At 45.3% G+C, this 288,358-nt stretch overlaps 1 protein-coding gene across 1 annotated transcript; it reads right to left on the bottom strand.

Annotated features, from left to right (window-relative positions):
* Positions 1-70,888: 70,888 nt before the first annotated feature.
* TLN2 (talin 2) lies at positions 70,889-274,116 on the bottom strand. The gene is made up of 56 exons (XM_028100406.2): positions 273,981-274,116; positions 272,025-272,122; positions 270,674-270,803; positions 269,487-269,639; positions 267,416-267,558; positions 265,696-265,823; positions 249,687-249,750; positions 248,551-248,655; positions 233,049-233,204; positions 228,590-228,691; positions 227,588-227,664; positions 224,165-224,345; positions 223,160-223,273; positions 220,724-220,832; positions 219,791-219,999; positions 219,130-219,228; positions 215,068-215,235; positions 213,551-213,845; positions 210,862-211,028; positions 207,565-207,693; positions 206,206-206,319; positions 204,032-204,145; positions 201,449-201,583; positions 198,992-199,120; positions 196,459-196,561; positions 184,962-185,170; positions 183,795-183,914; positions 182,555-182,752; positions 181,140-181,279; positions 174,388-174,481; positions 172,344-172,433; positions 170,029-170,151; positions 168,583-168,726; positions 166,477-166,638; positions 153,828-153,968; positions 153,186-153,367; positions 151,959-152,091; positions 149,377-149,478; positions 145,116-145,286; positions 136,050-136,196; positions 131,772-131,873; positions 129,185-129,304; positions 121,751-121,897; positions 115,513-115,679; positions 114,427-114,610; positions 111,146-111,271; positions 110,826-110,942; positions 107,937-108,122; positions 104,004-104,111; positions 92,314-92,419; positions 91,339-91,463; positions 79,706-79,831; positions 77,364-77,426; positions 77,093-77,275; positions 74,103-74,228; positions 70,889-72,201 (listed from the first exon to the last, which is right to left on the bottom strand). Exons 1-56 carry the CDS (start codon positions 274,114-274,116, stop codon positions 72,073-72,075), a joined length of 7,629 nt encoding a protein of 2,542 aa, XP_027956207.1. The 3' UTR covers positions 70,889-72,072.
* Positions 274,117-288,358: the final 14,242 nt, after the last annotated feature.

The following is a 288,358-nucleotide window of genomic DNA, read 5'->3' as shown; positions in this document are numbered from 1 at the left end:
GTCCCACTGGGGCTTTACAAAGAAAGGAAAGGGGGGCGAAAGGGAGGGAGGGGTATGAGAGAGAAAGGAAGAGGAAATTGAATATTTACTCTGTGCTATGTTTTTTTTTTATTTTAAAATTCTTTAAAAATTTAAATTCAATTAACATATAATGTATTATGGGTTTCAGGGGTACAGGTCTGTGATTCATCAGTCTTATATAATACCTAGTGCTTATTATAACACATACCCTCCCCAATGTCCATCACCCAGTTACCCCATCCCCCCACCCCCCTCCCCTCCAGCAACCCTCAGTTTGTTTCCTATGATTAAGAGTCTCTTATGGTTTGTTTCCCTCTCTGCCTTCATCCTGTTTTATTTTTTCCTCTCTTTCCCTTTGATCTTCTGCCTTATTTCTTCAATTCCACATCAGCGAGATCATATGATAATGGTCTTTCTCTGATTGACTTATTTCGCTCAGCATAATACTCTCTAGTTCCATCCACATTGTTGCAAGTGGCAAGATCTCATTTTTTGCTGGCTGCGTGATATTCCTGTGTGTGTGTGTGTGTGTGTGTGTGTGTGTGTGTACACACAAATACATCTTCTTTATCCATTCATCTGTTGATGGACAGCTGGGCTCTTTCCCTAGTTTGGCTATGGTGGACATTGCTGTTATAAACAGAGGGGTGCATGTGCCCTTTTGGATCACTACATTTGTATCTTTGGGGTAAATACCCAGTAGTGCAATTGCTGGGTCATAGGGTAGCTCTATTTTCAACTTTCTGAGGAACCTCCGTACTGTTTCCCAGAGTGGCTGCACCAGCTTGCATTCCCAACAGTGTAGGAGGGTTCCCCTTTTCTCCACATATTCACCAACATCTGTCATTTCCTGACTTGTTATTTTTGGCCATTTTGACTAGTGTGGGGGGTATCTCATTGTGGGTTTGATTTGTATTTCCCTGATGCCGAGTGATGTTGAGCACTTTTTCATGTGTCTGTTGGCCATTTGGATGTCTTCTTTGGAGAAATATCTGTTCATATCTTCTGCCCATTTCCTGATTGAATTGTTTGTTCTTTGGGTGTTGAGTTTGGTAAGTTCTTTATAGATTTTGGATACTAGCCCTTTATCTGATATGTCATTGGCAAATATCTTTTCCCATTCTGTCGGTTGTCTTTGGGTTTTGTCAAATGTTTCCTTTGCTGTGCAAAAGCTTTTTATCTTGATGAAGTCCCAAGAGCTCATTTTTGCCTTTCTATCCCTTGCCTTTGGAGATGTGTCTAGCAAGAAGTTGCGGCAGCCGAGGTCCAAGAGGTTGCTGCCTGTGTTCTCCTCAAGGATTTTGATGGATTCCTGTCTCACGTTTAGGTCTTTCATCCATTTGAGTCTATTTTTGTGTGTGGTGTAAGGAAATGGTCCAGTTTCATTCTTCTGCATGTGGTTGTCCAATTTTCCCAACACCATTTGTTGAAGAGACTGCCTGTTTTCCATTGGATATTCTTTCCTGCTTTGTCGAAGGTTAGTTGACCACAGAGTTGAGGGTCCATTTCTGGGCTCTCTATTCTCTTCCATTGATCTGTGTGTCTGTTTTTGTGCCAATACCATACCATCTTGATGATCACAGCTTTGTAATAGAGCTGGAAGTTTGGAATTGTGATGCCACCAGCTTTAGTTTTCTTTTTTAACATTCCTTTGGTGATTCGGGGTCTTTTCTGGTTCCATACAAATTTTAGGATTATTTGTTCCATTTCTGTGAAAAAAAGTTAATGGTATGTTGATAGGCATTGCATTGAATGTATAGATTTCTCTAGGTAACATAGACATTTGAACATTTGTTCTTCCAATCCATGAGTATGGAACATTTTTCCATTTCTTTGTGTCTTCCTCAATTTCTTACATGAGTGTTCTATAGTTTTCTGAGTACAGATCCTTTGCCTTTTTGGTTAGGTTTATTCCTAGGTATCTAATGGTGCAATTGTAAATGGGATTGACTCCTTAATTTCTCTTTCTTCTGTTTCATTGTTGGTGTATAGAAATGCAACTGATTTCTGTGCATTGATTTTATATCCTGACACTTTACTGAATTCTTGTATGAGTTCTAACAATTTTGGGGTGGAGTCTTTTGGGTTTTCCACATAGAGTATCATGTCACTGCAAAGAGTGAGAGCTTGACTTCTTCTTTGCCAATTCAGACGCCTTTTTTTTTTTTAAGATTTTAATTTTTTTGTTTGACAGAGACACAATGAGAGGGAACACAAGAAGGGGGAGTGGGAGAGGGAGAAGCAGGCTTTCCGCTGAGTAGAGAGCCCGATGCGGGGATCAATCCCAGGACTCTGAGATCATGACCTGAGCCGAAGGCAGATGCTTAACAACTGAGCCACCCAGGCGCCCCTCAGATGCATATTATTTCTTTTTGTTGTCTGATTGCTGAAGCTAGGACTTCTAGTACTATGTTGAACAGTAGTGGTGATAGTGGACATCCCTGCCGTGTTCCTGACCTTGGGGGAAAAGCTCTCAGTTTTTCCCCATTGAGAATGATATTCGCTGTGGGTTTTCCATAGATGGCTTTTATGATTTTGAGATAGGTACCCTCTATCCCTACACTGTGAAGAGTTTTAATCAAGAAAGGATGCTGTACTTTGTCAAATGCTTTTTATGCATCTACTGAGAGGATCATATGGTTCTTGTCCTTTCTTTTATTTCTTTTATTTATGTAGTGTATCACATTGATTGATTTGTGGATGTCGAACCAACCTTGCAGCCCAGGAATAAATCCCATTTTGTCGTGGTGAATAATCCTTTTATTGTTCTTTGGATCCAATTGGCTACTATTTTGGTGAGGATTTTTGCCTCCATGTTCATCAGGGATATTGGTCTATAATTCTCCTGTTTGACAGGGTTAGGTTGTATATTTGAGACCTTTTTTCTTTCTTAAGAAAGGCTTGTCTTGCTATATACTTCCCTCTTAGGACCGCCTTTGCTGCATCCCACATATTTTGAACAGTTGTGTTTTCATTTTCATTTGTTTCCATGAATTTTTTAAATTCTTCTTTAATTTCCTGGTTGACCCATTCATTCTTTAGTAGGATGCTTTTTAGCCTCCATGTATTTGAGTTGTTTCCAACTTTCCTCTTGTGATTGAGTTCCCAGTTTCAAAGCACTGTGGTCCAAAAATATGCAGGGAATGATCCCAATCTTTTGGTGTCGGTTGAGACCTGATTTATGACCCAGGATGTGATCTATTCTGGACAATGTTCCATGTGCACTAGAGAAGAATGTGTATTCTGTAGCTCTGAGATGGAATGTTCTGAATATATCTGTGAAGTCCATCTGGTCCAGTGTGTCATTTAAAGCCCTTATTTCCTTGTTGATCTTTTGCTTAGATGATCTGTGCATTTCAGTGAGGGGGGGGGTGTTAAAGTCCCGTACTATTATTGTATTATTATTGATATGTTTCTTTGATTTTGTTATTAATTGGCTTATATAATTGGCTGCTCCCATGTCCATGTCATGGGGCATAAATATTTACAGTTGTTAGATCTTCTTGTTGGATAGACCCTTTAAGTACAATATAGTATCCTTCCTCATTTCTTATTACAGCCTTTGGTTTAAAATCTAATTTGTCTAAGCATTGCCACCCAGCTTTCTTTTGATGTCCATTAGCATGATAAATGGGTTTCCACCACTTCACTTTAAATCTGGAGGTGTCTTTGGGTCTAAAATGAGTCTCTTGCAGATAGCCTATCAATGGGTCTTGCTTTTTTATCCAATCTAATACCCTGTGTCTTTTCATTGGAGCATTTAGCCCATTTACATTCAGGTTAACTATCGAAAGATATGAATTTAGTGCCATTGTATTGCCTGTAAGCTGACTGTTACTTTATAGTGTCTCTGTTCCTTTCTGGTCTATGTTACTTTTGGGCTCTTTCTTTGTTTAGAGGACCCCTTTCAATATTTTTTGTAGGGCTGGTTTGGTGACTGCAAATTCTTTTAGTTTCTGTTTGTCCTGGAAGCTTTGATAAAAAGAGATTCTTAAAAGCAGCAAGAGAGAAACAAAAAGTTACACACAAGGAAAACCCTATAAGGCTATGAGCTGATTTTTCAGGAGAAACTTTGCAAGCCAGAAGAGAGTGGCATGATATATTCATGCTGAAAGTGCTGAAAGGAAAAACTATAGCCAAGAATACTCTATCCAGCCTGGTTATTATTCGGATTTGAAGAAGTGATAAAGAGTTTCCCAGATAAACAAAAGAGAAAGGAGTTTATTACCACTAAACCAGCCTTACACAAAATCTTAAAGGGACTTCTGTAAGTAGGGAAAAAAAGGCCATAATTAGACATAAGAAAAATATGAATAAAAATATGTAAAATATGATACCATATACATAAAATGTGGAGAGGGAGTAAAAAGAGAAGAGAAGGGAAAGAAAAAGAAAGATTTTTGTTCTTTTTCTTTTTTCTTTTTAGAATGTATTTGAACTTAAATAACCATCAAGTTAATATGGAATGCTATTTACATAGGATGCTATATATGAACTTCATGGTAACCATAAACCCAAAACCTATGATAGATACACAGAAAATAAAGAGGCAGAAAGCCAAACAAAACACTATAGATACTCACTGATCACAAAGAAAGAGAGCAAAAGAATAAGAAAGGAACAAAAAAGAACTACAAAACAACTAGAAAACAATTTTTTTAAATGGCAATAAGCACATACCTATCAATAATTACTTTAAGTGTAAATGGTCTACATGTTCCAATCAAAAGACATAGTTGTAGAATGGATAAAAAAAAAATAAAACAAAACAAAAAAAAACAAAACCCATCTATATGTGCAGATAAAAGACTCACCTCAAACCTAAAGACATATACAGACTGAAAGTGCAGGGATGGAAAAACATTTACCATGCAAATGGAAGTGAAAAAATAAAGCTGAGGTAGAAATATTTATATCAGACAAAATAGACTTTAAAACAAAGACTGTAACAAGAGACAAAGAAGGATATTATGTAATGATAAAGGGAATCAATCCAACAAGAGGATATAACAATGGTAAATATCTACGTACCCAACACTGGGGCATCTAATTACATAAAGCACATATTAACGGTCGTAAAGACAGACATTGATGTTAATATAATAGTAGGTAGGAGACTTTACCATTCCACTTAACATCGGTAGATAGATCATCCAGACAGAAAATCAATAAAACAATGTCTTTGAATGACACACTGGACTAGATGGACTTAACAGATATATACAGAACATTCCATTAAAAAACAACAGAATACACATTCTTTTCAAGTGCACAAGGAACATTCTCCAAAATAGAGCATATATTAAGTCATAGAAAAAGCCTCAATAAACTTAAGAAGATTGAAATTATACCATGCATCTTTTCTGACAAGGTATGAAATTAGAAATAAATAACAAGAAAAAAACTGGAAAAAATACAAACACATGGAGACTAAACAACCTGATACTAAATAACCAATGGGTCAATGAAGCACTCAAAGAAGAAATCAAAAAATACATGGAGACAAATGAAAATGAAAGCACAATGGTCTAAAATCTCTGGGACACAGTGAAAGCAGTTCTAAGAGGTAAGTGTATTACCTCGAGATACAAGAAAAAACTCAAGTAAGCAATCTAACCTTACATGTAAAGGAACCAGAAAAAGAGGAATTAAAAACCTAAAGTCAGTAGAAGAAAGGAAATAATAAAGATCAGAGCAGAAATAAAGGACATAGAGATTAGAAAAACAATAGAAAAACAAATCAATGAAACCAAGAGCTGGTTCTTTGAAAAGATAAACAGAATTGACAAACCCTTAGCCAGACTAATCAAGAAAAAAAGAGAAAGGACCCAAATAAATAAAAATCAGAAACAAGAGAGGAAAAGTAACAACTGACACTACAGAAATACAAAGAATTTTAAGAGAATACTATGAAAAATTATATGCCGACAAACTGGACTACCTAGAGGAAATGGATAATTCCCTAGAAATATGTAATATTCCAAAACTGAACCAGGGACAAATAGAAAATCTGAACAGACTGATCAGAAGTAACAAAATTGAGTTGGTAATTTATTTTGTTTTTTGAGTTGGTAATTTAAAAACTGTCAAAAAATAAAAGTCTAGGACCAGATGGATTCACAGGTGAATTCTACCGGACATTTAAAGAAAAGTTAATACCTATTCTCCTCAAACTATCACCAAAAAATAGAAGAAGGAAAGCTTCCAGATATATTCTACAAGGCCAGCACTACCCTGATACCAAAAACAGACAAAGACACCACAAAAAAAGAAAACTCTAGGCCAATATCTCTGATGAACACAGATGTAAAAATATTCAACAAAATATTAGCAAACCACATATAATAATACAAAAAAGATCATTCATCACAATCAGATGGGATTTATTTCCTGGATGTATGGATGGTTCAATATTCACAAATCAATCAACGTCATACACCATATCAACAAAATGAAGGATAAAAATCATATGATGATCTCAATTAATGCAGAAAAAGCATTTGCCAAGATTCGACATCCATTCATGATAAAATCGCTCAACAAAATGGGGTTAGAGAGAACATACTCAACATAATAAAGGCCATATAGGACAAATCCAGAGCTAAGAACATACTCAATGGTGAAAAACTAAGAGCTTTCCCTCTAAGGTCAGGAACAAGACAAAGATGTGTACTCTCATCACTTTTATTCAACATAGTACTAGAAGTCCTAGCCACAACAATCAGACAAGAAAAAGAAATAAGGAGTATCCATATTGGTAAAGAAGAAGTTAAATTGTCACTCTTTGCAGATAACATAATACTATTCATAGAAAATTCTAAAGACTCTGCCAAAAAACTACTAGAAGTAATAAATGAATTCAGTAAAGTGGCAGATACAAAATTAATAACCAGAAACTGGTAGAATTTCTATACACTAACAAGGAAGTTGCAGAAAGAGAAATTTAAAAAAGACACCACTTACAATTGTACCAAAAAGAATAAAATACCTAGGAATAAACTTAACCAGAGGGTGAAAGACCTGTACTCTGAAAACTATAAAACACTGATGGAATAAATTGAAGATGACACAAACAAATGCTCATGGATTGGAAGAATTAATATTGTCAAAATGTCCATATTACCCAAAGCAATCTACAGATTCAATGCAATCCCTATCAAAATACCAATAGTATTTTTCACAAAACTAGAATAAATAATACTAAAATTTGTATGGAACCACAGAAGACCCTGAATAGCCAAAGCAATCCTGACAAAGAAGAACTGCAGGTATCACAATTCCAGATTTCAAGACATACTACAAAACTACAGTAATCAAAACAGTAGTCACACAAAACAGACATACAGGTTAATAGAAAAGAATAGAGATTCCAGAAATAAGCCCACATTTATATGGTTAATTACTCTATGACAAAGGAGGCAAGACTATACAATGGGAAAAAGATAATCTTTTCAATAAATGGTGCTGGGAAAACTGGACAGCTACATGCAAAAGAATAAAACTGGACTATTTTCTAACATCATAAACAAAAATAAACTCAAAGTGGATTAAAGACCTAAATATGAGACCTGAAATAATAAAAATCCTAGAACAGAACACAGGCAGGAATTTCTCTAACATTAGCCATAGCAACATTTTTCTAGATATGTCTCTTAAGGCAAGGGAAACAAAAGCAAAATAAAACATTTTGTATAGCAAAGGAAACCATCAACAAAACAAAAAGACAATCTACTGAATTGGAGAAGACTTTTGCAAATGACATATATGATAAAGGGTTGGTATCCAAAATATATGAAGAACTTTTACAACCCCACACAAAAAACAAATAATCCAATTAAAAAATGGGCAGAGGACCTGAATAGATCATTTTCCAAAGAAGACATACAGATGGCCAACAGATACATGAAAAGATGCTCAATCACTCATCATCAGGGAAATGCAAACCAAAACCACAATAGGATATTACCGGACACCTATTAGAATGGCTAAAATCAAGAAGACAAGAAACAAGTGTCAGCAAGGATGTGGAGAAGGAGGAACCCTTGTGCACTGTTGGGGGGAATGCAAACTGGTGCAGCCGCTGTGGAAGACAGTATGGAGGTACCCTAAAAAATTGAAGATAGAAATACCATATGATCCAATAATTCCACTACTGGGTATTTAGTCAAACAGGGAAAACAAAAACACTGACTCAAAAAGATGTATGCACCCCCATGTTTACTGCCGCATTATTTACAATAGCCAAGACATGGAAGCAACTAAGTGCCCATGGAAAGAAAAATGGATAAGAAAAATGTGTTGTGTGTGTGTGTGTGTGTGTGTGTGTGTGTGTGTGTGTGTGTGTGTGTGGAATATTACACAGCCATAAAAAAGATGAGATCCTGCCATTTAAGACAACCTCGATGGATTTAGAGGGTACCATGCTAAAGTGAAATAAGTCAGACTGAGAAAGGCAAAGATCAGATGATCCCACTCATAAGTGGAATTAAAAAAAAAAAAGACCAAATGAATAAACAAACAAAAAGCAGAATGAGAACAAACCGATGGTTGCCAGAGGGTAGATAACATAATAAGGGGGGCAAACTGGGTGGAGAGTAATAGATACAGGCCTCCAGTTCTGGAATGAGTCAGTGACGGAATCAGAGGCACAGCATGAGGAATACAGTCAATGACACCGTAAGAGCGCTGTAATGGGACAGCCGGGAGCTACGACTGTGCTGAACATAGAACATATATATTTGCCAAATCACGAAGTTGTAACTAACGTAACGCTGTGTGCCAATTATGCTAAAACAGAAACAAAAACAAAAACCCTGCAACGTGTAAAAACCTCTATATCTGCAAAGCCCACCAAAGCAAAGTGCCATGAGACAAGGAGTATCTGGACAGAAGCTGGGCCATGCAGTAGTTCTGGGTGAGTGCTGGGCCCGAAATGTGCACAAAGCGATCTAGAAACAAAAAGGAGAGGGCAGCTGTTTCTGGCTGTGTGTGTGTGTGGCATGGGAGAGATAAATGCCAATATTTATTCCATCAATACCTCCTCTAAATCTTTATTCTGCCCCTCCCTCCTCTTTTTCTTTGGCAAAAGCCCCCCACCCCCACCCCTTTTGACAGAGCATCATAATTGCTGGAAGGATTCTTGGCCCCACAATTCTTTGACATGCACTAGACTTGGCAGACTCACAGGAAAATGAGGTCATTTTTGCAAAATCCTGGTAATGATTGACACGTGTGCTTTGGACGGTGGGCAGCAGGTGGGAGTGGGGGAGAGGAGTCACTTGGGACGTAAGCACATAGGACGGGAGCATCCGGCTGGGAACCTCTCCTCCCTTGGGAAGGTGTGATGGACAGAGGTCTTTTATGCCTGTGAATGGGTTTCAAAAGCCACTGATAGGAAGCCTTTGCCGCTCCATGCTGGGACGATGGCTGGGCCAGCCTGCTCTTCCCAGCTGCTTTGCCCATAAAATCTGAGCCAGTTTATTTTAGAAAGGCATTTCATGCTGAAGGACCGCTCTGCTGAGGCTCACATATACCTGGGAGCGAACCAGGCCAGTCTACCATGGCGGGGTGGGGGGGGGGGTAGAGCAATTAAAGTTGTCCTCAGTAACATTAGCCATCTGGGGAATAAGCTGGAGAGAGCCTTTCACATCCTGCGCTCTGGATTTGCCAATTCACATTCTTGAAGGGCAGCATGTTAACAACTGTAGCTTCTCTCCCTACCCACCCCGAGCTCTGCGGGCCTCCTTTTGCTAGCAACACCTTTGAGAAGTAGGTTTCTTCAGCACTATAGACTAGTCTGGGCCTTATACAACAAGCTGCTTCTTGATTAAAAAGAAAGGGGTTCTAATTCTTCTCTATGTGAAGCCTTTCTTTCTGCTGCTCTTTTTAGAAGGAGCCCCCATGGGTGTCTACAGAGGTGTGCTGGGAGAACAGGGGTGGTGTTTGCTGTAAGGAAGCAAAAAGGAGACCTCTCTTTGGTCTGTTCAAAGCTTATCTATTGCAGGGGTGCAGAGGTCTGTCTGACCAAACGCAAACAGAGAGAGCAGGGCGTGGGGCAAAGTGTGGGGTGGGAAGGACGGACGACCAGTGTCTGATTTCAGTTCTGTCTCTCGGGTGTATTAGCTCTGGGATCCTCGGCCAGATCATGTCATTTCTCTGCTTTAGCTATCTGTTAACATGGGGTTGATGTCTGCCTATCCCTCGGGGTTAAGATGAGTTAAAGTACCTTGGGCACTTCGAAAGCTCAAAGTGCACTAGGACTACTGTTATTTTGCTGAATAGTCAACGTTGGATTATTCTTGCAAACCCTTATGCTATTCAACATGCTTCATGTGAAAAGCCCAATAAATGCATCCTACTAATGTGTATTAAGAACCTATGATGTGCCATTAAGTGTGTTAGCCACTCTAATGGCTCATATAAAAATGAATATAAAGATGAAGATTACATGATTTCTGTTCTCAAGTTGACTGCATTTTAAGTGCTTTGTATGCCCTTAAGGGCTGTATATATAGAAATTGACAGGTGCCTGGGTGGCTCAGTTGTTAAGCGTCTGCCTTTGGCTCAGGTCACAATCCCAGGGTCCTGGGATCGAGCCCCGTGTCGGGCTCTCTGCTCAGCGGAAAGCCTGCTTCTCCCTCTCCCACTCCCCCTGCTTGTGTTCCTGTTCTCGCTATCTCTCTCTGTCAAATAAATAAATAAAACCTTAGTATGTGTGCTGCTGAAGCGAGCACAAATAAATAAAACCTTAAAAAAAAAAAAAAAAAGAAATTGACTACCTGACGGACATTTCACTTCATTCTACCTTGGGAATCCCAAGTTGACATATAACACCACACATGCACGCGCACAGGTCCTCACTCCTTTCCCAGTTGTGACTCATGGTCACTGCTCCTCTGCTGGCAGCTAAGACACCCTGGGGAAGGGCACAAAGGCCCCCTCGGGTTGCCGTTAGCATGACATGTGGCTGGCTGCCTTGCAGATAAAAGAGGTTTCGGTGCTGTCAACATGGGAGCCTGGAAGGGCCTTCGAGGCTTTCTGGTGGAGGCCTTGGGGGCCGGGGGGCGGTGTGCAGGAAGCCTGGAATCAATTGGACCTGCATTGCTGATGACCAGCCTTTCCAGTTACTGATTTTATTGTGTTACCTTCAGCAAGACTGAGCTTCAGATTCTCTGCCTATGAAGTCTCCCCCACCTCAGAGTTCTATCCTGAGAATTAAAGGAGACTCTGATGGCGTAGTGCCACCCGGGCCGGGGATCTTATGATCTTGCTTAGAAATAGTGGAAGTCAATCATTCATTCGTTCCACAGGCATTCACAGAGCACCTCCTGTAGGCCAGGTACTATTCTAGATGTGGAATAGATCCCTGACCAAACTAGCAAGGTCCCTGCTCTCCTGAAACACACCTTCCGGCCTTGGTGCCCCTTTATCATGGGACTCTTCCCAAGGACACGAGGGACCATGAGGTCACACAGAGCACATTGCCTTGGACCTGTTCTTCTGAACATGGCACGGGTGGGCTTACTTTATAACCTCTGCCTTATTTTAATTGCTAGCTGACATCTGGGAAAGAATTAAGTCATCATTGACATCTTAATCCGCAGGAAACGGTAGCTCTCCAGCTGCCCCAACAGAATGCCTGTACGGGCCCCGCATACAGAAGGGGCACGTGATCTGCCAAGTGTTTCACCAGTAGCTGCCGCCACAGGGGACTTAAGCACCGTTCCCTCAGGTTTTTTTTTTTTTTTTCATTTTTTTATTGTTATGTTCATCGCCATACATTACATCATTAGTTTTGGATGTACTGTTCCATGACTCATTGTTTGTACATAACACCCAGTGCTCCACGCAGAACGTACCCTCTTTAATACCCATCACCAGGCTAACCCATCCCCCCACCCCCCTCCCCTCTAGAACCCTCAGTTTGTTTTTCAGAGTCCATCGTCTCTCACGGTTCGTCTCCCCCTCCGACTTACTCCCCTTCATTCTTCCCCTCCTGCTATCTTCTTTTTTTTTTTTTTTAACATATATTGCATTATTTGTTTCAGAAGTACAGATCTGTGATTCATCAGTTTTGTACAATTCACAGCACTCACCATGCACATACCCTCCCCAGTGTCTATCACCCAGCCACCCCATCCCTCCCACCCCCCACCACTCCAGCAACCCTCAGTTTGTTTCCTGAGATTAAGAATTCCTCATATCAGTGAGGTCATAGGATACATGTCTTTCTCTGATTGACTTATTTTGCTCAGCATAACACCCTCCAATTCCATCCACATCGTTGCAAATGGCAAGATCTCATTCCTTTTGATGGCTGCATAATATTCCATTGTGTATATATACCACTTCTTCTTTATCCATTCATCTGTCGATGGACATCTCGGCTCTTTCCACAGTTTGGCTATTGTGGACATTGCTGCTATAAACATTGGGGTGCATGTACCCCTTCGGATCCCTACATTTGTTTCTTTGGGGTAAATACCCAGTAGTGCAATTGCTGGGTCATAGGGTAGCTCTATTTTCAACTGTTTGAGGAACCTCCATACTGTTTCCAGAGTGGTTGCACCAGCTTGCATTCCCACCAACAGTGTAGGAGGGTTCCCCTTTCTCCGCATCCCCGCCAACATCTGTCGTTTCCTTACGTGTTAATTCTAGCCATTCTGACTGGTGTGAGGTGGTATCTCATGGAGGTTTTGATTTGGATTTCCCTGATGCCGAGAGATGTTGAGCACTTTTTCATGTGTCTGTTGGCCATTTGGATGTCTTCTTTGGAAAAATGTCTGTTCATGTCTTCTGCCCATTTCTTGATTGGATTATTTGTTCTTTGGGTGTTGAGTTTGGTAAGTTCTTTATAGATTTTGGATACTAGCCCTTTATCTGATATGTCATTTGCAAATATTTTCTCCCATTCTGTCGGTTGTCTTCTGGTTTTGTGGACTGTTTCTTTTGCTGAGCAAAAGCTTTTTATCTTGATGAAATCCCAATAGTTCATTTTTGCCCTTGCTTCCCTTGCCTTTGGCGATGTTTCTAGGAAGAAGTTGCTGCGGCTGAGGTCGAAGAGGTTGCTGCCTGTGTCCTCCTTTAGGATTTTGATGGACTCCTGTCTCAAGTTTAGGTCTTTCAACCATTTGGAGTCTATTTTTGTGTGTGGTGTAAGGAAATGGTCCAGTTTCATTCTTCTGCATGTGGCTGTCCAATTTTCCCAACACCATTTGTTGAAGAGACTGTCTTTTTGCCATTGGACATTCTTTCCTGCTTTGTCAAAGATGAGTTGACCATAGAGTTGAGGGTCCATTTCTGGGCTCTCTCTTCTGTTCCACTGATCTATGTGTCTGTTTCTGTGCCAGTACCATACTGTCTTGATGATGACAGCTTTGTAATAGAGCTGGAAGTCCGGAATTGTGATGCCGCCAGCTTTGCTTTTCTTTTTCAATATTCCTCTGGCTATTCGGGGTCTCTTCTGGTTCCATACAAATTTGAGGATTGTTTGTTCCATTTCTTTGAAAAAAGTGGTTGGTATTTTGATGGGGATTGCATTGAATGTGTAGATTGCTCTAGGTAGCATTGACATCTTCACAATGTTTGTTCCTCCAATCCATGAGCATGGAACATTTTTCCATTTCTTTGTGTCTTCCTCAATTTCTTTCATGAGTATTTTATAGTTTTCTGAGTACAGATCCTTTGCCTCTTTGGTTAAATTTATTCCTAGGTATCTTATGGTTTTGGGTGCGATTGTAAATGGGATCGACTCCTTGATTTGTGTCTCTTCTGTCTTGTTGTTGGTGTATAGGAATGCCACTGATTTCTGTGCATTGATTTTATATCCTGCTACTTTACTGAATTCCTGTATGAGTTCTAGCAGTTTTGGGGTGGAGTCTTTTGGGTTTACCACATACAGTATCATATCATCTGCAAAGAGTGAGAGTTTGACTTCCTCTTTGCCGATTTGGATGCCTTTGATTTCTTTTTGTTGTCTGATTGCTGTGGCTACGACTTCTAATATTTGTTGAATAGCAGTGGTGAGAGTGGACATCCCTGCCGTGTTCCTGACCTTAGGGGAAAAGCTCTCAGCTTTTCCCCATTGAGAATGATATTCGCTGTAGGTTTTCCATAGATGGCTTTTATGATACTGAGGTATGTACCCTCTATCCCTATACTCTGAAGTGTTTTGATCAAGAAAGGATGCTGTACTTTGTCAAATGCTTTTTCTGCATCTATTGAGAGGATCCTATGATTCTTGTTCTTTCTTTTGTTAATGTATTGTATCCTGTTGATTGATTTGCGGATGTTGAACCAAACTTGCAGCCCAGGGATAAATCCCACTTGGTCATGGTGAATAATCCTTTTCATGTACTGTCGCATCCTATTGGCTAGTATTTTGGTGAGAATTTTTGCATCCATGTTCATCAAGGATATTGGTCTGTAATTCTTTTTGATGGGGTCTTTGTCTGGTTTGGGGATCAAGGTACTGGTGGCCTCATAAAAAGAGTTTGGAAGTTTTCCTTCCATTTCTATTTTTTGGAACAGTTTCAGGAGAATAGGTATTAATTCTTCTTTAAATGTTTGGTAGAATTCCCTTGGGAAGCCATCTGGCCCTGGGCTTTTGTTTGTTGGGAGATTTTTGATGATTGCTTCAATTTCCTTAGTGGTTATAGGTCTGTTCAGGTTTTCTATTTCTTCCTGGTTCAATTTTGGTAGTTGATACATCTCTAGGAATGCATCCATTTCTTCCAGGTTATCTAATTTGCTGGCATAGAGTTGCTCATAATATGTTCTTAGAATTGTTTGTATTTCTTTGGTGTTGGTTGTGATCTCTCCTCTTTCATTCATGATTTTGTTGATTTGGGTCATTTCTCTTTTCTCATTTCTCTAAACCCCCTGACCAGGGGTTTATCAATCTTGTTAATTCTTTCAAAGAACCAGCTCCTAGTTTCGTTGATCTGTTCTACTGTTCTTTTGGTTTCTAGTTCATTGATTTCTGCTCTGATCTTTATTATTTCTCTTCTCCTGCTGGGTTTAGGCTTTATTTGCTGTTTTTTCTCTAGCTCCTTTAGGTGTAGGGTTAGGTTGTATATTTGAGACCTTTCTTGTTTCTTGAGAAAGGCTCATATTGCTATATACTTTCCTCTTAGGACTGCCTTTGCTGTATCCCAAAGATTTTGAACAGTTATGTTTTCATTTTCATTGGTTTCCACGAATTTTTTTAATTCTTCTTTAATTTCCTGGTTGACCCATTCATTCTTTAGTAGGATGCCCTTTAGCCTCCATGTATTTGGGTTCTTTCCGACTTTCCTCTTGTGATTGAGTTCTAGTTTCAAAGCATTGTGGTCTGAAAATATGCACGGAATGATCCCAATCTTTTGGTACCGGTTGAGACCTGATTTGTGACCTAGGATGTGATCAATTCTGGAGACTGTTCCATGGGCACTAGAGAAGAATGTGTACTCCGTTGCTTTGGGATGGAATGTTCTGAATATGTCTGTGAAGTCCATTTGGTCCAGTGTGTCATTTAAAGTCTTTATTTCCTTGTTGATCTTTTGCTTAGATGACCTGTCCATTTCAGTCAGGGGCGTGTAGAAGTCCCCCACGATTATTGTATTGTTGTCCATGTGTTTCCTTGCTTTTGTTATTAATTGCCTTATATAATTGGCTGCTCCCTTGTTAGGGGCATAGATATTTACAACTGTTAAATCTTCTTGTTGGATAGACCCTTTAAGTAGGATATAGTGTCCTTCTTCATCTCTTATTACCATCTTTGTTTTAAAATCTAATTTGTCTGATATAAGGATTGCCACCCCAGCTTTCTTTTGGTGTCCATTAGCATGGTAAATGGTTTTCCACCGCCTCACTTTCAATCTGGGGGTGTCCTTGGGTCTAAAATGAGTCTCTTGCAGACAGCATATTGATGGCTCTTGTTTTTTAATCCAATCTGATAGCCTGTGTCTTTTGATTGGGGCATTTAGCCCATTTACATTCAGGGTAACTATTGAAAGGTATGAATTTAGTGCCATTGTATTGCCTGTAAGGTGACTGTTACTGTATGTTGTCTGTGTTCCTTTCTGATCTATGGTGCTTTTAGGCTCTCTTTTTGCTTAGAGGACCCCTTTCAATATTTCTTGTAGGGCTGGTTTTGTGTTTGCAAATTCCTTTAGTTTTTTTTTGTCCTGGAAGCTTTTTAGCTCTCCATCTATTTTCAATGACAGCCTAGCTGGATATAGTATTCTTGGCTGCATATTTTTCTCGTTTAGTGCTCTGAAGATCTCATGCCAGTCCTTTCTGGCCTGCCAGGTCTCTGTGGATAGGTCTGTTGCCAATCTAATGTTTCTACCATTGTAGGTTACATATCTCTTCTCCCGAACTGCTCTCAGGATTTTCTCTTTGTCTCTGAGACTCGTAAGTTTTACTATTAGATGTCGGGGTGTTGACCTATTTTTATTGATTTTGAGAGGGGTTCTCTGTGCCTCCTGGATTTTGATACCTGTTTCCTTCCCCACATTAGGGAAGTTCTCTGCTATTATTTGCTCCAATATACCTTCTGCCCCTCTCTCCCTTTCTTCTTCTTCTGGGATCCCAATTATTCTAATGTTGTTTCGTCTTATCGTATCGCTTATCTCTCGAATTCTGCCCTCGTGACCCTGTAGCTGTTTCTCTCTCTTTTTCTCAGCCTCTTTATTTTCCATCATTTGGTCTTCTATATCACTGATTCTCTCTTCTGCCTCATTTATCCTAGCAGTCAGTGCCCCCATTTTTGATTGCACCTCATTAATAGCCTTTTTGATTTCGACTTGGTTAGATTTTAGTTCTTTTATTTCTCCAGAAAGGGTTTCTCTAATAACTTCCACGCTTTTTTCAAGCCCAGCTAGTATCTTTAAAGTCATGATTCTGAACTCTAGGTCCGACATTGTACTCATGTCCGTATTGAGTAGGTCCCTGGCAGACGGTACTACCTCTTGTTTTTTTGCTGAGGTGATTTTTTTCGTCTTGTCATTTTGTCCATAGGAGAATAGATGAATGAGAGAACAGAATGCTAACAGGTTAACAACATCTCCAGCAAATATACTCTATACCAATCAGAAAAGACCTGAAACCAGGGGGCAAGAAAGGGAAAGAAAGAAGAAAGAGAAAAAAAAAAAAAAAAGGAAAAAGATAAAAACAAAAACAGAACAAAACAAAAAACAGAATATGATCAAATATGATCAGGCTAGTGCATAGATCAGTGCCACACACTAGATTTTGGGCATATTTTGGGTTAGAAGAAAGTGCCTGCTAAAATTTTAAAGGACGAAAGACTTATATATGTACAAAATAAGGGTTGATACAATGAAGGGATAGTAGATGAATGTAAAGATGAAAATTATAAAAGATTTTATAAAAGGAATTGATGAGGTTGTTTTTAAAAAGAAAGAAGAAGATTTAAAAAAAAGAAAAAAGAAAAAAAAAGGGAGAGAATGTGATCAGGCAGGAGACTAGAACAAAGCCATACACTAGTGATTTAGGGTATATTTTGATCTGTTAGAAGAAACTGTATCTCAAAATTTTAAAGAAGGAACAACTTATATATATATATGCCAAAAATAAGGGTAACTACTATGAAGGGATAAATGTATGACTCTAAAAATGAAAAATAAAAAATGTTTTTTTAAAAAAGGGATTGATAAGATGTTGGTTGAAAAAGGGAAAAAGAAAAATTAAAAAAAAACAGTTAAAAAAGAATTAAATTTGAAAAACTAATGAATTATGGTAAAGAAAAGCCATGAATTCTATGTGCAGTATTCCCCTAGCGCTGGAGTTCTCCCGTTCTCCTTGATCGGTAAACTTGGTCTTGGCTTGCTGGCTGTTCGTGCTGATCTTCTGGGGGAGGGGCCTGTTGCCGTGGTTCCCAAATGTCTTTGCCGGAGGCGGAATTGCCCCGCCCTTGTGGGTCGGAGCTAAGGAAGCTGCTCGGGTTTGCTCTCAGGAGCTTTTGTTCCCTGCAAGCTCTCGGTGCAGCTTTGGAGGACCAGGGCGAAAATGGCAGCCTCCCAGTCTCCGCCCGGAGGAGCCGAGAACTCGGGGCCCCACTCCTCAGTGCGCCCCCAGAGAAAAGCAGTCACTCCCGAGTCCCCGGTCTCCGGCCGCACTGCGTGCTCACCCGGCCTGTGACCGAGCGTTTCTATGTCTGGCACCCGACCCTGTGTGGAGTCTCCAAACCCAGCAGATCCCTGAGGTGCGCTCCCGCGCCGCTCCTCCTGGGGGAGGAAGGGGAGTCTCCCCGGCTCTGCCGCTTGTTGGGTCCCTGCTGGAGGAGCAGTGGCCCGACTGGGCTGCGGATCACAGTTTATGGCAACCCCGAGCTGAGAGCCCGCTCCTCGGCTCCGTCTCTGCAGCCAGCTTCCCCGCTCCGATACCTGGGAGCTCGGCCGCACTCAGGCACCCCCGGTCTCTCTGTGACCCCAAGGGTCCTGAGACCACACTGTCCCGTGAGGGTTCCACCCCCCGCTTAACCACTGGAGCGACGTCCCTCAGCGGAGCCGACTTCTAAAAGGTCCGATTTTGTGCCCCGCGGCTCTAGCACTTGCCAGAAGCGGCCGCCGGAGGCCCCCTCCCCCGCCGTCTATCCTCCCGAATATCGCCTCGGATTCACTTCTCTGCACGTCCTACCTTCCAGAAGGTGGTCGCTTCTCTGTTCAGAGAGTTGTTACTATTCTTATCTTCCATCTCCTGTTGAGTTCGTAGGTGTTCAGAATGGTTTGATCCCTATTCAGCTGAATTCCTGAGACCCGACAAAATCCAGGTCTCCTGCTCCTCCGCCATCTTGCTCTGCCCCTCTATTCCCTCAGATTCTTAAGGAGCCATGCAGGGAGGCGCCTGGCCACATGCTTTTGGGGTCACACAACTGCCCTATGGCTAAGAAAGGATATGAGACCATCCTACCAAACTGTACAAGTAAGACCAAGATTGTCCCCAGGACAGAGCTGGGTGCAGTACCTAGAGGGAGCGTGAATGACTGCTGGGGCCCAAACACCAGAGAAATCCAGTGTCAAGGATGAGACACCCACTGATAGGGTTGTTCTGAGGGAGAAATGAGATCGAGCAGGGAAGCACTTAGCCCAGCACCCTGTCCAGTCCAAGGGGTCAACAAGGCGTGGCTGTCCTATCACTCACCATAACCCTCCACAACTCTGAAAGTACTTCCCCCACTTTCCAGATGGAAAACTAGAACTCGAACAGGTGAAGAGATGCCCACAGTTGCCTAAGCAACCAAGCAAGATTTTGACCCCAGCTTCGGCTCCAGAGCCAGCTACATAAACTGCAATGCCTCATGCAAAATGAAGACAAGGACCCCTTGCTCAAAAAGCAGGAAAAAGTACCATAAAGGGGAACTAAAATATGAAGATCTTCCTTTCTTCCAGTGTCTACCTCTTGACAGTCTTGAGGTTTTTTTGTTTTTGGGTTTTTTTGTTGTTGTTTTTTGCTATTTAATGTCATTCTAAGTAAAAAAAATAAATAAAAATTTAAGTTGTATTAATTTTACTGGTCTTTATGTAGTGCAATGATAGTTTTACATGCAAATAAGAGTATTTAATTTGCACGTGGAATTGTCAAATTACCAAGTCATTCTCAGCATAAGTGGTTGGCTCATACAGGGGAGGAACAGGAGCGAGAAAGGAGAAGAACGACTTCCTTAGATGTTCCTGCTTCTTACAACATCACTGCCTTCTTTCCGCATGTGAAGCCGAGCTCTGATTTGACTGGAAAGTGTGGCCTCTCGGCGTTTTCAGTGTCATAGACATAACATGCTTACCTTGCACTCCCTCTGAGTCTCGCTGGCTTCCCATACGTTGTCCCCCAGAATTCTGTGTCCATGGGCAACTGGGATGCTCTATGCATGTGGAATAGGAAGGAAAAGCCACAAGCATACTGCTAGGCTCTCCTGTGCTCACACATCTCCTGTGCTCACGGGCAGTCCGCATTGTCCTTCAGACTGGCAAAACACAAATTGAAAGACACAAGTATTAAGAATGCCAGGACAGGGGCCCCTGGGTGGCTCAGTTGGTTAAGCGTCCAACTCTTAGTTTTGGCTCAGGTCATGATCTCAGGGTCGTGAGATGGAGCCCCATATGAGGCTCTGTGCCGAGGCTGCATGTTCCTCTCCGTCTGCCCCCCCCCCCCCGCCCCCACTAGCAAGCTCTCTCTCAAATAATCTTAAAGGAAAAAAAAAAAAAAAAGACTGCCAGGACGGTGGCAGCAGAGCATTTAACCAAACAAAGGGGTCCTGCTTGCCTCTGACCGTGGCTTTCTAGAACACATGTAGTTCCTGACCCCAAGAGTCAGCAAGCCTCTTCCTCTGTTGTGTTTGCTTTTTGTGCTAGGAGAGAAACCTTGAGTTCTGTGACTAAGGCTCTAAGAGCCGAGGGAAGCCTGGGCTGAGGGGGAACCAAGCAGGTGGGCAGATGAGCACCCAGGAACCTCTTCGTGCAGAGAGTGGGGCCACAGGGACGACTGGGGTACAAGACCAGTGTACGTGTTCCCTCATGGGCCCCAGTGTTCCTACCGAGGAGAGTCTGATGAAGGACAGAGGGCTGGTACTGAATGCTCATTCTGTGAGTGGGAAAACTCAGGGCTCTTCGCCCAACTTCAGCTGGAAAGACTGAGGAATGGAAAGGTCAGGCATCCCACAGGTGCTCACGTCATAGTCCTTGGGGCTGCAGCCCGCCCCCCCCCCCCCACGCCCCGCATCAGCCCTCCGGGGATTATTAAGCACCCACAGGGCGTGCTCTGGGCCCAAAGCAGGGTTGGGTGCCTTGCCCAGTCAGTCCCTCCTCCCCAGGAGCACCCCCACTTCTGTGGGCTGAGCTGCCAGGTCTCAGAGCATCATGCCCACGGCTTGGTCAGCTCAGAGTGGCTCAGCCAAGATCCCCCCTGGTGGCCTGCAGGCCCGGTCTAGGCATTCCTCCCTCCCCTGGCCCCAGCCTCCCACCCTCCTTGGGATTTCCGCGGGTGAGAAGACATTCTCCCCTCCCCACATTTCTCCATCTTACTGGGGTGCTTCCTGGGAATTTTACTAACAACCCAGCCCCAGTGAGCCACTAACCGGCTGGTCCCCAATGGGGGTGGGAGGGGGCAACAGGCAGGGCAAATGGTCATTTCTCCTGTGACCTTAAAGAAAAGAGAATGAAGAGGACTTGGCCTGGTTTTCTGTTCGGAAGAAGCCAATAAGGACACTGAGTTTGTGACTCAGTTTCTTCTCTGCAAAACTGAGGAAATAGCGGTTTAGTATTCCAGAGGCGAGAGAGCGTGCGGTGAATGTGGGCACTGACCTGTGATGGCCATAACGCCTTTCCCCAGCCCCAGGTCGGCCAGCGACCTCTCCGCGCGTCTGTGAGGGGCGCCGGCCCTGCAGGCTCTTGGGAGCACAGCAGGCCCCCATAAAGGGACGGATTGCATTGTTGCTCGTGTCATAAAATGCTTTCAAATCTCCCAAAAGGCAGATGCGCCTCCCATTAGGCAAACAGAACTGACAGACAATAACGTTCATCTTTCCAGCTTCACTATTTTTACTTGAGAGAAAGAGCCATTGTCTCATACAACAGAAAATAAGATTTGACCCACAAATATTTCATTTTACCAACTCTGCCTCAGGGAAATTTCTTGCTCAACACCCTTCTCCTTTAAAATCTTGTGGGAGGGGCGCCTGGGTGGCTCCGTTGGTTGGGCCTCCCGCTCAGGTCAGGATCTCAGGGTCGTGGGATCGAGCCCCACCTGGAGCGTGGGGCCTGCTTAAGATTCTCTCTCTCTCCCGCTTCCTCTGTCCTTCCCCCACCCTGTGGGAGGGCATGCTTAAACAAATAAATAATCTTGTGGGGACTCTGACATCTTTCCCCTCGATTCTGGGAGAACCTTTGCCCGCCCAGCAGAAACAGGTCCTCTCCAGACCTGCCCTAAGTGGTTGGTGGTCAGGGAGCCGTGTGAGGTGGGTTCCCACCATGCAGGTCGGAGTGGCTGAGAACGCACCATCTTTTAGGTTGGGGGGCGGGCTCCCTCACCTCTGTGCACACAGAAATACCACATACCTTGCAATGAAAGCCATGCTCCCACGCTCCTTTCCTTTTGTTCTAGAATGCATGCTTGGGGTCCAGACTAGCCTGTGTTCTCCATGGGCAGAACCTGTCCGACTCCAGGGGCAGGTCTGTGCGGTCCAATAGCTACAGTCGCAGAATCAATATTTTGAGAGCTCCAGTCTGGAGCCATCTGCAGTGAAATCGCCTCTTTGGCTTGGGTCAGAAAGAGAAGACTAACCCACGCTCAGAAGCACACGTCTACATTTCTCGCTTAGGCCCTGGAACAGGTGTGGCGCTGGTGGGCTGCTGGGCTGGGCCAGATGCAGGGTTTTGTCTGGCTAATAAAGTACTTAAGTGCTGCCTGCCCGCCCCTGGTCCTTGGGGCCCAGCAGCACACAGGGTAATCCCATTGTGCAGCTGTGGAGGAACGGGGGTGGGGTGGGGGGTGCGGGGGGCGTGGGGGGCACGTGTTGGACGCAGGTGCCGCCAGCATTGCTGGCCACTCTGTTCACTGAGTTCTGCTCATTATCCCTGAATGAGAAGCAAGAGAAGGAGGCCCAGGCTGTGCCTGCATCCTGGCCCCTCCTGAGCCCACCCACAACACATTCACTACTTTGGGTAGGCTCTGGGCTTTAGGGAAAGGGTGCTAGCATCAGTGAGCTGGAGTCAGGATGAGTCAAATGCAGCAAGCACAGCAGAGGGCAAACTGATCTGGCCCCTCTGCATGATAGATTCTGGCTCCCATTCCAGCTTTTCCAGGAAGACCTCCTGGACTTCTGTAGGCCAGGAGATCGCTCCTTCTTAGAGAATCACACACTATGGATAACCCGGACCATAAATGTACCCATGGTTAGGAACACAGTCTGCCTGGTCTCAAATCCCAACTCTACCATTAACTAGGTGTGTGACTTTGGGCAAGTTGTTCTACTTCTGCCTCATTCCTTTACTTATGCTACGAAAATAGTGAAAAATGCCCACACACAGAGTTGTGGGGAAGTACAGGATTTAATATACAGAAGGTGCTCAGAGCAGGGTCGGCAGACAACAAGCCCTTGGCTGACGAGAGGCTGCTATTATATCATCTTTTGTGGTAAAGTATACATAGCCTAAAATTTACCATTTTAACCATTTTTAAGGGTACAGCTCAGTGGCATTAAGTACACTCACATTGTTGTGTGACCATTACCAGCATCCATCTCCAGAATGTTTTCGTCATCTCAAACTGAACCTCTGTCCCATTGAACAATAACCCCCCCTTCCCCCACTCCCCAGTCCCTAGTAACCTCTCTTCTTCTCTTTGTTTCCAAGCACAACTTTTGATTATAACTGATTTTCTTTACTCAACAAATATTTATCGAACACTTACTTGGCACCTGCAACTGAAGTAGAATATGGGGACACGGTGGTCATCCAGGTTGACAGAGTTCATGCTTTCCTAGAGCTTTTATGCTAGTAGGTTGAGACTGGTGATAAGTAAATAATACACAAGACAACCTCAGCTAGAGACACAAGCTATTGCTGAGAAAAACTATCCAGAACGTAGAAATAGGCAAAAGAGAGGACAGTATGTCTTTCAAAGTCATACGTGGTCTTTGTTGAACACCACACAGTAATTATTTAACGCTCCAGAGGACTCCTGTTTGACTTACCTATTTGCTATTTGATTAGAACTCAGACACGGAAGGTCCACGGTAACTTGTAGATTTCTAGCCCCTAGAAAAGATTACCCCACGGTTATGGCTGTACTACACTGGTTCATCTTACCCCATTCTCCCAAGCTTCTCCAAGCCTGAAATCAGGTGTTTCTTCCACCAGACCTTTGTCTCACTCTTGGCTGAGTGACTTTGGGGATGGGGAAAGAGGTGCCCTCAGGGCAGGCATGGAGAGGGAGGGCCATCGCCGGGCTGGCTCATCAGGAGCCAAGTGGGGAGTCCGGTGCCTCCCAGGAAGTCCCCGCGGGGCCCAGCAAGCTGGCTGTGGCCATCAGTGTGCTGGACTCAGGGGACTTGGCTCTGCTCAAGGAGTTTTCTGGTAAAATGCAAGTGATTCCCTCCGTCTCGAAAACCTCCAGGATTCCCTAAACAACCCCAACACCGCCCTTCAAGTATCCCTTATTGCGTGGAAGGGAGTCTTCAAGGCATCTCTACTGAACAGCACCTTCTAGTGGAATTTTGTGTTCCTGCCATAACTCCTTGGGGAAAGGGATCACGGGAGCCGCCAGGAATGGGGGGCTTTTATGCAGAGACTGAGCCCACTCTAGTCCTCAGAACTTCACTGTGTGCCGGGCACTGTCAGCAGCTGAAAGGCACGAGCAGGAATGCGAGATCAGGGGCCATGCTTGTCTCGTTCACCACCGGGCCTCGGGGCACCATATTGCCAGGTACGTACTAGATATTCCCTAAGTACTCTTTTAATGAACGAAGGAAGAAACAAAGATAAATCAAATGCAGTGTCTGGACTTGAATGAAGTCAGTATGGGGACTGTTCTGTGTTACTTCAGGGCACTCCCATGAGCAGGAGTTAATTTATATCCTTTTAATTAAACTTGACCCAACAGACAGCTGTGTAGAGAGTAAAACAAGACTTCTGGAGTCAGACTGCCTGGGTTCAATTCCTGGCTCTGTCACTCACCGACTCTGTGGCCTTGGGCAGATTACTTAGTCTCTCTGTGCCTTAGTTCCCTTATCTGTAAAACGGGGATAGCTCATAGTGTTGTCCTAAGGGTTAAAATAGTTAAAATTTGTAAAGTACTTAGGGAGTGCTTTGAACATTGTATTATGTTGTATATGTTAAAGAAATAAGGGAAAACTTGCTCAAAATCCGAGTGATATCGACAGTGAACTGGCTACCTAATGAGGTAGTGAGCTGCCCATAACCAGAGGTATGCATTAGTTCTCTAAGACAGTTAGTACTGATTATTATCTATTGAACACCTAATGCTGTCGAGCACTATGCTAAGCGTTTTACATTGATTATTCTATTTTGTCTTCACCCTGTGAGGTAGGTGTGATTATCACCATTTGACCCAGGAAACAGAGGCTTTGTGACAAGCTGAGGCCGCTCCGTGTGGAGTGACAGAACTGTCCATTCTGATTCATGCTCAGAATTCCAGGAACACCTGGGTGCCTGAGGTCACGCGGGGCATGGGAACCGTGGTGCAATGGCAGGTGAGGCGTCTGTGGGCTGGAGGGAAGAGACTCCAGGGCTGGCCAGAGCCCAGGGCTTGGTGATAAGGAACTCTTTGTGCTGGGGCTCCAAGGCAGAGTCAGGGCGGGAGGGGCGGGAAGGTGGAGGTGGCTTTTGCAGCAATCAATCAAGCAAGCAAGCAAGCAAGCAAGCAGCCAACCAACCTCTCAAGCCAGAAACACACTGTATTTGGCAATGAAGGGAAGGGAGGTGTTGCTGGTGGCTCCAAAGGCCCCAGGTGCAAGGCTACAGCCTGTCAGGGAAGCTCTCTGAAGCAGGGTGGTGTCTGTAGGGAGAAAGAGCCGGAAAACCCTGGAGGAGGGAACAGCAGGTTGATGGGATGGAAGATGTAGGTGAGTGGGGGGTGGGGGGCGCTGTCCTTGAAACAGAGGGGACAACCTTCCACAGTGGTAGCAGGTTGGAGAAGGTGAAGGTAGAGACATGGGGAAAAGAGGAAAGCCAAGGGGGTCCCAGCTTGGTCTTTACAGTAAAAAAGGAGCTGAGGACATCATGTTAAAGCCACGAGGGAGTGAGTTTGGGGGCTTGAGAAAGGAAAGCGAGAGAGGCAAAGAAGTGTTCTAAAGTTGCAGGCGGCCCTGCTGGGGAAGGAGAGCAGGAAGCCAGGCGGGGCCAGGGATGCCCAGCAAACAGGTGTTAAGGTGCAGGCTGGGAGACTGCCGGGCCTCACCCGCTTTCCCCATGAGAACCCCAAGTCCTGGGGCGATGGGAGTTGTCCTGTCCACCTAAGAGTTTTTCTTCCTCCTCATCCAGCCTTCCAGAAACTCTTAAGAGGCCAGGAGAGCCACCTCCCAAGAGCAGGGGAACCCTCCCACTCATCCCAAGGGGCTCCCTTGGCTTCATCTTTTGGGGCACTTTCTCGCCACCTTGTAGACCCCATTCCTTCTCCACACTGATTCTCCAGAAAGCACCGGGGACTGAAGACGGACATGGCTGCGAAATCCTGACTGCTTTCTTGACCCCTGGCAGGCCTTGCGGCTAACGCCTTTCCCTCAGGGCTCTCCTAGGGCTCTCAGCAGGCACTGGATGAGCGCCATGACTTCATATCCCTGGTGGGAAAGGTGACTCTCTCCGGTTGCACACCATCCGCTCGAGGCATCAGGCTGTCTGGGCGGTTGTCTTGATAACTTGCTACCAAGGCAGGAAGTGTCTGGTTGTGGTCTGGCCCTCCCCCGCTCCCCTCCTCCGCGGGGCCACTGCCATCATTCCCCTTACTGTGCGGTTCCAGGTGGGGACAAGGCAGGGATGGCCAACGCTTGAAACGCATGTCTCCTCCTGCCCTAACCTGGCACCGATGGTGGCCATCAACAATCCATCACGCCCTGTTTCTCAACACGGCGCTTTCGGCAGCATCACAGAACTATTGCAGCCTTTTTGTCCCCCTGAACTTGGGATGGCTCGCTCCAGCACCATCTCTCCCCCATTGTCCTTGAGGCGGGCTGGTCCCCGGGTGAAACCGTGAGGCGGTGAGATGTGTCCTTGGCCTCCAAGCCCCGGTCCCTGACGCCCCCTCCTCCAGAAATCCAGAGTGGGCTCTCTCCCAGCGTGGATCCTGCCCCCACCCCTCCTCAGGGTCCTGAGAGCCAAGGAGCTCCCGGGGTCCCCGGCTGGAGATAATGAGGCAGCAACGGTTCTGATCACCACCACGCCTCCCCCCTGCCTTCAACGCTCGGGGGCTCTCCCGGCGGCAAGGGGGTGAACCCTCCTCACCTGTGGATCCTCAGCCGTGGGGATAAGGCCCAGCAGGGAGGGAGGCCCTGTGTTTGTAAGATTTTAAAATTACAACAGTCTCACCCAACGTTGGGTAGTCCTACCGTCGGTCCCCAGCACCCAGCCTCCCAGACGTTGTCCCAGGGGACCTTGGTAACGCCACTTGTCCGTCCGAAAGGAGCCATTCTGATGGTGGAATTTTGAACTGCGGTACACATGTGGGGGGCAGCCAGGCTTGCGGGCCCCTTCAAATCCTCCTCATGCTGCTGCCGAGCTGACATTTGTATGGCGCCTAGTGGTCCGTGAAGGGCCTGTCATTGTCTCTGAAGACAGCTCCATTGCGATTTTAGTGGCATCGCGTGGCTGTTCTGGTGAGGTTGCTTTCCTACCTGGTCAACATTCTGAGTCCCTTACTTTCCTTCCCTTTTCATCAAGTGCTCATGGCAGAGGGTGGCTAACCGGGCAGGGGAACATGGTGGGTAAAAGAGCCATCCTGCCCAGACTAGGAGCACAGTCCATCTCTGCCCCCAGGGCACGGAGAAGGCAGCCAAGCCCAGGGTTATTTTTAATCCCAAAGATGCAGCGCTTGAGAACAAACAGCCCCGGCCTCTGGGAGGACCTGCCAAATGAGCATGGGCCTGGAGGCCTCCAAGGGCGAGGGCGGCTGCTTTCCATGGCGCAGGCCCCTCCAGAAACCTTAGCTGGGCTGCACTGCATATTTTGCACAAGCTGACTTGCTGTGCCCTCTGGGTGCCCCCCGGGGCCTATGAGGATGCATGCACCCATGCAACCATGACCTCTAAAGCCAGTCTGGGCCTAACCTGAGCCTGCTGTCCCCTGGGGCTGCCCATCTCATGTTGCCCGATGTTCCCGTTCGCTGCACCTGCTGCCCTCACGCCCACTCGGGCGCCGGCCCCAGCCCCCGCCCCAGCCCGCTGAGGGCGGCCTTGGAGTACCATTTTCTCTCCCTTTCTTTTTTCCCTCTTCCCCTTCTTTCCTTCCTTTACTCTCTGTAACAAAGAATTCATGGTAGAGAGATTAGGAAAATGAGATTAACAAAAAGAGAAGAAAAACCCCAGAGCCCCCCTGACCCTTCCTCTGTGGATGGGTGAGGATAAGCACTTGTAGATATTTGGTGGATATTTTTCCTGACTTTTCTCTATGCAGATTTATTTACACATAAGCTTTTGTTTTGTTTTTTCAAAATTTGGAATCCCACCCAAGGCCTGGCACTGATGAAACCAGGAAGGCTCCTCATTTGGGGAGAAGGCTAATGTCATCTCCCAATGAGGGCTACAGGCTCTGTGGCAGGGGGTTGTGAGAACATTGTAGGGGAACCATTAGCCCAGTGCCTGGTCCCACAGCAGCGTTCAGTCCGAGTGACTTTCTCCCCATCCTCATCTTTCCCAGCAAGAATCATTTTGCCCATGCCGGGCTTTGTTTCAGGGGTCACCTGATTAAGAAGACAGACTCTGGAGTCCACAATGCTTGGGTCTAAGCCCTCGCTCTGCTCTAGCTGTGGAGTTAGGCAAGTGGCTGAACATCTTTGTGTCCAGTTTCCTCAATGGTAAAACAGGGGTGATGATAAGATCCATGTTACAGGCCTGGTGTGAGAACTCAGTGAGCAAGCACATAGTAAGTGCTCAATAAACATGAGCTCTTATTCTGTTATTATTATTATTACTTCAATGCTTATGGAACACCTATGTTTCAGGTGCTGGTTGAGCTTCCTGTATGATTTGGGGTAAATTAACTTGTCTTTTTCTTACTTCATTCAGATCGATGCTCAAGGCAGTTGGGGAAGGAGATGGGGAGTAATTTCAGGTGCTTGGATATCGGGAGATGTAACACATTTGCTTTATGGAATCGCTGGAGCTCATTAACACAATGGAAAGCTGTTAAAGCCATGTTGCTTTAATGCGGACTCTCATGCACACACTACTGTGGTTGTCGAAGGCAGGTCATGGGGACACAGGGGTTCACCATGCTATGCTATTCCTATGACTTTTGTGTGTGTTTGAAAATTTCCGTAATAAAGTTTGTATGTGTGTATATCCATATCTCCCTATCACTGTTTCACTTTCATACTTTCTCTACCTTGTCTTAATATACTTTCTCACAATGTTCAGGAAACCTTTTTTGTTACTCAAGACAATAAATCCCCTAAAAATGCATCCCCCTGGAGACCCAGTGGTACTGACAGACGCCACTGCTGGTCTCCGGTCGGGTCTTCGCTCTGGGCTGGTCATCTCCCGTTGCACCAAGGACGTGCAGAATTCCCAGCCGACAGATGTTGGGACAGAGAGCAGACACACTCTGGCACCTGGTGCCAGTCCCTTTCCCTCCCAGTATTGGCTTCCAGCCCTTATTGTGGGTCACACTTGTCCTGTCCATGCCAATGCCCAGCACTCGGTGTGCCCCAGTAACATTCTGAGAGCAGAAGAGGTGAAAATTAGGACATGCATCCAGATCCGTGCCAGAACTTTCCACCTCAAGGTTAGGGGTCCCTGACATCTGTGCCTTCCCTCTTCTAGTCAGCAGGCTGCTCACCTCCTCTCTCTCTCTCTCTGGTTTTGTCAACAACACAGCTGTCACCTCCTTCTCCCTGCATAGAACCGAGTTCACCTTGTTTTTTGTGATCATCCAGATGCTTGGGTTGGTTTTGTCGTTACCGCCATGATTATCAGAAATAATTACGGCTTCCGGTTACCGAGTGATTATCAGCTGCCAAATGCTGTGCACGTGTGCGCGTTGCCTCATTTCATCCACACAACAGCCAATGAGGTAAATACTATTATCCCATTTTTCAGATGAAGAAACTGAAGCGTAGAGAATTTGACTGACTCATCCAGGGCCACAGAGCTCCTAAATGGAGATTCAAGTTCCAGCCTGTCTGATTCCAAAGTTCATGTTCTTAACCTTATGCTAATTAGAAGCTTGTGTTGTTTTTTTTTTCCCCATCCCCAAAGAGAAGAGAGGGGTAGGGTATAGAAGCATGGCTAACTTTCACTAGGCCTAAAGTTGTGTTGTTGGTGGTGTGTGTGTATATCATAAACAGAGACCACTGTCACGTGGAAACCCTGGCGATCTGAGCTGTCATCCTCCAGAAAGGGCCCAACGGTGTGTACGAGAAAGAGTGTGTGCCTCCACATGCAGAGAGAAGGCAACCCAGAGGCGGAGGACTGTCGGGTGACATGTCCCCTCTGGCCTTCAGCATACACGGGTTCACCTCAGCTCTGACACCCATCAGCCGGTGACCTTGAGCAACCCACCTCCCCCCTCTGAGCCTCACTTTCCTCATCTTTGAGATGGGGACCACAAAGCACAGGGGCACAGTGAGCAAGCACATCGAGATGTCAAGTGGAAAGCACCCAGCCCAGTGCCTAACCAAAGCAGTTACTAGAAAATAAAGATGTTCTCCCCATATTCCCGGTGGCAGGACAGGGAAGGAGGGGAGGGGAAGGAGCCCAGCTCCTCTTTTGGAAATGGGTGGGCGTATTTTGAGAGCTGTTTGGCCTCCCTGTGGCTCCTGGGCTTCCCCAGCCCCTTGCTGAGGCTGTGGTCCTCCCACTCCTCACCCTCCTCCCTGCTCCTTCCCCCTCCTCCCTCTCAGCCAAGCAGAAGTTCCAGTCTTCTCCTCCCTGCCTTCCTTGCCTACAGCCTCCAGCTGGGCTTGCAGGTGGCCTGCACCTCCCGGAGGGGGCTTCCCGATAGAGAAGGTGGGCCACTGGTCCTGTGAACCACCTTGCTTAGAAAACTAAGACTTGATTCAATGCATTCCTGAACCCACGGACACGCACGTACACACACACACACACACACACACACACACACACACACACACACACACAGCCTGTCTGACACTCTCCAGCCACAGAGATGCACAGACATACCACTGCAGGTACACAGATGCTTTGCCCTGGCTGCCTCCCAACCCCTGGGCCCAGCCTCCTGCCCAGAGGCCCCCACTCCCGGGTCCTGTCTCTCTGGTCTAATAAGGGTAGGTGAGAAAGGGTCATGAGATTCCAGAGATATTTCCCAGTGCCTCTTCCTAAGGCGCTTCCAGTTGAACGTTCAGCTCTGGGCAAGCCTCCAGGGCTAGCAGCCCCCGGCTGAGTCATACAGATGAGGGTTCTTGGGGCCCCAAGTCACATTTCTAGCACAGTCCACATCCTGGCCTTTCGAAAAGTCACAGGCCGTCCTCGGAGTCGGCAAAGGTTCCCACAGAAACTCCATTTGGTGTGGATTTAATTCCAGGGTGTTTTAAAAGCCTCATCTGGAGGTAATTTGGAATTTAAATTACGAGGATAAAGGATATTTTTACCAGAAGAAGGGCTTGGAATAGTTATATCCTGTCAATTATCGATCAACCATCTCCAAAGGATTAAAAAAAGTAAGACCAGTTTTCCCAACTATGTTAGAAAAATTCCCCTCAGGATTTGATCGTTATTAGCCTAACTGATGTAAATTGTTCCACGGCACTTGGGAATGCGCTCCGTGACACATTTTGTGAGTTTTCTAAATTAAATTAAGTCATACTAAGACCCACCTACGCGGACCTCAGGAAATTCAGTCCCAGCCACTTTTCGGGGCCTTCACTCTCCTGCCATACAGAACTCTGAGGCCTTCAGGATTCCAGTCCCTTGGGGATTCCACGAAACTTGGCAGAACCTTGGTCAGGTCCATCCTGGTTAGTGCGAAGTTGCTCATTGTCCAAGCCCTGGTGGACCTGTTAACTCCTGTTGCTGCTCACAGCATCCTCCCCAAATCGAAGGCCACAGGGGGTGTCCAGTCCCTAACCATCTCCCTCCCCATCTTAGCCGCTCCCCAAGGGCCCTGCCACCTCGAGCACTCATGGGTCCTGCCAGACCTCAATGACCTCTGAGCCCCGGTTCCTCCCGGCCCTCTCCATCTCTAAGAATTGGTGTTAAGTCTCCAGACCCTTAGAAAATCCAAGAAAGGCCTCTAACCTGCCCCTGGGGTAAGAGAAGCCCGGCCCTACAAAACACAAGGGCCTCTGGAGAGGAAGAGGGGAAAATACCTCACATTCTTTTCCAGTGAGCTTGCAGAAGAAAAACAGACATGGTTAATTTCTCAATCGCAGTAGTCCCTGCCTTAGTAATTACCTGATTCACTTAGAAATCCATACTCTTTGGGGAGTAGACAGAGCTGTGGGCCAAAAACAAACAAGAAACAAAAACAGAAGTCCTTCTTTGTTTAAGACATCTCTTGGCTTCTGTAATTCTCAGTCTCTCTAGAATACTCCTGTTTGGACAGAGACGGGTTCAAACCCACACAGAGACCATTTAGTAGCTTGGTTGCTTTGTTGTTCCTCTTTGTGGAAAAGTTGCACTGATGAGATTGAGATAAATGATATGGAAATGCAAGTAAATGAGGGCTAGCCTCAGCACACACCCAGGACCACGTAAGGTGGCGGAGCTCACAGTTAAGAGAAATGGCTGTGGAATCAAAATAGACCAGAGTCTGCTTTCTGGCTCCATCGCCGTTAGCCGCATGACTTCAGGCACGTGATGTCACCTCCCTGAGCCTCAATTTGTGCATTTCTAAAACAGAGATGATCAAGTGCCTCATGGGATTGTGTGAAAGTTACATGACAGACAGCCAAGTTGGTGGCTCTACTGGGAAGCATATCCTCTGCTCCAGACACGTGCCAGGCACCTGTGATGTAGAGGAAATGAAAATGACACAGCTGTGTCCAAAAGCCAACATTAACTTGTCTGTGGGCACGCCTGCCATGGATTCTATATACTTCCTCCCAGGGACCCTGGGGGGATGGCGATTTGCTTTCTCTTCACCCTGTTTCGTTCTTCCCAGCCTCCTCCTCTGCCCCCATTCCTTGAATCATTTCCTAAAATAAACAAGCCGCAGACCAGCCCTTATCTCAGACTCTGCTTTTGGGGGGAAGTCTGGGTTAAGACAACTGGAAGGAGACCAAAAAAAAAATGAAGCAGAAAAAAGGGGGGGTTGGTAAATAGAAAACAAAATACAGCAGAAATTTGTTAAAATAAATTAGTTACTATAATAAATGTAAACAGATTACCTATCAAAAGACTCTTAGATTAGGTTAAACAAATGAACAAATTTCTGAGGTGCACCTAAAGCAAAACCACAAAAAAGACTGAAAATAGATGTCAGAAAAGATATACCCACCCAGGGCAAACTGAAAATATTGTTACGGGCTGAATTGTGACCCCCAAGTAATATGTTTAAGTCCTAACCGCCAGCACCCCAGAAAGTGACCTTATTTGGAGACAGGCATTGCAGATGTAATTAGTTCAGATGAGGTCAGACTGGAGTAGGGTGGGCCCTTCATCCAGTGTTACTGATGCCCTTATAACAAGGGTGGAGCCATAGACGCAGAGAAAAACAGCCCCGTGGCAGTGGAGGCAGAGACTGGAGTTATAGATAGTGCCCTCCACGGAATGCTGGGCGATACCAGGAGCTGAAGAGGCAGAAAGGGTCCTCCCCTCCAGGATTTGGAGGGAGCACTGCCCTCCCAACACCTTGGTTTCTGACAGAGCTGTGAGAGAATAAATTTCTATTGGTTTAAGCCACCCAGTTTGTGGTGATTTGTTACTGCCGCTCTAGGAAACGAATATACGTCTCGCAATATTTATATGAGACCAAATAAAATTTAAGACCAAAGCATTATTAGGAATAAGCGAAGATAATACTTAATTATAAAAGCAACATCCCATTAAGAATATATAACAATTATGAATTTGTATGCATTTAACATGAGTAAATTTATAATTTACTTTATAGGAGTTGATGAATTCATATTTAGAGTAAAATATTTTTAATATACTTTTTTCAGGAGTTGATGGATCAAGCAGCCAAAAAAGAGGAAAGATATGTAAGATATGAAGAGCTAATTTAGTAAACCTGACCCAGTATAAATATATGCAAGCCTGCATTTGAATGGAGGATACATATCCTTTTCAAGCAAGTTGACTGTTCTAGCAAAGGAAGTCTCTACAAATTTTAAATAATTTATAGTATGCAAATTATATATATATATATATATATTTGGGAGGGGGGAGGGGGCAGAGGGAGAGGGAGAGAGAGAATCTTAAGATGATTCTTTTTCTCTGAGATGGAGCCCAACGCGGGGCTCGATCTCACAACTCCGAGATCATGACCTGAGCCAAAATCGAGAATCAGATGCTTAACTGACTGAGCCACCCAGGTGCCCCACAAATTATATTTTCTCTCCACAATGTTATTGAATTAGAAACAAACATACCCCTAAATATACTGTGGATTAAAGAGAAAGTCTTAATAAAAATTATAAAATATTTAGACTTGAATACCTATGGAAGGACTACATAAACAAAACTTGTGAGATGCAGATGAAGCAGTACCTAGAGGTAAATGTATAGCCTTAAACTACCTTACTGGAAAAACAAGAATGAAAACAAATGAATTAACATTTTAATACAAAATGCTGGAAGAAGAAAACAAACAAGATACTGCATTTAAGATTCTTTGCATAATGTTTGCCATACTGTAAGTACTCAGTAGAAGAAGGTACTTAATAAATAAATAGAAATTGTACTTGTTATTATTCTACCCATAATTTTCTGATTAAGAGAGTTTTTCCTTCCAGGATTATGTAAGAATTTCATAAGTAACTTGTGCTATTGTGATTTATAGTAAGAAATCTCTATTTGGTCTCCATCCCTGTTTCTGGCACAGAGTTCCTAAAACCCTTGGGATTTCCTGCGATAAGAACCAGAAAGGTGTCTCTCACTATGTTAATGAGGTGACGTTTGGAAAGTCTCTAGGTATCTTAAGGATGGGGGCTGGTTGCCTGGGTAGCCAAGCATGTGATTGGAGGATTAGAACGTTCAGTTCCAGCCCTGACATCGGGAGGGAAGAGAGGCTGGAGATTGAATTCCATCACCAATTGCCAATGATTTAATCAATCATTCCTATGCAATGAAGCCTCCATAAAAACCTGAAAGGATGGGGTTCAGAGAGCTTCAGAGTTGGTGAACATGTGGAGATTTAGGGACAGTGGTGTGCTCAGAGAGCATGGAAGCTGCTCTCCCTTCCCCATACCTTGCCCTATGTCCTTCTTTCATCTGGCTGCTTCTGAATTTTATTCTTTTATAATAAACTGGTACTCTAGTAAATAGAATGTCCTTCTGAGTTCTGCAAGCTGCTCTAGCAAATTAAATGAACCCAAAGAAGGGGTCATGGGAACCTCTGATCTATAGCAGGTAGTCAGAGGCACAGGTGATAATCTGGATTTGCAATTGGTGTCCTGTGGGACTGAACCCCTAACTTGGGGCATCTGATGCTACCTCCCAGGGGACAGAGTCAGAATTGAGGTGAACTGTGGGACACCCAGCTGGTGTCAGAGAATTGGTTGGTGGGGGGGATAAGTACCCATATAGAAGTTGGTGTCAGAACCTCACAATGATAGCACCAAGCAGAGATATCTCTGTGCCTGGAACTTCAGAAATCACATCTCATACAGTTTTGCATTGGCCAATAATATCCCAGGCAGATACATTGTCCAGCTCATGTTGGTCTCCTTTGCCTCTATTAAACATAAACACAGTCCTGAGCCACTAGATGGGCTAGAGACTAAGCTCAGGAGCTCAGCAGTGGCAGATTATGCCTCAGCCAAGAAGTGAGGTCCCCTGACGAAGCTGCCCTCTGAAAGACCCTACTGGCATCTAGGGAGTTCCATCATCAGTCTTCTCAGAAGGAAACAAGGACTTAAGTAATTAGACAGTATCACTTTTTTTCAAAGGCCCTGTTGATGTACCACTTCCCTAAATTAATTCTTCAGAAAAGAGGGAGTGGCCCGAGACAAGCTCTTAGTTACAGGCTGTTCTCTCGAGGATTGTATTTTTGAATAACAAAATACTATTTGGAGAATATACAAAGTCCCCAAAGGAACGCTGTCAATGTTATTTTTAGATTAGTAAGCGGATCGCTTGACAGAATTTGTTAAAAAGGAAGCAAAGAAATGAATAGAAATGTACTAATTTCTCCTGGGGCAAGGCCTTCACGGACTGGAGAACCCGGGCTTTTTATTTTATTTTTATCTTTTAAAGATGTATTGATTTATTTGAAAGGCAGGGTGGCGGGGGGAGAGAGAGAGAGAGAGAGAGAGAGAGAGAATCTCAAGCAGACTTCCCGCTGAGCACAGAGCCCGACACAGGGCTCGATTCCATGACCCTGAGATCATGACCTGAGCCGAAATCAAAAGTCAGATGCTTAACTGACTGAGCCACCCAGGTGCTCCTCAGAGGAAACTTTTTAAAGATCATTGATCGCAATGGTACTGAGTGGTTATGTTATAGAAGTCATATATACACTCATACAGGAAACTTAGAAAGTTTGTCTTACAGTGGGTTATGCAAGTGGGCACTTGTGCTTCAGAATAAATTTCCAGTGACAGTAAGAAACATGAATTCAAAAAAGTGCTTGATTTCAGACAAGGTAGTAATCAAAGGTGACGGGCTCTGGGAGACTGTGGGGAGGACTGAGAGTAGCTCTCGCGATGAAGACAGTGAGGCTGAAAATGAGCTTGAGGAGTTCGAACAAAACTTTCATGAAATGCAAGAGAGGACACAAGTAATCTTTCTCTGTTATTTTGTAGGATGTGTGGTTTTAAAATTTGTTGTACATAATGAGTTAAATATGATGAGTAGTATTTGACTTTTCTATCTTTATTCCTAGAAGTCTGTATATTCAAGTTGGCCCCAAAGTTTTTCTTGTTGAGTCTTTCATTTAAAAAAAGAAAAAAAAATGAGGCCCAGTATTCAGGGTTGAGTTCTCTTCTACACAGGCATATGTATTTTTTTTATAACTTTTTAAACAAGATTTTATTTATTTATTTGAGAGAGAGAGAGAGAATGAGAGAGAGCATGAGAGGGGGGAGGGTCAGAGGGAGAAGCAGACTCCCCGCTGAGCAGGGACCCCGATGCGGGACTCGATCCCGGGACTCCGGGATCATGACCTGAGCCAAAGGCAGTTGCTTAACCAACAGAGCCACCCAGGCACCCTACACAGGCATATGTATTAATCTGTAAAAGGTAACAGCGTAAGGAGGGTCCTTGGTCTTACCGGCCAAGCAAGCCCGCCTACCTGTGCAGAATGGAATGAACTACACTTAGACTTGCTGTCCTTTGTGCCTCTTTGGATGGGCCTGTTCTCAGTCCCCCGGAGCCTGAGCATGTGAGGGGCATGAGGCAGCTCAGGACCCATTGCTTTCACTGACCAGTGAGCAATTAATACCCTGGTTCTTTCCAAGAGGGGTTTCTAACCTCTTAGGACTGACTGTGTCTCCCCCCTGATTCCCATTCATGTGTTGAGGCCCCCCCCCCGATTCCCATTCATGTGTTGAGGTCACGAGGGTGAGATTAGTGCCCTTAGAGGAAGAGGAAGAGACCAGCGCTTCAAGGATACAATGAGAAGGTGGCTCTCCTCAGGAAGAGAGCCCTCAGAGGGCAGCAAATAGCCAGCACCTTGATCTTGGGTTTCTCAGTCTTCAGGACGTGAGTCTGCTGTTGACGAGGCATTTTGTCACTGCAGCCCGAACCTAAGTCCTCGAGGGTGCTGGCAGCTCCTGGTATGAGTTTTTGGGAGGGGTTGGGTGGTCATCAGAGTGAAGTCGGCATTCGTGTGACATCCCATCTTGGCCCTGTACCTCTTGGAGGGTAGGCAGGGAATGTTCTGCTGGTCCCGTTAGATGAGCAAGGAAAGAATACAGCCCCCAATTAGGGCAGGAAACGGGGTTTTGCTCACTGGTGAGGGAGGGGATTCGTGGTTCTCAGGGCCCTTACTGCCCCCCTCCCCTGTACCCCCCTGTCTCAGCAAACCTGCTTCTCTGTGGGGTAATGGAACATAACCCAGCACAACGCCCCCTCCTCCCTGATCCCCACAACACTGATGGTGTGTCAGTGGCCGCCAGGCAACCAACCTCATGGCGCAGAGCAGCCCCCACACCACATGTGCTTCCTGAGCGCCCACGATGGATGGGGTACTGTGCACAGTGCTGGGGATGCCCCGATGAACAAGACAGACTCGAGTCATTGCTGAAAGCCGGGGTGCGGCCCGCCCTTGTCGCAGGACTCACGTTTCTGTGCAGAACGAGCCAGGTAAGCAGAGAACGTAATGACCTTTCCTGTCGGGCTTCCCCTGCGGAGCGGAACAGGACTGATCTCCTCTGTCGGTGGCTTCAAAAGACAAATCCCAGCTCGGCAGAGAACCGCCACCAAAACCAGGGGTTGAAAAGGTGCACGGTGCCACGGGGAGCATGGGATTTCCCTCCTCACTCAGGGGGTCCCAGGGCCTCAAGGAGGCAAGGGTGGGGGGATCCCAAATGTCAGTCTCCTTTGCGGCCCGTGAGATCGTCGCCGTCTGCAAAGGGCTCCATCTGGACCTCTGGGCCCGTCATCCCCCTCCCCTCCCCCTTCCAGCAGCCCGCTCTCAACTGTTCGAGAAGCAGCCGGTTGTAACTGAACAGAGCGAGTGCAAAATGTCCGAGGTTGCTTCCAATTCGTTGTTTTTTAAGCAGTCCTACAGAGGAGGTCCGGGGGGGGGGGGGGGGGGCGTTTTGAAGCGCAAATTTGCACATTAGGTAAGTAAGCGTCACTTTCAGCCTCTGAGCAGAATGTCCCGAGCTCGTTCTCTTCGATCCCCGGGGCAAGACTTCAGAAGCCTCTGCATCAGGCTAATACAGAACCATCATCCTCTCCTGTTAGTTTTGCTGGTAACAGTTGTGCAACATCAGTTCTTTTCTTTTATGATGTCCACTAAAAAGGAAACTTTATAAACTCTTGTGCGTGGCAAAGCCCGCTCCTCTGGCGAAACGCCTTTCCTTCGGCAGCTCCGTCTCCAAAAGCACAGCCCCACCCAGAGGCTGCACAAGATGGTAGAGGACCTTGGTTGGTTTGTTTGGGGGAGAGCAAGGTTGTCTGGGTTGAATTCACGAGCGATCATGAGGAAGTCAGTGAGGCCTGTTGGAAAACTGCCCTGACGAGCAGGAGTGAACCCTCATGGTTAAAACTGGTTGGCGGAGCATATGGATACATTGTCAAATCGCTAAGTTGTACGACTGAAAGGAATGTGACACTGTGTGTCAACTACACTTAAAAAAAATAGTATGTAGTAAAGGAAAGACAAAAAACAAAAACAAAAAACCAAACCCCAAACCTGTTTGTATTGATAAGGAAACCATATGACAAAATTCCCTTCCCTCATATGAAACTCAGGTACACATAAGTGGAAATCCTCGGAGTTACTGACAACCCCAGGTGTGCCTCTGGAAGCTGCAGATGAGGAACGGCCCCTCAAGAAGGACCGAGAAGCCGAGTAGGAGGAAGTTTTGTAGTATCTGAGCAAGGCCTTCGTGGTCTGAGCCACCCCCATACCTCTGCCCCCACTGTTCCCATCTTCTGGGGCATTATATTTGCCCTCTTCCCACTTGGCTAACACCCCGTTGCTCTCAAGGGCCACGGGTGTCCTGACAATTAAGCTTGGGATCCAAGTGGCAAAGGATCCATGTCACCTAGTTCTAGGATTTACTCCCTTCGAGAACGAAATTCTTTGTACAGTTTGAGCCAGAGTTTGAACACCATTGGTGACTGGAGGAGACTCACCGCCTCCCTGGGACAACCCATTCTCACTCCACATAGCTTTACTGCTATCAGTAATTAAACTATTTGAGGATTTGCTTACGTCTGACAACTGTCCCATCATGCTATTCTCACAACAACCCTATGAGGGGAGTATCTTTATTATCTTCCTGTCCCATTTGACAGAAGAGGACCTCAAGTCTGAGAGACGCCTGAAGACTGGCCCCAGGTCATGGAGCTTGGAAGCAGCAGAGCCTGGCTGTCTACCTCCAATGACTGCCCTTCCCTGCACGGTGCCCTGGAGGACTTTCCAACGTGCAGACAGGTCTCACCATGCTGCAGTTGCACGCAGGGTAGAGTGCTGTAGGGGCACCTCTTGATCGTGGGGTTGTGGGTTTGAGCCCCACCCTGGGTGTAGAGATCACTTTAAAAAAATACCAAAGGTAGAGTGTTGTAGAGTACAGTTGTCAAGTTTCCTCTCTGAATTCTCAGGACTTAGAGTCTCTTCCAAACACAAGGTAGCACGTAATTGCCTAAACTTGCAAGTTTTCATTGGTCACCATTTCAAGCAATTAGTTTTGCTGTCTGACAAAGCTGTAAGTTCCTGGAAGTTGGGACCATACCTGACACTTATTTTGTATGTTTCTTCTTTGGGTATTTCATTTTCAAGACTTTCTGTTTCCCTTTAGGAATCCAGCATAGGCAGCACTGAGCACATGCCAAGGGGCTGGACACATCCTCTGATGGATTGAGTGGCGGTGGAGAGACTATCAAGCAAAGAGTCAGGAGTCCCGGATGCCGGTTCCAGCTCTGCTGCTCTCCATACCAGTCCTTCCACCCGCTCTGGCCTGTTTGCCCATGTGACCCTGGATGATGTGTGCTATGACCACCCTTTGATTCTGGCCAGCTACGTGCGAGAGCTCTCCCAGGCCCCAGGGCGGCGGGTAAGGCCAGGAAGAGCCAGGCCGTTACTCCGACTGACTCATGCCCTCAGGCATCCGCCCAGGAAGCAGCAATGGTCCCCCAGAACACAGGAGGATGGGAGCTAGAAATGACCCGTGGGACATGAACTAGCTTCTGTAGGCACCCCTGGCCTATTTATCTCTGATGCTCCCGAGTCTGGCGAGAAGCAGAAATCCTGCACAATTCAGTCTTCCAGCCTCTAGCCTTTCAGGACCTCTCTCAATGTTTAGCAAAGGGTTTCACACAGCCTAATTGAGAATCTCCAGCAATTTCCCTGGGAAATCTCTTCCTGGCTAGCTCACTGAGGAAGTTAGGAAGCTGGTCTGGGTTCAGCATTCCCCACTGTGTTGGGCAATTTTTTATTCATTTGTTCGTTTATCTCACAAACATTTGTGTGTAGTGTGGGTGCGGGCTGGGGGGAGCATCAGGTCCTAGGCACTGTGCTGAGTGCTGTCTTGTTTCGTTTACAGTGATGACCAAGACTGGACACAGTTTCTGTCCACAGGGGCTTACGGTCTTGCTGGAGGGGCAGACGCTAAGCAAATAATCACGCCAAACTATGGTTAAAATTTGTGATAAGTGCCCTAAAGAAAAAGTGCACAGGGTGCTAACAGGGAGAACTAACTAACTGAACATGAAGGTGAGGCTCCATCAGGGAGGGCTTCCCAGAGGAAGTGGCATTTAAGACCTGAGACATTCGGGAAAGGGGACGAAGTGGGGGCTGGGGAGAGGCTGCTCCAAGCAAGGATAACATGTAGTCTGATCTATAATACGCTGTGGTGGGTAGATTCCTAGCCCCAGCTCTGGCTCCCAACGGCTGTGAAACTTTGTGTGAGTCACCCACCCTCTCTGGGCCTCAGGGTTTTGTTTTTTGTTTTGCTTTTCCTCCATCCGTAAAATGGAGATCTGCTACTTCATGCAAATGGTGTTGATGCTCAGGCGAAAACCTTGCTAAGATGTCACCCTGAAAACTAATTCCACACGAATAAATCTAAGGGGTCCTTATTATTGACACTTCCCCTTGGAATTCACTGCATTAGTGAGAGTGGGATTGTCTGAGGGAGGACTTCAGTTGACATTTAGAGAAATGAGAGTGAACTGGGTTTTCCTTATTTGGATTCTCCATTTTAGACGTGATATACCCCGATGACGTACCTGCACGTGAAGGGGGTTGCAGAGGGACTGGAAAGCTGGTCCCAGGTGACCTCAAGAGGTTGAAGCCAACAGACATGAGCTGGGGAAAAGGGGCTTATTCAACAAACCTCACCGACAGTCCTCCCTTCTTTTCCAGATGCGCCTCGAAGTGCTTTGCCAAGAATTCTAATGTGAAACAGACTCTCTCGCTCCGTCCTTCACCTGCAGATTTCGTAGCAGAGATATTGCGGCCACTTGGGCTGAGAGTCCAAGCGTGCTTTGTTTTTAATTCTCCCCTGTAGGAATCGAGGCTTTTTGAGAGTCAGAGAAAGCACTTCAGATTTTTCCTTCCTTTCTTCTTCAGCCAAAAAAGCACAGGGTCAAAATGCGAAAGAGAGAAAACCCAGGACATTTGGTGGAGGGCTGGGGCTAATGGCCCACCAGAAGCCCTGGTAGTTAATTAGCCAAACCCTTCAGTTGAAAGAAAACAGAGGCATCCCAGTTTGCAGGCAGTGCTGTTTACTCTGTCGTGTGAATGTCCCTGTTTGCCGCCTCCGCCCACGGACACCAGTGTGGGTCAATGAATCTATTGTGAAATAAAGAAAAAGGCAAGACCTTGGCCAGAAACATGTAAAGGTGGGGTTTGTCCTTTTCACCTGAAACAGAGATGATAAAAGAGGTTTGCTGACTCCTACCCTCTTGGATTGGGAATTTCCATAACTGCTTAGGATTTTAAAGCAAACGTGGTCTTCGTTCCTGTCTTCCTGGCCAGAAATCCAGGCCTGCCTCTTCTCCACGGCTTGCCCTTGTCTCCCTGGGGCTCGTTTCTATGTGTTGTGTTTGTTTGCTCTGCTTCCCACAGCCTTGGCCTGCTCCAGCCTGCCAAGCGAGCACGGGGGCTCTCCCAGGCACTGCCTCCAAGCAGTCGGCATAGACCCCTGGCTCCCCTTTTCTGGGTTTGCATATAACTGTGCAGCGATCATTCTTTTTTTATTTCCTATGTCATCCTGGCTCTTCAAAAAATAAAATCCTTATTTTTCCCAGAAGCTTCCATTCTCGTGGACAATCAGGAGAGTGGTTTGCTCAAAAATGAGTTGAGCTGAAATCAGTCTGCGTGGTGGGAAAACCCAGTTCTTTCCTTCCTGTTGGCTCTGCCGGGCCGGTATTTACTCCCACAGCACCCCACTCCTGTTGGTGACGGCCGTGTGCTCTCTGAACCCAGTTCCATCCACAGCCACTTTTGCCAAGACAAATCTTCACCTGGGAGGAACTTCCCTCAAAGCCTGTTCTAATAGCGTGCCATCCATCAAATGAATGCTCCAAGGCTAAAAACTATCCGGAAAACTTTTCTTTTCTCTTTTCTCTTAAAGATTTTATTTATTTGAGAGAGAGATTGAGATTGAGAGAACAAGTCATGGGAGGGGCAGAGGGAGAAGCAGACTCCCCACTGAGCAGGGAGCCCGATGCAGGACTCGATCCCAGGACCCCGGGATCACGACCTGAGCCGAAAGCAGACGCTTAACTGACTGAGCCACCCAGGTGCCCTGGAAAACTGTTTCTATGAGAAAGTTAGATGGAAAAAAAAAAGGCACAAGCAAAACTGAATTTGTCATGTGTTCAAAAGTAGGGTACCAAAGATCACATCAAAATAAAAAAAAATGTTTGTTTAAGAAAAGAAAGGCTGAAGAAAAATATTCCAGAATGAGCTACGGCTTTGCGTGTGAGAAGGAGCTTTCAGGCTAGGCCACTTGCCTCCATGTGGGAGCCTGGAGCAAACCACTGAGTATGCATGAGCCTCGGGGTTCTCATCTGAAGACAGGAATAAGGCTCGTCCGCTCCAAGAGTTCCCACGAGGATTAGACGGGATGATGTTTCTGAAAGTTCTAGTGCAGCATTAGTCTAGTAACAATTTTCCTCAGCCTTACATTGGTGACTGTTGTGCATTCTCTAAATTTTCCATGATGTGGATTCTACCCTTAGCATGGGGAAAAAAAAATAAGTTTAAAATAATAACAACAAAAATATGATCCATGTTATAGGGACGTTTCAAACAAGGCCCTGTTACCCAAATTAGATGCCATATCGGGGGTGGAAAAACTTCTAAAGGCATCCTAAAACTTTAGTAATAGCTGGCCCCCAAATCATTTTATGCTGCTAATAACTCAGCCTCAGCCTCAATCTGCCTTGTCAGAGAGAAGCTTCCATTTCTTAACTGTGGCTACTTTAGGCAGCACATTTTAGGGATGCTCTTGCCTCCCACAGTGATGCAAGGAACTTGGCTTTTTGCTTTGAAAGATGCCCCAGCAGGCCAAATCTCTCTGAGAAAAGAGGGTGCCCCCCCACCAGGTCCTCTGAAATGGCAACATTCCTCTCATCAAACTGTTTCATTAGCATCTTTTTGTAACCCATTAAGTCCTTAACAGAGGCTTTGAGGAGCCCCACCTGTTTTCCATCAAGACTTGAAGTCTAAGCCAGCACAAACATGTGTGATAAGTTGATGCTAAAATACCATGACACACTCCTTGGATTTACTAGCATTTAAGAAATGAAGGAGAAAGCTTTGCCTTTTATAGCCCTGAGCCTCCCAGGTCCAAAGCAGACACAGCAGTGACCTCCTGCTAAGCATTCATTACCCACTGTTTCCAGATCCAGAGACCAAGCACCTCAGGTCACTGTGCTATAAGGACAGGAGGGCCTCTCTCTTTAGGAGTGACAGGCCCCGTGTTCTCGGCCCCGACTGTGGCTCAGCATCAACTGGGAGTTTTTAGAAAAGGTACCCAGGCCCAGGCCCTAGCCCCAGAGATTCAGACTGAATTAGTCTTGAGGGGGGAACCCAGGTGGCCATAATGTTTAACAGCTCCCCAAGGGCCTGTCATGTGTAGACAAGATTGAGATCTGCTCAAAATGATTTGGACCGGAGTGTAGTGCAAAGAACACAGACTTTGGAGATCGGGAGTAATAGATTTGAATTTGCCATTTGAAAAGGAGAAACTGCTACCTGAGGCAAGTTTCTTAAGTTCTTTGAGCGTCCATTTCTTCACTTTCAAAGAGGGGTTAGTAGTTATCTATCTCATAAGGCTGATGTCAGGATCAAGTAAAATAATACACGTAAACTGCGGAGTACTGGTCTTCGAGCTGGTGATCAAGAGGTGTTAAGTATTGTTATTAATGAGCTAAATGTCAAGAGCAATTTCCTTAGAGTCAAAGTTCCTCAGGAAAATGTAGCAATTCCACCCTCATCTTGTGGGGTTAACAAAGCCTTTCCTGCCATCAAAGTGCCTATCCTAGAGAGCCTAGTTTCACATAGTATTAGAATGTAGCCAATGTAATAGAGCAAGAAGAAGAAATAAAGTGTAGATTGCAAAAGAAAATATACAACAGTCTCAATTTGCAGACGGCATGAAGGTCTACAAAGAAAATCCCAAGCAATCTTAGAGAATGCAATTAGAACTAGTGAGTTTAGCAAGGTTGAGGACACAAGGTCAATAGACAAAAAGTAGTTGTATTTCCATAGGCTAGCAGGGAACAAGTGAAAATTTAAATTTAAAAAACAGTACCACTTATAGCACCAAAGGAAAAAAAACCATGAAATACTTAGTATAAATTTTACAAAATATGTGCAGGACCTGTAGGCTGAAAACTACAAACTACTAATAAAAGAAACCAAAGAAAACCTAAATGAGGGAAGACTAAACATTGTAAAGATATCAATTCTCTCCAAACTGACTGATAGATTTAATGTAATCCTGATTAAAATCCCAGCAGACTTTTTGTAGAAATCAACAAGCTGATTCTAAAATTTATATGGAGAGCCAAGGACCTAGAATAGTCAAAACAACCGAAAAAGAAAAAAATAAAGTTGGAGGATTCATACTATCCTATTTCAGTACTTACTGTGGAACTAGAGTAACCAAGATCAAGTGGTATTAGCAAATGGAACAAAAAAGGGAGTCTAGAACTAGACCCACATGTATATGGTCAATTGATTTTTGATAAAGTTACAAAAACAATTCATGGAGAAAGAATGTTTTTTTCAACACATTGTGCTGATACAGTTGGATATCCATTTGGCAAAAAGAAAAGAAACTTGACCCTTGATCCATATTCCATACTTTATACAAAAATTAACTCAAAAGGTATCATAGGCTTAAATGTAAACCTAAAACTATAAAATTTATAGCAGAAACTATAGAGAAAGGCTTTGTAATATTGAGTTAGACAAACATTTCTTAGATATGGCACCCAAAGCAGAGTCCATAAAAGAAAATGGATAAATCAGACTTCGTCAAAAAAAAAAAAAAAGCTTCTGCTCTGCAAAACAAAACAAAACCAAACCAAACCCAACCAACAAAACAAAAAACAGAAAACAAAACACTGCTAAGAAAATAAAGAGACAAGCCACAGTCTAGGAGAACGTTATTGCAAAACGCTTATCAGACAAAGGACTTGTTATATTCAGAATATATAAAGGACTCTCAAGACTCAATAAAACAAACAACCCATTTAAAAATACGCAAAAGGTTTGAATAGGCAGCTTACCAAGGAACAGATATAGACGGCAAATAAGCATATGTAAATATGCTCAGCATCATTAGTTATTTAGGAAAATTCAACTTAAAACTGCACACCTGTTAGAATGACTAAAATCTTTTTGAAAATTGATGCTATCAGGTCCTAGTAAGGCTGAGGAGCAACTGTAATTCCCAGACATTACTGGTGGGGATGCAAAATGGTGCAACCACTTTGGAAAACAATTGGGTAGCTTCTTATAAAGTTAAAGAAGCCCTTATCCTAGAGCTCAGCAAGCCCGCTTCTAGGTGTTTATCCAAGAGAAATGGAAACTTACTTTGACACGAAAACCTATACTGAGTAAAATCTCAAGTTCTTTCGCTTTTGGCTGCGTCTCTCTTTTTCTGCTGATCATACCTAATTCATAGAGAGGTTTAAAAGGCAACGTGGAGCTTGGTGGACAAAAGTCCTTCAGAAGAAGAGGCCCATGGGGGAGAAATTATACAATGGGTTTGTGCTGATGAAAAGTTTGTGAATGTCCAGACTAACCCATACGTTTGAGGGAGATGAGAAACATGATCCTTTGGGAAGGTCTGAAAACCCAAACGAGCTTTTCTACTTGCCCAAGAGAGCTTAAGGTCATTCTGTCCAGAGGCAGGGAACGGCCCCTTCCTGCCCCCACCCCAGATGTCTTCAGGCCTCGGGGAGCTCCAAACCAGACATGTGTGTAAGCCCCCTGTCTAGAACACCTTCTCCCTCGGCATGGGACATGCCTAAGGAAAAGAAGTACCTTTCCAGGGCCGAATCGGAGCCTCTTTGCTGACAACTAATTCATCATAACAACAAAGGTTAGGGTTGTGCAGTAACCAACACTAGAAACAGTGACACAGAGCCCTGGTTGAGGTGGGAAAATGCGGGAGATTGTAGCAGCAACGTGAGACCCACCTGTACTCAGGCCAACAAACATGCCCTCCCCTGCTCAGCCAGCACACAGCTCAGAGGAGCTTCACAGGATTAGGAGTAAATACCTTGTTGTTATTTTTAACATTGCTCAACTCTCTAGTAAATCTCTCTATTGTCCGTGCCAGTAACGTTCATAAAGGGAGGTGTCCACCCTTAGAGACGTAACACACCAGACTGGCCAATGAGTTGTCTGAGATCTTAACCCAGTGGCCCATGAAGTTCAGTACCTAAAAAAGGCTCAGCATTTGTGCTTTTTATGGTGTGGTAGAAAGTTTATGGGCTCCGAAGCCAGAGACAGGTGGATTTGAATACTGATTCTGCCTCTCAGGAGTCTTGGTCAAGTTATTTTGTCTCTTTGAATCTCAGTTTTCTTTAAAATGAGGATAATATTACCTACCTCACAGAATTACTCTAAAGATTAGAGACAATGGAGAGTCCCTGACATGGAATTTATCGCTTAGTAGATGCTCGATAAATTCTAGCCACACACACATATACACACACACCCAGATCCATGTACATTTATAATTTAGTTAATAAATAAGAAAGAAAAAGATGCTTACTTTCACTTTTGAATGCTTCTGGGATTGGCTTGTGTCTTTTAACTGATGTCAGCCAAAAGTTGCTAGCAACAATCAGAGGAGTGAGCTGTGACATGGTTGTCATTGTGAGGGTGTGCAAGCTTAGCCAGTCTCTCTGAGCAGATCACGGAATGGAGAGCTGTGAGAGGCTGCTGTGGCTAATCTGTGCCTTGTGGAAGATTGTCCCTAGACGTTACACATCCATCTGTCAAAAGTGTCTGGCTGACTTTCAGATTTCCAGTGATATGTAATTCAGTTACAGAGAAAATGAAACTGTGAGTTTAACCAAATAGGAAAGGCACACGAAACCTGGCATATTGGGACGCTTGGGCCTCTCAATCAGTCAAGCATCCTACTGTTGGTTTCAGCTCGGGTCACAATCTTAGGGTTGTGGGATCAAGCCCTGTGTCAGGCTCCAAGCTCAGCGCGGAGTCTGCTTGAGATTCTCTGCCTTTCCCTCTCTCTCTTTGCCCCTCCCCCTACTAGCATGCACACACACTTGCTCTCTCAAAAAAATAAATAAAATCTTTAACAATAACGACAACAAAAACCTGGCATATTGACTGTATTAAGTATGCTCAGGACGTCCATTCATGGGAACAGGCTTCATACATCTACACTGCTTTTATAGTGTTTGCCTCAATTGGAGGAATCTTTAGACCTTGAATGTGAAGATTGATTAGAGATGGTGACGTTAAAAAAGAAAATGGTGTGTGATTGTACTGATAAATAATGTAACTATTATTAGTTTTTTGAAAAGGTATAATTTGGTTTGACATTTCTTTTTCTCTAGAAATCTATATTAAATTGATGATGCCTCTTACAATTGATGGCATCTTATGATATATTAAATGTGGTAATATAAGTCACCTCTCCCTCCCTAGCTGGTGTCATACATGCTTACATTTTCTGTGACATTGGCTGACAAGGCTGATTCAAAACTAGCAGTGGCAGGCAAAATACATGGCCAGTGAACACATCCTATCTCATTAACAATTAGGAAAACACAAATTGAGGTCACAACGAGATACCATTTTATCACCATTCATTTGGGCAAAAAATGTAAATGTTGGACCATAACAAGTGTTGGAATGTGAATTCACAAGACCTCATACACATTCCCTATGCTTTGGTATTTTCTCATCAAGTTGAACACGCACATATGCCATGACCCAGCGATTCCATTCCTAGTGCGAGAGTGTCTTGCGCATGTGCACCATGAATCACACACAAGGAGGTAGCTAGTTTAGCTTGCAACTCAATCACATGAATGCCTTTCCTGACATCATTGTACTTTGCAGAAGTGCTTTATGGGTGCTTCATGTTTTGTCACACAGATATTAGAGACATGTAGTCAGGGATTGAGGTTTCAGAGAATTCATAATCTCTACTGTTTCACAAGATATAATCTTTTTTTTAATTTTAAAAGATTTTATTTATTTATTCATGAGAGACAGAGAGAGAGGCAGAGGGAGACGGAGAAGCAGGCTCCTCGCTGAGCAGGAAGCCCGATGCAGGGCTTGATCCCAGGAACCAGCGATCATGACCTGAGCTGAAGGCAGATGCTTAACCGACTGAGCCACCCAGGCGCCCTCAGCAAGATCTAATCTTAAGTGAAACTGTCTCATTTTTTTTCTGCAAATGTATGATAATGAAGAACACAGTGACTAACTAGCACAGCTGAGTGTCACTGCCTTGATGTGTGCTAAGTCACCTGCAGTTTTATCCACCTTTGCTTTTGCACCATCAATATGTGCAAACGTCAATAAAGCAGAAAAGGCAAACAATGTCTTAGAATTGTTATGGAAATAGTTTTGACCTTGCAGATTTCCTGAAAGGGTCTCAGGCACCTACAGGGGCAGCCCGCCCCGTGAGAATGCTGCTGGATGGTGTTCCAATCTATGAATATACTGTAATTTACGTATTGTCATCTTGGTGGATGTTGGGGTAGTTTCCAGTTTGAGGCTGTTACAAATAGTGTGAAGCAAGCTTTTTAAATAAATTTTTCTCCCTGCTACATTAACAAATGTACTTAACCCAGATCCTGACATACAGAAGACATTTAACAAACTATGCTCATTGTAAGTATTTTACAGAGATGTCCTCCTTCCTTTTTGTTTAGGATTCCCTTACCCTGTTCATGTCAGTCACAGCGGGCTCTCTATGCCTACAGACAATCATGACATGTTTTGCAAAAGGCCAGAGAAAGAAACGAATTAGTCACATTGGAAAAGGCAGAAACCAGAAAATTAACCTCTCCCTTCCCTTCATCCGGGTCCCCCAGGATGTTGTTGAACTTTTCCATAGCAGAAGAGCAGGGATAAAACACTGGAAGCAGCTCTCCAGCCAAGATAAGGACACATGGAGAGTGACTGATGTCTGTCTCTTGAGACCTCTGAGGCTCCCTTCCCCAGACTCTGGGAGCCAGAGTGTCCTGGTCTTTGTCCCCTGGCAGTCAGGAGGCAGAGAAGGGATCCGAGTCTCTACCGTTTGGCACTTAGACCTTTGAAGGAAAGATGCCGAGACGCAGGGACAATTGGGAGATCATTCCTGGCAGCAGAGTTTCTGTGACATGACCTTCGCCTGTGGGCGGCTGCCCACCTTCTCTCGGTTCTTGTCTGTTTTCCAAGCCCAGTTTCTCCAGATTTCCTGCCGATTCTGTGAGCACACCAGTGGTCTCCCTATAGATTTCTTCTTCACTCAAGGCAGCCCATGAGTTTCTGTTACTTGCACCCCATGACCCCGCCTCGCTCCACACCTTCGGCAGAAGCCTATTCTAAAAATCCTCTCTCAGGAGCAGGTGGAGGCCAGGCTTGCCACCCAGGGGCCCTCTAGGAGGCCACCAGCATGTTGGGGGTCAGCTCTTTCACTCCTCACGGTCAGCCCTGCCTTCCCACGAACTGCCCCAGGCCTCGCCGGGGCACACTGACGGCCTCCTCACTGGGCCGTGCCCCATGAAGACTAACGTGGCATTATGGCCGCCAAGCCTCTTTTGCTCCCACAGGCGTTAGTCATGACCACCTCCGCTCTCTCAGTGCTTGTCCTCGCCTCCAACAGCAGGCAAATCACATTCTCATGCCACTGCTTGTTTATCTACTCACTGTCCTACCGCCCTCTGCTCTCCTCAGGGCTGTGGGCCCCCAGTGACCGATTCATGGGTGGTGACACCCTAGCTGACCCCAGCCCCCAAATGCCCAAGACTAAAGGACAAATGTGGTCTTCTCACACTCCCACGTGGAGTCAAGGGCTGAAGAACACAGTTCTACAAAGAGGAAGCACTTTAGAAGAGGGAAAGTTGGCTTCCCTGGAATAAACTTTAGGGTAGGTTCCCTTAGATTCTCAGAAATTTTTCCCAGCAGGGCAGCTAGGAGGTTGGAATCATCCACCAGCTCTATGTCCAGCACAAGAGAGTGACCCCAGGAGCCCCTTACTGGAAACTCAGGACCCAGCAAGCATCTGGGTGGAGTGAAACATTTTTTCCTAGAGGCAAAAAGACCGTGTGAGGGCCTCTCCATGCCTCAGTCTACCCCCAGAATCCTTAACTGCTGAAGAAAGCCGGCAAGCCCAGTGAGGATGACAATGAGGGGATTTCGAGATTTCTCTCGGCTGCTCCATAACACTCATGTATCAGGTCTTTTCTGACAACTCGCACTCCACATGGAGACCAGAGTCCTCAGCCAGGCTACAGGTGAGCTTGCTTTACCTGCATGTGATCTCTCTGAATAGAGAGCATCACAGCCGGGCCCCCTCCTCCTGAGAGGCTTCTGTGGCCGCTGGGGCTGCCTGGCTTGCCCTGGGCCTCATTCACCTGTGACCAGCTGAAGGACGCATTCAGAGCAAAGGTTCAGGAGAGTCCTGGGCTGGCTTCCCATGGCTGCACCATTAGAGGGGCCCCCAGAGTTCAGCCAGGCCTACAGCTGGCCGGGCTCCTCAGAATTCTCCCCTCCCTGGTCTGGGCAGAGAGCCGTTTCCCAGAGGTGGCTTTGCCAGGGCAAGCCTTCCCTTTGGGCCCCATAGTGAGGTTAGCTCCCTTTCTAGTCGTGACCCACCGCCAGGACGGCAGCTGCAGGGGCTCTCACACTATGCTGGAAGGCCGGGGAGTCTCCTTCCCACAGGGCACATTATTAAGTAACCCGCTGAGTGGCCATGATCACATCACAGGAAGGATATCAAAGGCTAGCCCGGCCCACCGAAGCTCCTGCGATTAGCAAGGGCAAGCTCCTCCCTCCCAGAAACCAGAGAGCAGAAGGCCCTGAGAGGATCCCTTAAGTAGGGGTGGGGGTGGGGGTTCTTTAGGAGAGAGAACTCAAGTCAAACAGACTGCTCAGCTGCTTGACTCTTGGAACTGGTACCTTTCTAACCTCAAAGAAGGATTCTTCCAGGACTCAATGCAGATGGGCCCCCAAAGGTGGGGGATCACACAAAGGTGAGGACGGGGCTCCAAGGTCCTGCGCCTCTCCTGCTCCCCACCTGGCCCCCAAATGCCACACTGTGCAGCCCAGAGAACCCTGGGCCCAGAGGAAGAGACCTGGGGCCTGGTGCGCTCTCCCTGGGGTGACCTTAAACACTAATTCGCCTCACCAGGCCTCAGCTTCCTCTTCTCTGGAGGGGGGGGCCACTGTGTAGCCTGAAACCCGGGGTGTGTGGTCAGGTGTGAGCTATGTTAGTGTTCTTTTTGCTTGCTGAGTGTGGCCGTCCCTGCCTGGGAGTGGCAGGTAGACGCCAGGCTGGCAGGGAATGTGGGCCACGGGGGCCTGGCTGGGGCCTGTGATCCCGGACAGTGTGCCCAGGAGCTAAGTGTCTGAGTTAAGGGAACGTGGGCAAGTCTGAAGGTGTGGACACCCCCTCCGTGGAAGGGTCTGAATGGGTAGCCAAGGGCACCCCTCATTTCAAGGCTGGATGTTCCCCAAGCCCACCTGGGAGCTGGGGAGGGTACAGGGGCCCCAGAGTCGGAGGTCTGGGCATGGCCTTGAGCACGGGCGGGGGGGGGTGCTGGCCACCCCAGGCCCCCTGCACCCTGCCGTCCTGCTGCGGAACACTGAGCTCCTATGCCTTTAAAACTGACATCTCTGAGACTGGAAGCAGAGCTCCCCAGCGGAAGGCCAGCAGTAGCTCTGGAATGCTCTTCTAATATAAAACTCGCGCTTTCTCAGCGGATTTCAGTGATACTCCCAATGTCAGGCTTTGGAATGAAATCACCTATTATGGTCCTGGAAAATTCCCCAGATTCTCCGGGCTGATCCTTCACCCTTGCGGGTTAGCCAGAACAGAGCTATTTTCTGCTCAGACTGGGCAGACCATCTTCTGCCCTCCGCTCACTGTGACCCTGAGGTTCCCACCTGGATCCAGGACAAGCGCTCAGGCCTGGGGAGGGAGTCAGTCCCGGCGGTGATTGACCCTCAGGCCTCACCCAGCCCAGCCCCTCCGGAATGCGTCTCACTAAGCTCTCCCCCCCCCTCCCCCGCCTGACAGCCCCCCTCTCCACTGGTTCATTCCCGCCACACCTCCAGGTCCCTCCCTCCCCAGACCAGATGGTCAGAGGTTTGTGCCCATGTTGCAGGCACACGGAGTGGGGTTCAGCCTGGACACCCCAGCAGCTCCTCATGGCCAGTCAGCTCCCTGGTGGGAAGGTCTGTATTTCCCACCATGTGGTCCCTCGTGAACTCCTGAAGACTGCCTAGCTGCTCCCCTCCCGGGCCTGGCCCTGCCAATGGTCAAGTCCGATTCAAATGTGGGCTCCGGGGTCAGAGCAGGGCTGAAGCCTGGTCTGCTCGTTGATAGCCGTTGTCACCCAGGGCAAGTTCCTAGACCTTTCAAGTGCTCAGTTTTCTCATGTGGAAAATGGGAATAGTAACCCTATACATTTCAGGGGAAGAGATTTCAATGAGCTAATCTAAATAGAGTGGTCTAGCCCAGGAGCTCTCAAAGTGTGATCCAGGGGCCTTAGAGAGTCTCCCAGACCCTTGGAGGGCTGCGAGGTCAAAACTATTTTCTTGAAAATTCCAAGATATCAGGGTGCCCGGCTGGCTCAGTCGGTTGAGTGTGTGACTCTTGATCTCGGGGTAGTGAGTTTGAGCCCCACTTTGGACATAGAGTTTACTTTAAAAAAAAGAAAAGAAAATTCTAAGATGTTATTTGCCTTTTTCACTCTCACAAGGGTACAGTAGAGTTTTCCAAAGGCTCCTGGCTCTGACTTGCTCATAGAATGTGTGCTGGGTTTTCTTGTTGTTAAATTTTTCTCAGTTTTGATTTACAAAGTGGTAAATGTCAATAGATAGAACCCACCCATACAAAGCTCTAGGGGGTCATCAATAATTTTTAAGAGTGTAATGGGGTCCTGAGATCACAGAGCCTGAGAACCACTGGCCTAGCGTGAGACCGGGTGCATAGGAAGTTTTCTATTTACTGCCCTTGGCTCATCTTCCTCCCCTTGTGTCCCCATCCCTTGATTCAGTGGGTTCCAACCTTTGCACCATCACGGCCGCATTTCATCACTCATTTCTTCCCAGCCCCAACCCGAGTCTTTGCGTGTTAAAAGATTCTAACTCCTCAGCGTGAGGACTCGGTAATGGTGACTTTTCTCTTGTTGCATGGAGCTGCATATATAAACGCCCACCCATGTCTCTGTCATTCCTAAGTGGATGGCCTGAGTCTCACGCTCACCAAGGACAGAGGCATTAACATGGCCTTAGTTACCAAATCCTTTCATGTGGCTTTCAGTGTTTTCTCTTTTTATTAACTGACCTTCATAGATTTCATTTTCTCTTTTGTTGCCTCTGCTGATGCTCAGCTGATCACTTCCTGGAAGGCACTGAGGACTTCAAACTTGGCTAGCCGCATTCCAGTGATGGGCACCATGAAGGCGCCACTGTTGGGTCATGTGCTGCCGACCAACACAGGCCCCGCAGGGCTCAGGGCTGCTGGAGCTTGCCGTGACTGCATGGGGCAGTTCTTCACGTGGGCCACCAAAAGGCTCGACAGAGGGATCTTCTATCCCTACTGCTCCTAGACAATGCTGTCCACTTCACTTACCTCTCAGCAGCTGAGTAGGGAGACGTACTGGGAGACTGGAGTTAAGCGGCCCCATCTTTCTGAATTTGTTCAGTTGGCTACCTGGACAGCTGTTCCGGTACTTAATTTCGTTCTGTTAAAAGTAAAAGCTGTGAGGTCTGTTAGGATTTTCTGAAACGCTCACAATGGCTTGTGGACACCCCTTCTCCTCTGCTACTCTGCAGCTGGGAACATTTCCCTTCCAGCTTCTCCATAATCCTGACTTTCTTTCAGGAAAGTCGAGGCCTCGGTAGGGGTCAGAGGTGGACCACATCGAGATACTCCTGAGCAATTTCTGAAAGTCTTTCTGGTCCCATCATCCCACTCTAGAAATTAGAGACAATTAGGATCCATTAGAAAAATCCCAGGGGCCCTGTTCCATGCTGGATCCAATGGAGTGGAAACCAGGTGTAGGGGAAGAAAGAGGGGGAGGTTGGAGATAAGGTGCAAGAAAGTAGGCAGAGATCAAAAAAGTACTGAAGGGTGCTTGTATTACCTTTCTAGGGCTGCTGTGACAAAATACGCAGATTGGGTGACTTAACAAAGAAATGTATTTTCTCACAGTTCTGGAAGCCTAAAGCCCGAGATCAAAGTGTCGGCAGGGCTGGTCACTTCTGAGGGCTGTGAGGGAGGGATTTGTGCCGGGCCTCTCTCCTTGGCTTGGAGAAGATGCTTCCTCACATCTTGTTGCCTCTATGTGTCCACATGTCCCCTTGTAGTAATAACACCAGTCATACTGGATTGGGGCCCACCCAAATGACTTCACTTCAACTCCATTCCTGCTGTAAATACCCCATTTCCAACTAAGGTCATATTCTGAGGTGTTGGGGGTTAGAACATTAACATATACATGTGGGGGGGGGACACAATTCAACCCATAACAGTGTTTATGATAAAGAAAAAAGGCATGCATGCCATGATCTCGCTCTGCAAGTACTAGGCACACACATAAACACGGACCCAGCACATGCAGGAAAAGATGGTTGACCCCATGTTCATCTCTGGTGGTAGAATGTAAGTTGATTTTTATTAGTATGCTTTCTTGTAGTTTTAAATTTTTTACCTTGAATATATATTAACTGCATAATCTGGTAAATATTCTGATAAATAAATATTTATCAGAAGAAAGAGTCAATGTTGTCGACTCTGCCTGGGCTCCAATCCTGACTCTGCCACATTGTAGCTCTGGGCCTTTGGGGAATGTACTGAACCTCTCTGTGCCTCAGTCTCCTCATGTGGAAAATGGGAATGCTAAGTTGTACCTCATGGGGTTGTATGAGGATTGTGTAAGTTAATATATATAAAGGGCTTACTGTAGACATGACAAAAACATTAGCTGTTGTTCATTTGTTGCAGCAATATTTCTGAGCTCCTGAACGTGCTGCTCCAGACGGACAAGTGTATATTATACAATAGTATAATGATGGTTAGTTAGCCCATAGCAAGCCCTTTCTATGGGCCAGGTACTATTCTAGGCCTTTTAGGTGGACTTGTGCATTTAAATCTCCCCAACACCCGCTGGCATAGGTACCAGTTTGATTCTTCTCTTGTAAGTGGGGAAACTGAGGCACAAAGACTATTATGGGGCAGAGAAGGATTTGAATAGGCAGCCTCGTTCTTAACCATTTTGCTACCACCCCTGAAAACCTGCAGAAAGGGCCATAGCAGGGCTGGGATGCTGGGAGTTTGCCAGGGGCATCACCTTCACAGCACCCCTATGTAGGAAGAAAAGGTAGCATATTTAGAAAGCACTTTAAGTTGGGGAGGTGGAGACTCGGAGAGGGTGTCAGACCAAGGTCAGGAAGACAGGTCCTCGGACTCTGAGTCTCTGCTCTTGTCAGTGCGGTATTTGTTTGCCCTGTTCAGTAAGTATTTGTTAGATGACTACATAAACCTTCCCGGAAAGTCTTCTGTGATTTTCCCTGTCTCGACCAAACTTCCTCCCCCTTGAGAGGCTTACTGATTCCTGGATTGGTTCCAAGCACATGGCATGCACCCCGTCAACAGTAGCCACTGCCGCCTCTCGCGTCCCCATGGCCCGTGTATCAGCCCCACGGGCACCCCACCCTGAGCTAAACTTGATAGCAAGACTGGAACAGCGCTACAAACTGGCATCATGGAGCACCAGAGCTGCAGGCTACCTTCCAAGCCCCCTCCGCGGGTCAGTCTGGTCAACCTTCACAACCACCTACCCCATACAAAGCACCGTGCTGTCGCCGGGGAAACAGGCGAAGACGGTATTAACAACCACACACAGCGACAGCTCTCGCAGACTTGCCATTCACAAGGCAAGGCTCTGTGGTAAGCCCGTCCGTCATTCCTCAGGACTGACTTGGTGGCAAGCAACGGACACTCAACTGAGACCGACTGAAGTGTTCAGGTCAGAGCCTGGATCTGAAATTTCACTTTAAAAACATCCTTCTGGGGCGCCTGGATGGCTCAGTCGGTTGAACGCCGGCCTTCGGCTCAGGTCGTGATCCCGGGGTCCTGGGATCGAGCCCCACATTGGGCTCCTTGCTCAGCGGGGAGCCTGTTTCTCCCTCTCCCTCTGGCTGCTGCTCCCCCTGCTTGTGTTCTTTCTCTCTGACAAATGAATAAATAAACTCTTTAAAAAAAGTTAAAAACATCCTTCCAGATTCACAGGCTGTGCGTGGGGTGGAGGCGGAGGGGGCTTTGGGAGAGCATCCACTGGTCAGGAAATCATGATTATGAGTGGTCCCTTATAGGCAAGGACAGCTGTGTCCCTCCTGGTCACCGTGTGACGCAGACAGCAGAGCATGAGACTCAGCTGGCGAGCACGGTGCTGGGACTCAGAGGGAAGTTTGGACACATCTAAACCACACGCACTCCTTTTTGTAGCCTCCCTGGCCTTGGGTGAGGACCTGACTGACCCAGGCTGGTGAGGGCTTCCAGTTGCTTGGGGGAGGCCGGTCACACGGGTGTTCTGTGTTCAGCCCAGCTCCTTCTCTCAAAATACAAAAAGGAGTATAGGGTTAATGTAAACTGCTTTCATGTCAACCTAGAATCCGGATTGACTGAAGGCATTTGGGGCTAGGGGATGCAGGGGTGGAGGATTGGAGCTCTCTGTCTTGGTTTTTCAATGATGAGAAAGATCTCATGCTTTTTGACTTGGAAAGAGCACTTGCCCTGGAGTCAGACAAAGCTGTGCCATGTCTACCCCTTTGCTTGCACCTCAGTCTCTTTATCTACAAAATGGGGACAGTACCACCCTTGTCGCAGAATTTTTGACAGTAGCAAACGAGATAGCGTATGTGATCTGGTCTAACGGTGGCTGGCATGGCGGTGCTGAAGAGAGATTTTCTACTTTCATCCTACGTACCGAAGAGTCTGTTTTCACACAGTACAAACTCCATCTGTGGGAATTCAGGAACTGTCACTAAAGAAACAGTAGCCGAAGTTACAGACGTAATTAAGAAAACCAAATAAGCCAAAATCCAAATCTGCAAACCACATTATTCTCTTTGCAGAATAATTCTCCTTTTACAAAAAAACCCACACCAACCAAACAGAAAACCTTACCCCTTCCCCCCCCGCCACACAGAGGAATTTCCTTTAAATGATGTTGAATCATGTAACGATTTTTTTTTAATCAACTCTTTTCAGGAACAAATTGGGGATAAAGCAGAGAATTAGTGACTACTTGGGTGTCGCCAGCTCAGAACTGCCCTAGGTCTGAATCCCCATGATGGGAGCAGGAATTTGTTTCTTAATAAGAGTTAATCTTCAGCCTTTGAGATTAAAAACAAAAAATCTCCTTGGAGATTTTAGCATAAATGTTGCACAGTTCTGCTCTTATGGCCACAGGAAAATGCCATAAAGGGAAGCGTTGGTAAGAGTACCGGAGGGTAATGGCAGGAGAAACCAGCCTCACCAGAGACCTTAGGGTTCAAGCAATAGCGGACCTGCCTTATGCCACATTCTTTTCATGTACCAGGGCCTTTTCATTTTATTTCAGCCTCATAAACACTCTTTTATGCTTAGCAAGGTAGTAGATGAGCAGCAGGTATTTCGTGAGAGAATGTTATCACCCAGGACACTGAGACTCAGAGGGGTGAGGACGCTTGCCCGAGCTCACATAGCCGGAAGGTGAAGAGAGCTGGATTCGGGGACAGTTCTCTCCATGCCAAAGCCACTGACATCTGGGTCAGCAATCTCAGGCCTGCGGGCCAAACTCAGGCAGCTGAGCTTTTACATCTTAAAAAGATGTAGAACTTGTAGAACTAAGAAAAAAAAAAAAAGGTTGTAAAAAACAAAACTAAAACTAAAAATAAAGAATATACAACCATAGAGGCTGTATGTGGCCTGCCCAGCCTATAGTGTCTGCCATCTGGGGGAGAAGTTTGCCAAACCCTGGCTAAGACTGTGACATAGGTCTGCTTCTGAGCTCACCCTGGGACAGCCGGTGAAATGACTCAGGGTCATTGCATCTCTCTCCAAAGCTTCATTGTCAAAAGCACCCTTACTGCAGTTCTGACTCCTTAGCATGACTCAGGGCTGCAGAGTCTTTTGCAATACTTGTTTTGCTGGCTTGGTCGGCAGGTGGCACATATTTATTGGAGGCACCTGTGTTTGCCGGCGCATCAGAGAGAGCAAGGTGCTGAGCAATGTGGCCCACCATATTAGAAGTTCTCCCTCAAGGACCTCCCGTGATGGCCAGTGGCTGGTTCCCCTTAAATCAGAAGCTGGAATAATAACTGACCCAGTCTGGCTGTCTTCACTCTTACGGGATCCTTCCCCAAAATCTGTGAGGTTGAAGAGAGACTATTGTTATCCTAATTAAAAAAAAAAAAATCTTTACAGATGATGAAACTATGGCTTAGGGTATAGAGATTTGCACAGGCACACAAAATGGCAGGGCTGCAATTTGAACCCGGTGGTCTCCTAATCCTAAACACCATGCTTTACATCATGTTACAACAGCTTTGTGGGGGGCGGGGGGCTCATCAGCTCATTGCCCTGTGTTCAGAAAAAGTACCTAAAACTTGGAGTTAGGCAAAAGAATGACTGTCTGGGGTATGATTTAACAGAGCCATTTGAGGCTCATCTTGTTCTCTGGGGATATATGCCTTTATTTTGACCTTCTATTTACTAGCAATTGGGACATTGTATTATGTGAAATTGGAGAAGACAAATAGTCATGCACACGATTCTTACAGAGGCGCCATGATTTTGTCTGGTAGAATAGATTACAACCCAAATGCTATATTTTTGTTGCCTTATAGGGTAATCAATCTTGTAAACAATTTGCAAACTTATCCCAGCATTCTTTAGTGATGCTTAATGGTTTTCTATGTTTTTTGAATGAACCTTGCCATTCTACTGGCTCCTTCATTAATAAGTTAAATAAATCTTTGGCACACGTTCAACATATATTTGCAGGAGTCATGTTTTTGACTTTGTTGCAAATCATATTTGGACACCCTCATCATGGTTACAAATGGGACTTCCAAGGTCAAACCCACCCAGCTGCAGTGATCTCCCTGGGAGTCTGAAGAGTCTTCTCTCTGTATATGCCTGCTGAGAGGTAGTCCACAGTGGAGGAGAAGCTTTTGATGACGCATCTAGGTTTGGCTCTTGGCTCTACCACGTAAAGCCTGTGGAGAAATTGTATGACTTCTCTCACTCTGTTTCGTTATCCATAAAATGGAGATAATACTCCCATTTTTTAAAAGTGAAAAATGAGTAATGAATAACAATAGAGCACAGTGTTGAGGATACATTTCTGAGCCAGACAGCCTGGGTTCACTTCTTGAATCTGTTCTTCTTTAGCCGTGTGAACTTGGAGGAAGTATTTGACTTTATTGTGCCTCAATTTCCCCATCTCTAAAACGGGGTTAGTATCTATCCTGTAGGTTTGTAGTGAGGACTCCATGAGGCAACAAAAATAAAGCTCTTAGAACTGTGACTGGCACACTGCAAGCACTTAATAAGTGTTAGCTCTGACAAAGAAAATGACTATACTTATGGGGCGCCTGGGTGGCTCAGTCGTTAAGCGTCTGCCTTCGGCTCAGGTCATGATCTCAGGGTCCTGGGATCGAGCCCCACATCGGGCTCCCTGCTCAGCCAGGAGCCTGCTTCTCCCTCTCCCACTCCCCCTGCTTGTGTTCCCTCTCTCGTGTGTCTCTGTCAAATAAATAATAATAAAAAAAGACTATACTTATAAAGTACTTATAAGAGCTCTTCGTATATAATTAATACACAAAAATATCGGTAGCTGTCAAACATCAGCGATGTCCACCATCCAGACCCAGTTGGAGTCATGGCAGAAGACGGACGTCCTGTTCCCTCATGAAAATAAAGACCTTCCTTCCTTCCTTTTTTTTTTTTTTTTTTTGGTCCTATTCGAGTTCAAATCAGTCAAGAAATATGCCCAAGATCGCCCAGCCAGAACTTGAACCCAGGTCTCAGAACTCCCAGCCCGGGTTTGGTCCCCCGCACAAAGCTAAGGAGCTAGACACTGAAGGTGAAGTGCACTGATCTGTGTCCTGCAGGGGCTTGGCCTCTTCCCTGCCCTGGGCCCCCCTGGAGCTGCCAGTTACTCTCCTCCCCAGGGAAACGTCTTCCCCTGCTGCTACCCCTGCTTCTGTTTCACTCTGTCTTCTACTGGGTCACCTGGGGGGCGGGGTGGGGGTGGGAGGAAGCAGGTGAAGGCTGGTGCTGTGCAGTCCTAGGAGCAAAAGAAGAGGGAAGACTGTCCCCTCCTTTCCCCTACCTTCTACCTTCCACCCCCTTGGCCGGTCCTCAGCTCCAGGCTAATGCCTCCAGACAAAATAGTGAAGGATTTCCTTGCCAAGTGATGAACAGAAAAAACAAACCTACACCATACTGCATACCCTGCATACCAGACATTCCTCAGATGGTTTGCTTTGTAGGTGATTGGCCAGACTCCAGAGCTCACCAATGGCAGATGTCTATCTGAGAGAGCAGGGATGGAGACTGGGGGTGGAGGAAGAGGGGGAAGGGGGCTGGGGGGGAGGAGGGGGGAGACTTGTGTTCCAGGTCCTCCTCCCAGAGTCTAGAAACAGGACTCAGACCTCTGCAACAAATTTGTCTGTTATCTTTTCCACCCCCATCCAGCAAGCCATAAACTGAAATCCAGGCATTACCAACATCATACTCTAGAGGTGTGTCATAGGTTACGAGTCATTCAAATGTTTACTGAAGACCTACTATGAGTCTGGCACCATGTTAGGCCCACAGGAGAGCACTTCAGTTAATTCTTGAAAGGGGAAGAAATGGGGTTTTCTTTGGCCACATTTCAAGACTGCTTTTATGTAAGTGTGAAGGAAAGGGGAAGCAAAATTTTCCTGAGTACCTAATATGTGGCCAAATGCTTGTGGGCCTTTTCCTCCATGACTGCTGTTTGGGGTCAGCTACCGGGTGTGGGCAGAAGGTCCAACTCAGCTGCTTTAGACATGGCAGGAATGGATTGAGTATTGATTGGGAATTCTGGAAGAATTAGACAAGCCGACAGACAGTGTCGCCAAAGACAGATTCGTTGTCTTCACTCTGTCCATCCTGGGGACGGGCTCCATCCTGAGGCTGGCTCTGCTGTGGTCAGGAGCAGCTTCTTTTTTCACAATGGATGTGGGAGAGAGAGGCTCATGCCTTCAGCAGACATTTCCTTCCAGCTTCATGGCCAGATCAGGTTGTACGCTCATCCAGAACCCATCACCAACTGGGGGAATGGTGTCCTTGGACCAGCTGGCCCAACCTTGACTAGGGTCAACTGCCCCCAAATGTTGCTGCAGCTCCATAGAGGGAAAGCAGATGCTGGGGAGTGAAGTGCAATGTCCTGTGTACACCCCCATGGGCTTGGAAGCGAAATGACTTGCTCAAAGCCAGGTCACTCTGAAGTCCAGAGCCCCTGTGTATGTTCTTTTCACTTCACTGTGCTGCCTTCTGAGGCAAAACAAGGGAGGGAAGGTTTGGGGAGTTGAATTTCAGGTGTCCTTTGGGGCAATGGAGCTGCAGGAGGAAACTCTGGGTTTATTTAAGAACGCCTCCCCCCCTTTCCTTTTTCTTCCAGATGGCCTTCACATTCCATTGGGATTTGGGCCATAGGCACCATTTTATGGGGATCAGCTCACAGCATCTGAGGTCCTTTTAGTATTTCATTAACAACCCCTTCTGGCCGGAGCCCATCTTCTGGATTTTGCCGAACAATGGCGAGTGTTACCAGGAGGTTTCAGGATATTTAGGATCAGATTGTTTCTGTGTAGCTCTTGTTGGGAAGGGAATCCTATGAAAGCAATTTGCAGAGACGCTGTGTGATCAATCCTGTTGCCCTGCGGCATGGTGGGGCCACGGGAGGTGGTGGGGAAGGAAGTGGGCAGCTCTGGGATGTAGGAATGGTTCAGGAACAAACCTTCCTTCCTTTTTTTTTGGTCCTATTTGAGTTCAAATCAGTCAGACTCCCAAACAGCTGATCCCCGGGTCATAAACACCGGTGCAAACGACATGGTCTAAAGTGTATCACCCAGGCCATCGGTGTTGATGAAGTACCTCATCTGTCCACAGCTCTGTTTCAGGAGCTGGGGCAGCTGCATGTGACAAGATGTGATCCCTGCCGGTGACCTAGACGAGGCTGGTCACAGATGAAACTTTCCCTGGTAACGTTACACGCGGTGCGCGGCGTGTGCAAAGGGGGGGAGGGGAGACGGTCATTCCAACGGGACTTCAGAGCAGGGCGTCCCCAGCGACGCTGCCCGGGACATTTGTCCCCCACAGCATCCTGGGGGAAGAAAGGGCTGAATTTAAGGTCCGAGAAGTTGCAGGGACATCATATGGCATATGGTCCTTCGGGGATATTCGATGTACACGAGTATCTGACTGGGCCTGAGACACCTCACAGAGACTTCCTAAGGTACTCACTTGTTGAATACGAGGTTTCTTAAGCGTATTTGCCTGAGAAACGCCCCTTCTCCCTCAGGGAGAACAAGAATGCTCGGTTAGTGTCCCATGGAACCACACTGCCCCCTGCGGTCAAAACCGGCCAGGACGCATAACCAACCGGGGCCCCTCAGGGCCTTCCTTCCTGGGAGCAGCCTGTGAGGGGGAGGGGCAGGTGTGCGCCCCTGAGGCCTCTGCCTCTACTTACCCTCCAGCGTCAGCCCTCTTCATGGGCCCCCTCCCCACCCCTCTCCCTTGCCTGCATGCTTAGGCCCCTCATGATCTGCCTGTTCCACCCTGGGGCTCCAGCCCAACGGCTTGCCCTGCCCGCCCAGAGCCCGGCCCCAGGGGCTGCGCCCTCCCCGAGGCCCTGTGCCCCTCCCTGCCCCCCCAGGCCCTGTGCCCTCCCAGCCTTGCGCCCGAGCTCCCTCGAAGGAGACTACCTTCTCCAGGAAGGTCCGACCTCTGTGGAGGGAAGGACTGTGCCTTTTCTTCTCTTCCCACCTTCCCTCGTGCCCAGAGCCCATCTCCCTCTCCCTTCCCGCTCCCCCTGCTCGCCCTGCAATATCAGGGTGCTGAGAACACAGTCGGAACCCCTTCTCACTCTGGGTGCCCCGAGCCCCGGGCTGCTCACCCACTGGCGAGCACAGAAATCCTCTCTTCAACATTCGGTTCCCGGCTTAACAGAATCAAACTTCTCTTTCTAAAAATAAGACCGAGAGCAGAGAGAGGCCCAAGCAGGCAGGAAGCAACTCATGTGGCTGCAAGTGCGGGGCGGGGGGGGGGGGGGGGGGGGGCGGGCCCATTCCTGCCTCCTCAGGTGCCAGCCCCGCAGGGCATTTCCGCCCCCACCTCCAGGCCAGCCACCAGCACGGGCGGGCGGGGGGGGGGGCAGGGGGGGCCGGGGCGGGAGGGGGAGGGGAGGGGAGGGGCTCCTCCTCTGGGGGTTTGTTAGCAAAACTGCTGCAATCGCATCCTGTCCAGGGCAGAGAAGGTTCAAATGGAAACCCACAGGCGCACTGCTCTGTAGCATGAGTCACTCTTGAGCACTGGGGTTTTAGACTCAGGAGAGAGCTGTGGTTTGACAGGAAAAGACCCCAGACCAGGATTTTGGAGACGCCAGGTGGAAATAAAGCCAAGGCTGGCTCTCTGCAACCTGCACGTTACAGAACAAGCCTTTGGTCAGGCGCTCATACAGTGACCCCTGGGATGCCCCCTGCCCCCAAACACTTGAGGACTCACTGTCCTCGCCGGCAGTACCTACCACCATCATCCTCCCTGTCCCCGTTACCCAGCAGCCCCTTCAGCATGTCCCAGGCCCCACCACGTGCCCCTGCGGTTCCCTCTGCTCTCCAGGTCCTTCTCCCTACCTCTGCCTGCCTAATTTCTAGCCAATCTGCCAGGCTCAGACAGATTCTCCAAAAACTGTTGGTTAAAAACATGAGCCCTGGAAACAACCTGGAGTTTGAGTCTCTGCTCTGCCACTCACTAGCTGCTCGATCTTAACACAGTGGCTGGGAGATCCCAGTTGTGCCTAGCTGTGTGGCCTTGGCTAAGTTACCTAACCTCTCTGTGCCTCAGCCTTGTCATCTCTAAAATAATAAAAGAGTGCCTGTGTGTCATGCTTTACGTGGATGTGGTAGGGACTCCATGGGGTAACAAAGGTCAGCTCCTGGCACGTGGCAAGTGTACAGAAAGCATTAGCTATCTAGAGAGGACACATCCACTCCCCAGTCAATAAAGGCTGCCCTGACTCCCCGCGGCAGTCCCTCGTGCGGGGGCATCTCCCACTGGAGAGGCTCGGCTCACATCCTCTTCCCTTGCTCTGAACTTTTCTGACACATGAAGGTCTGTCCCAACCCCAGGGCTCTGCCCTCTTTGCTCAGGGCCCTGGCTCAAGTGTTTGTGACCCTCTCCAAGGTCCCCAGTGTGGGTCAGTCTGACTGAGCTGCACAGAGGACGGGAATTCCTACAGACAGCTTCCAGTCCCTCACCGGCCACTCCCATGCCTTGCCGTATCTGTGTGCTCAGCCCCAGCACACCCAGGAGAACACAGGAACGCTCGCTCCCCTCCCACCCTCCTGGACCGCACCATCATCTTGGCCGTCATCAGTCCCATCCCCATCTTTGTCAAGTCAGAGACAGAAAAAAAAAAAAAAATCACCCATTTGCTTAGAGATCCTACATCCCCATTTTAAGAGGGAAAATAATCCTCTTAGTTGTGACACAGCCCAGGGACACTCTCCATTGCCATGGTGATTCTTTGACATGGCCCTCTTGCAGATTAGAAATGCCTGGCACGTAATCATCAAGACAGTATGGTACTGGCACAAAAACAGACACATAGATCAGTGGAACAGAAGAGAGAGCCCAGAAATGGACCCTCAACTCTATGGTCAACTCATCTTCGACAAAGCAGGAAAGAACGTCCAACAGAAAAAAGACAGTTTCTTCAACAAATGGTGTTGGGAAAATTGGACAACCACATGCAGAAGAATGAAACTGGACCATTTCCTTACACCACACACAAAAATAGACTCAAAATGATTGAAAGACCTCAATGTGAGACAGGAGTCCATCAAAATCCTAGAGGAGAACACAGGCAGCAACCTCTTCCACCTCAGCCACAGCAACTTCTTCCTACAAACATCACCAAAGGCAAGGGAAGCAAGGGCAAAAATGAGCTATTGGGACTTCATCAAGATAAAAAGCTTTTGCACAGCAAAAGAAATAGTCTACAAAACCAAAAGACAACCGACAGAATGGGAGAAAATATTTGCAAATGACATATCAGATAAAGGGCTAGTATCCAAAATCTATAAAGAACTTATCAAACTCAACACCCAAAGAACAAATAATCCAATCAAGAAATGGGCAGAAGACATGAACAGACATTTTTCCAAAGAAGACATCCAAATGGCCAACAGACACATGAAAAAGTGCTCCACATCTCTCGGCATCAGGGAAATCCAAATCAAAACCTCAATTAGATACCACCTCACAACAGTCAGAATGGCTAAAATTAACAAGTCAGGAAACGGCAGATGTTGGTGAGGACGCGGAGAAAGGGGAACCCTCCTACACTGTTGGTGGGAATGCAAGCTGGTGCAGCCGCTCTGGAAAACAGTATGGAGGTTCCTCAAACAGTTGAAAATAGAGCTACCCTACGACCCAGCAATTGCACTACTGGGTATTTACCCCAAAGATACAAATGTAGTGATCTGAAGGGGCACGTGCACCCCAATGTTTATAGCAGCAGTGTCCACAATAGCCAAACTATGGAAAGTGCCAAGATGTCCATCAACAGATGAATGGATAAAGAAGATGTGGTCTATATATAAAATGGAATATTATGCAGCCATCAAAAAACCCAAAATCTTGCCATTTGCAATGATGTGGATGGAACTAGAGGGTATTATGCTAAGTGAAATAAGTCGATCAGAGAAAGGCGTGTATCATATCTCATTGATATGAGGAATTCTTAATCTCAGGAAACAAACTGAGGGTTGCTGGAGTGGTGGGGGGTGGGAGGGATCGGGCGGCTGGGTGATAGACATTGGGGAGGGTATGTGCTATGGTGAGCGCTGTGAATTGTGTAAGACTGTTGAATCACAGATCTGTACTTCTGAAACAAATAATACATGTTAAAAAAAAAAAAGAAGATAGTAGGAAGGGAAAAATGAAGGGGGGGGAATCGGAGGCGGAGTCGAACCATGAGAGACTATGGACTCTGAGAAACAAACTGAGGGTTCTAGAGGGGAGGGGGGTTAGCCTGGTGATGGGTATTAAAGAGGGCACGTATTGCACGAGCACTGGGTGTTATACGCAAACAATGAATCATGGAACAGTACAACAAAAACTAATGATGTATGGTGACTAACATAATAAAATAAAATAAAATAAAGATCTGATTTAAAAAAAAAAGAAAAAAGAAATGCCTGGCACTTTTCTGAGTCTGGCTTCCCCCAAACAAGGACCCCGGCCAAAGAGTCTGCACCCCCTCCCTCCAGGAAAGAGAAAGTGTAATTCCTGCAGGTTGCATCTCTGGCTCAGCTGTCAGAGGTGAAGCTGATCTCCTGGGGTCAGGTCCCCGTCAGGGCTGGAGAGCAGCATAGCAGCAGAGCCTTCCAGCGAGGTAACACCCATGGTCAGCAAGCCCCAGGCTGCTCGTCCAGGAGACCTGCTTCTTTCAGGGGAAAATCATGCATCGTCTTATGTACGGCCTATTTCTCTGAATTTTCTTTGGAGTCAGCAAAGCTGTAGGGAGCACAAGGTCCCTGCGGCTTGGCCTCTGTCACGTGCGCGCGCGCGCACACACACACACACACACAACTTCCTCTAACACACGTTAGGTAAGCATGGGGTTGTATTCAAGGTGGAATTTCTCTCCCATGAAAAGAATACATTCTGCTCCCTCCTCCCCCACCTCCCCCCAATTCCCATGCGACTCTCACGCAGCTTCATTCCTTTAAAAGTTTATTTCTGATGAATTAAAAAAAATAATTTATGCGACCAAATCAATAAAGACATCATGACACGGGGCAGAGCTTAACTTTCTTGTTTGCGTCTAGATTTTGCAGCCAGGTGAGAAGGTGGCTGAGGGAAACCCAGCCTCATGCTCTGTGGAACCAGGAGGTGCCGACGCTGACGGGGTGACTGAGACATGGTGGCTTATGGGAAGGCTAGGAGGGGGGCTCAGAGGAAGGCCAGATCCCAACCTCTTTTACAGAAATGTCTCTTCATCGTGTTTTTTTAATGAGTCAACAGAAGCTCTGTCACATGCCTGTTCCTAATGACCATAAACATAGCAAGCAGACGCTCAGGAAGATGGAGCAGTAGTCTCAGGGACTTGGGGATCTTGTCAGGGAAGACACCATCCCCCCCGCCGAGGCCACCTACTGAGGCCAGCACCCGGAAGCGACCTTGCGGAGTTGGCACCCGAGCCCCTAGCACAGCTGTCAGGCTCTTTGGGTTTCTGAATGCTACTGCTTCTTCACCTGATGGGAACGTTTGCCCCCAACCCCCTGGTTCCCCTGAAAGTCTCAGAGGTGGCTACTCCCTTGGTCGGCAGAGGGGACACCTCCTCCAGGGGTCTGAGAACTGAACATGTTCAGAGTCTGTGCTGGGGTCTCAAGGCCAGAACCCCCAGAGGCCCTGCCACAGTCCAGAACCTCAGAGTTGGAGGGAGATGTGGGGGTTCACTGCTGAGGCGGTGGCGACTTGGCCGTGAGGTTTTGGTCCAGGGATCGCTTTGGTGGCGGGGCTCACTCTCTTGAGGGGTGGCGAATTTTGGTATTAATACATGGATAAATTAGGAATGGGCTTTGGTTACTAGAAACTCACAGACTGATGAAACACCCAGAAAGCACACAGGGAAAGCCTGTGAGAAGCCCAAAGAGTTTTCTGTGATAAAACGTTTGCTGTGGTTCAGGACGCCTCTGCAGGTGGCCAGAGGGCCCCTGACACATGACTGCACAGCTGTCCAGGTCTCACGGTACTGCTCACACTGACCACCCCCACCACACCTGTGGGCACACCGCCAGAGTTTGAGCAAGGGTCCCTAACTGAATGTGGCTTCCAGCATCCTTACCCAAAGCCTCTGAAAGGCAGCACCAAGCAAAATCCAAACTCCCACATCACTGAGCAGGTTCCTTTTTTGTCCTTCCGAGATAGAAATTTCTGGACTCGAAGCTCAGCTGAAGGCTTCGAAGCCCAGTGTTAGTTCCCGTCACGGGGCACACACCTGCTCTCCCTTCACATGGAGAGAAGCATTTCTGTGCTCCAGGCCTGGGACCATTTTTACCTGGAAACCATCTTCTTGTTAGATGCTCCTCAATGAAAGCTCGCACCCCAAATGCAACTCATATCTGCTTTATCTCCCTTTGAAGATGAGCCAGAAGCCCCCTTCATGCCATTTGGGGTCACGTGCCTATGAAATAACTCTCAAAGCACAGTCTTTCAACTGTTTTATGAAATGATAAAAGACCAAGGCAGCCGCGAGGCTGGTCACATACATGTATGCAGTGTGGATGAGGAAAAAGCCAGCACCGTGCCCGGTGATAAGGGGAACCAGCTTGCCCAAGCTCCTAGCAGCAGAACCCCCGAGACAGGAGCTTATGTGTCTAGGTCCTACAAAGATAAACTCCGATCCATGCCTGTTGTCTCAGGTTATCAAGGACAGGCCTTTCCACTGGCCTGTCTCTAGGTTTTTCTGTATCAAATGCAGTAGAGGTTTTCAACGACTGGGGCAGGGAGAGAGAACTCACTGCCTGTCCCTGCCCAGCTCCTGGGATGCCGGGAAGTGACAGGGGACACGGGCAAGGGGAGAAGCACATACACAGTCTGGAAGAAACTATGGTGAAGGTGGGCCATGGAGGGGCTCCCCAGGTCCTGTTACATGAGGCCATTAACATACCTTGACTCTGAGCCTTCCGGTCTGATGAACAGTCTCCGAAAGCACCCTGTGCCTGTCCGTGGAATGTCTCTCGGGGAGACCTCCCCACCCCTCGTCCATGGGGCCCTCAGTTTTTATTCTGAGGTCTGTGGGGCTGAAGCCCAGGGCAGGGATGAAGGGTTGTCCTAGCTGCACTCAGGGAGAGCCAAGAGTGTGCTAGAATTTCCCTGAGAAACTCAGGGCTCTGCTGCTCCCTCCTCTTGAGAGTTGGGGCCTCCATCTCCCCCCTCCCCCAGTTCCCTACATACTCTCTCCACTTGCTTTTTATTTGCACTGTATTTCCTCTAACTTCCTACTTGTCTGGGAAAAACAATTCTATGTACAGCACTCATAAGTCTCTCATAAACATGGGACACTGTCATAAGTTTAATTGAATTTTAAAACTATGACATGGGCTAGAGGCTACTAAAGCAGGACTGTGGGGCAAGGCCGAAAAGACCAAAGCACCCACTTTTACCCTGGCTGGAATCCGGAAGCCATACCGTGGAGGAGATAGGAGACGGGACACCATGTCACTATAGGGCAGTGGAGGATGGCTTTCTTCAAAACCCACACGCCTCCATCACCACTGTCTTACCCTCGTGAATTCTCTCAAAAACACTTGCTATCTGGCATTAGGATCTATGCCACAAGCCATTCGTCCTTCATGTACTGTCTTGATTAAAGGCTCAGATTAAAGGTAACTTCAAGGTCTTAAAATTGCCCTTTTAAAGGAACAGGCTCTGAAAGGAGAACAAAAAAGCGGGGGGGCGGGGGAATGAAATCCTGAAGTGTGGCATCCAGAAGACGGACTCTGGAAATACCACCTGCTTTTCCTTGTAAGACGCACTCGTCAGCACAACTATCTTGTTAAAGGTTCACAGGATTGTAGGATGCATCTAGATTTTAAGAATATTAAGACGCAGAAAAAGTGTCCACCCTGGGAGGCAGGACAGGCGACAGATTTTGAAAGCGATGCCTTGCAACCCAGAAATCTAACCATTTTGAGAGCAGAGGAGCCAATGCAGGGCCGGGAAGGTGGAGTCACCACAGAATTGCTTTATTCTAGCTGAATCCCCACCTCGAATGCTTCGGAGGGGGATGTTGTGCGGACTGTCCCCTGGAGGCCGTGGGTTTGTGTGGGTGAACTTGTACGAACTGAAACAGCTCTACAGAGGAAGGAGCCCACACATTTTATTACAGCCTCTGCTCACCAAGCCCTGGCAGTCCCCCGTACTTCTGCCCTTTGGATCATGGAGGAAAAAAGTAATCGTCCAGTTTTCTGGGCCAGAGAACATAAGATGGGTCTAGACTGTACAAGGAGCTTACACATGGAGGCAAGAAAGCGTGCAAATGGGAGCAGGAATTCTCCACCCTCTGAGGGAGCCAGTGCTTGAGACACAGAAGGACCGGAGTTGCCCTCCTGGAGTCCACACTGGTTTACGTTTCTGGCTTCTATTAACTGTGTCCAACTCCAACTTCCATCTTCTCCTGAGAGGGAGAGTAGTATCTAGGACATGAGTGATTCTCCCCAAGCCATTATTTTTTTCCTCTTAAGGTTTCACAGAAGGCCCAGGAGTGGGGCCTAGAGAAGGACCAACGAAAGCAAAAGTGTCTGAGAACGACATAATACTGACTTCTCTTTTTTTGGTAACAGTTCACAAAACGTGCGCCCCTCTCTCCTGAGATATGGTGAGGCATGAGGGGAGGTGGCGAAGGAGCTGTGGGTGGGACGCTGTACCGTGTGACGTCGCGATCATGCAGCCGGTGCCCTACAGGACAGAGACATGAGAACGAGCACTTAGGGCTCTGGGTGGGCCCCAGGGGGAGGCAGGCCGTTTTCCAGGTGAGTGCGCAGCCTCTCAGGAACACTGTCTGTCCAGTTCTTGCAGAGCCACCCCCTGGGGCACGCCATCTTGGCTCCGGTCTTATCCTTCGTCCTCCCTCAGCTCAGTGGGTAGGAATTTATACTGTTGTTGGCGGATCTGGGCCAGTTTTTTCCTTGCTTCTTCCAGTTCTCGTTCTTTTTTCAACATTTCCTCCTGGGCGGCGATGATCTACAAGGAAAGCGACAAGCTGGATGGATCTAAAACCCTCCAGGAAACCGCCCTCCCCAACTCCACTGCCTGTCTCATGAGCTCCCACAGCCTCTGCTATAGGACAACACAGCAAGACACCGGGACTAAATATTTTAGCTCTGGAGACCAGCCTCTGCGCCACAGCCGGGGTTTTGAGACCAATGACCCAGGTGACCCAAGAAAATAAGCTGACTTCTGGCCAGTGATTGAACAGCAAACATCTACTGCATCCCTACTGTGCACCAGGTGCTGGGGTAAGCACTTCATGTGGAGTGTTCTATCGTCTTTATGGCAACACGGTGAAGTCGTCCCCATCAAGTGTCCCATTCTTCCCATGAGGCACCTGAAGCTGAGAGATGGGGGTCCACTTCCCTGAACACCCAGCTAGTGGCGCAGGACCTGGCGAAGTGTCCCTGAAGATGAAGCTGGAGTCCTTAACCACGTGACAGATTTATTTGTTTCATCCTTCTAAGATATGATCCGAGGAATACTGGTTAATAGATACCAGGTAAAAAAGGTCGAGCTTGTGTTCAAGAACGCCAGGTAGATTGCTTCCCTGTGGGCCCCTTCAGAGCCTTTCCTAGGCTAATGATCACTATGATAGTCCAAGGTAGAGTTAGAGAGGACAGGATTTCCCACACTTATTTGATCAGCGGTCCTTCCTCATGGAACTTCTCATGGAACTAGTGTATCAAGAAATAGATTCTGGTAGAAATGCATCCAGTGTATTTCCAAACACAGGGAATGGTTCAGGAAGAGCTAAGGAAGGCATGGGGATGAGTAACTTCCTGACACTGATAAGAAAGCCAATCTTGGACGCCTGCGTGGCTCAGTCGGTTAAGTGTCTGCCTTCAGCTCAGGCAGTGATCCCGGGGTCTTGGGATCGAGTCCTGCAACGGGCTCCCTGCTCAGTGGGGAGTCGGCTCCTCCCTCTGCCCCTCCCCCGAGCTGGTGCTCGACCGCTCTCATTCTCTCACAAAAATAAAATCTTAAAAAAAAAAAAAAAAAAGAAAACCATTCTTGTATAATGGATTTATATCAACACATACCCCAAACTGCAGGCCTGATTTCCTGAAGTTTGCTCCTTACGACCACGCTCAAGAATGCAATCCTAATAAGCCAGAAGCCTGTTTACTCTTATATAAGTTCTGGTAAGGGGTTACCATTCATTCTCTCTCTAGGGCCAAATACCTGGAGTGGGGTGGTAGCTCCAAATCCATCATTTTTTTTTTAAAAGATTTTATTTATTTATTTGAGAGAGAGAGAATGAGAGCCAGAGAGCACGAGAGGGAAGAGGGTCAGAGGGAGAAGCAGACTCCCTGCTGAGCAGGGAGCCTGATGCAGGACTCGATCCCGGGACTCCAGGATCATGACCTGAGCCGAAGGCAGTTGCTTAACCAATGGAGCCACCCAGGTGCCCCAAATCCATCATTTTATTTAAATAATACTATTGTCTTCTAACTTCTCTTCTTCCCCTTTCCTATAACAGAGTCCCTGATTTGGGCTGGGCACAGGGCTCCTCAAGAAAGAATACTACGTTTCCCAGCACCTTTTGCAGTTGGGAAATCTGCACTTCTGTGCAGGTTGGCCACATGACTAAGTCCTGACCAGTGGCACATGAGAGGAAGCGAGGGTGGTTAGTGTCCCATCTTGGACCAACTGGCCAAGGCAACGTCTCAGGGATGGTGGGGCAATAAGGCAGATGGAACCTGGGGCTCAGATACAAAGGAACCAGCATACCATCATAGACTGCTTACACCCAGACTATTTCACAAAGGAGAAATACACCTCCATCCTGTTTAAGTCGTGGTTATTTTGCATCTTTCTTATAACACAGTGCCCATCTCCGGAGTAAACACTGTCTGGATTTAATCACAAACCTGAGCAATGCCCCCTACAAACTTTGTTTTCACTACAACATCATCATCATCAGCTTTGCCAAATGCTGCTTTCTGGGCTGCACGAACAAGATTATCTGAGGCTCTTTTCACAGCATTTCCTGCTGCCTGGAGAGGGAGAAAAAAACATACATTATATCATTAGAAACGGCCAATTTGGATTCAGCAAGAATAGACATGAAAGTACAGTTCATGGAACTCTGAATCGATTTATCATCCTATCATCCAATGATAATACAGCATTTCTCTTTCCTTGGTATCCATCTGCCTGTCCAGCCGTCCATTTATTCTACCAACACTGGCACTTACCTAACCTTAGGTCATTCACAGAGAAATGAGATACAGTTCCTGGCTCCCAAGGAATACTTTTGAGGGGGGATTATACTTATGTAAACAGATGACTGTAGCAATGTGAAATGTGTGTTCACAGACGCAGGTCCAGGGCTTGTCTTCTTGGTCTACCTCCCCCTGCCCCATCCAATTTAGACAAACACAAAGACTTGGCTTGGATAGCACTTTTTCTGTCTGTTATGGTCTGACCCACACTCTCCCCACAGTGCTCCCAGAGAGCTCTGTGCTGGCTTCTGGCTGTCCCCTCCCACACTTGTGGTTGCCCCTCTCCCTCCTGGACAGTGACTAACTCGGGGGCAGGGGCTGTGACTTTTGTCTTTGCCTCCCTAGCACCTGGCACGTGGGTGCCCAGGGTTGGCACTCACTGAATGCTTCCTGAGGAAATGAAGGGTACGAAAGCACAGCCTCACCCTGCATGGTGGGGGCGGGGGGGGGGCGCGCTGGGAGCGCCACAGTAACTAGGTCCTCCACAGGTGTGTTTTCGGAGGCACAGCTGGGCTTTTAGGCCAAATACTCAAGGATGGGGCCATTGCTAGAGACAGGTAAAGAAAAGCTTTCCAATGTGAAGTCTAGATCTTTAGTAAGGGCTACAGCCCACACTGGCTTACTCTTAATGCGCATGAAGCAGGGCCCCCGGGACTTGTCTTCTTGCCCTGCCCCACCAAAATTTGGAATTTTCTTCTAATGGTGGTCCAGGCTTCGTTAAGTCTCCCATATTCCTGGCTCAGGTCCCCTCAGAGTCAAGGACTTGTGCATGGGGATGAGCCATCGGAAAGCTGAGTTCTTCGCAAAGTAGTTCATCTGGTGGGTGATCTAAAGTGACCCATGGGGACTATGAGGGCTTGCACCAGAAGGGAAGGTAATACCAATTAACATATGACAAGTTCATTCTCAAAATAGCTTTATGAGGTCAGAGGTCACCATTGCAGTTCCCTGATGCAGAAACCGGGTTGAGTAACTTTTCCGAGACCCTGCAGCTAGTATGTTACAGAGCTGGGATTCAAACACAGATCCGGCTAGCCCCAGATGTGACACTGCAGCACCCAGTTACATCAGTAATGATGACAAGGAGAGCGATGCTGTGCTATGCCCGTGTAAATCCTCGGGGCTCACACACGCACGTTCACATCTCTTGGCCTTCATAAGAGCCAGTGTGGGCATCTCTATCCTTATTCCACAGCCAAGGCAACTGAAGGCCTGGAGAGTTTTGAGTGATCTGTGTTAAGATCATGCACTTAATACATGGCAGAGGCAGGACTTGAACCCAGGACTCTCTTAACTCAGGATGTTTTCCCCAGAAGTGTCCCCCAATCCCACGAACCACACATTCACCAACATGTAACTCCCCATTTCCCCCCTGGGTTTATCCCAGGAGTCAAATGAAGGTAAGGGAGGTGGGTGAGGGAGACTCAGGAGGATTGAGTAACAGAAACACACTTCAGGACTTTCAAAATGAAATGGAATTTCCAAGTGTCGGTGAAATTGTTCAAATATTTCTGCCATTTATGATTTTTATTCGTGACATATAAACTTTTTTTCCAGCCATATAAACAGTCTGCATTCTAACACTTCTAATGTCTAGGAAATCTAGAAAATTGGAAACAAAATGTCCAAAGTATAAGGAAATTCTGGCATAATCAGGTGACGTAATATCATGCAATCATTAAAATGAGGCTCATGGAGAATGGACCAATTAGCTTTATGTAGAGGAATTATGAAGCCTTTTCTTCAAATAAAATGCTATGTATGATAAAATGTTAAGTGGAAAAAAAGCAGAATGTCTCTTGCTATGATGACAAGCAGTTATTTTATATAGACATAAAAACAGGAAGAGAAAAAAATGGTAACATGTGACATGTGAAGAGGTTGAGGCTCTGTGATTTTTTTTTTTTTCATCCAAACATTTCCTTCACTGTGTTTAAACACTTCTATAATTAAAACAATCAGGAAAACTTGTATGCACTGGGAGGGATTCGACTATAACTTTCATCGCGAGCATGTTCTTTGGGCTCTGGGAAACCTCAGCCACAGTCTTCTAGAAATTCCTCAGTCCTTTTTCTCCTTTCTTTTGCAAACAGTGCATGGGGGCCCCTACTGGAACAGGTACCATCTCAGGTGTGAGAGATACGCAGATAAAGACGTGGTGCCTGCACCTAAGAATTCACGGCCTTGTCAAAGGCCGATCTTAAAATAAACGTGGCGGTCCCAGATGACAGGAACTGTTAAGAGCGGTCTGGCCAGGGGCTCTATCTGGAAGGACAGGGGAGGGAACGACTGCCAGACATGCAGGAGTCAAGGAGGGCTTCCCAGAAGAGGGGACTCTGGAGACGAGTCACAAAGAAGGAGGAGATGACCAGGTGGGGCTGGTGGGGAGGGCCAGGACATTCTGGGTGAGTGAGGGCCCCAAGGCCTGAGACCAGAAGGCACACATGGAGAATGTCAGTTTGCTGGGGCAGCAAGTGTAGGATGCATGGCTGTACTGGGTAGAAAATGAGAAACGTGGGACGGAGTTGGCTGATGGAAGGCCTGGTGGGTCATGCCAAGGAAGTGAGACTGTCCCCTTTGGCGACACTTACCCGCTCCAACAGGAGTATTTTCCCACCAGCATCAGTGACCATTACCTGTAGCCGCCTCATGGCCTCTGAATCCTGGTCGGCCTTCACCTTGCAGGCCACGAGCAGCTGGGCCGTGGAAGCAGCGACCTGCTTGGCGGATGAGATGAGTTTCTCCTCACTGGCATGTCCCTGAACGGAGGCATTGGCCGCCTCACAGAGACTGCTGGTTGCAGCTGCCACCATCCGGGCCTGGGGACAGTCAGTAGAGAAGTGAGCCAGGGCCCGAACCTCCCTCGGGGCACCCAAAAAGCAATCGGGAAGGAAGGAGGTGACTCACGGCAGAAATCAGCCCCTGGGACCACTGTCCGTCATCGGCAGCATTGGCAGGGATGGAACCCACCTAGAGATGGAGGGCAGAAACCGGGAATGAGCGCCGGAGAGCACAGCAGGACCTGCAGCCCCTCACGCTCTACCTCGCTCTGGAACTAGAGGGAAAAACATCTCTTCAGATACACAGCACCACCAGCATGAGAACGGGACACCCTTGCTGCCCCTCCAAGACTGTGCCCGCACATCCTGGCCGGGGTCCCTCTGGGCCCCGAGGACTTGATCTGAGACACTCAGAACGGCCACCATTTTGTTTCGAGGTAGTGTTTCCGGGCAAACTGTGCAGGAATGACGGATCGGGGCTGTCTTCCCACGCTTCTTTCCTCTGCCGACCTTTCTCCACCTCAAACACAGGAGCCACTGAGGCCTCTTCTTTCAAGGGCCAAGGGAAACTCACATCTCTCCTGATTGCTGACCCTAAAGCCATGCTGTGACTTTCTGGCAGGTGATGGGGGGCAAAAAGGCCGCTGGTGCCTTTCCTTCAGTGCAGCTGATGGCAGATGCTTGCGTTAAGGAAATACAGACTGTTTTGTCAGGGGTTGGGAGAGAAGTAGGAAGCTAGACGTTAAGATGAACTCTGTTTCTATTTAGAAATTACAGCAACAAGTGAAACGTTTTCTGTCCAGATGCAGAGGGAATGGCTTTGGGAGGGAAAAATCTTTACATGGTGGGAGGTGCCTGGGGAGGTCAGAGAAGAGTACCTCAATTTGAATATGAAATTAGGGATCTGTCAGCAATTAATAGGCACCATACCAAGGCTCAGTGAACATCAGATAAAACCCCAAAGTCCTGTCTATAAGCCTGTAGTTCACCCACATCCCATGGAGCCTCCTTTACCAACTTTCTAAATACTTGTATATATTCAACAAATGCTTGAACAAGTTAGATTTTCTTAGTACCTAGCAATTTGGCACACAGTCGGCCCTCTATCAAGAGACTGGAATTTTGGGCACCTGGGTGGCTCAGTTGGTTGAGCAACTGCCTTCGGCTCAGGTCATGATCCTGGAGTCCCGGGATCGAGTCCCGCATCGGGCTCCCTGCTCAGCGGGGAGTCTGCTTCTCCCTCTGACCCTCCCCCCTCTCGTGCTCTCTCTCTCTCCAAATAAATAAATAAAATCTTTAAAAAAATCAATAAAAATAAAAGAGACTGGAATTTTTAGGTAGGATATTCTTCTCAATGATCCATTTTTAGTCTTTACATATTGATTGGTCAGCAAATACTTAAGTGAGGTCAGCCCTCTGCCGCATCTACAGGGCATAAGTGAGAAGCACAAAGGGACAGACTGCATGCCAGTGAAGAGACAGACATACACATGTTAATAAAAACAATACAACACACGATGGTGTAGAAACAGGAGCCGCAGTATATGGGTTGGATTAGGACAAGGTTTAGCTCATGAGAGATTTTGTGGAGGACGACGGATGGCCACTGGTTGGGCATAACTTCCTGTCTGTACTACGAGTTCTGAGGTCAAGGCACAATCATATTTGTCTACTTGTACCCTGACAGCAAGGCCTTTTAATATCAAACAGAAGTAATTGACGATTACAGTGACTGAACTCCCCAAACCCACAACCTGACGGGATTTCGGTAGTGCCTCCAGATTCGAGAGGCTCTCCGTAAGATGCAATTTGGATGGAGTCATTCCACGGTGTATGGGAACAACACACGGAATATTTTAAACTGGGAGACCCTCCCAGATGCAGCATTAGTCTAATAGACTATTAATCCTTTGGGTCACTGAAACAGAACTATGCTTTCATGCTAATGCAGATGGAATGGGTGACTGGGGATGAGGCAGATCAAAGAAATCTCAGACTTAAAACCAGACTGGCCTTTTGATCAATGGGCTCAGGAAAATGCTAACTGCAGAGTTGGGCAGCACGTCGCTACACAGTTCTAAAGAATGGACTGAGCACTGGAGCTGGAAAGCGGTATTACGAAGCCCCTGACTCTGGTGCTCCCAGAGCCATCCACTAGGAAAATATGACAGTTTACATCTTTAAATACAGTGAGAATATAAATGTCTTGTTCGGGGCCTGATCGCGGCCTGGAACAGGATGCTTTCCTTAACAAGAAGCAGATGATTGGCCCAGAAGCCAAACCCTTCATTCTGGATGTCAGGTTTAAGCAAACAGTTTTCAGTCAGATGGGGCAGAGATGGGCAGTTCAGGGAGGGAAGGCCCGGCACCGGTTGCCTCGGGCCAGGCCACAGGCGCTCCCATCTCCTTGGCCCTGAGAGGCTCTCACCATGTGCGGGTTTCATGACCTGGCCAGCGAGGTTCACCCACCTTTCCTTGGGCCACCAGCTCCCTCTGGGCTGCCGAGGCCGACTTGACCAGGGCACTTGTGGCAGCAGCAATGGATTTAGCAGCTTCCAAAATCTGTTCTTCAAAGTCCAGAGTCTCGTCTGCTTGCTAGAACAGAAGAAAACAACATCATGTGCCATTCGCATCCACGAAGGGCGCTTTTTGCCAAACTACTTACTTCTTGGTCCCCTGGCTCTTCATCCGTTTCTGACTTTTTGGCTGACACACCACACCCAGGTGGAAAGGCCTAAGCTGGCGAAACGCCTCTCCATCGGCTGCCTCCCGCTACCTTGGTTCTAAAAGGTACAAGCTGCTGGTGGTGGCATTCTACACACATTTCCGATCAGGAAGGTCTAAGACTGTTTTTCTAGACCAGAGTCTTTAAACAGACATAAATTCACTGTGAATAAAATATGCTCAAATGGTCCCATGGGCATCAATAACCAAAATTTAAATAATCAATCATCACAATCCAAAGAGGGGGGTGGTGGTACACTCTTCCAGAGCTTAAGGCTCAAAAATGGGTTGAAGAAAGGAAAGGTGGCTATTCGTTGTGAAAAGCCTTATTTTTCTTGTATCGGTGAGAACAAAAGTGAAAAAGCATTTGTACTCTTCGTGGCTGAGCAGGGAGAGTTCCGTACCACCTGCAGATCACCAGAGGCGGGAAAGACACCGAGGCGACATGACATGGAGGTGGAGCTGTTCAGTCCCCCAGAAAGCTGGGGCCCGGCTCCACCTGGGGAAGGGCACTGTCCCCCTCCACCCGCCCCCCCGCCCCTTGCAGGTGCTGTCAGGCCGTGAGGGCTCTGCTCCAAGTTCACCAGCACCGTGCCCCGTGCCACCAGAACAAGCAGGGAAGCTGCACAGAAGTGCTGGTAAGTGTGGCGAGTGTAAGGACCTTGGTCCTGGGCTGGCTGGGATGCAGCATCACCATCTGGGGTGGTCAGACTAGATGCCCTCCTCCAGGTCCCCTCAGGACTCACGTTCTGTGAACCTAAGTAGGGTTAAGTTCCCCTTTGGTTAAAGAAGGTTGACGATGGGGCTGGTATCTTTCAGGCATTGCAATGATGGTCAGCTAGAGTATTACTTTTCTTTATGTGCCAAAAAAGTAGATAAAATTTACCCTGTGAACCAATTTTAAGTGTATAATTCAGTGGCATTAAGTACATCCGCAACGTTGTATGGCAGTAATATGTTTTTTAAGAGCAGCTACTATGTGCCAAGTGTCTTGTTAGGCATTCCATGTATGTTACTTGTTTAATTCTCACCAAGCCAGAGAAAAACAAATCTTATACTGTATAGTCATTCTTATAGTCACAAGTGAGAAAATTGAGGCTCAGGGAGGTAGAGTGTTGGGACAAGGTCACGTGGCAGCATGATTCCAGACTCTAAACCAGATCTAAACCCCATTCTCTCTGACTCCATAAGGATGTTTTTACTAGCCTGCTCACCCCTGGGGTATCAGTGAGGACTAATTTTGTATCAGAGGCTCAGAGTTGGCCACTAATGGTCCTATAGGAAACATCAGGCAGGATGGATACATAGATACATTTTTTTTTTTCCAGTTCCTATTCGTTATGGTTGCATCTTGAACTATGAGAGATGCCAAGCTCATTTTTATTTTCACAACTCTACTGTTATCAGATAACATTTCAGTGCACATCTAGGGACTCTGACAAAGGATGCCAGCATTTTAGAAGTTCGTGGACAGAAGCCATATATTCTTTCTTATCTGACAAAATCTTGCTCTAGGAGCATTCAGGACAGAAATGGATTCAGTTGCCGTGGATTCATTCTGGAGTAGGGGAGCTTATAGTAGTGGTGGAGTATAAAATGTGTTTACTGAAATAGAAAGACAACTCATTATAAGACACTCTGGCATAAAAGGTACTGTTACACATAGGCTCCAAAGAAATTGCATTAGGCTCTGATATCTATGGATATCTATTCAGTGACACTGATTTAAGAGCCTGTAGAAATTCATTCTACAAAAGAAATTCAAGCGTGTAACCAATTAAGGTGCCAGGGAAACCATGTAAGTTTTGAACCCAAAGGGGGCCCCTTCCACTGGGACAGAGGAAACGGAAGCCCATGGTGGCTTCTTAATGTGTCCCAGATCCTTGTCTCAGGTGGCCTTCAAGGTGTGTGGAGTACCCCATCAGATTTCTGATTTCCCAAATTTTAGGATCCACAAAAATGGAATTTTCTTAAAATTAAATGCTAACTCTAAGCATGGATAGATCTGACAGAATCATCTTGTTCCAACCAATTTTACAGGCCTCGCCCACATCTTCCATTGCCCTGAAGGTTTTTTTTTTTTTTTTCTCCCTAGAACACGTACTTGAAATAGATATTCAGCTTGGAAATATTTTTGACACCCACAGATTTTTCTTGCAATGGCAACTAGTATAAATGCCCTCTGATGAATTTTTGTTTTTCTTTCCATAAACATCTCTATGCTTTAAAAAGGACGTGGCAGAAAGCCTCATCTCTGGGGGACACTTGCTCTGACTAAAAAGTACTAGAAAGTTTCCCAAGAAAGGCTGAATAAAGCTGAATGGGATGAGTACAGGGGCGGAGGGCTAATGTTTAGACACTGTAGGCCAGGTTTATCACTAAGCCTAAATGCCCACCTCTCTCTCCTGCTGGAAATAAACATCAACACCTGGTATCTCCTCATGCCATACACAACTTCTAGCCCGTAAGATGTGATTCTCCCCGAGCCAAGCAGACTCAGAAATGTCGAAGGGTCCCTGTCAGGGCTGCCCGTCTGCTTGGCTCCCACCAGCACACGCCATGGCATCTGGGAGGAGGATGGTTAAGTGCTCCAGAGAGGAGAAGGGCGCATGTTCCACCACGTTGCAGAAGAGGAGAGAAATGGAATGGGCTTGGTCTTCAAAGAACCTTCCTAACGAAAAGGATCACAACAAAACTGCAGGATTTGCCAACAGAATAAACCTCACTGTAGCTGGGAGATGGAGAACAATGACGACAGTAACGTGGAGCTGCCACAAGGAGACCCTGAAGCATCCGGAGGCCCAGGGTGCCATGAACTTAAGAAAATGCTTTCATTACGTGGGCTAATAAACCGACAGTCCTCCCTCAGAATCACCCAAGGATCTGGTTAAAGATGCAGATTGTGTTTCAACAGGTCTGTGGTGGGGCCTGTGAATCTTCATTCCTAATGGAGGTGGACTACTCCATGGGAAATGCTGGCCTGGGTGAAGGAAAACAGACCCCAGTTAACCGAAGCTTACCAGCCCGCCCTCGTCCAGGGCACGGACTGTGTTTTATTCGACTGATGTGCTCTCTCGAGCACACTATCAGGCAGTGTAGACTACATGGTAAATGTTTGCCGAATGAATGTATCCATTCAAAAGGAGTCTCCCGAGTTCTAGAGTTCAGCCAGGGGACAATTTACATGCTTGGAGAAGGAGAAATGCACTGAGTAAGCGTCCCCATCAGTAACTGTCCATTCTGTGTTCCCCGGGGCGGGGGGAGGGGGGGGAGGCACACACATCTATGCGCTGGCTCCTGTTCTGTTTAAGGCAGGGGGCCGTTACTTGTACGCCCTGCCTGAACCCCTCAACCTGTGTTCACAGCCTGTTGTGACACTGACTCATGCATATACAGAGGTAAACAGCATTCCCAGCATTTTGCAAAGGGGTTCTCTTAGCAAAGCAGCGCTGAGGGAAAGAGTACCAGATGTGCAAACTGAGAATCTGCTCTGCTTCATGAACGTGTTGGCTACAGCCTCCGAGTGCTGACTCTGTCTTCTCATCCTCTGTTCAGTGATCTTTTCCCTGTTCCCCTCCCCCTCCCCTGTGAGAAGGCCACTGGCCAGCTCACCACCAGTTCTCAGCAGCTGTCTTTCCTGGACTGCCCACTGAACTTCAGCAGAGGATGGGCTTATCCTCACCTTTGCTTTCTGGTAGCTGCAAGAAAGGTCCAGGCACCCTTTTGGTGGTATTTTTCCTCTTTGGTGATCCCCTGCAGAGCTCCTCTTTCTTAAAAAGTTAGAGGTCTGCTGAGGTCCCTCTGGGGAAAGGCCACATTTTCGGCTGGCTTCCTTGTTGCCAGCTTCCTGTGCCCTGGAGAGCATTTGAGGCCCCTGTCTTGCTCTGATCGGTCCAATGTCTCAGGAGCTTGAGTTCCACTGGGGTAGGAGGTAAGGCAAGGGACAGAGGCAAGGGAAAGGGGAGACCTTTCCTCATTTTTATTTTGCCTTTTGGCCTTTTAGGGATTCTGAGGATATAATCTTTGCAGTACTGATTTCCTGAACCTGCCCTCCTTGCTACCTCTCTGTTAGGGGTGCTATAGGTAAATTATAAATATATGTAGAGCAATACTGACCCATAGTAAATGCTCAATAACTCCTTGCAATTAATTTCATTATTACTTCCTTTACTACATATATTCCGTGGTTTTATTTTTTTTATATTTTATTTTGTTTTGTTTTATGTTATGTTAGTCACCATAGAATGCAATCATTAGTTTTTGACGTAGTGTTCCATGATTCATTATTTGCATATAACACCCAGCGCTCATTATAACTCCTGTGGTTTTAAAAATTGTTTTTTAGACTCTGGGCTAAGCTAGTCTGGCTCCTGCCTCATTTAAGGCCTGTGGAGGCTGACAAGCGCTGTTGTTTTTCTCTCTCTGGACCATTTTTCCACTCATAATTAGGAGAAAGTTTCTAACTGCCATTTCTGATGATAGCCTAAAATAATTATAAGTAAAAACCATAAACCAAAGATGAACCGAGGGTCGAGTAACAGACGCTACAGACTGGCGCAGCTTCCACCCTCTCCCTCAACACCAGACAGGAGAGAATCTGCTCTGCTTCATGAACGTGTTGGCTAGAGCCTCCGAGTGCTGAATCTGTCTTCTCAACCTCTGTTCAGTGTCCTTTTCTCTGTTCCCCTCCCCTGTGAGGGCCACTGGCCAGCTCACCACCCGCTGTCACCACTTAGAGCCCTCTGAGCTCTAAGGGCAGTGCCTTGCACGTTCTGACCATCAGTCGGGGTTCCGTTAGTAGCTTAAGGAGGAACCTCAACTCTCCCGGTCCTTTAGCTTAGACGTGTTACGATTCCAAATGAAACCTTTCTTCATTAAGAAGGTGCTGGCTAAAATAAGCAGGTGCTACTTTTTCTCTTCCTTCTTTTCTCGGTCTCCTCCGCAGAGAAGCCCTGCCTCCCTCCGGCAGCATCTTTGCCAACCTCCACCCTAACAGGTCCTGGGGCATATGCTACACAGAGGAAGAATGTTTCTGTCCGTGGTCCTTTTACTCGGCCTTTTCTTTGTGAATTACATCCCTGCAGCCCCTCCCCGCAATGAACTTGAAGGTGAGGGAGCTGAGGGTACCCAGAGGAGATGGCCCAAAGGTCACTGCCTTGATGTCTGCCTCCCTCCCTGAAAACCTTCTTTAAGGGACTGCCTTGCTAAGAGCTGATAAACCCAGTGATCAAACTTTCCTCACAAATGGCGACAAAAACCACATCCCAACTCATGGTGCCATTTTTCCAGTTAGGAATTGTGCTTTGTTCTGTGTTCCTGAAAGTCTTGCCGAATGCTTGCTACTCAAAACAAGGTCATATATACGTCAGAAACTTAAAAAAACCCTTTGGATATATTTTTTAAAAGTGTGGACATTTTCCATGCAATTTAAATGTCCTTGAGGGAAACAAGAAAGCCAACACCAAGAACTCCCACCACACCAGTGAAGCATTTTCTGGCCAGTTGAAAGCCTGAGTGGAACAGGCAGCCGCGTTTCTCTCTCTCTCTTTTTTTTTTTTTTGTAGTGAGTTTGGCTGCTCCCAGTCTGCTTCTGGTATCGAATTGAGAGGTGCCTTGGGGGGAGACCTCAGCCTGTACCCAAAGACTCAACTGTGTAAGGGCCAAATCAGCTTTTCTTTTAGAGGATCCAGGGGTGGGTTGTCTTTAGGACCACCCTTTGTACTCAGATAAAGAATAACGCATGTTCATGCAGCATCCATTGGAAAAGGTCTGAGCTTGCACAATTAGTATCTTGGGAGTGGTTTTCCCATAGTACCTACTGTTTTATTAGGGTTTTTTCGTTTGTTTGGATTAAATAATACCACTGAAATGATCTTTTAATTGCTACTTCTGTTTGGCAGAAACATTCTTCAAGATTATTGTGCTTTCAAAAAAGTCACGTGCATGTTTACTTAGGAAGCACGGACAAAAAAGATAATGGGATGCTTTCAAATATTTGATCAGGTATATTCACTACATCGTAAACTCCTTTGATATGAATCCTCCACCTGTTTGCGGAGGGACTGACAAGAGCTGCTGTTCTACCACTGGTCACTCGGGAACATGAGCTGGCTGAGCTCCCCACACACCTTTGCTTCTTACACTCTTTACGTCTCCAGGCCTGGAAGCAACTGGTGGCAGATGAGCTGAAAGCCCACACCCTTTAGCCATACAGAAAATGCTGTATGGGCTTCCACTCCTCCTTGAACATCTGGTCACCTTTTCCCATCCCCTCGGCTAAGCAGAACAGCATACTGGCCAACAGCAAGGTTACCGGAAAGAAACAAGAGAATCACACCCGTTTTAACGAATGGGTTTCACCTTAAGGCCCTTTTAAACTGTTTCTCTTTATTCATGATAACTGGCTATCTCTTTTCCATGACAATTTGTCATTTTGGTCAAATGACTTTAACTGGCCTCAAAACCCCAGACACTGTTCTCTAGCTGCGGTAAGGAGGCACGGATTTTGGCCGCATCTTGCAAGCCGTCTGAAAGAGCTCCTGCTGACACACACTTACTGATCTGTTCTCAGCGGAGAAGGGTCCCAGGGACAGGCTCCACTTCATCGCTCTGGAAGCTGGGACTCCAACCGTCTATTTCCCTCCCCTGTATCATCACTTTGCCACCGCCGCTGCTGTGACCTGTCACTATGCATTTACTGCAAGCATCTTGGAGACGGCTTCTAGACACAACCAGGGGAAGCCTTCCTGACCCATCTGGTCAAACCACTGGCTCACCAACTGTGTGGGGCCTTGCTTACATACATACACACAGAAGTGCTCTTAAAAGAGCGCCTCTTCTCTGCGCTAAAGGACTGAGCTACGGGCACAATAGTTCTCTTTCCAGAAAACAGAGCTCACAATCTTTTGTTGAGACAGATCAGAACGAACTCACACATACTTTGCAGGCTCTTCTTTGATGAGGAGGTCAAAGCCAACCAAAGGAGGTTGCTGAGTGCCAGAAAAAATGTTTCATAATCCCAAACTTCCTGTTGCACCCAATTAGGCTACTGTCAGCTTACTCTAAATATTATCAACCTCTACCGACTAGTTAACCTATTACAGGAAATTCAACAGAGTCCAGTCTGCATTGCATTACCATTAAGAGATTCATGTAGTCCTAAGCAAGCTTTATGTAAAGCCCAATGACTCACCATCCCCACAGTTGGTATGGCTGATTCGGTTTATACGTTGTGATGCTATGGGTGGAAGGGAAAGTTGCAGAGAGTTGATTTGTGCTTGAATTTTTTGCAGAAAACTTGATTATGAAAATTACTAATTTCTAAGTTGAGGATCAGGACAAAAGTGAACTACAATGCAATGTCTGGATGTGTTTAGGGGTTATAGTCCTGATGTTTATCCCATGTCACAAACACAGGCTAGAACCTTCCATTTTTTTTCCACTGAGCATATCCCTTAAGGACTCGTTACTGCGCAAAACTAAGCTACACATATTATCCTAAGCTCTTAGGAAGACATCCATAATTATGATTTGTTTCTACAACAAACAAAAGAATCTAGCCGTACTGACACGCTACAAGAAAAAATGGAATATAACATCATGAAATGGAATGAGCAGCCCATCTTCTAAATCTGCTTGTGATTTTAACGTGTTCTTTCCTGCTGCCTTATAAACTATATTAGGAACCCCCGGAGACAGGGCAAGACACTGTAGGAATATGTTTGATATATAGTTGGATTAAATAACAACCTAATATATCAAACATATCACACAGAGGCCTGCAGCAAAGGCATCCAGGTTTGGCTGGGCTCGAGAATAGGCACCGTACGTACTGCAGGAAGTCCATTACCCGTCTGGGGAGCGCACAGGCTGGTGGTACGTGTGGAAACGGCGCCACGAGCAACCTCGTAGGCACATGCACCAGAGCACACTGACCTTCCCCTTTTGCCTTCCTGCCATCTTCCCAAGCAAATAGTGGATCCAACAGTGCAAATTTGTTATTCCCATCGGGGAGATTGCAGGCAAAAAGAGGTGCTTATATTTTAAGGGCCTGAGCTGGGAATATACCAGAATCATTTTCATAAACCAGGGAGCGTTCTACTTTTAAAACAGGCGACCTGAGACTGTGGCGAGCAGAGTAATTTAAACAAAAAACCAAACACCCATAGCCCTTCCCCGGTACTATTCTTCAATGCAGTGTAAATGCTCCGTGGTTACAAAGGAAAGCATTATCCACGCTATGCTGAGGGCTTGTGTGGTCGTGTGTAGTTACAGGGATAGGAAGGCGATAGCAAATGCTTATTCACAGTATCATGAGGATAACTTCTCTATTTCAGTTATGGAAGGGCATGGAGAGAACCAGTTCACCACAAAAGACTGGTTGATTGAGGGGTCAGATTGGACTTTTTTTTTTTTTTTTTTTAACTGGGGAAATAAATTCCTTTATAAAGGTAAGGAAGGTATTTTATTTCATGCGGTTATTACCACAAAGCAGAGGGTACTCTGAGACAGGCACAAAAACCATCGTTTGGGTTCATGGTTTCTTTAGAACGATTTTAGAGATAATATAATCCATGTGGCAGAGCCTTTGGCCATTGGGTGGAGTAATACTTCAGATCATCTTCAGGCACTCAAGAAGTACCAAGTGCCCTTCCTCACATGAAGAGGGGAGTGCCCTAAAGCGGGCATCCCCAAGGAAGGGGCTCAAATCAACAGTTACGTCCACTTCGACCTTCACCGAAGGATTCCTCGGCTTTGTGTAAAGACCCACACTGTCAATACAAAGGCTGGACGATCCTAGGGCAGGGCAGGGAGTGCCCACTGGCCCACCTCAGCAGCCACCACTCATTTTTTAAGTGCTGTTGTTTTTAAAACACTGTTTTATAAAATATTAAAACACAGGCCCTCCCCTAATTCCACGGTCACCCTTGTACATCCCCTACCTGTCTCCTTCATATGCAAGTGTTGTTTACAGAGTTGTAATCATAACAAGCACATAATTCTGCATCCTGTGTGTTTTTCTTTTTTTACTTTACATTTGTGCCATGAGCATCTTCCTCATACTACACAGTCCTATCAACCATTCCTTTCAATAGCCGCATACTTTTTCTTCAAGGAGACACTCAGGTCATATCTAACTTCTTCCTACAAATAAGGCTACAAGGCATAGCCTTCCCTGACACACAGAGCTTTCTTTCTCTCTGGATTTCCTCCTCAGCACAGATTCCCAGAAGAGGCATTAGTAGCTCAGATGGTACAGGCAAACCCAAAACCTCCTCTGGGGGGCTGCACCAGCCCCTGACACCGGCTAGACCCAAAGGACTGAGATGAACGGACCCTGCCACCCAGAGCCCACATACGCTGCTTCCAGCTCCATCAAGCCGGCTGACTCTGGCAAGGTACTGTGCCCTTGATTTTGCATGGATGGAGCAGGGATGGGAATACAGGTTGCTCTTAGACCTGCTGCAAGGGCCAGATGAGTTCATCCATGCAAAGCCCCTAGAAGGCTGCCTGGCCCCTGCTTGGTACTCAATCAACGTGAGCCTTTTGCTTTCTTTTTGCTATGGCCATCAGCTCATGGATCTATGGAATAATTTTTATTGCAGGCATTCTCCGAGGGGGTAGTAGATAAAAGTCCCTGAAGCGTAGTTTCAGTGATGGTGATACAGTTACTGCCTATTACGTTAGGCACTGTGTTCTTAAATTATCTCATTTAATGGCTGTAACAACAATCCTCTGGGGTAGGGCCTCTCATGACTTGTATTTTCAGCTTAAGAATTCTACGGTGAATAAATGGCTAGACGGAGGGCAACTAGGCTTCAGAGATAGAACTCCGAGGGATCCTGCAAAAGGACAAAGGGAGAGGGATTGGAACAGGAGCTCTTAGCACCTGGTGAAGTGCTAATGTTACAGGAGCACCAGGCGAATTCTCCAGAAGAGTGCCAACTGACCCGACTTCAGCATTAGCAGACGAAAGCTTTCCAGGAGAGGTTGGCTGTGTGAAATCAGATGAGGAAGAGGAAAAACCAATTGTGCAAAAAGCCTCTAAATCTTAGTCAATGGTTGTTTGCTTCTTAGCTCAAAGTAATCTTCCATTTGCAATTAACTTGATTTATAAAGCAGAAAATAAAGACATAGAAAATGGGAGCCGCCCCTACACACACGCTCCGTGCTTAAGCTTGCTGAGAACAACTTGGACAATCTCAGACCACTTAAGACCCTCAGCTTAGAGGCTAGTGGAGAGAACCCTGGTAAACCCCCAAATCAGAAGCCATAACTCTTAAATTACATCTTGATGAGAAATTTAAAGACGGCCTTCACCAAGTCTAGAGCGACTATTAGGAGACTGGCTCGAAGAATTTCATGGTTTTAAGAAGGCTCCCAAGCTTCATCCATTTACTACCTGCTCATGTCTAGTTTCCATACAACATGAACCCAGGCTCTGCTTTTGAGGGGTGTGGTGTATTCTAGTGCTCAGACTCCATCCTTTGGTCTTATAAAAAAGGCAGAATTTTAGGCATATCTAATCTGAGGGATCCAACTTTTCTGAGGGCAAAAACCAGATTTTACTTCCTAATGTATTTGGGTTCTTGGAAGGGAAGTGGGGTCATAGGTACCTGCAGCGACCTGCTTGACCAGAAAGAAAAAGAGGCCACCTCCAGTTTTGCCATCTTCTGACTGAAGATAGCCATGGGGCAGGGGGAGGGGCAGGTAAGAGCTTAACAGGGTTGGGCTTTGCCCCTGGACGGCACTAGCTCCCCAATCTTTTATGTAATAATTGTCCTCTCTACTGCCCAATCTTAAAATATTTCTTTAAATGGCTGTTTCTAATATCTACTCATGATCTTAGGTTTTAAACATTTATCTAGATGACAAACACAGATGGAGGAAACATACCAGCCCACCACAGCCTCCAGCATATATTGAGAAAGTCTGTCACTGGATCCATTTTTGAGGTCCACATTGTCCTCTCTATTGATTTTAAGAAAAGGAGAGACCCAGCATTGCTATTTGCATTACATTATGGAAACCAGACAATTGGAGGGTGACGATATCCCATTCAGGGACAGGGATTTTCCATAATAAGTATCCAACACCTGCTTTATAGGGAACAGAGCTAAACTCAGACTGTAAATGCCCGGGTTCTTCCTCTGGATACCCAAAGGTATTTTTCTGGGTGGTTAACCTGAAGGAGCCACCCGTGGGTTTTTTTTCCATACCCTGTGAAAAGGTGCTGGGCTGGGGGAACAGGTTTGCCGCTTGTGAGTCTAACCACAGGGAAGGAGACAAAGCTTCCTGTGGCACACCAAGCTCCATTTCACAACCATCCACAGGAAGACCCAGTGACATGAGACAAGCAGCCACACATGGACACTCACTTTTGGTTTTGCTCTTGGCTTCAGTTGCTCTAACTTCTTAGCGGCAGCCTCAATGGATGCTGCGGCCCCCAGTAATTCTGTTTCTGCAATGACGGTTGGGTCTTCTGGATCCACCCACTCTGTTCCTAAAATCAGTCCAAAGAGGGTCATTCTTGGTAGCTGTGACTGCAGGGCACTGGCTTCGTTACGAACAGTATCTGGAGTGACATGCAGGGAAGCTCCAGAAGCCTACTAGCCGCATGGTGCTAAGGGATCTTCTCTCTAGCTCTCACAGAGATCAGCTGGGTGCAGGGGAGCTCCTGTCTGCTCCTGTTTTTCTAAGCCAGTTATGTACACAGCCCTAGCACAGGAGTGGTCATCAATGATAGTTTCAAAAATCAGGATCTCATGGTCCAAGGCCAGCTCGAGCCTTACTCTAACTTCTCACTTAAAAGCTCATGAATGCAAGTAACTATTTTCAAGAGACTTGAGACTCTGCTGACCACACAGATTTGCCATTCTCTTCTCTTGGGACTCCTGGAGAACAGCCATTCACCTCAACTCAAACGAAGGGAAATTGAATTTGTCTGGTGAGGTGGCTGCTTCTAATGTTACCATGAGGGGGTGTGCAAACAATGTACCCAGAGAGCATCATTTCCTAAACATGAAGTGTGTTGTCTAAATGAGGATAAATATTCTGATGAAGGAAACTGCAGATAAAAATAAATGGTGACACCCTTCAGAGAAGTGAGCAGTTCCAGATGGACTATACCATTTAAGAAGAAGTACTTAATGCAAAGACTGGAACAAAGCCTTACTTTGGGAGGATATTACTTTGAAAATCTAACTCTATTCCCATTTGCTTAAAAAAAAAAAAAAAAAAAAGTACCTCACCGTATTCCTTCTGACTGCATTTGCCGAGAAAGGGCCTGGGTTGGCTTGTGCGGTATCAGTACAGTTCGCCATACTCACTTGACACAAGAGAACGCAGCCTACCTTTCATGGCTTCTGCAGCCTGGATGAGCTCCGTCACGGCGCCGGCGACACGCTTGGAGAAGGCAGCCAGCTGGTGCTTGAGTTCCGGGCTTGGTTTCTGAAGAATCTACGGATGAAGACAAACGCATATGAAAGATGGTAGCCATTGCGACAGAAAGCACACTCTTCCTGGTGGACACGGAGTTGGACATCCTGGTTTTAAGTTGCAACTCTGTCGCCAAGTGACTTCGGAACTTGGGGGAAAACACCTAAGGCTCACTGGCCTTCAGTTTCCTCACGTGAGAAGTGAAAAGTTGGGAACCAGGAGTTTCTTTAAGGTCCCTTCTGACACATTTCCCTAAGATCCTAAGTGAGATGAGGTCCTTACTCGTCCTTTATTTGCACTTTCATTTGTACACAAAACATATGTAAACAAAAATTACCACAGTGTAAGAACAATCCGAGTGAACATGAAAGCCTGAGGTTACAAGTAGCTGGTACTTGTGACAAAACAAATGTGGGACCAGAAGAAACAGGTGACTCCAGTTGGACCTTAGAGACAAAGTCCCCAAGAGAGCAACTGCCAACTGATCAGAGGGCTGTTCCTGAAGGAACAACCCATCTCCAGGGTTTTGACTGCAAGCTCTCCTGGGAGAGGTCCGGAGGATTTTCCTTCTTTCATACTAGTTCAAAGGTTTTTTTTAAAATTTCTTTGCTTTTTGTTTTCTTACGGTATTAAAAAGAGATATTGGATATCCAACGCCCACTCCAATTTATAGCATATCCTGTGAGGATTTCTTCTCGAATCACTCAAGAATGGAACTAAGAAATGGGATGAGACCTCCACCACAAATTTATATTGACTGAAACCATCTTGCTCCTTCCGAATTTTGAAAGTCTTCTTCCAACATTCTTTTTCTTGTATCTCTTTGCCATGTTTCACAGTGGTAACCTTCAGATTTAGAAATGCTAAAACATTCAGGAGGAAAAGTGCAATTGCTGTCTCTCTATGGACAATTTTGAAGCCTCTGAGCCAGGGACAGAGCCTGGGCCTTGAAACTGGACAAACCTGTGACCAAACCTGGCTTCACTTGCTCCTGGTTTATGACATCAGGCAGATTACTGAACCCCTCAGAACCTGTTTTCTCATCTGTAAAACTGGGGTAATGCCTATCCCTCAGGACTGGCATAAAGATCAAATGGAGTAACACATGAGAAGCATCCTGCACGATGCCTGGAATACAACAGGCATTCACTAAATGTTTTTCCCTTCTTGGTGTCCCATACCCTTTTTCACTAGGCCAGGCAGCATACTGGAGTATGGAAAAAGGAGTCCAGAAAGGATGTCTTTTGGACCCCAGAGCTAAAAGAGAACTCTAAGAAAAGGTTGGTAAAAACACATCTGGGGCTGGGGTAGTTAATGGGATTATACTTGGGCCAGCCCCAGGCACACCAGTGCATAGAAGACATTATATTAAATGCTTGAACTGACTAGTCAAAGATTTTTGAACATTGCTTTACATGCATCTATCCCCATTCTCCTTCCTCTTGGAATCTTTTACATTTATATTTGCTATTGCTCTATGGATTCAGCTACTCTGTTCTTATTTTCTCACCCTTGAACTTACACATATCACTATGCAGATATTAAGAACTCAATATAACGGTGCCTGGCTGTCTCGGTTGGTGGAGCATGCAACTCTTGATTTCAGGGTTGTGGGTTCAAGCCCCACATTGGGTGTAGAGATTACTTAAAGGTAAAACCTTTAGGGAAAAAAAAGCACTCAGTACAAACCTAAGAATGAGTGAAAAAATGAATGGATGAGTAAAAACAGAGCAACATACTATTGGGATAAGTCCTAATATGAAGGTTTCATGGATCAATTCCAAAACAACAATAGGACCATGGAGAGGTGCAGGGAAGGGGTTAGGTGTCTTTTATTTTCTAATACAGCCAGAGGCGGTTTAGTTAAGTGTAGGTTCTAGAGTCAAACTGTGTTTGAAACCCTGGTCTAGTTACTTACCTTCTTTCTAAGCCTCAGTTTAAGTAAACTGCCTATTAAATAGGCACAGTAACAGCCCTTTTGTTAGAGAGTGGTGGTAAGATTGCATAAATTCATATGTAATTTAATATATAACCCATCAGGGCTCTATTGATAGAATTGGACTGATGTAGAGCCTGGGCATCAGGATTTTTAAAAGTCCCGCATGTGATTCTCATATACAGTTGTGAACCTATATATGAGTTGTGAACCACTGCTCTAGACTCAAATGGTGGCATTTGGCACCACTTAATTGTAAAAGGCTTGTACTATTTTTTTTTTTTCTGAAACAATGCATGCTCTAAGGCCACCAAGTGAATAATGGTTATGGCTCAGGGTTTGAAAAGCTAAGTGGCCCATAAGCCTTGTTCGTTGGTTAGTTGGTTTATCCATAGTGGTCAAGACAACAAGAATAAGCCACGTATTAAAGGTATGATGGGGAGACTCATAGTAAAAGATGCACTGAATGTTTTCCCCTTAAGATTAAGAATATGGTAAGGATGTTTGGTCTCACATTCCTATCAGTATTGTACTAAAATTCCTGGACAGTGCAATAGGGCAAGAAAAAAATAAATGGCAAACAGACCAAAAAGAAGAAGTAAAATAATCTTTGTTCAGAAGTAAAATGAATGTCCATGTAGAAAATCTTGAGGCATCTGTAAAAAAAAAAAAAGTTTCTAGAACGAATAAGTGAGTATAGCAAGGTTCCAGGCTATAAGGTCATTATACAAACATCAATTATATTTTTATATATAACAATAAAAATTGGGAATTTTAAAAAAGCAGTGTCATTTATAACAGTATAAAAATTATGAAGTACCTAGTGTTAAATGTGACAACAGATTTGAATGCTAAAAACTATAAACACTGTTGAAATTATTAAAGAAGACCTACATAAACGGAGAGATATACCGTGTTCATGGATTAGAAGACTCTTCAGATGCCAATTATCCTAAATCTCCCCTACACTCCCAGTCAAAATTCCAATAACCTTTTTTTTAAGAGATTGAAAAGATGATACTAAAATATATATGAAATGCAAAACACATAGAATACCTAAGACTATTTTGAAGAAGAACAAAGTTAAAAGTCTTAAACTAATTGATTTTAAGACTCATATAAAGTTGTAGTGGTAATCAAGATATGATATTGGTACATAGACGTATAGATCAATGGAGCAGAAAAGAGTCCAGAACTAGATTCACACATACGCTCAACTGATTTTCATTAAAGGTGCTAAGATGTCTTTAATTCAATGGGGACAGAATAATTTTTTCAACAAATGGTAATGGAACAATTGGATAGCCATATGTAAGAATATGAACCTTGACCCTTTCCCCACACCGTATGCATAAATTAACTAGAAGTGGAGTATAAACCGAAATATAAGAATTAAAACTGTACAGGGCGCCTGGGTGGCTCAGTTGGTTGGGCCACTGCCTTCGGCTCAGGTCATGATCCTGGAGTCCCTGGATCGAGTCCCGTATCAGGCTCCCTGCTCGCCAGGGAGTCTGCTTCTCCCTCTGACCCTCCCCCCATCTCATGTGCTTTCTCTCTCTCTCATTCTCTCTCTCTCAAATAAATAAATAAAATCTTTAAAAAAAAAAGAATTAAAACTGTACAGAAGAAAACACAGGAAAATCTTAGTGATCTTGGGTTTTGTAAGGATTCTCAGAGGACAAAATCTAAATTATGCCTAAAAACTTCAAAAACCATGAACTTGGAAGTTTATGCTTTAGAACTTTAAAAACATTATGCTAAGTTAAAGAACCAGTCACAAAAGACCACATACTGTGTGATTCGATTTTATATGGAAGGTCCAGAACAGGCAAATCTACAGAGGCAGAAAAGAGATTAATGTTTGTGTAGGGCTTGGAGTGGGGGTAAGGGCAATGAATGACCACTTAAGGGTGTGAGATTTCTTTTTGGGGTGATGAAATGTTCTAATATATTGTGATAGGTGAATAACTCTGTAAATACAGTAAAAACCAATTAATTTAATGCTTAAGTGGGCATATTCTGTCATATGCCAATTACAGCTCAATAAGGCTGTTATAAAGAGAATCAATCTGGCATGCAAATGAAAGAACAGCAGGAAGCTGGTGAAGGGTAGCAGAGTGTGCCACCCCAAAATATACCTCTTTGGTATAAGGATTATTTTGAACTAATTTTTTGAGAAAGAGCAGATACAGGAGAAGCTCTGAAAAGAGTATAAATTACTCTTTTGAAAGGGAAATTTACATTTATAAAGCAAATCTTCATTTGTTAAGGGTGTCTCCCTCTTCCTGCTTGAAGAGAAGGTTGATTATCACAAGAGAATTTATCAGTAGAGAAGGCACAGACTTAAATCTGCATAACCACCTTACCCTACTTTATTGAGCTTTTCTTGGTAACCAACCTCCCATCACTAGTCTCCCCCCAGCCAATTACACACTTTTTTTTCCTTGAGCTAAAGACGGTATTTAAGCTGGTGGCTCAGACCACCTATGCAGTTACTCATTTTTTCCCCTGGATATCTGCCATGTATCCATGAGGTACACAAGTTAATAAATTTGTTTTTCTCTTGTTAATCTGCCTTACTACGTAGGCAAGAACTCAGAAGGGTTGGGAGAAAATTATTTTTCCTCCCCTTATACTGGGATATAACCCTAAAAATAATTTGATAACCTGTGCAAACAGAAACATTCAATTCATGTTATATGTTTATTTGAGAAATAAGATATATTTTGGTTTTCCTTTTCTGTTTTTTCAAGTCCTATCTGTTCTTTTTGTTTCAACTCTGCAGCACTGTTTTCTAAGAACACACATTTGCCTCCCTCTCCAGACATTGTTATGAAAATGACATGGCAAACCACACCCTAAGAGAAACTATTTAAAACAACAACAACAACAACAACAACAAAAACCCAAAAACCTAGGGGCACCTGGGTGGCTCGGTCAGTTAAGTGTCTGACTCTTGATTTTGGCTCAGGTCATGATGTCAGGGTCATGGAATCAAGTCCCATATCAGGCTCCATGCTGAGCCTGAAGCCTGCTTGAGATTCTCTTTCTCCCTCTCTCCCCTCTCCCCTCCCCCGCTTGCACGTGCATGCTTTCTCTCAAAAACAAAACCAAAAACCAAAAACCAAAAAACAAAAAAAAAAACTAACAACTTGTATCTAGAAAATAGAAAGTTCTACAAGTTCCATAATTGGACAAATAAAAAATAGGCAAAAGATCTGAACAGGCACTTCATAAAAAAAGACAGAGAAGGTAAACAGGTGCATAAAAAAGATACTCAACATTGTAAATTAAAACTACAGTGAGATACCACTACACACCCACTGGAATGGCTAAAATTAAAAAGATGGACCATTTCACGTGTTGACAAGGGTGTGGAGCAATTGGAACTCTAATACACTGCTGGAGGAAATGTAAAATAGTACGACGACTCTAAAAAAGTTTCCTAAATGGGGTGCCTGGGTGGCTCAGTCGGTTAAGCGTTTGCCTTCGGCTCAGGTCATGAGCTCCGCGTCGGGCTCCCTACTCAGTGGAGAGTCAGCTTGTCCTTCTTCCTCTGCTGCTCCCCCTGCTTGTGCTCTCTATCTCTCTGTCAAATAAATAAATAAAATCTTAAAAAAAAAGTTTCCAAAAAACAAAAAAAATGCATACCCTATTTTATAAATATTCCACATCTAGGTATTTGTCCAAGAGAAATGAACACATATAGGCTCAAAGACTTGCATAGAGAATGATCTTGGCAGCTTTATTTGCAATAATCAAAAGACTGGAAACGACCTAAATGTCCATCATTAGGTGAAGAGTTAAGTATGGCATATCCAGCTGATGGAATATTACTTAGCAAAATGGGACAAATTATTGATACATCTAACAACACGGATGGAACTGAAAATGTTGATGCTGAGTGACAGAAGCCAGACAAAAAGGAGTCCATGCTATACATTCCATTTATATAAAAGTCTAGAAAATGCAACCAAATGTATAGTAACAAAAAGATCAGCAGGTGCCTAGAAATTCTGAGGAGTAATGCACACCTTTGTTATTTTGATTGTGGTGATGCTTTCCCAGATGTATTCAGAGATCAATATTCAAACTGCACACTTTAAATATCTGTTAAGTATATGTTAGTTATGCTTCAAAAAAGCTGGAAAAAAGTTAGGGGTGTGGTGGGTAAGTTCACTTACATCATCAAAGTGGAGTGATTAAAGACTTCTGTCTTTGAAGGAGAGCTGGAGGGAGGGAGGGGGGGAGAGAGAGAGAGAGAGAGAGAGAGAGAGAGAGAGAGAGAGAGAGAGAACCACTCCTGCATGTACTCCGGCTCTGAGAAAGGAACAAGCCCTATGGTAAAGTATCTGATTCAGATGAAGCAAGAGGAAAGGAGTTCTATTTTTATTCTGCCATTAAGTCAACATGATTCCTAATAGCAGACAAGAGACAGAACCAAATTAAAGCTCTGCTAGTGGAAACAGGGGTAATTTTAAGCCTGTCAAAGATCTCACATTGTGGTTGAGCAGCAATATTGAAGTGTGATTACTGCAGAGGGAATGTGGCTGCCCCTAACCCTGCAAAATCCTCTAGGACAAACCAGCAAATGGCAAACTCGGGAGGCCAACACTGCTCAAGTGGGCATGTCTAAAGCTTCAGAAAGCAGCTCCCTGGGCAGCAGGGACAGGGCTCTGCCTAAATTGGATCCCATTATCTGTTGATGGCTAACTGGATTCTCCAAAGGAAAGGATTACCCAAGCAGGGGTTGTTGATTTGGTCTCTCAATTCCTAAAGGATCCGGCTGGGCACTGGGTTCTGGGGACCCTCTTAACAGCTTAAGGAACTTCTGTGTACATGCACTGCTGTTTCTTTGATGATGGTAGTGGGAGGCAGAAAATGGACTTTCAGCTCCATTGGGTCTAAGGAGGCTAAAATTATGATAGTTATTTGTGCCTAGAGAAAAAAGGAGAATGGGATTGATAACTGATACAAAATTATTGATAGATCTAAATTTTTTAAAAATAAGGATCTGAACCGAATAGGACAAAACATTAACAAAGTTAATTAATTAACGATGGTGGGCATATGGATATTGATACGGTGTTCCCTATTTTTAAGCCTTTTCTAAAGTAAAATCTGAAATATACAAATCAGCCAAAAAAGAATCTTTGGCTCTAAGATATTTAACCTGAACAAAGCGAAAGCATCATAATTTCCCCCACATTTTGATGTGCCTAAATTTAAGAAAAGCAGCTCACTAAAGAAGATCCCTGAACCTCCTGGTTCTGCCTGAAAGTGACCTCAATTTATTTCTGTAAAATTGCTGGACACCATCTCCAAGCCTTAGTTTCTACCTTTTCTCTTTCTCCTTTTGTAAGAACCGGACAACGATCTAGCCTTTCTTCAGCTTCCAGGAATCTTACTAGCTCTCTTTGATCAATTAAAACAAGAGGTCACCTTTACAAGAGATCCAAGAGGACTATCCTAAGATATCGCGTTACACTTTGGATTTAGGTTTAATTGCTTTGCAGAATGGAGATGCTGTAGCCATCCTATTACTCATGGTCCTCCCACGAAGATGAGAGAATGAAGAGGCGAACGGGATGGGGCGTGCACATGTGTGTGTGTGTGTGTGTGAAAATCACTAGTTTAACTGCTGCTTTATTCATCACCCTCAAATAGTTCATCTCAGTATCTGAAATGAACGTGAGTTTCCCTGTTTGTGCCTCTCCGTTTTCCCTATTTCTTGCTGGGTTCTCCACCAGTACCGGCCTTTGCAGTCTTGTGGCTCCTGGGCATACAATCCTTACTTGGCCTTACTCTTGGCCTCATGTTAGTCCAGATTTCTTCCCAGTCTGCCTGGGAGGAAGAATTAGGGCTAACAATGTGAGACATGAACTTATTCTCAGCTGAAGGCCCAAGAAAACCAAAAATGTCCATAGTGCGGGTGCAAGAATGCCATCACAGGGCTTCTGCAATTTTCAGTTACGAACTTGTATTTTTCCTATAGTTATGATAATCCCCTGGAAAGGCTTGCTTTCTTGTTGTATTTTTCTTAGAAAATAACCTCCAAAGAGTACAACTAGCTTTTTTAAAGAGACAAAAATAAGTATATGAGGGTGCCTGGGTGGCTCAGTTGGTTAAGCGACTGCCTTTGGCTCAGGTCATGATCCTGGGGTCCCGGGATCGAGTCCTGCATCGGGCTCCCTGCTCAGCGGGGAGTCTGCTTCTCCCTCTGACCCTCTTCCCTCTCGTGCTCTCTCTCATTCTCTCTCTCTCTCTCAAATAAATAAAATCTTTAAAAAAAAATAAGTATATGAACAAGTAAATGTATGATGCTAATTCATTCGTATTTCCCTGGAAGTCAGAACCATCAGCACATGTCATCAAGAGGCAAAAACATCCTTGCAAAAGATGAGACAAATCCTGCATGTTTTGTGAAATTTTCAGTGCCATTCAGCTTCTCTTTCTATTCATGACTTCATTTTAGCTCTAGCTACCTTCACACCATGTACCTCAAAACAGCTCTGGGGAAACAGAACATTTCTCTTTCTACCAGGGTCACAATGATGATGACTGTATAGAAAACTCAGATGACAGGCTTTTAACAGACACATCCACCATCCAAGTTTATAACACATAAGGCTTAATACAAGTCCTGTTTCTCTAATAAATACAAGGAAAAATACATAACAGAAAACCAATCAACTAATTTGAGCAGCCACCAGGGAAGCACATCTGCTACAAAGTGCAACTGCCCTCGGCAGGCCCGGAAAAAGAAGGGAGTGGTTGCTCCTCGTCTTGCCAACCCCTGGCCCCCGCAGTTAAACCTCCCCAATCACGCGCGATGTGGAGCTTCCATGCAGCGGGTGTCCTTCTTTCTGTTGGAGAAAAACCTGATGATGATCCTTAGGGCTGATGCCTGACATAGTAATTAAGGGGCCATAAAGCTGGGGTCTCTGAATGTGTGGACTGGGAATGGCTCCTACGTCTTCCCTAATGTTCATGGAGGCGCTGGATCCCTTGGCCTCTTCTTGGGCAAAGAGGCCAACCACCTACCCACCCACCCTGGGGCCCTGTCTTTTGCTCGCCCAAACAAGGTGGGCATGGAGAGGAGAGGTCAGAGGAGAGGAAGTGCTTTGGTGGATGTGGCACCTGGTTCCCAGAGAGCGGCAAAGGGTCTAGAGTCGGCCTGAGGTTGGGGAGAGGACCCCGTGAGGATTCCACTTTTCTTCCCCGCTGGGGAAACTTCTCGAACACTGGCCCTTGACCCTCCTCATGAGGGCAGAACTCCTCTCCCAGATAGAAGTTTTCTTGTTGCTGGAGAGTGAAATGAAAGATCTTCACTCCACTGAACACCCTAATGGCTGTTGCCTCCTTTTTATCCAGGTTTGTGGGTTTGCCAGATACACAGCTGGAGGTGACCCCTCTGCGGAGACACTCCTGTTAAATGGCTCATCAAGAGCCAACGTGGACAGCACCATCCTGAGGGCTGCATGGGCAGGGCCTGGACCTACAGGCACCGGGTAAGTTAGCAATCCTGCACAGATCCAGACACAGGAGCTGGAAGAAATACCGTTCACCCAAGAAATGGAGGTGGGGGAAAAGGGTAAAATGAGGACCCCTCCTTTGAATGAATAAGAAAATCCCAGTATCACTTCCCTTCCAACAAACGAATAAGAAAAAAGGGCGAGAGACAGAAAGCAAGACGGGACATGTGCATCGTGTGGGCAGATTTCAATGAAGTGTGTGCAGCAAATTGAGTGCAGCCACAGAGCCCGGGGCTCCTAACACCCTCACTGATTCCTTACACTGTTTAACATCTGAGGAAACTCAAGTCCGGATCAGACAGTAGCCACGTGGCTATTTATGTGGCAGAGTTGGGATCTGGACACAACGCTTCTAAACCTAAGCCTACCACTGTTTCTGCTGTAATCTCTAATTTTCAGATAGAACAAGGTTCTATTCTAAGTGACTAAGACTACTGTCCCACCAAGAAAGAAAAACCACCTTTTGGAGGCCTTGCTGGCTTCATTTTCCTGCTAAGCATGCTCACAGACTGAACACTTGAACTATGTTCTAACACAGAAAGTGGGTTTGGCTGGAGAGGCTCATGCCTGTGAACACTGACCAGCTAAGATGTTCGTTTCCAGGTTCTCATGCAATACATTGCTTTCTATTCACAAGAGTTCAGGCTTGGGAACTCAGTGTTAGTAACCACAGACTGCCTCCTCTCACAGAAGATACACTTTCACATGGACCATGCTTAATCTGGGTGAGGAATAAAAGTACTGCTCCCTAGGAGACCTAAAATGCTTCATATCAGAAGGTAATTTAATTAAAAAAAAATTTTTAATTTAAATTCAATTTAGTTAACATATAGTGTCTTATTATAGTTTAAGGGGAAAATTCAGTGATTCATCAGTTGCAGACAACACCCAGGGCTCATCACATCACGTGCCCTCCTTAAAGTCCATCACCCAGTTACCCCATCTCCCCATCCACCTCCCCTCCAGCAACCCTCAGGTTATTCCCTACAGTTAAGAGTCTTTCATGGTTTGCCTCCCTCTCTGTTTTTGTCCTATTTTTCCTTCCCTTCAAAGGTAATTTAATTTTAAGGTGGCAGTGAAATGCTAGAATGAACACAGGGCTGGAGATAGTAAGAATTGGGATTTGGTCCCAGGTCTGTCTTAGCAGCTGAGTGACCTCCACCAAGGGGTCACACTTCTCTGGATCCTTCCTTTGCCCTGCTAGCCTGATGTGGTAGTGCAAGGACAAAATGAAAAATTTCAGTGCCCCACAAATGAAAGGCTTATGGTTCTCTGTGGCCTGTTGATTTTTTTTTTTTTTTTAATAGGTTTGGGAAGAACAAACAGTGATGGAATGTGGGACGTCATCAATTCTCTTCTGGGGTTGTCTCTGACTCCTGAACAAATTCTCTTGGGGCTTGCCCCAGACCTCCCATGGTTCTAAATGTAGTTTCCGGGACTTGACAGAGACAGACATACAGCAAATATATTTTTCGGATGTGCACGGTTTGGCCCTTAGGACTGCAGGGAGCCAAGCCACCCTAAGAACTGGGATTGTCAGTGCAAGCCTGAGGCTCCTGGGTGGACAGTGCCCCTAGCCATGACCACTCACCCCCCACTGGCATCCTCCCTATCAGCCTTCCTTCCCAGCTCCATGTGGGCATTTCCAGACATCAGAGGAAGGAAAGCATTCTTAGTGTGGCCTAAGGTATTCATTCAAGGACTGGAGGAAGTCACAAGAGGCTGGTAGGTCACCTGCAGCACTGTGATGTTTTTCCTTAACTTGTCATGGAGCCTAGTGTGGCTCCTTCTGGAGACTTCCCTGTCCTTGAAGGATGGACTGGGCTCTTCCTAACAGGACCTGCCAATACTGTTTCTTTGGTGGCTTTGCCTGTCCCACCCTCTTGCATGCTATTCTTGCCTCTTCGGTGTAAAGAGAGCCTGGCTCTCCTGGATGCTAACTACAACTTCTTCTAGACCCTTCTTTTATCTCGACGTGGAGTCGTGCGATGCTGGACACTTTCCAGCACGGTCCAGCCCCAGACTCATAAGGGGAGCCTGCACAATGCTCTATGAGGTATTTTCCCAAGGAAAGCATGGTCTGCATCTGACGTAGCTCCTCTCCAGCCCTGGCCCGGCCGATGCCCCTCCTCACCACCAAGACGTGCTCGAGAAGGTCCAGGTAGCCGAGGGTGCACTCTGTCCCGTACCGCAAGGCTCTGGTGCGCACCTCCTCACTGACATCAGGGTGGAAGGATGCTTGCTGGAGAGAGAAAGGAACATTGACATCTTAAGACAGGAAGAGCCAGGTGGTGAATGGGCCAAGGGGTGAGGGGGGTCAAGCGCCCAGTAGCACAAAGCAGCCCTGCACCCATAGGTAGGAGACCTCGATTCTAGAATTCCCTCTGCCTCCACCCTCAGTGACCTCCCTGAGAAACCTTTCCCGACTCCCTGGATAGAGAAGGTAGCCCTCCTCCATGTTCTCCTCCACAGTAAGTTCTCAATGGTTTTAACTTGCCTTTTTTAGTGCCCTGGAGCCAGACAAAAGCACAGGAATCAGGTCCCCTTTTCTTCCTTTCTCCCTGCCCCCTTTTACTGAAATATAAGAAATTCCACATGCACTAAAAAGTCCAGGGAAGATTCATGATTAAGGCTCACAGCAGGAGATCTACTGTTCGGGGTCTGCCTGCCTTTCTCCAGCAGCCTGAGGGGTCCTGAAGCCCCTCTCTGTCCACAGGCTGATCACACTCAGGTCCTCACTCTGTGGCCTGACCTGCCCTCACAATGTCACCCACCGGGGGCCCTCTGGCTCCTGGGAAACTTTAGACAGTAAGCTCCCCACTGCCCTCAGAGGGGCCAGAACTAACTCACCTCACATTATACACGGTGAGATAACCAAACAAGGACATATGGTTAATATAGCATCCTGTGTGGTTTTTTTTTTTTTTTTCCACTTGTGACCTGTCAGTTTCATTCATTCCTGATATATCGGGTGGCACACCTATTCACAGGGTTACCAGATTAATTACAGTTAACCCAATTACACCTGAATTTTTAATAAACAATACAAAATTTTTAATATAAGTTTGAGAAACCCTATTTTTTATTTGCTAAATCGGGCAACCCTTCCCAGCCTTTCTTCGGAAAGAACCTGGGGCTTACCAGAACATATAAAAGAGAAAACTGCAAATAAATTACAAATCAGCACATATATGAATCACACATTAGGATAAAAAGTCAAAGTGGAGGGGATTAGTGACTAGCCCTTCCCGTCTGTTCCACTCAAGAGGACTGGAGAGTGCTGGTGGGGAACCCCTGTGGGGCTCTCCCCTCACCTGCTCCCCCAACACACCCCGGAAGGGGTGGGGATACTCTGAGTGGCCAGCATCTATCCTTTCTGAGCTCAGTGTTGCCCATCTGAGGACTGATGGGCCACGCCTATGACCACGACCGTGTTTTACTCGTCCTTGCTCCCCTGTGTCTCCAAGCGTGAGGACGGAGCCCATGTCTGGGGGGAGACACGGGCTATGATGCTACCAAATGTCACTTCTAGTGGGCAGCACGGAAGACCCCCATTTAGACTTGTGTGGGGACTGAGGGTGGGCGCTCTTGCCCACCGATGGCGGCTTTAACTTCGCAGAACTCTTTGGGAGAGCCATCTGGCAAGAATCAAAATGTTCTACCATCTGACTAATTCTACTCCTGGGAGTCCTGCCTAAGGAAATTATCCAAGGCACAGAAAAAACAGGTATGCCCAAAGATGTTCACGGCAGTCGAGTTTAAAGTACAGATAAGAAATGCAGACAACCTAAATATCTGATAATAGGGTAAGATTATACTCATTCACAGAGTATTAGTGGTCATTAAGGACTCTGTTCTAATAACTCATCCCAACGTAGCAACAGCCAGATGACGTTAGTTGTGACAGTTGATTGTATTGTATCTAATGCAGACACACATAGGCACACGAAAGTAAGACAAGAAACGGGAGAATTAACTTTAGGGTGTAGGGAAGCCCTTTCTCCACCTGAGGAATTAGTGTGATCCTCTCTTTCTGAGAAAATGAGCCAGGAGGTAACTTACTGCACTTTCATTTTTGGCCTAGCCACCCTGCGCAGCCCCAAAGGCAGTGCTCCAATAGGGCAACTTGGCCCTCTGCCTGGATCTAAGGGTTTCTTTTCGATCCACCACTCAGTACCCCTGGTTTTCTATATATTCCTTACTGCATGCCCTTTCTGGAAAGCTGCCTCATTTCCTTTCTGCAAAAGGAAGGGGACCGAAGGAAATGCCAATGTCAGTAAGTCGGCTGAGTAAGTCCTATCCTAACGGGAGCCTCAGGGCTCAGCACTGGGACTCTTGTCATCCAAGTCTGGCTTTGAGGTATGAAGCTCTGGCTGTTATTTTGTCCTGCCAAGTCGGGATGGCCTGATCTGGGGGCAGGACAACAGAGAGGAGCAGACGCCGGGCAAATGGCGCCTGTACTTGGATCCCTGCCCTCCTCCCCTGAGAACAGGGCTATGTGTATTACAAACAGACTTGAAAATCTGAGCTACCTTCCATTCTCACCTTAATCCGTTTAATTTCCCCTTTTCATCTCATGTCTGTAACATGGAGACAAAGCACCAGTCACTCATCAACCTCAGTGTCCTTAAGCATTAATGGCTGGGAGGCCGTGGGCAGCAGAAAGAGACAGGCCATGGAACCAGAAGACCTGGTTTCAGTTCTAGTTCTGAGAGTAAAGAGCTGTGTGGCCACGGTCATGCCACATAATCTCGCCAAGCCTGTTTCATCATCCATCAAACTGGGATCACTCCCCTTGCCCTTCCCATCCAGGATCAAAAGACAGAATCTGCAGGAGAGCCTTCCGCAACGGTGAGGCGCCCTGCATGCACACCGTGGTGGCATTCAGGCCTATCCTGCTTAGGTAAGTATTATTCTCTGACGGAGGCGGTAACCCCTCTGGGAATTGTCACTTCTGACAGGGCAGATCCCAACTGCAATCCTAATTGCAAATACCCGTGGCCTCAGGAGGGTCTAAACTCCCTGGCCCAGCACACGTGGCCCCCCATGAAAGCGTCCCTCCCACCTCGCCACCCTCTCCCACTCTCCCCAGCCCCCTGCGTGCTGCCCTCGCACACCCATCCCTTCGGGCCGGCTGCCTCACCCTCCCACTACCCAGTTACCTCGAACACATCCTACTCGCCCTGAAGATCCCCTGAGAGGCCATCAGTTGGACCTTGCATGAGCTCTCCCACCCAACTGACTTGACCGCAAAGAATAGCCCCGTCTCCTCAGACCCCAGGCTGCCACAGCTGCTTCTGTAACTCCTGTGACTTGTCCCCACCTGCTCACCATGGTCGGGGGTTATCAATGCATCCCTGAGCGGAAGCCAGAGTCCCTGGGACATGGCTGTGCCCAGAAGGGTGAAAGTCTGGGGTGGGGGGCTCTTACGGCTCACTTTCTTGAGAGATAAAGAAACAAAGCTGGTAAAACTCAGGTCCCACCAGCTCCCTCACCAAGGATGGGCTCAGGGCAGCCACCCCGCTTGTCTAGCCTAGGATCAGAGGAGTTTCTGCAAAACGTCTGGGCACAAAGAGGAGAAAGGCAGTTTCCCGAGGTCCTGTTCTGTTCCTCTGACTCACGTCCTCACCCAGTTACGGCAGCACCCCTCCTAGCACAGAATGCCGACCTACGGAGGCAGGAAAGGGGGCAGGCAGAAGCGGGATGCAATTTTCATTCAGAGGGCCAGGAACAAAATGCCACAGGCCCTCTGCCTCTGTCCGAGTGGCCTCCCCTACGCCCTCGCTAAGAAAGCATCCTGCCTACTCAGGAAGAGGAAACATGGGAGGGATAGTCAACCGACCAGCGCCATCCCCTCTCAAACCTAAAACTACCCTCGAGAGCCATCCCCCCGCCCCACCCGGGGCGGATGCGTGCATACCTCCAGCACACGTCTCCTTGCCGAGCGTAAGGTACCGAGCTGCTCCCTTCTCCACGTGGCCGGCCCCTCCCTTTCTCCAGGCTAACCCCAAAACTCAGTCATGACCGAGCATTACCAATCCGCCCAAAACAACGCCAAGGCCTTTACCTTACAAGCCGTCAGCATATCGGACACGGCTTTCCGGCTCAGGTTGGCGGTGGCGATCACGTCCTCCTGTCTGCATGAGTTCCCTGCGGCCACGGCTTTGGCTGTCGCCATGGTGATGCCTTTCGTCATCCTTATCGATTCTTCAGGTGATGAGGTCTTTTCAGGTACCTCTTTGGACTGGAACACCTGGAAGTTAAGAAATACAACAGATGAAAAAAAAATAACAAAAACCAAAAAAAGGAGGACAAAAATAACTTTCTCTTCTCTGATCGGGCTACTGCTCACTGTCTGAGAATGGAGCCAGCCACAGGAAGAAACCGTCAAATGGCAGGAAATCAGAGATTTAATCTGAGTAATATTATTCTTGCTTTCAAGATTCTAGCACAGATCAGCCTTGCACACCTGTACTCAAGGATTCATGGTCACAAGACGGTGGGGGTGAGGGAGACACGTCTACAGCATTAACGCGTTCGTCTGCACAGAGCGACACCGGGTATTTGTAAACTCTCCTGGGGCAGGTGGTCGTGTGCCTTCCCCGTTCCTGACCCTCCCCACCAGTGCTTCAGCAGCTCCGAGAAACTCCGCAGTTCTGATGCCAGTTCCTGCACAGGAGGGACCCTGGATACATCCCTGTGGACTCACCTCTCTCTCTTCTTTAAGAGGGTGTGGGGCTGGGGGAAATGGAGCGTTCGGTTTCTTCTATTCTTAGTCTGTCTTACAAATATAACTGCATAATTGTGTGGAGGCGTTCATGTCGAATGCGCCACAGTGACACTGTGAATTATTTAAAACTACACACACACACACACACACACACACACACACACACACACACACACACACCCCTCTCTAGAGAAGCTGAAATAAATTAACCATGGTAAGTGAATATTCCACTTTAAAATTCCACCCGTCAATCAAGGCAGCCATTTCTGCTTCAAGCCCATCTGTCTTGTCTCTCTAACATGAGTGACTGGTGCCAGGGCTGTATGTTCAATGTGCAACTGTCCCCCCACAAGGAGGACTCCTGGACCAGTTGGGGCCACTCTGTCTTCAGCCCTAAGCAACCACCTTTCAGTCAGGTAGTTTCTCCTGGGGCAAAGGGGAGAACCCAAGCCAGCATCCCTGCCATGGGTTTAAGAAGCATCAAACATGACCACCCCTCTAGAAATGGGCAGCTACAATTAAGCTGAATGCTAAAGTGGAACGGATGCCACGTGTATGGAGCCCTTCACACTAATGTGGCCCACGTGGCACATGTTCCTTTGGAAACTTCCTATGTCCACAGAAACACACAACCCAAGTCAATGCCGGACCACACTGGTATACGGAGGTTGACCATGTGTAACTTTCCAGGAGAGCTCTGAATTTCCAATCTCCTCTACTGTTACCACTAGCTCCAGCCACGCCTCCCAGAATGTGGGGCCAGACTTTCGATAGGAAACATCTAGCCAATGTAGGCAGGTAAGCGTCAGGCAGCTGCGCTTAAAGACACCGCCTACGATTTTTAGTTTCTTCTTTGTGTGAGAACCAAGTATAATGCCGACCAAGACTGGTTTCATTAAAAACAGGACAAGAGAACCCAAGGCTCCATCACCAAACCCCAAAAGAACTGCTGGTTTCTATTGCTGATCCACAGGGGCTTTCAGCCTTCCTAGGTGACCCTCTATAGATGCAGAATAACCGGCAGCAGGCGCCCGGGTGGCTCAGTTGGTTAAGCGACTGCCTTCGGCTCCGGTCACGATCCCGGAGTCCCGGGATCAAGTCCCACATCGGGCTCCCTGCTCAGCGGGGAGTCTGCTTCTCCCTCTGACCCTCTTCCGTCTCGTGCTCTCTCTCTCTCTTTCTCTCTCTCAAATAAATAAATAAAATCTTAAAAAAAAAAAAAAGAATAACCGGCAGCAAAGGCAGGACCCCCCACACCCCGCCCCAAAAGAGAACTTGAATCTATGATCAGACCTCCTCTGAGAAAGAAACCTTTGTTTGAAACCACTCATTTTCAGCATATTTCTATTTCTAGGGATTAGGATGAGTCGATCCATAACCATCATGGGATCACAAGAACGGACAGTATCCAGATCACAGGGACACCAGGACACCCTCACTCTGCAACGCTGGAACAAGGCAAGAAAGAACGCGTGGGCAATCTCTCTGAGATCCCAGGATTGCCAACAGAAGGACGCTGAATTTTAAAGGGAAGTGTCTCAGGTAAAGGCATCCAGGTTTCTCTACCAGGGAACCTCAAACACCAGAATCTGTATGCGTGCAGCAATGGGAGCTGTTGCTGACAAACAATGGGAATCAAGAGGTGCTGCGTGTGGCTCTGTGCTGCAGACGCACCATTTAAGATCAAGGTGAGAGCAAACAGCGACATGGAGTTTTCCCTTTGCCAGGAATCTTCTGTAATGCTTTTATTTCATGCTCCGATTTTAGTGGAATTAAACCTGAATAGTCCTACATGATACATTTTAATTAATTTCTTTTTTTTTAAAAGATTTTATTTATTTGACAGAGAGAGACACAGTGAGAGAGGGAACACAAGCAGGGGGAGTGGGAGAGGGAGAAGCAGGCTTCCCGCCGAGCAGGGAGCCTGATGCGGGGCTCGATCCCAGGACTCATGATCTGAGCCGAAGGCAGACGCTTAATGACTGAGCCACCCAGGAGCCCCAATTTTAATTAATTTCTTAATTACAAATCAATCGTAGCCAAACTCTGACATGGTCAGTTATGCACAGGGCCTCAAGGATACAAAGCTACCAGCAGGCAGGTGAGCGGGCCTCCCTAGCTCTGGCGCTCTAGGTAAAACCTCTTTCTGCTACAGATCTCAGAGAAGTGTTTTGGGGTCAGTTCTTGCACAGGGGTGCCCGAGGGAGGTGACTGCTGGCTCCTTACCGTGAGCTCCTGTTTCATGTACTCGATTGTGGCCTCAAGCGCCCGTGTGCCCCGGGTGGCCTCGTCCTCCACCGCCTTTACAGTCTTGAGGAGGGAGGTGACATTGGTCACCATCACCTGCATAGGAAGGAGAGGCCGAGAGAAAGTGAGAAGCACACTGAGGTCCACTTCCCGCTCCTGTTAGTTCCAGATCTGATGCCATGAGCAAAACCACTGTGAAGTGAGGAAGGAGCTCAGACGCATACGCTCCCATTATTCTTGTTTCTCTCACTATACAACTCCCCCTCCAAGCCTGCCCCTGACTTGGGGCCCCACTCTACCTTGGCGGCCCCCTTGAGCTGGTACATGGAGGGGTCATCAGCAGGCTTGCTGGCAGCTCCCTTGGTAGCGCCAATCAGATCTGAAAGGGCCTTGGCCACATCTTTGATGGCATTGATCAACACCACCTGAAAGAAAGCAGAGAGCCCAGGTGAGTAGCCCCAGCCGTCATCTCCTGGTCTCACCAAGAGCACACAGCCCGGGGGCCAGGTGCGGGCATCTGGGAGGCAGGTCTCTATCTCTGCAGCTCTCAAGCCCACAGCAAGGCAGATTCTCCAGGAGCCACCCCTGAAGATGCTGATGCAGGAGTCTCCCCAACGGACACTGACGCTGAGCCAGAATACAGACACCATGTATGCTCAGCATGTTCAAACACCTCCTGGCTGGCAGCTCTGATGACAAGTCACCTAGGAAAGGATGCAGGCAGCGAAGCAGACCCCTGAGAGCCAGCACCACTCACGGATACCCTGAACTGGTAACCAAAACCATGGAGAACCAAATGCTAGCCTCACACCCTGGCCTGCAAGGCCTCTACAGCAGCCTGCCAGCATCTCCGGCTTTGGTTCCTAGGATTCTGTGACCTACTTAACATGCGACAGGCAGATGGGTCTGCCTTTCTTCCCCAAGGCAAATCCCACTCATTCCTACTTCAGGGCCTCTGCTCTTGTTCCTCTCTCTGCCTGGAACCCGGCTCTTCTCATCAGTCAGGTCTCAGCTCACATGTCAGGCCCTCAGACACCTTTCCCGACCACCCCCAACCTGAAATTCCATCATCGTGTCCTGTTTTCTTTACAGCACTTATCAGTATGTGGAATTACGGTCTTCCTCCCCGAAGTGGAGGTAAGCTTGAGGAGGGCCAGACTGCACTTCCGCCTGTTGTGTTTTGCACCCAGAACAGGGTCTGGCACGTTACAGGCACTCAGGAAAATACTCATGGAATGACCAAATGGACAGGTACACACCCTAAGAACATTGGAAAGAATACGGTATCTCCACTTTTGTCATTGAGCAGAGACCACAGGCCATCTTTACAGGTGCTGGACCTGGGGTCCGAAGCCCCAGCCATACTTCGGAATGACATGACAAGACCTGCCTTACATTTAAGTCTTCTTAATTCCTACTTTGGTAACAGCGACAGTTTCCCTTTACTGAGCGCAGTGTTCCAGGTGCTGAGCCACGCATGCCACCCATGAACTTCCTTCATCCTCGCTACTGCCATTCCAAGTGGTAACTACGATGCTCCTGTCCACACACCCAGGGCCTGGGATTCACACGCTAGTCAGCGTTGATCCCAAGAGTCATGGTCTTAACCTTCACACTCACTTACACTCTAGGGCTCTGGCTCCTCACGTACAAATGGCATTAGCAGCACCAGCCCTATCTCACTGCAGGGCTGCGAGGGTGACCGCATAACGTACATGAAAACCCATCAGAAACTCGTGTCCCCGACGGCTAAGAGCAAAGTGACACTTCGCCTCTGCCTCTCCCACTCTCTTCAGCTCTGTCCTGTGCCTTCTCACCCCCAGGGTGCATGGAACCTCTGAAACCACAGGGCAGGTCAGGGCGTGACGGGGCTCCTGAGGAAGGGCTGACAGGTAAGCTGTCTGCTTCCAGCCATCGCAGCAGTGAGTGGAGAGCAAGGGACAGCAAGCAAAGGTTGCTGTCAACACCCAGTGTGTGCGGTCCCGTCCCTGGTCACTAGGAACTGACTGGCAAGTAGGCACATTTTTGTGAGGGGATATTTTCCACTAGAAGTCTCACTAGAAGCTCTAGTGGACATCTAGACCATCTGGGCGTCGAGACTCTAAACAATTTGATACACTTCTCTGTGTTCAAAGATTTAAACCTTCCCCGGCCTGTTCACTTTTCCTCAAGTGGAGCCAGGCTCAGAGAGAGTGGATTCCAACCCCACTGAGCGTTTTCAAGCTTTGCCTTCCTCCATGGGGGTAAGAACAATACCACAGGCAGGGATTTGTGTGAATGCTTCGAATTCCAGAGGGCAGCCAATCTGAGCTTGGATGTTATCAGAGAGAAATCGGGCAGCAGGAGTAAAATGGCCACACGTGGAACGTTTCCTCATGGAGCTCTGCTCCACTGGAGGATGTCGGGCAGAGAGGGTCATGGCCACACGGGAGCAAAGCTGGTGGCCTTGTGTGAACCACAACAGTAACTGTCATCAGCCTGGGCACTGGATGGTAGGCAGCTTCCTATCCAGTTTTGTCCCCATGGGCCAAAGAGACGAGTTAATGGAGTGTGGTTTAAGCAATAAAAACTGAGGTGTGTGCCATCTGACGGTCCTGGGACAGGCAGAGCAGGTGGGTTTTAGGTTCTGCCCTTGGGAATGGGGAGAGTCTGTTACGGGTGGCCCTGGCTGGCTCTACGTTCAGTAACAGCTGAGTACATATTTGTGGATCATCCACTGTGCTGTGCTGGGTGCTTAGCTTCCAAAGATCCACAACTGTGGGTGCTGTCCCTGAGGAGCTGGGGGTCCAGGCTGAGGACGAAGGAGCAGGCAGGTAACATCGGTGACATGGTTAAATCCAAAGCAGAGTTACAGCAGCACAGAGCCCTAGCCCAACCCCAGCTACTCTCTCCTCTCCTCCTCTGAAGTGCTGTCTCTGCACGCCGGCCTCCTCTCTTTACCCTCACCTGGCCACGCCCCACCAAGAGCCCCTGCTGGGGTGGCCGCTGGCCTCCATGGTACTGGGACCATGACCAGTGGCCAGCTCTCAGACCCTCCTTTTCCTGACAACTCAGCTGTGTCTGGAGGGCTGAAACACGCCCCCAATATCAGGAGCCCTGGCTTTCCTCCCGCCCGTTGCTGTTGCTTCTCCATCTCCCTAGGCATCTCTTTCTCCTTACTCTGGTCTTGAAGGGTGGCCTCCTCAGCTCTGCCTTGAATCCCCCTTTTCCTCTCGCCCCATGCTCTTCCTCTCCTGTGGTTGCAGTCACCATGTGTACGGCAACAACCCGTGAATCCATGCCCCCATCCCCGTGCGGGCTTATGCCCCCTCTCTAGTTCTACCTGCGGGCCCTCCGGCACCGAGCTCACCTGAACTCACCTCCCACCCAAGCCCGCTCTCCCTCCAGGGAGCCACCGTCCACTCGCTGATCTCGCCTGTGACGTAGAGTCTCTCCTGGCCCGCTCCCTCGCTCTTATATCCAAATGCTCACTGTGCTCAATTGTTCACCAGTCATGTCTACGCCCAGAGCTGCCACCGTCTGCGCCACTCTCCCGCCAAACCCTAAACTGCGGACGCACCCCCACCCCCACCACTGGTACCTGTGTCTCAGGGTCGTCAGAGCCCAGGCTGGCGGCCCCCAGCTTGACCACCTCAGCGAGCTGGGTGATGGTGGCTGCCGACGACTGCGCTGCCTGGGCCAGCTTGTCTGGTGTGGACGCAGCCCCCGACACCAGCAGCTTCGTGTCTTCCACCAAGGCCTTGGCTGTCTTCAGAATGTTCTCCCTGAGGAAGCGGGGAGAGGGACAAAGGGCAGAGCTTGGCTACTGGTAGTTAGGAAGCAAAGAAACCCTTCCTAAGGAATTTTTTGTCAAAGGGCTTTAAAGAACAGAGAGGATGGATTTCCCCTTCCTTATCGGGGTGCTTACTGTCTTATGTAGGAAAACATAAGAGGGGGAAGAGGTGAGTCAGCCCGGTATCCACGGAGTCAATTAATCGTAAACTTCAGTGAAAGATTCAGGCCCACCAGTTTGGCCCTCTGCACCCAACCCTGTAGCTCAGTGAGAGGTCAGCTTCTTTCCTTGGTTCCCCCTAAATACTTCACAGCTAAGGGGAGCAGCAAGGTCATCAGAACCCAAAGGGCTGCATCCTGGAGTGGGTGACAGCACTGGTAATCTCCGGGACTAAAGAGACAGGAAGAAAGGTACTGGGCATGTGGCAAGGCTATGGGGGAGGGCTCTCCAGTGGCAGATGGAGACCCCAGCACCAGCCTCCAGGAGCAGGGCCTGAGGAGCCAGCGTGGGACAGACAGCAGGCTCAGAGCCCCACTCTCCTTTATGTCACAGCTAAATGGGCCTGTCCTGGCCACTCCCACTCCCGCTGGGGCTGGGAGCAAATCAGAGGCACATCTCTCTGGCTTGGAAAGTAGAAGATCAAAAAGCTGTCCTCTGCCAGAGCAGGCTGGATTGAGGCTGCCAAAGGCACAAAGCTGGAACATGACTATGTGTTTACAGTTGGCAAATAGGGCTTGTTTTGATTATGTGGTTCACTTTCTCCCCTTGAGCATCTTATTGAAATCAAAATGCGTAACTGCATTTCTGGCTCCTGGGCAGAGTCTCCCAAGTCCCTCAGGCCAGGCTAAATCTCTCCCCATCCAGGAGCCCCCAGGATGACCTCCACCCCCATACCTGTGGTCTGCAAAGGTCTCATTGTTCTCTGCATTCAGCGTCCCCGCGGTTGCAAACATGATGGTGGTGTCCAGGTCGGCTATAATCCCAGACACTGCAGTGGCGGCTGTGATGCATGCCTGGGTCCCCTTGTTCCCAGCCTGCAGAGCTGATAGCACCAAGGACACCTGTAGGCAGACAGGGGATGTCAGGGCGAATGGGGAAATGGAGAAAATGTAACCCAAAGATTTTCAGACTCAAATATCACTGAAAAAAAAAAAAAAACCCACTCAAAAAATAGAAAAGGATGGAATTCTTCCAAACTCATTTATAAAGCCAAAATTACCCTGATACCAAAACCAGACAAGGGTGCCACAAGAAAAGAAAATTACAGGCCAACATGCCGGATGAACACAGTACAAAAATCCTCAACAAAATATTAGGGCACTGAATTCGACAATACATTTAGAAGGATCATACACCATCATCAAGTGGGATTTACTCCAGGAATGCAATGTGAATTCAACATCCACAGATCAGCCAATGTGATACACCAATAAAGGATAAAAATCTTATGATCGTCTCAGTAGATATAGAAAAAGCATTTGACAAAATTCAACACCCATTGATAATAAAAACTTTCAACAAAGTGGGTACAGAGGGAACATATTTCAACATAATAAAGGCTACATATGACAAACTCACAGCTAACATCATACTCAACGGTGAAAAGCTCAAAGCTTTTCCTCTAAGATCAGGAACAAGACAAGGATTCCCCACCCTTGCCACTTTTATTCAACAGAGTATTGGAAGCCCCAGCCAAAGCAATCCAGCAATTAAAAAAAAATAAAAGGCATCCAAATTGGAAAGGAAGAAGTAAAACCACCACTATTTGCAGATGGCATACCGTATACAGAAAACCCTAAAGACTCCATCAAAAACTGTCAGGCCCTAATCAATGAATTCAGTAGAGTTGAGGGATACAAAATCAACACACAGAAGTCTTTTGTGTTTCTATAAGCTAATACTGAACTATCAGAGAAATTAAAAAAATAATCCCATTTATACAACTGCATCAAGAAGAATAAAATACCCAGGAATACATTTAACCAAGGGGGTGAGAGACCTGTATATGGAAAACTACAAGACGTTAAAAAAACAAGTTGAAGAGAACACAAATAAATGGAAAGATATTCCATGCTCACAGACTGGAAGAGTCAATGTTGTTAAGATGTCCATACTACCGAAAGCTTTCTACAGATCCAACACAATCCCTATCAAAATTCCAATGGCATTTTTCACAGAAATACAACAAACAATCCTAAAATTTCTATAGAACCACAAAAGATCCCGAGTAACCAAAGCAATCTTGAGAAAGAACAAAGTTGGAGGTCTCATGCTCCCTGACTTAAAATTATATTACAAAGCTATAGGAATCAAAACAGTATGATACTGGCATAAAAAACAGATACATGGATCAATGGAACAGAGAGCCGAGAAATAAACCCAAGCGTATACAGTCAATTAATTTATGACAAAGGAGCTACGAACATACAATGGAGAAAGGACAGTCACTTGAACAAATGGTGTTGGGAAAACTGGACAGCTACGTGCAAAAAAACCCGAAACTGGACCACTGCTTTACAGTATACACAAAAATTACAGTGTATACAAAAAATTAACACAAAAACTTTAAAATGGATTAAAGACTTGAATGTAAGACCTGAAACCATAAAACTCCTAGAAGAAAACATAGGCAGTAACCTCCTTGACATAGGTCTTGGTGATGATTTTTAGAATCTGACACCAAAACAAAAGCCAACAAAAGCAAGAATGAACAAGTGGGACTATGTGACACTAAAAAGTTTCTGCACAAGAAAGGAAACCATCAGCAAAGTGAAAAAAGCAACTTACTGATTAAAAAAAAATTTGCAAATCATATATCTGATAAGGGCTTAACATCGAAAATATATAAAGCATACATACAACTCAATGGCAAAAAAAAAAAACAACCCAATGAAAAACGGGCAGAAGATCTGAACAGACATTTTTCCAAAGAAGACAAACAGATGGACAACAAGTACATGAAAAGATGCTCATTATCATTAAATATTAAGAAAATGCAAATCAAGACCACAGCGAGATATCATCTCACACCTGCTGATATGGAGATCATCAAGACAAGCAATAACATGTATTGGCAAAAATGCAAGGAAAAGGGAACTGGTGCCCTGTTGGTGGGAACGTAAACTGGCACAGCCACTGTGGAAACAATATGGGGGTTCCTCAAAAAACTACCAACAGAACTACCATAGGATCCAGCAAATGCAGGTCCAGATACTTATCTGACGAAAACAAATTCTAACTCAAAAAGAGATGTACCTCTATGTTCACTGCAGCATTATTTACAACAGCTAATCTATGGAAGCATTATTTACAACAGCTAATCTATGGAAGCAACCAAAATGTCCACGGATGGATGAAAGGGGAAAGAAAATATGGTGTATGTTATCCAGGAGGATATTATTCAGCCATAAGAAGAATGAAATTTTGCCATTTGTGACTACATGGATAGACCTCAAGTGCATTATGCTAAGTGAAGTCAGTCAGAGAAGGAAATGCCATATGATCTCTCTTATACGTGGAACCTAAAATAAAACAAAAAACCCAAGCTGGTAGATACAGAAAACAGACTGGTAGTTGCCAGAGGCGGGGGATGGGAGTTAGGAGAAATGGCTGATTTTTTTTGTTTGAATGCATCAAATAAAAATTAAAAACAAAACAAAACAAAACCCAACCAACCAACCAACCTTATAGCAAAAGGGATCAGTTTTCTGGTGGGAGGGAAGGTGTGTATTGAACAAACGTGCTTAAAAGGCACAAACTTCCAGTTACAAAATAAGTACTAGGGAGATAGTGTACAACACGATGACTACAATAGACTTTCGTATATATCACACAGCAGTGTTAAGAGTAAATCTTAAGAGTTCTCATCACCAGAAACAAGTATATTAAGTTTGTATCTACAAAAGATGATGGATGTTAACCAAACTTATTGTGATCACTTTATGTATAATACATGAAAGACAAACCATCATACCGTACACCCTCAACTTCTGCAGTACTGTGTATCAATTATATCTCAAAACCAGGGGAAAAAGTAAAAAACAAGAACAGTGAATCTTCTCTCTGGGACTCAATGCAGCTGACACATGTTTTGGTGTCAACATCTCAGGCTGAGTACCAGCATTATCATTTGCTGGCTAAACGACTTTGGGCAACTGTTCAACCTTAGTTTCCTCATCTGTAAAATGGGGATATTATTTCTTGCCTATCAGGGTTGTTGGGAGGAACGGGGGGGGGGCGGGGGGGATGCATATCTATTCTCTAGCAATGGCACATAGTAACTGATCAGTAGAGAGCAGATAATTTTAATAGGATTATGTTTCTGGGACCAGAGACAAGTTCAGGCTCCTGTGAAAGGTGTGGCCATTTCTGTCCCCTCTGATCAGGTTTTCTGTAGAACAGGCTTCTGCTAACACTCATCATTCCTGCCCTTGGCTGTCTCTGGATTGGAAATGCTTTAGGGTGGACCCCACTGTGGCTAGAGCCCACAGCGTACCTGCATATGTCACCTCTCCACCCAAACGCTCCCTTGCGCTATCACCTGCCCCTAAGTAATAATTCCAGTGACCCGAGAGTCCAGCAAGTTGGCTCTGTTCACTCCAGTGACTTCCACGCCAGAAACCCTTTGCTGCCACCCATCACCCCCTCCAGAACACCCCCACTGTTCCTAGAGACACTTTCCTACAACACAAAGCTAACTCCCCCACACCCTTAGGTACAATTCTCCCCTGCTGTCAAGGGAGGATGAGCTCCTTGCACAACCAGTTCAACTTCTCTGGCCTCCCACCACATAATCTTGCCACATCAGCCTGCTCCTCACTTCCCCAGACATCCCCTGGCCCTCCGGCAGTGGATCTGCCCCCTGCCTGCAATGCCCCCTCCCTGTTCTCCGGCTACCAACCGGCTCATCCTGCAAAAGCCAGCTCCAAGTCCTCATCCAGAGCCATAGCTGTGCCTCCTGAGGATTCCACAGTTGCTGCTGTCCCCGCCCCCAGGACAGCCCATTTAGCACAGGTTAAAACAGCATGCATCTGGCTAGCAACTGGAGACTCTGAGTCTGGAGACTGTCTGGAGTTGTCCTATTCATCTCTATGAGCACACCCACCATCCTTGACTATGGCTGACCCAAAGGAGAGTCTGAAAATATTCTGTGAATGCACTGTTTAAAAACACACTGACCAGGACCGAGGAGTTACAGCATCAGTGAGGCGCAGAGAGTTTGTATGCTCTCTTCCTTCTGTGTTGCTCAGATCTTAGCAGAGGTGGTGGACGCAGCCTAGCAGGCACGGCAGGGGGTCCACTTCCTGAGCACCTGCCACGTCCCAAGACTAGCCCACAAGGATTGGTTTCTCTTCCTCATTTGACTGATCCTCCCTCCTGGAGTTAAATGCTGCTATGTCCCACCAGAAGTCAGGCTGGCACAGAGCTGGCCTGGGAATGAAGTAGCCAGTTTCTGGAAAGAACTCCCAGAGGACAGGTGACAAAGGCCAAGACAAGGAATCCCAAGTCTGGGAGGGACGTTCTCAGCTAGACTGAAAGAGAGAGAGTCCAGAAACAGTGTCCCGCCTGCTACAAAAGGCGCACAAGTCAGCAGTTTATTGAGCGGCTACTAGTCCCCAGGGGATGAGGGCACAAAGGTGAGCAAGTCAAGGGCTCACGGCTGGTGGGAAGTTACAGACACAACCAGGCCACGTAAGGAAGACACACCAGGTAGAGAGGGCAAGGCAGGAACATGGAGCAAGAAAGCACTGAAAGGGCTAGTTTAGTCTGAACAGCCGATTCCCTGCCTTTGAGCCTCCTCCAGGTGTCCTAAGTCAGGGACCCTCTGCCGGGAGAAGAGGGAGACTGAGAACAGCTCAGCAAGGTCATGTTGCTTGGCCCCACTGGCCAACGTCATGCAGCTTGGCCCCCCGCCGCCCCTCCTTCAGGTGCCAGTTCCAAGGTCTTCGACGGGGGAACTTGGCCAGAGGAACTTCGGCAACAAGGAAGGGCTTTGAAAGGAGGGAGAATGCCTTCCTCCAGCTCAGAGATGTATTGCCTCATCCCGTGGAGTCCAAGGAGGCCTGGGCAGGCCTGTGGGCTGCAGGGCACGGCCAGACGCTGCTCGGCCTCGGCACAGGGCCAGGTACAGAGTGGCCTCTGCAGCAGCAGCTGCCAGGTGAGGGGTCCCCCGCCCGCCCCTCAAGTCCTGTTGCCAGCTCCTAAACAGGGCACAGCTCTATGTCCTGGGGACCTGAGTGAAGGGAGGGGAAAAGCCAGCAAAGCGCCGATGCTTCAGCCTGCGCTTTGAGCGGCCTGGGGGACAGCTGTCCTGAAAAAGGACTCGGAGAAACAAGCCAGACAGGAGACGAGTATCCTGTGGGGGGTGTAAGGGAGCACCGGGAACGAAGCGACGCTGAGGACGGGCTTTGTCCAGCAGGGACCCCTGTGGGAGAAGAGCTTCGGAGGATGGCTTACAGACAGCCACGGCCAGGATGTCGACCACGGGGAACCGTGTGTCTGGCCCTGTGCCAAGCACTTCTACACACGCCACCGCATCCCAGTTTCCCAACCCTATGGGCCCGGCATTGTCTTTCCCCCGGGTTCATTCTGCAGGCTCGGGAGGGGGAGGTCACTTTGCCGAGACCCCAGAGCCCCATGCACTACCCTACACATGGGATTCTCTCCACCTCTGGCGGGCTCCCGCTCTCACGACCACGGTGCTGGGCCACTTCGGGCGGGGTGCTCAATGCTTCCCCACTTCACGGTCTCTTCCGGGAGGAAAGAGGTCACACAAAGAGAGTTTTAGGCCCTTCCCAGTGCCCAGCACCTGGGAGCCTCCCGGGGAAGGAAGCCCGGGAGACGAGTGTCAAAAGGGGTTGCAGGGAGGGGCTCCTGGTGCTCATATGACTTTGCTATGGTCTGTCCGGTCTGTCTCTAGGAAAGCCCATCAACAAAGGGCACCGTGGGGGGCCCTGACTTTCGAGGGGCAGTCCCTCTCAATGTCTCAGGGCTATGAATCACCCCATCCCTGGCGAATCCCTGACTGGATCGTCTTTGGCTTAGCTTCCCGCTGATGTCCCTAGTCACAGTGGGCCACTGAGGGCCAGTGCAGGTTACTGTGGCTGCGTGGGGCCCGAGGGCTGCTCCTTACCTTTTCTGTGACTGCGCGGGCACACTCGATGAGCTCCCTCTTGGTGTAGCTGTCCGTGGGGCATACCTGGAGGGCCCCTGCCTTCTGCACCAGGAAGATGCAGCCATGGCCCAGGTCCTGCACGCGAGTGCGAATCTGGAAGCCGATCTGTGGAGGCAAGCCCGGGGTGGGGAAGGAGAGGCATGATGGATTCTGCCATCGAGGGCTCCCCTATGTGGAAAATTTTTTCTACATCCTATGGGAGACTGGCTAGGAAAATTCCACTGCTGTTAGGAGTCTGTGCTTGGTGGAGTATGGAATTTGGTTAATTTTACTTCCCTTTTTAGAGCCTGTAAAATGCCCACAGTCCCCAGGAAGCAAGCCTGTGTCTCATCATCTTAGCCTAATGCCTTTCTGATATTTGTTACCTTTTCTGGTGTACTGTTTACTTGCATCCCTAGCCACCTGATGTAAATGTTAGTTAGAAGAACTCTGGGGGGGTGGTGGTGGTGGTAATTATTAGTCATTCATGCATTTATTGAGCTCCTGCTGTGTGTCAGGGCCTCTCCTGAGAAGGGACTGCATTTACTTTCATTTATTCTGCACGGCAGCTCCAGAGAGTAATTATAAGTTCAAAATATACAGCTTTGGTAAGAAGCATAAAGCATTCAGGTTCTTGCAAAATAGGTTTGTTTATAAGCAGAACACCCCCTTCCTCAGCTGTGTCCCCTGGTGAGAGCCACCTTGCTGGGCCCAGGCTTTCTTTCTAGCTGGCCAGGTTGTGGTTTCCTTAAAAAGGTACATTTTTAGAGCTAAAGGCTCAGCAGGCACACATTCTTTTAATGACCCCTGACTTGTGTGATTATAAAAGGTATTTTGCCTAAAAGAACCCAAACGAGCTCCATGATGGACAGGTTGTCAGCGGTCTCTTTAAGGCCTATTAAATTCTGCCTCCCAAAGTTTGCATTCCTCTGGCTGTTTCACATCAATTTTCATTTTGGTCTGATCAATACAGCTGCCATAAACAATCTGTCCTCCAGCCCAGGTAAGCAACTAAAAGCAAAACACCCTAAGCTTTAGTTAATAAGTGTTATTTCCAACCATGATAGCAAGAAGCTGTGGCTTCTCCTTCCAGCATCTACCAAGAACAACTACTAAGATCTCAGGTATCCTGAGTAAAAGCTGGGAGATCTGGACCACCGGGGTGCAATCTTCCAGCATTGTCCTAGTCGAGTTCAAGGCAGGGGGGGATTGGGGTAGTGAAGGGGGCTGCAAACGTTAACTCTATTATTGAAACACATCATGCTTTTAGGTAAAAAAGTAACTCCCTTATCCCTTTAAGGCCCAAAGGCTATTTAAAATCCATTTAATAGGGGCGCCTGGGTGGCTCCGTTGGTTAAGCGTCTGCCTTCGGCTCAGGTCATGATCCCAGGGTCCTGGGATCGAGTCCCAGCTTGCTTCTCCCCCTACTTGTGCTCTCAGCCTCTCTCTGTCAAATAAATAAAATCTTAAAAAAAAAAAAATCCATTTAATAGAAAATTCTCCTGATCCAGAAGGTAGAGCTTTGGCTCTTTTGGGGGTGCTGCCAAAGCCTCACAATCAGGGAGGGCTGCCTGTGGACCATCTCCAGGTAGAATACAACATGAAGATCCTATAAGCTGGCAGCTCTGCAAACAGGTCTACCACTGAGGAGGGGAAAGGCACTCCAGTTCAACCACCCAGCGGAAACACCCAAAATGTAGCTTTTTGCTGGGCAGGTCTACTGGCTTAAACACAAGGCCCGGCTGAAGCTGGGGGATGCCCCATGAAAGCTGAAAACTCATTCTGGCTCTTGAGCCTTTTCCGATCCCTACACACTCGAAGGTCAGAGCTAATCCACAGGCGAGAGCTCTGTGTCAAGGATGACCACAGGTCTCTAAGTGACAGGCATGGCTGGGAGAGCCAGGTAGGGGGCAAATGGAAGAAGAAACAGAATCTCAAAATAAAACTGACCTTACTAGTTCAACCTCCCTCCGTTGATAAATGAAGAGACTGTGCAGGTTCAGAGAAGTGATGTGACTGGCCCAAGATCACACAGCCAGTGTCTGGCAAAGCCAGATGAGTACCCAGGTCGCTCTACCCATCAGATCAGTGTTTACTAACTTCGTTTTTTCCCCACTTAGCATTGGTACCATCCCTGCACCCCCCAACCCCCGCCTACCAAATCTCTCCTGGAAATTCAACAAGTAAAATTGATATAATGTGTTATTAGTATACCCTTCCTTTTTTTTTTTTAAAGATTTTATTTATTTATTTGAGAGAGAGGATGAGATAGAGAGAGCATGAGAGGGAGAGGGTCAGAGGGAGAAGCAGACTCCCTGCTGAGCAGGGAGCCCGACGCGGGACTCGATCCCAGGACTCCAGGATCATGACCTGAGCCGAAGGCAGTCGCTTAACCAACTGAGCCACCCAGGCGCCCAGTATACCCTTCCTTTATGAGTTAAAATTTATGTCCTTGACTCAATAAAAAGTCAACAATGAGATTAAGTTAATCGAAGTTTAAAAAAAGATTCTGGAGCCTGATACAGCCTCAGCCACCGCCTCATTTCTGCATTTTGCTTGGGCTGCGGTGTTGAGAAAATTCCTGTTATGTGCGTACAGGTTTTCCTGCAGGCCCCGAACCCTAGCAGGGAGAAGCGGCATCAGCCTGAGGTCTGCATGAAACCACACAGCGGCCCACGGTAAGGTGCTGGCGGCCCCCAGGGGGTTACCACATGGCCCGGCCCAGAGTTTATTCAAAAACACACACAGTTTTTCCTAAGAGTTTTAAAAATAGTTCAATTATGTTTAAAAAGTGAGCCTTGAGTCAAACGTGCAGAACTTGCAAAGTGCCTCCCTGGGTCAGGGCTCAGAAGAGTAAGGTGGGCAACACCTGTGCTAGGAAGGACCAGGCTCCGTGTCCCACTTCTGCTCCTTGCTCGGAACCACGCCTGAGCTTCCTGTCCACACAATGGTGGGCACTGGGGCAAGCACAAGCCTCTTAAGTCACTCCCAAATGGCCCTGGAGGTGCGAGGGTGAAGGGACCTACTCCTCCACTGACTCAAGCCTGAAACCTACGGGCAGACGTGACACATCCTCACCGACACTCTCATGCTCCTTCAGCCCCCTTGTGAGAGGCCCTGCTATGAAAAACACCCCAATGTCCTCAGCCCCTTCCTTGGAGGGGACACCATGCATGCAGCGAAGGATCCTGCAAATGCACTGTAGAGCCGGGACAGTGGTCATGAGGGAGGAGACTCCAGGCAGGAAGCACTGACAAAGACTAGCACCAGAAAGCAAACGGATAAGGCTAAGATAAGGCAAGAGTTACACAGAACCCTTGGGGTTCTTGGCCAACCCAGGGCTCGGTCCTGGCCACAGGTTGATGCCAGGTCACACGATTACCTTCTTGGTGCCCGGAGGCCTCCTTGAGGTTTGGCCACGCAATCCTCCTACATGCTAGGCTGCGCAGTCCTAGTTGGACAGCATGCAGGAGAATGGGTATCATGAAGGACATGTTGAAATAGGCTTCACTTGTTTTCACAGGCTAAGAGGGCTGAATGCAATAGGAAGGGGAGGGATCTCAAGATGCCAGCCCCAGGCCTGCCTTCAGCTCCTCACCCCCGTGGGCAGCACAGGCAGCAGGAAAGCCCACGGACTCTGCTTCTGGCCCAGCCCCTCCCTGGCCACCAACTCCCTGGGTGAGTCAGCTAACCTTCTGGGCCTTTGTTCCCTCACCTGCGAAATGGGAGAGAACCGGCCCTACTACCCAGGGCTGATGGAGCAAATGAAAGGTATGTGTGAACACACCTCAAGGTAGGAAATGCCACGTGAACGCTGTGACAAGGGGTAGGTTAGGGAGGGGGAAGGAGTAAAGGCTGTGATGCCCTGGGTTTGAATCCTGACGTTGCCAGATTTACTTCTTTACTTACTTGAAACTTCACTTATTCCAAAAAGTTATTTCAAGCGGCTTCCACACTGACTCTTGTAGCTGTGTGCTCTTGGACCAATTAACTAAGTTCCCTGAGCCTCAATTTGCTAACCTGTGAAATGGGGAAGAACCAAGGATTGTGGAGTTGTGAGGGTACATGGGACAGCCCCCAGCACGGATATGATCCGTGGTGTGGACTTGATGAACATCTCTCTGATTATTCTTTTCCACGGGTGCCTGGGACAGCTAGGCAGGCATTTAAAGGGGACAAGAGAAGCAACACACTCTTACTGCAATTTCCCAGAACATTCTGTACCGCTGGAGGAACATCTAAGAGAGGGAATGCATTTTTAAGACTGTATTGAAAAAGATAAGGGCTTTAAAAAGGCTAACTTCTCAAAGTAACACTAAATTTCTCAGCAAATCTGACCAGCCCCCAGGGTGATCTGACTTAACCACCAACCAGGGTGTATTATAAAGGAATGTTGCTCAGACATTCAACTTGGGGTTTTAAATTGGCAACTGCAATAAAGCATGACTCGAACGTCAAGAAAAACCCTCAATTCCCTTCCTGCCCAAATGGCCATTGTCTCCTGCTTTTACGTCCTGGGGGAAATTGGAAGTCTGGCCTTGATGAAGTTTTGGATCAAATTTCAGTTGGAGGGGGTCTCAGAAATACTGATCATCTTCTTTACTGCCTAAAACTAAAGAAAATGTACATATTTTTCTCAGGCTTTCAAAACAATCACATCTGAAACCAGGTCAAACATCATTCGCCTGGGAAAGCTTGTGAATGCTGAAAGGCAATAGGGGATATTGGCTGACAGGCTTTACAGTTTCTCCTTAAAAAGAAAAAAAAAAAAAACCAAACCATGGAAGGGAAAGCATCATGAGCACAGAACAGAAACAGGGCATCACTTTCCACCTACAGAAAGTGTGTCTCAGAATGGAAAGTTTTAGAGAATTCCACTGTAGACACCCATCTCATGTTTGGGAAAAGGCTGTGGTTCTTGCCACGGGCTCTCGACAAATGTTCCTACCAGCTTTGAAGACATGCGGTATTACACGCGGTCACGGCAGAGTTCCCTCGGAGACAAAGCTGTAGTCACTAGATCTCCCCTCCCCGCCCCCACCAGCATTTCTATTTAGCACTGGTGGCTCACAGGATCTCCATTTCCTTCTTTTTTTTTTTTTTTTTTTTTTTAAAGAGAACAGGGGTCTTTGATTGGGAAGTTGCCTAAGGGTTTTGACTTTCCTGAAGAAAAGGAGTTTTCATAGTGGTGTTAACGGGAGTTTGAGTTTTCCCTGAAAAAAGCAGCAGATAAAGCTCCTGCTTGGTGTTCAGAGGGCAGACCTTGGGCTTCTGTAATTGTCACATTCTGGAAAAGACCAAAACGCTGACTCGGCACGGCAGCCTGCAGGACTGGAGCGAGGGAGCAGCTTCTTCCTTGCCCTGGATAGAAATACTTTCACATGCTGTGATGTGGGGCCCTCTTGGCGAGAAAACTAATTCCACAGTCTTGGAATAAAAAAACTACATTGCTTTAGGGATCTCCCCAACCTTCTCAGTTTTCCCCTAAATATCTGTCTGGCAAACGCACACAAAGAATTTTCCTTAGCAAGCCACTGGTAATTGTATATTCTCTCTGCCCCTTTTTGCTCCAGGTCACAGTGCTCTTGTGTCTGGAATGTAAAATAGAACTCAAGACGCAATGGTGTAAAGGGAGAACCTTAATGAAAACGTCAGCTGCTACAAACACGGGGCCAGGGACTAAAGTAATCTCGTGTGAGGCTTTCAGCGATACCTTTCCTTTCCTGGCTGCTCTGACATTTTGTATTTTGCTTCATGGTCTGGGTTGCGGGAAGAAAATCTACTTGTTTCACACATGGGCTGGGGAGCTCTAAGAACTCAGATGTGGAAAAGTCTCCACAGATCATGGGCTCTTCACTCAGTAACTCAGACCAGTCAACGTCTGAACTGACCTGATGGATCTAGATTCCATTTTTTAAAGATTTCTGGAAACAGAGATCCAAACCCTCCCCACAGCCTCTTTGTTTTTCCGTCCCGCAAAGCCTAACACTTCTTCCTTTTGTCCAGATTGCTCCTGTAACGTAAGTTCCCTTAGGCTTGTTGAGGAAATTCAACATTACACAGAATCCTGATTGGGGCTGGGGGTGGGGGGGGTGGGTTCTGATGATTTTTTTTTTCTGGGTAGTGACTTCACAGACTCATTACAAACAGAATTATTCATGCTGCAGCCTAAATACTCAACCATACTAAAATCTCAAAGTGCAGGCACTGTTAGAAACCTACGTCATCCCATGCTAGATATATATGTATGCAAATGCATACATATGAAACTTCTGTTTACATGCGTTGTTATGACATATGTTAGCAAGGGATTTTGTTTTGGGTCATTTCTGCATCATCTCTGGGAGTCTTTGTGAAGACATGTTTCGAATGGACTCCCGGCAGACATGGCATTAAGGGGCCTGGGGACACGGACTGTCACTTCAAGGAGAAGGGAAGATCCGTCACAGCCATCCGCCCTGGGATGGCCTGCTTCATTTATCATCAATATCATCAACAGGATTTGTGCTTAATACATGGCCTGCTGAATGTCACAGAATGCAGTCACCTTCATCTTCCCAGCGTCTCTGCAATCTACTCTACTATTCTTTATTCCAGATGGAGCTCTGTGTCTCTAAGGAGCCACGCGGTAGCTGGGCACAGGGCACCTTCTGTGTGCTAACATTGGCATGGATGCGATCGGGCATGTGCCACTCCAGCCAGCCTGCTTGCTTCCCAGGGGATCACTTGATTACTCAGGTGTAGCAGACAGGAAAGGGGGCTCTTAGAAAGGGGCCTCTGGGACCAAACTTTGGCTAAATTAAGACTCTTACGGGTGTAGGCATTCTGAGGCAAAGTCTGTGTTTGGCCACTAAGGAAAGCGAGTTTAGGGAAGGCAGGTAGGTAATGAAGAGGAGTCCATAGAAGATATGGGGGATGGTTCGTAGAAAGTTACCCACAATAGTTGGGTAAGACTTTGTGTCACAAAAGTAGGCTACCCAGCCCTTTCTCAGATGGGGGCAGTTAATTCCCACACTTGGCTCTTCCAATACTGCTGGGAGCCTTTGGAGAACAGAAAAATCCCTGAGGAGGATGCACTAAGCAAGAGGAAGACGGCAGTGTGTGTTGTGCTCTGGGAGCCGGGCAATGGGCTGGGAGACAGGTGACCTGGCCGGACACTCTCAACAGAGGGCGTCTGCCTGGAAGCCCACTTCCCCAGGTGGACCCAGCTCTCCACCTGTGGGCCTCAGAAAGGACAGTGGGCTCTGAGCACAGCCCGGGGCCACCGGGTCTGTACCTGGGGGGCTGGCGGGGAGAGTGGTGAGAACTTATCAGGCTGGAAACTTGTAGGGGGGAGCTAAGCTATCAAGAACCCCCCGGGAGTGGGTACCAGTGTGCATGTGCATCTGAGAACAGGGGCTTATGGTGGCAGACCTCCTCTGGCTCCGCTGTGGCTGCTGCCATCTGGCCCTGGAGAGCCAGGTGCCCATAGTCACTGGTCATTTGTGAAGCCAGTCCTCCCAACTCCTCCGGGTTAGTAACCGACTTAGTCATCTGGAAAAAGAAAACAAGCAAGACATACACACACACACACACACACACACACACACACACACGGAAAAAAGCATGAGAACCATGTGTTAATACCACTGGAAGCCAAAGGGTTTCATTCACTTTTAAGCTCCGGACTTGCATTTGGGGCTGGAGAGGGCAATTCAAGCGAAGCCCATGCTGCGACGTGCACAACAGGCCAAGGCCCCTCTCAGGCCAGCAGGTCCCGGCGGGGCCAGTGGGCGACATGCTAGGCTCAGGCTGGGCAGGCCCTCACGGCCCACTCTGGGAGGTGAGCGTGGCAGCCCCAGCTGGCCCGGCCCCGCGGGTCACCGTGAAATTTCCCTTGGGGAATGCACGGGGCACAGGCCTCAGGCAGTGTCCATCCCTGGTCACATTCTGCTGCTGACCTGGTCTCTGGGAACCCAGAAGCAGGTCCCACCCTGGCAAGAGGGCATGAGGACAGGGCTATTAGGGAAATCATGACTGAGAAGTGATAGGTGACCCCAATATCTGGGAGGAAGATAGTCAAAGAGAATACAGCTTTATAATCAATTTGTGCCAAAGGATGACAAGGGTTCAGCCACAAATTTGGCTAATAGTCCACTGTAGCCTAAATGGTTGAGCTTTGCCTTTTCCTTATTAGGATGTTCAGTATTTTCTGGCTGCATCATAGAAAAACTCACCTAAATTTATCCTACTTAGCTAACACACCAGTTTCTAGATTTTCTTTGTCCTCCGACAAAACGCCTCTTAGTGCTCTGAACAGCAGCTTTAAGTGCCGCCCAGAAAGGTGTCCTTGTCCCTCCTAAGAGGGTCCTCCCACCGCACCTCTTCTCACTCTCAGGGGCATGAGAAGACCTTGACTTTAAAGGGCTTAAAAAAAAATGTTTTAAATGGCTCCATATTCACAGAGGCTGGATGGGAATGTGTAGTCGTCTAAGGCACATTTACCAGGAAATGTCACAGGCTTTCAGGTGTAGGCGTGGGTTTCCAAGGAACCCACGCTGAACCCCAAGAGAGGGAGGCTGCACCTAGCGCTGCTTCGTTTGAGCCCTACCACGCAGAGCACAGTGATTCTGCGGCAACCTGACGTGGCGAAGCGGGACCCTTGCCCACTCAGGGCCCAGGCCAGCTAACCTAGCAGCAGCTGTGCAGCCCCCGGCTGGGCTCCTGAAGAGCATGGGCATCAAGGCTTAAGATGGGCCTGCTGAGAATCTAGCCCAGGAGATACTCCAGAAACACGAGGAGGCCACTCCAAATATTTTCACCTCCTGCGGCGCTGTGCTCCCTGCTCAGAGGACTTGGCACGGTGGGGCTGCCTGATCGGACCTGCGCCCTACCCTGGACCCCCCCGGAGCAGAACCAGCTGGGGCCTGACTGCAGCTCTTTTAGTCCCTGAGATGGGCACTGCTGCTATTCCCCTTCCTGGCCCAAGTCCTTTTAAGCAACCACGAACCTGGCACAATCACTGAGTTTCTAAGAAAGAGCAGGGGCCAGGGAAGCCTTTGTGGTCCAAGCTCAACCTCTAGTGGACACAAGACTACATAACAGAATCACCCCGAGGTGCCGGCCTGGGGTGGGGGCAGGAACAGCTCCATGGCTCAGTGTCGTCCCTCCAGCCGGGGGGCTGCTTCAACTCTCAACAGCCTCATGTGGCAGCAGCAGAAAGGCATCTTCCCAAATTTTATTCCGTGTCATCTGAGCCTTCAAAGGTTAAGAGGAACTTTCTTATGACACACCCCTATTTATTCTTTGAGGACACCCTTTGTCATCTTTTGTACAACTTTTTAACTTATCAGGATAGCATTCTCTGTCTCTCAATGCCATTTTTATCTAAAGATGCATGTAATACAATTCTGATGGCAATACATCTTAGCGAAAGAAAGAAAGAAAGAAAGAAAGAAAGAAAGAAAGAAAGAAAGAAAGAAAAATTGAAAATTACCTCCAAAGGTTACATGCCTTCTGTTGTCACGGAAATTGTCTCTATATATCCATGCTGTTTCATTTTGCCTGAAAGACTGGCATATCTTTCTGTCCAAGGAAGGACTGTAACTGGATTCCGTTAGACAATCTCTATTCCACCCCACACGTCTTCTCTTGTACTGTAACTTTATAAAAACACCTCAAATCCTTTGCGAGGTGAAGAGGATTTTTTTTCCTTCCCCTTACCTCCAACTTCCTTCTCATTTTCTCTCCCTCCTTTGCTCCCCTGTCCTCATTCCCAAGTCTCAATTATCTGTAATTCCCTCTTGCAGCTTTTCCATGAAACAAGAGCTCCAGTGGATGGGGGTGTCTAGGCCACAGGCAGCCAGAGAGACCACAGATAAAGGACAGAGCTGGGGCCCAGAAGGAACTAGAAACACCAGGGAGTCTCTGTCCAACACAGACCCCGATTTGAAGACTCGGTGGTGGCAGTGGTGGACACCAGGGCAACCGACAGTGGGTGGGGCAGCTCTTTTCCTCTTACCATTTCCTGAGCTGTCACCGCAATGGCTTTGGAATATTTAACCACAGTTGTCTGATAGTCGACAAATGTTCCCTTTGGTTCTGGAGGAGTGCCTTCATCCAGCTAAAAAGGAGAGAAAAAGAACCCACATGTCAGGAGAGGACAGTTGAAGTATGGACTGTATTTATTAGAATCGGGAACTTTGAAAAATGGAGACGCCCACAGAATTTCTTCGGTTGAGAGTCAACAGTATCCCCCAGCTTCGGTGATAAGGACTTTAACAGAGGTGCAAAGACAGCACTCGGGGTACACAGGCAAGGGGGTCCCAAGCCTTGTCGGAGAGGAGATGGAGGGCATTCCAGAGGAATGACATTTCTGCCAGGTCTTACCAGGGGAATAGTTCGCTACATACAAAAGGTAGGGAAGGGGTCCCAAGAAGTGGATTAGAGTTCAAGCATATGGCGGTGGGCATGGGCCAGACACTTCTAGGGGAGTACAGAATGGCAGAAGATGAACTGGGAAAGGAGGCGGAATCTACGTCGTGAAGGGCTTCCCTAGGAATGGTGCAGTCCGCAGAGGTCTATACCCTGGAACCCTTGCTTCTGATCTAAGTTGGGGAAGACAAGGGACTGGAAGCACTAGGGAATAATTTGTTGCTCATCTGACTCTGAGAGCAATAGGAATTGAGAGATGGGAGAGCTCACTGTTAGGGGAAGAGCTGGGGCCAGTGGGACAGTGGCTCTGTCCCTCGAAGGGCTGGGGACATACTGGTTCAGAAGACTTATATTTGAGGCCTGGTTCCAGGGCTTATGAATGGGCCTCAAGCTGGTTGCTTAAATTCTGAGTCTCGGGTCCTTCGTTGGAAACTTCTTAGCATCGGAAGGTTGGAGTACACATCAACTGAGACCATACCTGGCCCAGAGCTACGTGAAAGAAGAGGAGAGGATGACCAGGATGATGAAGAAAATGATGATAATGTCAATGATGACCATGATGAAGAAAAAGGCAACATCTTCACCATCATCGTTATCACTACCGTCACCACTGACTGCTGAATGGTATTCCAGGTGAGGAGACAAAATAAGGAGAAATGAATACAGGAAGAGTGAATATAGTGAACGCAAGAGGGGGCTGTTGAGAGCAGTGGGAATGAGACTGAGCTGTCTGATGAGGAACCTTGAAATCATGAGGAAAATGGTGGGATCTGGGGTACACAACAACATATTTGAGAAGACCTTCCCGGCAGGTCTCTGCCAGATGGTTTGCAGTCGGGGCAGAGACTAGGGGCCAAGAGGGCACTTAGGAAACGTTAGATGGGGTCTTCAATACGAGCTCCATGTCACAAGCTGGCACTAACTACAATCTGAACCGAAGGAACATCTCTTTGCAGCCTATGTGTGATGTGGCTGCACAGTCTGGGAATGCAATTTCCATCAAAGCATCAACACAGACTCCAGGCTAGATTTTTCTGGGTTTCTTTATCAGGGATATAGCTGCTGCCAATGATCTCCATCACACTATGGGGGTCCTGCTGGTCAAATGAGGACTGAGTTGTGGACTCATTCACTTGGTGTAAACTGACTGGGTCCAGCAATGTGCCGGGAGACTTCATATGAACTATGGCCCAACTGCAAACACACCAGGAGCCGGAGGGCAGCTTAGAACACAACCTGCCAGTCCGAAGACAATGAGAAAGGGAAGAACAAAGCGGTCAATTTTTTTGGATGGATCTCAAATTTCTTTAGTTCAAAGAACTTTCCTTTGTTCTGAGATTACAGCCTTCCCCCCTTTTTTTGAGGGGGATGTTAACATGACCTTTCTTGTATGAAATAGTAGTGATGTAAAGAGTAGGCTTGTTTCTTTAACCTCCTCCCCTGGTCAGAAATAACAAAAAAACCCATCACCACCACCACCACCACCAAACAACCCAAACAAAAAACAAACAAAGAAAAGGTAGTGGGTCACAAAATCCCCAAGACTGAGAACCACTAACCTCACTGAATAGGGAAACCAAGGTTCAAAGAGCTTGAGTGCTTTGTCCAAGGTCACCCAAACCTGATTACTTCATATTAACCTATCAATTCCCCAACCTTCTGGTGCTTAGACACAGAGAATTCCAGGAAGAACCTCCACAGCAGAAGCACCAAAAGTGGCACAAATTACAACCAAGTCAGACTCAACTTTGGGTACACTCATTTTTTTCTGCCAGTCACTCAATGCCTTTGAGAATTTCAGACAACGACGCTGACAATACATCAATGTTGTAACCGAATAACCGAAACTCAGAAAACGCCCTATTTCTAACCCTTTCCTGCTTAGGGGCTCAAAGGCCCTGGAATATCCCTTAATACAAAGTGCACAGCAATGGGCAGGTTGGGTAGACTGAACAAGGGGAGAATGCTAAAGAGGCCCTGGGTAGAACCTTGGGTGTCAGGTCTGGGTAGACGGGAGTTTAGGGGTACCAACAAAACCCCGACTGTATACTCTGCAGAATGGAGGAAAGAACCCTTTTTCCTGGCCTCTGTGGTTCCTGTTGCTAGCAATTCCTAACTATTGCTATCAGGTAATGCCAGACTTCTCTCTCAGCCCTTCCAAAAGAGTCAAGAGAGTCCTGGGCTGAGTGGGAGAGCAGCGGCCAAGCCACTGACATCAGACAGTACAAGAGCTGCTTTCTTTACTGAAAATCCACCTCGATATGCAAGCCTCAGTGGCTATCAAAAAAAGGCTTCAAGAATCTGACTTCCATATTCCAGAGATTTATGGAACTCTTCCCTATCATTAGAGTCATTTGGAAAAATACCTTCTCCTAGGAAGAAAAAGGTTATCATTTGAATTTCTAACTTGTATTGAGAAAACTGGAGCTCCATTATTTAATATCCTTGGTACAAACATGGCTTCCTTTCAAAGCCTGGGTGTTCCGATGTCCTGAAAACCAAATACACCCACGGAGACTTCCCCAAAGGCTTTAGAAAGAGGGGGAATTTCACTCATTTTCTGCCAAACTGTCCATATTTGAGGCACGAGAAGCCCATAGCAGAAATTACCAGAGTGATCCGACAAGGCACATCTGGGGCGTCTAAAGCAGCCCCGGCATCCCCGCCCAGCTCATGCCTCTCTCAGTCTGGTAATGACTGCCTAATGAATGTTTAAGGGAAATTAACCTAATTATAGTTTCAGGCTATCCCCTCTTTATGGAGATACGAACCAACCAATCTTCTCTAAATTAGCAATTAAAGACCACTTATTACCCTGAAAAACCATAATAACGTATTCACAATCTGACAATGGACGTTTCAAAACACGGACAAAAATCTAAAATTCTTGGCTATGCTATCACAGAATGAAAATTAGATGTTGATGAACAACTGTTAATTTTAACGACTATCAAACTGACATGACTAGCGAAGGATTCCTTGAGGAAAGAGCAGGAGATACTCTCCAGTCACACTTCCCTACTGATCCAACTCAACCAAGGAGTCACTAGAGGAGAAATGATTGTCACGTTATCTTCTATGCCTGTTGCCTGCAAGAGTTCACTATGGGCTTTCATACATACTACTTAAGTGGTTTCTGCATCTGGTTACCAAAACCGTGGGGAGATTTAAAAGATCCAGAGATTCCTGGGACGCCTGGGTGGCTCAGTCGGTTAAACGTCTGCTTTTGGCTCAGGTCATGATCCTGGGGTCCTGGGATCGAGTCCCGCATGGGGCTCCCTGCTCCGTGGGAAGCCTGCTTCTCCCTCTCCCTGCCACTCCCCCTGCTTGTGCTCTCTCTGTCTCTGTCAAATAAATAAATAAAGTCTTAAAAAAACAAATCCAGAGATTCCTTAGCTCAACTCCATAGAGATTTCAATTCATCGGGGATGGGGTAGGGCCTAGGAATGTGCTCCCCATGATTCCAAAGTAGCCATTCCGAAGACCAGCCCTTGGGAATCCCTTCTTGTTTCCCACGACAACTCTAGGAGGTAAACAAGGGAGGTAAATACCTATTTCCATTTTATAAGTGAAGGAACCAATGATACTTTCTCCATCTCCATTATTTTTCCCCTGTGTAAAACTGGAAGACAGGGTGAGAGTGGCTTCCAAAAGTAATGAATGAAGAATCAAGAATGAGTAACATGTTGGACAGAGGAGAGGATGTGTGTACATTGATCAGAACCCTCAGGAAAAGAGGAGGGTCACTGGTATCCGCTGTGGCTGACCGCTCCTTAGAAAAAGCACCTAGGGACCACATCTGAGGGAAACCGAGGAGGAATGGGGGTCAAGGGGTGAAGGTGAGCACCTGGGAGCCCAGGTCTACCTTGCTCATGGCCTCTGCAATGGCGTCGACCATGCCTCCCACCAGCCCCACTTCACTGGCAGCTTCATTCAGTGTCACCATGATGTCATCGACAGCCTCCTTCATGAGCTGGGCGGCCTCTGTGATGGCATCGTGGGTGTGCTGGGCCTGAGAAGGGAAAGCGGAAAGAGGACTGTGAGAGATTTCCATAAGCAGAGGAAAATGGTGCTCAGTCTCCTTGGAAATCACTTCACTTCTTTTAGGTATAACCTTAAAAAGCACAACGTTATCCCCATTATGGAGCACCACAGTGATTTGGATTTTTCCTTTCCTTATCTTGGTACATTTGTTTGCAAAATCATTACAAATCAGAAAGAGAAATAGAAAAAGATGTCTTTTTCAATCAAAAGGAAAAATAAAATTGCAATATCAAACAGCATCTTATGACAGGACCAGTTTTAGGTTAGTCTGTTCAGGATGGTAGCAAGAGAACGCTGCTGATTCCCAATGACACAAGTTTACAGGTTTAGTTAAAAAAAAAAAAACTAATATAAAGGGAAAAACATGTTCACAACAAATGCACTTCTCTTCAAGGCTGCCCAGTACACTAGAATTCCCTTCCTGCAAAGAAGGCTGGATTATGGAAATGTAACGACATAGAGGAGAAATACATCTGCGGAAAGACGAAGAGCCTTTGGATTTATGTCACAGATTACACTGCCCTGAGGTTGGAGGGACGAGGGAGCAAAGTTCTCCAGGGACAGATGTTCTGCAGGCAAAGTCTCGAGCACTCACACATTACCTCTGACTGTAACTCGGAGATGCTCCAACACCTGCTAGGGCTTCACAAGAGTATCAAGCACGGAGAAGGCGCTGAGTAAATGAATGAATGGACAGATGCAACAATGGTAGTGCCAGGCTCCTTGAAAAAACACCTCTGATGGTAGCAAGATGCAGAAGGAGCCAAGATCCCACCATCAGAAAAACTGGGTTCTAGCTCTGGATCCACCTCTTACTAGCTAAGCGGTCCTGGGCGTGGCTTCCTCAGCACAGTGGGAATAACCATAACACTATGCATAATTCTAATGAGATGATGTGGATACATGAGCCATATATTTATAATAAGAGCAGTCTAAGGGCACCTGGGTGGCTCAGTCGGTTGAGCGTCTGCCTTCGGCTCAGGTCATGATCCCAGGGTCCTGGGATAGAGCCCTGCATCCAGCTCCCTGCTCAGTGGGGAGTCTGCCTCTCCCTCTGCCTTTGCCCCTCCCCATGCTCATGCTCTCTCTCTCAACTAAATAAACAAAATCTTAAAAAGAAAAAAAAAAAGAACAGTCTAGTAGTAGGTGCCCAAGCCTAGGGAAGCTTGACCTAATGCCAGGTAGTCAGCATCAGACTCGAGCTGCTCCAGGCACGAGGGGGCCCCCACGCAATGGCCACGGCTGCCCTAACGCACCTCACAGGGAGATGACCCTTCCAATACCCAAGAAATTGCATCTTCCCTTTGGTGGATGAGAAGGTAAGGAGGCCAGGGAGGGAAGGTAAATGGTAACTCTTTTGACTGGCTAACTGAAAGAGAAGAATTCTAAGAGGAGGCTGTGGGAGCCACGGGAACTGGCTCAGTCTGTGGAATGGAAAAGCCACAGGAATCCAGAAGAGGTCTTCCAAAATGACATGTGACGAGATGTGAAATATGCGGATCATTGATGGTGACCTCAAGGCAACTGTGTCAGGATGCAAACGCTAATTATTGACCATTATGACTAAAATTAACTTAGAAGTCGGTTAAGGCTCTACCTTCAGCTCAGGTGATGATCTCAGGGTCCTGGGATGGAGCCCCGTGTTGGGCTCCCTGCTCGGTGGGGAGTCTGCTTCTCCCTCTCCCACTCCCCCTGTTTGTGCTCTCTCTCTCTCAAATAAATAAAATCTTAAAAAAAATTAAATTAACTTAGAAGTTAGGAGTGACAAATAGCCCTGAGGGGCAAAGATCCCTTGACTCTTTTCCCACCTCGGATGGGGACTCGCTCTCCGAACTTCTTTCCTCCACCCCCTTTCCTGGCACAGTCCTGGCTGACCCGCCCACCCCCGTACCCCACAGCCTCCTCACAGCTCTACCCCCTCCCCATTGGCTGGCAGCAGCTGGTTCTATTGTGTTGCCTCCTCCCTTTGCCCTTTGCCCCATGCAAATCCTAGCCCTCTTTCAAGGCCCAGCCTCAATACCACCTCCTCCAGCAGCCCTCCTTGGATGGCTCTGTGCTCATGCTCTCATTGGCTTTCCTTTGGATTCCTGCAGCCCTGAGAAGCAACTCTGGAGTCAGAGAGTCACCCAGATGTGAAGGCCTCAGAGAAAAGAATATGGGGAAAATGAGATTCAATACTGGAACAGGATAGGGCTTCTGCTCGGCTCTCTCTCAGGACACGTGCCTGTGTTCCTTGGCCTCTGTGTAAGGAGGCTGGCTGTCTTGAGGCTTTGTGCTGGGCAGACTGCACGATGAGACCACACAGAGCTACAAAGGGCTGCTCACGGAGCCCCAGCCCCTGAACGTCTCCATGATGGCAGCTCAAGCACCAGACCCGGGAGCGACCGACCCTCAGGTCCCTCAAGTAAGTCCCAGCCACCGTCTGGCTGCAGCAGCAGGAGGGACTCTGAGTGAGAACCACCTCGCTGAACTCAGTGATCTGCAGACCCACCCGAGATCAATCTCAGATGGTGTTGTTTTAAGTCACTAAGTTTTAGGATGGCTTGTTTGCAGCAACAGCTCACTGCGACAGCCCCTAAGAAGGGCTCCAAGACCAGCCTTGGGGTCAGAGAGGACTTCTCAGAGGAGGTGTCTGGGCTGAAGTTGAGACCAGTGTCCAGCAGAGTTGATGGGGTGAGGAGGGGGTAAAAGGGAGAATGTGCCGGGCAGAGGACACGGGCTGTACAAAGGTCCAGAGGCAGAAAGGATGTGGACTGTGAAAATCAGCTGACAAGTGCACTGTATGGGAAGTGCCTGGCATGGTGCCTAGCATACAGCTCCTGCCTCCTCCCGTTACCTCTTCCTCAACCCTGCCCCCTCCCCAACTAGACCGTGTGCTCCTTGCCAACAGTTGGCTCTGCTTCCCTCTAGAAGCACAGGGTTTGCAGCAAATGAAGGGGTGGATCAAGTCGCCAGGGGGGGCTCATGTAAAGGGTGAGACGTTCATTTTTACTTTCACAGGTATTTTTTCTTTTTTAACAAGGATACCCTTCACAGGCTGTTGGTGCAAATTTCTCCTCCGGAGAGGCTTGTTTAGAAATAAATGGAACCATCTGTTTCTCTGCTGCCTACCAGGCATGGATAGCAGAGCTGAGGGCCCAGAGAGGGCTCATGGAGAGTCAGAGCAGGACCTGGCCCTCCCTCCCTCCCTGCCCTCGAGCGGTCAGCTGGGCTCGAGCTCGCAGCAATGACCTGCCCCAGCTCTTCTGACTGGCCCAAGAATACCCAACGGCATTCGGGTGGATGCGGGCAAGGTGCCAAGGGCTAGTGTGTACTCTATACAGCACAAGAGCCAGCCTGTGGGCCCAGCCAGCTGCAAAAGCTATGTTCTTGTATCCTGGGTCAGGTATCTGAGCATCTGACAGACAATGCCTCATCCTAGGTGACAGGCAGGGAACCGGAAGCCACATCAAACATCAAGGCCCGGAACAGCAGGAAGAGCGACCAGCTGCCGCCACTCCTGAGGGGCTCCTCTGTGCCAGGCACTGTGCTCAGCGCTGCTGTGCATAACCCGTTCGTCCCCCCAGCCCCCTGGAAGGCGAGAGCTGGACATTGTCCCGGCCAGGGACCCCTCTGACAGTTGCCATCTGAAAATGGGAGCTTAAGCACGAAAGCTTATGGATCTGGTGGCCGACCAAGGCCACCGACTGGCTGGCCATCTGCTGAAATGATGCCACTGGTCAAAGGGAAACTGAGCAGATGGCCAGATCAGGTCAAATTTTTCAGCACTCACTGGAAAAACAAACCTTAATCTAGGGAATATGCCATCTAATTTCAGCTTTTCCCCTCCAACATGGTGCTTTTAAATAAGGTGATGGCATCCAAGTACCATGTGGAAAGGCAAGGGGCCTTAGGACTTGCTACACGCCCAAAGTTGGCTGGGACCCCCTCATTCAGCACTTGCCGCCAGATGAGCCCAACCCCGGAACCTCACCTGGGTGTGAAATGGTAAAACATTTGGCTGATTTTTGTTCTAGGTTCTTAGGAGGGAGGCTTCAAGTGCTTAGCATTTCCCAAGTGATTCCGGACTGCCTCTGTGCTTCATGGGGGGCTCCCTGACCACACATTAGTTTAGGCTAAGAAGGGGACTCATGGTGGTCCGTAGGCAGTTTCAGGGGCTGGCCACGCTGGAGAGACCAACCATGTGATTAGAGGGTTGTGGCTTTGAGCAACATAATATCGGCCTGACCTCGGGGGATGAGAGGGGGCTGCAGACTGGATTATTGATCATATGACTAGAGTCAATCAATCCAGCCTACATAACAAAATCCCAATAAAACTCTGGGCAGCAAAGCTGGAGTGAGCTTCCCCGGTTGGTGATGCACTAAGGTCTCACCTACTAAAGCGAGAGGGTGACACATCCTTGGGACATGTTTAGGATGCCCCCAAACCTCACCTTTTGCATCTCTTCTTTTGGCTGGTTTGTAGCCTTTATAATAAAACGGTAACAGTAAGTAGAGCAATTTCCTGAGTCCTGTGAGTCATTCCAGCAAATTATTGAACCTGAAGGGCTAGAGAGAGCCCCCTGAATTTGGAGCCACCTGGTCAGAGTGAGGATGGACTGGGAACCTCGGAGCTTATGGCTGGCACCTGAATTGAGGGTAATGCCCTTAACCTGGGAAATCTGACCTGATGCCAGGTAGTCAGCATCAGAATCACACTGCTCCAGGCACCAGGGGGGCCCCCACGCAGTGGCCACGGCTGCCCCAACGCACCTCACAGGGAGACGACCCTTCCAATACCCAAGAAATTGCACCTTCCCTTTGGTGGATGAGAAGGTAAGGAGGCCAGGGAGGGAAGCAAATGCCATGGTAACTCTTTTTAACTGGCTAACTGAAAGAGAAGAATTCTAAGAGGAGGCTGTGGGAGCCACAGGAACTGGCTCAGTCTGTGGAATGGAAAAGCCACGGTCCAATCACGGATGGTTGTCTTGAGTGTGTCAGGATGCACCCTCTCTTAGGGATGTGATGGAGGAAACGGGTAATTTAGGTTGATGGCTGATTTCATGGTACAGAGAAGGTAAAACACAAAATGTGCAGAGTGCTTTGCTTTTGATGATGGAAGTCTGAAAAGTGACACTTCCTGCACATTACCCTCTTGAGAGAGCACCTCACACAAGTATTGATGAAAATGGTAAAATTAGAAGGTGTGTGTTTCTCTAAATCTCACTTCCAGTAAGATGATCACCGGTAGCTCAAAAATGTCAGCAATTCTGTGGAACGCTCATATTCGAGCCGAGTGCACGTTTCTGGGCAGAAGTGAGGGCTGCTATCCCATATGGGCTGAGGAAGGTCCAAGAGGCAAGTTGTGGAGACGGCAGCGGCAAATCCCAAGACTGCTCTCTGAACTCCCTGGAAAATGTAAAGGACACTTTCTCCGCACCGGGGCATCCAAACCTACAAAAACACATCCTTGCTCTTGGCGGTCCCAGAAACAATTACCTTCCCATCAGCTCTCGCGAGGAGTTCTCTAGGCCTGCTCCCCTTCGTTCCACATATTTAAGTCACAGACCGTTAACGGGTCAGCTGAGAGTCTGTGAAGCCTCCTCCAATTACGCTGGGCCTCTCCCAGGGCCGCTTCCCCCAGCTCCAATGGCAAACCTCATCTCTACCACACAGCCACATCCAAATCACACACACCAGCCACCTGAGCACACGATGTTTCAGACACCCAAAGACACAGTAGGCGCTCAATTAAGGCATGCTTAAAAGCCCACCAGCAATCTGGGAAGTGGACTCAGGAGGCTCAACAATGAGGTCATTATTTTAGATTCTGGAGGGGCTCCTTGTTACTGCTCCTCACAGCACAACACGGGAGAAAAATCAGACTCGGTTCTTTTTTGGAAACATGTCTGAAGTCTACTTCCAAGGGAGCCTTATTTCTCTATTATAGTGCTTCAACTACAAAGCCCAGCAAAGCAGGCATAGACATCACAGGAATCTGGAAAATGGGAGAAGGCCACAGGGGGTTGGGGGACACAAGTCAATGTCAGCAGAAGGGTAAAAACCAACGAATAATTAGAACTGCCCAGCAGTGCACAGGGCTGGGTATCTCCTGCCGGAGAAGCAGGAGGGGCCCTTCAAGGAGGATGTAGGAGGGAGCTGGGTGGGGCAGAGGTGAGTGTGGAAGGGGGCTCAGTGGGGCGAGGGTGAGGCTACCCTGCAAATGCCTCGTGATCGTAGGACTCATTAACACCAGGCTCTGGGGCTGTCCCTTTCTTTTCTTTTCTTTTTTTAATACCTACTGTGTTAGGCACATTATCTCAGTCAATCTCTATAACGACCCCTGAGAGGTATTCACTGTTAACCCCACTGTTTAGATGAGGAAGCCAAGAAATGAAGTAATTTGCTAGCAAGAGGCAGAACTGGGATTTGAATCCAATTATGTTGGACTCCAAAGCCTACCCTCTTTTCCACCACATCAGAAACACTGATGATCACTGAACTGCATTTCCTCAGCACACAGTGACACACAACATCTAACACATACATACACACATCACCTACGACCTAGCAAGTAACACCGAGGAAATATTTGCCCAAAGAATAGCACCCAAGGTGATTAAATCTGTGCACTAAGCCTCTTAAGAAAGGACCTAAAACCCAGCTTATGGTGGCCTAGGCATCCTTTGTGACGAGCCTGTCAGGGTCTGCAGACAGAGCATAGGCTGAACGCAGGATGCCAGGGAGTGGAGAGACCCAGGTACCCGTCCTGCCTTTACTCATCATGTCTCAGCCTGTCACCAATGCCTCAGCTCAGTCACTGAAGGCAAGTCCCACTCTTGCGTCCAGCCACCATTCCCAAGCACAGGATGTCCTGTAAAGCTTACAGTGCTGACTACACATGCTCCCGACCCTGAGTTTCTTGGTATAAAACAGAATTCTGCAAGGAGCTCTGAATTTGCAGTCCAAGCAGACGTGCTAATACCTTAAAAACCCAGAAAACGCCTAATTGGAATTATTCTGCCGGGACTGAATCCTCTCAGGTCGGGGTGGAGCAAGGTGCCACTCAGCCGTGGAGAAAAGACAACCCGGAGCTGGGTCTGGAAGCGAGTCCCACTCCGCCCCACCCCGGCCTCACCACTGTGGCAGGTGCAAAGGGGGCTGGGCCACCTCGGGGCACCTATCGCTCAGTGATTAGTCAGAAGGGCATTCTTGTTCTTCTTGCTCAACCTCACCATTTCAGCAACAAGCCTTTTTTCTTTCCGGAAGACTGAGAACAACTTGAGGGCGCTGGCTGGCTCTCATTATTTTTAGCAGCCCAAGAATTAGGCTCTTAATAGTTGCCAGATACATGATTGGAAAAACTGAACTCAGAAAACGCAAGTCTAAGACATTATTCACACTGCTACCAGAGCGGTGTTTCTCAACTCTGGATGGGTTGTAAGTCCCCACTGCTTACAAAAAAGCCCAAACGCCTTAGAGTGTGGGAGAGGAGGGCTGTCACAACACCCCCCTGGTCGTCCCCACTCTCCGTACGTTCCATGGACATCAGACTGCACGCTCTTCTCCAAAGATACCTCGATCCTTTTGTAACCCTACGCACACCTTTGCATATGCTGTTCCTCCTTGCCAGCATGCCTCGAGCCACCCTTATGTGCCAAATAATTTCTTTTTCTGAGACCGACTAGCCACATGTGGCCTCTTGCTTGCAACTTCGCTCAACCTCTCTCCGGCCCTTGCTTTGGGCAGTCGGCCTGTGTTTCCAGAGGGTGTAGGCTCAGTCCTGACTCGACATCTACCTCTCCTGTGATGTGGGATGACTTACCTAAGCAGTCTCAGTTCCCACGTCTGTATAATGGGAACCTTCTTACAACATGGGATTTTTATGAAGATTAAATATCAAGAGGACATAAAGTAGAAGAGGTGACGTAGAACCAGCACTCAGCAACTGTGAGCTCTAAGATTACTATTGTGTGATTCTTACTCTTACTCTAGAGTCTTCCCTGCTATACCAAGTTATCGATGTGAAGACTTAGAGCTGCGACAAAACACGCTAAAAAGAACACGTACATAATGGGGATTCCTATAGCTTGTAGGCAAGTATCCCACACAAACTGTTCCAGCCTGTGTTCCCACAGTGTAGTCTGCTTAAGTGAGGACCCAGGAAATTCAGACCGACTATGTGGAGGCACCTGCCAGAAGGTACAAATAGCAGGAGGAGCCTCTGACCTCCTCTCAAGGTACCAGAACCCTGGGGGAACTTATAAGATGGTTTCACAAGTAAAATAATCACTCGGACGCAAATATCACCCCTGAGAGAAGATGGCCTGCCGTCACCATCTTTGGCCACTTCAAGGAGCTGGGTGACAGACACATCGGGCTGAGGAAATGTTCCCCCAGCAAACTAGTAAGGGAGATTTTCATATGCAACTGCTGATGCAAGACAATAGAAACACATGCCATGGGTGACCTTGCCCCACATTCTGATTTGAACTTGAGTGTCAGGAATGGAAATATCCAAATGATATTCATTGGAAAACAACTGGGCTTTGCTTTGCACAAGCTGGGTGTCAACACTGAGCAGGTGCCTGGCAGGTATTAATTTTTATTCCTGCAATAACCACACAATGTTTTCCTTTCCCAAGGACGCTTGCCTACATATTCTGACATGGAAAACATAACTTAACAAAAAGGCTTAATTATTTATTAAATATGTATATATATCTTGATGTTCCCCTTAAAGATCCCCGTGAAGGCCAATCGTAGATTCTTGCCCACCTTTGAGTGGGAAGGCACATACTATCAACCAAGAACTGGAGAAATTTTCCTTGGAGGGACTCAATATTGAGGAATACTTGATGGCTTCTCAGCAGCCCTAGGTGAGTCCCCGGGATCCCAAACTGTACCTTGGGGTTTCCTCCACCTTCTTTGGCTGCATACAACATCTGCAGGGCAGATTCTGCGAGCGTCTTGGTCTGGTCCAGCACCGTCATCTGCTGCTGATGATCCACAATCTTGGAGGCGACACCGACTGCAGCTAAGATCAGGGGCTCAAAGTAGCTTGCCAGCTGGGTCACCTTTCAAGACAAAAAAGCCACAGATGCATCATGTAAATCCATGTATCTCCTGTAGGGGCCCCACTAGTGGAGACGGGACTGGGACAGGCATGGGATGACGCACAGTGAGAGGCAGACCCGCTGAAATCCACTTTTGTTGTTTCCTATTATTAAATCCACTGTCATGAGTTAGAGTCATCATGTTATACATGAGACCCTGAGAACTTACATCACTCAATTTTACTTTCAAAAGTACTTGCTTGTTCACGAACTCTCGCTTGGATTTTACTTCCTCTGGCAAGCTCTCCGTCCCGTCTCTCATCATGGCAGAAGCGTTAAGAAATTTGTTCTGTGATCCAGCGTTGGGTGTGAGACTTTTACAAATTTTAACTTCGTCAACAGCAAAGCTTTCGAAAGAACCAGAGCTGAGCATCTTATGAACGCAAAGGAAGGGGGCGGGGAGGGGCAGGGGAGCAGGGCCGTTGAAAGAAGCAGCCTGACAGCAAAGGCTTTCAAGAAGCCAGCCCAACTGCCCTCTGCCCTGAGCGTGTCGACCTAACGTGGATTTGCATTAAAAGTGAACATGATTTCACATCGGTCCCAATGTTCTGTTCGTGATTAGTCCAGTCCGGGAGAAAAGCCAGATGGCAAAGCACGGTTCTCGCTGAGGCCTCCGTACTCAGGGGCGCCCACCAGCTGGGCAGGGTCATGTGTCACAGACATTGCTTGGGCACATCCCCCATGCCAGGCTTTCTGCTACAGGCTGACCATGCTTCATCTAATCCCCACAGCAATTCTACGAGGTATACACAAATGAAGAAACCAAGGCTTAGGTGAGTGAAGTAACTCTTTCGACCCCAAGCAGCCACGATGTAGAGCAGTGACAGGAAGCAGGTATTCTCGTCCACAGCCCAGGCTCCCACCTTCTGCTCCACTGCCTGCTACTTCTCATTTTCAGTCCAGCTCTGCCACAGTTGTAATACTGGAGTTTAGAAGTTTATTGTTTGGTATTTGTTTGCGGCTCTCTGAAGTATTTAAAGTAAAGTCCGAGCGTAATACAGTAATGCACATCTACCCAGCATCCAGAATGTCAGCTTTTGACATTCGCTGTGCTTGCTTCAGACACCACCATCTATTCCCGCTCGGATAAAACACAGTGACCCTGATCACGCTCTTCTGTTCCGCTCCTCACTGTGTGTGCCAATTACTACTTGCTAAATTATTTCCATCAAGCGTATATAAGTTCAAGCCTTTAGCCAGCAATTTCCCTTAATGCTTCTTCCCATGATGTGGATGAAGAATGAACGTGATGGGGCCGTGGGCAGGAAGGCCACAGAGCGTGAGTGGTGCGGTCACTGGGTCAGAAACGAAGCAGGGGGCAGGGGTTTGTGGGGCTGGTGGTGGTTGGGACAAGGTGGGAGTCCAAAATACGAAAGTTCATTAGAGCTAACAATGAGACACACCATGAGCCAGCAACCAACATACATTTACTCTTTTATCCTCGATTATAGTTCTCTTACAGATGGTTTTAAAGCACCTGAACAGGGCTATTGCTGGCCTTTATGGTATTTTGGATGAATTTTAAAGGGGCTCCCTATCCTTGGGGCAGACACGACTGATGCCAAAGCACACGACTTGGCTGGATTTTGGCCCTAGTCTCTGCCTTGGCCAAACACCTTCGTGTAAGACCCGGCCTGCCTAACTCCAGGTACCAGCCCTCCACATCCCCCTTGGATTTCATCCTCTTCTGCTGGAAGGGCACTCGTGCCTCCACCAAAGGGACCACAGTGCAGTGATGGGTCATCAGGGGTCAGGGCTCATGATGGGTCCTGTATGTTTTAAAGGAATTAAGACGTTTAATGCATTAGAATCTTACATGTCTTCTGGATTCATTTTTCCCCCAAAGATTTCATTAATTAACTATTTAGAGAGAGAGTGCCCACAAGTGGAGGGGAAGGGGGAGAGAAGGAAGCTCAAGCAGACTCTGCGCTGAGCATGGGGCCCAAGGTGGGGCTTGATCTCACGACCCTGAGATCATGAACTGAGCCGAAATCAAGAGTCAGACGCTTAACCGACTGAGCCACCCAGGTGCCCTTCTAGATTAATTTTTTTTTAATTTTAAAAGTACATTTCATCAATGCAACTGTAAAATGTCAAGGGCTGCTGTGTGCTGAGAATTAAATACAACTAAGCTGGTGCCCTCATGGAGGCATTATGGTTGGTGATGGAGAGAGAGAGCTCCAGTGTCAGAGCCACTGGATTTGAATCCTGTGTGTCAATTCCTTAACGAGAACTCTTAGGCAATCTGCTTCCTATTACCAAACTTCAGTTTCCTTCTCCATAAAATGGGGATGAATAATAGCACTAAGCTCCTTCAGATTGTTAGAAGAATTAAATGAGCATACATACAAGTACTTAGCACAATGCCTGACATGTAGTAGGCACTCAATAAATGCTAGGTGTCATTATTCTTCATGGATTGTGGGCAAAAGTTTTTGAAAGGATGTGCTTTTTCCTGTACTTAGGGAGCTTAGCAAAGACTATAATAACTTCTGTTTTCGAGACATGACAGAATAGGAAATATCCTTACATGGGTTAGCACAGAAGTTAAAATAACACAGAATTTTGAGTACTTGGTACATGATGTTTCCCTAGGCCTAGGGTGGCAGAAAGGGTTGAGTAGTGGTCCCCCAAAAAGGTATGTCTGTGCCCAAATCCCTGGAACCTGTGAATATGATCTTACTGGGAAAGAAAGGTCTTTGCAGATGTATTTAAGTTCTCCAAATGATCACCTTGGATTACCTGGGTGGGTCCTAAATCTGTTAAGAAGTATTCTAATAAGAGACAGAGGAGGGGAAGACAGAAGAGGAGGAGACACCGTGACCACAGAGGCAGAGACTGGCATGATATCATAGTGAAAGAACACTCAGAGCCACCAGAAGCTAGAAAAGCAAAGAACAGATTCTCCCATAGAGCCTCCAGAAAGAGTCTGGCCCTGCGGACACCTTGATTTTAGACTTCTGTGAGAGATTAAGTGGCTGTTGGTTTAAGCCACCCAGTTTGTAGTAATTTGTTATAGCAGCTCTAGGAAACTAATATATGTGGTCTGAGAATTTGCATGTATCACTCCCAAGTGATCTGAAGCTGATCTGGGACCCCACCTGAGTGTCATAATGAAGAATGGGAACCAGGTGGGGATCAACTCTCAGTCCGGGACTCCCCTGGATAGAGGGCCAGAGGCCTCCTTCGTCCAGAACTCTCCTTTAGAAAGTAAGACGGGTTTAGCCAAAGGGCCAAGAGTAAATTTGTCACTCAAACGACACAAATATATTATTTTTCTTTTGATGCCACCCACTGACATAGGAATTAATCTTCTATACTAATACCATATGGGCAGGCACAAGGATTGTTGCTGGAGAAATCTAGACATATTTTCTTACAGAATTTCTACTGGAATCAAAAGTAACCACTGAAATGAAGTCTGGCTAGTCTGCTAGACTTAGTTCCCTGCGGCAGACATGTGGGCAGTGTTCCGGCCCCCCAGGCCAGCCCTGGAGGCTGTTAAAAATCCGATTTTTGCCCTCTCTATCCTGAGGCACAGGCTGCTGGACAAGGCAACTACCCTTGAAAGATTTGCAAAATGAACCCCAAAGAGGCAGAGCATGAGTCAGTACTTATACAATGCGGGTATGAGCTCTCAGTTGAAAGGCTCCTCTGGAGTGGGCTAGGGAGGCCTGGTTGTCCAGAGTGAAGTGTGCAAGTTTGCTCTGCTGCTTCATGTGTGAGAACAGGCACTTTTAGAAGCCATGGAAGAAAAATGTATCCCTAAAGACGTGAGAATGAGGCCAGTCAGCCAGGGACAAAAGATGGCAGACAGCAGACTAGCAATATCAACGTTCATCTCTGGCTCATCCAGCGAAGGTCAAGAGCAACAGATGACTGTAAATGTCTTGTTGGCTGGGAAGTCCGGCAATAGCCAGAAAGGTGTCACTCCAGTTTCTGTTTGAACTCTAGGTGAAAACAGATCCTGAAGTGGTCAGTGATCAATCTTGTGCCCCGCCCCCCCATCACTCACGCACACCCTCAGCAGGATCCCCTTGGGGCACATTACCTTATGTCCCAGCTGAGCTGCTTCTCCCCGCGCCGCTGTGGCGATGGGATCGATAAGGTGCCCGATTTCCTGGACCACTGAAGTTAGCTGCTCCTGCAGGGCCTGATAAGGACAGAGAGCTGTCAAATTCACCCTACGGCAATTCACCACGTAGCCACACTGATTTAAAAATAAAAAGGCCCACGCAAAAGACAAGGGAGGCCATGAGAAATGGGTATCAAAACATCCACTGTATCTATAATGGATAACACCTCTCTTGGGTGAGCCATGTAGCTACCACTCCACCCCGCCCTTCCCAGGGATCCTCAGCTCCCCTGGGCTAGAGCCCCCACAATTCCAGTGAGTGACACAAGGCAAGCCCAAAGAATACTTTTCCTACTGGCTGCTCACTCACACCAAGCACAGTGTTAAGTGGTGCTGCTGGTATCCTTACTTTCAGTTATGCAGCATAACTACTGGAAATAAGGAACCTTTCCTTCCAAGAAGAGAAGACAACTTTGTTTGAATGGGGAGAGCTAACGTGAGGTCTGGGGAAATGTCCAGGTGGCTGTGTCCTCTGAACTAAGAACCCCTTCAGGGAGGAGAGGAGGGGAGAAAAGGGTGATAGGAAAATGAGATCAGCTCTCTGAAAGCAGGACCATTTCCCAGACAGCACACTGTGAAAATGGCAGGCGAGTTACCCACTGGGCTCAGCTCAGGCTCTAAGTACATTGTATTTGGTGATGTGAATGCAAATATTAAATATCGCACCCCCAAGGTATTTCTTCTCAGGTTTGAAAGAAGAACTGAACTCGTGCCGTTAAGAGATGAGGCCAAGTATCTGGATGATGCTGGAGTATGAGGGAGATGGGGAATTTCAAGGTAGACATTAGTAGCTGGTAGCAGGACAGATCAGATCCTTTGTCGGACTCTTCCTAGGAAATTTGCTTGATGGATTCAGGATTAATAGATCACAGCACTGGACATTTTAGGTCTTCACATGCCAGCATGGAACAGGGTAATTTCTGACAAGGTGACAATGCTCTGCTTGCCAGAAATGAGACTCTGGCCCGTGCTGCTTTCCCTGTGAATAATACTGCATACAGGCTGGGGGCTCTGGGCAAAGGTTAGTTATTGAAAAGAGCAATCTAACATGCCAAATGGTAAACAAAGTCCTCGGGATACAAAAGAAAAAGAAAGACAGAGATAGAAAGTTGGATGAAGGCGGAGAGAAACATCTAAACTTCCAAGGATCTTATTTAGTTCACTATCATCTTTCTGCTCATCATGTGATTATAGTCAAGAATGCAAGAATAGGGGCGCCTGAGTGGCTCGGTCAGTTAGGTGTCTGCCTTTGGCTCAGGTCACGATCCTGGAGTCCTGGGATCCAGTCCCACATTGGACTCCTTGCTCAGCGGTTAGTCTGCTTCTCCCCCTCCCTCTGCTCCTCCTCCCACTCATGCTCTCTCTCTCAAACAAAACAAAACAAAACACCTAAAAATGCAAGAATATTTCAGCAATGTTATCTTATTACAGATGGCTTATTAAAACAAATGTGGTAATAAGTAGGGAGCACACATAGTTCAAAGGGAGGGATTTTCTTTCTAGGGAGGAAGTGAAGACAGAGGATATGTCTTGGGAGGGGTGGTGAAAGGGTGGGGGTGTGAGGGGGAGGTTCCGGGGTGCTGGTCATCTTTGTTCCTTGACCTGGGTGCTAACTAAAGGCTGTGTTCAGTTGGTGATAATTCATCAAGCTGTGTACTTATGACATGCACACTGTTCTGTATGCAGGTCCCTCCTTTAATAAAAGGTTGACAATAATTGTAACATTCTGCACAGGATGAGAATATTTCTTCTTTCTTTTCTTGACAGTGGGGGAGGAGGGCAGAGCTGGAGTAAAATCGACAGCTCTATTAATAAAAATGAGCAAGACCAACTCTGGGCCCACTGCTTAGAGACAGCGGGCCTAAGTTCACTGTTGATGAATTCAGGGGTGGTAAGGGAAATGTCAGTAAACACAGCATCCATATTTATTAAGCAGCTCCTGAGTGTCAGGGACTTTTGACAGAGAGAAGGAAGAAAAAATTGGCCAAAAAAGGCTGTGGCTCTGAATTAAAAAGATAATGCAAACGGTTCCCAACACTGGATATTGGGTAACTTAGGATAGAATCCTTTATCTCTGAATGGACCAAATGTGTAGAGTTTAATACTAAATATGCCATTTGGTCAAAAAAATGCATTGATAAAACGTGACAAGGAAACATTCAACATTTATTGCCTTGGCCTGTTCTACTGATGTGTGAAACTGAATATGGTAACCCCACCTTACTGACGCACTCTCATTTGACATTGATCATTTTCCCCCAATTGTCATTTCCACTCCAGCAGCACACGTGTTCCTTCACCAAACCCTCATTCCCTACTCATCATCTGCCTTAGTCCCTCAAAAAACTTCCCCGGTGGGTTCCAGGAGAAGGTGCTTCAATGACAACATGCTAGCATCAAAAAAGTATTTGGTCCCATTCCTCACCCCCTGAAGCCTGATGCTGAGAATGTTTGGCTCTTCCAGAGATCTCTGATCTGGCCACAGAGCCCCGGCCTACCTCCACAGAGATGTCATCCCTTGTGGCCAAGCTCTGGCTGACAGCTGCCAGCGAGGCCTGCTCAATGTCCCGGATGCATCGGTTGATGCCATCAATGGAGTAGTCACACTCTCTCTGTCCAGGGGCCTTGTCCCTGGAAGGAACAGGGCAGGTCAAATAGATTCCTCAGAGTTCAAGTCCCACAACTTGCTGCAGCACTGGTGGGCTGGGAGCCCCTGTCTACTTTCTACTGGGTTTGATTGCTGTATTTAAGGAGTGACTCTCTGACCCTTGCTTGGGAATGCCTCTTTGCAGAGCCCATGCATTTCTTCATATAACACTTGTATTTATTTATTTCTAGTGGGAAGGATATGATGCTGTTCCTCATTTCAGGCTGATGAGAGGCACCCGCTAATCAAACTATTTAGACGGCACTGGCTTAAGGATACGACCCTTATTATTATATTTTTTTTTAAAGGTCAGTGCTATTTCCAGTGCAATTATACTGTACTCTCTACATTGCATACAATTCACAAAGTCCTACGGTAGGAGTTAAAATATTTAGTGGATTTTTCTTTGTAAGGCATTGGGTAAGAGAACAGTGGTGGTGAGTCTCAAAAGCGATCAAAAAGCAAAGTATAGTTAAGGTAAAGGATGCGTTCCATGTCCTGGGGTATTAACTTTGGTCAACTTCAGAGATGTTATACCAACTCTGGGGATTTTTCAGGTTCATACTATCGCCCAGGAGTTCAGAGATGTCCAGAGTCACTGTGGGACCTAGAATATTCTTCTTGCCTTATTAGCAAAATAAGGTAACCTCAAATCCTGCTCAATATACAGTGGTGTTCTCTGCCTAAGCTCCTAGATACAGACGATGTAGTACAATGGTTAGGACTGGGACTAGGACCATCAGGTCTGGGGATGACCATGAGAATACTCCCTAAGTCCTTTCTGCCTGGATTCTCTCATCAGTAAAAAGGGTGACCATGGCAGTGTTTACTTCACAAGGCTGTTGTGATGAAGAAATAAGGTAACATAGGTAAAATGTTCAGAACGGTTTCTGACATAGAGTGAGTGTTTAGGTTAGCTACTGTTGTGCCCAGCGCTACCACTGGTCCCAAAGAGCCAAACAAAAAGACGATAATAATGATCAGCTCCATTGCTATTAAATCGAAGTCCTGTTGGGCTTACCCTCCCCCTGCCCTGTTCAGATGCAGGTCCCTACCAATTTCTGGAGGAGAAACTAACCTGATAGATGTGATGAGACTCTTGATTGAGTCAGACACGGTGTGGGAGTGTCCAGCTAGCACAGACCAGGTGGGCGGGTCTTTGGGGTTGATGGCCAGTGAGCGTGCAGTGCGAATGAGGTATGACGAACTCTCCAGCATGGTCTTGGCTGAGACCAGGATCGGTTCCTGTGCCTGGGAGCCCTGGGAGCAAACAGCAGAAGGGGAAAGGGCAGGGTGCACAGATTAAATGAATGAGGAGGGGCTCTGGAATGCCCTGCTCTTTACCAAGTCACTACCTATGATCTTTGGAAAGAGACACAGAGGTGAGGAAACCATGGAGGCTGATTCACAAAGAGCCTGGAGAGCAAGCACTCGGGTCCATGTTCACTCTTAGGTACCATTTTTGAATATGGCACATGCCAAGAAAGAATCAGCCCCAAACAGGCACAGAGCTTGTTCTTAACACATAAAGCTAAGGCATTACCACTTAAGAGATGCACATATCTTGAATTTCATGAACTCTGTGAAAATACCATCATCAACAACAACAACAATGCACTACAAGACAGAGCTTTTGGAATTCTTAACTGTTCATGCTCGTTTGGTGCCACACAGACTAGCCAAAGACCCTAATATTACCTTTGCTGCAAAGACCCCCTACCTCGGAACTGATCTGGGCAGGAACGCTGACAAACTCAGGGTTGGATGCGAATGCTGTCAGGTTCTCCACAGCTTCGATCAAGGGTGCGGTGGCAATGCGACACTTATTGCGGTTGTCTTCGGAGAAATCCCCATCCAGGGCCTGATGGGAGAACACACGGAGACATTATCCCACGGAGATGCACAAACCACTCCTGGCCACCATAATCATCTCCTAGTGGAAAAATGTGGTTTAATGGGATACTGAAAATGTTTGGTGAATTCATAAAAAAAAAAAAAGAACAAATCAGACAGATCAAGCTACCTAGCAGAGCGACTCAGTTAGCAATCCTAAGAAATTAAGTTTAATATACAGCTCACAGAGCAGCTGACCTCAAAGTCCATCATCTTCCCGTGCATATGACCTTGCAGCTGAACCATTTTCTTCCCCACTTTTCACACTATAACCTTTGGGCTCTTCCCCTCCATTTTCACTTTTAAGTCTCTTCCCTCCCAAATTATAAAAATACTTTACATTGCATAGCACTTTCAACTTTTTCTAACTTTTACTGGATATCCCTGAATGAATAACGGAGGTGGGGCTTCCATATCTGCCATTTTGAAATGAGCAAAGTGGACTCCAATGGGAAGGAATGGACTAGAACTACCCCCAACAATATGGACAAATCTCATAAACATAGTATTTACAGAGCCCAGTCACAAAAATGTACCTATTACAGGATTCCATTTATACCAAGTACAAAAAGAGGTGAAACTAATTTAAATTGTTAGCTGTCTGGTCACCCTTCAGAGCAGGTAAGACTAAGGGGCCCAAAGGGGGCTTCTGGGGGCTGGTCATGTTCTATTTCTTGATCTGGTTGTAGTTACCTAGGTGTATTCAACTTATGTTCACTGAGCTCTATACATACGATGTGTGTTTTTGTCTATCCATCTTATGCTTCAATAGCTTTTTAAGAAAAAGAGTAGCAGGTAACACAGTGGCACTGAGTGATCAGTCACATTGCTGATTAATGGCCTAGATGAGGAGAATCCAGGAACACAGCCTGTGATTCATGAAAGGCTGCCTAACAGAGGGCTAACACTTTGACTTGAGGTTCCCCAACCCCAGACCCTACCTTCTGGAGAACAAGACTGTTAGAACCTACAGCCTGTGACCTGGAGACAACATCCCTTCCTCCCAGCAAAGGGCTACACTTGAGAAGGCAGTTATATTTGTAGAAGAATAATAAATTTCTCCGTTAAATGACCAATTAAACTTTTAATTCAACTGTTATGAGCAATCTATAAAAGCCAATTTAGACAATTAGTGAACAAAAAACCAGAGGCCCCAGCATTCTGAAACAAACCAGATCTGAGATGAGAGCATTTCTATTTTTCAGGAAGGCAAGAGTAGGCAGCCACATATGCTTTAAAGGCTATTTCTGAACAACAACTTCATTCCAATCAAGCTTTGGCAGCTTGGGACAATAATTATACATCCTGCCACGCTAATATTTTCGGAGGAATTCCCACGAGCCTGGCTCATTTACCATCTTCGCTAATACCACACATGGCTTGCCTCTGCTCATCTGCAGGCACTGACCTCTCTTCTAACCTCACCAATTCTGCCATTCTTTCAACCCAATGGCAGCCCTACGTGCTAGTTCTTGCTCACACATATGGTCCCCATTCTAACTGCCACTCGTGTGCTCAGTACATGTGGAGTCGGTGCCTGAGACCTGCACTGTGTCTTGTTCCTCTAATCTTGTTGCACCATCAATATCATTGACTCCTTGAGGTCAGGCCCCACCAGGCTTCAGAGCCATCTGGGAACCCACGGGGAGGCAGGGCAGGTGCTACTCAGCAGGAGCCTGACCAGAGTGACCCCAGAACGGGCAAACTGGTGTAGCAGGCAGATGGCAGGAATGGACTTTGGTGTCAAAGGAACTCAAATCCTAGCTGCACCAGTGGCCAGTCACACCCCCTCCACCTGGGATGATGTGGCATCTAGCTCAATGGAAGATGACAAGCCTCCCTTTTGTGCTGCTCATTCCTCCTGTTCTTATCGCCCCATCCCCTTTTTCTACCTTCTACAACCTTCTTGGCTGCTTAGGAAGGTAGGCATCTGATCAAGCCACCAACATTTACTTGAACTTATCCAAAAATGAAAAGACAAATAGCTGAGGTAAATCCAAAGGAACAGTTTTCTAATTGTGCAGTTTCATGAACTGTGCTAATAGATTAAGAAAGGATATATAGAGTTTGAGCCTGGGCACTAACATCATGCATCCTGCAGCCCACTGCTATTCATGGGACAGGATCTTGAATAACATGGAACAGAACACCAAGCTACAGCAACCACTATTTCCGCTAGAGGTAGCATTTAGCATCAGAAAGGATGGGTTACACAGATATTATGTCATTTCTGAATGCTGCTTCCACTCTGGGGATGGCTGAGCCCCCCGAGTAAACTGAATATGCCAATCTGCTCATTGGTGAAATTGCACGTAGACATGACAGTTTTCATGCAGACATTCCATGTCACAGAATGTCTACTACAGCAGCTGCAACAATGAAGGGGTAAATTCATTTAGCCAAATGCCTGGGACCCATTAAGACAAGGATCCTCTTGACCCCTGGGCTAGCTCCTTTGAATGTTCTCTTAGCACAATCTCAAGGGAGTCTAGGAGAAACAATTTCTATATGCGTACCAGAATCAAAGATCCACGGACTTTGGGGGGTTGGAAGGGGCCTTAAGACCTTAAAGATTTGGGACCTTAGTTCTAAATCTCCAATGTTCTAGATGATAAAACCAACACCTAGAAGGTGGCATGCTATCCAAGCTCACGCCTCAAACCACAACCCAAGAGCCCTGGCTCCCTTCTCTCATGACCTTAGACAAAGGCAGTAAGAAATGGAATAAGAGAAGCCCAAGAAGTTTTCCCCTTTCTTTTTCTTCTGAAAAAAATCTCCTTTACCAATCCAAACCTAAGGACGACCAAGAAGACATACTTACAGTCAAGTCAAAATCAATTGAAGAGCGCTGGATCTGGTATCTTTGGTACACACTAGGTATACTTAATCCCCAAATCTGAGCTTTACCTCTCCTGTGAGAGGCAAGGCCATCCTTCAACTTCTCAGAGAAATTAAAACTGTTGTACAACTTCTATTTGGCACCCAAACCTAAGCGAGTGCATGTGTGAAAGAGCATTCTATTCCAGCCATGTGATTTGAGACTAGGTAATGAACTGACTGAAGAAAGAAAAGCAGGGGTCCCTGTGTGGGGTGACAGCAACCGTGGGTAGGGGTCTGTGTGCTTCTAATGTGGCTGGTGTTTAGAGCAATCTGCCAGGGAGGAGGGTGCAGATATTTATTCCTGCTGAGCCAAGCTTTGGGATTTTAAAGAACACCGTCGGTAGAGGTTTAAGATTCTTGGGGGCACACATTCTAATGGTGTGGATAACCCGCTGCTAAGGTCTATTCCCTGATCTCCCATGTTCCTCTGGCTGGGGTCCCTCCTGTTTTTGTGCCTATAATGGTGTGGCAGCTGGGACTGAGGCTTGGGCACATCCTCATGGTTAAAAGAAAAAAAAAAAGGTTGGGGAGCAGGATGGTGGAGGAGCAGGAGACCTGGATTTCGTCTGGTCTCAGGAATTCAGCTGAATAGGGATCAAACCATTCTGAACACCTACGAACTCAACAGGAGATCGAAGAAGAGAGTAGCAACAACTCTCTGAACAGAGAAGCGACCACTTACTGGAAGGTAGGACGTGCGGAGAAGTGAATCCGAGGCGATATTCGGGAGGATAGACGGCGGGGGAGGGGCCTCCGGCGGCCACTTCTGGCAAGTGCTAGAGCCGCGGAGCACAAAATCGAACTTTTTAGAAGTCGGCTCTGCTGAGGGACGTCGCTCCAGTGGCTAAGCGGGGGGTGGAACCCTCGCGGGACAGTGTGGTCTCAGGACCCTCGGGGTCACAGAAAGACCGGGGGTGCCTGAGTGCAGCAGAGCTCCCAGGTATCGGAGGGGGGAAGCCGGCTGCAGAGACGGAGCCGAGGCGCGGGCTCTCAGCTCGGGGTTGCCATAAACTGTGATCCGCGGCCCAGTCGGGCCACTGCTCCTCCAGCAGGGACCCAACAAGCGGCAGAGCCGGCGAGACTCCCCTTCCTCCCCTGGGAGGAGCGGCGCGGGAGCGCACTGCAGGGATCTGCTGGGTTTGGAGACTCCACACGGGGTCGGGTGCCAGAGATAGAAACGCTCGGTCACAGGCCGGGTGAGCACAGAGTGCGGCGGAGACCGGGGAGACAGGAGTGACTGACTGCTTTTCTCTGGGGCGCACTGAGGAGTGGGGACCCGAGTTCTCGGCTCCTCCGGGCGGAGATTGGGAGGCTGCCATTTTCACTCTTGTCCTCTAATGCTGTACCGAGAGCTTGCAGGGAACAAAAGCTACTGAGAGCAAACCCGAGCAGCTTGCTTAGCCCGGACCGACAAGGGCGGGGCAATTCCGCCTCCGGCAAAGACGTTTGGGAACCATGGCAACAGGCCCCTCCCCCAGAAGATCAGCACGAACAGCCAGCAAGACAAGACCAAGTTTACCGATCAAGGAGAACGGGAGAACTCCAGCACGGGGAATTCTCCACATAGAATTCATGGCTTTTTTATCATGATTCATTAGTCTTTCAAAGTTAATTTTTTTAAACTTTTTTTTGAATTTTTCTTTTTCCCCTTTTCAACCAACATCTTATCAATCCCTTTTTAAAAAAAATTTTTTTTATTTTTCATTTTTAGAGTCACATTCTATCCCTTTATAGTAGTTACCCTTATTTTTGGCATATATATATAAGTTGTTCTCTCTTTAAAATTTTGAGATACACTTTCTTCTAACAGATCAAAATATACCCTAAATCTCTAGTGTATGGCTTTGTTCTAGTCTCCTCCCTGATCACATTCTCTTCCCTTTTTCTTTCTTTTTTAATCCTCTTTTTTCTTTTTTCAAGCACCTTATCAATTCCTTTTTAAAATTTTTTTTATAATTTTCATCTTTACAGTCATATTCCATCCCTTCATTGTATCAACCCTTATTTTGCACATATATATGTCTTTCTTTCTTTAAAATTTTAGGAGGCACTTTCTTCTAACAGACAAAAATACACCCAAAATCTAGTGTGTGGCACTGACCTATGCACTAGCCTTATCATATTTGATCATATTCTGTTTTTTTGTTTTGTTCTGTTTTTGTTTGTTTTTATCTTTTTCCTTTTTTTTCCCTCTTTCTTTTTTCTTTCTTTCTCATTCTTTTCCCCTGGTTTAAGGTCTTTTCTTATTTGTTTAGAGTATATTTCTGGGGGCATTGTTAACCTGTTAGCATTTTGTTCTCTCATTCATCTATTCTCCTCTGGACAAAATGACAAGATGAAAGAAATCACCTCAACAAAAAGAACAAGAGGTAGTACCGTCTGCCAGGGAACTACTCAATACGGACATTAGTGTGATGCTGGACCTAGAGTTCAGAATCATGATTTTAAAGATACTAGCTGGGCTTGAAAAAAGCATGGAAGTTATCAGAGAAACCCTTTCTGGAGAAATAAAGGAACTAAAATCTAACCAAGTCAAAATCAAAAAGGCTATTAATGAGGTGCAATAAAAAATGGGGGCACTGACTGCTAGGATAAATGAGGCAGAAGAGAGAATCAGCGATATAGAAGACCGAATGATGGAAAATAAAGAAGCTGAGAAAAAGAGAGATAAACAACTACTGGATCACGAGGGCAGAATTCGAGAGATAAGCGATATGATAAGATGAAACAACATTAGAATAATTGGGATCCCAGAAGAAGAAGAAAGGGAGAGAGGGGCAGAAGGTATATTGGAGCAAATTATAGCAGAGAACTTCCCTAATGTGGGGAAGGAAACAGGCATCAAAATCCAGGAGGCACAGAGAACCCCTCTCAAAATCAATAATAGGTCAACACCCCGATATCTAATAGTAAAACTTACGAGTCTCAGAGACAAAGAGAAAATCCTGAGAGCAGCTCAGGAGAAGAGATATGTAACCTATAATGGTAGAAACATTAGATTGGCAGCCGACCTATCCACAGCGACCTGGCAGGCCAGAAAGGACTGGCATGATATCTTCAGAGCACTAAACGAGAAAAATATGCAGCCAAGAATACTATATCCAGCTAGGCTCTCATTGAAAATTGAAGGAGAGATAAAAAGCTTCCAGGACAAACAAAAACTAAAGGAATTTGCAAACACGAAACCAGCCCTCCAAGAAATATTGAAAGGGGTCCTCTAAGCAAAGAGAGAGCCTAAAAGCAGCATAGACCAGAAAGGAACACAGACAGTATACAGTAACAGTCACCTTACAGGCAAAACAATGGCACTAAATTCATATCTTTCAATAGTTACCCTGAATGTAAATGGGCTAAATGCCCCAATCAAAAGATGCAGGCTATCAGATTGGATTAAAAAACAAGACCCATCAATATGCTGTCTGCAAGAGACTCGTTTTAGACCAAAGACACCCCCACATTGAAAGTGAGGGGGTGGAAAACCATTTACCATGCTAATGGACACCAAAAGAAAGCTGGGGTGGCAATTCTCATATCAGACAAATTAGATTTTAAACCAAAGACTGTAATAAGAGATGAGGAAGGACACTATATCCTACTGAAAGGGTCTATCCAGCAAGAAGATCTAACAATTGTAAATATCTATGCCCCGAACATGGGAGCAGCCAATTATATAAGGCAATTCATAACAAAAGCGAAGAAACACATGGACAACAATACAATAATAGTGGGGGACTTTAACACCCCCCTCACTGAAATGGACAGATCATCTAAGCAAAAGATCAACAAGGAAATAAAGACTTTAAATGACACACTGGACCAGATGGACTTCACAGACATATTCAGAACATTCCATCCCAAAGCAACGGAATACACATTCTTCTCTAGTGCCCATGGAACATTCTCCAGAATAGATCACATCCTAGGTCACAAATCAGGTCTCAACCGGTACAAAAAGATTGGGATCATTCCCTGCATATTTTTAGACCACAATGCTTTGAAACTAGAACTCAATCACAAGAGGAAAGTTGGAAAGAACTCAAATACATGGAGGCTAAAGGGCATCCTACTCAAGAATGAATGGGTCAACCAGGAAATTAAAGAAGAATTTAAAAAATTCATGGAAACCAATGAAAATGAAAACACAACTCTTCAAAATCTTTGGGATGCAGCAAAGGCAGTCCTAAGAGGAAAGTATATAGCAATACAAGCCTTTCTCAAGAAACAAGAAAGGTCTCAAATACACAACCTAACCTTACACCTAAAGGAGCTAGAGAAAAAAACAGCAAATAAAGCCTAAACCCAGCAGGAGAAGAGAAATAATAAAGATCAGAGCAGAAATCAATGAAATAGAAACCAAAAGGACAGTAGAACAGATCAACGAAACTAGGAGCTGGTTCTTTGAAAGAATTAACAAGATTGATAAACCCCTGGCCAGACTTATCAAAAAGAAAAGAGAAATGACCCAAATCACAAAATCATGAATGAAAGAGGAGAGATCACAACCAACACCAAAGAAATACAAACAATTATAAGAACATATTATGAGCAACTCTATGCCAGCAAATTAGATAACCTGGAAGAAATGGATGCATTCCTAGAGATGTATCAACTACCAAAATTGAACCAGGAAGAAATAGAAAACCTCAACAGACCTATAACCACTAAGGAAATTGAAGCAGTCATCAAAAAATCTCCCAACAAACAAAAGCCCAGGGCCAGATGGCTTCCCAGGGGAATTCTACCAAACATTTAAAGAAGAATACCTATTCTCTTGAAACTGTTCCAAAAAATAGAAATGGAAGGAAAACTTCCAAACTCATTTTATGAGGCCACCATTACCTTGATCCCAAAGCCAGACAAAGACCCCATCAAAAAGGAGAATTACAGAGCAATATCCTTGATGAACATGGATGCAAAAATTCTCACCAAAATACTAGCTAATAGGATGCGACAGTACATGAAAAGGATTATTCACCATGACCAAGTGGGATTTATCCCTGGGCTGCAAGGTTGGTTCAACACCCACAAATCAATCAACGTGATACAATACATTAACAAAAGAAAGAACAAGAATCACAGGATCCTCTCAATAGATGCAGAAAAAGCATTTGACAAAGTACAGCATCCTTTCTTGATCAAAACTCTTCAGAGTATAGGGATAGAGGGTACATACCTCAGTATCATAAAAGCCATCTATGGAAAACCTACAGTGAATATCATTCTCAATGGGGAAAAGCTGAGAGCTTTTCCCCTAAGGTCAGGAACGCGGCAGGGATGTCCACTGTCACCACTGCTATTCAAAAAATATTAGAAGTCCTAGCCACAGCAATCAGACAACAAAAAGAAATCAAAGGCATCCAAATCGGCAAAGAGGAAGTCAAACTCTCACTCTTTGCAGATGATATGATACTGTATGTGGAAAACCCAAAAGACTCCACCCCAAAACTGCTAGAACTCATACAGGAATTCAGTAAAGTAGCAGGATATAAAATCAATGCACAGAAATCAGTGGCATTCCTATACACCAACAACAAGACAGAAGAGACACAAATCAAGGAGTCGATCCCATTTACAATTGCACCCAAAACCATAAGATACCTAGGAATAAATCTAACCAAAGAGGCAAAGGATCTATACTCAGAAAACTATAAAATACTCATGAAAGAAATTGAAGAAGACACAAAGAAATGGAAAAACGTTCCGTGCTCATGGATTGGGAGAACAAACATTGTGAAGATGTCAATGCTACCTAGAGCAATCTACACATTCAATGCAATCCTCATCAAAATACCATGCACTTTTTTCAAGGAAATGGAACAAACAATCCTCAAATCTGTATGGAACCAGAAGAGACCCCGAAAAGCCAGAGGAATGTTGAAAAAGAAAAGCAAAGCCGGCAGTATCACAATTCCGGACTTCCAGCTCTATTACAAAGCTGTCATCATCAAGACAGTATGGTACTGGCACAAAAACAGACACATAGATCAATGGAACAGAATCGAGAGCCCAGAAATGGACCCTCCACTCTATGGTCAACTAATCTTTGACAAAGCAGGAAAGAACGTCCAATGGAAAAAAGACAGTCTCTTCAACAAATGGTGTTGGGAAAATTGGACAGCCACATGCAGAAGAATGAAACTGGACCATTTCCTTACACCACACACAAAAATAGACTCCAAATGGTTGAAAGACCTAAACGTGAGACAGGAGTCCATCAAAATCCTAAAGGAGAACACAGGCAGCAACCTCTTCGACCTCAGCTGCAGCAACTTCTTCCTAGAAACATCACCAAAGGCAAGGGAAGCAAGGGCAAAAATGAACTCTTGGGATTTCATCACGATAAAAAGCTTTTGCACAGCAAAAGAAACAGTCCACAAAACCAAAACACAACCAACAGAATGGGAGAAAATATTTGCAAATGACGTATCAGATAAAGGGCTAGTATCCAAAATCTATAAAGAACTTACCAAACTCAACACCCAAAGAACAAATAATCCAATCAAGAAATGGGCAGAAGACATGAACAGACATTTTTCCAAAGAAGACATCCAAATGGCCAAGAGACACATGAAAAAGTGCTCAACATCGCTCGGCATCAGGGAAATCCAAATCAAAACCTCAATGAGATACCACCTCACACCAGTCAGAATGGCTAAAATTAACACGTCAGGGAACGACAGATGTTGGCGGGGATGTGGAGAAAGGGGAACCCTCCTACACTGTTGGTGGGAATGCAAGCTGGTGCAGCCGCTCTGGAAAACAGTATGGAGGTTCCTCAAACAGTTGAAAATAGAGCTACCCTACGACCCAGCAATTGCACTACTGGGTATTTACCCCAAAGATACAAATGTAGGGATCCGAAGGGGTACGTGCACCCCAATGTTTATAGCAGTGATGTCCACAAAAGCCAAACTGTGGAAAGAGCCAAATGTCCATCGACAGATGAATGGATAAAGAAGATGTGGTCTATATATACAATGGAATATTATGCAGCCATCAAAAGGAATGAGAGCTTGTCATTTGCAACGACGTGGATGGAACTGGAGGGTGTTATGCTGAGCGAAAGAAGTCAATCAGAGAAAGACATGTATCCTATGACCTCACTGATATGAGGAATTCTTAATCTCAGGAAACAAACTGAGGGTTGCTGGAGTGGTGGGGGGTGGGAGGGATGGGGTGGCTGGGTGATAGACATTGGGGAGGGTATGTGCTATGGTGAGCGCTGTGAATTGTGCAAGACTGTTGAATCACAGATCTGTACTTCTGAAACAAATAATGCAGTATATGTTAAGAAAAAAAAAAAGAAAGCAGGAGGGGAAGAATGAAGGGGGGTAAATCGGAGGGGGAGACGAACCATGAGAGATGATGGACTCTGAAAAACAAACTGAGGGTTCTAGAGGGGAGGGGGCTGGGGGGATGGGTTAGCCTGGTGATGGGTAATAAAGAGGGCACGTTCTGCGTGGAGCACTGGGTGTTATGCGCAAACAATGAATCATGGAACACTACATGCAAAACTAATGATGTAATGTATGGTGACTAACATAACAAAAAAATGGGGAAAAAAAAAGAAAACTGAATGTAAGAATATATAGAGAATAAAAAAACTGAATAAATCCATTTTATCAGCTAAAAAAAAAGAAAAAAAAAAAGGTACTAAGAAGCCTAAAACTTAGAGCAAACTGCACCTGCGAGGGCAGCTGTCTTAAACATCGAGGGAATTGAATATTCATTCATTCCACTCTACGATAGGATTCTTAAGCATTCCTTAAAACAGGAAATCTATTCAGTATATAGGATGGTGAGCTACAGGGAAAGGACCCATTACCATTTTCCTATTAGTAAACTAAAAACAAGGCTCATTGTCCCTGGCGAACCCTGCCACGTGGTGCAGATTGAAAAACCAAGCCCATTTCAGCCGGTCGAGGGGCAATGGGTTCGTTTCTGTTCCTCGGGCATTGCTGCTGGTTCCCAGGGAGCTCACCGAGCCGAGGCCTTCATCTTCCCCACCTACTGATCACTCTGCACCCCTCCTCTGATGTTCCCGCACACGCCTATCTTTCAGGCCATTACAAGAGCTCATTTGTCGCCAGGAATTGCAAAGAGGGTTTGACACCATGAGGAGCATCTGAAAAGAAGAGGAGATCTTAGCAGAGATGCTTTATACAGAGACAGGTCAGGACTTACAGCAGGAGGCAGCACAAAAGAAAGGTTCCCAGCAATTTCTATAGAACAGTTTCCTTCCTTTTCGTCCTCTGTTGGTCCATCTAAATATAGTCTGTTTCTCAACGATCAGAAAATGGCCAAGTTTGACTGCAGTCAGTTAATGATACAGCAGCCACCAATGATGTGACTCCCCTCTGCTGCAGCTGTCTTTCAGCCCTCCCTCCTCCGATCTGCACACAAGTAGTATCAACAGACCAAGGCGTTTCTTCCTAAGGTAGTCTGGATTTGAACACCACGCTGGGGTGAGAGTAGGACTGGGATTGCAAAGAACAGGGGCTCTGGGATCTGGGTTTGAATTCCCATCTGCCACTTACTTACTGTCTGGGTCGCCTTGGGAAAGTTACCTAACCTGCTAGCGCCTGGTATCCTGAGTGCACAATGGGGGTGACAAACACAGGGTGGCTGTGTGAACTGGGATGAGTGATATGCACCAAACACTTGGAACAGGCTTTGTACAAACCAAACAGTTAAAAATGTAAGCTTTACTCATTTCGAATACTATCAACTATGACGGTAATTAAGGTGAGCTGCCACCAGCATCCCAGGGGCACCTGCTCACCGGCTTCAATTTATTTCCAACCTATCTTATTATTGTCTTCAAATAGGCAGACTTTACTTTCTTAAGACTCTTTGTTGAAACGGCAAGAAACTGCTGACCAGGCTAACCGGTCTGTGCTCTCACCCACCAGCTTCCAAGTGCTGCCAGGCTGCGAGTTCCTTCCTCATACAGGGTACTCTGCCCCCACCCCTCCCTCAACCAGTCCACAGCCTATAACACAAAGATGAACTTGCTACAAACATGGAGTGCTCTATTTTAAAAATCTGATGCTCCATTTCAAACATTCAAACAGCTATAAACAGAAATCATAGGATAGGTGAAACTGACTTTTTAAGGTGATTTCCCCACAACTTCCCATTCCCTTCCCCACTCCACCTTCTCTCTAGTTCCAGATATATCTAGCAACAATGGCAGACCCCCTACCAGCAATTCCCTGTAGCAAATGAGCTCAAAACCAGCCCACAGCAGCAGACTGTGTGAGTAAACACAAGGTGTCTGCTCCCCAAACACCGTGCCAAGAGACGCCTCACAGCCAACCTCTTCCACATTTCTGCTCCTAAGCTTCTCGTGTACAGAACTTGATGACCGCCTCCCATCCCTCCGCCCCAGCTAAGAAGGTTAGTGGAGGCCAAGGCTGTTGGTTTTTCATGATAATTATCTCCATTGGAAAAGGACTTACCCTCACTGACTTCAATCAGGAGTTAGGCTTCAGGAGACACAAGTCTTAGGAAAGCAGAGCTTAAATCCTGCACACTTCTTTCCCCACTGGAACAGGTGATGCATGGATCACTAAGACCTCAGTTCCGTAACCTACCTTGATGGTCTTCACGAGGTTGGCAGTGCTGTTGGCGACTTCCTTGGCTGACTGGACAAAGTGCCTCTTGGCCACTGGGTTGGCCGTCTTGGACGAGGCGATGCGGCAGGCATTGCAAAGGGCGGAGGTGTGCTTGGCGACAATTGTGGCCGCCGACAGAACCTACAAAACACGGAGCCGGGTTGGGGCACAGCATACTCAGTGCAGCGGGGTCCAGGTCAGAGGGGTCCACCCTGGTCCCGAGCCCTGGATTCCTCTTCAGCTCACCTATCTCGGGCCCGTATAACGCGCCGTGGGTGTCTAGCTCTGCCGCCCCAAAGCCACACCAGGAAAGCAGGGGGCAAGAATGGCTAAGCAAGAGAGAATACACAGAAGGAAAGGAGGTGCCACTGGAGTAGTGGGACAGTGCTGGGCTCCAGAGCGTGTGAAAGGAGAGGTAGTCAGCTCTGCTTCAGGGCCCCCCACCAGGAGGCATTCGGTCCGGGGTCTAGGCCAGCACTGCCTGACCGAAATGTAGTATGAACGACATATGACATTTTATTTTATTATTATTTTTTAAATATTTTATTTATTTATTTGAGAGAGAGACTGAGATAGAGAGAGCATGAGAGGGGGGAGGGTCAGAGGGAGAAGCAGACTCCCTGCTCAGCAGGGAGCCCGATGCGGGACTCGATCCCGGGACCCCAGGATCATGACCCGAGCTGAAGGCAGTCGCCTAACCAACTGAGCCACCCAGGCACACGACATATGACATTTTAGACTGGCTAGTAGCCACATTAAAGTAAGTAGAGAAACAAGAGCAATTAATTTCAATAACTTATTTTTTTTTAAGATTTTTATTTATTTATTTATTAGAGAGAGAGAGAGAGAGAGAGAGAGAGAGAGAGAGAGAGAGACACAGCAAGAGAGGGAACACAAGCAGTAGGAGTGGGAGAGGGAGAAGCAGGCCCCCCGCCGAGCAGGGAGCCCGATGCGGGGCTTGATCCCAGGACCCTGGGATCACGACCTGAGCCGAAGGCAGATGCTTAACGACTGAGCCACCCAGGCGTCCCTAATTTCAGTAACTTATTTTATTTAACTTGACATATCCAAAATATTTCATTTCACCAGGTAATATCACCTGGAGTCCACGTCTAGATGAGGAAAAGAAACATCAAGGTGTAACAGCTCCTTCCTTGTCTACAGGGAACTGTGGGCACCTGAGTAAGGGGCCTGGGTCAGGCATCTCCTGGGCCCCACCACTCTCTTGAATCCCCCCTGATCCACTTTGCTGAAGCTGGTAACACGCCTTTGTCCTTAACTGGATACGCAGAAACGTCAGGTACCCTAACGTCTTCCATGCCAGTTCTCAGGCTCGTAGGTAGGTCTGATGGCCCCTGTATTGCCTCCTTCACTTGGGTCCTCCTCCTGCCGGAAGAATGCCGGGCTTGGGGTTCACGGAGGACGTGGCACTCACAGGCCGCCTCTGGTAGCACTATGGGTTGGTTCCTGTTCCTTTTAGCACACGCTGCTTAAGTTACTGGGACTTCATGCCACTTGGATACGGAGTGTCACCCATACTGTCTAGTCCTGTGGGTCCTTTTGGCACTTTGAATTCTGACCAGACTCTGAGGCCTGGCTCAGGACCACCATCTCTGTGCAGTGAACCTTGACAGGCCCGCACAGAGCTCAGCACATATTCCTCTGTGCATCTCGGGTGCTGTCATCATACCCCGACCACCCCATCTTCCAAGCCTTAATGAACAGAGGAAGAGCCAGGACATGGAGGGGATCAGGTCTAACTTGTGTTGACCCTTAGTGCTGAGTACAGAACAAGCCCTCCACCTACGTCCTCTGACCTGAATGAAATCATGAGACTCCTGATGAATCTCCCGACGATGACTTCATCCTATTGCCCACCAGCACCTCGTTTCAAAGCACTGACACACTGCCACGCTCACCACATTTTGCAATATCCCCCGCCAAGTTGTTATCCACAGGGCTGCCTTTAGCTGGCTTAGCAAGCTCGGAAAGAACAGTATTCTTCCGTAGTTCCTCATGGTCTCTCACAAGCCCCCTACGAGAGTTTAAGGACTCACAGAGCTCACAGCCTTGCCCTGTGCTTACCTGTGACGGGCTGCTGCCGGGGTCCACTAGGTTCTGGCATGCCATCTGGATAGCCTGGTTAGCCCTGGCAAACTGGATGGGGTCCACGAGGCCCTGATGTCCCGCCTGGCTATTTGGATCAGAGATGCCCACCAGGTATGCAGCCTGGAAAGGGAGAAGGAAAGCGCAGCTCAGACTCTCTGTGCTGCCAGATAAGCCTGTCGGGGATGATGGCCCGGCAGTGTGCAGGCCGCGTTCTCAGGGGCTCCCTGGTGCAGGTTGGTCAGGGTAATCTCACCAGTAAGGGTTTAAGGACAAACGGGCTGATGGCGGCCGAGTCTCCTGCAGCCTTCTGGGAACAAAGTCTTCTGTTCTGAAAAAAGCCTCAAGAAACTTTCCTATGGGGCCTGAACAAGGATGAATGCAGCCCTGTGTGCTCATCTTAGGACCATGAGGGGCCCAGTCTCAGTGTGAGGCTGACTCTTCGGCTGGCAGATGGTATAGGCAGAAAAAAGGGGGTGGGGACCAATGGCACGGAGCCGCTGGGTTGGCTAACCTTGGAGCTTGCCGTGCATGGGAGTTTCTCATCTCATAGCCAACTGCATCCTTATTGTTCAGGCCAGTGTACCCAGGAGTAAGGAGAGTGAGTAAGATGGCTCAGGAAAAAAAAATGCACTATTTGGTCTCTAAGAGGACAAGAAGCTCTGAGAGAAGATCTTCTCTTTAAACCCTTTGGATAGTCAAATCACAGGGAGAATATGAAACTGTGAATGGGAATTTTAATCTTAAGTCATTTCCCAGGAGATTTGAGGGGCAGGGTAAAGATAATGTCATCCCCCAAACTAGGGATGTTTCCCTTTGGTTCAGTAAAATTTTCCAGTCTCAACGTAACAGTCAAATGATAAATCCTTCAAGGTAAGTGCTGACATGAGCCCAGTAGTTATTACAGATGCACAGGACAGTTGAACCAAAGCAAGGAACATGCCCGATCATGTCTCTGCAGGATGGTATCTAATTTTTTCTCCCTCTGATCCTAAGAAGAGCATGACTAAGATTTTTGCAATTTTAAAGCCTCAGAAAGAATGTGAATTATGTAATACTCATTTTTTCCCCCTTAAAACCACTCCTCTCTAAAAGTGGTCTTAAAAAACCTCCCAAATCTGGCCTCTGAAGGCTTATGGTGGGTCTGCAGTGTTCTGAGTTGCACTGCCCTCACCAGGCTGCTGTGCTCCTGGGGGGTAACTGGCTGGTGCTGTGTCGAAATGGCCCAGCCAGCACAGGAACCTCTGCCTTTACCATGGTTTCTATGATGGTGGTCAGGGATGGAGTTGCCCTTGGAGCTCCCCCGTGCCTCCCACAGGGACAGGGTACTCCTGGTATCCTCACTCGAGCACAGCACAGAGGCACAAGACACAGGCCTTAAGGCTGGAAGGCCTGCATCAGGGGTCCTGGGGGCCAGTCCCTTACCTGGGCTGCAGCCTCTGTCAGCCCACAGAGGGCCTTGGACGCAATCCCCACACACTCCCCAAATGCAGGGAGGTCCCCGGTCTTGGCGTTCTGTGAAATCCCTGCCATCGACTCGCCCAGAACCTGCAAAACCACCAACCAGTGATACTCGCGAACCAGCATTTCTTCCAGCCATGGGGAAAAGGGTGCTACACTTCCAACTTTAACATTCAAGGCCACTTAATGTACACGATTTGCCATTATTTTTCTTTATATGCATTAAGAGGAGATTTAAGAGAATTATATCATTTCTGTTTTATAAAGAGAAATGAATAATGAAATCATGAACCTTTCATCTAAAAACTATCTATATCTTGGGGTGCCTGGGTGGTTGGTTAAATGTCCAACTCTTGATTTTAGCTCAGGTCATGATCTCAGGGTCCTGAGATTGAGCCCTGCATCGGGTGGCTCCAAGCTCAGCACAGAGTCTGCTTGGGATTTTCTCCCTCTCTCTGCCCCAACCCCTTTAGCCCCCTCCCCTGCCCTGCTCTGCTCGCTCACTCTCTCTTCAAAAAAGAAAAAAAGTTACCTAGATCTCAAAGAGCTACAGTTAATATATACAGACCAATAAAGTAAAATCTATACAGGGCATCTCAGAGGTGAATGGTCTCAAGTGAGACCTGTCAGTACCCAGAAAAATCAGACACATACACTGAACTGCAGGGAGTCACACCCAGGAAAGCAGAAGACATACCCTTGCTGATATTATTCATTTACTTATTGACAGTAAAATTTAAGTATGGCTTTGTTAAAAAGTGTGTGTGTGTACATAGGTAGGTGATCTGAACACTAAGACTATTTCCTAAATTTTTAAGTATTTCCCCTTATTTTGAAAATCACTGATGTCTTTTTTTCTCCAGAGGTCTTAAAATAAGAGCTAAAAGGGATTTTAATGTTTAGAATCCAACCCAGAGAGGCTGAGCCCCCTACGTAAGGTCACATAGAAGGTCACACGGGCAGGGGCAGGATGCCTGCCCCGGGGCTGGTGTTCTGTCCTCCATGGGCCTTGTCATGCCCCAAGAGGGCAGGTCCTAGTCCTCCTTCCCAGGGTCACAGATGATGGAATGGAAGATGTTGAACACAACCCTTTAGAAAGACTACGGCACTGCCAATACAGAATTCTTCATCAATAAGCCATCTGGGACAGGGAGAAGATTCCCTAAAATTGCTTAGATACACAACACAGTCCAGTGCACACGAAGACTTGCAAAGCAGAGAAGTTAGAAGGCCTTTGTACGCACCGTATTGTCCTTCCTATCAAGCTGCCTCCCTCTTTAGGAAGGAAGAGTTTCTTTGGATCTAAGTGTGTAAGACACATGCACCCTTCCCTTAGGCCATCCAGAATTCCATGAAGGGTGCTGGTCAGAACAAACTCTATGCTTAGCCCATTGCAAGGCATGCCCCTCCTGACATCACCAACACAGCTGTGTCCCCAAAGCTAACGTCAGGGTGACGTAGACAAACACACGCTTGTGCTCCAAGCACAAACTTGGTACTGGCGACTGTTCCATATCCGCTTGTCTCCCTTGTATTTCATTTTAACCCGGTTTTGAAGCATTCTCAACAACTTTGGTATTGCCATCATAGGTTAGTGCTTCTCAACTTTTTAAAAAATCATTATTGCTCCACTAAGAAATCTTTTTAGCCTCCCTGCCCCCAATTGCTAACCACATCAAAGTAAATAAGAAGAAATAAGATTTTGTTGAGCAAGGTTAAGATGTGGCAGGGGGTAGGGACACAAACTATTGCAGTATTTAAATTTTCTCACTCCTACCTCCCAAAAGAACCCCCAATTTTTCAATTATCTTGAGAATGATGCCATTAATGGATGGCCAGAAGAACAGACAAGGGGGTCTCATCAAAGCCAAGGTCCCTGATGGGCTTTCCCTTGCAATTCAGTCCCAAATGAAAGAAATCCATGATTTGATTCACAGTAAGAACCATTTACGATATGGTATAAGCACTGTATCTCTAAGTGTCACTTCTGGACTGCATTGGCAGGAACCTAGGGACCTGTCAGAAATGTACAATCTCAGCCCCACCTCCGATCTACTGAATCAGAAACTCAGGGGTAAGGTCCAGCAATGTGTGTTTGACAAGACCCCTAAGTGATTCTGATGCACAGTCAAGTTTGAGGAGCACCTGAGCAAAGCGCTCCACCGTCAGGCTTCGTAATATATGCAGCCACACAGAGAGGCCAAAGACAGATACATACAGAGCATGTCTAGATCCTTCCACACAATGAGGAAGAATGTGAACAGCACAGAGAGGCTTACCTTGGAGTTTTCCATCACACTCTCAATGCAGTCAAAGTAAGAGAGGTCACTCACAGGTTCATTAGGATTGTCCAACATCCCCTTGACAGTCTACAGAAGGAAAACACAACTTTAAAAGCAAGCGAGTGTTACAGAACCAGAGAAATTTCAACGTAAAATACCAACTGTCGACTCCCCCTCCACATATAGGATTCTGGTCATGATCACTCATTTATCCACATTCTTGAGAGGAATTTAGATGCTTTTATCTATGACTTCAGATTTCCTGCTAGCAACACAACACTGATGGCAGGGAGAAGGATGTCTCAGGTTAGCTTTGACAGAGAAGAGTCTCCTGTTTACAAATCTGAAGGAGAAGCATGGTATCCACAAAAGGGAGAGATTTTTTTTTTTTTCTTAAGAAAATCTAATGTGTACATGAAGACTTGCAAAGCAGAGAAGTTAGAATTGACCAATGCAAGGCAATGGTCAATTAGCATAATTTCTCTGCTGGGTAACTCCAAGGAGTTTACAATTCAAGGACACATTAACTCATTTCTACTCAATGAGGAGAACCTTCAGTTTTCAATTCTGGAACCTTTTAATGCATAGGCATGAAAGAAGGGAACTCCCTAAAACTGCCCACTGGGATGGTTCATTTGTTTCTAATTCAAAAAGTATAGAAAACATTCACTCCTATTTAGGTATCCCTCAAGGAGCAGGGCATGGGGCTTGCTCCTTTGTCTCCAGTCCACTGAAAATCATCGTGAGCTTGCATGTTGTAATAATCTCCAACAGTCACGTATGAGGGAATTTTCCAGCGGAGGTAAGTCTGGGATAGAGCCATCCAACCTCCTCCCCAGTGAGTGAGAGTGTACATTCGGACCCAGCAGCCTTTGGGGGTACAGCCATTTGAGTTGCCAAGGATTGGGGGAGGTCATGGTGGAAACTGCTGAGTTACTAAGATCCAGGAAAGAGGGCAGCATAAAGGAGTGCATTTCAATGAAGAACCTCCTCCCCCTCTTCACATAATCAAAACTGTTTTAGTAATAGCAGTCCCGAAAGAGTCATAATTTTGGCAACCAAGGATACCGTTAAGGGACAGAGTGTTTGTATCTGGGCCTACAGATCTGATTTGGACCAAAAGCCCACATACCGTGTTTGTGGATGTGAACAGAACGGGATAGGACAGTAATTAACCCAACATAGGAATCAGGCTCCACCGTTCTCAGAATGCTTTAGTCCTCCGGTAACAAGCCTCTTCCCACCTCCAGCTGTGCTCACTGGCCAACTGCCACCAGCAGACTGGGCCTCAATCAAACCCTTCAGAAGCTGCAATCAGACCCCCGCTGGCATGCTGGGTACTCCCGTGCTAATCATCCAGAAAACTAAAGGTACATTGGATAGAACCAACCCATATCCACTGAGATATCTAATTGGCTATTTCAATACAACCTGCACTGGTTAGGACTGCTTTACATACAAGTGGGCACAATGATTTTCTGTTTACCTGTGTATGTCCTAGGGGCACAGATGAATTTTCCATTATAAATAAGCCCTAAGTATGAATATAAATTGGAAAGCACCCACACTGTGTTCTGGGCCACCACAGGTCTCATAGTCACCTTGATTGGGTAGTAAGTATTACTCCTGAGTTTCCACTAATGTGCCCCCTACAGTGTCTAAAAAAAAAATGTATGTAAAAATCATTTTTACTCAAAAAGAACATCTAACCCAGCTTCTCCCAACTGTGCCAGCATAATGACTCCAAAACTTTTTTTAGGTAGAAACTGCTCATCTTCAGCCTACATCCAGACCTCTTCCTATTTGAAATAGAGTCCTTTACAAAATAACTCTCATCGTAGTGGAAAAAGGGGAAGCAGAGATGATAATCCCACCAAATCCAATTTTTCTTCAATTCCTTCTCACTTGGATTGAAACTTTGGCCTCAGTAGTCTTCTAGGAAGGACATAAGGCAAGAACAGAGGAGAAGAAACTGACCGGTTCTGGAAAGGACAGAGAGTCACACCCTCTTAAATCCCCAGCAGCCTTTCTAGGGACCTACCTCGAGCTCCCGTAAGGCATTATCACATTCTTTCTGGCCTGGAGCTTGCTGGGTGCACAGAGTGATGAGCTGATTGATGCTCTCGGTCACAGCTCTGTAACAGAAACAGATAAAAGGTTTTTGTTTTATTTTGTAAAGATCAACAGTAATTTCCCCAACAATGTTTTGTAGGTTCACCAGAAATACAAGGAATTCATTATAAAGGCTGGGGTCCCCGTGAGAGCTCTTCGCCAAGGCTATGAACAACCAAAAATAAACTACAACCAGCGAAGACAGAATGAGTGTTCCCACTCTGCCTGTGATTACTCATTTGATTTCCCTTTCAAGGGTACTAATGGTTCTTTTAGGAGAGTAGGTCTATCTTTTAATATATTCATAGGAAAGAATTCACAACAAAGTTGCAAATAGCAAAAAGATAATTTAACACTGTTTTTAAATATCCTTCATTAGCAGTCCATAAGGAATAAGATGATCTGAGGCTCTTTTGGATAGCCTTTGTATAGTTTGGAGTGTTTTATATATTTTAAAACATAGCAGGCATACATATAGTAAACTGTGCTCATGATTTTAAAATCTCGTCTTTCCATGAAATCCTACATGATTCGCTAGTTCCTAGAAGCTATCCCCAAATTATTCTTTAAAAGAGCTCTTTTCTTTAACATTAATAGGAATTAGAGACTCTTGATTTTATATGTGTTTCTATTCTTAGAACTTGAGAAGCAGCTCAGAGTTTTTTCTACATTGGCAAGGATTCCATCTCTCCCGAGCAGCCTCTGCTTAACTCCTGCCTAGGTTAGGCCATAGTTCATTTAGAAAGTCATGGTCCATTTTAATTTTTTTTTAAAGCTGTGAAAATGGGTCCAGGTTCTTTTTCTGTGGAGGGTGGGCATGGCTTATGTAGGTCCAATTAATTATTCACCAGCACCCTTCATTTAAAAGGCTCTTCTTTCTACATTGCATTGCTTTTGCAACTTTGTTGACAACCCCTGGGCCATATTTATGTGGGTCTGCTTCTGGACTCTGTTCCATTGACCTATGTGTCTAATCCTTTGCCAATACCACAATGTTTTTATATTAAGTCTTAAAATTGAATACCCTTGTGTTTTAGAAATGAAAAAAAAAAAACAGAGATAGAGGAGAGAACTCCTTAAGGGGATGCTACAAGTAAGGTGCAAAAACAACACTCAAACCCATGACTACCTGACTCCAAAGCCAGATCCATAGCCATTTTTCTGTATGGCGAGAACTGGTCCATACTCTGGCAGGGCCCTGAATTCTATTCATAGTTACTAACCACTGCAGCTAACCCACAACTTAAAATAAAACAAATAAAAACAAAATAGAGCACACTTGCTGTTGTTAATCATTAGCACTGCCTAATATAAAGGTGTCTCATTTTATTAAATTGGCTTTGCAGCTTCCCACAGAATACCAAATTAGGTGGAAAATGATGTTGCCAAAGTACAAAGGCAATCAGCTTAATTATTTGATGAGGAGATACTGTTTTGAATTTTAAATTTAGCTAGGGCGGATGGGAGGAAGAAGAAAAAACATTCCTCAAGAAAGAATCTCAAAATAGTTTTTGTAAGATTGACTCTAGCGATTCATTTATTTGGGGCAAAGTGCTTAATGAAGGTTTCATACAGAAGCACTGGGTTCTCTGTGCTGGAAAGCAAAACAGTAACAACCGAGAGAGCAGGCAAGGTCTAACTCTGGGCATCTTGGAGGGTGTGGTCCATGATGTATTTTCCAGAAGGGTCCCTCGGAGTCCAGAGCCATGTTCCGGGTGGTAGGCTTCAAGACACACTTCCGAGTGGACAGGTGTGAACGTAATGAAGGGTGCAGAATGCCCTCAACAGTGCAGGATATTTCCACGTGTCACACAAGCGTTCCCTTTAGCTTATTTCTTTCAATGCTTCCTGTTTATCTCCATTTTTCTTTTAAAAAACCTTGTTTTCATATATAGATTTGTCCATTAGAAACTGTTTATGGTTGGGGAATCCAAAGAATATACAGCTGCTTATTGTCCTCGTCTTTTATAGATTTTTTAGATGTGAAAATTTTTCAAATAAAAACTTGGGCTAAAAAACCCCAACAGACTAGCGGTTTGTGGTTGGATAATCCATAAAAGTGCCAGCACAGCACGGATGTCTGAATGAGTCACTGGGGTAATACCGATCCATGATTATGGAGCATGATTTAGGTATAATTTATCCTCATAACTCATTTTAGAGTCTGGAGTAGATAGCAGTAATAAAATAAGTGGCCCAGAGGCAAAGGGTTATGTAGATTTGACAATGAAAAATAGTATTTTTATGCTTCAAACTATAGCAGTTAGTTGGAAGATCAAAGGATTAGAAGCAACCCAAATATGCAATGACAGAGGACTGACTAAATAAATGTATAGTCTACAATGGAATTCAGGGTGCCCATTAGAAGTCATAATGCATAGCATATTCCTAACATAGAATATTCATGATTCACAATTAACAAAATTTACGAAACAGTATCAACAGTAGGAGCCCACAGCGGCAAAATTAAACATATATATACTCAAAAAGTGACAGAATGACATACCAAAGAGTTAGATTTATAATATTTTTTAAAGTAACTTTATTATTTTTAAATAAAAAATTTCAGTAAATCCAATAAAAAATGACGATTTAGCCAATTTACACTGTCACAAAGAGAGGGCCAAAAATAGCAGCATCCTCCCTCTGTTCTATATGAATCCAAATAGGCCTGAACCGCAGTTTTAAAATATTTTTCCACAATTTAAAAAAAATGACTAAAGCTGCACAAGCTTATTTTTTAAAAATAAAAAGAAGTTAAGCAACCATAATTCCCCCATCTAGAAGTAGAGTTTACTTGTGTTTCGTTCTTTAGGCATAGCCAGCCACTCTTTTTTTTTTTTAATTGGAATCTATAACCTTAGATCTTGAAAAAAAAAAAAAGGCCTCTAACCCACACATTGTTTAGTGTTCAGAGATACTGACTGAATTGATTCAACTAGTTTGGGAGCTATGGAGGGAAATTCTCAATAGATATGGAGATGGGCCAAGGGTGAGAGAAGAAAATCAACCAATTTCTGCTTCTGAGGATCTGTTAAGCACAAATCATCTGATAAGGAGCTTGGAGGGGAAAACACCAACATCAGACATTTCCCTTCCTCAAGGGACAACGTCCTTAGGCAGGAAAAAAAAGAGCACCCCAAATTCCACACGTGCGTATTCCCTGGGTCCTGCTCTGTACAAGATATGGCAATTAAAAAATAATATAGTTTGTCTCTCTAGGAAAGCAAGGTGATTGCAATCCGGCTGGAGAAGCCGGATAATGAACAGGTAAGACACAGAGAAGGTGAAGCCAAAGGAAGCAGTGAAGGCGGGAGCACGTCATACAGGATCCCGAACCTCCGAGAGAGGCCACACACGCTCTAGGCTTGTAGGGAGCACACACGGAAGGCATGGGCTCTGCATGGAAGGGAGAGCTCGATGTGGACTGCAACAGTCGGAGAAGTCAGTGAGATCCTGATTTGGATAAAGGGAAGAGAATATTCCAGAGGAGACCAACAGATGGCCTAGTTTATATTTTTCTATGCTACAGTGTGGAAGCACTGCTTGCTGGCTTATCCTTTTTCACTGTCTCTGGAGACAGGAGGAAGCCTGCCTGGCAGGAACCTCAAAACAAAGGGCAGCCCAGGAAGAGGAACTGCCTGCAAAGTTCTAGGGAAGCCTCAGGGGACAGGAAGGCAGCAGAAAAAATAGCTGGGTCCCAATGCTGGCAGCGACAGCCATGGATGTGAAGTCTCAGCCAGGGCGTCCTTCTGGCCAGCATGACCATGGTGTGAGCGCTGGAGCAGGGGAGGTGCTCAGAGGTAGGATGTGCCCTCCTTTTTCCAATGCAACCCGGTTTTCCATTTCTTTGACTAAGTTCAGGCAGCATCAGACCAGCCCCTGGCCAGGGAAAAAGCTGTTGAAGGGTTGACAAAAGGTCTCCAGCTCTACCCAGCTCCTCAGAAGAGAGTCAGAGCTCACCACTTACACAGGAAAAAGACAAACAAGCCGGGCACTAAACAGAAAATGACTTCATCTCCTCTAAGCATCAGAAACCAAAGGACTGGGCTCCTCATGTGTACCTGGGCTCCAATGCAGAATGAAGAACAGAGGGAAAGGGCATACCCACCTGCTTTTCCAGAGAGAAATCTTTTTTCCCAAAGCAGGAAGAATCATGGAGACCATCAAGAACAAAGGATTCAAGTCTACGGAGGTAGGAGCAGGGCAGGGCTGCACTGGTCCAGGTCTAGGTCCCCACAATGGCATCAATGGGGCCTTTGGGGACATCCACATGAAACACAGGCAGGGCTGGGCTGTCCCAGGAACAGGGAGGGTGGTGGGACTGAAGATGAGGACAACGGCAGTCAGATCCCAGCTGCTCAACTCCAAGAGCGCTCACATGCCGGGCTGCTGCAGCATCCAGACGGAATGAGGTGAGCATGCTGTGTATGTGCACGTCCCCTGCCCTAACTCGACCCGGCTATCCCTGTCTTATCCCAGTGTGCGCCCACCCAGCCCGCAGTGCTGGGCCCAGCCCATTTCAGGCACGTGGTAAAAATCTGTTGAATGAATGAATGAATGCACGCCAGCTGTGCAGAGCTCCACCTCCAAAGAACAGCTTGCCTGACTCACTTGACCTGGCCGGAGCTTCCACTAGGAAACCACCTCAAGGAGCAGAGCTTCCCCACATGTGCCAAGAAGCCAAGGAGAAAGTGCAGGCATCTTCTGACAACAGTTCCATCCTGAGACAGTCATTTCCTGTGATGATTTTTAAGCACGTACTTGGCTATGAAACCATCAGGCTGGAACTCCCTGTCAACTGCTCAAAGCCAGGACAGAAAGGGGCAAAGAAATGGTCATTACCTCGTCTCCAGGCCCCTTCCTCAATGTCACCACCAGGGGGCCTTCAGACACCCACAGAGCCATGACACCAGCCATAATCCTTTAGGGCCTGCCTTTCCTTCCCTACGTGGCTTGCAAAAGGCCAATTTACACTATCCCCTTCTTCCATGATTTAAGAGAGTGAACAGTGCATTCTAAGCTGGAAACTGTGATTTTGAAATGATGCAAAAAACTGAAGATAACGAAAAACATCTGAGTTCAGATACCTGGAAACATCAGTTGCCCTATCCAAAGGCTCTTTGTAGGAAAAAGAAGAATCAAGAGAGGGTTTTATATGAGAAACAGCTGCTCAACAGAGAGGACATCACACCTCCCTCCTCAGCCCCCACCCCTCAGAGGGCCTCACCAGCACAGCCACAAAGCGGAAGATGGAGGCAGGGAGATGGGAGGGTATTTTTCCAATCTCCTAGTGGCTCTCGCTACTGTTCGAAGCTGAAGTATATACACCTAGGAATAACTACAGACACTCAAGGGCTTTCAAGGGACCTGCTCTAAGATGATCTAATTCCAACCCCTACCACCCGCAAACAATAAACAAACAAATAAATAAAGCACTACAGACCAAGAGGAGACCAGAGACCAGTTTTAACCATAAGCACCAAGATATATTGTATACTGATGAGAGCTAACAAGAACTTAGCACTTAAGGATGACGTAGTACCCACCCCCATGTTGCAGATGGGAAAGTTGAGACAGGTTGAACAATCCAACCAATGTAACCAAGTGTGTCAAACATTAAAGCCTGGACTAGAATTCAGCTCTCCTGACTCTGAACTCAATTTAAAAAGACAGCCATTGAGGACCCAGAGAGAGAAAGACATGAAAAAACAAATACACAAGTAAACAAGCAAAATCAAGTTGAAAAAAAAATCGAAAAGTAGAAATCAAGCTATGCTTTTTAAAAATCACTAATTTGCACATTCTGAAAAGGTTTCCAATTATGCTATATATCCTAACTGCCTGCACTTCATCTCTTCCTGCTGTGAGCTTTCCTATACACAAAGTGACGCCAAGCAATGCTAAGAGAACAGGCCCACAGCCCTAGAGAAATATCAAACACCCTGCACCCTCCTGGTTCAGGAAAATGAACGTGGGCTTGCTAATACAAAATCTTCCCGGGCTGTCACTGCAGTTTCTCCACGGACCGGCATTCAGTCACTGGTTATTGAACGAAACTGAAACAGTGGCCCTGGAGCGGAAGTTGTGTTGTATTCACCGCTTCCTTGGGTGAAAACAGCGGGAAAGGACACTGGCACCACCCCAAACTCAATAGCTGACTCCCACCACTACTCCATTCACCTGAAACTGGAGCCCTTCTGCACGTGACAAATGGAATAGGTTTAAATTCATCTCATTAGCCTTGATGCCAGGCACACAGTAAGTGCTCAAGAAATGTTGAACGGCTTGCTGGGTGGTGTGGGTGTGTTTTTTTGTTTTTTTTTTTAATACTTTTTAGTATTTTCTGATTTTTTTCAAGGAGCACATACTACTTTCAGCATTGGAAAGATATAACACTCCTTTAAAAACATCCATTTAAGCCATCATGCTTATAAATCAATAGGGGCCTTAAGTCTAAGCAAGCTGAAAGGCTGTAAGAGAAGACAGAAAACATCTTTAGTGGGGAAAGCACATGAGGATGAGCCAGTTTAATCAAGTGCCAGAGTCACGACTCTGCCTCTGACAACATAAAAACAGCACCACGGCTTTGCTCCGCCAGAGCAGCAGGATGTCAGGCCTGTCTCTCAAACACTGACATTATTTAACCACACATGAAAGTACGTTTTGTTCCACTCTTACCTTGCAGCAGCTGCCAGGAGATTTTTTGCATTGGGGGCTCCTGGATCCACCGAGAGAGACTTGGCAGCTAACAACAGCTTGCTGGATGCCATAGAGATATTCTTGAGGTTGCCTATCACTTGGATCTGGTCTTCTTTCGTCTGCAAAGTCGAAAGGAGGCAGAGTAATCAGGGACTGTCCATTTCTCCCGGGCAGCATTCACAGAGCTGGGAGAAGCATCTTGAAATGGAAGCAAGTTATCTACAGAGACTGCATTAAGCCCCATTAGTCTGCAGATGCCTAACTGGTAGAGACACTGCCCCGTGTCTACCCTCCCCCAAACAGATAGCCACACCAAGATGCCCGCAAAGGACAGAGATCCATCCCCAAGTGGGTCAGCCAAGAGCTGTGCTGTCTCACAAGTGCAAGCATTGAAAGTGGGGGAGGGAAGGAGAGAGAGGGAGAGAGAGCACCAGCACATCAGTGCACAGACCAGGCCAGGATTCCAGCGTCTTGCTCAACAATGCTGGAGTTGTCAAGGAGCTCATACATCTCAGCCTGGCACAAATGCCCGGCACTGTCTCAATATTGGGAGCTGACTGCACCCCAGAAGTTCCTGACTCGGGGAAAGACACATTTCTCACCTGGCTGACTTCCTATCTGAGAAACAACCATTTGTAGATCACACAACAAGAGACACCCTTGGTGTCTCCTTTAGGGAGTTCACAGGAGCTCAAGAAAAAACAGCTCTGCAGGCTGACACCAGACCAGTCATGTTCCCTTGTTCTGAATAAGGGCTTTATCTGTTCATCTCAAGGAGGTAATTTTTTTAAATGATTTTATTTATTTATTTGAGAGAGAGAGAGAGAGAGAGAGAGAGCACAAGCAGGGGGAGTGGCAGGCAAAGGGAGAGGGAGAAGCAGGCTCCCTGCAGAGAAGGGAGCCTGATGTGGGGCTCGATCCCAGGACCCCTGAAATCATGACCCGAGCCGAAAGCAGATGCTTAGCTGACTGAGCCACCCAGGTGTCCCTCAAAGAGGTAATTTTTAATCATTTGACACTTGGTATTAGACATAGCCCCCTCCAATGCGCCCAATAAACCTCAAACACATTGTTTTTTACTATATTATACCACGTATGAAGTACAGGACACAGAGCTGCCCTCCCTCCGAAAAGCTTAAGTAAACCATGAATCCTGCTGGATGATCGTGGGAGGTTATCCCTCATCTCTAAGAAGCATTTCACACATAAGCTAATAGCGTCTTTAGGAATGCCTGGCCTGTGAGGTCACAGAGCTTTCTAAGCAGGAAAGAGAACACAAGAGTGTGACCTGCTGACAGGGTTCCCTATTCCTATTTGCCCACCGCCTCCAGGGCGGACAGTCCACCAGAATAGACAGGCAAGGGTCCGCTCCAGGCAGCCACCGCCACACTCACCTGAGCTTGGCCCGCCATCTCAATGCCAGCATCGAGAAATTCATCGAAATCATCACTGAACTTGCCAGAGGCTGCGGCCAGTTCTCCGCTCTGGCCCCGGGTGGCATGGACCACTTCCCCCGCAGACTGGTTCAGATCAGCCGCGGCTTGGTTCAGCTCACTCTGGGCTTCCTGGAAAGGCTTTGTGCTCGGAGGTAACTGCAGTGGGGAGAAGAGGCACACCCCGTAAGAAGCTTTACCTCGCATGGGGGAAATGAACGAAGGCTCTGTGGAGGGAAAGACTCTCCCAGGGCTGCATTTCTGAGTCATCTAGACTAAAAGGCTCTGTGTGGTCTGAGGCCACCTATGTTAAGTCTGACCTTTAGCATACAGACATTATTTCATTCACTGAAATTTACTAAACACCTCTTCAGTGCTAGACAACAGTAGATGTAAAAGTGGTCTATCCTTGGGGGCTATGGTCCCCTCAGTAGCAGAGCCAGGATTCACACCTGGGCAGTCTGACTCCAGGATCCATGCTCTGAACCACCACTTCATTTTGGATGGAACCTCTCAAAGGTTTAGCTTTCTAGAACGAAAAGACAGATGCTATTAAACTTCACATCCTGTTCTTCCAAATAGCCACCAATTTTATTAGTAGCCTTTGCTCACATAGCTTTCGTGTGGATCAGAAGTGTCATTGGTGGAACTATTCCTATTTGTTCCAGGGAGTTAAGCTAGGCTCTATTAGTCCTACCATGTACACTGCTTGAGGACCTGGTATGTGCCAGGCACCAGGCCGAGAAGAAATGAATGAGCCCAAGCTCCACCCTCCCACCCCCTCCACCCCACTGAAAGGGGCTCACAAAACTGGGAATGGGCTCCAAGAGCAAGTAGATTCCTTAGACTACTCACTCTCTCAAATGTCTTAGACACACACATCCCTCCACCACCTGACCGTCCCTGCCCGAGATGTCCTGATAAGAAGTCAGAGGATCACATACCCACCTTTCCTGTTTTCACTGGGCTGACCGGAGAGCAAACAGCAACATCGACTCAAAGAAAAAGTAAACTTTTAAAGCTCCACCTGGGAACTTTGCTGATGGCAAAGCAGAACAAGGAAAGGCAAACTGGGAGGCAAAACGGGCCTCCTCAAACAGAGGTTAGCTGCTCAGAGATCCCACGGAAGGAAGAAGCCTCCTCTCACACCCAGGGTGAGCCCAGCCCCCAAGGTGCCCCTTCTCCATGCAAGGCCTCTCACCGAGTCCACAAGCAGCTTCTTGCTGGACTCGCCAATGCTCTTCAAGGCCACGTCCACATCCTTCTGCCCCGGGAGACAATTCACGCAGTTATTCAAGGAGTGTGAGACGGCTTTGGCCACCTGCATACACACAGGGAGAAAAGCTCCGTGAGAGAGCACTTTCCCAACCCTGCTGCAGACGTGTGGGGAGCCGGCAGTGATAGTACGCAGAGCTGAAAAGCATCGGGAAATGATCTGCCAGCATCCAGCTGACGCTGTTTGCCATTAAGTCACCTCGCCGAGGCCTCTCACTGGGGTTAACATCCTGTCTTGGCAAAGGGGCTAACACAGTGATATGGTACGCCTTACGTGCGCCCGGCACCAGGCTAAGTCACGATTCTGTGACTCAAACACAGAAGTCTCCAATATTATGTCAGGTTCCACAACAAAGAGAGCCGCCACCAAGATAAACAGAAAGAGCTCCCTTCTTGAGAGCCCCGCGGAGGCTACCGAAGTGGAAGGAGGCCTTGAGTTCTTTGAGTCACAGTTAGGTGTCACACTCTGGGGCCATCGCCCCCAGACCACACCCCGCCCAAGGGCAGGCAGGATGCTCTGAGTGCTTCCAGACCAACTTGGAGTTGCCCACATGCTGTCCCTTTAGGATGGGTGAGGGCTCGCTGTTTGCACTCAGGTCAAGGGTAAGGTCTTTGGAACTGTGGGCTGTGTCATTCCCTTTAACTAGACCATCTTCTTCCCAGCTTCCTGTCTAGAACTTTGCCCAGATGGCCTCTAGCCCACTAGTTTCATTAGGTTGGCAAAGACTCATCCAAAAAGGCAGTAGAGCCAGACTAAGTAGATCTACCTCACCTCCCAGACTAGGAAGAAGACTATACTTAAGCATGCACGGGTCCCCAACAAACATGCCCCGAAATTCCAAGGACAGATTTCAAAAGCGTCCCTGCCCCCATACTCTCTGTTGACTCAATTAAGCAGATCTATTTTGGGGGGTACTAGGCAAGACTTACAAAAGTGGGAATCGTGTATGGCCTCCACTGGCATAGTACTTTGGGAGGTTTTGAAAACACCCACTGATTGAAAAACGTTCACACCGGGAAAAGAATGCCCAGGAGACAGCCTGCCAACATGACCACTTCAGTGATGACCATCACTGCCAATTCTGGGCCTCACCTGAGCTAGTCTCTGCTGACTCTCAGCATCCCCAGGTGCAATCAGGGCCTGCTTCGCTTCTTGGATGAGCATGGCGGAGCCTTCCATGACGTCTCGAGCAGAATCTAACATGGCATGCGCAGCTGCAGGGTCGCTCGTGGATGCGGCCACCCCACGGGCAGCCTGGGCCAGCGTTTTCAGAGCTTGGGCTGTCTCTCTGGCAGCCACCCCTGGAAATGAAAGCCCACCACACTTTCTATAAGATTCCACCTAAAAGTCACACTTTACTTGAAAATCAGCCACTAGACCACAGCTTCCTAGAAAGGAGAGCACCCTCTGATAGTGTGTGGTCCAGGTGGGGTGGGGTCCAAATGACTTATCAAAAATGTGAATCGCTACGCTTCTCCAAGTAGCAGCCCGTACCACTGGCTCTGGGCCAATCTAAGAGACGTATGATAGCAAGCGCCATGCGAAAAGTAATTTTGCTCTGGCTTCACCCGCACACTCTGCCCTGCATGTCCACAGGCCCAAAACACCAAAGTGCAGGGGATCAAGGACACAGACGAATCATTTGGATGCACTTCCCTTCCCAATTGTTGTTATTGGGGCACGACTTCTATGCAAGAAAGTGAGCAGTGCACATGGGCAGCTCGGTGATTTTTTACGTGTTTACAAGCACGTAACCACCAACCAGATGGCAACAGAGCAGTTCCATCGCCCGTGTCCTTCTTCTGCCAAGAACCTCTCATGCCAGAAGTAAGCACTGGTGTAGCTTCAATCACCATAGACTAGTTTTACCAGGTCTTCAACTCCTTGTTGATAGAACCACAAGAATGTATTCTTCTGTGTCTGGTTTCTTTTCCTACCAGAATGCTAGGAGATTCACCCATGTTGTCACATTCATTCCTCTTTCTTGCTATGTCGTATTTCATGACACGAAGTCACCATCTGTTTATCCTCTCCTCTGCTGATGGCCATTTGGACTGTTTTGTGTTTGGGGCTTTTAGGAATAAAGCCACCAAGAGAGTTCTTTACATGCATTTAGGTGGCCAGATGGAATCATTGCTCTTGGATATAAACCTAGGAGCTGAATTGCTGTGTCACAGAGTAAGTTTAGCTTTAGAGGACACTACAAAACCTTTTCAGAATGGTTCTACCATTATACACTGCACCAGCCATGTATGAGCGTTCTAGTGCTCTACATCCTAGCCCAAACTAGCTATTGTCAGATTTCTTATTGTAGCCACTTTGCTGGGTGTGCCATTGTAGCTCACCGAGGTTTAACTTTTATTTCCCTAAGGAATAATGATGTTGAGCACTTTTTCATACACTTAGTGGCCATCTGGATAGCCTCCTCTGCGAAGTGGCTGTTCATCCTTAAATTCACTTCTAAGGATGATGGGACTTGGTGATACACTATGAATAGAAACTAGTTCTTAGAAACTATAGCAACACTTCCCTTAGAATGAACATGCACCTTTGTACGTGGCACCGAGTGCTTGGCATACCCAAGAAGAGGATGAAGACTAGAAATGCCAGAGCATGTAACAAGAGAATCTGAACACCCTGAGAAACGCTGAGGAGCCCACCTTCAAGCGCATCTCACTGGACTGCTTCACAGATGAGGTCCAGCACTGAGAGGTGTCTTGTCCACTTTCAGAGGCAGTGCCAGAGCTAGATCTGAGGATTCTGAGCTTCTGGGTCAGACTCTCTGCACAGTGCTCTTTGGGGTAGAGAACTATGAAGGATTCTTGTTAGAACATATACCATCCGCATGAAAATGACACATTGATGTCTCGCTCACTCAGCTTTGAGGTGACTCTTGTCTAAAGGCTTCAGCTGGATGGTCTCTGGGTGTCCCCCTGAGGCCACCTCTGACCAGCTGTTGCTTCAGCCATGTTAGCACAGATGCAGCAGGTGGTCCTCTCCTTACCATAATGCAATCATGCAAAAGGCCCCACATCCATAAAACAAGACAACTTTGCAGCGTTGCAGACTTGTGAATCTGTAAATATTTAGTAAGTCACGCAGCTGGGATGTAACTATACAATCTAATCAGGGCAAATTACAAAGCTGCCCATCTACCATTCATCACACGGCACTTCTGAACAGAGCCCATGGTATGGAAGAATCTTAAACAAAGTGATTGATTTTTTTTTATGGCAAAGGGGAAGCCCAGAAGAGGAGACACAAAGATAAATAGAGTGAAGGTGAAGGAGAGAAACAAACTGAGAGCAGTTAATTCCTTTTTATGTTTAAGCTTCTGGCACAGGGTTGCAAGATGCCCTTGCTCAGAAAGGCACCACATGTGGTTTAAGACCTCATCTAGCTCCGGCTCTGCTGCTGATTAGCTGTGTGGCCCAGACTGCTGCCTTTACCCTTGGGGCCTCCGGTTCCCACAGGTTTTAGGAGAGGCTGAGATCACCGCTCTGTTGAAAATTCTAGGCTGTCATTTCTAGACATCTCCTCCTGCCTTTCCATTTATTATAGTCTCCTGAGTCCATTTCTATTTGAGTTGTATATGACTTTGAAAGAATAAAACATTTATCATACACAATTAGGAAAGTCACATTTATGCAAAAATCAGTTACTGAAAAACCTTTTACAGACTCAGACAATTTTTTAAAACGCAGAAACCAGAGGAGCTGAATGACAAAAGCTTAGGCTGATCTATCCCACGTGTTTTGTGCTGAGGACTCACTATGAAATCCCAAGGCACCTCGAGAATCCTCTTTGGAGGGATCAGGTTTCCAAAAAAGAAAAAAAAAAGAGGAAACTACACCATCAAAGGAATGAAACAAGATGACGAGAGGCTGGGGAGCCCAATGAACATCTACGGCTATACATGGCTCCGTTCAGAGTGACTTCTTAAAGGTAGTGATGACCCTCATCAGGGTCAGGTCTCCAGGCAAATACCACCCTCCAAATGAAAATGTTCCTACAGTCCAGCATATGCTATAGAGTCAGAACTGCCAGTGGGAAACTCAAAAGCAGATCACTGTGGCAGTAACCACAATCCTTTGAAGACACAGATTACTTTCACAGTATTCTTGCTATCTGGATCTTAAATTACTTTCAGGAACAGAGCCTTAAGAAGATCCACCAGTGACCATTTCCTTACACCACACAAAAAATAGACTCAAAATGGACCTAAATGTGAGACAGGAATCCATCAAAATCCCAGAGGAGAACACAGGCAGCAACCTCTTCAACCTCAGCCGCAGCAACGTCTTCCTAGAAACATCGCCAAAGGCAAGGGAAGCAAGAGCAAAAATGAACTATTGGGACTTCATCGAGGTAAAAAGCTTTTGCACAGCAAAGGAAAGTCAACAAAACCAAAAGACAACCGACAGAATGGGAGAAGATTTTAGCAAATGACATATCAGATAAAGGGCTAGTATCCAAAATCTATAAAGAACTTATCAAGCTCAACACGCAAAAAACAACTAACCCAATCAAGAAATGGGCAGAATACATGAACAGACATTTTTCCAAATGAAGACATCCAAATGGCCAACAGACACATGAAAAAGTGCTCAACATTGCTCGGCATCAGGGAAATCCAAATCAAAACCTCCATGAGATACCACCTCACACCAGTCAGAATGGCTAAAATTGACAAGTCAGGAAATGACAGATGTTGGCGGGGATGAGGAGAAATGGGAACCCTCCTACACTGTTGGTGGGAATGCAAGGTGGTGCAGACTTGGAAAACTCTGGAAAACAGTTTGGAGTTTCCTCAAAAAGTTGAAAATAGAGTTACCCTAAGACCCAGAAACTGTACTACTGGGTATTTACCCAAAGACACAAATGTGGTGATCCGAAGGGGTAATGCACCCCAATGTTTATAGCAGCAATGTCCACAATAGCCAAACTACGGAAAGAGCCAAGATGTCCACCAACAGATGAATGAATAAAGAAGATGTGGTGTATATATATATATATATATATATATATATATATATATATACACAATGGAATATTATGCAGCCATCAAAAAAACACCAATGAAATCTTGCCTTTTGCAACGTGGATGGAACTAGAGGGTATTATGCTACGTGAAACAAGTCAATCAGAGAAAGACATGTATCATACGATCTCACTGATACGAGGAATCCTTAATCTCAGGAAACAAACTGAGGGTTGCTGGAGTGGTGGGGGGGGAGGGATGGGGTGGCTGGGTGATAGACATTGGGGAGGGTATGTGCTATGGTGAGCGCTGTGAATTGTGTAAGACTGATGAATCACCTGTACCTCTGAAATAAATAATACATTATATGTTAAAAAAAAGAAAAAAAAGAAGATAGTAGGAAGGGAAAAATGAAGGGGGGGAAATCAGAGGGGGAGACGAACCATGAGAGACTAGGGACTCTGAGAAACAAACTGAGTTTTCTAGAGGGAAGGGGCGTGGGGGGATGGGTTAGCCTGGTGATGGGTATTAAAGAGGGCACATATTGAATGGAGCACTGGGTGTTATACGCAAACAATGAATCATGGAACACCACATCAAAAACTAATGACGTAATGTATGGTGATTAACACAACATAATAAAATAAAATTAAAAAAAAAAAAAGAAGAAGATCCACCAGTGATATGCAATGTAGTGAAGTGCTTTGTAATGGTAGTTATTGCTGACTGGCATTTATGTAGGTCATGTGTAGACGGCACCAGCCCACATGGCAAACTCACAAGGTAAAAACCTGGTATGACATAGGTTTTTAATCTGTTGCACAGGATCTGGAAAGAGGTCTATGTACAACTATATTCAGCTCACCATAAATGTAGTTTAAATACTGCCCCAGCCAAACAAAAACACATCTGTGTTAGAATCCAGCCAGTGGGTAGCTCACATGTAACTCCAGACTATCCTGCACACCTCATCTGAGGAAGCTGAGACCTGGGGAGAAGCTGTCCACACGTGCGCTCTCTTCTTGCTTTCCATCCATTCTCCAACTAGCCTGGACTTGCCTTCAACAAGGAAAGAGTGACCCTGTTTTTCCCAAATCCAATGGATGCCTCCTAAGTCCCTCTCTTAGGCGACTTTCTGGGTAGCAACCACTTCTCTGAATCTAGAGATACTCCTCTCTCCCAACCTCCTTGCTCTTCTCCAAGGCTGTATATTCTCACTTCTTTCAAAGATTCCCAATGCTGCTTAGCCTTGTTTGGGTTAAATGTTTGGGTTCTGCAGGGTTATATCTGATAACCTTTCTCCTACTCTACCATTCCCCCTAGGCAAACTTATCTATACTTCCACAGTTTCAATTACTATCACTATATTAAACATTTAAAAACTTATCTCCAGCCCAGACTTCTCTACTGAGTTCCAGAGGCAAATTTCTAGCTGCCTAATGGGCACCTGGACTTGGGACATTCTACAGATGCTTCAAACTGAATGCATTTACAGTTGAACCTAGCATCTCTAAACTCCAACCCCTGCCACACTTGCCCATGGCCCTGTGTTGCCATCATGGTGATTCACACACCTCTTCGTTCACTGCAGGCCAAACACTTAAGAGTTGTCCATGTTGCTTTCCTTACTCCCATCCTGGCCAGTTCCTGACCAGTCTAAGCTAAAGCCAAACAGCTTTTAGGTCTCTCTTTAATCTATCCCTTCAATTCTGCTAGAGGCCACACCCATCTCTCATATGGATGAAGGCAGCAGCCTTCACACTGGTCTCCCTGCCTCCACCTTTGTTTCCCTCCAATTTATCTGCTTACGAGAAGAAAGGCAACCTATCTGAAAGACAAACTAAACCATGTCCATGGATGAGAACTCTTCAATATTTTCACAAGCTCTTAGGTTAAGTTTTCAATGATTTAAGTTGGCTTAGGAGGCTCTTTAGGATCTGACCCAGCCTCCCTTTCCGGCCTTAACTTCTGACTCCTTATGGGCTTGCCTTTTACCTGAACCCTCCTCCGGTCACTTGGTCAGCCGTCTTTCCTCTTACCTTTGGGACTCAAAATACACTGTTCCGCTTCCTCAACCACCCATTCAGTGCCTGCCAAAACTAAATGGTGCTATTTCTAGGCTGTTTTTTCACACACAGACTAGACAGTCTGTAATCCTGGATGTTATCAGTATCAGATGATGCAACTTATAAAGCAGGCTTCCTTCTGCTGAAGAGTCCATTTCATCAGCTACACCAAATCTGGCAAGATTCCAGAAATGTGTAGAAATTTTTGAAACTCGTATCTCTCATGTACCCTCTGTTTTGTGAGAATTTATAAATACTTTTCCTCCTCCTTGAATGCTAAATGAATGCTGAACAATCCTTAAAACCCTGATCAGGTGGCCAGTTCACTCTTGACAGTTTCTCTTACTCTCCCATTAGGATAAAATTCCTATTATTGCAGGTAATATATTATACTACAGAGAACTCTTTTTGTGCTCCTATTGTCTCTATTCTCAAGGTAATAGACACAGTTAAAAAAAATCTAAGAGGACTTTGGTTAGAGTAATGGCAGAATAGCTTATTGCAGATCAATTCCCCTCAGAGACACAACTTAAAACAGTGGAAAAATCATATAAAACATCTGTTTGACAGCAGTGGAGAGAAACCAAGGCATGAAGAAGGATGAGATTTTAAAAAGAAAGCAAGCATGGTGGTGGTGGGGGGTGAGGGGGTACAGGGCTGCTTTTCCCCTCAAGGCATTCCTTCATTTGTAAACTTGTCCAGAAGCTGAGCAAAACTTCCTGCAATCTTATGGGGCTGGGAGGATTACAAAGCACAGTTCTGAGCCCATAGTAGAGAATGGTCCTGGTAAAAACATCATAGATGTTCTGATGGAATACACAAAGGTCTGTGCCCTAAAAAATAAACTGGAAATAGACCACATGATTTCCAATCAGCCCAGTCCCTGTTCGTATTATGGTGATCTGCCTAGATGTTCACTACATACCAGGAACAAAGAATAATCCTCCATAGGGAAAGAAACACAATTTAAAGCCTCACACTATCTCTTCAGTTTAAAATACCAATGTCTAGCATTAAGTTAAAAGATATCAGAAACACCAGGAGGTAAGACCAATAGCTGAAAACCAAGAGGAGAAAAATGACAGACCAGGAACACAGGCCCACAGGTGATCCAAATAACGGAATTACTGAACCAGGTCTTTCAATAACTTGTGATAACTAAGTTTAAGAAATTAGGTGGCAAGATAGAAAATTTCAGCAGAGAAAGGGAAGTGTACAAACACTATCAAATGGCTATTCTCAAACTGAAAAATAGGACATTTCAAATTAAAAACTCGGAAGAGGTTGAAAGGCAGAAAAGACACAGCTCAAGAGAGGAACAGTGGGCTGCAGATTGAACAAACGAGAATATGCAGGATAAAGCATGGAGAAGAAAAAAATCACAGCAACTACAGGAAAGATTAAGAGACACATAAAACAGTGGAAACGCCCAACATATATGGTAACTGGAATCTACAGAGAAGAGGAGAAAAAAAATGGGGCGGAAACACTATTTGAAAATACAGTGCTTGAGAATTTTCTAAAACGGACCTAAGACAACAAATCCCATTTTCAAGCAGTGCTAAAACCTACAGCAGACTAAATACCCAGTAAAACTTCTCTAGGCACACTGCTTGAAAAAAGACTGAAAAATTCAAAAAGCTAGCAGAGGGTAAAAATAAAACCACATTGAGACTCTTGACTCCGGGAAACGAACTGAGGGTTGCAGAAAAGGAGGTGGGTGGGGGGATGGGGTAACTTGGTGATGGGCAATAAGGAGGGCACGTGATGTGATGAGCACTGGGTGTTATATGCAACTAATGAATCACTGAACATTATATCAAAAACTAATGATGTACTATATGTTGGCTAATTCATTTTAAATAAAAAAATTTAAAAAATTAAAAAAAACTGAAAAAAACCCCACCCCATATTACCTTCTCAAAAGGAGACTGACAGCTGACTTCACAACAGAAATAAAGGAAGCCAGAAGACAATGGAATAACACCTTCAAAGTTCTGGCAGAAAAGAACCGTCAGCTTAAAATTTTATAAATGACATTATCTACCAAAGATAACGGCTAACCAAAGGCAGTTTTAGACAAACAAAAATGGACAGAATTTGTTACTGGTAAAGTCACACCGAAAGAAAGGAAGGAAGTTCTGCAGGCAGAAAGGAAATAATCCCCAGTGGCAGCACATGGAGAGGAAAGAAGGAATAAAGAACAATGGCAAGGGCAAACGTGGAGGTGAATCTAAATGGATACTGGCTGACTGTATGAAACAATATGGAGACTGTATGGAGAGGATTAAAGTATCTGTATAATTATAACACACAACAATGATGACAAAGAATGAGCTGGAAGAAAGGTAAAGGGAGTTCAAGGGTCCCAAGATTCTTGCCCCGTCCAGGAAGTGGTGAACCCACTAACTTATATGAGACTTTTAAAAATCCCAGAAAAGTCAGTGACTATATAACTAACAAGCTAATCAAGGAGAAAGGAACAGAACTTAACAGATACATATGAATCTGAAAAAGGAGACAGAGAGAGAAAGGAAGCCAGAACAGGTAAGTCATTCAGAAAACAAAGAGTAAAAGGAGAGATTCAAACCCCAATATCTCAGTAATTACATTACAGGTAAATGGCACAAATACTCCAATTGAAAAAAGAGATTGATGGGGTGCCTGGGTGGCTCAGCTGGTTAAGCATCTGCCTTCGGCTCAGGTCATGATTCCCGGATCCTAGGATCGAGCCCCATGCTGGGCTCCCTGAGCAGTGGGGCGTGTGCATCTCCCTCTGCCCCTCCCCCCACTTGTGCTCTCACTCTCTCTCAAATAAATAAAATCTTTTAAAAATTAAAAAAAAAGACATTGCATCAACAACCCTTCGCAAAACAACTACATGATGCTCACGAGATACAAGTTAAATAAAAGCATACAGAAAAGTTGAAAATGGGATAAGATATATCAAGCACATTACAATGAAAACAAATGCACAAAATTATATGCACAAAACTATAAAACAGTATTAAAAGGAAAATCTAAGTAAGTGGAGGGACATGCCCTATTTGCAGATCAGAAGCCTCAAGAATGTGAAAATGTCACTTATCCCCAGATTGATTCAGTATAACTCCAATTTAGAAAAGAAAAAATGAACAGGTTTTTTTTGGAGTAGAAACTGACAGGCTGATTGTAGAATTTATGTGGAAATGCAAAGGACTAAGAATAGTCAGCACTACTTGAGAAGTAATGAAGTCAGAGGACTTATATAAGTAGATATTAATACTTAGTATAAAACTCAGTAATTAGTAAAGTGTGCTACTAAGGTAGGGACAGGCAATCAAGTCACTGCAAAAGAAGCAGATCAGAAGCTGATTTGCATATAGCTTTCACTTAAGGACTAAGTGGCACAAAAGACCACTGGGGAAATGATGATTGCTTCAGTGAGTGGCACTGGGTCAAATAAATATCCTAGAGAAAAAAACAGTAAGGACCCTCTTTGCTCATATACAAAACTCAATTGAAGACGGATCACAGTTCTAAATATAGAAAGGTAAAACAAAGCTTCTAGACCATAATAGAAGAGAATATCTTAATGATCTTGGAGAGGCAAAATTTTTAAAAAGGACACAGAAAGTTAGTAACCATAAAGGAAAAAAAGCACTGTAAATTGAACTATATTAAAATTCTAAAAAATCTGTTCATCAAGAAACAGCTTTGAGAGTGAAAGGTAAGCCCCAAGATAAAGGAAATACGCATAAGTGAAAAAGAATTCCTACAACTAAGACAAAGATAACTTAAGATTTTTGTTTTTTGTTTTTTAAGAAAGAGCAAAAGGCATGAGCAGGCACTTCACAGGATGTCCAAATGGCCAATATATGGAAAAACCCTCAGCTGCACTGCTCATCAGGGAAATACAAATTAGAACCATAATATGATACCACTACACGCTCAGCAGAATGGCTAATGACGTTGGCTGACAACACAACGTGGAGACAGGAACGTGAACTGGAGCGTTCACACGCTGCTGGGAGGACAGAGCTGGGTATTAGCACAGCCTGGGACGCAGCAACTCCATTTCTAGGTGTCTATTTAGAAAATGCTTATTTCTGTTCACTAAGTAGCCTGTACGAGAACTCTTCATACTTTCACCTATCAATGGTATACAGAGTCACCAACAGGTATATTCACATAATGAAACATTACAGGGAGCAGCAGAAAGGAAAGAACTGCTTCCGAAATCACGTGCATCTCATGCCATAATGCCAGAAAAAGCAGCGAAAACACATGGACACACCTTGCACGATTCCATTCATAGTTAAAAATAGACAAATCAACTTGTGTGTTACAAGGTTACAAGTCACGGGTGTTTACCTCTGGGGACAGGAGGAAATACAATGACTGGCAGGAAGCACAAGGCACATTGTGGGTGCAGAAAATGTTCCACCGCTTGATCTTGGTGGTGGTTTTTTGGGTACAATTTTTAATAACTCTCGAAGGCACACATTTAGGACTTGAGAGCTCTCTTCCGGATGTTTATTACACTTCAGTAACAACATATACATTTTTCTAAAGAAGTCAAGCAGGACTGCCGTGTAACAAAAGCAACAATCTATAACCACCCCTCCCCATCCCATTCCCTTCCTGGAGCCACTCAACTCTTCCAGCTTTCTTCAGACACATTTCCTACTTCTGAGTAATGGGCTTACAATGAAACTTCTCCATATTTCCATTTTAGGTAGCTAGAGTCTTCCTATTATGCCTACTTCCTATTAGGAAGACATTTCCTTATATAGCCTGGTGTTTTTCCTAGAGTTGATAATCACACAATCTGTTTCTATATAGCCCTGTTTAAAGGTGTTTCCTGCCCTTACGGGTACCTTGTGTCTCCAATACTCAAACCCACTCAGGGTTTTGCAGCACAAGTCAGCTTGTCTCTTGCTGGCTGCCCTGTCCCTGGAGAACTTCAGTTTTTGTTCACTGTCTCTATCAGCTACCAGTCATCTGTCTCCTTCTATCTTCGCAAATTTCACTGGCATCTTATTTGTTGCCATCTTTTTCTCCTTGACCTTTTTATTTTTATTCCTTTAATTTAGTGAGATTCCAAGAGTCACACAGAGATAGTCCTAAAAGTCTATTATTATTGTTTCTTATAGTCTAGAAGGGGTGATCCACAAATAATTTGGGGCCTTCATATTCTATTCGTCTTTGTATGCTTAGTATCAAGCCCAGTAACAAGCACAGGGAAAGAGCCTGAAAAATCTGTAAACCACTGTTGAAAAAGTTAGGTTCATAGTCAAATCAATGAACCCCAGCTGAGGCATGAGCAGGCACTTCACAAGATGTCCAAATGGCCAATATATGGAAAAACCCTCAGCTGCATTGCTCATCAGGGAAATACAAATTAGAACCATAATATGATACTACTACACACTCAGCAGAATGGCTAATGACGTTGGCTGACAACAGAATGTGGAGATAGGAATAACCCCCAACCCCCCCCCCTTCGCCCCGCAGTGGTCTGCACCTGGCCACAGGGCATCACGAAGGGTGTGAGTCTCACCTGTGTAGTGCTCATTGCCTTGAGCAGCACAGGTTAGGAGCTGTGCCATGGATGAGCCCACTGCCTTGGATGTACTTCCTAGGTCTTGAGCGCATTTTTCCAGCTGTAAGAATATCCAAGGGGGAAGACAGCTTAGAAGAAAAGCAACATACACTATAGTCTTAGCATACAAACAATGCACATCAAATCGTGGTCCTTAGGTCTTTCCCACCTAATACCAGTGGTGCAAAAAGTAGGGTGATAGAAGGGAAAGAGCCCCTGCTTCAGAATGAAAATATCTGGGTTCAGGCGCCTGTCCTCTGCTTCCTTACCCCCACATGCTAGCTGTCAGAGACTGGGCAGGTTACTGAACCTCTCCATGCCTTGGTTTCCTGGAGAGATCCTAATACTTAAGCTTAGAAAGTTCTCAGAATCAATGTAGGTACTCAACAAATGGTAGCTATTAGCATCATGCCTTTCGAAGCTAATTTAGAAAGTTTGCAACAAATCCTTAGCGAGAATGAATTATTCCTTGGCAGGAAGTGGGCAGACATCCAGCGGTCCTGCCTTCCTGGCATGTGGGGCCATTAACATTGTTCGTTTCGATCTTTATACTTTGAGGAGTTCTAACCAGAAGGAAATGCAATAGGAGAGGTTTGCCATGGTAAATGAGATTATGAAAATGGGTAAAGTGCTTGCTTCCCATGAACAGCACGTCATCTTGCTTTGTAAACTGAATAAATAATTTAGAGAACAAAGTTACTGATGGCTCAGAGTATGGATAATTATTTGACTACTAGATGAGGACAACATTTTGGAACAGAACCGCCAGGCATACCATGAGAGCACAGACAGGCATCAAAGAATGTGTGCATTTCTTAACTCTAAAACACTGCTTCCCAAGATAGGCAGTGCCTTCAAACATAAAAGAACCCGCAGCCAACAGTATGTTCTAGCCAACAATATGTTCTAACACAGCACACACATTCTTCCGGGGCAAACAATTTCCTTAAAAATTACATGGGGTTTCTTACATTCTAACCGACCAGCAGGTTTCTGTAAAGGCAGAATTCATGTCATGTCAGCCTCTCTTGGGCTCCCTGGAGTGCAGGAGTTTGCAAAGGGACACATGGACTACATTACAAAGCTGCTGGCCCTGCAGCCAGTCCTGACTTGATCATTAGCTGGGTGACCTTAGTTAGGTGACGTAACTTTTCTGAGCCTGAGTTTCCTTGTCTTTACAATTAGCAGTAGCATGATTTAACAAGTATTTTCTCAGGGCTTCCTATCTACCATTGCTCCGTGGCAAATTAGCTGCTCTGGAACTCCCTGTATATTCCACAAGTTTGCAGGTCATCCAAAGAGCAGCAGTAGTTAAGAGTAGAAGCTCTCAAGGTGAGAGATCAAGAGCATGGGTTTTGGAGTCCTGTAGGTCTGGATTCAAACTCTGCTTCCACTATCAGCTAGTAGACACTGGACAGAATAGTGACAACCTACCTCTGCACCTCTGTTTCCTCAGCTGTAAAATGGGATTCACAAAACTCGCTCATCAAGGTTACCATCAGGATAAACTAGATTGATTTTATGCATACACGGTGCTTACGAGATACTTACCAAATAGTGGTACTAGCAACATTTAAGAATGTGGAAAAGGAGCTACACACAAATGAGAAGAACTGGTAGAATTTTAGCCAAGAAAACCCTGACATAGGGGCTCCTGGGTGGCTCAGTCGCTAGGCGTCTGCCTTTGGCCCAGGTCATGATGCCAGGGTCCTGGGATCGAGCCCCGCATCGGGCTCCCTGCTCCACGGGAAGCCTGCTTCTCCCTCTCCCACTCCCCCTACTGTGTTCCCTCTCTCGCTGTGTCTCTCTCTGTCAAATAAATAAGATATTAAAAAAAAAAAAAGAAAACCCTGACATAGGCATCAGGAGGCACCATAACACGATCAAATTAGAGCTCTGTTACCACCATTCCCCCAGCTCTTGTGTTTGTACTGGATTAAAGTGCTTTGCTGTCGTCCATCCTAGTTGTCTTGCACTAAATCAATATTTTTTCAAACCATGTCTGTTGAAAATATTTTGTGTGTCCACCTTTATAACCTCATTGCTATTCCTTTCACAGATAAAATATCTGAGACACAGAAGAGATGCAAGACTGTCTACAGCTAGCTGAGGATACAAGCTGGAGCTAGAAGCTAGAATTCCTACTTTTAAACCTAGCTCCTCCAGCTGCACTGGACGTTCTTTTCAGAAAAAGGCTGTGGGATCAGAACACTGGCCTCAAACACTAGGATGTGTCTTGTTTATGAAAAAGAGTGACAGACAATTGTTCATCCCTAGCGAAGCCCCAGGAAAGCAAGACACAGGACCATGACCAGAGGCCCCTTCAGGGCCATCTTTATCTCAACGCAGTTCTTAAAAATGGGGCTATTCTAGGGCTTTGCCTTCAAAGTATGTGTGATTCAGGCACACCAACTCCAGCTTCTAAAAATGCCTCACGTGATCATTACACGAGGTGGAGTCCCACCCTGCAGCAGGCTCTAACATCCCTTACCGTCTCCCCCGGAAGTGGTTTCAGCTGACTCTCCACAGCTGCCATCTTGGCGTCCTGCAGTTCATTCTTGAGTGTCTGCACGGTGCTCAGAGCTGAATCGATTTCCATAGGGCCACAGGCTTCATGGGCCTGGCAACAGAGTTGGGAATACGTGTACAGTCTGTCCGGGAAAAGTGTCCCCAGTACTTTGCAATGTACAAAATGCCTTTCTGCATGTACCCAATGATTCTCCAACCCTGGCAACAGGAAGCCAGTGGAGTATGCATTTCCTGATAGAGCAAAATCAACCTTGGTCAGTCTTAACTTCCCTAAATAATCAGTTATGCATGTCTCATAAGTAGATATACTTAAAATCTCCTTGAAGCTATTTTTATCAGAAATGCATTTGTCGCTCCGACTAAGAGGATCCTTCTTTGCTGTGTCTGGGTTCTAGAGAGAGAGAACCTAGTACAGTTGTGTGCACACAGAGGCTTGAGAAGCACGTTGTGGGTGGCTGAAGAAGGAATGAACGAATGAACCTAGGACTATGGGCATAAGTCTTTTTTGTTTTTGTTTTTTAATTTTTTATTGTTATGTTAATCACCATACATTACATCATTAGTTTTTGATGTAGTGTTCCATGATTCATTGTTTGTGCATAACACCCAGTGCTCCATGCAGTACGTGCCCTCTTTAATACCCATCACCAGGCTAACCCATCCCCCCAACCCCCTCCCCTCTAGAACCCTCAGTTTGTTTTTCAGAGTCCATCGTCTCTCATGGTTCATCTCCCCCTCTGACTTACTCCCCCTTCATTCTTCCCCTCCTGCTATCTTTTTCTTTTTCTTTTTTCTTAACATATGTTGCATTATTTGTTTCAGAAGTACAGATCTGTGATCTAACAGTCTTGCACAATTCACAGCGCTCACCATATGGGCACAAGTCTTTATCAACCTTATTGATTCTCTACAAATTTCTAGACTATAAACCATTACCGTTTCATACTCAAAATTACAGAAGTTTTTTTTTCTTTAGTTTTTTAAGAAAACTACTTCATTCTCTTGATCATTTAAGATATTGGTCTCCAAATGCTTTGATCACATCCCCCCATACACATGTTAATAAAGTATAGGTGTAAAATGTTTGATCATTATGTTAAATACTGGTTAATCTTAATTTCTTTCCTTTTTTTTTAGGTAACAGTGACAACAGCAGCAGTAAATACTGATTGATTGCTATGTGCTAGTAGTACACAGTGAAGAAACTGAGGCACAGAGAGGTTAATTAACTTGCTGAGGTCACAAAAAATTAGTCCATGGCAAGGCCAGAATTTGAATGCAGGTAGTCTGACTGCAGAGCCTATACCTTAACCCTTACACTATATAAAACAATATATTTTAAAGCTCTCAGTATCTTCTTACACCCAGTGGACAGTCTTGCTTGAGTCCCACTTTGAGGCTCATAGCTCCAGAGCAGTTGAAGTGTGTATGTCTCTAAGGCTCACTGACGACACTTGTAAAATGCAGATGTTCAGGCTCTATGACCAGGGACTCTTATTCAGTTGCTCGGGGAGGGGAGGCCCAGGAACCTGCATTCTGAATGCTCCCACGTGATTCCAGTGCAGGTGGTCCTTGGACCTCTTGTTGAGAAACACAGCTCAAGATATATTTTTTAAATTGAATATTATCCTAAAGCTGTGGGTATTTTTCTTTGGTGATATAGTGCACTGTTCATATTAATAATTCAATCAGCTTCTAACCTTCTTCCCTTGCTCATGTATGAGGCCTTCTATTTCGATAAAGGGCTTGCTACAATGAGGAAAAATGAATTCATGCCAGAACTTCATGCTAATAACATATCAAACAGTACAGTAATGAGGTCCGTTGGTAATTAATAAGTTCTAGAGACAGAAACTCATTAATTCTTAATTCCATTCTATTGAGGACCTTGTTAAGGTGAATCCTCCCATGTAAAATGGGAAAAGCTTTCAGGGCAAAAAAGGTAATATAAATGACCCCTCCCCCAAATAAATTTGCTGCCTAGATAATTTATTAAATCCACAAAATAATACCTGGAAGATATGATCACTTATTTTGGCCTACAATTTACCTGGCACCAAGAAACTGATGACTACCTGTCTCCCCTAAGATTGTGAAAAATGGACCATTGCTTGTCCAGGGGTATGGGAGGGGGAAGCATGTAACCTAAAATAGTTTAACAAAAGTCATGTGTAACTGGAAAGTGATAAACTAAGTCTAGGAGATAGTGGCTAAAAATGGTAAAAGCTAATCTACATGGGCATCTTTTAAAGACCAAGCAAATGAAAAAGACAGTTCTGCCCAGAAATGGAAGACAGTTCTGCCCAGAAATATGCCCAGCAGTGTTCCAGTCCTGGGTAATCCCCCAGTCACACCCAGCAGTAAGGCATCTGAAGCTCCGTTCCCCATGGGCCAACTGCTGTGACAAGGGTCCACTTGCCTTCTGCGAGGCAGTACGCAGCTCCGCCAAGCTGGTGGCAAGGTTCTTGGCACACTGGCTCAGCTGCATAGCTGCAGCCTGGTCACTCACGGTGGGCACTGCGGCTTTGGCAGAGGACACCATCTTGCTTCCAGGCTGTAAAGAGAGGAGCAGAGAGCAAGAGGGCTCCTGAGCAGCACAAGTCAGAGAGTAGATACCCAAACAGCAATGCTGCAAGTCAGCCAGAACTTACTTAGCCCTAAAACAAGGAATATCAAAACCATCTAGACTACCCCCGAAAATTGCCACCCCAGATCAGATATCCTAGGGCAGTATGCTCTAGAAATGTTATGAAAAAGGAAAAAAAGGTATGTGTCATCGAGAGGGGCACTATTAGTATGATGTCTTGAAATTCTCATTTAAAACAGATCGCAAAGAGAGTTTATTAAATACATTTGTGTTTCTTTGAACAGCTCTTTAATCTGTGTCTCAAATACATCCAGGAGACTGCTTTAAAAAATGTGGGCAGACAAAATCAAAGAAAATGACCTGTCACATCACCTCTCACTACCCAAGATAATCTCGCCATGCACGGATGCCTGTGCGCATGCATCTATATTTCCAAAAATAAGATCATACTATTTATTCTATTTTTCAAACTCCATTTCACATATTCTATATTTTTAATAGCTGTATAGTATTCCATTGTACGCATCTGTTAATATTTCTCAATCCTGTGTTGTTGGGCATGTTTCCATTTTTTTTCCAGTGTAATAAACAAGAGTATGATAAATAGCTTTGTAGCTAAAATTTTTCACACATTCATAATTTTCTTCGTATAAAACTTTACAATGTCTGGACCAAAGAATATACACTTTTAGGGGTTTTAATATAGATGTTATAAAACTGCTCTTAGTAAAGTTGAAACAATTTAAGTGTCAGAAAATAAACACTAATGACAGAAGTTAATATTTTTAATAAATAACACATGAGAAGTCATTAAAAAAAAAAAACAGCCTGAAATGTGAGTAGATAACCTCACTTAATAAAAACAAATGAAACATGAAACACATTTAACATTGTGACAATCAAGGAAACGCAAAATCAAACAATAAGAACCTCACTGAGAAACTGTCAACAACCTAGCTTTTAAATGCTTGACTCCCCAACTTGGAAAAGATGTATAAGAAAATGTGCTCCATGCATTGCTACATGTAAATTTACATTCATTCAGCCTTCCAGAAGGGCCATTTTACAACACATATGAAAGAAGTTTAAAACGTTACCAACTCTTTGGTCTGTCAATTCCATTTCTACTTATTTCTAACTCTGCCTTATTCTTGTAACCATCTGATGTGTCTATGATTGCCAACATTAAAAGAATGAAAAGAAAAGGGAAAAATAAGAGTGGGGACAGAGCGGACCCTGAAACATGTCTATATGGCTCTATCATAATACCCTAGAAGCCTGCTCGCAGTGGGACGACACAACCAGCTCCAGGCCTTCGAACCAACCCCATGAAAAGAGAAACACCTGTCCAAGCCACAACACTCAATGTCCCCAAGATAAAGATAAGCCACTTGCAATCCTATTTCTAGGAACGTATCCTAATAATTCAAGAGGAATACAAATTTTTGAGCACACATGAAGAATTTTATCCTATCACAGGTTGTTTATGACGGCAAGTAATTGAAAACGACCTGTCCGTCTAGTGGCGAGGGAATACCCAAACAGAGCACATCTGTGGCCAAATGACAGATTATTCGAAATCAGAAATGCTCATAATACAAATGTTCACGTGAAAAACAGTCTACACACAATAAATCCCAATTAAAAAAAAATATATACAGGGATGCCTGGGTGGCTCAGCCGGTTAAAGCATCTGCCTTCGGCTCGCACTAGAGTTACAGCGCTTGGAAAAAGAGTCCAACAGATGTATCAGTGAGTCCTGTAACCACAGGTTCAACTAGAAAAGGACAAGGAAGACGCTCACTTGATCTCATGAACTGTTCAGGAGATACAGGAAGTGCTGAGGGATTCGAACACAAGAAGTATGTAAAAAGGGAGTTTTCCCCACCACTTAACAGTCTCATTTTATTTTCCTTAAAATGAATCTACCACTTAGCTGGCAAAGATGGACACGACTTACTAATTGTACAACTGCCACAAAAAAAGATCACACCTTTGGAGTGATCTTAGCACTTAGCACTTCTTTTTTCCCAGTCTGTGAATAACAACATTAGACTCTCTGGAAACCGGCAAACCTAGAGCACTACCTAGTACCAGGCTGTTCAATAAAACTTGCAACTTAATCCCGTTTTCCCTCACAGAGGAGAAATAAAGATGAGATTCCCAAGAAAAATGGATTATGGGCCATCTCCCAGGACAGTTTCCCTACATATTAGCATTTTGCTTTGCCAAACTAAATCCACCTCTCCTGCAAGTGGGAATATAATGGGAAGGGCTTCAAAGGTCTGCTTACTGCAAAGACTTGGAGGTGGCTGTGGGAACTGGGTAATTCTTCTCCTTAAGGATATAAAGGGCACCCCTGACCCCACAGGTGGGGGGTGCTCTGGGCACAATCAAGGTGACTGCTTCTGTTACCTGGAGGAAGTTCTGGCTGGAGATGATGAGAGCCAGCTGGGCGCTAAGGTCTTCTGCTTGGGCTTGGCTCCCTCTCACCCCCTGGACCAGCTGAGGGATGTGATCGGCCACTGCCTATAGGAAGCAAGGAAAATTAAAACAGAGCTCATCCAGCATGGTGAATGACCAAAACAGGATGGGAAAGGACCCCAGGGATGAATGTTTTTGGGATGTGCTATTCCACTGGGGCCATGCTTGTCCCAGATCTTGCATTTACCCCGCACTCGTAAGCCAGCTGGGTCCTTAAAAACACTGAATCCTAACACAGCACCTCTGGGGAGCTGTCTCCCACACACGCTCTACTCTTGCGCTCCTGAAGGTGCCAGTACATTTAAGCACAGTATGAGTCTCCGGAAGGAGGTCTGTTTTCTGCATTGGCCCACTTGTAACAAACACCAACCTGGCCAATTACAGTTTAGAGCTTCAAAGCAAACAAAGAATCTATACAATTCGTCAGTAGATAAACTCAAGTCTCACAGTCCAATGATGAGAAAAAAGTAAGAGAAGTACTCAACTTCCAGCCTATGTCAGTGCTTTGATTTCTCACTTGGCAGGTAAGCGTTCCGTCCGTCACCTTCCGGTCACTACGGGTCTTCCTTCTCGGAGCAGCCCTCCTCATTTCTCAAATTGGAAATCCCAATGCCCAGGGTGGAGGAGGGAGGAGCAGTATTTCTGTGCCATAGGAGACCAGCCTTCTCCCTTTTCTGTGTTCTCCCATCTGTGGCCACTCCTCACCTGAATGGCCAGGTCCTCAACGGTCACAGCACAGTGGCCCCCATTGCTGATGAAGTTCCCAACCGTATCCCAGCCTGCTGACCTATTTTTTTTTTGGAACCCATTCCAGCAAGCGTAAAAAAAAAAAATATTTCCATGAGATTTTCCTCAGATCCTCTTCAGGACTTGCTCCAGTAATCGGGTCCACTTTGTTCTCCACTGCAACCTGATACATAGTAAAGCTCTCATTTCCTGACAGTGACGCCCAGACCCTGAGTATCTTCAGTCTCTGCAAAAGGGGGAGGGGTGTAGTCCGTCCTGTAGGATTGTCCTGGACACGAGTAGCAAGTGCTCTTTGAGAAGAGTTTTCTCACTCGTGCTGCCAGCTGACTTGAGGCTCTAACAGGCAATACACACCCTCTACAGGAGTCTGGCTTGCAGAAAAACCCCTTCAGTCTGCATCCATTCTTGAGGACAGGGCCTTACTGCATCGCTGAGACTTTTCTGCTCTTCGGTGGGGGGCTGGCCTCAGAGAACCCAGAATCGGGACCTGAAGGGCTCTGGGGGATTCTCTTCAGAAATAAAACCATCTCTGAGGTAGAAGTGGTAATACCACTTCCATGTAAACCGTATCACAGAGGAGATGTGAAAAAGTCAGGACAGTGCAGTCAAACTCTCAGAACCTTGGTACAGATACAGCTCGCCACTCAGCCCCCACTGCTCACTGCAAACACCCTTGGAAGCTCCAGTCAGACATGCTGCCAACATGTGGGCAATGGTGACGCAATTATATGTTGTGTCTGGCACCATTCAGGGGTGTCCTGGGAGACTGAACTCCCTGGGCCTTCAGAAGCAGCAACAGAGGTGTTCACTGTGCCCTTTGGAGCACGCTGGCTTCAACACGCCATCAAGGCCCGGGTCTCAAAGGAACAAACACGCAACAATGGAGAGCCCCAAAGCACACGGTCACTGAGGCCAGACGGGATGAAATAAACCTGCCATCAGTGCGAAGCAGGGAATCAACCCTCCTACTACCAGTACACACCGAAGGCCAAGGCCCACCTCTCAGAGGGAGAAAGGCCCTCTGGAAATTCAATGCTTCGTTACTATTTCAGAGCCCAAAAATGGCCTTTTTATTGATCCTCCTTGATTTGGTCTCTTGAAGAGAAAGTAGACAAAGGAAAGACAATGCGGGAAAAAGCACCATATTCTCCCTTCAGCCACTTATGAGACAAAAACCAGACGCGTGTGTGTGTGTGTGTGCGTGTGTGTGCGTGTACACACCTGGAACACGGGAGCCTGAACAAACTGCATTAGGGGCCCGGGTGATCAGTCGTAACCGAATTACCACGGCGCCTGGCCCTCTAATGCTCTCCGCGTCATCTGTGGCAGCCCTGGCTCTCGGGCGGCCGGAAGCTCACCTTGCAGCTCTGAACCAGCTGCTGCTGGGCGGCGGGGTTCTTGTTGGACACGGCCGCGTTCTGGGAGGCGGCGATGGTCTGCGTGGCGGCGGCCGCAGCCTGCTTGGCTGCCACCTGAAGAGGAGAGCGACAGGAGGTGAGGCAGGCTTCGAGTGCGCCCTCACACGCACGCGCGCGCGCACACACACACACACACACACGCACGCACGCACGCACGCACACTGACATGCGCCCCTCCCACGGAGGGGCTGGCACGGAAGAGCCGCACGTGTAAGAAAGGGCGCTCCAGGCCCAGGCCCTGCCTTCTGACGGCCACCGAGGAGCCTCGTCTAACAAGGCCCCGTTACCTCCGCGTGGTTTGCAGTCCCTGGGACGAGCGATAAAGACAGGCACGCCTGGAAGCTCAGGTTCCAGTGTTCATTTGTCTCTCTCAAAAAAGATAAGGGACAATCAGTTCCAAGACCACGATGGCACTGATAAGTGGCATCAAGTCTAAATGTTTTAGGGGAATTGTTTCTTTTCCCCTCCACAAGCAGCACAAACGCTGGTGTGCCCATGGCTCTCCTCTTGCCGCCCACGGGAAGCCTTGTTTCAGAAAGGCCCAGGCTTCCGCACCAGAGGACTTAATTGTGTCTCTCACATCCTTCCAAGAACAAGGAGGCCAGTTTTGTTCCAGAATCCAGCACACTACATGGAGGGATTCGTCAGACAGGCAGGTTCTCGGCCTCCAACCTCCCAAATTTTAGTTGAAGAGTCTCCTGTGTACCTTTGTGAGAGAAATTTATTTTCTTACAGAGTTTGTGCCTACTGCTATTTCCTTTTCTTCCCCCCAGAATAAACTCATGTTCTGAAAAATGACAAAAATATTTTCTTATTCGTCCATCCCATACCTCCCACCAAGGCCTGATCCCCATCCTCCAGTCTTTCTAAGTCTGCGTTTTCTGTTGGGAGTCCTGAAAGAGTCATTGCCTCTGACAAAACATATACATTTTCAGCTAAAGGTCCTTTCTGAACATGGGCATCTCTTAATGCCAGGGGGAAAAAAAAAATCCCTATTTCCTCCTGAAAAAAAAAAGGGGGGATCCTATTCAAGAATGCTAAAATCAGAAAAGACTTTGCTTACTGAAACCATGAGCTGAAGCTATTTTTCAAAGTGTCAATGTGCCACTGAACCTAAATGTACAATGTACCTAAAGCAACATTTCAAATTGTTTATGAGTACCTTAACCATTCGACCATATCGTTAATCTTGATTTAGCTTCCTTTATATGGGCATTGCCTTATTCATTTGGTCACTCTTTGAAATAAACTTTTTGCAATCTAAAACAGACATCCTAGGAAACCAGCCTCTTTACCCACCTCCAATCGGTTGACAATTTTTTTCTTGATGGCGTTCTGGGCGGCGGCGTTTGTTGCTACCCGGAGGCCTTCCGCAGCTTCTCTCAGTCTCTGCTGCTGGTCTTCATTCTCAGGATTGGCTGCAGCCCCCTGAAAAGGAGAAAAGAGAGATTTTGAGAGGTCCATGGGGCAGCATGCCACAGATGCTGAACTCGTGCCTTCAGTTTTACTTTCTCCTGGTAATACAAAATATCTGGAAGACAGAGCAAATGCTTCAAGCAGTATCTTTACAATAAATATGTTTCATCTCATAACAACATAAAAAATCTACCGGGGGATGTTTCAAAGCTGCAGCCCTAAACAAGAGAAATCCACTGGTAATAATCAAACCCTTGTGATCCCAGCCTTGGTCATCCATGTAAATTAACTTGTGGTCAGATATCCATGGTTTCAAAGATGTTAAGACAAATCTCCCTTCCCCCACCCCAGATCTCTCAGGGAGAATTTGATTTTAATTGGAGTGACAGACACACGTCACTGCTGAAAGATTCTCCTGTCTTGCAGCACTAGTTAATGTGGATGGGCTAAGAACATAGGATAAACAGGGGCTGGGAACACCACCCCAAATAAGGAAATGTTGTTTAAGAAAGACCATGCCTAGAAACTGCATTCCTGGAAAACCTGAGTTGGACAGTATAGCAAGGTAGAGCTGGGACTCCACTGCACTGAAATAATGAGAGCTATCCCATGCCCCTTCCCTTGGCAGGGAAAGAGAAAGGGCCATGCACGGCCCATGGCCACATGGTTGCTGTAGGTTCAAGTGTCTTAGGTACGCAAATGGGTTTTATTGAGATGGGTGGAATTCTGAAGTAGGGAAAAGGCTAATGGTAATGTGATATAATTTTACTGCACAATAATTAACAAAGACTTAAAGCACATCCAGCCTTCCACTCCCACCTGCAGTAGAAGAGGTGATTGAGATTTTTCTCACCGAGTCTGGATGTTCTGAGACCAGTTCTTAATGTATACAGATGAATGAGTTTCTTTTCATGAACACTTCAGGGTGATAATATTTGCTCACAAGGCAGAGACAAAAGCAGAAACACACACGCCAATTATTGAAAATCGATTTTCCAATGTCTCCATTTTCCAAACGGCCAACTTGCCAAACTGACCATTTACAAGAACCTATTTCTTTGAACTATTTATAAAAGTTATGGGAAGTCATCCCGGCTGGAACAGTTTTAACGTCTGTGATCAAAGTGTTTTGGCAATCCTTTTGAAGGGAATCTTCCATTCTTTCAAACTGTAAACACTTTAAGTAGTCTTGATTTTGTATTTCTAGCAACTAAACAAATTCTGCTTTTGTATTTCATGTGTGAAAGGTTGTCTGGGCTACTTTTGTATTCTTTTGCAAATTTAGGAAAATCATTTTATTTTATTTTCTTGGTCATCAGGTATTTAAACCACTCCTACATTTGCCTTCCTTTGGTATTCTAGGCAGCAGAAAACCATCATTTCTGCACTTGACTCTGAAGTGGGCATCTGGATCCTTCCTTAGCAACATCTCTTTCACGATGAACATACATTAGATATGCAGTACTAATCTTGGCCCGGAATCTTAGCTACTGATTATGAAATGTATTTTTTTTTCTGCACATTAAATATATTTTTTGGAGCTCTAACCATCATAGGCTCGTTAGCTTTCAACAAAATTCCGCAAATTAAAATACTGTCATGAAGACCAAGTGACAACTTTTAGCTAAAAGAATGTATGGAAACACCATTGTCCCATCTGATAGAAATAATCAGAAATAAATACTTAAACAAGTTTCTGGTAACATGGTACCTTCAGTAAGGTCTGGTGAGCACTACACATCTAGAAACAAATATACACAATGGTCCTGGCTCAATCTTGATTATGTGATGGTAGGCTTAATCGTTTTAATTTTCCTATTTGTTAAGTAGGGATTGATTAGATTTTACACTAAGGTTCTTTCCAGTCTGCCAATTAATTTTTGTCAACAGGAAGGTTTCCTTAAAATAGCTATGCTTAGACTTAGAAGTGGGGTGGGGGGGCGGAACTCGTAAAAACCATAAAGAAATTAACCACTGCACCAAAACCCTAACACATATTTTTGACTAAAAGGGATGGTTAAGGGCAGAGCTTCTCAGCTGAAACAGGGCTCGGGGGACAGAGGAAGGAAGTTCAGACCCTGCCCCTCCTTGGGTTTCTCTTTATCCTATTCACGAGGTACCTCCAAGAAATCACAGTCCCTCAGGGACTACAGTGGTGAGTCAGTCGAGGAAGGTCTACGTGATTCACCACATGTCATGACACATTTTACGTGAAAGAATTCACATGCTAGGTGGTTTGAGGTGCACTCGTATTCTGTTGGAGGCCAGGATGTGGAGGCTTTTAATGAATCTTAAATGCACAGAAACATTAACAAATACATGTTAACTTAGGCATATGAAGTGGAAGGCGATTTTATTTTATTTATATTCATCAGCATTTTCTATTAATTCCACCAAAAACGTATGCTAGTTGCATAATAACAAAAAGAGGAACATAGAGAAATATACCTTTCTCCATTTAATACGGTTCTCACCTCGAGGTGGGAATCAGAATCTTCTGTGGAACTGACCTGCACGTACACACACGGTCCCACCAGTGACCTTGTGAATCGGGGGGGGGGGCGACTGAGACACGTGCCTTTTGATGTTTTACGGGGGGCTCTGAAACAGAGCCCTGAGATAAGAATCACTGGCTTTTAGAAGTCATGTGCTGAAGCACAGCTGTCAAAAAAGCAGAGAGCTGACTCTTAACTCTTCATTCCAGCTGTTGTATAATATTTAAAACTGCTACTGGGATTTGAAGAACAGTGAGGCTGGAAGCACTCTACTATGTAAAATCGTGATAGGAGTTTAGTTGAGAAGTCGAATGGAGGATAAAGTAATATTCAGGTTGCAGGCAAAAGAAGAGGCCTATTTGAATCTGCTGTTGACAATCTCCAGTTTAAATGAATCACCATTTGCAATAAGCTGATGGCGATAACCCCATGGACAGAGAGCACGCTCACTAAGCAGGGACTTCGTCGTCTACAGCTGAGTCAGCATCACTCCCCTTAAAGAGTGTTATTCTCATGTTCCACGCCCTTCTCCTTTCCCAATGCAACGAGGTTAAATGTTACACAACCATAGAGGTCTTAAACAACAAAAATGCACTCAGCTGACCATTCTTTATCTTCAGGGTACCTTCCAAATCCTAACTCTTAATAATGTTCTCTTTCCCGTTGAACAAATCCAATGCAATACCTTGGCAGCTTCCACCATGCGAGCTGTGGAGTCGGCCAGGAGTTTCGCGGCTGCCAGGAGCTTCTTTGAGTTCTCCATGTCGATTTCAGCTTCTGCATCCGACCTCATGGCGTTGACGAGGTCTGAGGTCGCCTGGGCCAGGACTCGGGCCTGGCGCACCATTTCACCTACGGGACGGGATTGAGAATGCCATCTGTCCGTCTGCTTTCTAAAGCTCAAAACCAGCACAGTCTAGTCTCCACACCTCTGGCAAGACGGACAGAGAGAAGGGAGCCCCCAAGCTCTAGTCCTAAGCAATGCAGCCCACTTAGACCCAGGACCGAAAATACTCCCCATGGCTACCAGGACCGTACACCCCAAACACAGCCATCTTCCATCTTGAACTCTGAGGGACAAATAGAACACCATGAAGCAAAGAGGAATTCTTTTGTGAAAGAGAAGGCAGGGAACAAAGTTATGTGGATTTATTATGCGGTTTAGTAAAATATTTATTTAGAAAATATTATTTACCTCACTTCAGGAACCACTTACACAGTCCTTATAATAAACTCTGCATAATGGCATAGAAAATTACTTTTGAAATTTGAAAGAATTTGCATGTTACCTAACTCCAGATGAATAATGTCACATGATCCACTGTATTTGTGTCATTTGGCTCTCACTAATAGGAAGCACAGACCCCAGTTTCATGCTCAATTGCTAACATTTGCCTTGGCTCAGTTTTTCCTATCAGTTTTCTGTTTGCTCACCCTTTTCTTCCTAGTGCTGGTTTTGATCTTATTATTAGTAATTGTTTGGTTTTACTGTTCCTGTGATTTTACTGGCATCTATTTCAATTTTCTTTTAGAAGTAGGAGGGGTAAAAGAGTAAACATTTAAAAAAGAACTACTCAAGTGTAAGGGAATTTTTCCTCCCCCAAAGGTCATTTGAGGATGTCAAAACACTGTGATATTAAGGAGGAAAAAAAAGCTTTCATAAAAACCAAAATGTGCTAAATTCAAGGTAGCATGGATTGGATCCTGGGATGGTAAAAAGACTTGAGTGGAAAATCTGGTGAATCTGAATCATGTCAGTAGTGAATAGTTATGCATCAAGGTTAATCTAGTTCTGACAAATGTGCTGTGGGTTAGGGAAGATGCAAAAAATGAGGGAAAATGGGAAAGGTATAGAAGAACTCTCTGTATTACTCTGCAACTTTTCTGTAAATATGAAAGTATTCCAAAATAAACAGTTTATTAAAAAACAACAACAAAAAACAAAAAATCCAAATGTGCAGAGTATGCTGATCTTCCTGAATCATGTAAGGAGGATACAGAAAAGCACACGTTTTTATTTCTTTTCAATACTTGTTACAAAGAATGGCTCTGTGCTGACAAGGAAGTAAGCAGACAAACCTCTTACAAACTACTGGTAGGGTTGCAAACCATAGAGCCTTTCAGAAATTCCACTTACTACATATAGCCCTAAAAGTAAACCAAGATATTTTTATAAAAAGAGTTCCTACAGTATTATTTTTCTTAAAGCAGAACAAACTAAGAAGCAAACCAAAAGACTTGGAAATGACCTACATGTCTATTTAAAGATAATTGGTTAAGTAAATTATGATAGAATTCCGTGGAGTAGAATATTATGCTGCCATTAAAAAGATTAGCATATAGGTCAACATGAAAAATGTCTTTAAGATGTATTAAGAGAAAAAGTTTGCAGAAGAGTATAAATAATGCATTTTCATTATTATAAAAAGAAAGATGGTGTTAAAAATACATATACACACATACACAAGCATGTGAGACTGTAGGAAGATCATGTAAAACAGAAATCAGTGAGTTGCCAAATCTGGAGATTTAGATGGGATAGAGCTGGGCTGGGCCTGGGGAGACTGACTTTTCAACTATAGACTGGAAGGTACATTTTATCTATTTTAAAATTTTCTGGATATTATGATGTTTGACATCATATCTTAATACCTTTCTGGCTCGAGACAGACTGCCCTTCTGAAGGCTAGCCAACTTCTAGAGATGGCAAAAGTCCAGCCAGGAGCACGCCTCTGATACACAAACTAAGCAGCTGGGAGCCACACCTCCTCTATCTGGCCACCACAGCCCTGGACGCAATATCATTAGGCCTCATTCAACCCGGGGCCTGATTCCAGGCAACTACGATGACCCCTATCGTGTAGAGCCTGCTGCAAATAGTCAAACTAAGCTGTTCACCCTGCCCTGCCTTGGCTTTCCAATGGAAATCCCAATGAAGGCCACAACCTAAGCTTTCCCCCTCTCTCCTATCTTCTGCAAACTGACCAAACCCGAGGCTTCCCCTGGGACCCCGCATGGCACGTGGTGACGCTCTCTCTGGGAACTGTGAGTAGAATACAGTTTTCCTTCCAAGCTTCATTCCTGCACCTTCTGTGGCTGCATCAACTTTACCATGCCACATCCGACATGTTTCTTTTAACAAATGGGATTTGCCAAGAAGTTATTTAAAAAGCCTAGTTAATGAACTCTTTAAGTGTAGCCATGGATGGGCACATTAGGAGTCTTCCATCTTTCTCCCAGCCTCAGCGAGCAAGTCTCTGAGAGAGGCTGATGACAACTCGCCCTCGCCAGGCAGCCGTCACCTTTTTTACTCACAATCGTCACCACGAGGGAACCCCAACAGGACCCGTCCACCCCCGGCATCGCCCCCTCACCGGCATCGCCCATGGAGCTGAAGATGCTCTCGGTGACACACATGATGGTGTCGGTGGCCTGGTCGTAGCGGCCGATGGGCTCGCCTCGGCTGGCAAACTGTCGCACATGCTGCAGGAGATCGTGCAGGGCCTGGCTGACCACGCTGGCCGCTGCGCTGACCTGCTTCAGGAGCTCGCTGTCGTCGGTGGCTGCCTGGCAGGCACGGACACAGTTCTCCACTGAGCGGTCCACGAGCTTGCCCGCTTCAATCAGCTGCTCCTGGCACACGGGGGAGCTGATGGTGGGGCTCACCACCTAAAGTAAGAAACGAGCGGGTCTTGGGCACTGAGGGTCAATTCTCGGTCCCCACTGTGCCCTAGCATTTCCACCATGTTCCTTCCTGCTCTGCACCTCGGTTCCTTACTTAGAGGACCAGGGATTACACTCACCCATCACTGAAGTTTCTCATACTTGATGATTTCACTCTACCTCTGTGACTTTTGATGCCCATTAATTTTTATCTTCTTCAGTGATACATAACTATTCTACTGACTACTTCCCTAGAGAGAAATTTTTGGTATTTATGTCACGCCTCTTCCTTTTAGGAACGTCTAACTTGAGTCCCCTGAGCTAGGATAACAAGACTATCTAAAAGAATTGTATTTCTTTTCCAGAGACATCTGGAACTCTGTACCTCTTGGTACTTTAAAGAACGGGGGGATTCTGTCAGTTAACTGTGGGTACTTGGAGGGCGCACAAGGAAAGCAGGAGCGATACCATCAGGACTCCTCCTTCTGACAGTGCAAATCCCACCACAGGATAGGAAATGCCAGGCTAAGCTGGTCACAGATAGAAGATGTTATGTCATCAAGTTGAGAAAACGGACACCTCCCATCTTCTGATGCATGAACACACGGTGAGAAAAGAGTACGTGAAATTCGACAGGCCTGGGCTTACCCTGGTCCTGCCACGGAGGACTTCTGTGGCCTCAGGCTACTTACGAACATTTAGGGGCCTCAGTTCCCTCTTTGGCAAACTGGGGATGATGTGCTCAACAAGGTAAAGTCTGACACCCAGAGTGTGCACATCGTAATGGGCAACAGCGAACTTAATCCTGATTACCCTCACTCTAACACTTTGCAGTGCAGGAGGGGCACCCCAAATCGGCGGGTAATCTATGAACCCGTTCATGATGCTCTACTACATTTCTGTATAACGCAAGAACTCTTTGTGTGCAGGTGTAAATAAGGCACACTGAGAAGCCCAAAGGGGAGACACGGCGATCTGCAAGCAGAAATGGCCATTAGACGCAGACAAGGACCCCTGCCTGAGGGCTTGGGCAACGAACAAATGATAAAAGCACAATGGGGCGGTTAATGCCAAAATCCTATCCTGTCATCTTAAAGACAACACCTGATGCAAGCTCCAAAGCATAGACAATTTTAACAAATTCTGCCTCTGGTCTCCCCCAGTGACTGGGGGCAGACCAGAGCATGAGATGCTTGGAGGAAAGGGCCTGCAGTACCAGCTGGCTTACCTTGGCACACGCCACAAGCTGGGAGGTAGAGAGGGCACACTGGGTGGCCGCAGCAATCACCCTGTTCTGTAGCACTGTGTCTTCAGCTACTTGGGCAACATTCTTCGCCTTTAATACCAACATGGCAGCAGCATTGGCCACAGCTTTGGCCAAACTCATTAAAACATCCTAAGATGGGGAATAAAAAAATGGGCATTTATTTTTTTTAATCACCCTTTACAGCCTAGAAATAAAACATGGTGTCCACTTAAACACTTTATTAAAATTCCATTTGAACTTTTTCTTTCCAGTCCTTCATAAGCATATTCTTTCCACTTATTTTTCTGAAATGTCAACTCATCCTTAAACGTAATTAAAGAGACTCGTGTCCTCATGACATAGTCTCCTATACATTAAGTAGCATAAGGTCTAAATCTAAAATAGGGTAATTTCAGGGGAGGGTTTTTATTTTAACCACTGATTCACATTCATGTACTTCTCTAACCCCGAGAGTCTTGATTAAGTCTCTTGAATATGTGGTCGATGCAGTAGCTCAAGAAAAGCTGGAAATGTATCCAGATGCCATAAATACAACATGCTGTAGGAAGGATAGAATTCATGGCCTCCAAGTCATCATGTCTCACTGTCACTTGAAAATTTATCATTTGGATTTCCGTTTTGCACAAGGATCCAAGGTACCATCAGAAATTCAGGTCACATCTCTGCCTCCAGAGGGCAATGTTGGTCATGCACAGACAATACCTATAGCTCAAGAGCCAAGGAGTGCTCTGAAGATAAGTTATTTTCAGTGTTCTGTAGTCTTCTGGATAGGGATTAAATTATTACGAGAAGTGGAAAGGGAGCCTACATAAATAAACTAGCTACGTGCTACAATCTCACTGAAGATGCAAGGAGCTCTGAGCCTTTATAGATCAGTTTATGCTTTGACTCAACAAAAAGGCATTCTGTCTGCAGGATGGAGAATCCTTTGATTTAGTCCACCAGATTTGTCACCCGTCTGGGTGACCTGAAGAATAACCACTGTTAACATTTAATTTGTTTCTTTGCTTTTGGTATTGAAGGTAGTTTATTTGGTTTGGAAATGCCTTCCCAAACACATCCCAAACATATGAGCCATTTTTATTTTGAACAAACATGTCAAGGCCTTCTCCCAGAGGAAATGTGGTCAGAAGTCTTTATTAATTCATCAGATAATGAAAAGCACTTTTGATTCTGAATGCAAAGGGCACCCACAGAGTCTTTACAAGAAGACATTTTATGAGATGATATATTAGAGAGAGTGTTCAGCCTGCACAGTGTTACACAGAGCAGAAACTATATGCTATCCAGGCAAATCAGAAACCCATAAACCTACCACGTAAGCCAATTATAAAATAGACAAAAACCAAGCAGTCTTAAAGGAACAGTTTAGTCCAGTCTTTCTTTTAGGTCTCTGATGTTTATTAGATGTCCAAGGAAAAAGCAAAGTCTGAGGTTCCAAACGTTGAAGATGCCTTTAGGATCTGAATGGCACTTGTATGCCACGTAACTTTTAGAAATTGCTCCCAACACGGCCTGTGAAGTTACAGTTTTTTTTTTTTTTTAAGATTTTATTTATTTATTTGACAGAGAGAGACACAGTGAGAGAGGGAACACAAGCAGGGGGAGTGGGAGAGGGAGAAGCAGGCTTCTCTCCGAGCAGGGAGCCCGATGTGGGGGCTCGATCCCAGGACCCTGGGATCATGACCCGAGCCGAAGGCAGACGCTTAATGACTGAGCCACCCAGGCGCCCCTGAAGTTACAGTTCTTGAACACCTATCTCGATGCTCAGCAAACACTCAACTTGAATGTCACAAATTATTTACAAGATTTTTAAAAATATCTTTCCAAAGTGGGTCACAGTATTCTTTCACTTGATATGGATTTGTCTTTTCACAGAGGGACTAAGATTTTGTCATGTAGACTCATGATTGTTCTAAAGGGCTTTGTTAGACTCATTTAAAGAAATCCTATTCCTCCTATTAATTTTGTCCAAAAGAAATACAGTTGGAAAAAGAACGTGATGCTATAGCCACAGTTGCTGACAAGGCCTTTGTCAAACCTTTCAACAAGACCACTATTATGTAGCCCATGTAAAATAAATCTTTGTTAACTCTGGGAACATGCAGTACACTGAGAACCCAGGAAAAGCTCTGAGATAAGATCTCAAGAATCAGAAAAATAGAGCATAAGAAATCCAATGTCAGTAAGCCAGGGTCTACTCATAACTGGAGGAGGTTGCAGGATCACCTTACCGCACTGATGTTTGCCCAGAGATCTTAAAGAAATGGAAAGCATTCAAGTCAGGCCTTTCCCTGACACAGAAGCCTCTTCAGGACCCTACCGCAAACCTGAGCCTGCTTTCCTAGCATGTCTGAATACAAACAACAGGAAGCAGAGGTTGCATTTTTATGTGATGATAACGGTCTGTCAAAGAGAGAAAGAAAAGAAAACGTCTTCAGCAAGCCAAGGTGCATGCAGAGTCTTCAGGAAGACCTGTGACTTTCTTCTCCGCCGTTCAAAACACTCTGGGGAAAGGGGTCATATTTTTGAGGAAAGTCAGTTGACCACTTCATGTTAATGAAGCCTAGTAAACCAACAGCTGACTGTCATATTTACCCAATTCCTAAGCAGGTGCCTGCCTACAAAGAGTTACCTGCTCTAATACAAAAAGCAAGAGCCAATACAAGGGCAGTTTGGGGATCTGGCTCAGGGGAAGTCAGGATAGGGTCACAGTTAGCTAGAATTTAGTGGGATATGGTTATGTGGTCTGCCGTCAATTCTCTTTGAAATGAAATTATTACCGGCCATCCCAGCATAGAAATAGTTTCCAGGAATATTGCTACCCACCACCACCCGCCCCGCTCCCCCCATCATGGGGCTCACCCTCCATCATGACATGAATGTTCAAGCGCTGACAGTCTTAATGCATTACAGGACACGAAGGAGTCCTCTGGCTCCAGCACCACACGTGTGTGGTAATTAGAGGAGAAACAAAACTCATCTATGGATGCAATTTCCGTGTATCACAACATGTACGACCATGTTGTAGCATAACTGATGCATCTTGTGTAGATGGAGTTTGGTAGTTCCAGAGAAAACAGCATACAAAACTGCTACTCATGAAGAAAGAAACTTGAATTCTACAGCAAAGTTGAATGATCTTTTTATTCTGAATGCTACAGAATTCCCCACTGGTCAGCCTGACATAGGATCTGGAAAAGGGCATCTTCCAGAGAACCTGGCCTTGAACGGTAAGTTGAATTAGAATGTAGTTATATACTACTTAAAATTAGGTCTTATGAGAAGGAGAAAGGCATGAAGGGCATCTGCCCACAAGGATGTGAGAAGACAAGCTCAGTGTAGCCTGGAGCTCCCCTCATCTGTGGCAGCTGGGAACGGAGGCAGACAAGCTGAGCTCCTATTTGAGCTGGCAGCACATCAAACCAGCTGAAAGCAGGGGCTACAACTGTGAGCAGAGGACAAACAGCACATATCCTTGGTACTGAACAAGGAGGGTAACAGAAAGAAAAAAAGTCCCTACCACGCTGATTTTGGATATGACACAGACAACAGACCCACCTCTGAGTACAAAGGAGAGCCTATGCTGTCTGTGAGTGCAGTGTACGGGAGCGCACGTTTCCTCTTTTATGCGGACTCCAGAATAATGCAGTTAAAAACCGCCCCCAGAAGACAAAACAAGACTGCCCATGAGTCGATAATTATAGAGACTGGATGGTAGACACAGGGAGTTCATGGCATTATTTCCTCTGCTTCTGTGTTTAATGAATGTCCAGCATACTGACCAGTGAGAATAGCTAAATAAGCGCTTTACAAGAATGATGCATGATATGAAGGGAAGTGAGTTTTTTAGTTGAAAATTTAAAAAAAAAATTAACAAAGCCCTCCCCCACCCCAAGAAAATCCACCTCATTTTTATTCTTGACAGCCCAGTGAAGACTTGGTTCTTCATACTTTCTCCCTGTTTGGGTCTAGACCATCACTTAGACTCCTTTTCAAAATTAGGGGCGGCAAATATCTTACCTGGAATCGCTCATCAGTCTCATTCTCTCCGATCTGCCTCAGAAGATCTCCACTGGCTTGTCCAATGCTTCCAGCAGCAGTCAAAACTGTCTGTCGAGGCTAGAAAAACACACGTTGGTTGGAAAGAAAATGCATTTCCTCCACAGTGTCATCAGACAGCAGGGCAGCAAAAGGAATCCTGAGGGACTGGCCTCCTCCTACACCTAGATGAGAGTCTATCTGCTAGATGGGAGACTTAAATACCCTGGCAAAATCTGTGCAAGGAAATGCCTGATGTCTCATGAACCAGTCATAGGTAGATCGATTGGAAATGTTCAATCAATGAGTCTTGCTCAGCTGGTAGGAAGGTGATACGCACTTTATGGAAATTAGGGCACAAACTTGTATCCCCTTCAAATGTGTATTGACTGTGTGTGTTTCTGAGGTTAAATCGAATCAAGTACCCTGGGGTGAGGGGACAGGGAGGTTTCCTACTAACAGCACAACCAGTCCCAAAAGTTGAACCATAGATTCTGTACCCAGTTCACCAACTCCAAACCCCACAGTATGGTAACATGCCCCATCAGGATGGAAGGAACAGCTTCAGAGCAGGAGCCCTGTAGTACTCAAGGCTGCACCTGCCTCATCAGAACCTGAGTGACCGCGTGCCCCAAGAGCTCACCTCTCCAGAAGTAGGCTGCACAGCTTTCAGCAAGTCCGACACTGCCCCCGCGAGGGTCCTTGCAGCTCTGAGCAAGTCCTCCCCACTGCCCACCTCATCGTCCATCAGAGCCGCCAAGAGCTTCACGCCCTTGGACATCTCCGTCAGGTTGGAAGAAATGGTGGTGATTGCACATCCCACTGCTGTGTAGTCGGTGTCTGCAGGGTCACCTGGGACAGAGAAGGGCCGTCACCGTCACAGGAGGGTGGTGAAGGGTTAGGAGAGCCCAGATGGGTGATGGCATCAGCCATCACTCTGCAGGTCGAACACAAAGCTGCACGCACACAGGGTGACACCAGGCTCCCTGTCTCCAAGGTGCTGCTTCTCCCGAGTCCTTTTGCCCTGAGGCCTCCTACGCTGAAATACTGAGCATGAACCCCTATACAGTTCCAAAGGAAGTCTTGGCATCCCATGGCCCTTTCCGTTAGGCCCCTGTCAGCAGCTGAGGCACTGAAATGCTGCACAGAGAAGCCGAGACATTTGTGGGCTCTCACCTGACAGCGCAATGTAGGCGTCCTGCTGGGCCATGAGAGGACTGTGGGACAAGACGGACGGGGGCCCGCGTGATGGATCTATTCCTCCAAAACCCATTTGAGACTATAAGCTCCCAGAAGGGAGAAACCAGCTCCCATACACTTCGAAGTTCGTCCAGCAGACCGGTGAACAATGAGCAGAGCTACGTAAGGGCTTGCTGAAGGATGCATGATATCGACGGAAAGGAATGAGATGTTCCCCACTGTTCTCCTGGGTCGGTGTGAAAAAGTGCCTGGAGCACTCAGAGTGCCTAAAAATAGACTAGCCTCTCCTCCCATGAAAATCTGTTGTTTCAATCAAAGAATAGGAATCGTTTCTAAAGCAAAACCACAACAGCGCACAAGGCCCTCAGAGACTCACCAGCAGTGAGGTTAACTACTGAAGCTGTTCCAGCTGTGATCGCATCGACCTGAGAGTGGATTTCGTGTTTGGACTCGTCGACTTTATTCTGAACCCACACCCGTGACGCCTGCAAAACCAGACAAGGGCACAACACAGTCAGTGCATGGGACTGCCTGGGACACCAGAGACATCGTGCCATAAAATGAGACCAGCATTTTTGTCTGTACTCTTGTTCCTGGGCCGGCACCAACGAGGCCCTCAAGTCATCTTTTTTTTTTTTTTTTAAAGATTTTATTTATTTATTTGAGAGAGAGAGAATGAGAGATAGAGAGCACAAGAGGGAAGAGGGTCAGAGGGAGAAGCAGACTCCCTGCGGAGCAGGGAGCCCGATGTGGGACTCGATCCCGGGACTCCAAGATCATGACCTGAGCCGAAGGCAGTCGCTTAACCAACTGAGCCACCCAGGCGCCCGCCCTCAAGTCATCTTAAGTAAAGTCATTAACAGGCCCCTGGCTCATTCACTGGTGCTAAAATGGCATGTAAGTCCTCCATGCTTCCTCCATAGTTTTTTCTTGAGCTTTTAGGATCTTAAGAAGAGTTCTACATGGCTTTATTTAGGTAAATTTAATAAAAAATGAGAATTGATGTCTCATAATAATACTGCACACCAGCACCAACAACTGTTGCTAATTTCCACCTTGTTTTTTGGAGAGGTTAGAATTAGGGTATTGCAGCTCACGAGTGTTCTCTGTCGGCATAAAGACTGTTTTCTGTTAACATGAATGTGGTGTAGATGTGGCACCTTTCTGGGAAGGACTGGGGGGGTTGGGTCAAGACCTCTGTTCTAGATCCAGCTCTACCACTGACAAGTGACATGACCTCGAGCAAATTACCTCTAGGTCCTGTGCCTTACATTTCTTCTACTGTAGGAATTCAATGGTCTTTAAAAAAACCTTTCGAGATCTTATACTTTATGGTCACTGGACCCTATAAATAGCAATTCTCTATTCCCTGGCATTTCTGGACTTAGCCAATAAGTGATCACTGACATTCATAATGATACCCCTGTGGTAATAGACGATGCTGATTTGCTTCCCAAAACATCCCCAAAATATTCATTGAGATTTAGGATGTGTCTAGCACTAATAATATTTTTTGTATACCAAAACTTTAAAAATTGGTGAAGCAGGACTGTTAAGTCCAAATATGTTAAAACCATCTCACAGTAGTGCTGGATATGGGAGGGTGTCTGCCTTCTGTATTTTCACTCTGAAGCTCCCCCATGAAGACTGTTTAATGATTTCAGGTACTTGGGATACAAAGCACTGAGTATAGCAGCAGCTGCAGGTGGGCAAGCACGCCAATGAAAATCAGCATTCAGGAAGGCCTTGGAGGACAGTTATCCTGGTGGGGCAAGATGAGGCTACACATTGCATCTTGGCCCTGGCCTGGGATGGCCCTGTCAATCCTAATGGAGGGGTTTTCAGTCCTGATTGCCCATTAGAACCATCTGGGGAGATGAAACAAGCAGGCCCCACCCTCAATGACAGGGATTTACTTGGCCTGAGCTGGGCCTCAGGCTTGGTTCTTTAAGCTCCACAGGTAATTCTCACATGCAAAGCAGGGCTGAGAACGACAGTGCCAGCCTGTGCTTCACCAACTTTAATATGCACACCAAATAGATTCTGATTCAGAAGGCTGGGGTACGGCCTAAAATTCCACACCTCTCAAGAGATCTTATACATTGCCAATGCTGCTGGCCCATGGGCCACAGTCTGAGCAGGAAGGGGCTAGATAATCTCATGCAGCCACAGCTATAGAAAGGCAGCTAATTACCCCGCCCTGCTGAAGAGCTGAACAGTAATGCAGTGGTTCTCAAAGCATGGTCTCGAGACAGCAGCAGAGCACCCGAGGACTTGTGGCAAATGCAAAATCTCAGGCCCTACCCCAGACCTACTGAGTCAGAAAAAAGGGGATGGAGCCCAGCAATCTGTTTTAACAAGCCTTCCAGGTGACTGATGCATGCTAACGTTTGAGAAGCACTGATAATAACAGCTAATACTTGTTGAGCTCTCACTATGCGTTAGGTAGTGTGCTAAGAACTCTGCACACAACTGGATTACCATGTCTTCCTAAGGACCCCGTGCATGCATGACAAAGTGGAAGCTTAGAGACAGTAAGTTGCCCGGATTCACACAGACACTAGCTTGGAACCCAGATCATGTGACTCCAGCGTCCAAGTTCTTGGCCCTTGAGAGGTATTGCCAATACCCAGTAGCACCCCATGATTCTCTTCCGGTGGGTACCCCCTCCTACAAAGACGTAATACATTGGGGGGAAAATACCCATGAGTTTCCACTTCCCAAAGATTCACCCAGCTGAATGCAGACAGAATGCAAAGCCCTGCTCTGTGCCAGGCAGACACGCTGAATGATAACCATGAACGATATTTACCATATCCTGGCCGAGGGGTGGCAGTGAATCCAGCTCGCTGAGGTCGTCCTGGGCCTGCTGGACAGCGTGCATGCTTGTGTTGATGGTCCCCATGAGGGCCTGCTGGGCCGAGGTCTGCAAAGGCAGATGACCACAAGGCAGTTATAACCTCTCTCCTGGGACTGACACCACCCTCTACATGAAACTCCAGGCTCAAAACAGAGTGGCCCACGGTGTGTCTCAACAACCCCAAGCACCTCCCATTTCAAGCAGGGGGCTGGGAGTAGAGATTGTTATTAATAGAATGCTCAATATGCATGTATGCAATAGAGAGGTTACGATCAGGAGAGTGTGGAGAGCTTAATTAGCTGACAAGAAGACTCAGAAAGAGTCCTTGCAGGGAGGCTACTTTACTCTTTGAGTACTGAGAACAAAAGATCTCATGCATAGGAAACGTATTATACCCCAGAAGTGTGCTTAGTAAGTACGAAAGGATTCCACCTAAACCTACAGTCAACATGCTTCTTCAGAGTCAAATTACTTCTGAGCTTTGAGGCTTTTCAGCTTTTATAAAGTTCTTCCCAAGCAGCACATGATTCCTGAGCAGGCAGACCAGCGGTGGGAAGAAGAAACGATCTGCTCAGGGGAAAGTGTGAATCACTATAGAACAGGGTCTATTTCTAAGACCCGCCGAGGGGTATCCTGGGCTAATTAATTAGCAGCTTGATGCTATTAAGACAGGGAAGCAGGGCTCTACACTCTGTATCACCAGTCACGTGGAGAGGTCACGGTTGCTCTCCAGCCCCCGAGGACACCTGTGATCCTACACAGGGAGTCACAAGACACCCCATTTAAAGAGAGCACTGGGGAGCCAGGCACTGGGACCACGCAGCTGAAGAGCCGTGGCTCAGATGGGAACGGGTGAGAATGTGATGATGCACACAAGCTCTCCCCAGGGCTGGTGTCTCTCCCTGCACATCAGAAGCAGCATACTGACACCCCAGGCCAGTGTGGGGGAAGCCTCACCAGCGGGGGCATGTGCCCTCGGTGCATCTGCCCAACCATGACCTGCTGCTGTGGTGAGGGCATGCTGCCCACGTTGAAGGTCTCGGGCCCGCTGGAGCCTGAGCGCATCACGGCGGGCAGTGCCACAGAGCCGTGCTCCACCTTCCCAGTCCGATTGAACTGCTGCTGCAAGATGGTAGACCTGCAGGGGACAGGGGTTGGTCACTGCGGGGTGGCCACTCACATACAGTGTAATGATAAGATACCACAGGTGTTACAGTTGTTTGCTGCGTTATGCTGTGGAGGCCAATTCAAAAGAGGCATAAACAGAACAGTGAATGAAGTAGCACTAAAATACTCAGAAGAACCCTGAGATGAATCTTTTCTTTTTTTTTAAGATTTTATTTATTTGACAGAGAGAGAGACAGCGAGAGAGGGAACACAAGCAGGTAGAGTGGGAGAGGGAGAAGCAAGCTTCCTGTGGAGCGGGGAGCCCGATGCAGGGGCTCGATCCCAGGACCCTGGGACCATGATCTGGGCCGAAGGCAGACGCTTAACGACTGAGCCACCCAGGTGCCCCGAGATGAATCTTTTTATAGTTATTAAGATAAATAACCATTCCCAGTTGGTTCATGATATTACACAATTAGCTTTGCTTAAGGACACCCCCCCCGCCCCCATCACCACCATTGTTATGTTTCTGTAACAATGATGTTCCAAGTGTAAGTAAAAGTTTTGGAAACATTGATGTATTAGCTGGTAAATTCCACCTGAAATAGCATTCATTCAACAAATATCTACTGTGGGCCAGGTTCTATTCTAGGCAGTGGGGACAGAGGTCATTTAGCCTTGGACTGAAAGGAGAAGTGTAGAAAGGAACTAAAAGAGAATCTCCCACAGCTTAGCTCTCTTCCCCCAGGTCCAAGGCCACTGACCACAGAGGGCACTTAAACACCTCTGGAGCCTTGGTGATTGGACAGACTTTGGCACCTCCTCCAGATGAATAAAAAAAAAAAAACCTAGGAAGATTCCTAGGACATCTAGTAAAAAAAAATATCAAATTTTTACTTCTGATATATTCTTAGAATGAGTGGTAAGGACTTTGAGCATATGAAGGTGGACTATCTGGCAGGAGCCCAGAGGACAGACCCCATACAGGGAGAGTCTGGGGGAGAGAGACAGGTGTAGGGTGTGTGTGTGTGTGTGTGTGTGTGTGTGTGTGTGTGTGTGTGTGTGTGTGTGTGTGGAGAGAGGTGTAGGGGTGTGTGTGTGTGTGTGTGTGCAGAGAGACAGATGTAGGGTGTGTGTGTGTGCAGAGAGACAGATGTAGGGTGGGTGTGTGTGTGTGTGTGTGTGTGTGTGTGGAGAGACAGGTGTAGGGTGTGTGTGTGTGTGTGTGTGTGTGCAGAGAGACAGATGTAGGGTGTGTGTGTGTGTGTGTGTGTGTGTGTGTGTGTGTGTGTGTGTGTGGAGAGATAGGTGTAGGGTGTGTGTGTGTGCGTGTGTGTGTGTGTGTAGATTTGGTGAGCAGCTGCATTAAGGGACCAGGCCTCTGTCCCAGCGTTCTCCAACCACCACAGATCATTCCCTACTGCCCAAGGCAAAGCTCATGAGCCATGCCAGGATACCAGACAGCGGGCATCTACGGAGGAACAGTAATAATGTCTGTGAGGGGTTGGCACTAGGAAGGGTGGATGTGGGGGCTCCAGGAGGAAGTCAGCTGCATCCTGTGATCTCAGCCGATGTCTAAAGCAGGGAGAAGTGGCAGGTCTTGTGATGGGAACCAACCTGGACCATTCTTTCTGCTTGCCTTGATTAGACCCCACCATGATGCCCCAGGCAGTGGGAAGGGGCAGGGGCTTCAGTGGTAAAAGGCAGTAAAGAGCTTCAGTGCTCTGGGCTCAGACACTTATTCAACTGCTCTTAGAAGGACAAGTGCAGCCGAGTCCTCTGAGGGGAACAATTCACCCCTGCCAGAAAGCACTAGCTTACTGATTTCCAGCTAATGATCATTAATAATTCCAAGGACTTAAGGTGCTCTTCAAGAGGGTACCACGTACGTGAAACGCATCATACCATCAGGTTTGGTTCCAAATTGTGTACTAAAATAGGGGACAAATGGAAAAGCACCTTCAAGGTGATTATGAAGCAAATCAGGACAAAGTGATAGAGTATGGAAATGTTCCAGAAGCAATTACTATGACTTAGCAAGTTCAATACGCTTGAATCTGCTAGAACTTTCTGGCAGTGTACTATAAGAAACATCACAAGATATGAACTGACTCCTGGCTCTGCCTCTTGTGTGCATCTGAAGTGACTTTCAGAGCTTTGGCTTCCTCAGTCACGAACAGGCGGTAACATCTGGTCTACCTCTTACATCGGGGGTTGTTATTGGGGTGAAATGAGACAGCATGCTAGACATACACAGTCAAATGTAGGCAAGAAACTTATTATCACAATGTTCTACATAACATAAGGGAAGCAGCTGCTCAGATTTTCCCAAAGTACCACCTATTAGATGTTAATTTAAAAATTTTAAAATCTGTTTCCTTACCTATAAAATGGGGTTAACTTGAGACTGTTCTGAATTGAAAATGATGATGAAAATGTTAAGAACAGTAAATATTTATGATGTGCCAGGCATTGCTTTATGTGCTTTATTAAAAATTCAATCATCAAAATAAAGCATATAGGTGGTACTATCATTATTCTCATTTTATAGTTGAGATGAAGGGGCAGAGGAAATGTGCAATAACTCCAAGGCCACACACTAAAAAAGAGACCCAAGGGGTGCCTGGGTGGTTCAGTCGGTTAAGCATCTGGCTCTTGATTTCAGCTCAGGTCATGATCTCAGGGTTGTGAGAACGAGCCCCACCGTCGGGTTCTGCGCTGGGTGTGGAGCTTGCTTGAGATTCTCTCCCTCTTCTTCTGCAACTCCCCCCACCCCCCACTCTCTTAAAAAAAATAAATAAATAAAAAGAGACAGACTCGAGATCTGAACCCAGCAAGTCTGGATCTGGAGTCCATGTTTTAACCACTTCCCTCTACTGCCTCATGACACATGTTCTATAAACAATAACTCCTCCACTGTCACAGAATTGAACAGAAACCCACTCTCCAGCCTTTGATGAAAATGACACACATTAGGAAATTTAAATGAGCAACTGCAGAACAGGATTCATGAATACTCAGTGTGTCTAAAGATGGAGTTACATTTTGTTCTGTGTCTCCCTGAAATCCACAGCCTCTTACCCCCACAAGAATACACTCAACCCTGATAATGATGGTCTGGAAACCATCTTTCGAGAAGCAAGACTCATTTATATAATGCACTGCTGTCTCCCCTTCTGACGGACTTCAGGGCAACAGACCCCAGAGTAGGCACAAGGAAACCTGCCCATTTAGTGAGAAGGCGGGTTCTCCGGGGCTCTTAAAAATACTTACTTTTTCGGGGAAACGGACTCTTCCAGCATAGTCGACTCCTCATCCCCCTCTAATCCAAATCTGTCTTTACTTTGTTTCTGAGGTAAAACGAAACAAAAAGGAAACTCAGCAGGTCTTGATGCAAGAACCTGTTAAGATACCTTTTAAAAGGAGCTACAGAAGCAAAAATGTTGAGGTTTACTCAAAATTCTTTGTATTGGAGTAGGTGATGGGTGAACAAAAACAAAAGTAACAGTATAAAATAAATACATGGTTTAACACAATATGGAAATATGCCTTCTGTGCTTATTACTGCATCGACTGAATTTCATTCAGTTAAAATCAAGACACAGATACTGATGTTCTAGTTGAACTTGGTTATTTCAGTGGGCTGTATCTTGAAGTCTTTGGCAGGCTGTATACCACTATGGTATATAACCACACTAAATTTGGTAGGAATTTGGTAAAACTTCATGAAATTTGGTAATTTGGTAAAAATTCATGAGGAACACCTGGGTGGCTCAGTCAGCTGACCATGTGACTCTTGATCTCAGCTCAGGTCTTGGTCTTGGGGTCATGAGTTTAGGCCCCAGAGTAGGCTCCACACTGGGCATGGAGCCTACTTTAAAAAAAATTCATGAAAAATATGAAGAGCATTTTCAGACCCTCAACCTAGGTTTCTAAAGAGGTTGGAAAGCATAACAGAACTATCTAGAGAGAACTATCTACAGAGGAATGGTTAGCTAGTCTCATTCATTAGCTAAGTGAAGCACTACTGCTCATTAATTACCTGGCAGGAATAATATAAATATGAACTGCAGCTAAAATGAAATTCTTGTAGGATCTTGAGGTTAAAGACTGCACACTCAAGCAATCTTAATGTTAAGATTAAATTAGTGAATCAAGCACTTCAAATTACGGTGGTTTTGTGGTGGTGTTGTTGTTTTTTTTCCAGGCAGCAGCATCATCTAAGTCAGCGTTTTAAAAAAGGCAGCTTTTCCAATTTGCGTCAGTATGAAATACCTTTTTGAGGATGATGTCAATGTAGCCTGCAATCAGCTGGGATATCTGCTCTCCTTCAGTGGTTTGGACTGAATAGTAGCTTTCCTGATACTCCCCAAAATCCTGAAAAAACAGCATTAGAAGAAATATAACTACATCACGTATCTACAGTTTTAAAGGTAAAGAGGCCTAGTCCTGGAACAAAATGGCATAGACTCACTTTTCCCTTCTCTTCCCCTTTAAACACAATTGAATACCCTAAAATTTAGTAAAAGGGCTCTGAAAGCTGGAAAGGTAGATTGACTATGGAGCACAGTACTTGAGAAAACACACTCTGGTGAATTCTTGGGTTTTCCTTTATATCCGATTACTCCCAGGTGGGTGCCTGAAACCCAGAATCTCCAAAAGGCAGGATTTCAAAAGCCTGTCCTTTTTTGCCAAAGGACCAGGAGAGGAGAAGCCCAATGGAGATCTATCTTGGAGCCTCAAACCACCTCCACAACCTGGGCTGGTGCTCACCACCAGTACCTGCAGAGCAGTGAAAGCCCAGGCCATCCCAGCCCTGGCTCCACAACCCAGACAGGCCGGTGGTCTTGTTCTTTTGCAACAGTGGTCATGTGAAGCCTATGTCTTCCTGACCTCCACCCAATGGCATAAACAAAGACAGGCCTGGTAGCTTCTGCCTATCCCCAAAAGGTCAATAGCAGGTGGTCAAGGGAATGCCTTCACAAACAGCACCATCAAGTTTGGAGTGAGAACCCTGGCAGTGTCAAAACAATCCAGAACAGCACTGAAAAGCCCACAAAAGGAGACCAGAAAGCTACACTAAATCTAAACAAGATGACTGTCTGATAAAACAGAAGATTTAAGTAAGAGCAAGAGTCTCCTAACTAAATAACCATAATGTCTAGATACAATTTTAAAAAGTCACTACTCATACCAAGAGCCAAACAACTATGATATGAATAAGAAAAGATAATCAACTGATGCCAATACTGAAATGAATCAGATATTGGAATTACCTGATAAAGATTTAAAGCAGCCATCATAAAATATGTTTCATCAATTACAAATTCTCCCAAAACAAGTAGGTTTCAACAGAGAAATAAGTCAGAAGAAGGAATCATACACCAACTATAATAAGGAAAAATGTAACAACCAAAATTTTAAAAGCTCACATGATAAAGTAGTGTGAAGATGACAGAGCACAAAATCAGTAGACTTGAAAACAGATTAACAGAATTTAGTCAATCTCAACAGTTGAAAGAACACAGACTCAACAAAAGACAAAAAACAAACAAAAAACCCATAAACCAGACCTTCAGGGATCTTTGGGACAATAAAAGATGCAATATTCGTATCATCAGAATCCCACAGTGGGAGAAAGTGGGACAAAAAAAAGTATTCAAGGAGCACCTGGGTGGTGTCCAACTCTTGATTTCAGCTCAGGTCATGGTCTTGGGTTTGTGAGCTCTAGCCCCATGCCGGGCTCTGTACTCAGTGGGGAGTCTGTTTGAGATTCTCTCTCTTCCCTTCACCCCCTGCCCTTCCCCCCCCACCTGCTCACAAGCTCTCTCAAATAAATACATCTTAAAAAAAAAAAAGTATTCAAAGAAACAATGGCTGAAAATATCCCAGATTAAAGACATACACCTACAAACTCAAGAAGCTGAGCATTATCCAAATACAATGAATCCTGAGAAATCCACACCAAGAACTTTAGAAAGTGACATACTGTCTACAAATGAGCACTAACTTTAACGACAATTTCTAATCTGAAACCATGGAGGCCAGAAAGAAGCGGTACATTTCTCAAGTGCTAAAAGAAAGAACTGTCAGTGACTAATCCTATATCTGGCAAAGTGATTCTTTATGAATGAAGGGGAAATAAGGACATACTCAGAAGAAGGAAAGCTAAGAGAATCATTTTTAGCAGAGCTACCTATAAAGAATGGCTAAAGGAAGCTCTCCAAACACAAAGAAAGTGGTAACAGGAGGCTGGGAAGGTTAAAAATAAAACAACAGTGGGATAGATAAAAAAATAGAAGGAAATGTAGTAACTTATCCTTCACCTCATGAGTTTTACTTAATCATATTCTATGGTTACAGCAAAAGTTGTAATACCATCTCACATGGTGTTCAATGTATATGTAAGAGCAAGAGTCTCCTAAATAACCATAATGTCTAGATACAATTTAAAAAAGTCTCAACAAATTGTTCTTCAAACAATTATTTTCAAAAACTGGGGAGTGTAAAGAGTCCTAAATAGAAGTTTCTAAGCTTCTCTTGAAGTGGTAAACATCCACACCTGTGGGTTATAATTAAATTCTTACATATCTGGTAATATCTAGATCACTTATATACTGAGCAAAGAGATATGCTCAAAAACATTATAAATAAATCAAAATGGAACTCTAAAAGGTAACCCAAAAGAAGGCCAGAAAAAAAGAGGAAAAAGAAATGGAGGGGAAAAAACAGAAAAATATTATAAAATGGTAGACTTAAGCCCTAACATACCAAGGTTAAGATATAAATGGTCTAAATAGGCCAATTAAAAGAGACTGACCAAGTAAATTTTTAAGAAAGCACAACCCGACTTTATGTATTCTGTAAGAAACTTGTCTCAAATATAATATAGGTAGGTTGAAAGTAAAAGGATGGAGAAAAATATATCATGCACACATTAATTTGAAAAATCATGAGTGGCTTTACTAAGATTAAGCAGATTTCAGAGCAAACAAATTTACGAGGAACAAAACAACTAAATGGTAAAACAACTTCTCCATGAAGATGACAGAGGGATCTTAAATGTATATGTAAACACCAAACACAGCTTCAGAATACATGCAGTAAAAACTGAAAGGAAAAACAGAAAAATCCACAACTGTTGTTGAGATAGAGATGACTGGAACAACATCAACTAACAGGATCTAACTGACATTTCCCTAACACCCTTGTTAAGTACTCATCAAACATTCTCCTAGAATGACCATATCCTGTGATATAAACCACATCTTAAAATTCTAAGACTTGAAATTATGCAGAGTATATCCTTCAACCATAACAGAACTGAACTAAAAATGAATAATAGGAAGACAATAGGAGAATCTCCAAACACTTGGAAATTAAATTCAGGCTCAGAGTGGAAAGAAATAAGACATGTTACAAACTTTAATAAACATCGATATTCATTCTCTCTTGTGCTTGAGGTAGTTACTGTGACTCATAACTATTTCTTGTTTATCTTTAAAATAACTTTTTGTTTTCAACAAAACGGGACTTGGACCTAGTTTTCAAAGACCAAGAGCACTAAAAGGTACATAAAAAAACACAGCAGGCCCCTGCCCTAGCCATTACTATCTTTACTTTCCATCCCTCCTACCCCCAAAGGCAACTACTTTGAACCCTTTCAGTTTCTTCTAGTATTTCTAAATAACACGTTTATATTGATTTGCTTTTTCTCTTTTACAAGTTGTCCACAACTTCCTACCATGGAAGAGAAGAACACAGTTCTCTAAGTATGAACACCCCTTCTTAAGGGCCATGCAGGTAGAGCTCTTACCGACTACAGGAGGGAAGAAGGTATATTTCCTGATGATTCCTTCCCACTGGCAAGAGTCTATCCACCAATGATCAAACTAGATAACTAAATACTCCCTCCAAAACCCCTTCCTTATACCTTTTTTCTGATGCCCTATTATGAGACCTTACCTAGATACAAGCTGAAATTTCAAGTATTCACTAGACCTGGAGAATAGTACACTTCAGGAGTGTTAGGAGATGGATAACTTTCAGCATTGATTTCTCTTCTTGCTCAACTTGCCCTACAAAATAGCAACGCTATCAATTCTTATGTGTCAATGCGGCTATAGTTAAGATAATAACACAATTATAATCTGCTAAGAGCAACTATTAAGGTTGGGAGGAAGAATTCAGAGGTCTGAAGGCCTGGGATGACTACATTCTCCCTACTTTCCATGTACTTCACACTGAGAATTTTATCATCATCATCTTGTCTGATCTTAGCACCTCTGCGAAATAGGTCTTATGATTCCCATGTTAAAGCTAATGACATGAAGGCTCAGAGAGGAGAGAGAACTCTCTCAGAAGTGGGAGATGACCAGCTGGTTCTGAATACTACCCTAAAGTCTATGCCATTTCCTCTGTATAGTATGCTGTTTCTAGGCAGGCTGGGATAACACACTTGAGCAAGATATCACAATGCTTAGGAACTTCTAAAACAACCAGAGATGAAGAGGGAGGATTTGATAAGCGTCTGAGCATTAGCAAGTTTCCTTCTAGGGCATGCTAGGGACAGCATCAGGAACATAGAAGACTGGACCAGTCCCCGCCTTCTGTGGACTCCCACTATCTGCACACTGCTCTCTAAGGCCAGGGAAACCCATCGGGCTTGTATTCTCTCCCCCACCGCACAGTATTGCCCAAGGCCATGCTGGTCCTCCCCACTGCCAGTCCGTACCAGGGTGAAGCTTTTGGGTGAGGCTGCCCAGCGCTTAACCGTGGTAAGTGGCCACTCCTGCAGCACTTCCTTGGTCTTCTCATCCACACGCATCACTGAGTCCTTGGTGATGCCCAGCAGGCGAGGCACCAGCTTGTTCTTGCCTTTCATCTTTTCCTAAAACATGAAATACCGAGGGTTAGTGCTCTTCTTCTGAATACATCTGATTTTGCCAAGTCATCAGAGATCTCATGATGTCTTACCTGAGGTCATCTACATAAACTATGTTTCAGAATAGGTAGGACTACTGGAAAACCAGGGTTTTGGGACTAGGTGAATGATTCACTAAACTAAAGACACGGAAGCTAAAACAGGGACATCAGAAGACTGGGAAGATCCACAAAGTCACGATTCCTGAAAAGAGACGCTGTTTAGGAGGGCAGGTTGTTCCCAAAATGGACTGTGATCCAGAGAAATAGAAATTAAGGTGAATTCCAAATATTATCACTTCCAGTAGCCAACTCAGTGAATAGCAAAAAAAGCTTAATGTGCGAATTTAAATACGGCACGTTAACTATTTAGAATTAACTAAAACTCCGCCAAAGTAGAATCTTCTCAATAAAAGAGACACAGACGTTTTTTTTTAAATCTCCCAAATATATTTCCATTTGAATTGTTTTGGTATTTTTATGTATATCTACAGACTCTGAAAAAGCCTTTTATGATTAGCTTTAATAATAGTAATCATTCCTATTAAAATAATGGATCCCTACCTCACACTCAAGCCAAAACAAATTTGAGAATAATTTACAAAGAATTTATAGGTGGATATTTTTGTGATTCCTGGGAGGGAAATGACTTTTAAGCACAAACACCAAAATAAAGAAAATTTATAAAGGGAAAGATCAACATCTTTAACTACAAATATACAGACTTTAATACATCCGAAAAACAGAGGGAAAAGAGGAGAAAAAGGAAGAAACCTCAATGCAAACAAAATTAAAAAGCAAATGACTAGGGATAAATACTTAAAACAATTAAGATAGTGAAAGACTTTATATACTGTATGTGTGGAAGTTTATCATAGATTGACAAAAGTAACTGGCAAAGAACACAAACAGAAAATGTGTTTACAATAATGAAGTAGACTTCCACTTGAGGGGGAGCAAGGGGAAGGTGACAGTGGAGTAGGAGGACCCTAGGCTTGCCTCATCCCACAAATAGAAGGAGATAACTTTTATCTATCAGATCATCATAAATACCCCCAAAATTCACTTGAAGACTGGCAGAACAAACTCCACAACTAAAGGTAGAGAAGAGGCCACAAAAAAGGAAGGTAGGAGGTGTGGAGATGCAGGTTGGGAGAGAAACAGATGATGGTCACTGTGCTAGTGAGGGAGGGGTGACTGCGGAGAAGGGTTAGAGACAGACTAGCACATAGGGGACCACATGGGGAAAAAGAATTCCCAGAGCAATTGCCTTGGAAAGAGAAAGGGGCCAAATTTCATGAGTTCTTGCAACCAGTGGAGCTTAAAGCCTGGAGCTTTAAAGGTCAATGGGAGTGGATGGAAGAGTCTCAAGAGCACTGGGGCTGATCTTGGAGGGAAGGCATGGCAAAAAGGACATGGACATACAGCATGGAAATAGCTGGGGTACACAGTGGGGAAGTTAGCTGCTCATCTCAGAGCACATCACAGAGAGGCAGTGTTCATAAAGAGACCCCTGTGGAAACAAAAGAGCTGGCTGATGTTTCCCCCCTCCCTTCCCTCCCGATGACGCTCAGCATAAGCACAGAGCCACCTGTGGGAACAGTGCAGCATCAACACTTGCTACCTAGCTTGCTTACAGCAAGCCCAGCTCCCTCCCCCCATACGCCCCACACATTGGTGAAACCACCTTTCCTAGTAACACTTGCTTCGGACCCAGCACAGTAGGTCCCTTGCCCCCAGAAGGCAGATGCAAACCCCTGACCATACCACATCTCCCAACCTGGGAGTTCTGCAGGGCTGTGGTTCTGGTGGTGGTGGTGACAGGTGTCATTTTTTAAAAAAATTTTTTAAAGATCTTATTTGACAGAGAGAGAGACACAGCGAGAGAGGGAACACAAGCAGGGGGAGTCGGGGAGGGAGAAGCAAGCCTCCCGCGGAGCAGGGAGCCCGACGTGGGGCTCGATCCCAGGACCCTGGGATCACAACCTGAGCTGAAGGCAGATGCTTAACGACTGAGCCACCCAGGCGCCCCGACAGGTGTCATTTAACAAACAAATTAGAGCACGCCTAATTAAAACATGCCCCACTCACGTGAAGGACCAAACACTGCCCACAACCGGCAGGCAGCCTCTACAGACTACTGGCCTGTAGGATAAAGTGGCCAGGACCCAACAGCAGAGTGCACACAGCACACAATGGAGACACTCTTGGAAGCACCAGGCCCTAGGGCACAGAGGAGACTATAATGCGGAGCACTACAGGACCTCTCTTCTTCATAAGGCCATTACCCTCAAGAATACGACACACAGCTGACATTCCTAACACACAGAAACAGGCACAGAGACAGATAAAATGAAAAGACAGAACAATTTGTCCCAAATGAAAGAACAGGACAAGGCCATAGCCAGAGAATTTAAAGCAATGAGCATAAAGATACTCAGTGGACATGAGAAGAGAGTGGACAATATCAGTAAGATCATTAACACAGAGATGAAGAATAATATAGCAGCGATCAAGGGCTCAATAAACAAAATGAGAACAAGCTTGATGGAATGAATAGCAGGCTGGAAGAAGCAGAGGAATGAATTAATGACTTAGAAGACAGTAATGGAAAGTAATTGAACTGAACAAAAGAGAGGAAAAATAATTATGCAAAATGAGAAAAGACTTAGGGAACTCAGTGACTCCATCAAACATAACAACATTCATATTACAGGAGTCCCAGAAAAACAGAAAAGAGTGCAGAGAATTTATTTGAAGAAATAATAGCTGAAAACTTCCCTACTCTTGGGGGAAGGAAACAGATACACAGACCCAGGAGGAACAGAGAACCCCCAACAAAATCAACAAAAGCATATCCACACCAAGACATATTATAATTAAAATGGCAAAATACAGTGATAAAGAAAAAAATATTAAAAGCAGCAAGACAAAAGAAGAGGGTTACATACAAAGGAAACCTGCAGATTTTTCAGCAGAAACTTTCCAAGCCAGAAAGGAGTGACATGATATATTCGAAGTGCTGAATGGAAAAAACCTACAGTCAAGAAAGCTCTATCCAGCAAGACTATCATTCAGAATAGAAGGAGAATAAAGAGCTTCACAGACCCACAAAAAATAAAGGAGTTCATGATCACTAAATTAGCCCTGTAAGAAATATTAAAAAGGATTCTTTGAGTGGAAATGGAAGACCAAAAATGACAGTATGAAGGCAGGAAACACAAAAGCATTAAAAATGAGTATTTCTGTAAAAACCAGTAAAGGAACTTACAAAATAAAAGTATGTGAAGTAGGACACCATATACCTAAAACGTGGGAAGGAGAAGAGTAAAGAATGGGTTCAAACTTAAATGACCATTAATTTAATATGGACCGCTATATGCAGAAGAGGTTTTATACAAACCTAATGGTAACCACAAATCAAAAACCACTAATAAATATGCAAAGAATAAAGAGAAAGAAATTCAAATGTATCACCAAAGAAAAGAAAACCGGCGAAGAATTAAAGATAAGAAAGAATCAGAGAAAATCTTCAGAAACAACCCAAACACAAGTGATAAAATGGCAATAAATACAAACCTGTTAAGAATTACTTTGAATGAAAATGGACTAAATGCTCCAATCAAAAGACATGGGGTGACAGAATGGATAAAAACACAAGAGACATCTATATGCTGCCTACAAGAGACTACTTTTAGACCTCAAGACACTTGCAGATTGAAAGAGAGGATGAAGAATCATTTACCATGCAAATGGATGTCAAAGGAAAGCCAGAGTACTAATACTTATATCAGAAAAAATAGACCTTAAAACAAAGGTTGTTAAAAGAGACAAAGAAGGAGACTGCATAATAATATAGGGAACAATCCAACAAGAAGATCTAACAATTAGGGGCGCCTGGGTGGCTCGGTCGTTAAGCATCTGCCTTCGGCTCAGGTCATGATCCCAGGGTTCTTGGATCAAGCCCCACGTCGGGCTCCCTGCTCAGCGGGAAGCCTGCTTCTCCCTCCCCTACTCTCCCTGTTTGTGTTCCTGCTCTTGCTATCTTTCTCTCTGTCAAATAAATAATAGAATCTTTAAAAAAAAGATATAACAATTATAAATATTTATTCAACCAACATAGGAGCACCCAAATACATAAAACAGTTAATAACAAACATAAAGGAACTAATTGATAATAAGAGTAGGAGACTTTAACACCCCATTTACATCAATGGACACAGCACCTAAACAGAAAATCAACAAGGAAACAATGGCTTTGAATGACCACTGGGCCAGATGTATTTAACAGATAAATTCATAATATTCCATCCTAAAACAGCAGAATACACATTCTTTTCAAGGGCACATGGAACATTCTCCAGAATAGGTCACATATTTGGCCACAGAACAAGTCTCAACAAGTTCAAGAAGATCGAAGTCAAACCATGCATCTTTTCTGACCACAATGCTGTGAAACTTAAAGTCAACCACAAGAAAAACTCTGGAAAGGCCACAAATACATGGAGATTAAAGAACATACTAGTAAACAATGAATAGATCAGCCAGGAAATTAAAGAAGACATAAAAATGTACATGGAAGCAAATGAAAATGAAAATACAATGGTTCAAAATCTCCGGTATGCAGCAAAAGTGGTTCTAAGAGGGAAGCATACAGGCGTATCTTAAGAAGCAAGAAAAGTCTCAAACAGCCTCACCCTTACACCTGAAGGAGCTAGAAAAAGAAAAAGAAACAAACCCTAAAACCAGCAGAAGGAAGGAAATAATAAAGATTAAAGCAGAAATAAATGATATAGAAACAAAAAACAGAACAAATCAATGAAACTGGGGGCTGGTTCTTTGAAAAAAAAAATCAATAAAATTGATAAACCACCAGCCAGATTTATCAAGAAAAATGGAGAAAGGACCCAAATAAATAAAATCACAAATGAGAATGGAGAAATAACAACCAATGCCACAGAAATACAAACAATTATAGGAGAATATTACGAAGGGTGCTTGGGTGGCTCAATCGGTTAAGCATCTGACTTGGTCTCAGATCATGATCTTAGGGTCCTGGGATGGAGCCCCAAGTCAGGCTCTGCACTCAGTGGGGAGTCTGCTTGTCCCTCTGCTCCTCCTTCAACTCATTCTATGTTTCTCTCTCAAATAATAAAATCTTTAAAAAAGAGAGAATATTTTGAGAAACTATATGCCAACAAATTGGACATTCTAGAAGAAATGGATCAATTCCTAGAAACACAAAAACTACCAAAACCGAAACAGGAAGAAATAGAAAACTTGAACAGGCTGATAACCAGCAAAGAAATTGAATCAGTAATCAAAAAACTCCCAACAAAAGTCCAGGACCAGATGACCTCACAAGCAAATGCTACCAAACATTTAAAGAAGAGTAATACCTATTCTTCTCAAACTATTCCAAAAAAAAAAAAAACAAAAGGAAGGAAAGCTTCAAAATTCATTCTATGAGGCCAGCATTACCCTGATACCAAAACCAGATAAAGACACCACAAAAAAGGAGAACTAAAGGTCAATATCTCTGATGAACACTGATGCAAAAATCCTCAACAAAATGTTAGCAAACCAAAACCAACAATACATTACAAAAATTCCCTGCTGTCATGTGGGATTTATTCCTGGGCTGCAAAGGTGGTTCAATAATCGCAAATCAATCAACATGATACATCACGTCAATAAAGAAAGGGTAAAAACCACATGATCATTTCATTAGATGCAGAAAAAGCATGTGATAAAATACAACATCCATTCATGATAGAAACCCTCAACAAAATAGGTTCAGAGGGAACATACCTCAACATAATAAAGGCCATAGATGAAAAGCCCACAGCTAATGTCATCCTCAATGGGAAAAAAATAAAAGACTTTCCTCTAGGGTCAGGAACAAGACGTCCACCCTCATCACTTTTATTCAACATGTACTAGAAGTCCTAGCCAGTACTAGCCACAGCAATCAGACAACAAAAGGAAATAAAAAGCACCTAAACTGGTAAGGCAGAAGTAAAACTTCCACTATTTGCAGATGACATGATACTCATGTTGTCTGTCATAGAAAACCTGAAAGACTCTACCGAAAAACTGCTAGAACTGATAAACAAATTCATTAAAGTTGCAGGATACAAAAATCAACGTACAGAAATCCACTGCATTTCTCTATACCAATAATGAAGCAGTAAAAGAGAAATTAAGAAAACAATCTCATTTACAGTTGCACCAAAAATAATAAAATACCTAGGAATAAACCTAACCAAAGAGGTGAAAGACCTATATTCTGAAAACTGTAAAACACTGATGAAAGAAATTGAAGACACAAAGAAATGGAAAGACATTCCATGCTCATGGGTTGGAAGAAGAGATAATGTTAAAATGTCTATACTACCCAAAGCTGTCTATACATTCAATGCAATCCCTATCAAAATACCAACAGGATTTTTTAGAGCTAGAACAAATAATCCTAAAACTTGTATGGCACCACACAACACCCCAAATACCCAAAGCAAAAGCAAAGCAAAGCTGGAAGAATCACAATTCTGAACTTCAAGTTATATTACAAAGCTGTAGTAATTAAAACAGTATGGTACTGGCATAAAAACAGATGCATAGATCAATGGAATAGAACAGAAAATCCAGAAATAAGCCCACCATTATATGGTCAACTAATCTTCAACAAAGCAGGAAAGAATATCCAATGGGAAAAAGACAGTTTCTTCAATAAATGGTGTTGGGAAAACTGGGCAGCCACATGCGAAAGAACGAAACTAGACCACTTTCTTACACATACACAAAAATCAATTCACAATGCATTAAAGACCTAAATGTGAGACCTTAAACCATAAAAATTCTAGAAGACAGCACAGGCAATAATTTCTCTGACATTGGCCGAAGTAACTTTTCTCTAGATAATCCCCTGAGGCAAGGGAAATAAAAGCAACAATAAACTACTGGGACTACAGCAAAATAAAAAGCTTCTGCACAGCAAAGGAAACAATCAACAAAACTAAATGACAATCCATGGAATGGGCAAAGATATTTGCAAATGACATATCTGATAAAGGGTTAGTATCCAAAATATAAAAAACTTATAAAACTCAACACCCAAAAAACAAATAATCCAGTTAAAAAATGGGCGCAAGACATGAACAGAGAGTTCTCCAAAGAAGACATACAGATGGCCAACAGACACATGAAAAGATGCTCATCATCCAAAGCAAATCAAAACTACAATGAAAATATCACCTCACACCAGTCAGAATGGTTAAAATAAAAAACACAGGAAACAACAGGTGCTGGCAAGGATGTGGAGAAAAAATAACCCCCTTGCACTGTTGCTGGGAACGCAAATTGGTGCAGCCACTGTGGAAAACAGTATGGGGATGCCTCAAGAAGTTAAAAATAGAACTACCCTAAGATCCAGCAACTGCACTAGCGGGTATTTACCCAAAGAATACAAAAACACTAATTCAAAGGGCTACATATACACCTACATTTACAGCGGCATTATTTCCAAAGCCTAGATATGGCAACAGCCCAAGTGTCCACCGACTGATGAATGGATAAAGAGGATGTCATGTATGTACATATATCTATATATATATGTACACACGCACACACACAAATGGAATATTATTCAGCCATAAAAAGCAACAAAATCTTGCTATTTGCAGGATGGAACTAGAGAGTATCATGTTAGGTGAAATAAGTCTGTCAGAGAAAGACAAATACCATATGATTTCACTCCTATGTGGCATTTAAGAAACAAAACAAATGGGCAAAGCGGGGGGGGGGGGGCGGGGAGGGACAAACCCAGAAACAGACTCTTCACTCTAGAGAACAAATTGATGGTGACCAGAGGGGAGGTGGGTGGGAGGGCGGGTGAAAATAGGTGATGGGGATGAAGGAATGCACTTACTGTGATTAACACCAGGTGATTAAAATAAAACCTTAAGGAAAAAAATTTAAAACAAGAAGGAAAAAAATCAAGTAAAAAGCAAGCAATTAGATTTTCACTTAATAAAATGGACAGTTTTTCTTAATTAATACTCAGAATTGAAGAAGGTATGAAAGAGGATCACTATGGATGGGAATTTAATGTGGCGAAACCTTTATGGAAGAAAATGCGTCAATATTGATCCAAAGCTATAAAAATGTTCCCCCTTTGGGGTGCCTGGGCAGCTCAGTTGGTTAAGCCTCTGCTTTCCATGCTAGGTGTGGAACCTACTTAAGATTCTATCTCTTCCTCTCCCTCTGCCCCCTCCCCTTTTTTCTTTTTCTCTCCTTCTCTACAAACAACAACAACAACAACAACAACAAAACTATTCCTATTGTTATCAGGAAAAAAAAACCTTCCCAAATATTTGTTGAAATCTACAATGCCTAAATCACTATTCTCAGAGGAATACATACAAATTAGCACACACAAATATGAATGTATACAAGGGGATAGGCAATTTTAAAATAACACAAATGTGCTAGGTACTTAATAAATATCACCTACTAATTTTCAGAGCATCCCTCAAATGTTGGTATCATTCTGCAAATGGAGAGACCAGCAACTCATCCAAGGCAAACAGTAGTGAGCGGTAAAGCCATGACTGGAACACAAATCTGAGCAGCTCGAAAACGTCTCTGACTTCAAAAGCAGACTGTCTCCCACCGTGTACCCTACTCTGGGGAAAGCAGTCAGAGAACACAGAAATCACTGCTGGCCCCCATGGGCAATTCATAAGCCATCTGATGGTGAAGGTCAGGGCACACCTCCAGCTTCCTCCCAGGAGGAAGAGAGAACAGGATCGGGAATCTGCGTGGGTGTCTGACAAGGGGAATATGGCAGCGGAAGAACCTCCCAGGCCTTAAAGAAACCACTGAGAAGAGTCAGATTCTTTGTAAAGAGAGGCCGGTTCCGCAAGGGGCGAAATCAATGCAGGCTGGACAATGCCAGGTAGTCCAACTTGCCTTCAGGAGCCACATAGACCTTTAGACGAAGAGGTTCTAGGCCGTTAGCCACCCAGGCTTCGCACGGGCCCAGCTGCTGGCACCCGGAAGGGGATCTGAAATAAAATATGGTTTGCAGCTGTTGCCTTCAGCCTTTCCCATCTGCACCTCCCGGAGGACGAGGGGCTTTGGGGTGAGGGAACACTGAATTATGACGGACTGCCCCGGCTCTTGTTGAGCTCATTATGGACACAGGTGAGGGAGTCACAGGGAACATGCTAACAATTTACAGTGGGCATTCCATTGGAAGATCAGGATTAGGGACGGGGGACAGAAGAAACGCAGAATATGCTGAAACCCAGCAACAGAGACCACTGTCAAGGGGATCAAATGATTTCAGGGCCTACCCGCAAAATGTAGAGCAGCTGGAGAAAGTTAAAAGAGCGAAAGGCTCAGCTCAGGGCTAGCCACCTGGTTCTTCCCCATGAAGATCTGCCTTAGACCCACAGTGGCAGGGCCCGCACGTTAGGAGAGGCTTCCTCCTTCTGCCCTCATCCCACACATCTCAGTTCACCCTACACCCAGCCTTGCCGACTTCGGCAATAGACACCAGCGTCCTTTTATCTCGAGTGAAGCAAGCAGGCGAGGCAGGCCCCGTGAAGTCCTGTCTCTCAAGCACAGACACACACACAGACACTGTAGCTGCTGCCGATCGGTAGAAATTTCTCTCCAGGTGGTCCTCATTAGGTTGGTTTTGTTTGGAAGATGTCTTGAGCTTACGGAACTTAGAGGCCAGAGAATGAATGCATTCTACCAAGAGGAGGCAGGGTTCATTAACAAGCCCCGCCCCTCCTTTCAAGCACATCTCAGCCATTACTCTGGCTTCAAACCATGACAGACTCTTGACTCTGGGAAACAAACTGTGGGCTGCAGAAGGGGAGGAGGGTAGGGGGATGGGGTAGCCGGGTGATGGGCATTAAGGAAGGCACGTGATGTGATGAGCACTGGGTGTTCTACGCAACTGATGAATCAATGAACACTCCATCAAAAACTAATGATGTACTATATGTTGGCTAATGGAATTTAAATAAACAAATATAAAAAACATAAAAACTGGCAGCTGGCTGTGGTCAAGCCGGCTCTTCTTCCAGCTCTTCTCACTGCTGTGGAGACTGGATGATTCTTACATCACTGTGTCTTACATGGGAGATTTAGAAGTGAGTGAGTGAGTGAAGGGATGCAAGTGGGGTACGCTTTGGCAGGCTCTGGCTCTAGGCCCCTAACTTCGATGTGGCTCAAGCCTGTTATCCAGCTGTGCTCACTACAATTCTACCCTGGCTTGGTCCCAAAGTGCTGGCTTATGTGCTTTGCTGTATTATCAGTACACATTTCTTTTAGGGCCATGGCAGAAAGGGATGGCTGCTGAAGAGCAAAATGGTGTCAGGGGTGCCTGGCTGACTCATTCGCAGGAGCATGTGGCTCTTGATCTGGGGGTCGTGAGTTCAAGCCCCACGCTGGGTGTAGAGATTGCTTAAATAAATGAAACTTAAAAAAAAAAAAAAGAGCAAAACGGTGTTAAAGATCCTCTTCATTAGCCATTTTTCTCTAACAACTGGTCATCTATTCAACTTAACTCACGATTCTGAGAGGCTCCAAATGCCCCCCTGTGATGCTTTTATAATTAAGAGGAGAAGAGGATCAACTCTCCAGGTTTCTCACACCTCAGAGCTCTGGCTGTGGTTAAAGGGAGAGTTAAAAGACAAATTTATAAATGAGAAAGAAGGCTTACACAAGAATTTCCTGGAATGAAACAAGATCCTTTGCAGGTCATGGGAAATGGCTTACCATTGCTTAGGGGGTTTTGATTAGTGTATCAAGACAAAATGCAAAAGAAGCCAATATAAGAGGAAGACTGTGGACATTTACAGCTTCCATTAATTAAGATCTTATATGCCACAGTCCCCTTTTCTCTATTATCTCATTTAAACCTCATAAAAAAGCACAATTTTACAGGTGAGCAAACATGCACAGACAGAAGGTAAAGTAACTTATCTAAGGTAAAACTAAGTGGCAAACCAGAATCCAAATCTCGGTGTTTCCTTTCAAAGCTTATGTTTTTAGCCACTGAAAATACTGCCACATAAAGCTGTTCCCTGTGTATTCACTAAATGGCTTATAAACATCTCTACCTCAGAGTCAGCAAACTACAGTCAGGGCTAACCCTAGCTTTTTGCCTGCTTTTTTATGGCCTGAGAGCTAAGAGTGGATATTCCATTTTTAAGCAGTTGGGAAAAAAGAAAAAAATCCACAAGAGGAATAATACTATGTGACACGTAAAAATTATATGAAATTGAAATTTCAGAGCCCATAAATAAAGCTTTACAGGAACCTAACCATGCTCATTCATTTACGTATTGCCCATGGTTGCTTTCAGGCCACTTGGGCAGAGATGAACAGTATGGCCTGCAAAGCCTAAGATACCATTTGACACCTTACTAGAGAAGTTTGCCAACTTTTGCTCTACATCATGGGTGATAAAAGCCAATTGCAAGTTGGAAGACTCAGTTGCCAGGGATTAGGGAGATGTGGAAAGGGTTTAGGGATAACCTAAAATTTATCAAATATTCTTACTTTCCAGGCACTACATACTTTTTTTTTTTTAAAGATTGTATTTATTTATTTGACAGAGAGACACAGCGAGAGCAGGAACACAAGCAGGGGGAGTGGGAGAGGGAGAAGCAGGCTTCCCGCCGAGCAGGGAGCCCGATGCGGGACTCGATCCCAGGACCCTGGGATCATGACCTGAGCCGAAGGCAGACGCTTAACGACTGAGCCACCCAGGCGCCCAGGCACTACATACTTTTTAAGATTTTATTTATTTATTTGAGAGAGAGAGAGACAGAGATAGCGATTGAGAGCACAAGCAGGGAAGAGAGGGAGAAGCAGGTCTCCTGTGAGCAGGGAGCCCGATGTGGGGACTCTGAGATCACGACCTGAGCGGAAGGCAGACGCTTAACTGACTGAGGCACCAAGGCGCCCCCCAGGCATTACATTTTTTTACATATATTATCTCGCCTAATCTTCACTAGAGCTCTGTAAGGCATTATCACTCCCATTTTTCAGATGAAGAAACTGAGGTTGAGGGAGGCTATGGATATCTCTGAAAGTTGTACGAGTTTCTGCTGTTTCCCACATAGGGGTATGTTGCCATCCTGGATGCCAGGCCAATCTTCCTGACTCCAATACCCAAGCACTTTTTTTTTTTATAACAACAAAGTATAATGCTCTGAAAATTAGGTCAACGTGTTCATGGATATAGAAGAAAATATGATAGAAGGACCTGTAAATATATCTAACTACTCTGAGAATATCTATGATTAATCCTAAGGCCATGTGGTATGATTAAGTGTGTTCAATATCAATATCTAAATGTTTCAAAAATTATAATTTGACTTACTTAAATTTCTAATAGCCTATACAAGTAGTGAATGAGAAGCTAGAATCACCCACTTTTAACTTCCGAAATGATGCCAATGAAACTCCTTCACAACTTAATGGTATTTTTAGGTTGGGGTTCTAGAGAAATCTGTTATTTATACCTTCAAAAATCTTACTATCCCTTACCCATACAATTTTTGTGTGTGTCTGCTATTCTGTATAGGATCTCTTTTCATCATATATTCTAAATGGTTGTGCTTATCTATACATGCAAATGTTATTTCATGTTGACATGTCTTATACATTTACTTGACCAATTTACTCAATTTAAAAATAAATCTAAAAATTAAAATGACTATATATTGTTATAGCATGTACAGAGATCTGTAGGCTGAAAATTATGCTAAGTGAATGGACTATTTAATAATATTAACACTTCCAGTCCATGAACATGGGATATCTTTCCATTTATTTGTATTGTCTTTAATTTCTTTCACCAGTGTCTTAAAGTTTTTCAGTGTAGAGATCTTACTTCCTTGGTTAAATTTATTCCTAAGTAATTTATTATTTTTGATACTACTGTAAATGGAATTGTTTTCTTTCTTTTCCAGATAGTTCACTGTATATGAGACAATCTTATTTGACCTATTGATCTGATTTATGAGGTTCATTAATCCATAGTATTAAATTACTCCTGAATTCTCATTGTACTACTTTGAAAATAGGGCAAACTTCAGTCATGCAAACTATTTATCAAAATCAATTTTCATTTTTAAGAGAGTGAGCATGTGCTTACATGAGTGGAGGGGGTGGGGCAGAGGGAGAGGGAGAGAGAGAATCCTAACCAGGCTCTAGCCCAGCATGGAGCTGAGATGACAACCTGAGCTGAGGTCAAGAGTCAGATGCTCAACCAAATGAGCCAGCCAGGTGCCCCTATCAAAATAAATTCTAAAATAAAATGTACATAAATATGACCACTGAGCAAAAAATTAAAGTGGTTAGTGTGCTCACTTTCATAAAGTGACAAAAAATAAAACTAAAGAAAACCACAATCTGAATACCTAACATGTATATGAAAGTTGATCCTGGCTTTTCTTCAAAGGCATGTAAGTTAAAAAAAAAAAAAAAGACATGAAAAGAAGAAAAGGAGAAAGGAAGGGAGAGAGGGAGGAAGGAAGGAAATTTCCATTACTTTCTTATTTTGCCTTAAATACTTTTGTAAAAGAAGTTTTCATTTAACCAAATCTACAAGACTTTGCAATAACCAGAAGATTTGTGCTCTACCTTGAATTATCCTACTAGCCATAGACAAATTTTTCTCAGGCCATAAATTAGCCTTGGAGAACATTTTATTTTTTCTGGACCTTGATGTTCAAGTGTTCTTCCTAATTACATGTAGTTTTCTGTGTGCCACATATTTTCCTAAATTTACTGACCTATATGCACATCCAAGTGTGATGGTATTAATGGAAAACAATATGAATATAAGAGATGAATTTCATACATGAAAGACTACAGAAAAACTCAAGAAAGCATGGAAACTGAGACCAAAGCATTGGACATGCTCAAAATTTGCTTCATTTTTGTCCCTGTGAGGTATTGGAACTCATCTGCCATCTACTCTTCTTCAGAATAATAAATGAAAAGCAGTTTTTACTTCTAAAACAAGCAGATCTCACCATCTGCTCATGGTGACGGTGGGGGAGCTAGGGTGATGAAAGCAGGTGACTACAGTTCAGATGGGCTCACCTCAGCTCAGGCAGCAGAGTCATTCCAGGGAAATGGAGTCATTTGTACCTACAAGGCATCAATCCCATTCAAAAATTCACTGATAGTTTAAAGCTCACACCAAATGTGAAAAAATTCAACTTCTAAATGGTTTTCTGAAAAACAAAGTGATTCACCTATGCTTTCATCATTTGCAAGGGCCCAGCATTTTTGGGTGTAAAACCAAGAGCTGTCTGGTTTAAGTAACTCATCAGCATGAAGTGTATCCCCTTCTTCAGTGTAACATCTTTGTGGCTCCTCAGCCCAAATGAAGCAGCTTTCTCCAATGAGTAGAGGCAAGAAAAACATCTCTACCCCCAAACATCCAAGAGGACATTGTAACCTTCTTCTTCTCTAGTTCTCTTTAGCAGTGAGGAAAGCAAGCTTCTTAAAGTGCCCGGACTCTAGCCTTGGGACTTCTATCCCTGGGGACAGCTGAGCACAGTTGGTAACACTCTCCTCTGCTTTAAGCAACATGAGAAACTTCACATGGTGGAGTTTTCTTCCAGGGCCAAGGACAAGAGGTAGAAAGCCAAGAGTCACAGCAAAACCAGTGGAAATCAATGAAACCTATTAGTGAGATGACTAAAATAGAGTATGTGAGGTCGGGAGGTACAAAGGAAAGAAGCTAATGAGAGCGCTATCAGTCCACCTAAGAACACACCCATCGAGGGTCTCAGTCTTGAATTTCTAAGACCCACCTCTTTCCTTCTAGTAGGAAGGCAAACAATTCCCATGAAATCAGATCTGAAGGCCACAGAAAATCCCAAAGCCCACCTGAAAGTATACAAACTAAGTACCGTATTGACTACATTAATTCAATTTGGTATGCAGTTATCAACAACCTTCACTTAGACCACGGCACTCTTAGTAATCTTAAGTGAAACATTTTCAGAGGGAAGTGACAAGTAGACATAAATGTACTCCTTCAGTGACTTTATAGCAGCGACTGTGCCAGGACAAGACACGAGTGCCTGGAGGCCCACAGGCGGCCAGGCTCACTCACTAGCCTTTTGGCTTACACACTTCGTGTCTGTCCCATGGGCTAAACTCAGGTGACCATTAGCCAGATGCTACCTCTGCAGATGCTAGGGGTCTCGGGACAACAAAGCAAGCTTGCCAGCAAACACCTGCTGCACCCTACACCCTGCCCAACTTACCTTCACCAGAAAAAAGGACACACCATACGTCCGGAGGGATCGGGCAAGTTTGACATACTTGACCTTGGCTTCTATTTCGCTCATCTCTCCACAGTTCTTATGCTCCTACAAGTGACAGCAGCAAGGGCTGGTTATTGTAGCTCTGCCAGCACGTGGACTTGGTAGAGGTGGTTACAACATATGGCACATAAAGTTGCTATGAATGATCACTGACGTTTGTGTCGGAGACCCCTCTGTGACCCATGTACCAGCTGACCGAGGATCAGAGCACAGAGATAGCTCGAATGCAGGGCTTCTTAATGGCAACTGGAGCCCAAACTCCCTACAGATTTTACACCTACAGGCAACAATTCATGCCATGTAGCATGGCAGACCAGGGTCCAAAGTGTAGTCGACTTTTTGGAAGAACTCCATATCCCCAAAGGTTCAGAACCAATGAGCAGAGTCGTTTAGTAGAGCTAAAATAATGTTCTCCAGGAGAGGTATCATTCTAACATCCACCCAAAATACATGGTTTTCCAAAGAGCAGAATATATAAATACCTGCACGTCAGAGTGCTTGGAAACAAGACTGTGTGCATTTTATACAGACGAAATTTCTACTTCAACTTATATTTACATTTCAATACTGAAGAAGACTTTAACATTTTGGATTCACTGGAGTGATTGTTTTATGGCAAAGTTGATGATAGGGCTTTTCTTACCGTTTGCCTGGAAGAGAAAACTCTCTGACGTTTATGGAAAAAAACCTGAATTTTAAAAAGACACCAGTTTCCAAATTCTAAGCTTCAAAAAACAAATATCAGGACAAAGAAGTTACTTGTAGCGGCTTCTTCAGTGCATTTTAAGAGCAGATCACCTTGTTTCGACACTATCAAGATAATGCCTTTGAAATTAAATGTATGCACATTTTTCTCAGAAGGACTAAGTAACCTTTAGCAGGAAGGTATGGATTAAGATAATAAATCTGCCCAAAGTAGAACTGTCAGCTTCTTTACTCTTGAGTCACTAATCATTCATTATATAAGCAGAGTACCTGTATGGGGTACTAAACTATCATGTGCAGAGGCCCCTCTCATACTAATAGATGAAGCTAGGGAGTGAGAAGAATAATAAAGTTCTGTACATTTCCAATACCTGAAATATTCTCTTTTCAGCTCCTCTCTGCTTGATGTATTCTTTGGGCAGGAATTCCTTTAGACTGAGAGAGAGAACAACAAAAAAATAATAATAAGCCATTTATTCTATGATGAGAAGGAAAAAAAAAAGACATTTTTGTACAACTCCGTGAAGTCATTAACTTGCCCAGTATTTTATGGGACAATTAAAGAACAGACTGCCACATCTCATAATACACTTAAATAGGACACAAATACAAAACCAGTCTGATACAAAGGATCAAACTAACAAAGTTAAAAAAGAAAGAATTTCCCTGATACATTGTAAAGTGCCAAAGCAAAGGGTGCAAGAGTGTAGGGTATGCTATCCTTTGTGATAAAGGGAGGAGAGTGCTTTTCATTTTACGTGGTTAATACGTATTTTTAGGGGTGCCAGGGTGGCTCAGTCAGTTAAGCATCTGATTCCTGGTTTCGGCTCAGGTCATGATCTCACGGGTCGAGACTGAGCCCCGCGTTGGGCTCCGTGCTCACTGGGGAGTCTGCTTGAGGACTCCCTCTCCCTCTGCCCACGCCCCTACTCTTACATGTGCGTTGCCTCTCTCTAAAATACATAAGTAAATCTTTAAAAAATATACGTATTTTTAAAACAATACACACATACATCTAGTACTAATTAAAATGATTCTCTATGGGAAGAAGGGAAACACAGGGCGAAGGGAACAAGGACGGAAGTGAAACCTCTGGATATCCCTTGCATTAGTTACCACTTTAGAACCACTTGCGTTAGTTACCACTTTAGAACCACTTGCGTTAGTTACCACTTTAGAACCACTTGCGTTAGTTACCACTTTAGAACCACTTGCCTTAGTTACCACTTTAGAACCACTTGCCTTAGTTACCACTTTAGAACCACTTGCGTTAGTTACCACTTTAGAACCACTTGCGTTAGTTACCACTTTAGAACCACTTGCATTACAGTTACCACTTTAGAACCACTTGAAATTACAAGGAAGGGGAAAATTCAACACCTAAAAATCTAAAGCAAACTGAAATAAATGAACTTAACAGTGTATCAAGTTGATAGCATAACCACAGGAAGAAAAATGATTTCAAATAACTTTGAAAAACCGTCTTTCAACTACACATCCCTAGTGAGATGTTTTAAATATAAAGTGAACCATGGAAGACATATTAAATATTGATAACATTATTTTAAAGCTATACCCTCTCCCCTCTAAACACATAAATACACACACACTATAAAATTACATTATTACATTATATAGAAGTAGGATGTCATATATAATTAGGATAAAGTGAGTAATTATGTTAGGTGTTAGAAACCAAACTTTTTAGCACGAAATAGATTAAAATAAAGCAAAAAAATAAAAGTTAAATGAAAACCCTGTAGTCTTTCATTTGAATTGGAAATACTGATCTAAATGTCTGATTCATTCTTTTTCTGGAAAACAGTTTTTAGTGTGTCCACTGAGGAAGCCAAGGGCACGGACCATCTGGTGGCACTGCCAGGGCCTCGGTCAGGTAGCCTCCAAATACTATTTCCCACCACAAGGAATCAGGGATCCCTGGAGAAGGGACTGATTCTAATTCTGGGGCAGGAAATGTATTAAATGTTCTTGGGGCTTCTTATGCCTGAGATCAAAGAAGCTATCAAAATGACACTGGACTGACATCAAGGGGTAACCACTGGCCAAAATCAGGATGATTTTTAAAACCTTACACAAAGGAAAAGACTGAACAATATAAGAACCCCGCATCCATTCATGGCCATTTCTGACTCATCTACTCCTTTACCTCATCACCTGCGCTGGATTATTTCCAAGCAAATCCTACAGATCATATAGTTAACTTCATGTGATGGGGCAATTAGAGTGTCAAAGAATGATGACCATAATGGGTAAAAACACAGATATATAAAAATCCCATAAAGATCCTTTAAAAGAATCACTGGTCACCTTAACAGGTGGCTAGGGCACCAACTCCTACTGAAAACTGATTAACACAAAGTAACAAAGCTAACAAACGCAGAAGGAATAAAAGGAGTCCAAAATCATCATTTTATAGCTCCTAACGAAATAAACAATGGATCAAAACATGCCGGATGGCTGCTAAAACCAACAAGTGACAAGTTAATGGAGAACTTTATGGGAGATAGTTCAGTCTGATTCAAACCCACTTAATCAATTTTATTATTAATAAAAGTGGGATAACCAGACAACACATGCCTAACTGATGCAACAGGAAGTATACAGCACTATCCAGGAAGTATTTTTGGCAGTAAAGAATAATATATAATTTAAACTGAATTTAACTAAGATGCTAGATCTAAATATTAGTTTATGAAAAGAGAGATGGAAGACACCACCAGGATAAAATCAGCCTGATGCCAACTAGGGCAATTCTATAAAAATAACCCAGGTCCCTCTAATAGAGTTTCAAAAGACGTATTTACTACAAAGCTACAGTAATAAAGACAGGGAGGAATGGATATAATAATAGGCCAGTGTAACAGAATCAAGAGTCTAGAAATTAACCTTTACAGCCAGTTGATTTTCAGCAAAGGGAATGGGTTTTCAATGGAAAAAGGATAGTCTTTTTAACAAATGGCGCTGAGACAATTGGATATCCATGAGCAAAACAGTGAAGCTGGATCCTCTACTTCACACCAAATGCAAAAATTAACTCAAAATGGATCAGAGACCCACATTTAAGCTAAAACTGTAAAACTTCTAGAATAGAGGAATAAACCCTGATGGCCTTGAGTCAGGGCAACACTTAAGATTCAATACCAGAAGCACACACAGCAAAAGAAAAAATAAGTGGGACTACATCAGAATAAAAAATCTGGAACTCCAAGTGACATGACCAAGAAAATGAATAAGCAGCCTGAAGAATGGGAGAAAATACTGCAAATTAAGTATTTGATAAGGGACTTGTATTCTGAATACGTAAGAACTTTCACAACTGAACAATGAAAAGACAACCCAATTAAAAAATGGGGAGGGGATCTGTAAAAACATTTTTCCGAAGAAGATACACAATTGGCCAAAAGCATATGAAAATATGCCTAACTTCCGTAGGCATCAGGGAAATAAAAAAATATTACAATACGATACCATACACCAAGGTGGCTACAATAAAAAAAGATGAACAAGTGTTTGCAAAGATATGGAGAAATTGGACTCATGATGCATTGCTGGTGGGAATATAAAATGGTATAGCTGCTGTTGAAAACAACATGATAGTTCCTCAAAGCATTAAACAGCAATTTTACTCCTAGGTATGTAACCAGGAAAAATGAAAACATGTCCAAACATTTGTACATGAATGTTCATAGTAGTATTCCTAATAGCCAAAAGGTAGAGACAACTCAAATGTCCAATCAACTGATGAATGGATAAGTCAAATGTAGTTGATCCATACAATAGAACATTACTTAGCAATAAAAAGGAATAACATAGGATATAAACTCCAACATGGAAACACTGTGCTGAGTGAAAGAAGCCCATCAAAAGAGACCACAAATTGTATGATTCCATTTATAGGAAATGTGCAGAATAGGCAAATCTATAGAGATAGCTAGGATCAGTGCTTGCATAAGGCTAGGGATGGGCATGGGGTTCCTGAGGAGTGGCTGCTAATACACACACAAGCTTATATCAGGAGGGATAAAAGTGCTCTAAAATCAGATTGTGTGATGGTTGCACAATCTTGTGCATACACCAAAAAACACTGAATTGTACATATGGCATGTGCACTGCATCTCAATAAAACTTTTCTTAAAAAAAAAAACCTTATGAACCAAATAAAATTTGTAGGTCTTGCTTAAATCCTGATATTAAGTAAAAACAGTATTTTTGAGACACTGGGGGGAAATTTAACAAAGACTGGGTATTAGATGGTATTACAGAATTGTTGTCAATTTTATTAGGTGTTAGGATAGATTTGCGGTTGTACAGGTTTAGAAAAATTTTTTTTTAATTTCTATTTGTCAGAAAACCATACTGAAGTACTTATAGATGAAATAATATGCTGCCTGGAATTTGCTTTAAAAGACTCCAGCAAAAAAAGTAGTGGGGAGGTAGGGTGAGGTCAGATTCTGGCTACATTAACACTTGAATAATGAAGTCAGATCAGCCCGCAAACTACTTCCATTGACAAAAGTTGTAAGCACATTTTCTGGAATTTCAGGGATCTAGTAGCAGAACAATCTGGATTTCTCAGGAGGGTCATGAGGGGGCAGAGTCTAAGAAATATCTAAGCAGCGGCCCATTGCATGTTATGACTATCATTAAGCAACTTCACGGACAAAAACGTGACTGGTCACTGGAAGGCACCAAGGTCACAAAAAAAGCTGAGTCACAGAGAAGTTAGCTGAGGTCACAGGACTTGTTAGTGCCGGGAGCCTCTGACCTCCCAGAGCAAGAGGAGACCCACCTGACAACACAGGTGTTTCAGGTTTTCCCCCAAAGCACACTGAAAACGATAGTGAGAAAATGGGCCACTGGACAGTAGCTGCTGTGCTACCAACCAAGGGGGACCTGGCTAAGGTAACCAAAAGCATCCAAAAAGGGACCCATGAAAAACCCCTCGCAACAACTGTTACTAGAAGAATTCCAGAGAGCAGGGTCCAGAGGCCAGCCAGGGGCAGAAGATGTTAGGCATTAATGGCAAGAATGTTCTGTGTGGCAACAATCCGCCTTCTATCCCAACTAACCCTCCTGTTCTTCAGGAGGTATGGAAAACAACTTGCACTAGAGGTGTTACCTTTGATGTCACAGGAGTGGATTCGGGAGTTTGTCATCAGGTATTTTAAAATACGAAGTGTGTGTGTGCCCATGTGTGGCCTGTATGTTTCCCCAGTAAATCAGCCAAGTGCCCGGTGTCAGCATGAGGCTGGAAGGAGCAGGCAGCCCATCATCACTGCCTGCCAGGCAGCAAGAAGCTCCAGCTCAGTTGTTTTGATTACCAACCCTGAGCTTGGAAGGCTCCTAAGCATCGGGGACATGCATACAAGTGAAATCTGTCAGCCTTCTTGGAGAAAACGGGTCGACTGTCAAGCCTGTTCGGCAATTTTTCTCTTAATTAAGCAAGCTCTGGCCAAGCAAAGTCCCCCCCACTGCCTCCTTCGGTATTCCCACTTGAATATGGCTACATTAACACTTGAATAATGTGTTATTCTCCTCCAAATCCTACCCCTGGCCTTTTAAATAACACCTTTCCTGAGTGCAGTAATAATAGACCCTCCACTTCACAGAGAGGGTGGGCTAGTCCAAGCTCTTCTCCCTGAAGAGCCATGGGAGGTTGGAAGTGTGCAGCCAGCAGATTCTTCTCTCATGAGCCCCACTTCTGCTCTGGCCAAGTCAGCTGTATTTGTTCTGCACTCTTGCTGCTGGCCGAGCGTCACATGATAATGCAATAAACCAACAGAGCCCACAAACTGCTAACATAGGGGGAAAAAAAAAAGCAAGCTACTGAATGCTTAAGAAAGGTAAATATTTCCCAAAGTTATTAGATGTGAGTCCACTGTAAAATACTGAAAAGAAAAAAATCATGAAAATCCAAAAATAGTTTCACCCTCAGATTGCTCCAGGATCATCTTTAAATTCGCTCTTAGATGACGTGGTTCATACAAGGAAAATACAGAACCCCAACCAGGGGATCCACACCAAGAAAAAACTTTGGTCTTTCATCAAAAGATTAGCAAGCTGGGGTGCCTGGGTGGCTCAGATGGTTGGGTGTCTGCCTTCGGCTCAGGTCATGATCCCAGGGTCCTGGGATCGAGCCCCGCATCGGGCTCCCTGCTCAGCGGGGAGTCTGCTTCTCCCTCTCCCTCTACTGTTCCCTGTGCTTGTGCTCTCTCACTCTGTCAAGTAAATAAATAAAATCTTTTAAAAAAAAAAAAAAGATTAGCAAGTAAATGTATAAATTGAAAGTTTATCTACAGGGTTTCACAGAGGTAGATACCACTGTGAATTCTGTATTTCAATTTTTTTTTTTAAGATTTATTTGAGAGTGAGTGTGTGCTCATGTACTCTGGGGGTGGGGGGGTGGGCAGAGTGGGAGAGAGAATGCTGAAGCAGACTCCCCGCTGAGCAAGGAGCCCAACACAGGGCTCCATCCCAGGATCCTGAGATCATGACCTGAGCCTAAATCAAGAGTTGGCTGCTCAATTGACTGAGCCACCCAGGTACCCCTTAAATTCTGTACTTTAAATGTCTTTTTGGATTATCCACAGTCTAAGCCATGTTGATAGGGGATTTCTACCATCAACAACTGCTGTTTATTTTTTTTAATTAATTTTTTATTGTTATGTTAATCACCATACATCATTAGTTTTTGATGTAGTGTTCCATGATTCATTGTTTGTGCATAACACCCAGTGCTCCACGCAGAACGCGCCCTCTTTAATACCCATCACCAGGCTAACCCATCCCCCCACCCTCCTCCCCTCTAGAACCCTGTTTGTTTTTCAGAGTCCATCGTCTCTCACGGTTCGTCTCCCCCTCCAACTTACTCCCCTTCATTCTTCCCCTCCTTCTATCTTCTTCTTTTTCTTTTTTCTTAACATATGTTGTATTATTTGTTTCAGAGGTACAGATCTGTGATTCAACAGTCTTGCACAATTCACAGCGCTCACCATAGCACATACCGTCCCCAATGTCTATCACCCAGCCACCCCATCCCTCCTACCCCCCACCACTCCAGCAACCCTCAGTTTGTTTCCTGAGATTAAGAATTCCTCATATCAGTGAGGTCATAGGATACATGTCTTTCTCTGATTGACTTATTTGGCTCAGCATAACACCCTCCAGTTCCACCCACGTCGTTGCAAATGGCAAGATCTCATTCCTTTTGATGGCTGCATAATATTCCATTGTGTATATATACCAATCTTCTTTATCCATTCATCTGTCGATGGACATCTTGGCTCTTTCCAGTTTGGCTATTGTGGACATTGCTGCTATAAACACTGGGGTGCACGTACCCCTTCGGATCCCTACATTTGTGTCTTTGGGGTAAATACCCAGTAGTGCAATTGCTGGATCGTATGGTAGCTCTATTTTCAACTGTTTGAGGAAACTCCATACTGTTTTCCAGAGGGGTTGCACCAGCTTGCATTCCCACCAACAGTGTAGGAGGGTTCCCCTTTTCCGCATCCCCGCCAACATCTGTTGTTTCCCGACGTGTTAATTTTAGCCATTCTGACTGGTGTGAGGTGGTATCTCATGGAGGTTTTGATTTGGATTTCCCTGATGCCGAGCGATGTGGAGCACTTTTTCATGTGTCTGTTGGCCATTTGGATGTCCTCTTTGGAAAAATGTCTGCTCGTGTCTTCTGCCCATTTCTTGATTGGATCATTTGTTCTTTGGGTGTTGAGTTTGATAAGTTCTTTATAGATTTTGGATACTAGCCCTTTATCTGATATGTCATTTGCAAATATTTTCTTCCATTCTGTCGGTTGTCTTTTGGTTTTGTGGACTGTTTCTTTTGCTGTGCAAAAGCTTTTTATCCTGATGAAATCCCAAGAGTTCATTTTTGCCCTTGCTTCCCTTGCCTTTGGCGATGTTTCTAGGAAGAAGTTCCTGTGGCTGAGGTCGAAGAGGTTGCTACCTGTGTTCTCCTTTAGGATGTTGATGGACTCCTGTCTCAGGTTTAGGTCTTTCAACCATTTGGGGTCTATTTTTGTGTGTGGTGTAAGGAAATGGTCCAGTTTCATTCTTCTGCATGTAGCTGTCCAATTTTCCCAACACCATTTGTTGAAGAGACTGTCTTTTTTCCATTGGACATTCTCTCCTGCTTTGTCAAAGATTAGTTGACCAACAACTGCTGTTTACTGAAAGTCAAACACTGTTCCAGGTGCTTTACATGTATAAGTAGATTAATTAAATGCTGACAAAAGCCCATGGAAGAAAATATCCCATTTTATACATGGAACATGAGGTTCAGAGACACTATATTGCCCGCAATCACAACCGACAACTTAAGCCTCATCTGTGGTCTCCAGAGACCATGCTCCTAGCTACTCAAAACTCTGGTCCCTCCAAGCTACACTTTACTCAAAACACATAATATGTGATCAGTATTTCAGAACCTTCAGATAAATAATAAGACAAGAGAAATAACCAGTCAGTGGTAAAAATTACCGTAAGAGTGGCAATTTTTTAGAAATGCCCAGAAGCCATTAAATGAAAGAAGGGGAACTCAAAACATTTGGGGGAGCAGTGTCTAGATTCAAATCTAGGTGTTCACAAAACCTCATTTTCTTATATAAAATTAAAGCTGCTTGTTCAAGTACTTCCAAGAGAGGGGGACTCAAGATGTTCTGTGGTCTGGTGAGAAGCATTCAAGTATATGAGAGTCAGCTACGATTTTGGGAAATGGGAACTGCTTCTCATCGGTCCCAGAGTTGCCACAAGGACATGTCCACAGGCAAGCCCCCACTTGTCTGAGCTGGTGTTTACCCAGCAAGAGTGGAGGCTTGGAGGGGAGAGAAGGCGGAGAGATACAGCAAGGACAGTGTCACCCACAGGACACTGGAACACTCAGATTTCCTGAGCCCAGCCTTCATGGTCAGTCACCAAATGACCAACAATAACGTCTCAAATTTGATATCATGTAAGTGGTCCCAGGACCAGCAGCATTAGCACTACGTGGGAACGTGTCAGAAGTCCCAAGCTTCAGGCTTCATCCCAGACCAGCTGAGTGAGAGGCTCTGGAGGTGAGGCCCCGCAGTGTAAACAAGCTCTCTAGAGGATTCTGATGTATGCTGGAGTCGGAGAACCATCAGCACACTGGGCTGAAAGCTCAAGCGACGGATTCAGACACATCTGAATTAGAAGCCAGACTCAAAGCTGAACATATCTGTACGATGGAGGGTACTAGAGTGATGTCCAGCCTAACTGTGGAGACGACGTGGGAGGAAAGAAGCATCTGTCGAGCTGGGAAACACTGAGGGTGAGAAGAAGTGGAGGGTGAAGATGGCATGGGGGAAGCTCGGAAAGGGTTTGAGGACTTAACGTCAGCCACACAGCAGTTCTGGGCTCCCGAACCAATCCCAGTGCCCTTTGGTCTAAGGACAGGAACCCATGCAGAGGCTCAGGGGTAGCTTGGGGCTAGATCAATTCAGTGGTGCCTGGTTTGAAAGTTCTGGAGTCTGAAAGCAGTTAGGGAGGTAGGCACCAACTTTAGGAGGCTGCTGCTGGGGAGGGGAGTGAAGGCACCACTGGACGGTCACAACCTCCTCTAATGGGAGAGCCCCTGGTTGTCAGGTGCACAGGACAGAAGCAAACAATCAAGAAACTGGTGGGTCATAGTGGTGAGGAATAGGAGGTAAGGCAGAGCCGATGAAAAACACAAGCTGAAATAACTCCTTCTCCATTAGTTTGAAAATGCGATCTACAGCCAAATTATTCCAAAGACTAACTCTAAAGCAGGAATAGGAGTTTGAATAAACGCCAAGAGAAAAACTGACTCAAGGCCTCCTACTGTGTCAAAAGCTTTGCTTGTTGACAAGAGAATTATGTTCAGTTTGTAGTGAAAAACTTCCAAGTCCTCTCTGAATTCCTCAACAGAGATTCATAGATCAGGTTGCTTTGTTTTCTCAGTAGGACACATCCAAAGCACATGCCAACAGGACAAGCGGCTGTGGTCAACGAGGCTGAGAGGGGTCCTCAGCGTGCGCCCCACCTGCCTGCACCCAACCACTGGGTCATCCCCCTGCAGCACACAGAGCCAGGAACACTTGGTGTCTGAACTCCAAGGCCTGTTAATTTTGCCTTTGCCAGATGTGAGAGATCCAGCCTCAGTGAACACAAGCTTTTATCACCTCAGACTATTTGCAACTGTTTTTAATAAAAATTGTCAATTGTGGAAACATTGGAAATAGATCCTATTGTCATATTTGCTTCATGATTGCTACCCAGTTTTAAAGAAATAGAGATTACAGATTTAGCTGAAGTCCCCCACCATCCTTCTTTCTCTCCCTAACTGTACTTTCTTGTAGTTTTCATGCATATTTGATTATGTTCCTACTTCTCCTTGTACCTATAAACATACTGTTTCTCTTTGTATTTTTAAATTCAACATTCATTTTTTGAAATGTCTTGTTTCCTCTGTAAAGTACTTTGATGTTTTCATACATCTAAGTTTGTGCCCATTTAATAGACATGAAATGCTATATTCTTATTGATTTTGCATTTGATTCACTTATGAGGCTGAATATTTTTCCATATCTTTATAAGACAGTTGAATTTCCTCTTTTCTAAAGTACCTGTTGCTATACTGAGTGGTGATTTTCTTTTCTTTTCTTTCTTTTTTTTTAAGGACTGCATGCCTGTGCATGCACACGGGGTGGGGAGGTAGGTGGAGAGGGGCAGAGGGAGAGGGAGAATCTTACACAGGCTCACTGCCCAGTGCAGAACTCGAACTTGAACTCACAACCCTAAGATCATGACCTAAGCTCAAATCAAGAGTCAGTCACTTAACTGACTGAGACATCCAGGTGCCCCTCTTTGTTTTCTTTTTAATAATTTCTGGATATTAGCTTGTTCTTCATAGTATGTGTTGCAAACATGCAAATTTCTTCTTCTACACTTTGGAGCTTCACTCTTAATTTGGTAATATATTTTGCCTATTATTTTAATTTTAATAAAGCGGTTTATCAACCTTTAGAACGCTTATCACCCAGCATCAGTAATAGAGTATTTTTAATTACTATAGCTTTATAAGAAATTGGGTATTTGTGTGAATCCTTCAATTAGCCTTGGTCTGAGTCCAGACTAGTGCATAGTAATTTTTTAACAGTTTTATTGAAATATATATATTATCTTTTAAGTTTTTATTTACTGAAGTATAATTAACATAAAGTATCCTTTTAGTTTCAGATATACATCGAGTGATTTGGTATTTTTATACATTATAAAATGACCCCCACAATAAGACCACCTGTCACCATACAAAGTTATTACAATATTATTGACTACATTCCCTATGCTGTACATTACATTCCTATGGCCTATTTACTTTGTAACTGAAAGTTTGTGTATCTTTAATCCCCTTCACCTATTCCAATTCAACAATGGAAGAAAACAAAAATATCAATTCAAAGAGATACAGGCACCTCTATGTTCATTGCAGTATTTACAACAGCCAAGATACAGAAGCAACCCAAGTGTCCATTGATGGATGAATGGTTCAAGAAGACGTGATGAACAATAGAATATTATTCAGCCATAAAAACAGAATGAACTCTTGCTATTTGCAACATGGATGGATCTAGAAGGTATTATATCTAAAAGAAAGACAAATACCATATGATTTCACTTATATGTGTAATCTAAAAAGCAAATACACACACACAACAAAACAAACAGACTCATAGATGCAGGAAACAAACTGTTGTTGGTTACCAGAGAAGGGACGGGTTGGGGGGTAAGCAAAATAGGTCAAGGGGGTCAAGAGGTACATATACCTTTTAAGATTTGTTTTTCTCATTACTTGATATGTGGGATTGTGATTAGAATTGAACTGAATTTATAGACAAATATGAATTGCTTTTGTGACATTCAGCCTTCCATTATATATTAACATAACAAAACACTCCATTTATCTAGACCTTCATTTATGTTCTTCAATGAGCATTATATATATATATAACTATAATTATATTGTGCGTGTATATATATATATGTACACACACACACACACACACACACACACACACACACACACACACACCTGTAGGTGAGTATGAATACGATTGTTGGGACCTAGGTGGTGATAAGCAGTTATATATTTATCTCTTTTCCAGGGACTTTACTCTTAGTAGCTCTAAGAAGTTTCTCTGTAGACTGAGAGGATTATATGCAGATAATCCTATCACCTGCAAATAGTGACAGTTTCAGTTTTCTAATCCTGAAATTATTCATCTTTTTCTTTCCTCATGTTGTATTTTACTTATTATCTGCCTCTCTGCACTACAATGTAGGTTCCACAAGGGCAGAAATGTTTATGTTTTTATATTGCTCTATCCCCAGTGCCCACAAGGCAGGCCATAAATTGTTCAAGTTGTAACCTGCAGTTACCTCTAAATACACGTCATGTTGTACTCAATGTTTTATTAACTTTGGGGAGGGCATCTCTATTCAGTTTAAATGTTTTCCATGGTCTATATTCAGTTTTGGTATTTGATTCTGCTAGTTCCAAATTAAGGTGAGAAGGTTTTTTAAATTTTCTTTCCTTCTATTCTCTAAAATAACTTGGGCCTAGTTTTCACTTGTTTTGTGGGGTATTGTAAACTGATAAGGCAATTTCTTTCAAGATTAGAGATATACTCAGATTTCCTCATCACCCATTTTGCGCCAATTTTCAATTTTTTTGGCCGCAAGCTTTCAATTCATTCTGATTTTTAAAATCCTCAGATAAAAACTTTATCTGAAGTTCTGTCCTATTTTCATTACCTATAATGTTTATTTTTTGCCTTTTTCTACTTCTGCTTTTTTCTTGATCAAACTTACCAGGGGTTTACATATTAATTTTTCCAAAGCAGCAGCTTTGGGTTGTGTTGATTCTGTGATTTCTATTTCATTACTTTCTCTTGGCTAAAATATTTTCTTTATTTTCATCTTGTTCTACTTATCACTGAGGAAAGTATGTTAAATTATTCCACTAAAATTGCATGTGAGATTCTCCTTATGCTGTATCTTTCCTTTAAATATTTTAAAGTAATATCACATGCATATAGGTTCATAATTTGTCATCCTGGCAAATTAGTCTTTCTATCTTTATAATGACCTTTTCTGTTTCTTCTTAGGTTTTCTTTGTCTTACAGCCTATTTTCTGTGACATTAAATACAGCTTCACCAGTTTTAACTAGTTTCCTGGGACATCATTTTCTATATGCCTTTACTTTAAACTTTCCTCTGTCCTTAAAATGTAGGTATGTCTTTTAGAAATAGTATGGAGCTGGACAATATGAGAACCTTTATTAATAGCTGGATTTAGGGGCGCCTGGATGGCTCAGTTGGTTAAGCGTCTAGCTTCAGCTCAGGTCATGATCCCAGAGTCCTGGGATGGTGCCCCATGTCCTCGGGCTCCCTGCTCAGTGGAGAGCCTGCTTCTCCCTCTGCCTCTGCACCCCCCCCACCCCCCACCACTCATGGCTCATGCACACTCTTTCTCTCCCTCTCTCTCAAATAAAACTCTAACTAAAAAAAAAAAAAAAAAAAAGAGCTAGATTTACTTTTATTTGCTATGATGCCTAATATTTAGAAGTCTTTCTCTTATTTGTACCTGTACCATACTTCTTCTGGGTTTGTTTCCACAACCCACCCTGCTCACCTCCTATTGTATTGGTCACATTGTTTGTATATCCTCTCCACTCCTCCCTGGCGCTGGTTTGGAAGTTACACAATCTATTTCTGTTCTTTTAAGCTGCGAATCTTTACAGCTTTGTAATCATTGATCAAAGCCTTCTATGGATCTTATTGTTATCAAAGAAGATTAGATGCACTGATCAACTTTAGACCTTAAATCAAATGTATGTGATAAAACTGAGGACCACTCCAGGCAATGGGTATAGAGTGTTCACTGTATAATTCTTTCAGCATTTTGTGTGTTTGATTCTTTTCATAGTAAAATATTGGGGGGTGATAGACACTGGGGAAGGTATGTGCTATGGTGAGTGCTGTGAATTGTGTAAGACTGTTGAATCACAGACCTGTACCTCTGAAACAAATAATACATTATATGTTAAAAAAAAAAAGAAGAAGAAGATAGCAGGAAGGGAAAAATGAAGGGTGGGAAATCGGAGGGGGAGACGAACCATGAGAGACGATGGACTCTGAGAAACAAACTGAGGGTTCTAGAGGGGAGGGGGTGGGGGGATGGGTTAGCCTGGTGATGGGTATTAAAGAGGGCACGTTCTGCGTGGAGCACTGGGTGTTATACGCAAACAATGAATCATGGAAACACTACATCAAAAACTAATGACGTAATGTATGGTGACTAACATAACATAATAAAATTAAAAAAAAAAAAAGAAGGCGGCTTTGATCACTTTTTCAGTCAGGGAAATGTGACCATGTCATTTTGTTTTAATTAAGAGGAGACGAGTATCCTCAGGAAGTTTTACCTATACAATACATGCAACAAGGTATACAATTAAATACCTACATAAAATGAAAATGCCTCATTACCTAGACTAGATTTGGTCTAATTAAAAAGTAAATCAAATTCATAAGGAAAAATAGTTGCCACTAGGCATAATAAGCTTCTTTTAATTTGGAATCTGAGTAAGGATACACATACCACAGAGGCATGAGCTTCATACTATAATCTCAGAAAAAAGGAAACTGACTGAATACGATTGTGTAACCCTGGCTGGCTACCACAGATTAAGACATGGGGCATTTTTAGTGGGGTATAGGTATGCAGCATTCCATAGGGCCCCCAAACTGCAGAAGACTCTATAAGGGTAATACCAATGCTCTGATACCGTTTGGAAGCCCCACACAGGTGAGCCATCTGGGGTGTCACAGAACAGAGAAAGGCAAACTTCGCATGGTTCCTGCAGGAAGGAAGCCAGACCGATTGGGTAGAAATGGGCCCTGAGGAACACTTGGCCATATGACTTATTTGGAGAATACAGAACCAAGTGAGTGACAGGACATATGGAGAGCCGTTCTTAGACACAAGTTCACTGCGCAGTATATTGTAGGCCAAAGCGTCACTTTGGAAAGGCTCCTTCGGATTCATTAAACCCAAGGGTAGAGGGTTTTTTGGTAACAACTCACTTTAGAACCATCACCATGTTGGCCAAGCACATTTGCTGCCGGGGAAGAAGTTAGATTTTCTTGTTACTCTAGGGCCTATGCTGATCCCAATTACTTTCCACCAAAGTGAAAGTGGGGTCAAGGGCCAAGTAAACACTTATGTTACCCTCGTTCCTCAATATACTTGGACATAATGCAAGTGATGCCCTACTCAACACGTTTCAGGTTGGCATATCCTCCAGAAAAGGGACGTCTGCCCCCAGCTGGCATTCAGCTCAGGTCCCACCACCAAAGCTTCTACAAGTTACACTCTAGGTCACAGCAGGCTATTGATCACGTCAAGACACTCTGTATATTTGCTGGGGGGGGGGGTGTCGGAGGGGGCTCATCCAAATGTTTCATCTGCCCGAAGAGGAAGCAGGAGAGAGAAAAGTATGGGGGGAGAAACAGGTAAAGGAATGTTACCAGAGGAAGAAAGAGACAAAACTCTTGGAGAAGCTGATCAAAACAGAGGGCAAGATCACTTCAAACAAAAGCAGCCTATGTGTGGCTGGGCCTGTCCTGCTGTGTATTTCTAGGAAATCCAGCCCTAAGGCCCACGTTCTGTGAGGCCATGATATATCTGTAGGGTTGCTTTCTCTTAAATCTCCAGGAACTGAGCTCTCCCCCAAAACACCCCATCATTTTCTGCAAGAGAACCAAAGACCAGATGTATGCAAAAGCGAAGTATGTAATGTGTACCCCACCCTTTCAGAGCAATGAAGAATTCTTAAGATTGTAATAAAGAACGTGAAGTTCTTTTACGCTCTCTTGTTCTAAAAAGGAGAGTCTTGAAAAGAAATTAAAGATGACAAAATCTGGCCTAATGTGAAGAAGGAAGGTTCTAATGGGAAGAGATTTCAGAAGATGGAGGTCCTGGGTTCATCAAACCCAAAGATATCCCAGGACAGACTATAGACAATGTCTTGGCAGGGTGCTACAAATTCTGTGGTCTCCATGGAATCACCCTCTGCCAGAACTTGGAGCACTAACCATCACAGTCATTCCAATGTTGAATTTCTAGGCCTTTTTGCTTTCTCCAAGGTGCACAAATTTGGTCATATACTCAACTGAGGCAGAGCTAACAACCTCACAAGTGATTACAAATAGGGTATGTATTTTATGTAGCTGGCTCAAAAATAAATAGTGAAAAGAAGAGGCGAGAAGAGGAAAAAAACCCAAACGATTACTTACTCTAAGAATCCCGGTTTGTGTTTATGTTCCACATGAGGTCCAAATTGTATCTGGGCTTGAAATCCTCCAAACTCACAAGCTTTTTCAAAGGAGACAGGATGGGAGCCATTCAGGATATCATCCCGAGCCTGAAACACAAGAGGCAGTGAAAAGCATCAGGAGCTTGGGGGAACCACACATACTCTCCAGGGACATGTTCCTGCATCTGAATGCACCCTCTCTGTGGGGCAGAGGGAAAGTGCCAGCCAACAGGGACACACTCAGGACACTGCAGGTGACTGTAGCACAGGAGGATTAAGGCAGAAGGAAAACAAGTCCTTCCCCCAAACTGCCTATAGATAGAAAACATCAGCAGTATCCAGAATATTAAAACTAAAGCTTCAATATCTAGGAAGGTAGAAGTGATCATGAAAAATAAAGAGGCAAAGAGAAATCCTTGTGATTCACGATATACTCCTTATGTCCCTAAATCATTAAAGCTAACAGAAAAATTACCTAGAGGTAAAATCAACCCCCAATCCTCATCCCAAGATAAAGGCCAACGTAATGTAAGGTGGTGGCATGGGGAGAGAGACGGACAGACAGTAACTCAATACCACAGCCATGTAAGGGAAATAAGCAAAATGCACAATGCTCGAATGAGGAATGCCCGGTGTGTCTAAAGTCCTTCTCCCAGTTCCTGATCCACCACTTCTGTTGCTATCTATTCTTCTGTCTTTTCTTTCTCCAGTTCAATGAGCCCCAGACCACTCTCCGGGCAGATACGCTAAGCGATGGCTCTGAGCCTTAAACCAACAAGCATTTTCTTGGTGCCTGGCTATCTTCCTTCTGCCTCCGGGCCCTCCTCCTTCCATGCCATTCTTGTACCTACTAACTCAGGGGTTAGCAAACATTCCCTGTCAAAGGCCAGAGGGTAAACATATTAGACCTTGTGGGTCATGCTGGCTCTGTCACAACTACTGAACTCTGCCACTGAAACGGGGAGAAAAGCCACGGGCAGTAAGGAAACAGTTACATGATGTGGAAAGGGTTCACCCAACAAACCCTTTCATTCATGCAAACGAATGAGCTGTGTTCTAATAAAACCTTATTTACAAACACAGGGGATGCCAGGGCAGCATTTTGCTGACCCCCGCATTATTTCCAAGGGCAGATAAGTAGGTAAACAGAAGGAGAGGAAAGGGAGGGAGGGAAGGAAAGGATGAAAGAAGATCAGGATTTCCTTGAGCCGAAAAAAAGACCGCGGACCCTCTGGTACGAAGCCAGCACCTTACATATCGGGAAACTGCAAACTCTGAGAAGTGAAATGACTTGTCTGAGCTTCAACAACGGGTTAATGCTGAAGACATAAAAGGCTATGAAGAGACTATCTTTCAGGTAATGAGAAATATGGATTTTCTGACCAGTATTCACTTGTATCCTAAGACACCAGCGACGAGAGCTTTAGTGCAGTGGTTAGCCCGTTCGTGCCTCCAAGTCAGGCAGAGATACAGTACCGACCACCAGGTCTCAATCTGGGAGGCCACAGAAAGGCCCTCCTTTCTTTGTGGAACATCAGTCCGTACCACAACCAAGCATGTGAGGAATCCCGCAACAGTGCCCCCTGGAAACTGTGTGCCAAAAACCCTGTGGAAGCCTGAGCTGAGCTCCGGCTCACCACAAGCCACGGCCAGGAACTTCCTGACTTCTCACCACCCTCAGTGAGCACTAAATGCTGTACCTGAACGTAAAGTAAATTCAGCTGCACGGGGTCTCTCGAGTCCACATTCTGATCAGAGTAGAAGAACTTCCGTCTAAGTAGCAATGTCTCGTGTTCATCTACTCCTTGTTCTCTGAATGTTCGGCTGTGATCCAGCCAATTTACTGCAACACAACAAGACAGATGAAAGAGCTGTATGTATTCTTCCTCTTGGTTTGAAGAGATTTATCAAGAGAGAAGGGTGTTTCTGGAATGCTGATATTCAGTTAGTTACTTATATTAAAACTATGCTTTTTAACTTTGCAAAATTATTCCACATATACCATCGTGTGCCATATGACCCACCAAAAAACACCTGAGAGAAAATTCTCAGCCATTCCTAAAGTTTGTTAAGGCCCCACAATCAATTTTTAACACGGTGGGAAAGAAAAAAAATCAATGATCTATGCCAAGACAACCACGTGAGCATTTTCCTTTAAGTCAACAGTGGATACTTCAGTATCATTGCATGAAAGAATTTATAACTGATTATCATGAGTTACCTCTACCTGTAAGCACAAAAAGAAGAAAACAGAAGTAATTGGCGGCGGGGGGGGCAGTCGGGATGAGGGGTGGGTGGGAAGCAGGACAGAACACCAAGGGATCAGGGATGGTAGAACCCTGCCCATGGTCCAGCTTGGATCTCACTCAGAAAACACTCACCTGTTACCTGGGTGCACAGGAATGGAGCACCGCTCTACACTTTCCACAGCTCTCATTCCCATACTCCTCCCTGGGCTTAACACACACATTGTGAGTAAGTAAGTATTACAAGCCTCACTGGGTTCTAAGCAACTTCAGCACAGGCAACGTGTGGGAGTGATCTCATCTCCCATGGTACCTGGGAGAGTATCATGCACCTTATAAAAATCCTTGGGATTTGTCTACCACCGTCTCACTTGGAAAGAAGTATGTAACTGGAAATCAGATGAGGCAGAAAGAAAAAAACAAGAAAGAAGAAAGGGTCACAAGAAATGAAAGCTTCACTGAAGATCAATAAACATAATGACCATGATAACATCTTCCCAATGCAGCAGCAAGAACAATGAAAGAAAGAGCCTGGGAAGGTCTATATAACTGTGCATGAAGTAAGATCCTCGATGGGGTGGGGGATGCTGGGCAACCAGATGCACATAGCATACTTTGGAAAACGTGGGTGTAGATAAGGGCTTTTCCAAATATTAACTGTATGGTCACAGAAGAGGACTTTCCTATAATCAGCATTTTGTAACCTCTAAGGAAATAACGGATCTAGGCAATGGTCATCAATGGCTGTTAACATCACAAAAAAGGAGACAACCAAACACAACGTTCTGACGGAAGTACACAACACCACATAAGGAGTCTTTACTTAAAGAATAGACACATACACATGAATCTGATCACGTTTCCAGATGTCAGGAATTAAGAGACAGAAGTACGTGCTAGAGTGACACCACAGTCAACAAAATCCAGACTGTAGAAAACTCCATACAAATAACAATCTGCTTTCTTCTTCCCAGAAATTCCGAGAGGGGGAAAAAAAAAGAGATGGAGGTGAAGTGTGAGACAAAAACAGGTAAGCGTCACTTCATCCAACCTTATTTGGCCCCAGTTTAAACCAATTATTAGCTTTTTTAGAAGACAGTGTGAACATAATTTATATATTTGACATTAAGAGATTACTTTTTTTAGGTGTGAAATAGGACAATAGTCTGTTTTTTCCCTTAGAAGTCGTTTAGTGCCACAGACCAACAGCCAACAGAAAACTCCTGCCCAGGGTCAAGTACGTGAAGGGAGGGGAATGAGGCCTGGCCACGCCTGCACCTGGCCCAAGCTCCTTTTTTTTTTTTTTTTTTTTTAAGATTTTATTTATTTATTTGGAAGAGAGAGACACAGCAAGAGAGGGAACACAAGCAGGGGGAGTGGGAGAGGGAGAAGCAGGCCCCCCGCCGAGCAGAGAGCCCGACGCGGGGCTCGATCCCAGGACCCTGGGATCATGACCTGAGCCGAAGGCAGACACTTAACGACTGAGCCCCCCCCGGCGCCCCCCAAGCTCCCTTCTGGCACTCACAGTCATCATCCGTGTGAAGCTTGGCCTTCAGCTTCTCCATCTTCCTCTCGTCTCGCAATAGAGTCCTGTCTTTTTTTAGCGTCCCTGTCCCTTCCTCTTTCTTTTCTTCAATCGTTTCTTGGATTAAAGAGTACTCTTCATAGTTTGTTATTCCTAAAAATATAAATTAGGTTATAATTACCAGTGATGACACTGCTGTCACTCCTTCCAGCCGGGGGCCTGTGATACTCCGAGGAGTCGCCAGTAGCACAGAACAGAAAGAGGCTTTACAAAGGTGAGGGTCAGGGGGCCACCCAGGAGCACACATCAAATAACTCTGGCCAAAAACAAGGTTTCTCAGCTAATTAAGCCATGTTTAAAATGTCACATTCAATTCTCCTAATTTTCAAGAAACAAGCACAGAGTAGAGATCATGTAGACCAAGGCAAGACAGGGTCAAACGAGAAGTGGCTGAAGCAACTGGTCTTCCTTTGTGTGGAGAGAAGACTAAGTGAGGCCAGGACACTTTTTCCAAATATTTGAAGGGTTTCAGGCAGAAAGGAGATGACTAGAAGCTACAAGAAGAAAAGTTGTATAGCAATCAATTGTACAGGCTGCCCCTATCAGTCTTCAGGGAAATATAGGATGTCACTGATGATTATACACAATCTCAGTCATGGAGAGAGAAACTGAATTATAGGATTCCAAACATATTTTCAATTAAAAAATTCCTTTTGGGGGCGCCCGGGTGGCTCAGTTGGCTAAGCGTCCGACTCTTCAATTTGGCTCAGGTCACACTCTCAGGGGCCTGAGAGCCAGCCCTCCATCAAGCTCTGCACTCAGTGGGGAGTCCGCTTGAGATTCTCTCTTTCCCTCTGCCCCTCCCCCGCTCATGCTCACTCTCACGTGCCCACGCAGGTGTGCTCTCTCTCTCTGAAGTAAATATATAAATAAAATCTTTAAAAAAAAATTCCTTTGGCTTTTGAAAGAGAAAATCTCTCAATTTCGACTCAGTGAGACATTCAAGTGTTTACAATACCAGTTAGCAGGTTTGCATTATCTAGGGAATAGTAGCACCGTCCTAGGATTGGACAGAAATCAGTGGCTAGGACACATTCAGGATTGGCAAGTCACCAAATGGGGGTGAAACAACAGGTGCGTAATTAACAACAAAACAAAAACTGGAACCTCGGCATGGGAATGCTCACCTATCCTGCTGCAAATAGTGACCAGGAGTTCCCCAACGGTCTTGGAGTCATCCACCATCACTGTTTTCACGGATCCATCCAGCATCCGGATTTTCTGAGGTCTCTGTTTCTTCTTGTATTCCAAAATATCCTATAGCAAAATCCCACAAAATTTTCATACGACTTGATAAACCAGGTAATCAACTTGGACACTTTTCTTTAAAAAAAATGAATTTTCCCTAGCACACTCTGATTTCCTCCTTCCAAGTTTTCATGAGATTTTTGCCACTAAAACAGAAACCCCAGTGCTAAGTAACTGCTTCCAACAAGCTTTCTTAAAATCTGATGGTGAAATTGCCCCCGAACAAGTACCGTTTATAGCTTACAATTCTTGAAAACTAACCTCTATAAACTTAAAGTAGCTTATGCCTTCCTGAAAGTCTGTGGATGATCTGCTTTGATGAGAACTAGCAGAGGAAAAATCCTACTTACCATTGAAAAAGACAGTAGTGTGCTTCTCCAATTATCTTATGGTTGCAAGCAATTTTTAATATAGACGTCACGAAGGAATAAATAATACCCCCATAGCTCTTTATAGTGGTGGTATGCCACAAAAGTCGTTTTTTCAGTAATGGCAAGATGAAACAGGGGTAGTAGGTTTGGAAGTTACTTTTAAATAGACTTTTTTTTTTTTTAAACTACACTTAACAACAGAATTATGAATGAAAAATTAATTAGTACCACATAATTCACTCTCACTTTATGGAATACTGACCAATCAGGTATGTGCATTCCATATACTAAAACCCAGTTATCTTCAAGGTTAAGCTGAAGACAATATTTAACACTGTTTTACTCATTACCTCTAATTCCAAACACAATCATTTTTTGTTGTCGCTGATTGTTATCAAGCTTGCATCTCATATGGACTTCCCTTTACAAAAACAAAACTGATTTATATTCAATCGCTGACTACCTTTAAGATCTTCTTGTTTTCCCCTCTAATCTACCCTTACTTTTTATCATTAGTCACCAGGATACTTCCTATATCCTTACAGAAAGACGCTCTATCTTATTTCCTAGCTACCAAGTGCAACCATGGCATGTGCAAAGAGCTGAACACACTAACCCCAAGCTGCTTTAATTACTCTGTGGAGTTGCAAGAATTTGGACTGCCGATATTTCCTCTTACTACCTGGACAGCCCTTACAAAGTCAAAACTAGGAATAAGATGCCCTTGGAGCAAAACAGATTGTTGGGTCTCCCTTTTTCTCTAAGGCATAATAGGATGTTGGTTTCTAGAGAAGGCCCACAGACAAGGTGACAAAACAAAACAAAAACAAAAACAACAAAAATGACATCTACAACATACCCCATTTCGCAACATGTAGTAATCCAGTGTTCTGCCTGCTTCCAGCCAAATTCCTTTCCTGGGGTCTTCATCCGAGAGAAATAGCCCATAATCAGAAGCTGGGAGATAAAGAGAAGAGAGGATAAAAGACAGAGTGCCGCTGAAGCCATCACTGACTTCCAAGCCCTGAGTCTGCTGACTTGGCCGGATGTGGGCATTCTCCTGCATCAGACAGGTTTCGTTTTGACAACACAAGCAAGCCAAGGGGTAAAGCAGAAGAGGTGAAATGAGGCCTGAGCTGCAACGTCAACACCCACAGAGAAGGTTCGTGATTCTTAAAACCAGTGGGCAGCAGCTGTGTCTACACGTTAGGGAAACACCAAGAACAGAACAGCCCAAAGAATTGGGCTTTGTTTCCTAACACTTGCTATATAAAAACCTGGCAGAGAAGCCGTGAAGAAGGACAAGAGGAGCCATGGAGAAACTAAGGAAGTGACCCCTTAAGCCCAAGGCCACTTAGGCAAAGGGGGGCCAGTGGAGCCTTTACACTTTGAATAATCCTTCCATCATCCCAAAACAGCATTACAAAAGGCAAGCAGGAGGGCCCAGGGAGATGAAGCCACTCTCCCCCACCCCACTAAATTATGAATATAATTGGAAAATAAAACTCTATGTTCTCCATAGAAATCCCTTAGTCTGATCAGGAAGTACAAGAGCATGGTGGCAGGAGAAAAGCTGTATCATTTCCTGTCTAAAGATTTCTATCTTGGGGCATCCGGCTGGCTTAGTCAATAGAGCATGAGACCCTTGATCTCGGAGTCATGAGTTCTAGCCCCATGTTGGGTGCAGAGATTACTTAAATAAATACATTTTTAAAGATTATAAATAAATAAATACAATTAAAGACTTCTGTCTTCCTGAATGTGATTCAAGGTAACCTCAGAGACCCAGGTGAGGGTCTGAGCTCCTGTTGTTTCTTAGAAAAACAACTTCAAGATCTAAAAAGGTTTTGATTTTCACCAGAGCCAAACAGCAATCTAACCCAGAGAAATTTTTTTAAATCTGGGAGAAAAACAGTAGCAGAGAAGACACCAGAAATGACTGGATAACCAGAATTTAGAGCAAGGGCGGGAATGTGGGATACCTTTGTTATTCTACATTACCCAAAAATAAAAAAAGTGTTTAAAATAATATAAATAATGCTTTTAGACCAAAAGTTTGGCAGTTTTGTGACATCTTTTTGAGAAGATCAATGCCTATCTCTAAGAGTCTCGTACTCCCATTTTTAAGTTAAGTTTCAGCCCATTTTCACAGTAAAGGCTTATTAATTTGGGAGTAAATCCCAATTTCTCAAGTGCCAATCAAACACTAAATAAAGGAAGGAAATGTAGAGAGAGGAGAAAGGGCAATTGAAAATAAAAATTCTATGAATGGCTTTTGTTTAAACTCAGATTCATAGTGGTCAGTGGTTTAAACAAACAGGAAACAAAACAGATTCATAGATGCTCCCCATCCCATAAGAGTTTGATCAAGTTTATAAAGCCCCTTCAAAGTAACTGAAATATAAGGCTTGCCCTGCATCCTGATGGCAGTTCCAACCTGCTTCAGGCTGCGTGTATGGAAAACAGGGCTCAGTGTATACAAATGCGTAACTGTTGGAGTAGCTTCATTTGTACCTTATAGGGCAAATGAGATGACATATCAAAAAGTGACCTGTAAACTGTAGAGAGCAATGCTGAGGTATGGAAGGGTCATGACAATGGGCATCACAATGATGACCCAGTGGCAGCTGTGGCCATTGTCAACACAAGCCTCACTCCGGAGGTAAGTAGTGTCCAGGATAAGAAGACATTTCATTTGGGAAACATACACAACACTAGTGCACTTGGGTAACACTCAGACCGTCTGTTTCTTTAGCTACTAAGCAAAGAACATACAAACATGTTTCAAGAAGCCAGTGAATAACCAATGGCCTACCTTGGCCAGTTTGTGCCTCCGGTACCCGTTCCCTAATGACTCGACATGCATCGTACACGGCTGTAGATGGTTCAAACTGCATGGTCTTCACCACATTGCAGTGGCGGACACAAATCTTTAAGGACAGGGCCACCATTTTCCTAAATGATTTGAAGATCCTTACTTAGAATGTCTGGAAAACACAAAGAGACAAATGGTGATATTCATAATAGTCTTGAAAAAACTGCTAGACTCTAAATCAGCTTTAAATAACTGAAATAAAATAGCAATTAAAGTGAATACTTTGGGTAAAAACACAAATTAAAAGATTTTAAAAATTTTTAAATAAAACAAGAGCATCTAGACTCAGGGTTAACATTATCACAAAGTGGCAAGTAGACTCTCTAGGGAAGAAGGATCTATGGAAGTTCACCAAGACTCCTTCTCAATGGTGCTCCCTACTTTGGGTTTCTAACATGGGATCATCAGTGTGAGAGGCAGAGAGCCTTGGGCACCACAGCTACCTCCTGAAGATGCTTCCGTTAGCAGCCTCAGTGCCCCAGCTCTCTCCCCACAGCTCCTGGGGACAGGAAGAAGCATGAATGCCCTCTCAGATGCTCCTCAGGGCCAAAGAGTTCCACCTCATCACGTACCAGAAGACAGCATCTGGGCCCAAGTCCAACACGAGGATCCTGTGTAAATCCAAGCAAGGCCCTCTGGCCGCTCTGCTTCAGTTTCCCCACAAGAAGCCACAATGGTAATAGCCCTGTATAATTCATAAAAGAACCAAACCCTGAGGGGTTATCAATGGGATCCCAATGCCCAGTTTTAGAAAGTATACAGGTTTAGGCTAGGTTTTATTTCATAAATGACTTCTTTTTAAAACCTAAGTCCAAAAATTTAGTCCATTTCCTTTGAGTTGGTGGCTTATGGCTTATTTTGACGACCCGCTCTCTTCTGTGGCCAGAAACTTAGCCCTCAACCCAAGCCAGCCTCAATCCAATGCATCTTCCTCAGGCACAAGAGAGAGGATTCTTCCCTGCACCTGACACAAACCCAGCTGACTGTCTTCCTGGCAAACAGAACAATGCACTTCAGAGTTAGGAGCTATTAGAATCCCAGCACTGTATCAATAACATAAACCACAGGAATTTCAAGTTCTCATCCTTTCTTTTATTTTTTTTAAATAATTTTTTTATTGTTATGTTAATCACCATACATTACATCATTAGTTTTTGATGTAGTGTTCCATGATTCATTGTTTGTGCATAACACCCAGTGCTCCATGCAGAACGTGCCCTCTTTAATAAGTTCTCATCCTTTCTTATCTTTTCTTAGAGAGCCTATAGGTAGTGAACCTGAACCCCAGCTGCCTTGATGCCCCCCTCCCACGTAAGAATGCAAATGCTAAGAAGCAATGAGGTAATCAAGAGGCAGAGAGGGCCACAGGCTAACCAGGCCCAGGGAGTGGGTGCCTCTGGGGCATCACTTCTTCGCATGCTTGATTGATTGCCAGCTTCTTAACAACAGGTGACTGGGTCAACTGCATACAGAGGACTTTTTTAAACAGATGTTCTGGAGTCCATGGGCAGTATATACACACAGATGCATGGAGCCAACATTTAGGCTGTCCAACTATAAAGTCATTTTGACCTCTACTTACATTCTGAATGAACTGCCTGTGAAAATGTTTCTTGAAAAATGTCAAGATAACAGTTCTCAATAAATAACAGCAGTGTTCACTGGGAATCTTCCCCAAATCGAATCAATTTACTACAGCCTCAGCAGTGGCTGGACTGCTGACATGGCAGAAGGGTACAAGATATCCAGGGGTTTTCCACCTACAATATCAAGGACTTTTAAGGTGATAGATGAAAGGGTCTACCCAACTCTGTTTTTATAGGCATATATAAACAACCAACTCCCCCATTTGGGAAAAACTTAAACTCTAGACATCAACTGACAAATTTACTGTAATGTAGAGATCATTGCATGGAATAGTCTATCACCCTGGGGTTGGTGACAATTGTGAGGTTTCCTGAACCACGGAGATTCAGGAGCATGACTGGGGGTAACAGTCAGTGGTAAAGACCATGGAACTCTGTCACGGGTGCCATTTATGGAATGCACCAGAGAGGATGGGATGGTTAATCTCTTCCATTCCCTGGGAATAGGAAGGATTTTAAGTGTCCCTGCATGAAGGCTGCCCTTCCCAGGCTAATAATTGGACTTTCCGCAGAGCAAATTAATGGTCCCTCTAGCCAAGCCTAGAGAGATTCCATCAAAGGGAAATACAGAGCCATGACATGGGGCTGAAAGCAGAATATCAGAGCAAGACCGTAAACACCGGAGCTCAGAAGGTAATAGAAAACACATAGAGGGGGAGAAAGGGGCAAGTGGATAAGCAGGGAGCAGACAGAAGCAAGACCAGACAAAACCTAGGCCTGTGGGTCAACAAGAAACACAGGAGAGAAACCCAGAGATTTGGGAAGCAGAAGAGAAGCAGAACATACACAGCAGTGAAAGAAAATCTCTATCCAAAACAACTGGAAAAATGAAGAAGCCAGCGACTGATGGTGGCGGGGGGGGGGGGAGCTGCTAGAGGCACAGATTTTGGGGTGAAAAATTCCCTGAGTTTCTTTAGTATATATTCAGTGGGGAGGTAGAACAGGGTCAAATACAAAGCAGGACACATAATGACCAGGGGAGCTCATCATCTTTCAATCCTTGGGACTAGAAAGATCATCTAGGGAAGTGAGCAGAGACCTGAGGACGGAGTCCTGGGACAATGTTCTAAAATCAGGACAAGAAGGGACTGGCAAGGAGGCCCAGTGGTAGGTGAAGGAGGAGAACCAAGAGAGGGTGGGCCCAGAAGAAGGTGCGCGGAACAGGAGGGAGAGAGCACCTGTGCCACGTGCTGATCCCAGCCCAAGGAAGATGAGGATGGAGATACCACTGAATCTGGCAGGGAGGCCCCTGGTAGCCGCGGTAAGAAGCAGCAAGCAGAGGCCCAAGACAGCTAAGCGCCCTTCCTGGAGGCAGGAGCCTGAGCGTGACGGATCTCCATGCTGGGGAGTAGGCAAGACCGTTCAAGGGAAGGGTGCTGGACTGGGAAGGAGTCTGGGGTCCAGGTTCATTCCCAGGCCTGCCAATGCCTTGGGCCTTTGGGCCTGTTATTTCTGATCCTTCTGCTCTTCAGAGAGCAGGGGGCGACTGGCTCCCATGAAAGGGATGTTTGGCCAACTATGCCCACGGGATTCCCCTGTCCTCTCCTCGTAACATCTCACAGGTGAAGCCACAGAACGGAGATGACTATGCTTAGCTCAAGGTAGACATTCAACATGAGGAGGGACCCCAGAGATTCACTGCAAGATTCGTGTTCTCAACTTTTCTACCACCTCAAATGTTACAACATGGCCCATGTGATACAACAAAACCAAACCACCAAAATAAGTCCCTCTTGGAGCACTGCTCAGTGATCAAAGACTAAAAAGCCTCCAGTGTCGTCTTCTCACTCCTGGCTCTCAGTGTTCCCAGTATGAAGCACGAAACAAGACCTGTGATTTCCTTTGTGGGAATGTTTTAAACATGCAAATTAGGTACATAATAATGTTAATAAACTACAAGGTTATACGTCTGTATGTCTGTAAAAGACACGATATTTTTATTTTTATCATGCAAGAAGATCGTCCACACAAGCAAATCTCAATGAGGTCTGAAACCAAAGTACATGGTCATTTAACCATTATTCCACAGGGAACGCGGCACTGAGCTGTTTCTAGCCCCACACACAGCACAGTGAGATGCTTGCTAAACAGGTGCTGAAATTAACGGTCCTGACTTACGGCAAAAGGATCATAGGCTCAAAGCATATAGGAACCTAGATACGCCAAACAAAAATGGGTATGTGTTTTCAGCTCTTATGAGAAGTCTCACTATATATACATCCACTAAAGCCCTGAGAAAATCATGTAGCTTAGACGACGCACTGTGATGAAGACTAACGCTCTGCTCCCTCTCCAGTGAGATGTTCTCAGGGCACTGGTGCAGCCTGCAAACTGAGCCTCACCTCCACTTCCCTATACCCTAACCCCCCTGGCTAATCCCTGCCTCTTCAGGCAGGGAGGCTTGGACAGAGGAACAGGTTTCCTTTTTTGGTTTGGCTGCAAGAAGGGCTGAAAGCCAAGTGCTTTATAGTCTAACCCCTGTCTCTATTTCATGATCCTACCCTTGCTTTTCTTTCACCCCAATCTGAATGTATGCTATCTTGCTGGATCGTAAGTCCTTTTTTGTTGTGGTTTTGGTTTCTTGCTAAAAGATAAGGTATAAAGTTCATAAAACATAGATTATTTTCCTTTCCATAATTTCTTCTCTGACCATTTTTGTCCTAATTTTATGGGCGAAGGTCACCTGGGGCCAACAAGAAACCTTTCTGTGCCATCCATTGTGGCAGATGAGCCAATGGAACCAGTGGTGAAACCCAGACACCCAGACATTCTCCTTCTAAAGTCAACACTTTTTGGTCCTAGGAAGCTGTAAACAGCTCAGGATGGCAGCAGCGGTGTAGACTGCCCAGGCTCCGGCCAGTCCATCCCGGAACAAGCAGGCCCGCTCAGCCAAGGACTCCTCCTCACTGAAGAAATGTCCACCCCTGGTCAAGATGAGCAAACACCCCTCGGATCTCTACCCTCACCAGTGAGGGCTGTGAGGTGTTCCAACTCCACTCCTGCCATGCCAGTTCATGACTTTGAGCTGGCTGCTTAACTGCAGTCTGCCTCAGTTTCTTCCTCTGCAAAATGGGAGACAATAATAGACTTAACCTGTAAGGTTACTACAGAAATCATGGGGCGCCTGGGTGGCGCAGTCGTTAAGCGTCTGCCTGCGGCTCAGGTCATGATCCCAGTGTCCTGGGATCGAGCCCCGCATCGGGCTCCCTGCTCAGTGGGAAGCCTGCTTCTCCCTCTCCCACTCCCCCTGCTTGTGTTCCCTCTCTCGCTGTCTCTCTCTCTCTCTCTGTCAAATAAATAAATAAATAATCTTAAAAAAAAAAAAAAGAAATCAATTAACTCAGGTCAAAGACACAAAGAAAGTAAGGGTTTGTTTTACTCATCTTAGCCACAGGGGGTGGAGAAACCCTGGAAGCAGCACATTCTCTTTAGCTACCATCTGAGCTGCAAAATTCAATTTATTGTGTTTTTTTTTTTTTTTTTACATCTGTTATGTAGTAGACAGTATCACAGACATTAGGGAGCAAAGACGATCAAGATTCCTGTCTAGATAGCACTCCCCTCCCAGTGACCCTGTTCACTGCACAGCGCCTATGTTCATCCTTATTCAAGTCATTCAACAGGCTTTTTGTAGATGCAGAATTATCCAAGGATGAGCCATGAAGCCAAGTGTGTCTGTGGAACAAGGAAGTCCTGCACTCAGGCTATCCTCCTGGACGTCACTTAGAGTCCCTTAATCCAAGAGCCTCAGGGAGCAAAAGTGCACTCTCTGGTATGGGTCAGGGCTGGCATTAAAGTCGACTCCGGCCCTGGGGCCTGTCAATGAACCCTGCCCAAATGCAACCTAGCAGAGGGGCCATGGGGCTCTGCACACTCCACTACAAGCAGAGGTGTCCTACTCAGCTGACAGGACAACAGGGCAAGGCTACCGTGCTTCAGTGGGAGCCTGGATCTTGAAGAAAGTAAGAACTGCCCACCCTCCCTCTCCTCTCTCTTGCTCCAAACACTGGCTCCATTCTGACCCACTGGAAGACCACTGCACCCAATAATGAGGGCTGTACCCCCTCTCCCCTCAGCAGGCAAAACATAGCCCTGATAACAGCATGCATTTTATAACCAAAGGTCAATATAAAACATGGGCCTGTCATTCGCCTCAATCTCCAGTGAACAATTGTGCTCTCTGGAAGAAAGGCCCAGGAAGGAGCTTCCCTTGTCCTCCACCCTTGACCTGCTCTTCTGCAAGGGAGAAAGGGAATAGCTCAGCTGATAAGCAGACACCCATCCCTTGATGGGGTCATAGCTCGCCAGAGGTGCCTCGGAAGCAAAAGCCAGGGTCTCGCCCTCCATCTTGCTTTCCTGGGCTGTCTGTACTCAGGTACCTTGGGGCTCAGCTCAAACATTCAGAACTTTCAGTATATGACACTTAGCCCACCAGGCACATCCAGGTGTCTACGTGTCACCATCTAGAAGGGTGAGGCAACTCAATTGTTCACTGGGAGCCAGCTGCCTTTCATTCAGGGAGGGATGAGGAGGAGAGAAGGCAGAGTGTCCCATTTCCATCCTACCTGCAGCCAGCTTTATCAGGGAGCCACAGGCCTTCCTTAAGAATCTGCCCCTCCCCCACCGGGCCCCTCACACTTCCCTCTTCCCAACTAGTCAGAGCCCAGAAGGCAGAGTCTGAGTAGAGAGGCTCCCCCCCGCCCAGTCCCCCACATTCACAACTCAGGAGGGAGAACTCCAGCTAATCCTAAACTCAGGGAAAACAGTACATGAACACGGCTGATGGGATTTCCTCACAGGGTAACCGCCCACATAGAAAAAGACCAGAATGATCATGCTCCCCCCTTTGCAGCCAAGGCGGGGAGATCAGAAAAGTAGGGAGAACATTCACACAAGGATCTCTCTTTAGTTCTCCTTCACGGAGGCATGGAAAGCCAGGACAATTGCTCGACTCTGCATTTCTCAACTAGAAATAACCATTAAAAGGTCGGGTGACACAGGAACAGAGAGGAAATGATTAACCATGCACACAGGTATGAATTCAAGAGCAGGTCGGGCATGTCAATAAAAATCCCAGCCAAGATGTTGGCACCCGGAGCTGCTTTGCAAACCCCCCACATGCCCCTTCACCCACTGGGCTTCCGCAGAGGGTTCTCGCCTGTCCCCAGGACACTCACACTAAGACACACATATAAGGCGGTATCAGGAACACATTTGTGGTGACAGGTCTCCCTCCCTCACTGTCCTCCCACAATAAGGACTATACCGTCACAGCCACCTTTGAATCTCAAGGCCCTAGCATGATGTCTGCCGCACAGTAGATGCTTAGTCAATGTTTGTAGAATTAATATGGACTGCAGGGAAAGACTTAAACCGATTTTTTTCCTAAGTTAGTCAGTAGGAATTATCCACCCTAACAGCATGACTAAAGATGAATGGAGAGCAAACACCCAGCAGGCCCTACTATTTCTACTCATCAACAACCCCAGAAGCTTACCCTCATGGCTTAGGAGATGAAGTTCTCCAGCCTGACAAATGAGAAACTGGAAAAAGAACCCAGGCTAGGATCAGTCAGGAACACATGGAGGTTTCCCCCAGGGCAGGGACCATGCGCAGTGTTCACTGTATAAAGTACCTGCCGCAGAGAAGGGCTCAGGCTGTAACGAATGCATGGATGGAGGCTATGTCAGCGGTTCTACCTCCAAGAACAAGCCCACAACAGGGAGTACGGAATGATGGGAAAAGATCTTTGACACTGATTTCCATTTTCAGATGAAGAAACTGTCATCTTGAGATTAAGTGACCTTCCCAAGGTCACACTGCTAGAAAACCACAACCAGACATTCCTGTGCTGCCACAATAATGTGCTATGTACGTGGTACGACTAGAGCCCACAAGGATCCCTCCAACTCACCCTCCTATCCCCACTCAGCTCTTGGCACGGGCACAGGAAATTCCACCATGAAGTAGATTGTTGGTCATAAACCTTGCTGTACAAGCGGATGTTTAGATTTATCACTTACCACCGTCTTACAATGTTGCATTTCAGAACTTCCAGACAAATCGAGAGCTGCCCTTTATTAAAGATGATGCCTGATTACCAGGAAATTCTGAGGAGGTAGGGGGTTACGGCAGACCGATTCAGAGCTCTGGCAGAGCTGATAAAGGGCAGAAGAACTGGGAAGAAAATCTGTTCAAAGGAAGGGGAGCAGACACCTCTGTGTTTGTAGTGTTAGCACCGTGCTGAGAGATGATTCTAATGCACACAAAATTTTGAAATGTACGGGTAATCAGGTTCAAACCGCTCAGCCCCAGGGTCAGAGCCTCCCATCCCCCCACTCGCCTTCTCCCATTTACGCCCTAAGAACTTGCCATTTTAACAAAACAATGTATTTCCAACTCCTCCAGAACTGCCTCCAATATTTTAGCCCTTGTGGCGTACCTCTGTCTGAAATGCACCATCCATCCAGTTCTTCCCGGTTACTCACCCTACAAGGCCAGCATCAAGCTTGGCTTTCCTGAACTAGTCTTTACAACCAACCCTGGTGCAGGACCACTCTCCTCTCCTAAGCTCCTGGAGCACTCACCTGTAACCTGCGCTCCAATGCCAGCCCTCCCGGGCTCCAGTCCGCACTGAAACGACAGGAGATGCTCCAACTAGTGAACAGCTGGCACTGGGCAGTGCCAGGGCCCTTCCGCAGACGTCTTTGTCACTTGATGTGTGCAACAGTTTACAATGTGTAACAGATACAGATATATATATACACACACACACACACATTTATTTATTTTTTTTTTATTTTATTTTTTTCAGATGCCACAGATATCTGGGAGGATAGCGTACTCCTGAGGAATATACCTTTGTTTCCCTCAGACCACTGAGAAGGCTGTGCCAGTTTCCTGGCAATGTCACCTGTTATCCTGTGGCTGCTCAGACAGCAGAATAAATCGTCCCCACATCTTAGTCCCCCTGGAGCCCACCTTGCGGTCCTGCCATTTGCTTTCTCTTCCAAGTTAAAGGGGGAAGAAGGTTCCAAAGTGAATTCCGATTTTGCACTCTTATACCCTAACTCAAATGAGTTGAGGCTATTTATAAAAATACACGGGAAAGAAAAATAAAAGGTTAAGTCCAAGGAATAACAAAACAAAAATGAAAGTGAAGTCAAGACCAGGAGAACTGTGAATTATTTACTCTTTGTTTGGATAACTGGGAATAAACTTATCCCATTATTTGTTTTTTTTCTGACCCCTGGTGACAAGCCTATAAAATCCCAGGAAAGCAGATTCTCCAGGCTACTGCTAATGCTGATAAACATAAGCTCGGTCACTAAGGCACACATCATGGGGATGGGTACAGATGGACTGGATTTTACTTGGAAAAAATAGACAGCTTTGTTCTACGATGATCTGGAAGAAAATATTCAGTGTGTTGTACACTGAACCCCTAAGAATGAATGAAAAGAACTTCAAGTTCCTTCTCGGGTTACCTTTCTCATGCTTATGCTTTTTAACGCTAAAAAAGCATCCACTGGACTCAAGACTATCTGCCAAAGCAGCGTGGGCTTGGGCTGTGCAGCAACAGGGCACACCATCAGGTTTGCTTTCGGTTAAAAAACAGAGAAATCTCCTACTTCCTATCTCCAAATCCCTTTCACTACAAAGGTTTTCAGCTCTGACCTCTGACTCATGAATTCAAGACTGCAAACCCACAGCACCATCCGTCACTGAAAGAGGCAAGAGTGCATGGTTTTGGCAAGGGCGGATGCTAAAGAGAAAAAAGAATATTAAAAACATATTCTTGAAGCTTATCTATGTTAATCCATTGACCATAAATCAGAAGGGCATTTCTGTTAGAGCCCAGACCTAAAAATCTGGCACTTGTGTGCAGAACTGACATAAAGTAAGGAACTTGATTGAAACGTACATTTCTGGAGATTCAGGGTCCACCACAGTCCCAATCCAGCATTCACAAACTAGATGAGATTTTCCGGAGTATCCCTATTTTCTGTGGCCACTCATTCCAAGATCACCCCCATTTTATATCTGAAAATTGCCACATCTCAGTTAAACTGAATCTCGCCTGCAGTAGCCCCGATCTCAGACACAGAAGTCATCAAGTCCAGCTGTCTGCAGGGTACATAAGTCTTTACTGCGGCTTTCCCTTCTCCTCAACGTAGGAACTTAGACATCTATTTTTCCATTTCTTAATTAGCAGCAGTAAACATCTAAAGCCAATGATGTGCCTGCATGGATTCTAAACCCTTTCTGTACATCAAGTCACTGAATCTTCAATATCACACCATGTTGAGGAGGACAGACTTCACCCAGGTAAGGTGACCAGGACACTGTGGTTATGGCGCTTGATAGAGGGGGCTCTGCCTCCTACTGTGTGTTTAAAACAGGAAGACACATGGAAAAATGAACATAGTGCTTGTGTTAGGAGAGCGATAAAATAGGTGAAATACATGTATTGTTAAGGTTTCTGTTAATAACTGAATTTTCATGTGTTGCGTTCTGCTAAGTCGTTCAACAATGCAGTGAGAGAAGTCCTACCTGCCCTGGATCATCAGGCTTAAGAGGTTATGTCTCTTAAGTAACACGCACTCACAGGAGAAGGAGAGGTTTAAACCCAAATCTGTCACTACCCAGGCTTCCTTGAATGGTTCCACCCCACCCAAACATAAGCAATGCTAACATCTTGACACATCTTCCACTGTTTATGTGTAATTTCATGTGGTTGAGATGACAAGCTCTATGTAATTCTGTATTCTGATGTTTCCCCCACTGTAATTACATAATAACCTCTCCCACTGGATTGTACAGTTTTTAGAAACTTTTAAAAATAGATACATAATATTGCAATGCAAGCCATCATCATTTACTCAGCTCTATCTTTGTTTTTGTATATATCAGCCACTTGTAAGTTTACATTATCATAAAATAAGGCTGAAATATGACTTTTCTATTTAAAAACTTTTATTCTTGGGCGCCTGAGTAGCTCAGATGGTTAAGCATCTGCCTTCGGCTCAGGTCATGATCCCAGGGTCCTGGGATCGAGTCCCGCATCGGGCTCCCTGCTAGGTGGGGAGCCTGCTTCTCCCTCTGCCTCTCTCTCTCTCTCTCTCTCTCTCATGAATAATTAAATAACATTAAAAAAAAAACTTTTGTTCTTTCCGATTTTCTTAAGCTAGACTTTTTTTTTTTTAAAGGAATCACCAGTATTTTTAAGGAGCAACCCTAGAAGATATTAAGACAATAAAAAAATCTGAGTCTACAGATATTAGCAGTTTGATTTATGGGTTAGCTGAACGAATATGCATTAACAACCAAGAAAGCCAATAATCAATCTAGATCTTATAGTTCGATCTAGCCCACAGAACCATCCTGCTCGCAAGGGCTCAGGCTGCAAGGGACCATATCAAAAGACAGAACTGACAACAGGCATGACCAGGGGAAAAACATCTGGCAGGGGCAATAAACCAGATTTGCAGAAAAGAGGCAGAGGAAAGATAGATGCTTAACGTAAATTTTAAAAAATACTGCTAAGAGTAGAAGTGACAGAAGAAAGGACTGGACTAGACTCTACTAAAGAAAATAGTGGACATAAACAGTAACTATCAATGCTTTGCTTTCTGTCAGCTCAAGTTTTTAGAACTGCCCAGTGGATCAAACCGGAATTACAAAAAAGATACTAACTAAATTGAAGTACTCTGACGGAGTACCATTTTCCTATATTCACTAAAGCCAAGTCAAAAGTCCTGCCAATTTTATCAGTGAGTTCTGGATAAGATTTACATTTCCAAATAATAAAACCAAATCAAATTTAGATCTGTATACCTAGATATTACTTCATCAAGAGCACAGGGAAGAAACAAACATGTCCCATGGGAGGAGACATTAAACAGTAAACTCTTCACAGCACAGCTGAGTGTAACCCAGTATTTTAAACTATTATTTTAAGATAGTGTCGCATGTATAATCCATCTCTACAACCTGGAATATTTTTGGAAAACAATTTCGAAAACATATAAAACTTAAGATAAAGCTGGAAAAATAAAAGGAATGCAGAAACCAATCAAGAGCGGGAACAAACGATAAGGATCCTTAAAGAAATGGCAGAACTGAAGAATTTCCTGACTTTGGAAGTGTGAGTGCCTCATCTACAGCGATTACGCTACAGTATTTCATCACGCCAGTGACGCCTTGTGAAACTGATATTCATCCTCAAATACAACACCTAACATAGTGTTTTTGGTTGCACTGTTTCCTCCCCTCTAATATTCATATGGTGAAGTCCCAACCCACAGAACCTCAGAACGGGATCTTGCTTAGACAGGATATTTATAGAGATAATCAGGGTAAAATGAGGCTATTAGGGTGGGCCCTAACCCCAAATGACTGGTGTCCTTAAAAAAGGGGGAAATGTGGACACAGAGACACGCACGGAACGAAGGCAATGTGAGGAGACACTGGTAGAAGATGACGGTCGAGCCAAGGAGAGGGGCCTGGAATAGACCCTCTCCTCTCAGCCCTCAGAAGCTCACCCTGATCTGGGACTTCCAGCTTCCACAACTCAGAAACAATAGATTTCCATTGGTTGAGCCACCAGTTTGCGGTTCTTCCTTATGGCTGCTTCAGTAAACTAATACACCAGGCTAATTATGGTTCAATTCAGATTTTAATTAGTGTAATTTTCTTAAATATGGGAAATTAGTACAATTTTGACACAAACTAACAATATAGTCAAATATATGTAATTATCTGCAGGGAAATTATATATATGCTGTGCTTATTAACATGTACACGTAGGCACAGATGCAGATATTGGTGCAGGCACAACGCACAGGCATATGGGAATGGATACTCTCTGTCCACAGTCACAACAGTGCTAAGCTGTACTGGGGTTGGGGAGGGCTCTAACCTGGGTACATCTAACTCTAGGGTCCAGGGCCTTGCTTCATTACCACCAAACAAAACTAGATTGCAGCACAGAAAATGCTTATCACTGTGGGATGGTGTGACAGAAGATGTGTGGTACTTAGGATTCTTGTAGGCAAGCATGGAAGAGACTGTAAGCATTTTATTGGTGTGGTAAAACTTACTTTTTGAGTTTGACTGATTTTGGCTTTGGTCCTAGTACACACTTTTCTTCAGGAATTAAATAAATTCAACTAAAATACAAGACAACTTTCAGTTACTCTAATTCTGATGAAACAGAATGAGTCTCTTCCTTGTGACATCATCCCTTCTCTTGTGTAAAGAAACAGGAAGCTCCCCAGGCCTTTTGATGCCAGGCAACTCAATATTTCATTCCTCAACTGAGTCATTTTCACGATATTCATGATTTCATTACCTTCTGTGGAATCTTCTCTCACATTCAACCAAACACCCTAAGTTGTAGACCTAGTTGTCTAGGGCACAAGTATCTCATGGACACAGCAAGAATTGAGACCCAGGCCTATAATGAAAGCAGGAGAGGGGGCTGATAAGTAGTTAATCAGTAACTATTTACCAATCGCTGATAATGTACAAGACACTGTCTTGAGTGCTTCAGGGAATAAACGAAATGGAAGAAAGAAGGCTGGTGCTGAATTGAGTAGGCTTCTGCTCTCACAGCACACGTATGACCCACACCCAGAGAGAAAACCCTCTTAAGGGGTAACCAAGAAGTTAAAAAAAAAAAAAAAAAAAAGTAGAGGAGCGCCTGGCTGGCTCAGTCAGAAGAGCATGGGACTCTTGATCTCAGGGTCATGAGTTTGAGCCCCACACTGGGTGTAGAGATTACTAGGAAAAAAAAAAAAAAAGTAGACACAATGGCAAGAGGACTGGAAGGATCCATGGCATGAAGACAAACTTTGGGTCGAGTCAGTTAATAACATCAGGCTGAGGGCGTGATAGACGTTCAGCCATACACAACGGACAGGACTGGGTAGGTGAGGGACAAGGGTAGTGTTCCAGCTGGCATCAGAAAAAGTTACCCTTCCACCATGGGGAAGCTCTATCCTTTGTTCATGACTCAGTTTGTCACACCCTCTATTCCCCTCGCAGACAGTACTTATTACCCAGGACTTGGTGACTCCAGGGCCTAGTAGAAAGCCTGGCAGATGAGTGGGTATTCCATAGATTCTGAACCCTGAGTAGCTGCTTCCGAGCCTACTTTCCAATGGTAAGCTCCTTGAGGGCCCACAATTATTTATTATTCTCAACATTGGGCAGATTTTCAGCAACTATTTGATAAACAGATGGATGCAATTCCTTCATGTGATTTCTTTCCTTTTTATTACAGAGGAACAAATATCTAAACGAAATTACAGCTCTATTAAAAAAAATTAGGCCAGTTCCTAAAGATTTGAGATTTCTACTTATCTTACTACTACTACTAACTACTACCTTTCAGCAAATTTAAAGCATACCCCTTCCACTGCTTTGACTAATACTTAGATAAACCATGTTATGGAGAAAACACTTTTGGACTGGGAGTCAGAACACAAATTTGGATTGGGAGGCCACGGTCCGAATGGCAGTACCATGACATAGGGCCTGTGTGACCTCACGAATCCAGTGTTATGCACACACTATGTCTCAGTTCATGCAAAACTCGCTTAACATACAGCGAGGATCTTATCATCAGAAAAGCCAAACCACAGTATTTGCTGCTACCATCATTATTAC

The sequence above is a fragment of the Eumetopias jubatus genome, unplaced genomic scaffold (genome assembly GCF_037043125.1).
Source record: "Eumetopias jubatus isolate StellerSeaLion01/CBP00866 unplaced genomic scaffold, mEumJub1_p1.0 scaffold_7, whole genome shotgun sequence".
NCBI classification, from domain to species: Eukaryota; Metazoa; Chordata; class Mammalia; order Carnivora; family Otariidae; genus Eumetopias; species Eumetopias jubatus.
The sequence above is the reverse complement of the archived record's forward strand: the minus strand, read 5'-3'. Positions and strand labels throughout refer to the sequence as shown.

Bases quoted from the DNA above. Each gene is read 5' to 3' on its own strand.
- TLN2 (XM_028100406.2), bottom strand. From the start codon at position 274,116: ATGGTGGCCCTGTCCTTAAAGATTTGTGTCCGCCACTGCAATGTGGTG. The intron at 174,482-181,139 runs GTAAGAGTGGAA...TTTCTGTTACAG, and splicing joins CTCCTGGCAGCTGCTGCAAG to AGCTGTGACCGAGAGCATCA. The intron at 79,832-91,338 runs GTGAGTGTCCAT...CTTCTGTTCTAG, and splicing joins AGCCAAGAGCAAAACCAAAA to CAAGCAGACGAGACTCTGGA.